Source organism: Lonchura striata, chromosome 6, assembly GCF_046129695.1.
Source record: "Lonchura striata isolate bLonStr1 chromosome 6, bLonStr1.mat, whole genome shotgun sequence".
In the NCBI taxonomy this organism is placed as follows: Eukaryota; Metazoa; Chordata; class Aves; order Passeriformes; family Estrildidae; genus Lonchura; species Lonchura striata.
This window is the reverse complement of record NC_134608.1, coordinates 58,451,138-58,739,495: the sequence shown is the minus strand read 5'-3', so window position 1 is coordinate 58,739,495 and position 288,358 is coordinate 58,451,138. Positions and strand designations below refer to the sequence as shown.

The following is a 288,358-nucleotide window of genomic DNA, read 5'->3' as shown; positions in this document are numbered from 1 at the left end:
TCAGTCTGGCTGCTTTGGTGTTGCTGCACAATAATTGATTTTTTTTTTTTTCTGGGTGTTTGCAGCATTTGCTGTATGTGCTGGCTGCACCAGGAGAGGGCAGGACTACACAGGTGTAGCCACTAACTCAGGCTCTGCTCTAGCAAAAGGTTTGCTCACAGTTGTTATTTAATGTTCACCTAAAATCAGTTACTCGGCTATTCAGAAATTATGTCTTTTCTACCTGAGTGTTTCATTGCTGCTCTGCTGCCGAGGAATGTTGCTGAAGGAAAAAAAATCTGTAAATACAGTTTATTTTACTTCTTTTTCCTCCATTCCCCCCCCGACCCCAACTATAGTCTGATTTATCATTTGATTCTATTTTTTCCTTTCTTCAGGTTTAGAATAAAATATCCTAAACCAAAGTGCCTATTTTTAATATCTACTGTAAAATATTAGCTGTATTAGGTGTAGAACAGATTAAAATCAGTGTTTCTCTTGAAAACCTGAATGAGAGAATTAATTCCATTTTCTCTAGAGAACGTGGTTTGGAGACCACTCACTCAGAGAGATTTACATCAATCAATGTACTTTGGTTAAAATGGGCTGTTGATAAAGTGGGGTTTTTTCAGGACAAAAGCAAACTTCTTCCTCAGTGGTTTGCAGGTGAGTAAAGAGAAAGGGTGACAGAACCAGAGCAGGACTTGGGGAAGAGGAGAATGAGGGGGTAAAGGACAACTGAGCTGACAGTGACTTCACTATGTTTTTGATACAGTTTTTGCTTTATCATTGTAGGGTCTTTTACTAGCTTTTCTGTGTCTTGAATTTTTTTTTTTTGTTTTTTTGGGTTTTTTTTGGTGTGTTTGTTTGTTTAGGTTTTCGTTTTGTTTTGTTTTGTTTTCCCACTAGGAATTAGATAGAAAGAATCAAAGCATCTTAATATTTATGCTGCAATAAAAAAACTATTCATTCACTATCACTCATGATAAGTAGCTGTAAAAACCTTGTTTTATAATTAATCTATAAGTGTTGGGTTTGAGCCTTCTTTTGTTTATTTTAAAATGGCAGGAGTGTGCTTAAGCAAGTTCTTGAGATTTATGAAGTGTAATTGTCCCAATAGATCATCAAAATGAAATGGTTAAAATGGTGTCATCATAGTCTGGAGGTTAAGTGGGCAGAAGGATTTGGGGGGATGTTTAAATCACTCACAGTAAAAGCAGAACAATTTTTGCAGGCAGAAAATACCAATATTATTGCAGAAGTGCTGTTTTAGGAGCTGTAATCCATATTTACCTCTGTCTGAACTAAGAGAGGGTTGGTGTTTGTTTCAAGCTGTGGCTCTGGAATGCAATCTTTGCCATGAAGCACACTTTGTAGATCACACAGGACTCTCTCAGCCCAAGAGCTGTCTCTGCATCAAGCTGGCAGGCAGTTTGATCTCCCAGAATCTCTGTCCTCCAAGTGTTCTCAATTCAGACCCTGTCATCTGGGCTGTTGGACCAGTATTGTGTCATCTGCATGAGCAATTCTGACTGCCTTGCTGTTTTATTAGATACCATCTAATAATTTGGAGTTAGAGGTGTGCCATAATTCTCACGTATAAAATTATTGCTAGCATTGTGACTTACATCCTCCTAATATAAATTGATTTTTTTATGAGTTATGTGACCTCTGTTGTTGAAATTCACGTGATAAACTCATATAGCTATGCAGTATTTTTATACAAACCCCATTATAGAACATGTGTGGCTATGAAACACAAACCCACCACTTGTCTGATGGGAAATAATTCAGATATTTCATATATTGCAGGCACAGAATGCCCATTTTCCTGTAGAACTGTGCCTCAGGATCCAGCTCCTCATTCCAACAGTGTTATTATGTTGGAGACAAATCTTGAAAACCTGAACCAAGTGTGAACTGATGCAATTTCTGTTTGTGCATCTGCAAGCCAAACATTTTGAAAGAACATCCTCCCCTGGTTCTCAGCAGGAGAACTTGGCAACCCAAACCTCACTATTCCTATGCCCACATTCATTTTCACTTAACTCACTTGAACAAAAGCATCGAGCTAAAGTTGAAAAGTGCTTCTAATATTAACTCTGTTCCTTGGCAAATTCATCTGACAGAACTTCCAACTTCCTGTGTAACATTTTCAACAGGGAGTTGTGTTCTGAAGGCCAAAATAGCCCTGTACTAAAATCTGTATGTAAGGATCCAAATACATAGAGCATCTTGAGCTAATTTTTAGCTGTTTGAAATGCAAATAAATACAAGCTTTACTTGTCAGTATGAACTTGCTGGATGATTTGGATCAACAGAGGAAGCCAAGGCTGTAGTTGCCTAAAAATATTGTTTTGAGAATTGAATCTGATGAATTTTTTAGTGTCTTATTGTCTACATACCACTTCACTTTTCTTAGTGAAAAAGCATAAGATTCAAGCTTCTCTTGGTTTTTAGTCTTCTTCAGTCATACTATAATTTTAGTAGCATAAAAGTAAATATTTTCATTCATGACTTCTCATATAAAATGCTTTTCTAATATAAATGGTTAGTGAATGGATAATTCTTGAAGCCATGAAGAATTATGGTAGATTTATTCAATTTACTCTCACCTGTAATCTGGAATAGTTTACATTACCTGTTTGGAATTTTACCATCTTATGAACTGCCTTAAGCATTTCTTCTCATGTTCTCCTTTGTCAGGTAAATTGCCATGTAAACTGATAAAGTTTAGAGAAATTAACTTGCTGAGACCCTGTTTCTTTCAGAATTCTCAAGATTTGTACCATCATGAATTATAAAACTCATTGGTCTCTCCACTAGGGTAAAAACTTCATTACTAGACACTATTGGTTCCCTGGCCAATTTCCAGTCACTTCTTCCAAAATAGCCTGGAAATGTTTCTTGACTGAGTGGAAATTGCAGGGTTTATTCTCAAATACAGTGTTCATATTGAATGCTGCTTCGAACCTGATGTAGATTATATTTGGAGTGGATTTTTCTTTCTAAATCAGCACTCTCAAGAGCTGATTCAAATAAGTGGACAATAGACAGTAGCAGGTGTTGTCCATTGTCACGTGAAAATGTCCATTATTTTCTTCTTTGGGAAGATAAGAGATTACATTGGTTCTGAAAATCCCATGAACCAGTATTTGAAGAATTAATTTGCTTTCAAGTTGTTCTTGTCTGAATTTTTGGGTAACTTCCTTGAGTCAGTTCTTCATCTTTGAAAGTACAGGCATTCAAACTAAGGGTAAAATAATAGAACCAAGTTGTGTTGTCATCTGATTGGGGTTGGCCAAACCCTAGAAATAATTATGCAATATTTTTTAGTTATTTAGATAATAGGAGTCTTTATTCCTGTATCTTGAAAACAAATAGATGTCCTATTGCTAGTGGTCAATATGTTTGCATCTCCCTGTTTATGAACTTCTAGCATGTTTAAAATCAGAATTCTACCTACAAATTTCTGCTAATCTAATGCTAGGAAGTATCTGTGTTACTCTGTAGCTAAACAAAGAATCTGTATCTACCCTATCTAGAAATGTTTCCTCTGAGACCTTCTTTTTATTTTTCTTTTTTTTTTCTTTTTTTTTTTTTTTTTCCTTTCTGGCTTATTGAGTTTTACTTGAGTTGAATTTCTGAAGCTTTGGGTTAGATATAACTTGTTATATTGCTTTTTGAAGTGTTACATTTTTGATACGAAGTGGGAAATTATTTTTATTTTAATTTTGTGAACAGTTCTTAGCCTTGCATTTTCAAAAACAAGATGCCCTCTTCGGCTCCCAACTCCTTATGTGTTGCAAGGATAAAAAAATTTAAATTAATTTTTTTTAAATTGAGTTTAAATTAGCTCAAAACTCCTTGGGTGCTGCACCTTCTGTCATCATCTGCTCATGACTATCTGTAATTCTGCCTACTGCACTTCACCTCTCACCATTTATGCTCAACCACAACATCTCTCCAGTTGGGATCAGATGTTCTGATCTCCAAGCTGGCATTGTTTCCATCCTGAGATTGTATTCATGGCATGCATTTTTGAGGAGCAAGCTGCTTAGAGGTTTGCTGGTTTAAAACAGCTCTGGTTTCGTGGGTTTTAAAGTCAAAATTTAAAGTTTTTTGTAAGGAATGCTGATCCTATGATGTTTGTTACGAAACAAAAGGAAATGATTGTGCCCAACTGGTAATGCCTTACCAGTTACAAAAAAAATAATTATCCAAGAGGTTATTTTGGAGTTGCCAGGTTAATGTGCATGGAGGAGGTGAAGCCCATGATGGAGAATTCTGTTGGTCTGCCATGGCAGAGGAAAGCAGTTAATTCTGTTTCCTTCTTCATTTAGCTTTTGTTTGCACTTTCTTCCACCTTGTCGAGTCCCCCTGTCTCATTGTTTGTGTCTTCATACTCCTCTGTTCTGCAGTGTTTCTCCATTTTTGGGCAGATCCATCAGCTTCTGCTGATGGATGGGATGAGACATCAACCAAAAATGGACCAATTCAGTTAAGCTGTACTTTCCATTTTTGTTGGAAAACAAGGTGAAACTTAGGTGGGCCAATTCTTTGACACTCTTTCTTCTGCTGCTGCTCCATCCAGAGCACTGCATGAAGCCAGTTAACACAACAGATAATAAAAACCAAAATGAACCTGGCAGGAGAGAAATGAGAGATTATAAGGAAGGTAGGGCCTTGTGATATTCCTGTTTTAGAGGAAAGGATTGGCAGCTTGACTAATTCTATTGTTTATTCATTGGAGAAGTAATTTACGACTGCAATCTGATTGATGTGCTCAATTTAGAACTGTATGCAAGTACTTGTAAATGAAATTTTGATTTCAATTTTCTAAAGCCATGAACTGTTGCTCTTTTTTGTAAGCAACAGACAGATCCTAAATCTTTTTTTATTTTAATCTAGTTGTTCCTGTGATTAAGATTTATGTTAGCTACTTACCAGCAGCATGTCTTATTTTGACCTCTGCCTACCTGAATGCTGGGGAGTTACTTTTGTATTCAAGCACTGAGTAGAAATAATGAAATTTATCTGGAATTGATACTGCATATTAATTTCTCAAGTGCTGAATGATTTTACACTGTCTTTACTGGGAAAAAATGGTAATACTCATAAATTTGTTCAGCTTCACTGTCTTAATGGTCCATTTTCAGAGTCATAAAATGAAATAAAATCTGATCTTTCTATTTTACACAGAGACAGCAGGTTCGAATTTAACTTCCCTCTAAGCTGTATAAAATGCTATTTTGGAGTTGAATGAAATTGTATAGAAAGTTTCTACCTTTCAAATCTAACTTACCTCATTAATTGTGGAGAGTTTTGCTCCTAAGTCACTGAATTTGTTCTGCAAATCCCATGAACCAGTATTTGAAGAATTAATAGTTTTATAAAACTGCTTTCAAGTTATTCTTGTCTGAATTTTGGGGTAACTCCCTTGAGTCAGTTCTTAATCTTTGAAAGTACAGGCATTCAGAAAATAATAGAACCAAGTTGTGTTGTCATCTGATTGGGGATGGCCAAACCCTAGAAATAGTTATGAAATATTTTTTAGTTATTCAGATAATTCCCTATGAATCATGCAGTTTGTATTTACTGTAATATTGAAGCATATTTTTGAAGGCTATGAATAAAATAAGAACTGAATGTCAGTTATATAGTATGTACACTATTTAATATATAAACCGTTTATCCTATCAAGAGTAAACAGCTTTTCTGAGTTTAATATTTTTTGAAAGATAAATAATTCCATTACTTTTTTATCATTAAATTTTCATCTGGATTCTGTAGCATTTTTATACCAAGTGTTATCTACTTTTAAAAAAGCCAAATGTAATAATTGCTGTAAGTATGGATTGTGTATTTTATGGATGTTGGATTCCAAACTGCAGAAGATGTTCCCTTGTCTCTGCTTTTCAGACTTATTCAAATATGATTTAAAAATTAATGACTTGCTTTTGTTTTTTGATGATTTTTATTTTAAAAGTTGATTAAGTAATATTTACGTTGTAATTTTTAAAGATTCTGTTTGTGATAATCAGAACAATGTGAATTCTTTTAACTCTTCAGGAATGTTCAATCTTTTCTAGTGTAGTGATTGGAGGCAAGTATTAAATTGCTTTAAATACTTTGTGAATGTAAGCATTTTATATGAAACTTTGTTATGCTGAAGGCTCTATGTTTACATTTCTTTTTAATATCTGATTTTATCTTAAGAAATATGGACAGCAGCTTCCTCATTGGATTTGTGAAATCAGAAGTTTCGTAGTCAGCCTCTAATCTGATTTTACTGCCAGATGCAGATCTTGAATATTGGCACACATATTCCTGATTAGTAATATTTACTGAAAAACAGTTCTATGGCACTATTTTAAAACATTGCACTAAAAGGGTATTATGCCAGCTTTTTAAAATGTAAATTTAAAAATATGAATAATAATAAAATTATTTAAGTTTTGCCATAATAGGTCTTGTGCTTGAAATCTGTTCATATCCTATGTTCCTTGGTTGCCTATTTTCAGTATTTCCAAATTGATTCCCTTCTCATCTAGATATATTTATCAGTGACTAATATGGTCACTACCAATGGGTACAGCTGGCATCACACGTACATGTCAGGAACTGTGGGAACAGGACAAGGTGAAATAACTTCAAACTGAAAGAAATGGGTTTAGATGAGACATTAGGAAGAATTTCTGCCCGTGAGGGTGGGCAGGCCCTGGCACAGGGTGCCCAGAGCAGCTGGGGCTGCCCCTGGATCCCTGGAAGTGCCCAAGGCCAGGTTGGACATTGGGGTTTGGAGCAACCTGGGACAGTGGAAAGTGTCCCTCTTCCTTTTCCTCTTCCTGCAAGCCTAAGAAAGTCACCAAGGTTTTCCAGGTACCAGGCATGGCTCAGTGCCACACATCATTATGCAAATCTAGGGCTTAGAGCAACCTTTATAAATGGGGTGTTAGGTACAAATAAATAGTTAACATTTCTGCTTCCTCTTTCTGTTTTTAGAGAGCTCCCCTTGAGTGCCCCAGAAATGGCACCAATACCTTCGAGCAACACTTTGTCTCCAGTTAATTGTATCCTATTGTAAATGCAGGCAAACCCAATGGGCAGAAATGACGATGTCTGAGTCAATTCAGAAGGCTGAATTATTTCTTTATTATAACAAGGCTAAAATACATTAATATGCTATATAAAAGGAGGATACTAAAACTACATACTACTTTCTCTGACTCTAACACAACCCATGACCCTCTCTGAGAGCCCAGCCCCAGGTGGGTTGGATTGGCCATCAGGCTCAAACAATCCTCACCAGAATCCAACCAAGCACTCACCCCAGGTAAACAATTCTCCAAACACATTCCACATGGGAAAAACAAGGAGCAGAACTAGAAATTGTTTTCTCTTTCTTCTCTCTGTGCACCTCTATGAAAATCCTGAGAGGGAGAGAAATGTGCTTGCCACAGAGTCCCTAATTTAATGGCTTCTGACAATAAAATATTTTGGACCCCTTTTCTCAATGGGTGGAAATCCGTGCTGGTTTTAAAAGTGTTAGGCTATGGGCCGTGCCAAGAAATTCCCTGGCAAACAACTAATTATGTCCACAGACAAAAGTCTGACAAAGAAATCGCTTCAAGCCACAAGTCAGAGGCTTAACCATTGTTTGTGTGAGGTTATTTCCAGCTGGGGATTGGGGTGTGTTGGGAGGGGATGTGGCTGGGAATCAGAGCCCTTTGTTGGGGACACAGCCCCCAGCTTATGGAGCCAGCCATAAAATGTCCTCTTGGCTTTCACTGGACAGGATGCTGCTCACCTTTCTGCTCTGCTGAGCACCACTTTGTGACTTCACAGCCCAGGAATTAAACCCCACTGCACAAAAGCAGCTTTAGCTAATTGTCAGCAGATTAAATTCAATGCCTGACCTGTACGGTGGAGCTGAATTGTATCAGACCTGCTCCTGGCTTGACACGCTCATTCCTGTCAGGAGGAGGAGGCTGCTGCAAAATGTTGCAGTCCTTGGAGCCTGTCCCTCCAAATGTTGGGCATTTTGTGTGTTCAACATGATGTCCATTCCATTGTGTTTCATTGTGAAAAAAATAGCTCAGTCTGCTAGTAAAGCACCAAAGTGTCTCAGTGGTGGTGGCAGCTACTGTCAGCAGCTCAGTTTTATGCTGTGACTTCTAAATTACCTTTGTCATAGTGTTTGGCAGGTTGAAATTTTGCTTTTATTTTTTTTCAAAATTTTGAACAATCAACGAAACTCTGATTTTTTTTTTAAATTAGATGCATTTGTGTAAAATAATCCTGGCTAGTTTAGGCTATGCCTTTTTCCTTTCACTTTTGCACATTGTATTTTTATAAGTGGGGAGTATGACACTATAAATTTCAGGAAGAAAACATTCAAACAGAACAAAATTAAAGAGCCACTCAGTTTCTGCTGGAGTGGATTTATGTATTTCTTTCTTCTATTTTTATTTTCTGTTGACTGTTTACTGTATAACCAAATTGTGCAACTGCACCATAAATTCTTGACTCAGCATGTGCTGCAACCTGCTTTTTGCCTAAACAATTTCTCTCACAACTGCCTGTCCAGCTGGTTGGCTGATGAATAACAATTTGGGGCTCACCATCCCTTTTAAAATTTCACAGTCTCTAATTCCTCATTAACAGCAAGCTTTATGATTGCCAAACTTATCCGAATAATCTTTCAAAGACCAGGATACCGTCACATAAATCAATATAATCCTTGCAGTTTCTGTAGGAATGTTATGTGTGAAAGTCATCTCCAAACATGAGTTTAGGGTCACCAGCAGTAAAGATGCAAATAAAACAGGGATGTACCTTCACATTCCTTAATTCCAGGAGAATCTGGGGAAAAGTTGATGCTAACATGTTCAGCCTCAGTCAGATTTTACAAATGACCCTGGTCTGATTTTATATTTGGGGTTTTTTGATGAAAAATGTCAAAGATCTCTCAGAGGAATGGTGTTGTCTTTAATGATGTATTGCTTTTGGAGTGACTGTTTTTTAACATGAAGGTTTTCATTTTTCCAAGTTTTAACATGTTCTTATGAATCCATGGGACAACACTGAGTCATTTGAGAGTGGGTCAAGAATTGTTTTGAACTGCACACAGTTTACTAGTCGGAAAAAAGGAAAGAATAGACTTCTGAAAATTTAATGCAGAATAATTGCCTTCTGTAAATAATTTACTTTAAAAAATAAAATTATTAAGCTTTGTTTAGTTGTATAAAATATGAAATTATTTGCCAAAGGAAAAAATAAAACACCTCAAAAATATATATTTTTTAAAACTGATTGAAAAGATTTAATGCACATCATAGCAGGAATGGTCTAGAGGAAGATTGCAATAAAGCACTGGAACTCTCCATCCCATAGTGGTGGATGTACTTTAGTCAGCAATACAGGAAGGAATTACAGAAAGAAAAGGTAAATATGAATAGTATATTTCTAGCAGGACTGTGGCATCAAGGATTTTCTTGGGAAATAAATGCTTGAGGAGATATTTTGTGCTGCAGCCTCCTTCCAGCACCTCCTCTTTATTCTGGGTATTTGCTTAGGAAGCTGAAGCTACCAGTCCAATGAGAACTGGATCAGAAATGTTGTTACACCAAGGTCTCAGAGCAGTGCATACGTGATCATACACGTTATTCCACACCAGACTTCACTGCCTGCTCATTTTTCTTTCTTTTTCTCCTTTCTGCTCAGTCTCAGTCTGATTCAGCCTTTGTTTTCCATTCACATGAGCAGAGCTCTCACTCAGGCCCTTATCATTTCGTGTCTTGACAGCTCCAGTCATCTTCCTTCTAGTCTCAACAAATACTGCCTTGCAACATGGGTATCTTTGAAAATGTTTTCCCTCTTGTTATGCTGATGTTCCATTGTTCCCTCTCTTGTGCTGTGGGATTATTTTCTTTAACTTTCTAAACCGCACCTTATTTGCTTATTTGCTTGCACTGCTGACTATCTGGCATCTGCAGTGCCAATCTTTATTGCCCTTTTATGTGTCTCCAGCAAGCAGCTTTAAATTTCCCCCTGTGGTATTTAATGTGTGGTATTAACTGAAAATCCCCAGTGCTGTTTCATTCTCCTCTCATTGCTCCTTAACTGGGACCGCTGAATTCTTCTGTAGTTTGACTATGTATAATAATAATAATAATAATAATAATAATAATAATAATAATAATAATAATAATAATAACAGTGCTAGCCTGACATAATACTTCACAAAGCATGGATGAATTCCTAGCTGCTACCAAACAGCACTAAATGCAACCAACACTGAGCTCAAACATGGCTTTATTAAATACACTGCAGTCATGTGCCTTAAGAAAAACTTATCCATTGCAGTATTGTGGATTAAAACTCACCAGGAGAGTGCTGCTGAGAGTGTCTCATCCATAGCAGTCCATTTAATGCAATTTCCTCTGTCTCAGAGTGCTGATTTCCATTCAAATCAGCATTGGATGGAACAATACTGAAGCCCTTTAGAGGGTTCTGGATAAATCTCATCTGAGGAAGAGAATTAGGGTTATATTTTCAAGGATCTAGTGTCCAATGATTAAGATAGGCAGCTAATAGTATTTCCAAAGAAGTATAAGCAGCCTGTATAGTTTTTACATAATGTGCAGATTTCACTCATTTCTAGGTCCCTCTCCTCATTTTCTGCTTGCCTGTGAAATCACACGATTTTGTAAGATGCAAAATATTTGGGTGATGAGCAAGTGGAAGGGAAACTGATCTAATTATCTACTTATGTATCACAGGGGCTTTGGGCTACTTCGTTAGGTGTTCATTAGTTCATGTTACAGTTGATACCCAGTTAATCCTATTAGAATTTAGTATGTTACACAGCTTTGGAAGTGATAATGTGGGAGGCTTCTGGAAGGAATCGTTTATAGCCCTAGATTGCTGTGAAAGATTTCTTATTCTCTTTGTGTCAAGCTGGGAGAAGGAGACCATGTTGTCCTAGGGATCATAAGTAAATCACATTATTAAGAAAATAGCAGTATTTTTGTTAGAAGCACATATACCACCACAAAATAGCAATGTATTTAAGTAAATTTCCCCAATAGGGTAAAGGCAACTTCCTAGACTCTGTTTGGTTTAGATTTTGCCCTGCTTGAGCAGGGAGATTGGACCAGATGCCCCATAGTGGTTCCTTCCAACCTTACCCATCTTGTGATTCTGTGATTCCCAAGTACATATTTATTTTTCCAGCCAATGACAGCATAATCCAAGAAATTTATTCCCAGATGCAGTAAACCTAACCTTTCCCTTCTGATTTAATTTTGGAGAGGGAATTGCATTGAAATTCTCTTAAGCAATTTAGTTGAGATTTCTGTTAATCTGGACAAAATTATCATAGAAACTGATTTTGTTTAATCAGTAATATGGCAAAGCAAATTTTGATGCATTTAATTTGCAAGTGTATAACTACTACATGTCAGTGATTTGTGCTAATTTGTGAAAAAGCCTAGAGAAAAATTAATTTGAAACTTAAATGTGCAGGTAAGTACTCGATGTAGAGTTAGTATGAAAAGTAAAAATTAAGGAAACCACTGCAATACAAATGGTGGGATAAAGGCTGTCTGTAAATGTTCCCAGGTGTTTAATCACTAACAAATGCAGTCTTTTAATAATCTGCAAAGATTTAATTGTATTCTGAGAGTATGCACAACTGCATTAGAAAGTGTTTGGATATAAATTTAGAATATTGAAAGAAACATTTCAGAAAGAATATTTGGGATTGAAAACAAAATTTGTAGACAATGTGGTAACAGTAAGAAGGATGTCTTGTGAAATGGACCATTATTAAGCTTGATCACCACAAAATAAAGATCCAATTAAGGCATTGAGAAGATAAAGAAAGACCATCTGTGAGGGAATTTGCTACAGATCTAATGATAAGCTAATTTTTCAGATAAAGTGAGTATTGCTCCAGGAGGTGGAGTAGAGAAGTTAGAAATCATTTTAGATTGCCTTTTTTCCCCAGGAACATGAGCAAGCTGGATAAAAGCAGCTGAAACAGTGCTTGTGGGTCAGTTAAACAGTTTGTGGGTTATAAACACATTCTTTCTTTCTAGACAGTGACACTGCATTGCTCCTTGTTTCTGACAGTGCCTGAAGGGATGTTGTGGGAAATACCCTGAGGCTTTTTACCTGATTTCTTACAGCCAGAAGTGACCATATGCACTAAACCATTTTGTCCCAGAGATTATATTAGTGAGCAAGGCATAAAGTTTTGCGTGGTGGAGCACAGGTACCTCTGGCAGTGCTTAACTGGAGGCTGCTTGCCACTGAAAAACCCTCTGGGTTAATTTTTCACTAGCAGAGGAAGACATTTCATTAATTTTTATTTTCATTTCATTAATTTTTGTTTTACAGGGACGTTTTCAGATTCTTTTAACAATCCCTTAAGCATGAAAAGCAGGTTGTGTGTGTATGATTTCAGAGAGAACTAATTAAGAAAGTTGAGTGGTGGTTAGGGGGGTTCAGGTGGCCTGGCCAAGGTCAGCATCCCAGGATATCCTCGTGGCCCACCCTGTTTCTGTGGCTAACAAATGAGGCTGCTGACAAAACCAAAGACATTTGTTCAGAACTCAGCCCAGGTCAGGTGAAGGTAACAACATGGTGTTGTAGTGCTTTCTTAACTGCTGAGCTTTGCTGTGCAGATTGGCAAATGTGTAAAGAAATCTTTGATTTTTAGAGGAAAAGGTTCCAAAATTGCCCCATTAGTAAAGGTGTGAGATTTTCTCATCACAGAAATCTTTGATCCTGTGTCTTTTACATGAGCAGCTGTGTCCAGTATGATCAGGACCAGTGACTCTCCTGAATGTTATTTAGATCTTGTCTGTCTGAAGCTGATCAGGAAAATTAAAGTTATTAGGACTATGTGTGTCATTGAAGAATTTTAAATCCTACCTCTTGCCTTATAAATCCTTCTCTTCGGTGAGCTTTACTAAAGAACTTTAACTGCTTTAACCTTCATTAAAATTGTGTATTTCAGGAGCAAAGAACTTGCTGTGTGGTTCTGTATTCTGTAATCAAGATAAAAGGACTTCAAAAGCACAAACAGAAGAACCTTGCTATGGGACAAAGGATGATAAACTATATCCTAAAAAGAACTTATGTTTAATAATAAACATTAAGATATTTCCCCTCTTTATATGATATCAATAGCTTTCTGATCAAATAATTCTAATTTTTAATGTTAAGCCTACATGCATGCCATTTTTTTTTAACTTCTGTAGTTAAAGGTGGCTCTAAATATGTCCCAGCCTTTGTAAGTGACTTTTTTATTTTACCTAAGCTTTTCACATATAGTTAAATGTTTTCTATGCTAATCAAAACTGTAGGTGCCACCTGCCATGGCAGGACTCATAACTAATCCAGTATTTGCTCATCAAGTGAAAAAATTTAGTATTACTGTAACATAAGCTGCTTAAATACTTTGTTTCATCCATCTGCTCTTTTTTTTTCTTTTTCAAAATGCAAGCATATCCTACTCAGATCACAGCTACTTTTGATCCTGCCAGCTACTGAACCCCATTTAACACAGAGAGAGGTATGTCCATGAATAATTCTCGACCCTTGATTTCTTTGCCTAAAGTGTATCTCTTTGTTTTAGTATGTTTTGTTTTGCTTTCCTGTTACCTTCTCGATATGATGGGAGTATCTTTAGGAAAACCTATTGCTGAGTGTCAAGCTGGTGAAATCAAGAGGCAGTGCAAGAGCCATTCATTCAGATAAAGCTTGCAGAACCTGTCTCTAAAACTTCCCACCCCCAAAAAAATGTTTTGCTTGCAGCTGTGTTCAGGTATAAAGCCTCAGTTCTGACCTTTGTGAGGAAACAATGAATGCTAGACAGTTAGAGGACAAATGCCAACCATATTTGTTACCTTTTGCAATAGTACTTAAGTAAATTAAGGCTGTGAGAGCCCTAAACCAGTGCTGAATCCAGAGGTGGCTGCAGACAGGAATTGCACCATCCTTCACGGCAGTTTTGGTTTGTGGTTGGCCAATCAGTGAGCCACAGGAGTCAAACTAAGCCCAAAAATGTTGTTGTGGATTGGGTTAATGTCACCTGGGGCAGAGGCTGGGCCTGAAGCCTGTGCATGTATGTGTTGCTGATCTTTTGCCTGTTTTCTATATAAAAATCAGTGCTAATGTGTCCCCTGTTTTCTGCCTCGTCCAGTCCTCGGTGATGATAACAGCCCTGCAGCCCTAAAATCACACCATGCAATGCACACATTGTTCTGTTCTTAACAAACCTGGTTGATTTTTACCAATCTACTGACCTCTAGCTACCAAAGCACTTACACCTTGCTGGTCTTTAATTAGTGTCAGTATTGGATCTTTGTAAAATCAAACCTGCGAGAAAAAACCCGTATTTTGTACTGCGGCCACATAGTTTTGATAGTCAAGTAAATGCTTCTTTTTTAAGGAACAATTGCCTTACACACAACAAATGAGATCTATTTTCCAGTTTGGACACGAGCCCTTAGTCATTGAAGAGAAAATGGAAGGTTTTTTTGGTGATAAATGATCCTATCAAAAGACAACTCAAAATATAGGATTTCTATTTCTGCCCTAGAAGAAGTTGGTATGAGGTCTGGTTTGGTTTATTGTAGAAGCCACTGAGGCTTTTTGTGCTGCTCTCCAAGATGCCTTACTCAAAATTTGCTGTCAGTAAAGCAACTGGCATTTTACAAGCAAAGATGATCCCTACCAATTTCGGATAATGCTCTTAAACCTATAGTCCCAAAGAAAGACTTGTGTTTTAATAGTAGTAATCCTTTAATTGACTGGGTGTGGAAACACCACAGGGCCTCTTCTGGGTTCCCTGGTGAGAGGCTTTCTTTATAATCTGACTTATTTAAAAAAAAAAAAAAAAGCCCTGTTATAAAGCCCAGTAAGGTTTTTAATATATTCTTTGAATATTTGTAAAGCTACTGTGCTCAACCCATGTAATGATACAAATGCACTTTATGCAGTGGATATTGAGAGTAGGTATTGGACAAAATAAGAGTTAAACAGAAGCCAATAGAAAATTTTGTCCATTCAGGGAAAAACGTGTTTTAGAACTGCATATAAAGAAAAAAAATAATTGTTTTGGAAAGGGGAATAGAAGATAGGAGTATAGGTGTCTTCATTTTTATCCACATTTGTAAGCTAAGAAATTTAAGAAAGCATAAAGCTCCATAGATTTTGTGTCTTTTAGCCCCAGCAGCTTGTCCATTTCTTGGGCTCCAAGGTAATCCAAGTGTTCTGCAAATAAGTGTGACATATTTGTCATATTAATATATATTTGTAATATTAATGTATATTAATGATACTGTTTGCAATTCTGCCTTTCTGAGCACCTGAGATCACAGCAGCATTTTTTGACACACCACACGTTGAACCAACAGAATAATGAAATTATCTTGGCTATCAGGAGCTGAAAACATTGCTTTAACTTAGGAAATCTTATGCCATATCTGCCAAATGTGTGATCATATTACAGCACATGAAAGTGCATTGAATTGTACCTTATTTGGAATAAAGTACATTAATACCTGCCTTGATTTTTTTTTTGCAATGTAAGGTGTTTACAGGTAATGAAATAGTTCTTTCTTCATACTCCTGCTGTTCTAAAGCTAATTTCACTTAATGATTGTTTATTTCAACTAAAACTTCTATGGCAAGTTTGTAGTAGGAGGGACTTTAAATACAGAAATGATTCTTGGTGAAATAGTGCAAACATTTGAGAAAAGCTACAATCAAAATTTTAATTTTGGCTGCTTTTTCTAACTAAATTTCTAAGGTTTTAGCTAATTATGGCTTTGTTGATAACTTAAAGAAAAATGTTGGTATTTCTTTCTGTTGACCTTTTGAAATATATTTTAATTAAATAAAATATGGTAATTTCTCCCAATGTAAATCAAGACAGCGTATATATATTCAAAATAATCAAACATTTGATGCACTTTACCTTTTCTCTCTTCATTGATATTCACTCAGGAATGTTTTCTTCTCGGCCTCATAATTTGGGATATAAATCTACTTTTTATTCTTAGTTTTTTCATTTGTCCCATTATGAAGATTTTTATTAAATTCCCTAAATTTAACAACTGTAATCTTTAACAAAAAGAAACATTTTTAACTAATTTTGCTTTTTTACTGTTATTTTATGTTCTTTCTGTCAAATGCATGTCATTTTGCTCTAGCACGTTTTCTGGAATTAGAGATTAATTCACTGTTTACCATTCTATATCTGTTCAAATTACTTTCTGCCAAGGTGAGGTATTTGAAGAGAAATGAGAATATAATTTGATCCTCTTCTAATCATGCAGGAAGAGACATCCTGGTCTTCTGCATTGTTGAAGGAAAATGACAAATATACAAATAGTAAATGAGCCTGGATCATTTGGTAATTTAGGTAAAAGCCCATGAGAAATGCACACAGACATAGGAAAGAAAAGCATTAAGTTCAAGGTATGTTCTACCATAAGTTATGAGGAAAAAAATTAAGTTTGATGTAGTCAATAGCCATTCCCTTTCTGTGTAATGATATCAGAAGTCTAAGTGAACAGGAACTACTACTTTGGATGTTTTTCATTCCTATCAACTAATTTGGGGGAAATCCCATATGAATCAGCATTTTAATTAAATTTTTAAGGTAAATCTTTCTAATAGAAGCATAGTTGATTTAATACAGGTATATATCTTGTGCATGTATTCTCAGATTAATCATAAATTTGTTTTCTGAAAGTTGGAATTCTACATGTTGAAACACAAACTTTTTGCATGCCAGAAAGGTGAATTTTTGAACTGTGCTGTTGTTTGTAGCTGTAGAGAAGCACAGAAACTATGCAGACACATGCCTGCTTATGAATGTACACATTGCTTGGAGGAAATACCTCAATTTGTATTAATTTGAAATTGTTTGTGAAACATGCCTGCAATTGATGCTGTTGTCCTACCCTAAAGTACTAAATTGTGGTCATCTTTTATGATTCAATACTGGAACCTGTAATAATTAGCAATGTTTCATCTGTCTCTATGTCCATCTGTCTTCCCATCATCAGGAACATATTCTTGCTGCTGGCTCCCCATCCATTGCCCACCAATCTCCCCCATTTCTTCCCCAACTAAATAATTTCTGGTCAAAATGCCTCCTTTCTTTCCTTGTTTCACTGACCACACTGACTTCTGCTTCATCTTAAATTGTTGAGTTAGAAGTTGAGAAATTTGAGGCCAATATGAAACCTTGTATTTAATGACAATAAATCATCTGGTTTTCTGCACAGGAGCAGCTGTATGTCGTGTTTTACCCCAAAACCACTTCTTAGCTCTGTGTTAGACACAGGAAAGCAGGAGAGATCTCATTTGCAGTCACACTTCTTTGAGAAGGACACATCTGCTCTGGTGTTTAATAACTTCCAACTCATAGAGTTTACAGTCTGTAAATGTTTTCCAAGACATGCATCAATTATCTTTACAAGGAGATATGAATGGATTAGGATAGGTGTTGCTGTGCATTCTTGACATTCTGAAAAAGCATGTGCACTCAGTAAAACTGCTGTGTGCACCTCTAAATCTTAAGGCAAAATTTCTAAATCCGGTCATAAGTTTGCATTCTGTTTGAAATACTCCAGAAGAGATAGCAAATCAAGTAGTTCCATGAACACCTGCAAAACCTCCCCCCTTGGGTGTAATTATTTTTATGTTGCCCATGCAGTAGAAGCAGCAGATATGTTGTGGCTTACTTGTGTGCATAAACTTTTTTCAGTATTTCTATGAGCCAGGGTCTTGTTCCTGGAGAAGTTCCCACTGAAGCATTCCTTTCCACTATGAATATGTGTGATAGGCTAGATTCCATGTTAGAAAAGTGACTTTTTAAAAGGCTCTCTGTCAATGCAGGGTGTTGCTTTCAGATTACAATTTTCACATAAAAGCTCTTTATCTACCAGCTTTGCAAACTTGTTCTGGTTGCTTGGAGTCAAGGCTGGGCAACCTTCAGTAGCAAAGAGACATCAGACAGGATGTAGGTACCAGTCACAAAAATTGCTCCACACTGCTTGCAGACCTGGCCACTAATTAACAGCTCTGTTAATGATACATGAGACAAAGCAGCCAGGTAAATAGATGAGATTAAATGCACAGAGAGCAGAAGGTTATGGTAGGAATGCTCTGCTTCCATAGAAACACCTCTCTGACTGCATTTCCATTTTAGTCTCAGCATTTTAATTAGGAATGACAGTTTTTCCATTTCAAAATCTGCCTGGCAGAACACAACTAGGGGTGGGAAGAAGCTCCCAGGAGAGGGCAGGATAAAGGCAGAGCAAGGTAGTGGTTGGATTTTTGTACACACAGCATCAGTCAAAGCCATCAGAGGCCCTGAGTGACCTGAATCCCTTCACTCCTGCTAATCCCACTCCTTAAGTGTGTGGGCAGCAGCAAGGAAGGAGACAATTTGCTGCTGAAGAAGAGGGAAAATCTGCTGGGCTTTACTCAGAGCCACATGGAAATGAGGAGAGCCAGCTCCTTGGTGATGTTACATGTCACTGTCCCAGCACGTTATCCTGTGTCAGCATGGGAAATAACATGAAAACTGGCATTACAGTCTTAATGTATGAGGAGTCTTTCTAACTATTAGCTGAACTGGCACAGATTTCTTCTTCTGGCAGAGGTCATCAGTCCATGGACTAAAAGCAATTAGGGAAAACCAGGATCATAGTTTATTTTTCTCACAGGTTGTAATAGGTGCTGGAGCCTGTCTGCTGGTGGTACATTAGATCAGGGTGTTTTGGCAGAAGCTTTTGTGTCTTACAAAGGCTGTGCCATATGGGATCCCAGTTACTCTGGCTTAGGAAAATGCCCCCAAGACAGACACAGCAGGAGACTATTGACACGTTGCATTTTATACCTGCCAGTGTGCTCAGAAATCCAGTCTGTTTTCCCAAACAATTATGGGCTGTTGAAGAAGTATAATGCCTGCTTGAAGCAACATTGAAGATATTTCAAATAGACCTCCTGTTTGCATCACAGCTGGTTAGAGAAGGGTCCCTCTACATCTGCCATCTGCCAAAGAGGATAATGTGCTCTGTAACTGGCATTTCTTATTAATATTGTAGGCAGCAAACTTTGCAGATAAAGCAGGAAGCAGAAATAGGTCTCATGGTCTGATCCTGACTGCTGGTGTTTTGTGCAGCCCTGGGAAATTGAATTAAGCTGTCTGGCCTACTGACTTTTTACATTGTGTAATCAGAATAATTTTGTACTGTTTTGTCATCTTCTAGTGGGGGAAAAAAAAGTGCTGTATGTCTGTGTAAAACATGCTGTGATGAAAAGCTGCCTGTGAACATATTAATATAAATAATTATTGCCCTTGTAGAAAAATTCAATTGCATCTTCAAAACTTGAAACTAAAGTGAGCCTCACTTATAAGGCAAAGGGGGTCTTCAGGAAATTCCTGCTTGTCCTTTAACTCCAATCATCATAATCAGCAAATCAGAATTAGATTTCATTCTAAGCATTGCTGAAACTTTCTTGTCAAATTAACAGTGTTCTGCCTCTTTTCTGTGTTTTGTATTTAATAAGTATTTAATACTAATACTAATACTAATTGTATTTAATAAGGGGATACTGTTATTTGAAAATAACTATGATTTGATTTATATTGTTTATTTATTTGAAAAATATTTGTGTCTGTTTTGCCCTGTTTTAAATTCCAATAATAAATAACAAATATAAACAGAAATAACAAATATAAACAAAAAATAACAAATATAAACAAAATAACTAAGGAAGTTTTCTTCAGTATAAAATCCTGCCAGTACCTAAGACCTGCCTTATTTACTTTCCAACAACCAATAATTTTACTGCCACTAATTATGAACCTTTTTTTTTGTTAGAAAACCTGGTGTAAGAGATATTCATTATTCACAGTAATTGTAGTTTTGGCAGTGCTGCCAATACATTTTCATGGCTTTATCATGCATTAAAGCTTTGATAGCTGCCTTTGATAATTCTGGCACAGGCTAGTGGTCGAGAGGGGCGAGAATGCCTGGAGCACGGAGGATGCAGAGGAAGTGGAATCCCTGCCTAGAACAGGCACCTCACTCTGTGCAAGCTTTAGCACTGCCATTACCAAAAGCTCTTTATTGCAAGCAGTAGCCAGAGAACTCAACAGCCCCATTTCCACTGTTCTGCCCAGCCCTGGACCCTTCTGACTCCCCAGCAGAGGCCAGGTAAAATCCCTGTCTTTCTCCTACTGCTGGCCCCAAGAATTACAGCTGCTACACCATGGAAAGGTGGGCAGCCAGAGGAAACTTTTCCTTCATTCAGGTGGGAATTTGGGCTGGTGTCTGTGGGTGCAGTGGCCACACAGCTGTTAGAAAGACAGAGTTGTATTGCACTTTGCAGAGACAGCATCACAGCAGAGCTCTTCAGTTTGTATTCTTGCCCTTTTGTGTGTTTAGTCCATTAAGAAGAGAGCTAGAAACAACTAAAAGCAGTAGGATTTTCCTTTTTCTGTGTATGAGTTGCTAAGCAGATACCTGTGGCATCTTTATTTATTCAATCCCTCAGATCTGTCTCATGCTGTCAGTGCTGGAGAAGACCTGGAGGTGTTTGAGATCTCTGGGGGTGCTGAGGTGTTTCAGAGCCAGCCCTTAGTAACTGTGGTGGTGCATTTCCCTTTGCTCCATGGAAATCCATGGCCTTCCCAGTGCTACACGCTGGGGTAGCTCAGGTGCAAGCATAGACATGTTCCTGTGTTAAGTGGGAATACAAGGATAGATACTCTTTTGAATAATTGCTTGCACTATATGAAAATAAGGAATGGGCCAGGAAGTTAAACAGCTTGTGAGAAAGCAGCAGCTGATCTGCAGTAGAGCTGTGATTGCTCAGGCACATTTTAGAAAAACTTCTGGGCCGTAAAGAGTACAAAACAAAGTCTAAAAGATGTTGTGCAGGAAATAGGAGTGCAAAATAAGTTTATTGTGGGGTAATGAGCCCTGACTTTGTTTTGGAGAATTCTCCAGTGTTTGTCCATGAGTCATTGCAGAATAAATTTCTGAGTGCTTTGCCTGTTCAGACTGTTACACCCTTTCAGCCTCCTCGGCTTTCCATAGGTGTGATAACTCAACATTAGCATTTTTGATGCTTCTCTTTTTTTTTTTTTTTTTTTTTTTGCATCCATTGGATCTTCTTACAACTGGGAGGGCCTGACCTGCTGGTTTACTGATCTTCCTCTGATGAGCAGGGATGTGCCTGTGGATCAAGGGTAGGCTCTGGGATCTGTAATTGGCATCCAGGGGAAAGGTTCAGGCTCCAAGGGCTGTCTGGGTTTGTCTCTATCTGATTGAAACAATGAATGCATTTTGGTTTGTTATTACTCCTCGAGCAATATTGTGTCCCTAAACTTAATTCAAGCACAGAAAGATTCTCCACTACGGCCAAGATCTGGAAATTATTTTCTGGGATGATTGGTACCAGTGGTGGATTCATCAGTTACCAATCCTCTATGAATCCTCTTGGGACATGACCATTTATCACTTCTAATATAATATGAACATTGAGTTATGTTCACAAAAATTTGTCACCTCTCCCTCTTCCTAGTTCGAGCTGGGGAAGAGCAAAGAAAATTCTACTACTATTGAGGAGGAGGAATATTGTAAATGCAGGCGAACCCAATGGGAAGAAATGACGATGTCTGACTCAATTCAGAAGGCTGAATTATTTCTTTATTACAACTATGCTAAAATACATTAATATGCTATATAAAAGGAGGATACTAAAACTACATGCTATTTCTCTGACTCTCACACAACCCATGACCCTCTCTGAGAGTCCAGCCCCAGGTGGGTTGGATTGGCCACCAGGCTCAAACAATCCTCACCAGAATCCAACCAAGCATCACCCCAGGGAAACAATTCTCCAAACACATTCCACATGGGAAAAACAAGGAGCAGAAATAGAAATTGTTTTCTCTTTCATTTCTCTCTGTGCACCTCTATGAAGAATTTTGAGAGGGAGAGAAATGTACTTGCCAGAGAGGAAGAAAGTGGAATTCCTGCTTTTGCAGCAGCTGCTGGTAGGAAAAAGTGAAAAAAGCCCTGATGGCTCTGGGGCTAGGCTGGCTGCTGCTGCTTAGGGAAGCAAAGCTTTGTGTGTTTTATGGAGACACACAAATACCACTTGACCCACTCCTCCCGTGTCCATTGAAACTGGACAAGTCTACAGAGTACCTCACATCCCTGACATTAAAAAACCAAGAGCATGCTAAGTGCCTTTTCCTTGCAACTCCATCCACAACAGTGTCACGTTTTGCTGTGTGTGGCTTCGTCAGTGGGTTTTTTTTTTTTAAGGGGCAGTAAAGTTATAAACCTTTTCTCCTACTTCTCATTTTTGTTGCGATAGGATTTAACACGAAATTCTGGTTTGTTTCACCCTTTGATAGCCCCGTCCGAGTGATTTACAGAAAATTGTACAGAGGCACCACCATCTCTGGTGCTTTGTTAGGAAGCCAAATCCCTCCAGGTGACTTAGCCAGATGCTCACACCTCGGCTACGCCCTAGTTTGTATACTGCTCTAATAGTTACTAATTACCTATTCAATGTCATTACCACGTTTCTGGTTTTGGCACAGAATTACAGAGCAAGTTACAACAGTCACACAGAAAGATCCCTGTGTGTTCTGCCAGCACCAGAAAATAAGGATTGTTAGGGTGCTTGCAAGGTATGTTGAGCAGTGTGTGTACTTAGCTCTTAGAATGTGTGTTTGTTTTGGGCTTTCTGCATTCTTTGTGATTTGTTTCTTGCCTGGAATTGAAGAGTGCTGACTTCTTCCTGAGAGCTGGAGAGCAGATCTACTTTGGGGAAACTGCATAAATTTTATAGTTCAAGATCACTCAGTGAACAAAATGAAATCTCCATGTTCTTGGACATTCTTCAGAAATCTGTGAATTTTCAGAAGGTGTATGCTGAATATTATTACAAGTTACTAGGAAATAAAACAAAAAAATCCATCCCAAAACACAAATGACTCAGTTGCTTATATTGTTAGAAAATATTTATTGTGAAAGGAAGTATTTTTTAACAAGATATTAAGAATAATGAGATTATTTTTTCCTTTTCATTTATTCTCCTGATCCTGCTGTGTTTGTGAGACCCATTTCATATCAGGGTTTTAAACCCTTTTAATCCCCTTGTTCTTACTCCATTCTGAAAAGGGGTTTGTGGTGAATGTCCCATAGAGAGAGGTGATTCCAATAGGGCTAAATTTTTATATTTTATCTGGGACAGATAAAATTTTATATTTTTATCTGGGACAGAGCTCCTTGTTCAGGCAGATTCTCCTGGTTTTGGTGCTAAGCAGCCCCAAGCTGCTCTGCACAGAGTCAGCACACATTAAATATTTTTTCTCACAGACTGGGTAGAACTCCTGCTCTGATTAATTGTACGTCTGCAGCAGGAAGTTTTCCTGGCATAAGATGATTTGTGGTGTAATTTGTCTTGGGAGCCTTGCTATGCTGATAACGAGCCTGGTTTATTTTTATAAAAAGAGCAGTGTTGAACACTTAAGAGAGTTTTTGGCTGGGTTTTTTAAACAGAAAAAAGATTATAGTAAGAAATCAACCAGTCCCCCTCTAGTAAGATCTTATCTAGAGTGTAATACTTAATTTTTACATTTAAATTGCTGTTTAGTTGTCAGAGCTCACTTCCACATGAAACACACAATTAATAATTACCAAAGCTATTGTCTGGACTGTGTTTGAGGCAAAAATCCTTGTGCTTGAACTTATCTGCTCATAGCAAACTCACATTTTGAAATGTCTTTTGTGTCTGTGCCATCTAGTGACTCCAATTCCTTTGTCCTTCTTGGTTTACAAATAATCCCTGGAAGAATAAGAGTAGTACTCAGTGTGAATAAGAGCAAAGGAATCAAGCCCATCATCTGTGAAAGAAAGTACAAATTCTAGATCACAGGACACGAAACCAACCCTTTCTTTTTACTGCTGCCAATAGGGAGAAATGTGTCTCAGTCAGGACAGCCCAATCCTATGTCTTAATCATCACATTACAGAGATTTATTTGACTTATTGCATCTTCAGTGGTGATCCTCTGTGTGCCATCAGTTCTTTTGTACAGGAAAAAAAAAATATCAAAGCTTCCTTATGTTGTTTTGCAGACTGAACTGTGGGGAAAGTTTCTTTTCTTGTGAGTTCATCGGGGAAACTTTGTGAGAGGTCAAATAACAATAATATTTAGACTTAGGTTTTTAGTCCTTTTAAATATGAAAGGAAGAAAACTTTTTATTTGTGGGTGAGGAAGGGCAGCAGCCAAATTGGATCCTGAGGTAACTCTGCAGTAAATGTCCTCAGGGTCAGCACTGCCAAGATCACTGGACACACTCCTCTCTGTTGTGCCTCTTTTTTTGGACAGTGTCTTATAATTTATGGACTAAAGGGCATAAATTAGACTAAATTTATAATTCTTATAATTCTTATAATTTATGGACTAAATTTATTCACTCAAGGGCAAAGTAGGAATAGAAAATTCAATTATTCTGAAATGGGAATAGATGACATTCTACTTGCTAAAAAGATACGTGTACTGACTTTGTTTTGAAAAAGCTAGAAAAATCTTTTTGGCCCCTTTTAGAATAAAGTTCTTAGCTTAAAATTTCATTTAAAGCATTACAGTTTTATAATTCCTGCCCATTTCTTGGCTAGGTTAGGAGCATGTAGATGCAGAATGCCCCATGGCTTTAATGGAAGCAGGAATTTGCAGTACTGGGAGCAAGACTGTTTGTAGTTAACCAGTCAAGGAAGCTGGCAGATGATGTTAGAAATTTTGGAAGAATTGTGGTTTTGCAGACAATGAAAGCAGCAGTTAGAGCACACAATGTGGAGATAGCAGTGCTGAGAGCATAATTATGATCGCTGCTGAACTGATAAGGAATATTAAAACCTCAAATAAATTAGAGTTGTAGGGCCATAAATAAACTGCCCTGAAGTCTGACATTTGCAAGATCAAAAAGGCCATGTGAGATCTTGTGTGTTTTTTTGTTTAAAGCAACAGTTCCACGACACAGGAGCTGTAGGCACTGAACCATCCAGGCAAATAAACACTCTAGTTTCAAAGTAACAGTTTGCAATACAAGCTCTGAAAATCCAACAGTGATGATAATTTGCATAAAATGTTGGCATTTGGAAATTGTTCACGTCTATGATAATATTATTGATTTTTATTTTTAAAGTGTGCTCTATTTTTTTTTTTTTAAGTTATATTTACATAATCCAGAAGCATTTCAATTATTCTGTGTGCTGGCTTGGATATTTTTAATATACATTATATGTTTTAATGTTTTTAAAATTATATGCAGCAACATGGTTTCAGCTTAAAACGTTCCTTTCTAGTATATTTATTCATACAAGGCTAGTTGCAATTTTCCTTGTACAAGATTTTCTTTTTATTTTTGTACTTGGAAGTTGGAAGTGTTCTGAGAATTAGATTCTCACTGAAGAAATAGAAACCCTCAGTACTTTTGTGTCACTTTGATTATTGTAGAAAAGAGTAAAAGATGGGAAAATGGTGACAAGAGCTCTTGTGTGTCTTCATCCCAACCAGCTGGAGAACTGCACATGTTCTCCTGTGGTTGGCATCTGGTATAAAAGGATTGCTTGAGAGCAGAGGGATGCCCACAATGCCTCCAGAAAATTCAAATTATAGCAAGGATATCTGATTTTCTGAACAGTTGGTGGGATAAAGTTGTTTCCACTCCCTTCTCTGTGATTAGAATGGAACAGGCAAGCTCAGCTCTTTGAAATGTTCTGATTTTATTTGTAGTTGTTCTTGGTTTGCTTTGCAAATATTTGCATTGCTGCCCGCACTTCAAATTAAATTACAATGCTCTAATACCAAACAAGGATCAGTTTCATAGGAACCAGGGCACTGCAGGAGGTGAGACAGTACCTGTGGTAGGAAGGTAGATAAAACACACGTGACTGCAAGGGAAGAAAAGGCTATTAAAACATAATTTCTGAGACTCTTGTCATTTTAAAGGAGTAATTTTGCAATTGCATGGTGGTGAAAGTGCTAATTCTCAGCAGAAGCACCTTGTAATACTCTTTAGTTAGTTGAGCATCCTGCTGTCCACTTTCAGATGCTGTCCACCTTCAGTTGATGTTTACCTGGGATGATTTTTGAAAAGGAGGAAATGTAAGATTAGATACTTAAAAATGCAAAATATCTGCTTGAGACCTAGAGATAGAAACTGACAAAAGTTTTCATACACTGGGCAAATGGGGCCTCTTGACATGTTAAGCACAAGTATTCCATAAATATCATAAAACCACTTAAGAAATTTAAAATTTGAATTCTTCTATGGTGTAATAATGTTGATTCAAAGGAAGATGGGTAATGTTAAATATCTTGAGTTCATTCAGTGTCTTAACAATTTTCAATATGATTATTTCCTAGCTTTTACACGTGTTCTATGTGTTACTAAGGCTTTTTTTGATCTAAAATCCCAAGTTTACATGCACATAAACCTAATTTCACAGTTGATTTGAAGCAGTGTGCCCCCCAGCACGTATTAATTCACGACAGGAATGCCTTTTTCATTTCAAGGGATAAATAAAGAAAACTGTTGGGGTCTAGCAGCTGGCCAAGTATGTTCAAGAAGCCTTGCAAGCTCCCACAGTAATTAATCCAGATCAGGGGAGGATTAATTAGAAGTTTAAAACATCCTCTGTGCCCGAGGAGGTGCAAAGTGCTCATGAAAGGGGCAGAGAGCTGCCTTGTAAGAGTGGGGGCTGACTTATGGATGTTAAATCTGATTTTTGAATTTGCAGGCTGAACTTTTACATCTTAATCTTCTGTAATGGGTCAGTAGCCTGAGTGAATACAGAGCGAAAAATGTCACAGATCATCTTAGGTTAGTATAGACCATAAGAAATGTAAATTAATTGACTGTCTGTATTTATTGCCAGATACAGAAATTCATGCTTTTCTACCTTTGGTAATCAAGATTTCTTACATAGATCAACAGCTTGAAGAATTTAAATTCTTTTGGTATTCTTTTACAATTTCACTTTGTTTTTGATCAGGAAATAGGTTAATTCATTTTGAAAGGAACTCTTGGCAGTTGGGGAAACATTTATAATGAGAAGAATAGGTTGTTCACTGTAGAGTAAATCTTGGAAATTTACCTGCAGGTGTATTGGTAAAATTGTTGCAAATTTCTGAAGATTAATTTGGTTTTTTAAGAAATAAAACTGCAATAAGGTTATTAAAACTAAAAAAGTGAATTGAGATAATAATGTGTATTATAATATCAAGCACAGTAAATGACCAGCCATATGGGAAAGGTTATATTGTTTTAATTTGACTAATCTGAAAACAAAAATTATTGTGAATTTTTCACATTTGAGTAGGAAACTCCCTCCAGTCCTCCTGATGTGGCTTTGCATTTTGACAGGAATATTCTGTTCTGGATTTTTGCCACTCTTTGCCTTTTCTACAATGATTTTTTGTCTTACAACAATGAAATTCCCGCTGCTCTCTTCATCCTTTCCACATCTTCCCCCCTCCCCTCAAAAGCCCAAAGTGCAGAGTTCCTAAGCAGAGGGAACTGAATCCCCTGGCAGCTTCTCCCTGCAGACCAAAATCAGCTCAATTTCACCTTCCACACAGAATCCAGGTGTCTTTTTTCACCTGGATGCATCCTCTTGTAAAAGTCTTGTGAGCCTCAATGAAGTTTTGCCTGCTTCTCTCTTAATATTACTCACATCAAAACATGAAATTTTGCATACTTGTCTATAAGGCCAAGGGTTTCTAATGCCAACAGAAAGTTGGGAGACGTGGTTGGGAGCAAACACCTGAGCTCATCTTGCACCAAAGGGCAGAAGTAGCTCAGAAAAATCCTCAGAGATGGAGCTACACAGCTAAGAGCTTGGGCTGACCAAGATCCTGGGGGGAAAGAAATCTTACTGGATAGCACAAGCTAGGATTGCTTTTTCTTCTCTCCTTTCCCTTTCTGCAGCCTAACATTTTGCTGTGGTAGACTCAGACTTGCATTCTCTTGTATGAACATCTCACTAAGTATGATCTGGGGTGAAGCTGGTGGGATTTTTCCCTCCTTCTGCCCATATCTAGACTATCCATTAGATCTATGCCATAAGATGCTCCAGAATCCCCTAAGGCAAGGATTTTCAGAGGTGTCCTGGAGAGCTGGGAGGGGGATTTGCTCAGGAGGTGGCTGTAAGTCAGTGTTTATTTGGGCTAGAAAATAATATTTGGGCTAGAAAAGACTATTCGTGCACCCTTGGTTTGGGATGAAACTCCCCTGGTTTGGGAATATTTGTGCTCCCTGGTTTTATTTTCAGGAATAAAACTGCCTTGGGGTCTTGTCCAGTGCAGAGAGCTGCTGGTGCAGGCTGGATTGAAGGGCTGATATTGCTGAGAACATCAGAGCCCTCCTGTGTGGGAATGCCCTGCTGGAGGAGAATGAGAATGCCTTTAATGCTTCTGGCAACATCCAAATGCACACAGTTGTCATTGTTTCCCATTTTAAATATATTTTCTTTTCTAATCTGCAAGATGAATTAAATAGAAGGTTTTATTCAACTATAGCATTTTTTTGTGTCAACTCTGCGCCGAGTGATTTATCGTTATTACCCACTAAAGCCTGAAAATTTGCACTTACTTTTTGTGTTATTTAATTTGGAAAATACACTAAATCACCCTTATGTCACTAGTTTAAATAAAATAGAACAATTTGGCATCTGTAATACTCAAACTGACTGACTTAGTGTGGAACAGCAAGCAATTCCTTCAGCACAAGCCTAAACCAGAGGATTTCAGAAAAGTCAGCATCACCATGCACTGAGAGAAGCCACACCAGTCCAGGAATGCAAATATTTTAAAAGAAATATTGGCCTGTATTGTGTATTAGCCCCTGGCTGGCTTAATTTATCTGGCACGTGCACAACTCTGGCAGTAGCTGATTAAACTAGTCAAAAATAAAAAAACAAAAGAGGGAGGAAGTATATCATGTCTGCACTGTTGTTTTTATATTCATACCCCTTCTGTGTCATGGAACGAGATGCTGACAGTGGTACTTAGTCACCTGTTATGTCTGTTGATTATATGCTTTGATCTAAAATTTATTTTGCTCTTCTTGGCAGCTGAGCTGCTTCTTAAGCCATTGATAAAACCTGCTTAATAAGCACTTGCAAAACCACTGACATCACCACAAACTCTGCGCTGGTGAGATCGTGACGTGATGCCCATAAACCCAAAAGGGCTCCAAGCAAAATGTTTTTTTTTTTTTGAGAAGCAGGTAACAAGCAGATTTCTTCTTGCTTGGGGTAGTTTAAGTCTGGTGCTTCCTTGTATTTCTTTGAAATGCATCAATATGGAGAGGACAGTTCAAATAGCTGCTTTCCTGTGATGAATTTGTATCTTGCCATGCTTTTCTGTGTATTGAGCCTATCAGAAACCTTGTTTCTTCTTCCTTAACTCTGTGTGTAAATGCAATTTTCTTGTCATAGAACAGTTTGGAGAACAGAGCCATTACCTTGTCCTGAGCTGACTCTCAATGCCTAAACAGAGCCAACAGCTTGCCATGAGAACACAGGGACATAAAATGTGCTCTTTGGGGGGTTTGAGCCCTTTTGGGGGCTTTTGTTTGGTTTTTTGGGGGTTTTCTGCAAAAGGCAAAGCTTTCTGGGCTTTTAGTTTGAGGATCCTGTCACTCATTAAATTCATGACTAATAAGAACCACTTAAAGTAATCTTAATATACAAACCTTGGCAGGGGGGAGTTATAATTTCTGGTAACTTGAGGATTTTATTGCAATAGCATTTTAGCACAATCAAGTATTTCCTCCTAAGCTGCTTGGCCATCTCTGGCCAGCTCTTGCTGTCACCAAGCTGCCCTGAGAGGGTTCCATGGTCCCTTGCTATCAGCTGCCTGGCAGGTCCTCTCATTCCATTAGTTTTGTCAGCATGGATGCAGCATCTTCTGCCAGCTTTGGGAGCTCTCCAGTCCTGGAGACCTGCAAGGCTGCAGGGTAGGAAAAGTGGCATTTTTTTATTAGCATTTCTTTGTCTGACAGCTTGCTTGATGTCCTGTGAAAGAGTTTAGGTAGTTCTTTTGAGCTTGGTGGGTAAAACTAAGTGACACAACACCATGAGGGATTGTCACCTCTTCATGGTCCATCTTCTGACAAAATACTGAAGTTTCCACATGCAAGATGTTGGATTCCCATAGAGTGAAATCATGTTTATTTTAATGCAAGAAATATGAATCAATGGAGATGCTGATTGTAGACCGACTACTGAGGTATTTAATTCTGAGTCTGGCTATAATAACAGATGGAGTTGCTGCTCAGATTGTCATTGAGTTCAGAATAGCTCTTCTGTCTTCTAACCTAAAGTGACAAGGAAGTTAGAATGTTTTTTTCTTCATTGACCCTGTGACTGTTCACTTGAAAATAGGAACAAAGTATTTTTATAAATTTTGTCCTATATAATTACGTGAGGGAAGACTTTATAAGCATCTTTGTTTTTGTAATCTTTTTAATTTTGATAAAGCCAAATCTAACAAAATTCCTGAGCAGATATTAAAAACCAGTTCAAATTTTACAATTAAAAAAAATTTAATTTACAATTTTTTTTTTTTTTTGGCAGAGGAAAGGCTGATTTAAGAATATAGGCTGCAGGACTGCTGGTTAAACTGTAAATTACAGAAAAGCATGTTAAGGCATGACATTGTTGCACAGCTAACGATCATTCTTTTTTTGGCTTGTTGCCTCTAGAGGCATACTAAAAAGGGGAGGAGAAGGGGGAGGTGAAGCAAGCAATTTAGAGCTTGTACTAAATAAATACTGATAGGTTTGAAAATGAAAAACAAACAAAAAAAAAAAAAAAGAAAAAAAACCATACACACACCAAAAAAAAAAAACAAAAAAACCAAACACAGTCCTCTAGAGACTCCCCAGCCCCTGGAAATGCAGGAGAGAAATACTCCCAGAACACAAAATGCTGCTCCCCATCAGGCCTGGGAGGTGTGAGGTGCCAGCCACTCCATCTGTCACCCTCTGGGCCATGGCACTGCCAGGAGTGTCTGCACAGCTCTGGGAGGGGACAGCAGGGGCTGCAGGAATGCTGGCAGGGAATAATACTCACCTGAAACTTGCTTTTGATGAGGGAAGGAAAAGGAATTTTCATGTATGTGTTAGGGGAGAAGGCAATGTGTTTTATCTCAGGAAGTTCTCAGTTGAAAAGACAACTTTGTGAGTTTTTTTCTTGCTTTCTTCTTGGGAAGGTTTTGGGCTTCCATGCAAGGTGATGTGATAAACATGAGAGAAAAAAAATCTCCACAATTCAAACATATACTTCATGTATTTTTAAAAATCAGTTGCAATAATTGTTCATCCTCATTACTGTACATGTCCATTACTATGAATTAATCTGATCTTTAACTTCTGGATGGAGAATATACACAGTTAAGTGGTATAAGAAAGTTAATTAATTGGAGAAACACTTAATAGTTTCAGAATTGTTCTTTCTCTCCTTGCTTGAGTTATGATAGTATCCCATGAAATAGTAAGCTAGGGGAAAAGAGATTTTCTTCCCTCCTGTCTACCACTTCTTGGACCAACCTCCCAGCTTTTCTGACTTTTCTGTGAGGAGCCCCTTCCTGCTTTCCCCAGCTGCCCTGCCCACCCACATACCCCCCTGGATCTGCAGTCACATCTGTCCTTGCTCTCCTGCCCATGGAGGCTTCAGCTGCTGCTTCTCTGCCTCCCACACATCTCCAGGAGTCCCAGGAGGTTTCTTTCCCTCTCTGCTTCACAGCATCTCTCCCTTCATCCTGTGACACTGCTCGTGCTTGCTGCTGCTGGCAGAGCAGCACTGAATTCTGCCAGTTCTAGATGAGGTTGAAAAATCTAATTTTATCTATGTTAACATGAGTCCGTTCCAGGTGGAACCGAAAGGACCTCAGCCTCCCTTTGGTATTGATGTAATTCAGTGCCCAGAAAATCAACATCCTTTTTTAAAGCTGCAGTGGAAAGAGATTCCAGTGAGCAGCCCCCAGTTCACAGGCAAGGAATTACACATTTTCAGGGCTTTGATGAGGCCAGCTATGTTGTAGTTTCATATGAAGGATCTTAATGAGAAGATGAAGCAGTAAATAAGCAACTGATGGTGTCATTCTGTATCATCTAATTTTTTTTTTTCTCGATGATGTTCCCACACATAGGGAGATTTAAATTTTTTAACTTTAGTATTTTCTAAATAATAAGTTGTCATGATTGATGTTTTAGCATCTAAAAAAAGGTGGAGAATTGAGATCATGGTAAACACCATTCTTAGCTAGATGCTGTTGTGAGCAATTTTACACTTTGACACTGGAGTAGTCATCTTGGATTGCACCACTGGCAGTCCTCTCAGATGACTGAGCCAAATCACTTTCCCAGAGTGTCTTAAAAATAGAAAATCTTGTCTACCACCATCTTCTGATTAGAAACTATTGTTTTACAGCTGTAAAAAAAAAAAAAAAAAAGGAAATGTTTCAAACTCAGATTGAAAACACACGTTCAGCTGGAGAAAATGCAGGGATAAATTCAACAGCTGTGGATTTGCTATATATTTAGGGCTATGACTATGAAAACTTGAAGTAGTATTTTTGCTTTGGGTTTTGTTCATGGCATTTGTTTTTGTCTTATTCCTTATATAAGCAGATTTTAGTAGAAACTTTTGAGTTTTTTCCCTCTCCTTCCAACATCAATGATGAATGTGACACGGTAACTGGCTGCAATGCACATGCTGAGGAGGGAGCCAGGAGTCAAACATTCCACATCAGTCTGCAAGATTAAAATGTTTGCAGTTTAGCATTTTACAGTTTTGATTGGAGTCTATCCAGATATTTGCATGCAAAGAATCATTGCTCAATGACAAATTGTCTTGATACAATCTGGTATGCCGGGAAATTTCCACTCCAGCATGCTCGTGTGCCAAGTGTGATACCTCTTGGGAATGATACAATAAATGATGTATTTTGGCCTTGAAAGATCACTGGACAGCAAAAGCAATTTTCTATAATTTGGAAGAATCACTAATATCACTAATCTGTATCTCCAATCAGAGATGATTATTGTCTTTACTAAGATTTTAATACAAAAAGCTGAAACCCTGAACTCTCTTGCAGGGTTTGTAGAATACTGCTACCCTTAGGAAGAAGGGTCTGTGTAAATAGCATTACTTGGGTTATCTATGCTCCAAAGTGCCATTCTGCAAATGTGCTACAAAAGTGCTAAATAGCAGTTTTTTCCTAGAAAGATCAGATACTACTGAGAAATTTTCTGACAGCTAGAAATTCCATTTAAAATCTGATCTTTTCTCCTTTATCCTGCATTTATCCTACCTGAAACCAACACAATTTCCTGCTCTGTACATACTATTGTAGAGTTTGTTAGTGGCACGTGTTTCTCAGGCTCACTCACCTCCCAGAGCTCTGCTTCTCATCAGAGAAGCACAGAGAGGTTATTCCACAAAGTTTAGAATAAACCTTGGGGAAGATGCAATACCTGTGAGGAATAAGTATATATATATATATATATGTGAGGAATAATCTAATGCTGAAGTGCCTCTGTAGGAACACTCTGTTTTAGGCAGCCTGAAAATAAGAAGTCCCCCAAGATCAGTCCGGAAGTTTTGGTATGAAGTTCTTCAGAGCTCCTCAATGAGCCAGACAGAGCTAGCAGTGATAGGTTTATTATAGCTTTCCTTTCCTCTTTCCTTTGCAGCAGAATCTGCATGGAGGAAACCAGGCCTGAAAGAGAGATGTGAAAATTAAGTGTATTTGTTGAATATAACAGTAGCATTCTTCTGCCTTTTTGATAAGAGAAACATGTCAGTTACATAAAATGCTGGTTTTTAAGTTGACTGGCTACAAAAGGAGTCAAATCAAGTTTTGAGGCTGCAGCTTTATTTTTCTTAACTGAACAGGTGATATCTGGAATTTCAGTACTAACTACAGTGGGAAGCTTTCAGATTATTTAATTCACTTGTACTCTTCACAGAGATTTTTTTTATTTGGCAGTAAACCAGCTGTAGGAACAAGGATTACGCTGTGTGTTTTGTGATGAGATTAAAATTAACATTTATGGCATTTCATGGTTCTGTTGGAATACCACTGACATCATGAAGCAAGTTGAAAAGACTTAACTTTTCAAATGACAGCTGAAGTCTTAACACCCAAATCTCTTTGATGATTAGATGAAATGTTCTTTGTTGGGAAAGAGCGATATGGGAAAGGAGAAAGGTGCTAGGGGGATTTAGGTCTCTGTCAACGTTTTAATTGCACAGCTCATGGCTTTTAGTCACTCTCCCTAATCTTGCTTTGTGCAAAACTTCTCTTTGCTTCCGTTACATCCTCGTGGGGCTGCTGCCTGCAAGTCCCACTAATGCAGGGGAGCAACCCTGTTAGTGCTACTTGAAAAAGAGCTGGGCTTCGTTTTGGTCTTGGTTTGGTGTTTTGGGGGGGTTTATTCTTTTTTAGGCACAGCGAAGGGAGAAGTTTTGATTTGAAAAATCACTTTGAAAAATTACTTTTAGGAGCTGGCAAGCAGAGGATTTTAAAGGTTTTGTCAAGTCCACTGTAGACTCCCACTCTGTGGGCTGCTGCTGCGTGTTGAGTTTTATTTTTTGGGCCAGTCTCAGTGGTGGTAGCTGTATGTCACATGGCTGCATTTGTTCCTTAAAATACTGGCCTCGTGAGGAAAAGAAGTGTCTTCGGTTTCAAGGGCTGGTTTTGTTTACCATTATCTCAATTTTCCACCTGTTTTTTAGATGCAAAAACATCAATCATGACAACTTATTATTTAGAAAATGTTAAAATTAAAACTTTTAAATCTCCCTATGTGTGGGAACATCATCAAGAAAAAAAAATTAGATGATACAGAATGACACCATAAATTGCTTTTTTACTGCTTCATCTTCTCATTGAGATCCTTAATATGAAACTACAACATAGCTGGCCTGTACAGAGACAGTGATAACACTTTTAACCTGCTCAATACCTTCCTCAAAACAGCAGGCAGACTCTGTCTGTCATGAAGCACTTTGGCTGTGGTAAGAACACAGAAACAGCTAATAAATCTGTCAGTCTATTAGGACACAGTTTTTAAGCAGGGATAATAAATATAAGCATAAATATGCACAGTCCTGTGCAAATTTGTCCTCATTTTGCAATCCTGAAAGGCTGGAAATACCCACATTGAAGCTCAGTAAATACTTTGCATGTGTAAGTGGAAATACAGTTTTAGTAGCTCTCCAACAGCTCAATGTAGTTTATTTACACATTGAACTCCATGAAAAATTTAATCTATTCATAAACAGGATGTAAAGATGCCACTGCAGAAATCTCTCTGAGAGTGATGGAAACTGGTTAAAACAGGGTAGAAGATTAGAACAGTGGTAGTTTACTGTGTTTAGTAGCTTAGAGTCAGTCAATCTCATCATTGAGATAATGTGAGCACATACAATTTGTATTTTCACAGACCAGGCTGAGTTTTGTGTAACACAATGCATTTTTCCATTTGTGTTGTCCTTTGAAATGTGATTTTTTTTTCTTCATTTGTATTGCTTTTTTACTCTGTTATCTTAATTTTTGATGTCTTCCCCCCAAAATCTTTCTGCCTCATTCTTTTTCCCCTGACTCTTGTCATTCCTCTGTGTCTACTGAGAAGATTTTGCTGTGTGCTGGCTCAGAGGTTCATGTGAAACCAGTTCCTGACTTTTCTGCTTCCTCCAAGGCAGTGGTCACTTCCCAGCTGGCATGAATGTGTAAATAAAATAGCTGGGAGCTCTAGGGACAGAGGGAGGAAGCAGGAAAACTCCATGAGCTTGTGGTTCAGCCCAGGGCAATGCAGCCAGGGTGTGGGAAAAGGTTTTTTTGTCTTTCCCTCTGTTTCAGGAATTGGGGTGAGAAGCCTCGTGCCTTGTTCTCCAGAGCATGCAGGCAGTGAAAAAATCCAACATCCAACCTCCTTGGTCTATAGATGACATCATCAAGTGCTGGCACCACCAGGGATATCTCCATGGTATTAGTTCATAGACTTTGCTGTAGGCTATTTCAATAAGAAGGATAATAACTGGTTTGGGCTGACTGGTTTAATATCTGTTTTTGTTATGGACTGAATGACCAGCTACAATTTTCTGTAATTGCCTGAAGTTTGCCTTGGACTCATGCAAGCTCTTTTCAGTTAGTCTGCTTTCTGAAGACTTTTCAGGAAACAAATCTCTTTGTGTGCAAGGAGAACAAGAAGTCAGATCTATGGGGAACTGAGAAACAAAAATCCTCCAAACTCTTACAATAAACCAGCAATAACCCATCTTTCTGTGTAATACAAAACATTGCTGCTGCCATTTTTGCTGAATATCATGGAAGGATGTGACAGGGATACATAAACTTATTTTTCAGTGGTAGATCTCATAGTATTTTTCTTGGAGATTGTACTCCTCCTCTTACAGATAATTGTTTTTTGGACAAATACCTTTGCTGCTTCAGCATACAATTTCTTCTTTAGTGGGCTCTCCTAACATGACCTAGCATTTCTTGCTGCAGAAGTTGGTAAGGCTATCAAAACTTTCCTTAGTTACTCACACTTATGAAAAAGTGTTGCTCTGTTTTTTCTTCCTGCTGTGAGGTTTTTCAGTGATTCATTTGTCTTTGGAAGTATTATTGGGCTTGATCTCATCCTTAATTTGCTCTGTGTTTCTCATAAGCTCACAGCCTGTTGGTTTCAGAAAGGTGCCAGTGTTCATTTTTCATTTGAATTGGTTGCTGTTTACAAGCCAAATGCTGACAGATGTGGTTATGAGAGCCATGCTGTTTTCTTTCTGCAGAAAATGTTGATTTTTTTTTTTGTGGTGTTTATGGATATATTGATACCAGGCCTGTTGGCGTGCACAGCAGAGCTTTCACATGGAATGCAGGACAAGACCTCCTTGGAGTTCCAAGACCTTTTGAGGAAGCTTCCAGCTCCTTGACGAAGTTGCTTACTGGTAAAACTTCCACAAGTGGAAACTTGTTGGAAGGAAAGCAGATCCAGGTGCCTATTGTGTAAATGTGGGGAGACCTTGTCTGAAAGGTTGTTAAACAGAGGGAAAATTGGAAGAGGGTAAGTAGATGTTTTAGCTTGTCCTCAGTTCCAGGCTGTTTGTACATAGGGAGAGTTGTCTGTGAGAAATTGGATATGGAGATAATTTTGCACTTGTGACTGAATAGATTTAATTAAAGCGATTTATTCCTCCTTCTCCCACAAACCCTTAGTATCTTTATGATTCTGTTAGAGGGTCATCAGAGTAGAAGCATATGATTTATTGCCACTTTCTCTTTTACTAGAACTAATAAAAATGCCAGGTTTCAGATGTGCTGCATGTGAGTGATCATTGATGGGGAAATGGCTTCCACTTGTACATGTCTGTTGGACAGAGCAGTTTTTCAGTTCATTTTGATCAGAGATGTTTGGAAGAAATTTTTCTTATTACGACATTTTTTTTTAGGATTAGATGGAGAGATCATACTGTTTGTAGATTTTTTTTTTTTAAGAACTCCTCAACCTCAGTGAGATTCTTTTCCATCTGAGTGGCTGTGGTTTCATTTTGTGCAAAATATGGATTTTTACTTTGGCCTATTCGAGGAAGTGTCACCTCACACACAAATACCCACATCAGCCTTAAGGCAATATATCACTTTACTTTCCAGAATCATAGAGTCAGAAGAGGATACTCCTCCAGCCCCAGTTACAAAGCTGTAAGGATTTCAGAATTTTCCTATCATCTAGGTTGTTGTCAGTTATTTTCCTTCCTACATGATGGAGAATTTGGATATGAGAAATCTTCATCCCTAAAAGAAATTTTGGTGAATTTTGTATTGATTTGATTTTGAGGAAATAAAAATCCATGAGTAAATGAAAAAGGCACCAGGAATATTATAATAGATTTCTGAATAGATTCAAAAGTATTAACAGTGACAAAAGTTTTAAAAGTGACTTAACTTTGGCTTCAGACAATGAACTAATAGTGAATGTCTGAATGTTGACCTTATTCATTTTTTAAGCATTCTGATAACAGAATTTAGTCCATGACATTTAGTAGCAAAGTAGCTTTGTCTTTTCTACATATATTTTTGGATTGTGGAATAGACTTTCTGGGAGGTTACCTTCAGAGAGCTGCAGACTGTAAATGCCAGGTTATCACTCTCTGGTCCGAGTTTATCTATACAGCTTCACTTTTTGCTCCTGGTTATCTTGCAGGACGGTGGGAAAAGGAGGAACAGCTCAAGGTGTGCTCAGTACCTGAAGAATTAAAAAGAGGAAAGCTCCAAGTGTGCTCAGCACCTGCTGAATTAAAAGGAGGAAGAGCTCAAGGTGTGCTCAGTACCTGCTGAATTAAAAGGAGAAACAGCTCAAGGTGTGCTCAGTACCTGCTGAATTAAAAGGAGGAACAGCTCAAGGTGTGCTCAGTACCTGCTGAACTAAAAGAAGGAAAGCTCCAAGTGTGCTCAGCACCTGCTGAATTAAAAGAAACACCCCTTATCACTGAGATGAGCACAAGTAAACTTGACCCTGCTGAGGCTTCCCCTGGGTTGGGGTGAGCTGTGCAATGTGTGCTGAGCAGCAGCTCTGGCATCCCCGAGAGCCCCAGTTTCAGGTCAATAACCCTGTCTCTGTACAGCACACAGGAGTTGCAGTGCATGCCCCCTCATCAGTCCTGCCTGAGCTGAAATCAATATGGGCTCTGGCACTTTGGAGTGATGCTCTGGATAAGGAACCATGCAAGGCAATCTCCTGTGGGGGGCTGTGTTTGGTGATCCCTCCAACTCCTTGTAACAAGAACCACAGGGAAAACCTCAGCTTTTCAAAGAGCACATTCACTGCACTCCTCGGTGGGTTTCAGCATTGCCTTGAAGGACAGGGTGAAATTTATCTTAAAAGTACAGGGGCAAGAGGGAGGCACACAGGAGCGTGATTGTGCCCAGTCATCTGAGACAAATGTCACCAGCTCCACGCTACGTGAATCAGGTATTTCTGTCCTAATTCTTACATTAGGGAAAAACGAGTGTTTTCTTTCAGGATGGTGTACACAAGATTAAATCGCTGGCTACAATTGCTATTAAAAAATAACTACAAGCGCACCAAAACAAAGTACTACTGCACTGTCTTACTGTTCACATCCCACAGACAAAAGTACTTCTATCTGTTGATGCTAAAGGTTGGGCTCACTGATCGTAGACATCTTTTCCAGCCTAAATGTTTCTAAAGTTCTGTGTTAAAAGGGATTGTGTAATTTGATTTATAGAAACAAGGAGAATTAAAAAAAAAAAAATCTGCTGCTTATCGAATGCTTCCAAAATTTGTGTTTTGAGGAGGTACAGAGCAGTTAACAGCAAGTAGAAAAGAATGGTCTTTCATCTAACAATCCTATTTGAGCCTTGTACTAGCAAACTTGGGCACTCTCACTTGAGCAGAGGTGCAGAATGCAGTTTTTATAGCTCTGAAAGGGTGTTTTACTATGATAGCAACTACTGCACCATATAATTTTTATTTCTTTTTATGAGGGTGATTTTGAATCCTTTTTGTTTGTTGTATTTCCAGCTGTACTCGTGCTCTGCCCTTCAGACAGCTATTCCCTAACAGACAAACCCATGGCTTGCATATCTGCATCAACTGTGAATTTTTGGCAACAAAGCTGTTTTCTTTCTTCAAGAGAATGAGTTATACTCAAACAAATTCTATTTAGACAAATGGCTTGGCCTTAGAGATAGGTGGTGTGGCTGTAAATTCACATTTCTGGCTAACTGGTGACTTCCCACCAGACATTATGTGTGGAATTGTAGGACAGTGTCTTAATTTGTTACCCTCCTGACAAAATGCATCTGCAGAGTTGATGTATTGGACCAAATCTGACTAAAAGAGTCACTGGATATTTCAAGACTTGTTCTGGGGATTTGGGGAATAATAAAAAATATTTGTTTGAATGCGTAGATTTTCTTTTGTGAAATATGGGAAGGCAATATCTGGAAGTTGGTATTGTTCTCATTGGAAGAGCCTTGTGATTTTTCTTATGATAAGGCTTTGGCTTGTTTCCAAAAATGTTTTTCTGTTTCTCATATATGGAAATATTTTGATCTGTTCTTTAATATATTTTTAAATTATGTTGGTTCACCATGGCATTTTTCCCTGGAGGTCACATATTTTAGCTCTTCTCAGATAGTAAATTATATCTGTATAGACATTTAGATCATGCTTTCTAGTGTTTGTCATTGTATGGGAAAATATGAGTTCCATAGATTGATAACTGAGAAAATTTACCACAGCTTTGATTTTGGAAAGTGGAGAATTAATTACTTCATTTCTCTTGTGACTTGTGGTGCAAATGCTTTCCCTAAGTTATTAATACTTCTTTGAGAAGAAGGATAAATTAAGGACTTGAAAGATTGGGACTTCAGTGACAGAAGCACCTTCCATTAGCAAAAATAAACTGGTAATAAGATAACCAATGTGACAACCAAATGCAATTAATTGCAAAAGAAATTATTCATAAAATATAACCTTAAGTAAAATAATTTCTATTCAGGATCATGAATAGCTTATAAAAATACTGAAGGGCTTTGTGATATTTAGGTTATTTCAGTTGTGAAAGTGAGATGAATGAATTCTTAATGAGCTCTTTAGAAGAGATTTTTTTAATGATAATGCAAATATCAGTGGATTTTGAAAGAAATCAAGAACATGTTTCTCACATCATGCTCTTCTTCTGTGTATGTTTTTGAGGTTAGATTTTCTCACTCTTTCCTCTGTTTCGTATTTCCAGATATTAAGTGTTTATCACAAATTGACTGTGGTAATGCAATTTGAAATATGTATTCTATTGTCGGTGTTATTGGAATAATAGAAAATTGGAATAACATAAAGTAGCATATAAATGTTTTGCAAGTGTCTTGAAATTAAGTTCCCCCTTTCATCATGCTCAGCAAACACCAGAATGGTTTTTCCCAGCATCTTGAACAAGAATCTATAAAATCATGAATTCTCATAGGTATTTACTGATAATAATCTTCAATACTGCTATATCAAGAAAAAAAATCTATTAGGTGATAATAGCAGAAAATAAGTTCAAATCAGCTGAAGTGTATTTAAATATAGGATAATTTTTAGGAAAAAAAGATGCACTTTGGTCAGGTTAGAAAATTAAAGGCAATGTGCGTGCATGGTGCATCTTTTGGGGTTTGTTTGGCTTTTTTTTTTTTTTTTTTTTTGTCTCATTCATCACAGTCTCTGGATCTGAGCATTAATTCTGTTTATCCTTTAATCCTACTGTCTGGGTTTGTTTATGTAAGATTTATTATATAGCCAGGGTGGGTAGTTAAATGAAAAACCAAACCTGACCCTCAGTGAGTGCAAGAATACCTACAGATTACTTTGCTTTACACAGACAAGTTAAATTTATTCTCAATCCATTATGTAAGAGTTGGGCTCCACATTCCATGAGCCACCAAGGGACTAAAACTGCTGCCAATTGCATCTTGCAATTGTCTTTTTGCACTTCTTGCTCCAAAACAAGGAGAAAAAGGAGCTGGGTGCATTTTCTACGAGTATTTCCTTGAGACAGAAACTCACTTCATGGTCATGTTTCATTGTGCAGTTAAATAAACACTCTCATAATTGAATGTGCTTGCTGCTGGCTGTGTACAAATCTTACCCAGCAGGAGTTCTTCTGGTCCCTGGTAAACTTTACAGAAAATAATTGATGGATATTAGTAGCACAGGACTTGGGTGAACAAATATAAAAATCACCACATTATGAACGCTCCCACATTTTTTGGACACAAACCCAGTTTCAATAAATACATTCAGTCCCTAATATAATTTATTTTAAAGGACTTGTTGATCTTACAGCTTGTTCTGCTAGGGCACTGTGGTTGGAGGATGGCTTCCTGGTGCTTTCCATTGTTTTTTCCCTTTATTTGATGGATGTTCTGAAGCAGACTGGAAATAACTAGATTCCCTAGTTGTCTGGACAGTGACTGAATTAATAGTTGTGGGAATCACAGGTGTTTTCACTCCTTGCATGTTGGATTCTGTGCTCCTAGGGCAAGTATAGAAAAATTGGAGTGAGCTTGTCCTGGTGTGCTGCTGGGAATTGCAGATTAAATTCATCCTGGTTTAAAAGACTTACATGAGGTTTATTAATCTTTAAAATCCCACTTAAATCCTGTTTCAATGTTTTAAGTAGGATTTAAATGATGTTTAGTACAGGCCTTTTGTAAAAAGGGGAAAGAAGTGACTCTGCAGGTTACTAGAAATACAATATTTTGCAATTTCATCAAGACATATTTAACAGGATCCCAGGGCCATTGAGGGACTGACTTTTTGTGAAGTCATAACTGCATATTTTATGAGGATACACATAATTTCTGCCTCAACAAAAAACCTAAAGAAATTCCAATGATTAAATGACCAAGCTTAGGCTCTTAAACAATACTTATTGCCAGCTCCAGATATTTGGCTACTCCCTGTGGCTTCCTGCACATTTATTTAATTTTAAAATGTTTCAGTTTGGTTTAAAATAATGTTTTGGAAGGTTTCTTGTTCCTGAGAATTTTTTATTGCTGCTTCTGAAACATCTCTGCAAGCAAAAGACAAAGTACATTGATTCCAGCATTTCTCCTACAGTTTTTGTTTTTGTTTTTTTTTTTTTTTTTTTTAAGCTGTATGAAGTTACTTGTGTAAAAGAAAAAATTGAGGAATTATCCTTTCCCCCAGATCACTTGTTTTCATGCCTCTATCATTGATTATTCATACAGTTAATGGAAAATGTTGATGGGAATGGCAGTTTTCAGTCATGGCACCTTTAAGTGGGATACAAAGAAGTTAAAAATTCCAGAGAACACTGTAAATCAGAGAGCAAATACACAGTTACACAGCTGGGGTTGGCTGCACAGGAGAGATGGACCAAAAGCTTTAATGGAAATATATTTTCAGTGCAGTCCTGGGTTGTTTTCTGGGGTGATGTGGGTGTGTAGTCCTGTGGTCAGAGCAGGCAAGGCAGGAGCTCTGACTCTGCTCCAGCTCTGCCATTAACTCTGGGCAAAACCACAAATCCTCTGCTGCTCATCCAAACTGGTCAAATACTGACTGCAGAAAGCTCCTATGACCTTTCTGGTATCCTTGAGATTCTCAGAGAGGAGATACTATGGAAATTTTAAAAATACACACAATTATTCACCTAGCCTATAAATGTTCCTGATATCCCAGCACAGCTATGCAGAGAACCACCCCGAATTTTCTTGCTGTATCAAGAGTAGGTAGTTTTGGCTTTCAAACAGCCAGATTTGCAGTTCTGAGAAATTAAATACTGTCTCCCAACTGTGCAGGGTATTATTACTATTACAAAAAAATATTTAGGTTAATATTGAGTACTTTTTATCAGCTCATGGTTCATTACAATGTAGGTCTAATTAATTGCTGTCACACTCTTTAAGGTGTGGATGAGTGCAGGTTTAATTAATTTTCCTCCATAGGCAAAATATTCTTACCTAATTATGTCATTTTCTACGGTTTTGCTCATCATCTTTTATTAACAAACAAAATTCTGTTTGCAGAAGGAGCATGAACTGACAGAAGTATAACAAATCAGTGGGTGTGGAAGCATGGAAAAGGTTTTTTTTTTGAGGCTTTTTCGGCAGATAGATTTGAATTCCAAGACTGACTTTCTATACCTGAAACCATTCCCAATGTAATTAATCAATCTTGAGGCACAATTTAAGGGTTTTAACACAATGTAACAGACCTGCCAGGAAAACTAGGATTTGGGGGGCATCTCCAAAATAAAAATGAAGAGCAGGTGAGATTTTTTTTCTGCATGAATTATTCTGCTGAAATGGAAAAAACAAACATTTAACCAAATGGTCACTAAGGTGTTACTTTGGCCAAGGCATAAAATAAGAAGTCATTACCTCAGAAGAGACTGATTAAATTAATTCCTTGCTAAATGCAGATATTTGAGGGGGGTGGGGGGGGGTGGGGGGGAACGTGCTGCTGATATAGATTATTAAAACAGTAAAATAGGTATTCTCCACGACTCCCTCTGTTTGCTAATTAGTTAGAAAAGTGTGTTGCTGATTGCCTTACAAAATTGGGCTGTAAATCATTAATGTTTCAGATTCCCAGGAAGTTCTAAATATGGGCTGTCATTTGCAAAGTGTCTGTGCCCCATGCAGCAATCGAAAGCAATTTGGATTTAGCAGGATTGCTCTGCATTCCCCTTGTGACAACAGGAACCTGCAGCTTCAATTAGTGGCCAAGCCACTGTGGGAGGCACAGAGCATTATTGGGAGTAGCCACGGGATAAAGTGTCCTGAGAATGGGCTGCCAGACCATGGGCAAGACAGCAAAGTGCTGCAGGTAGGGATGCAGATGTGTTTACAAGAATAAAATTGTTCTATTTTCTATTTTTTTTATAATTTCTCAAGGGCAGTCATTCTGTTGGCACTCATGAGTTCCAGACCAGGATGAGAACAGGAAAATGAGAATGGAGATGTCAGGAAACACAGATTTGGAGAGGGGGAAACACAGATTTAGTGAGCTCTGCTGGAACTGATGGCCTCACTTTGCATTGCATGGTTAGACCAATATCAGTTCCACAAAAGATCTGACAGCAACATTAGGGTAAGAAGGACATCTGATTATCCAGCAGATACTAATAATTCAAAATCCAAACTAATAAAATTAGAAACCACCTTGACATTCTCTGGGAAAATCTAGGGGTGGCATGGATAGCAGAGCTCCCCTCAATACCAGGGAAGGTTTTTTACACTGTTTTGAATCCTTATCAGGCACTATCTTATTTGTTACATGGACTTGCTGAGATGATTCTGGCTGGCTGGCAAAGCATGTTCAAGAATTTGCTGTCAGTGATCCTTTGCCTAATGAGAAAGTTGTTTTCATGGCATTTCTGCAGGATTTCCCTTTTAGTTCTTGTACAATTCCATCATTCCCTTGGTGATAGGGATGGTAACATAGAAAGGGTGCATATTAAATGGACAGGTGACACTATGCTACAAGCAATTGGAAAAACAGGAACAGCTTGGAAAACTATGTAATAAAATACCATTGAGAAAAATAAAAGAAAATTATTAAGAAAAATGTCAGATTATGCCCTTAGGAACAGCTAGATGGTTATTTTGAAGAAAAAAATGTGTTAAGAATTGCTAGGGCTTCTGGTGGATTGTGATGCAAACAGTACTTAAAGTATTTTTTGTAAAAATTACGAACAGGGACATTAAAGTAAATGACTCATTTGTAGCAGATGTAATCTTCCCCTCCATTTAGAGCTCTTACAGTCTCATCTGAGCTACTGTTTCCTGATGTTAGCCTCAAGTTGCTAAGACAGGAGGAGGTTAACCATGAGAACTGTGTGGTGCTGGAATGATTGCCAGGCTGTGGATCTTCCCCTGGAGATCTCCAGAACTTGTTAGATTTTTCTCTAGCCAGGTGTGAGTTGACTGCACCTGAAAAGAAAGGGTGGGGGCAGCCCAATGGAAAATTTAAACCTCCTTCATCCCTGTCTTCTGTGATTCTGGATATCATCCATACACAGGTATGAAAACCCTGCTGTGGAGCTCTCTTTTTATCCATTGTGTGTGCTTAGCCTGTTGATTTGTGATTTTAGCAGGAGGCAAAGTGGGAATCCTGCCTGCATTGCCAGAAGGCACTGCTATTTTGACACTTCCATTCAGTAACATTGCCTGGGAACATTTTTGAGGAATGAAATGCCTACACACCTTGGATTGCATACATATATTTACTGACTCTGCATTGTACAAGCTGGGTGTATTTAGTTCCTGGCTCAGTTCATCATGGTACACAAAGTTCTTTTATAGGTTCTTTGAATTCTGTGAACTTGCTAAGGGGATCCTCCACAGCTCCACCAACAATCATATTTTTTTCTGGGGTGTAGTGTTTGTCTGGGAAAAGTTGGAAGTAAAACAAAATCAGGTCTAAAGTTGGGATTTTCTTAACACAGTAAAATATATTCCAGACAACTAAGATTTACTACATTCTGAGGAGGGTGTGATTCCCTGTGTGAAGGGAAAGGAAATTTCCTTATATTTTTGCAATCTCAAGTGTAAATTTTCAGGTATTTCAACAGAGCAGCACTGAAGTTGTGTCACAGGAGGTTTAGGTTGGAGACCAGGAAAAGGTTCTTTGCCCAGAGGTGGTTGGGCACTAGACCAGGATCCACAGGGCAGTGGTCACAGCACTGAGCCTGACAGACCTCAAGAGAGGTTTGGACACTGCTCTCAGGCACAGGGTGTGACTCTTGGGGTGTCCTGTGCAGGGCCAAGGGTTGGACTTTGATGATCCTTGGGGATCCCTTCCAACTTCAGCTATTCTGTGACTGAAGGTTTCTTCCAGCATTGACAATTCTGTGAAATACCACCAAATAAATTGCAGCTTTAAACTGTAATTTCATGCCTCCTGGATAAAGCAGAGAAAAAATGTCATTTCAAACAGCTAATTAAACAGTGAAGACCTTCTGAGATGTTTTCACTTTGTATCTCTAATATCAACCAAGAAAAACAAAGATCCTTGTAAAGAAAGAATGCAAGGAAAGCCAAGATGTGAAAATCTGGTTGGATGGTAGCTGACAAGTCAGGGCTGTCTCTAGAGCTCTTGTCTCATGCCTGGAAAGGGTAACTGCTAAGAAATTGTGTTTAACAAGTTTTAACACAATTGTGTTTAACAAAGTTTAACAAAACCTCTTCCTGTGTGTCAGGCTTTCAGGTGGAGTTGCATGAACTAGTTTGTCATTGTGACCCTACTGCATTCTCCCAACCTTCTCCATAATCCAGACCATGAATTATAGATTATTTTATAGCCATTGTTTCAAAGAACTCCTTAATCCCCTAATAATTACCTGCAGACATGCTGATACATATTGAGTTCTAAAACAAAAAAAAAAAAACCAACCCATGGGTATGACCTGAAGAAAGCAGATCTTTGGACTGCTTTCATTCAGGTTACATGAGGTAATACTTTGCAGCATTATGTCAATTGTTAGGAGGTTTAGGATGACACCATTTCCTAGGGTTTAAATGATTAATTAGAAGCTTGGGTTGAGATGTAAAATTACTTGTACCAGTACAATCAGCTTTACTTTTTGTGCACTGGAACTGTAATGAAGTGCTTTGTAAGGCCAGACATTTCCTCTAGCAAAAGTGGAAATTCAGCTGGTATGCAGCACTTTGGCAAGAGATTAAACAAAACCTAATTGCTTAAGTTATATTTGCAAAATAATTCTGAACCACAGGACTGTTTCCCTTTTCATTTTCGCTACAAAATTTAAAGGTCTGTTGAGTGGGTTTTTTGTTCTTCTCATCTCTGTACTTTTGTAATATTGGATACATATTTAAAATGCCAAATTTCGTCTCCTTTATCACCATTGAGGTGGCCTTGATTTTTAGTATGGAAAGCCAAAGGAAAGCAAACTGGCGAAAATTCATTAAGAAATTTCTTATAGTTTATTGAGGCTTATGTTCTCTCTGGTTAATTTCTAATGGGAAAAACCCAATGGGAGCTGACAGTCATGGGATTTGAGGTTTTGTTTCTCTTTTTTTTTTTTTTTTTTAATTTGTTCAGAAAAACTTCTAGATCAAGCAATGTAACTTTCAAAGCAACTATTTTATATATCTTATTTTTAAAGGGTTTTTTTTTTTAATGTACACAATGTGATGGTGTTGGTCGTGGGTTTTAGAGGTGGCCTATCCAAGCAAAACCTTGGAGAAGTGAATAAGCACACTTTCATGAATGTGTCCACGGAGACCAGCAGCGAGGAGCGGGATTAAAAGAGGCAGTTTTGAGAACAAGCAAATCTGAAGCCACAGAAGCTCTTGCTGCCCTGAGGACATTCCCTGACACTGATTTTCTGCTGCTAACCAGTGCTGGAAGAGGAACATCCTTTATGAGAGGTGGGGCTTGGCAGAGCTCTGAGGCAAATCTGTGGTGTTGGGGCCTCTGCTGCACCCCAAAAGAATTTTGCTTTGCATTTCAGGTGGGCTTTTCTCTCCCTGCTCAGAGCCCTGGCATTGATGGTGATTTGGATGTCCTGGGCATCTCAATGCTCCTGATGGTTGGAACATGGGATCTGGTTGTTCCCTACAAAAGTGGGAGCTGCTGGTGGTGGGAATATTCCCATTTTTCTGGGACACAAACAGGGCTCCTTTTCCCTGCCCAGTGTTTCAAGTGGAACACAACACTAGATGGGGGCAGACGAAGGGCAGCATGACAAAACCAAAATCCATCATGGTTTAGTCTCTTCCCAACATGCCCCAGCAGTAAAGGAACCTATTTTTACTATTTTAGTAATTTTTACAATTACTAGCTTTTTTCAATGCTGAAAGCTACCTTGAGATTCCAGTTACATTAAAGCATGCTAGCATGTCTGTTCCAGTTCAGAGAAACACAGAGGTAGCACACCAGAAGGTCTACACTGCAGAAATGGTGATTTTTTTTTTTTTTAACAAGTAGTAGTCAATTTAGATGAATAGTTTTTACAAAACTGACCCAGAGAAATTATCACTAACAATTAAATATACTTCATGGTAGCAAACTCATTTTCAAATATCAAGATGTTACTTACTATCAGTTATGCTTAATTTAGTGGTTCTTGATTAATTCATCAGCTAAATTAAGCTTCATTAACTGATTCTTGCAGTATAATTCAGAAATATTGTCATTATTTCTCTTTTAATTAGAGGGAAATGAAGGTAGACAATTCAGGTAGTTTGCTGATGGTCGTTTTCAGAATTTACTCTATAAACAAAATTGAAGGTTAGGTTCTCAAAGCTTCTCCTCTGGTATTAAAACCACTATCTCTGATTTGATACCTATTAAAAAAAAAAAAAAAAAAAAAGAAAACCAAAAACAAACAACAAAGAAAAACACCACCTCCAGGACACATCACAACAAACAGACAAAATCCAGACACACTCCACAGACCAAAACAACCAACCTTCAGTCTTTCCTTTACAAAATCATCAATTTCTGTACTGGCCACTCTAACAATATCTGAAAATTAATCCAATTAAATATATTTTAGAAAAGTCTTTGAAACCCAATTAAAGAATTATTAAGAAATTAAAGCAATAAGCAATAGGTTTTCAGACCTATTTTTATTAGTTCATGGTTTTCCCATTTATTGACCCTACAACATTAGGCATGTTTCACACCTGGTTTTTAGGCTGAAAATGTAACACCTTTTCTTTCTGCCAGGAATGTTGCTGTAAAGTAGGCATTTTAACCTTTCTCAAGCCATCATAGTAGCCAATCCAATTTATTTCCAGACTTTAAAAATTCCTGTGTCTGGATAAAAACTCCCACCACAGAGCTCACCTCCACCTCAGTGGAATGACCTGCCGAACTGGTAGTATTAAAGAGCAGAGAAACAGCCTCCTAAATTTGATTTCCCCTACCACCCCTTTCAGATTTCCAGCTTGCTGTAAAAAGGCAACAGGACTGAACTTGTGCAGGCAGGCTGATGGCTTTGAGTGGGGCAGAGAAGCACAGGGGAGAAGAAAGATGAATAGAATTTCTCTGCTTCTTGCGTAAGAGCATCCAGACCCGCTGGGATGTGCTTCCCCCGTTCCCAGGCAAACCCAGTCAGAGGAGCAAGGAATGCTCCCCCTGCTCAGCCAGCAGTGCCAGGATTGCCTTCTGCTCCTGACTCTCTCTTCCACACCAGGAAATCCACTCCTTGCTGAGGTCATACTGAAAGGCAGAATTTAAACCACAAATCAAGGCTGATTCTGTCCTTATTTAGTGACTGATATTGTTGTTTTCTAGAGCAGGGGAAGGCAGCAGCCTTTGAAAGCCAAGTCATTTGACCCCAAACTCAAATAAAAGTGAATGGGAATCCGAGTCTTGCTCTCATCTAGTTATGTCTTGGAGGACACCACAACTGCAAGCTGGTGGTGGTTTCCTTGCTGCTGCTTAGTTGGATTATGTGAAGCTGCTGTGAGTGCAGAGAACCAGTACTCAGTGCATGTAACAAATTGTTATCCATACAATTCATATTTTATAAGACAGATATTGAATACTGCATAGAAACTAATAACCCTTTCTCCTCCTGACCAGTGCTGCCAGTTGAATACTCCCCATGTTGCCTGAAGCTGTTCTTTCAGCTGTTTACATGTAAATAATTTATATGCTTTGTTATTAGTGGAGTTGGAGTGGGGGAGGGGACAGGTGAGGCAGACACAAAACTTGTTTTCTTCTAAAAAACAAGTGGGAGGGAATTTTACTGTTCATGGAGCCCTGGGGTTTGATACTTTACAGTGTTGATATTTCCAGGTTTCGACACTGCCCTTCTTATCAGGATGTTTTGCTTCAACACTGATGAGGGCAAAATATCTGGAAAAGTCTATCGCTTTGTAAAGAAAAATAAATATTTAAAGGCTTTGTAGGTAGATTGGTGAAACACACCTGCTATGGCTCTAGTAGAGGTGCTTCTCACTCCATCATATCTTTGTCAGTCCTTGTTTCCAACGAAGGGAAGGAAAACTGAAGTACCTCAGAAAAGCACATAAATTACTAATATCCTTTTGTGTGGAGTTATTCCACAGATAATGCTTATATATTAATATGGTTGCCTTAAACTTTCTAAAAAGGCACTTAGCAGACCTCAGGTCCTCTGACTTGTATAGCTAATCACGAAAAAATGAGAATACCAAAGATCTGAAGTGCTTCCTCACACCTGATGCCATGGCTAGAGACATTCTAATTGTTACTAGTGACATTATAATTATTACTGCAGCCAAGATGGATGCAGCACTCCTAATCAAAAGGAGCTAAATGTTTGCAGACACAAGTGGCAAGGTTTACATTTCCTTAAGTGTTCTGGAATAATGGTTTATGTGTTAGGAGTCATGATGTGCACTTAGAAATTCTGCAGACTTCAGCAACAGAGCTGTCTGGACCAAGGCAGGAATATTGAAATATATAAGAGATGTCAGTGCTCCAGAGAAAAATAAGAAAAAGAAAACAGCAAAATGCACTTGTTCAGCCCCACTGCTGCTTCAGCTGTCTGATATTCTGAAGCAGCCTGAGAAATTGCAGGTTACTAATTGTTTGTGTTTTTGTTCATTGAGTTTCCACGGTGTCTGACACTTGACAAAAGCTCTGGATGCCAGGTGCTCAGGTGCTGGGTGAAATCACAGTGCTTTCATCTCCTGTTGCTTCCACCTTATGCAGAGATCCCCTTTGCATGGCAGAATGGTTGAAATGCTTCAGCTAGAAGCTGTGGAAGATGTTTCCTAAGCTTCAAGAAGAGGGTACTTTGCCTCCAAGGAACAAAAGGGTTTGCTGTCCTTTCCTTTTTATCAGAACGTTAGGAAGTTAAAATGACATTTCCTTTGTATCCTTATCCTTATCCTTACTCGAGACAGTGATGAACCCAATGGATGATGTTGAGCTGAATTGCTGTGAATAAATAAGCTGTTATAGGACTGGGGACAAAACTTGGCAGAGGTGCTAGTCTCTTTCCATTCTCTTTCTATTTTAGAAGGAATTAAGCAGCTAGTGTTTTCCATCTGACTGGAACTAAGCTTTTGCACATGCTTTTACAGTGCAATTTTGACTTTATGAAAAAGGAATAAATTATTGTTGTCATGATTCTAGTTTCTGCTGCTAAAGCCAGGTTTGCAGTACCAAACCAAATCAAAACAATTTTTCTTTTAAGTAGCTGCTTGAAAATACAGATTATGAAGTGGTATGTGGTATTAAGTGTCTCAGAAAGACCTGGAGATACTGCAAGAGCTGGTTCAGGTGCCCTTAAATTGAACAAGTTGGATTTGCTCTGTTGAAGGCCTTGAAGAGCTGTCAATCCTTTAAGTCTTACTGGATTGACTTGGAAGGCTGTGAAGATCACTCTTAAAAGGCAAATAAGCAAAAGTATATTGTTGTTGAACTCTAGAGATGAATTGCTTCAACAGATCTAATTAAAAATGCAGGTTCCTTCTACCTACATTATCTTTGAAGATTGGAGGTCTCAGCAGTTGGAGGCCAAAAGAACAGCCTGTATTTTTCTTATTTTTCTTCTGAATAGCTGAGGGCATTCTTTAAATGGTTTAAGCTTTACAGCCAAGCTGTATTTCTTAATAATTCGGAATGAGTTTGGAGGATGCCCCTTGCAGGGGAGCTGTAACTTACGCAGCCACTGTAAATGTTTATGGACAGGAATCCTTACAATTCCCCCAGTGAGGATGAGATAATAAATGATGTCTGCCTAAAGTTTTCCTTTTGCTTGAATGTTTATTGAAAGGAGTAAGCTGGAAGGGGACTATCAGCCACTCTATTGATCTTAAAGCCTGTAAGAGCAGGAGTGTGGCATGGAGAGCAGGAGGGATTTGCACCTCCCTCATGGTGGGATGCTGCTCTGGGTCTCTATTTAAGCTCCTTAGGTGGCCACTTACAAAATAATGTCACTGGCCTTCCGCCCCTGCCAGTGCCTGGGCTTTTCCCCCTCCTTTCTTGGCTTTTAGGGCAACAAAAGGCTAAGGAAGGCATGGAGGCTCCTTGGTGCATCCCTAACGACCTGGAGCAGCTTCCCCGCTTTTACCTTTGTGCCTGGGCTCTCTTAGGAAACCCTGGAGGAGCCCCAGCAGCAAGGTGATGGAGAGGTAAAAGCAGCAATGTCAGCCTGGGAAAACAGATTGCTCTTGTTGGAACTCAAAATGTCCCTCAGACATTTTTGGAGGTTCCAGGTCCAGGTCAGAAGCATTTGAGACCCTGGCAGGCAGCTGCAAAGAGCTGTGATTTTGAGTTTGAGCCATGGAACGATTTACCAACTTTGCAGGTAGAACAAGAAGTCACAAAAGTTTAGATATTATAGTAAAAGTAGTCACAAAGTAAAGGGAAGAATTTTTGAGTGCTGTACAGGGGGGTTTTGGTTTTGTACATGGGGGTCAGAGGTTTTAAGATGGAGGGATTTGGGCCTGCCCTGTCCTCCCTCTTTCTTCTTCCTCACCTCCATGTTCTTGCTGATGTTGGCACTCACAGATTGGTTTAGAGTAGAAAAGCACCATTTAATATAGGTAATAGGTATTGGGGAAAAACTGTAACCATGTAACACGTAATGTACCATATAAAAGATAGAAAAGCACCATTTAATATAGGTAATAGGCATTGGGGAAAAACTGTAACCATGTAACATGTAATGTGCCATATAAAAGAGAGCAGCAGCCCTGGCAGGGAGAGAAGAAGCAGTCGGGGTCAGAGAGGATGTCAGGGTGTGTGTGTGCCTCTGCCTGAGCTCTGAGCAAACCACAGCAGCCCCAGAAGAAAATCTTTTAGATAACTTGCAATAAACTGCCTTGAGGCCAAACAACAGAGACTGCTGAGCCTTTCTTTGGAAGCACGGGCTGGAGGAGGGATTTCTCCACTCACCCCAACCTAGGGCTGAGCTCTGGTACGCTCTCATCTCTGCTGACAGTGCCCACCAAAGCACTGGACTCTCCCTGCTGTAAGCCTTTGGCCCCATTGAATCCCTTTGATTATATTTGAATACAAAAATATACTACTAAAGGATAAAATAGAATCTTAAATAAAATGAATAATGAAAATACTGCTGTGAATCAAAGTTATTTTGTGGATTTGGGATGAGGTGTGTTGATTTTTTATTTGCCTTCCCTGTGCTGGTAGTGTTTTTCATACATTTGTAGTGAAGGTAGGAAAGCTTTGGTGTCTGTAAAATATCTCTTAAAAGCTGTAAAATATCTAAAAAGCTCAAGGTTCTTTGTGTCCTTCATCTAGGAGGTAGGAGCAGGAAAAGGAAAACACTTGTCTTGCTGTCTTAAATGAATAAAGTACAAAAATAATAAATGAGCATGTGAAATGGGGGAGTTTTTTCAGCATTTTAATTTTAATAAACACATGCTAGTGGTATCAGAAAGTATTATTATACAGTTGAGATTCTGGTTTGATTTTATTCATTGAATATTATGTTCAGTGCAAGAAGACTTGGAACAAAATTTTCATCTCCTTGCTTGCTTCTGTGTCTTGGAAAAAAAATACCAAACATTAATTTTAGGGAAGAATTTACAACTTCAGTTTGTTCTTTCTCACTTAAAAATAAATGTAGTGATTGTTCTATGGAAAATATGTCTCTAGCCAGATGCTGTGTTTCCAGTTCACGATTTTGTAGGCAGTCTTGCCAGCAAAGGGATTGGAGAATTTTGATTTGTGTTTAAAGCATGGCTATATATATATATATAAATTGTCCTGCTTGCATGCAAAGCTTATGATTGATTTGTTGTCCTTGCTCCAAGTAGTTAATCTGTTTAAATATCTTTCCAGAAATGCGGCTCTTTGATATTTAATATATTATTCATTATACTTCTCCAAGAGCAAATGTTTCATTTACATAATGCATGAAAAAGATAGAAAATAGGTGATGATTTTTCTGATCAAGTGTTTTGAGTTAAAACTAGTGAAGATAAAATCATAACAATATAATCCTGGAGTGTTTTAAAATAAGATAGGAAAACCAGATCCTGGCCATAATTTTAAAGAGAAATAAACATGAACACTAATTATGGAGTATCTATGAAAACTCCATCTCTTTATATCAAGAAATCCTCTCTGTCCACAGCACTCCCATTCTCCACCTAATTAAATCAAGCTCAATACTCAAATTGTTATGCTGCGAGGTTTATCTGATTAGAGATCAGATGTGTGACCTCTGACACCACTTCAGTTATTTTCAAAGTTATAGTAAACAAAACATGACCTGAAAAACTTTGTAAATTAGACAGTCGTTCTCTGTTTCAGTCAGATGAATTAAATTAATATATAAGTTAATGTATGCTCAGCATTCTAAGGGATGAGTCAATTTTAAAATGGTTCACTTGTTCATTTAAATGTTGGCTATTACTGCAGCAGATCTTTTTAGCAGTGTTAGTATCCCGCTGTTGAACTTGGATTGGTTTTTGCTGCCTGTGTGCAAAGGAGCACCAAGAAGGATCAGCAGAACCTGGAGCAGCTCTGGCAAGCCAGGCAGCCCAGCAAACAAATGTGCCTGCAATTCTTGTTTCTCCTCCAGAGAAAGGTGCAGGGCTGGTTGGCTGGGTGGTGTTCACTGCCTCAGAGTGTCACACAGGCTCTGCAGATCTCAGAAACAATCTTCTGCAGAGGGTTGTTGGTTCATCAGCACCACAGCATTCCTGCACTGCCAGGGTGATGAAAGCTCAACCGGATCCCACTCCCACGTGCTGCCTGCAGAGAGTTTTGCTTTGCAGACCCTTAGAATTATTGTAAGAAGATGCATCTGGGGGAAGACTCACCACAGGAAAGCCCTACAAAGGCTCACCACCTGTCGAAATTCAAAATGTCCCTCAGACATTTTTGGATGTTCTGGGCCCAGGTCAGAAGCATTTGAGACCCTGGCAGGCAGCTGGAAACAGCTGTGATTTTGGGTTTGAGCCATGGAATGATTTACCAACCTTGCATGAAGAGCAAGAAGTCACAAAAGTTTAGATATTATAGTAGAAGTAGTCACAAATAGAGGGAAGAATTTTTGAGTGCTGTACAGGGGGGTTTTGGTTTTGTACATGGGGGTCAGAGGTTTTAAGATGGAGGGATTTGGGCCTGCCCTGTCCTCCCTCTTTCTTCTTCCTCACCTCCATTCTTGCTGATGTTGGCACTCACAGATTGGTTTAGAGTAGAAAAGCACCATTTAATATAGGTAATAGGCATTGGGGAAAAACTGTAAACATGTAACACGTAATGTACCATATAAAAGACAGAAAAGCACCATTTAATACAGGTAATAGGCATTGGGGAAAACTGTAACCATGTCACACATAATGTACCATATAAAAGAGAGCAGCAGGCCTGGGCGGGGAGAGAAGAAGCAGTCGGGGTCAGAGAGGATGTCAGGGTGTGTGTGTGCCTCTGCCTGAGCTGTGAGCAAACCACAGCAGCCCCAGAAGAAAATCTTTTAGATAACTTGCAATAAACTGCCTTGAGACTGAACAACAGAGACTGCTGAGCTTTTCTTTGGAAGCACGGGCTGGAGGAGAAGTTTTTTCACCACACGGAGCCCCGAATCAGGCCTGGGTTCCATCAACCACCCATCTTGGGCAATTTCTGGTTCTCAGCTGGGTTTCAGGCAGCTGCTGTGTCTGCAGGAGGCAAGTGGGGTCTGTCCCTCCTGGGGCAGCCGTGGCCATGGCAGCCTGATGTACTGGGCAAAGAGTGACCCTGGGCACCTTTCTGTGCCACTCTGCCAGAAACAGACAGGAGAGGAGGAATCTGACACTGGCAGAATCTGCTGGATGTGCTGAGGAGCGCTGAGAACAATTGATGCTGTTTTTGCTGCAGTTCTACCCCCACAAGCAAGCACAGGCAGTGGTGGTGGGATTGATTTCACAGGTTGGCAATGTTGGACAGATGCAGGTTTCAAGTAGAAACACTAGAAAACAATACAGATCTGCTTTTTTTCCATTATAAAATTCTGCTCTTAAGTTCATTCTCCTAGCTCTTCCTCAGGGGTAGGGCTGCAGACCCTTGCCTACTCTGCAGAACCACAGGTAGGACATTGCACAGCTGCTGTTTGCAGTGCTACCAAGAAAACACTCTAAAATGTGGAAGACTGAAAAGAGCTGCATGAAAAGTTACCAGTTTATAATCATTCTCTCATTCAAAATGACTAGGTTTGACACTTGCCTCTTCCACAGACTACACCAGGAAAGATGAATCCTCTAAGACTTATTGCTTTATCTCAATATTAGTTCATAATTTTTGCCTGATTTTGAAGTATTGTGGCAGACATTTTCTTTCCTATCTCTTCCAATCCCTGCTGCTAAGTGATGAAGGCTACTGACAGTAATCTTTCGTTACAATGGGCAGAATTTCTGTGCCAGTTCAGTGCTGATCTGCATGCAAAGATGTGCCACAACTTCCCTTCAGCACTAGATTCTCTAAATTACACAATGTGAAACCCACAGACTTGAAGACAATGTACTATTCTGCCAGGGAAGTGTTGACTGGAGTCTGAAGTATGTTTTTAGACTAATCTATGCTTGTGGGTGATCAATTTTGACAGTGCAGTGGCCTTCCTGAGGTAGCCAACAAGTACTTCATACTGCTGTTTGTTAAATCCCCACTGCTCTACAACAAACGTGACATTAATTCTCTTTGGTTAATTGTGGCTCTCCTGACAGTGCAGGGCTTTCACTCCTCTCTGAGTGGCCATCCTTTCTCTACAGCTGCTAAAAAATGGGGCACCAACTGCAAGAAATTATCTATAGACTCAGTCACCACAACTCCACCCATTTTAGCAAATATTACAATTAAGACGCCATTCAATGTGCTAATGAACTCTTAACCTGCTAGTGAAGTTCCTGCGTTCCTGCAAACACCATTCTTATATTGAGCTTTTCTTACATGCCTTAAAGAACCTTCTTCAGTGTGTAAAAATGATGTAGAAATTATACAGTCAATGTTGTGTCTATAATTCAAAATTTCCTGTTTCATGCTGAGCTTCTGTTGCATCTTTGTATTCATGTGTGCCATTTAATGTTCTATTGAGCAATATTAAAATGCCAGTGTCATCCAACAATACAAGTCATTCAGCAGAGGCAGCCAGAGCCTGTTCACATTTCACTGAAACCAAACATTTCCCAGCTTGTTCATTACCACTTGTTTGTGGTGCTTTCAACTTCTGTATTCCACCTCTTGCTATTTGTATTTGACTGATATACAAGAGAACACCAAATTTAGCAAATGTAGACGAAAAATTTCAGACAAAATTAGAAAAGATTGCTTGCATTCTATCATTTTCTGTTCTTGAGGTGTTTACACATGTTTCTTGCTGTTCCTGCTTATTACCATTTTTCACATTCCCCCAGATTCACAGGCTTTGTTTCACACAGAATCAGTAAGATTAAAATATCAAAATCAGCCTCTGTTCCTAGTTCTGACACTATTTTTCAGGAACTGATCAATAAACAAAGGAAAGCTTATCAATCTTTACGGATGTTGAAATACAAAGAATACTTATACTTATGGAAAATATTAATTCTTTCAGGGTTTAAGCAAAACGCTTGGGACCAGCCTGTGAAAACATCTCACGACAACTGAAAATTAATGAATTGATTTCTAATTTCATTTTACACAGCCGTGAGCCTCATAACATCCCTGACTGTGACATCTCCATTGCTGTTTCCATTTATCCTCAGTGAAGAGTTTGCCACAATGGAGCAGCTGAAGCAGATTTTATCTACGTGATGCTTGCCACCATCAAGGCCACCAGTGCCACGTTCCCTTCCTTGATGTAAAGTGCATCCTTTGTAATAATCAGGGCAGCAGAAGAACAATGTACACACTGTGTCCTGACAAAGACCTTTTTCACCAGATTGCAATATTTCATATGCTGAAAGGGCTAAAAGTAGCTGTTTTCTGCTGTAAAAATAAACCGGGAATTTCTTGCTCAAAATTATTAGAAATTTCTTTTAATAAATCCCTTCCAAAAAACCCTTCATGCTTTGCCAAGCTGTGGATCTTTTTTTTTTTTTTTTTTTTGTTTTGTATTTCAAATGGAATATTTTTGGCAGAATTGGAAAAATTAGCAGAGTTAATGTTTCAGAATTTGTAGTTATGTTCTGCTTGTAACAGGACTTTTATTTCTTTTGCACGTTACTTGGCATTCTCTTTTATTCATCCTTTTTTTATTTTTCAGCCATTTGTCACCTGTTTATTTCCAGAATCTGCAGAAATTCCAGGCCAAAATGTTATCAACTGCTTTTTTCCTAACATCAGTGTAGAAGAAGTTATTCCAATACATCAACTTTTCCTTGCACTCAAGGTGAAAAGGAGATTTTTGCTGTTTGCTGGATGCTGCAGTATCGAAGTTCTGAGCAACACTGAATGAATTCATTTTGGGAGTATTTAGGGGTCTTGTCCTGAAATCCAGGTCTGCTCCTGGGGAATGTTTTCCTGGATTTCCTGGATTCTGACCAGCATTTTTTTTTCCTTTTTTTGGGGGCTGACAAATGACACACCTGAAGAGTGACACTTTTTTTCTCTGAGACTGTACCATGCATCTGATATTTTTCCTTCAGTTTTGAAACTCCCTTACTAGTGTGCTTTATTTTAACATTGATTTCACACACCTTCAAGTGCTGCAGATGAAAACACAAGAAAGGTTGGGGTTTTTTATTTAAAAAAAACAGTCTTGGAAATGATTTTGTGAGAAGATACCCAGTTCCAGGGTGTGAAGGGGTTCATTCAGTGCAAAGAATTAATTCCTGTTGTTGGATTTTTTAAATAGCCATACAAAGAGTGAGTAATGAGGGAAAGCACAATAATCCAGTAAGGAATCTGGGACACTGCTGCTCTTAGATTATCTCAGCAGCCACTCAGCTCTGCTCTTAATTCGGTTTTTCCTGGTTTTCCATTTGACAATACCTTGATTATTCAAGGAACTCTATTATGATTGCATTGCTTCAACTTCTTGTATCCACTACTTCTTTTTACCAGGTTTATGTTGTTAATGCAAGCATCTTAAATAGATGAAAAATAAGACTGTGGGCAGGAGATATGGTTTGAAATGATCTGATACAAATGGATGTAAAATACTGCACATCAGTGTATTTGTGTCAGTGACTTCTGAAGCTTAGCAAACAACCGTTTTTGTGACAATGATGTAAATTCAAATAAATACATCCTCCAGGTTCAGAAGAGAGAAGGCTTCAGTTTTTCTTAGGACTGATTTGAAAGATTTCTTCTATATTTTGGAAACCCTCACATAGAATTTGTTCTGATCTGGAAAAGTAAGTGCATGAAATCTGGATGTGTAATATATAAAATGCTTTGTAATTAATACTCAATGATATAATCAATCAAAGCAGTCTGAAAGCAAGATAAAATCAGGTACACTATGGCAAAACATTGATCTCTGTATGCCATTTATTTCAAGCTCAGTTTTGTAAGGTTTTAAAGAGATGGGGGAGGGAATAAATTGCCCATGTTTCAGATCTCTTCCAGAAGTAATTTTTTCAAGCAGGTCTCTACTACTCTGTGAATTCTCACTGCTGGAAGCTGATCTTCATTCCACTGCTGCTTTATTCTACAGATTGTTCTAGGACCTGAATGTCAGCTCAGTGTCCTGTGCAGGACGTTTCTGCCTCTGTACCTGCCTCATTGTAGCTGTTGAAAGGATGGTTGTCTGTTTAAAGTCCTTTCCCTTGCTCCTCTATTCAGAATCATCTTGTCCTTCTGCCATGTCAGATGGTAAGATTTCAGTTCCTGGCCATTACCAAATGAAAGGTATTCAGACAAGTTGTGGGCAGTTACCAAGCAGAGGAACAATGAAATATCTGTTCTCTGGGTGGGAGTAAAGGGATTCATCCTCTTTCCTTTGTCAACTGGAGAAACACATTAAGCTCTTGCAATTCAAATTGCGTGTTTTCTCCTTTGCCACTAATCTTTTAAGTATAGCAAGAAAGAAGCTTGCTAGAGAGTTCATATACATGACTGTGTCATTCAGACTGAGTAATAAATCTTTTGAGCCTGTTAACATATTTGTTTATGGGTATTATTAAAAGAGTACTACAAAAGAATAAAATCTGCCTTTGATTTCCAATATACAAATCCTTGAGAGAAAAAGTACTGAACCTACTGCAGGAAATTGGGTTATATTTAAATTGGGAAATATCTTATTAAAAATGTCTTCTTTTTTTTTTTTTTTTTTTGTTTTGGTTTGTTGTTGTTGTTGTTGTTGTTTTTAATTTTTTTTGTATGGTAACTTTTTATATTTATGCGGGCCTGAACCTGTACTCAGTAACAATTTTGCCATTGACTTCAATGGGAACAGATTAGTACCAGTAACAATTAGAGCAGATAAGTAGATTTGATGATGTTACTAAACTAGGAGAAATTGAATGAGTTAAATATATTTTCAAAAGATTAAAAAAATAGAAAGTAATATCTCATAATATCTATATTTTATTATGGCTGTTAAACAGAGCTAAAGAATAAGCACTGAGTCCATTATGATATTTAACCCTTAACTAGACTTTTTAGAAACAAATTGGAGAAAAGAAATGCAATATATCCAAAGGAAAGCTCTTCTGTTGTAAGCAGAACACTTTCTTGTCCTAAACATTTTGTGGGCTTCCTCGTTGCAGTCATATCACTTAAATAGATTATGGCTAACGTAAACTGAACTTATACTAATTAGCCGTCATAATTTTGCATTCAGCAAAGTATATTAGCAGAGAAAATAATCAGCCTATGCAATTCAATGCCTGTGGCAAGCACATTTCTCTCCCTCTTAGGATTTTCTTAGTGGTGCACAGAGAGAAATGAAAGAGAAAACAATTTCTATTTCTGCTCCTTGTTTTTCCCATGTGGAATGTGTTTGGAGAATTGTTTCCCTGGGGTGATGCTTGGTTGAATTCTGGTGAGGATTGTTTGAGCCTGATGGCCAATCCAACCCACCTGGGGCTGGGCTCTCAGAGAAGGTCACGAGTTGGGTTAGAGTTAGATATAGAGTCAGAGAAAGTAGCATATAGTTTTAGTATCCTCCTTTTATATAGTATATTAATGTATTTTAGCATAATTATGATAAAGAAATAATTCAGCCTTCTGAATTGACTCAGACATCATCATTTCTTCCCATTGGGTTCACCTGCATTTACAATAAATGCCCTCAGAGGTGCTCAGAGGTGCACCTGAGAGCTGCTTTTCTTTTCCCCCCCATAAGAGTTGATGCAATTGACTGGGTGGGCTGGGATCCCTCCGAGGATGGCAGCTCCAAGGTTCCCTTTACCCGCGGGCAGATCTCCCCTGGCACCTCTTCTGGAGGTGCCATGTGAGGCACTCTGGTTTCTCTCACTCCATCAGTCCTGTGAATATTGTCTGTTCTCAGGCTCTGACAGTCTTTAAGGTATTTTATCTTCTTGCTGGTTTGGTGAAGGGCCATTTGCTTTGATTAGAAGGGTCCTGGGGCACAGAGGAAGGGCATTGAGGGAGCTGGAGCAGGGGGTGCGAGAGGCTGAGCCCGCCCCAGCCATCGGCCCCCATGCACAGCCCTCAGGATGAGCCTGCAGGAGCCCTGCGCCAGGGGTGTGTGTAAAACCACACCTCAGGGCGTGTGAGTGGGAGAGCAGGAGCAGTCCCAGCTTTGAAGTCTCATCCAGAAAGCAGGTTGCCCAGGTTTGTAGGGCCCTCCTGTGCCCCAGGGGATCCAAACCCACTGCTCCCACCTCCTTCTGGAGCTCCTTCATCTCTGTGCTACAGGCTGCTCCTGGGTGGCAGTCACCTCCACCCTTCCTGCTGAAGCTGTGCCCACACAAGGCTCTCCAGGATCACCCTGACCTTTCCCTTCTCCCAGGCCTTCAGGAGCTGCCCTGTGTGTGCTTGTGTTCCTTGTGGCAGGCTGACCATATCCCAGCATCCTGGCGGAGGTGGTTGGAGCTGGCCTGGCCAAGCAGGATGCCAGCCTGGGAGCTGGACACGGACAAATTGGAATAAAATAATACTGTCAGCACAGCATCCTTCTTTTTGCAGTGAAAAAGTTGTGGAACAAATAGGACTTCTCCCCTTCCCAAAGTCTCAGAAGAATGAGCATTTATTGTGAAGCATCTATGCAAACAAAGCCTTTTTGGCTTTTTGGCATATTTTGTCCTCATAGAGATGTGGCTTTGAGTACCTTGTTCAAGTGGAACCCTACAATCTCAGGCTATTAATGCCAGTTTGGAAAAGAAAATGCATCTGGGACTTTGTCCTGAGCACAGATCTAATGCAGGTCTTAATACTGAAGGCTTTGGATAGGGCACAGGGTGAAAACTTATGCCAGTAAAATTGGCTAAACCATGGCATTTAACTCATGGTACAGCTGTTCTGGCAGAAATTCTGCACTTATTAGGCTTTTCATGTGAAGACCTAAGAGTGGTGTACAAACAGTAATTTGTTTGAACTTTCCTATGGCCTGAGAAATTTCAAATTGTAGCTTTTTAAGAAATAAAAGGAATAAGGTATATATATATCTAGCAAGTAGTTCAAACATATAATGTTAATTACACCATAGCAAAGTTCTAGTTTTGTTCTTATTGAAAAGAAGTACATAGTGAGGGAAAGGAATTTTTTTTCCCTTCACTACCATCCTCCTAAAATCAGAAGTTAGTAGTTAATTGTGGAGCATTCTGTCTTATTGCTATTAGCAAGAGCCACACATTTTTTGTACAAGTTGCATCTAATTCACTACTGGGTCTATGAACAGGTATCCAGCCTTTTCCCCAGGTAGGAGCACAGAGTACACAATAAATTGCTTAATAAAAGGAGTTGCTATTCCTCCTTGAGCTTTTCTTGCTGTTACTTCTCTCAAGTCCTGAAAACTCCTGTAAAGTCCTCAGGGATGTTTTGCATAGTCCTGTAAGCACAGCCATTTGCATGGCTGGAGCTCATCTGTGCATGGCAGGGATGCAAATGTTCAAAATGAGAACGTGTTTTGATGGTGAGATCAAAGTGTGTCTGGGGCAGAGCAACTAAAGCAGCTGGTATGCAAACCCACTGTCACAAAGATCTCTCCCTATGGCCAAGAGCTGATTCCCTGCCCATGCTCAGGGAGGGGAAAGGCAGGGCTTGCTTTTATAGCAAACTCTAGGGAGAGGTTGAGTCTTCCTTTTTCTCCTTGGAGTAGAGTTTATTGATGGACTCTAGTGTGAAAAAAAAAAAAAAAAAAAAAAAAAAAAGTGAAAACTTCTTGGCGTTAATTGATAAAAATACATTAACCTAGACTGCTGTGAAAAGCCAACATAACTGGCTTGGACATCCACCTCTTTTCAACTCTCTGCTTCTCATGGCTTGCAAAACAGCACACCCCAAAAATGCCAGTCAGGGAGGGAGGGAGGGAGGGAGGGAGGAAGGAAGGAAGGAAGGAAGGAAGGAAGGAAGGAAGGAAGGGACTGGAATCCAGGATATGTCCATCCACTTTTGTTTAAGCTACATAAATATTTAAGCTACTGTACTGAAATCAAACCAAATTAGAATTATGGATTGGTTTTATGGACCATAAGTTCCACCTCAGATATATCTTTGAGATTGACTGGGAGTAGTGCCAGTGACAGCAGTTTGCTACTGAGTTCTATTTTTTAGGTGAATCTTTGTGATTGGTTTAAAAGCTGCCACCTTTGTATTATGTTATAGTTAGCAACCATTGCTCATCTTGTAAAAGAAAGTGTCATAGCTTTTTGGTGCAGAAGATAAAAAAAAAAAAAAATTAGCCAAAACCATACGCTGAATCATTATAAAATTCAATAATACTCCTAAGGCTTGCTTTTCCTGTGGTGGTGTTTTTGAAAAATGCTCACTAAGATATTTTATATCATCTTTGTAGTTTCCTGTGGTTTCTCTCTCAACCCTTGCAGGAATGAAGTTGTGAGACTGAGCTGCAGACAGTACTGCTCCAGGTCTGGAGCTCAATTAAGTGCCTGGTAAATTGTGGTTCTGTTCCTGCTTTAACAGCAACAAAGTGGAGCTAAAAAGCATCTGAATGAATAATTAACATGCTCCCATAAATGTGGAATCTCCTAGGGGGAGAGTCTCTATTTGGAAGAAGAAATATTGCTATGGTACTTGTACTGTGCTGTTCCAAGGCCTTGAATTCCTGAAGAAATCTAGTATTGTGGTGGAAGGATTTCACCCTCCTACTGCTCACCTTCCCACAGATTTCCTGCCTCTTTCTCCCTGCTCCCAGTCCCCCAGAGACATGCTGAGGGAACTGGAGGCCTGCAGCTGGAAAAGCAGAGGCCAAAGGCAGAAAGGAGGGAGAGACCATGCAGAGAAATGAATGCAACTGCAAGAAGATGCGGCCACGTGAAGACAGCAGATGTTATCCCTACTGGCAGGGTACTGGATGAAGAAATTCCATTGTTCAGTGGAGATTTTATCTTGTAGGAAACAATCACAGCTGCTAAAACCATGTCAAAGTTGCCCGCACCACAGCAGATGTTTTACATAAAAGGTTAATATGAGTTTGTTTGCCTAATAAGGGCCTTTGCCAAGATGCTGCAGCTCCTTGACATCTTGCCTTGGCTTTCCTGCTGAAAGGAGATGAGGAGGAGGGCAGCTGTCAGTGCAACACACTCATGATGAAACAGTTGGCTGCTCCGTGCTGGGGAGGAGGAGGAAAACCTTGGGCACGCTGCTTGGATGCTGGTTAGCAGAAGCTCACTTTTGTCAGAAAAGCCAGGACTTTTTCCAGGCACTGGAACAATTAGCTGATGAGATTCCTAATAAGGAAGGAATGGTTTGGAACACGTTAAAACTGCTGCTGCAAATCCTGCTCTGTAATGCTTCATCTCCACATTTCTTTCCTTGTTGCAGTTGTGCAGTTGCACAGGGAGAGAGCAGCAAGTGCCACTGTACCTGGTGGCCACTTTTTGCTTTGCTGTTGTTAAGACCCATTTCTTCCCTTGTGGTTTTTCTTGGGGAGATGCATCTTCTTCAGGCTTCCCAAACTTTCTGCACTCAGCCTCAGCCCTCCTCTCAGTCCAAGGGAATGAAGCACAGCCTGGTTTTTGGCATGTTTGCAGTGCAGTTTCACCTTGAGTTAAGTGTTTGCTGTTTAGAAAGGCCAGGTTGGACACTCCCTTACTGTTTTCAGCCTATAAATGTTTGCTGCTCGTGCTGAGGATCAGGATGTATGAATTGTCAGTATACATAAAATTGACTAGTTTTTTATATATGAATTAGTGGTGTTATAGTCTTGCCTCTTTTAACTTGCTGACATACTTTTTGGCAGTATTTTTTCTTCTGTGACATTTTTTTTCTGAGCTAAGAGGGAGTTTTTAATGTTTCTAGCAATCAGTTTTGGCTAGAAGTCCACCCAGCAGTAATGACTAAGATTCTTCTCTCCCTTTGTCAAATGATAGAGGAAAAAAAGAAAAAAAGAAAAATAAATAAATAAAAGGAAATTTCTTCCCTCTAGCATAATTTACCAGCATAAGATTCATGTTAAGACTTTCTATAAAAATCTGTTATCATGCAGTTTAACACCATAAACATCTCAAAACTATCAATGCAGCTCATCTTAGAGATCTCTGTGTGCATTTCTATTTCCAGCTTGTCAGGACCAAAATTATGACAAAGATAAAAGTGGCACACTACAAAGATGATTCTACAAAATCAGGTTGCTCTGGCAGTAATGTGTGGCTGTTGTGGGGATCCATCCCTAATCTCACTCCATCAAGGAGGATGGATCTTCCTGTGCCACAGAAGCAATTCTGTTATCAGCACCAGCACTGAGTGATGCTAATTGCAGCAGGTTAAAATGATGCTAATTGCAGCCTGAATGCAAGATTGCAGAGCTGAGGTTTCTTCCTTGATCAAAGGCAGTGATAGGTATCCAAAGCTGGGGAACCAGCAACTGAGGGCTCCTGTGCCGTGCTGCTGCCTCCAGCCACCTTTGGATGTCTCATGTTCATCCTGGTGGAGTATTAGTGATAAACTGATGTCCTGGGCTATTTGTGGCAGCTCTTGACTTGGGTTTCATGTGGTGGAAGCAAACTGGATGCAGAAGCACTTCCTAGAAAGAGGTCAGGAGCTGTGAAAATTGTTGGGGCTTTTTCCTTTCTGTACAATTCACATCAGCTGAGCAACAGCTAGGTCAGGTAGCTGGGTTTGTGGAAATTTAGGCTTTCACAATAAGTCTTTCAGATTGTCTTGCTCAGTTACTCAGTGGAGCAGCTCAGATCTGTCATGAGATGTGGATGCTCAGCCAGGAGAATGCTACACTGTTATAAATGTGAGTCTTGAACAAACAGTTCAATGGGACAGTGCTGGGTTAATTCACTTTCTACCCACATATTGCTATGACCTAGAAAAGTAGGGCCTAAGGAAAGAGCCTTTCTTTGACTGCAAGAAAGTCACCAGTGGTAACTCTGGTCAGGTTTCAGTGCATGAAATTGCAAAAGTTTTGTCCTGGTCTAAACCCATATACTTCCCTTTGTGGGTCTCAGATTCAGTCAAAGAGAGAAACGTGAGTTTCTAGCCAGGCAGAAGCCTGGGAAAGAGTTGGAAAAGAATGTAAATAATTCTTTATCTCTCTTGTTATTCACATTGTTTATAGTTAAGTTCTATCACTGTGGGTCAAGCACTTTGCACCAATGCTGTGGGTTGTTTTCACTTCAGGCCCAATGGAGTTGGTCCGCACAAAGCTCTGTATAAAAGAGTAGTGTATTTTGAATAAACAAGAGTTTTACTTTCACAGCCTTCTGGTCAGAGTCTTCTCATTCCTGTCCTGCCTTGACAGCAACATCCCTTCTTATTAGTTTGCAGCTTTGACTATCAAAGCCACAACATTTGCATTCTGTACCAAGGCAACAATTTTCCAGAAGAGTCTAAGTGATTTTTTTGGCCTGTGTCCATGTGTGATTTTCAAAAGAAACAAGCTTTTGGGGGGACAGTTCTCACTGGAAGTCACAGACACTTAAACCTGTACCTCTTCTGCAAGCGGGACTCGGGTTCCCAAAGCAGAGGTGGCTTTCGGTGCCTCGCCCACACCCTCTCTCCCCTCAACCAACCCTGCAAAGGAAGGCCCCGTGGGCACGTTCTGGGGTGGAGGTGATGTTTGATGTGAAGGCAACGTCTGTCAGTCCTGCCAGACTGGTTGGCTTGTGCTGATCCTGCTGGAGAAGCAGGGCCAAGCTGAGGCACGACACCGCGAGTGACGATGTTTGCTCAGCGCCACGGCCGACGGCTGAACGCGCTCTCCCAGCAACTACGGCGCTATTATTCCTTGGAAATGAGTAATTGCCTCAGAGTGGGGGGTACAGAGGATAATGCTGCCTGCTGAAAAGAAAATTGGGCATGGGTGTGCCCCAGTGACAAGTGAGCAACGGAGTCCTCAAACTGCACTGCAGAACGTCTCGTTGTAGGCTTGTGTTTGTTCACGGATACACCGTGCTCAAATGTCAATGTATGACACCCATGAATGTCATCAGAACTTCAAGGTTTGTACCTTGGGCTTGAATTTGACCCTCGTTACACCTAGGGAAACGTGCAGTGGATTGTTCAGCTGCGTTTCATGCCAATAGGGTTTTTTAAAAACATAAACCAGCTCCCCCAAAAAACTCCCCCAGAAAAAATGTATTTTTGGCCAATGTTATTGTGCTAAAAGTTCTTTGCTCGGTTTCTCAGTGGGGCAGCTCAGATCTGTCATAAGATGTGGATGCTCAGCCAGGAGAATGCTACACTGTTATAAATGTGAGTCTTGAACAAACAGTTCAAATGACAAATGTTGACAAATGTTCAGTCAAATGTTGACTGGAGCTGGATCTTTTAGCTTCTGCACATCTTCTAGCTTTTTTTGTACATGTTTAGGCTCGATTTCCCAGTGCACATAATAATAGATTATTTAATTAAGAGTCATTTTAACTGAAGACTGATTACACACTGCTTACAAACATTCCACTCTGAAATTAAGTTAATTTTGCTCCTTAGTAATTTGATTTTTTCTTGTCCTTCATTGACATACTTTTTATCTACTGATGTCTAAATGATATTCATACTTTAATTATGACATCAGGAAGAAAAATCAAATTAACCTTAGTCATCTTGTGTTTTCCTGAGTAGATTATGAACATGTGTTCTGATTTTTTGCAAACATTACTCTATTGAAAGAGTTTGTTGAAAATTGTGAGGTACTTTTGAAGCCTCTTTCTGCAATTTGAAGTGCATGTTCCCATGCAAAGAAATTCTTTAATTCTAAAGAAGTCTTTGACTACCTGTCAAATTTAAAGCAAAGGATAAAAATAAGATCTTCTTTTCATTGCATCTCATCTTACGATTGAGCATTATTTTAGTTCTTTTACTCAATAATTGACTACATCATGATTAATATGAATAGCTACATTAATGATCAGGTTCTGTTAATCAAGATTCAGACATATTTCTTGTATTTGAGGCTAATTGTTAATAAAGATTTTGCAAGGCTCTAATCTGTTTTAGGCAGTGTCTCTGACTGCTGTAAGAGGAGACACAAAGCAGTAAGAAAAGGGCATATGCATGTCATGTGGTAAATATTTATAAAGCCATGTGAAAAGCTGAAAGCAAGTTCCAATTGCACCCTTTTCCCATTACTTCCATTATTTTTGCTTTTCCATCCAGTAAGTAACTCTTCAGGGCTTGCTGGTATTAAAGCTCATCATTCAATATCGAAAATACTTTCAGACTTAGACACCAGGTTTGGTACTTTCCATTCTTGTGTCTGATATTATTTTGTTCACTAGCAATTTGAATGAAATGTAAATTTCTCAGCTTAATTACATAATTTGTATCACAGCTACCTTCCCACGTACAAGCTTTTGATGAGGGACCAAACTTTTTGGGAGTTGTGGAGCATTAATTACAGTGGGATTCTGGACAACAGAACCAGGCCTAAGGTTCACTTGTACTCCATAATGTCTAGGGCTTTCATCTAGGCAGATAAAAAAGTACATTATAAAATGCCTTTGGAGCTGTTCCTTTTGAGCCCTAATGGAAGATACATTCTTTCTCAGCATCAAATACTTGTGTAATGAAGCCTTTTGTGGCAATACAGATCTCCATAGCACTGTCCTTCAGTGATCTAAAATACTCTGTTTATAGGGACTTTTTGAAGCAAAGATGAAAACCTCAGTGCTGAGCTCAATTCAAAACGCTGTATTGGCAATGGACTGCCTGAAAGAAATAATCTAAAGTGCCCTAGACCTCCTAACCTGAAATTGCCAGGTATGGCATATGGAAAAGGAGAATCTTATGTTGGCAGCAGTGTCCCAGGAAGAGCTCACCTGTGAGGAAGCCAGGCAGGTTTTGGAGCAGTACCTGCCCATTGGGAGAAGAACCTTTGTCAGAGCCACTCTCCACAAAGTGTTTCACTTTCGTTAAGTAGAAAAATTGAAATACATCTAACAATATTAGGGAAAAAAAATGTTGGAAAACTTTGCTTTACAGTATGTGTGGTTATCTTTCTTTACTGCAGAAAAAATGCAGGAAATGGATAATGAAACATGTTTATAGATACAACAGGGATTTAAGCCACTGATAAGTAAATGAATCAAAAATCTTCCAGGAATCATAAATTCTCAGACTATATAATGACATGAAATGTGGTTGTGAAGTGCAGTAATTTAGTGTAATGCTCTCCTTATAGTCCTTGACCTCTTGTATTCTTCAAATGCTTAAATAAATCTCCAACCTTACAGGGGCACAGCTCCTGTGGCAGTAAGGGGTGGAGATAGATTTATGCCTCCTCCTCCATTGCCTGTGCCACACCACGAGCTGGAAGTTTGGGTCTAGCAGGGAGGAAAATGGATTTGGAACAGGGAAAATTGGCTTCTGTTCCCACCTTTGTTGCTAACCCACTGCAGACACAAGCCAAGCTGCTGCAGCTCCTGTGCCATCATCCCAACTCTTGTCTGTTTTTTCTGTCTCAGCTGTGATCTCATCAGAGCAAGGGCTGCCTTGCCCTGTGTCTCCTGAAAATACATAGCATAATAAGTGTCTACCTTATGTAGTCCTATTGCTGTACCAATGGTAATTAAAATATTTATTAGCTCTAGCTGAAAATGCACAGATCACTGGGTTAGCTGGGCACATCTTCAGGGTTTCTAATTTGTCTCCTTTTACAAGCAGGCTCTGATATCCTGGGCAAAAGAGTGGAGCTTGTGCCCTTTTGCATAAGATGGTTGTCTTACCCATCTTTGAACTAGGAAAACACACATTCTTTCCATTCTTTAGTTTTATAAGAAAAAGAAATACCAGAATAATGGTGTGGCACCAGTAGATTGGACAACTGTGCCTGAGCTGTAATAAACCTTGAGTTGAAAGCATGTGGCAGATGATTTCTGAACAGGCAGCAATTCTCATCCTTGTTAATTAATTAATTCTAATTAATTAATTCATAAAGATGAAGCCAAATTGCTGATGACTGGAGGAGAAGAGAAAGGCCTGGAAGTTCTGTAGGGAAAGGTATTGGAGGGAGGGGAAATGAAAGAGAAGTTAATAGTGAAATATACATTCTATAAAAGTAAACTATTCCTTTAGGCATCCTAAAGCTATAGGAGTAGCTAATTATGAAGGTGGTTATGAAGGTAAAATACAGAAAGGAGTATAAACAGAGGTCCAATTCATATTTGCAAAAATGGTAATTGTATTCATTAATTAGATTGAGTCATCTACACGTGAATCACCCTGGTGACACATGATGAGAGACTTTAAACAACTGAAATTTCAGTCTCTCTCAGCTGGCTTGTTTTACACAAACTACTTTACAAAACATACTTGCAAACCTTGTGCAATGGTTTCTAATCTGGCTTGTGTAAACTGAAGTAATAGGTCTGGATTTGCTTTTTCCTTAAGCTTGCCTATTAAGTTAAGCTAAAATAGCTTAAATTAAATGGGTTAAAATAGCCCATTTTCTTAGTGCCACAGTTTTTTGGCAAAATATGTAGGCAAGCAGAGCAACATGACAACATCCCAGAAAAAAAATTATAAAAGCAGCAGCTCTAGGAAAGGAGTGTATTGCAGAGAAACTGATGATATAAACTATGAATCACCTAGGGAAACACTCATTCTTCCATATTTAACAAAATATAACTTGAAAGGAAAAGAAAAAAAAATCTGAGAATGACATGATCAAATTCTCGGCACACTTGTGTGTTGCAAATTCTGTAGCCACTGGCTACAATTGGGTGAACAGAACCTCAGGAAAACAGAGGAGTTTCACTGATGCCTTTTTCCCCCCCGTTCCCCGGGGTGTAGTGTTTGTTATTTTGTTGATATGCAGGGCTGTTAAACTGTGAAGATGCTGGGGCTGGATCTCCTGCCCCTCCCAGTTAGATGGTGACAGTGGAACAGCTCTGTGGGAGTCCAGGGCTTCTTCCCTCTGGCTGCCCTGGCAGGTCTGGGACCCTGGCAGGGGTCAGGAACCCCCCTGGACAGAGCCCCCAGAGACACTGGCTGTGATCTCTGTCCATGGAAAAGAGTTTTCAATCTTACAGGATCAATGACAAGCTCCGAGTGTTTGATATAAGTAATAATGAAGTGTGGCACGGGTGCAAAAGTAAAATTTTAGGATTCTAGATTAGGGGTCCAAAGGGGACAAGATGGAGGAAAGGTGTGCCTTGTCCTTTTTCTCCTTCTTCATGCCCTCCATGTCTCACTGTGGTGTTGGCATTTTTCTGTTGGTTCAGGCTGGGGACACACTGTCCAACGTAGGTGACAGATATTGGCACGTTCTTGTAAATGCAGCCCAGGGAGTTTCTGGTATTTAATGTTTGTCACATCCCACTGAGGGCAGAGCCCCACACGCTGCCCTGCAGGACAGAGCTGGGCAGGGCAGCAGAATATGTGAGAGATAAACAGAATAAACAACCTGGAAACCAGCACAGACCAATTGTGGCTTCTGCTTTGGCAGCGGGGCTGAGAGACAGAGATTTTCTACAATCTGGGAATCATCAATGGCTCAGATTCCAACACAGCTCAATAACCACAAGGTGTGGTGGCTATGACAGACTCTTTGCTACTGTGTAGGGGCTCATTCCTGCTCCCTGCTGCTTCCCTATTGCCCAGGCTTCTTGTGGGCTTTTTGTCCTTTCTTGTTGGTTCCCTTCAGGAAACTCCTCTCCAGCTGGCGAGATCTGGGCTCACTTCTCTTCTGACACAGTTTCCCTCTCCACACTCTGGTCCTTGTACATCCCCTCTTCACTTAGGCAGTGCAGAGCTTTCATTCCCCACCAGAACAGAAAACATCAAGGCCCATGCTCATTACTACACTGACTGGTTTATAAATCCCTCTAAGCCAGAATGTCATTTTCTTTTCTAACTGTACACCTGAAAGGTAGGGAGGACGAGATGCTGTTATTAAAAATCCACAGGCTGAAATCAGAGACTCTGACAAAATTAATTCAAAACATCCAGGTAATTAGGTTAGTTTATTTCACATTGGAATCACCTGCTGAAGAGCCTTAACTACCCCTGCTGTGGCTAAGACTGAGCAATTTACAATATAGTGACTTTAAACCTGTGTTTTGCTGTACGAGCTGAGGAAAGGCATTTCTGGTCAGCTCATTCCTGTGGATGGGCACAGCTGTATGGACCTGCACTCTGTACTCCATCTTCCTTTGAAGGATGGCAACATTGGAGTGCCTAACTTTATTTCCTAGCCAGGGTAATACTTTTTTGAAATGAAGGACAGAAAGTAGGAGACTCAGAAAATGTGCAGGAACAGAATTATAGGAAAAGATGACAACCTAGCATTGAACTTTTAACCTGTTGGTGACTCATGATTCCTGTCATTGGTCACTCCAAAAGGAAACTGGTAATAGAATTACGAAGAAACCCTTCAGTGAGAAAGCAAAGAGCAACTCTGAAAGAAAGGGAATCAGAAATAGAAGATATCTGCAGTTAAAAGCAAGTAATTTTCTTCTATGCTTGTGGTAGGAAGAACAAGAACCAATGTTTTCAGAAGGTGATCCATGTCTCTCTTCATTTCCAAAGTTCCTTTTCATCTGTTCTTAAGATCTGTCAGTCAAGGGGAGATTCGGTGGAAGGCAGAAAATAACCATATAAGGCTAGACTGATAATTGAATGCATAAACTAATAGCCTGATTACATGTAAAAAGCTACACTACAAGAGATTAAAACAACGGGATTACATTAAATTGAAACAAGGATTAAATATTTTTCCTAGAGGCTTTTAACACATTATCCAAAGACCTGCTCATGAGCACAATTTGACTGATGAAAATAAGTTCTTTTGGAGATAATAGACTAAATAATCACGTAATTAAGCCTTGTGAAGTGCAGTGCTAGTAAGCTGATGATAGTATGTTTCAGACATATAAGAGCTTTTTCCATGAGTCACAGATAGATTTTGTTTAGGTTTTTTTGTAGTTTTGTTTCTTTTTCCCCAGTCAGCTCCATAAAATCCTGAGACTGCCTTAGCAGGATGGTGTTCTGAGATCACTCTGCAGTTCTTCCACTGAGCTAATAAATGGGAAGGGGTGTTTGTAAGCACTCAGAAAAGGGGAGAGCACACACTGGGAGCTGAAGAAGACTGACATTGTTCAATGTTTTCATTACAGCCAGGAGGCCTTGAGCAGATGAGGCCTCCTCCTGCCAGGTGGTGCATGATCACACAGTAAATACCTGCATCAGAAGCTTACTCTGCCAGGGAAATCAGACACCACTCCCTGCTCCAGTTATTCTTCAATAGAAACTCTATCTCCCCACTCCAACGCTCCATAGCAATGCCACCCCAGAATGTCACCTGAGGAGATGTGCTCCCTTCCTGTGTGAGAAGTGCTCACCTCCAAGTAGAAGGGGAAAATTCCAAAGGTAGCTTGGAAACATGCTAAAAGGAGATTAAGAAAAAAATAATAAAAACTGTGGGGAGAAGGAAGCTGAGCAAGACCAGCACCAAAGAGCTGATGGGAGCGTGTCCTTAATCCATATGGCAAGTACAAAAATACTGCTGAGCTTGCCAGATACTACACAAATACAGAGTTTTTGCCAAGCTACAGAAAGACTCTTTCTTCAGGTTTCTTACCGAGTAGGATTCCAATTCTGAACCCATGGAGTCCCAGCAACTTGAACAAAGCTATTCATGAAATTCAGAGCAGGTGCTGATGAATAGGGGAGGAGCAGGTTGGCAAGAAGGAGGAAAGAAGTTTATGGGAGTGGAAATTGTTTTTTCATGGAACATCAATGACTTTTTGGAACATTTTTGAAACTGAGGGTAGGGGATTGTAATAAAACTTTCCAAATAAAGCTTGAAGTGTAAACCAGCTGATATGAAGGGAGTGTGTAAAACCTGCAAAAGTTGTATTTTGAGCGTACACTGTAATGCCCCAGCAGAGTTATTGCTGTAACACTCTAAGAAACCAGTGACCAGCTCTTCGTGTCATTCAGCAGGTGACAAGGTGTGACAATCCATCCTGCATGGAAGGTTCTGCTCTGATGCATTCACACAAGTGATGTAGTAAATTATGCCAGCAGTGTTTCTCAAAATAATATTTGACAATTCTGCTTGAAGATAGCTGGCTAATTTGCAAACAGAGCCAAGATTTGCTTTGAGTTTATTAATTTTTCCTTTTCTGATAAGCTTCCAAGTTCATTTAGCAATGAGAGTTTGTAGAAGAGGAGTGACATCCATGTAGGCTCCCTGCATTTTGCCATGCTTGTTTCTCTAAAGTTTGTGTGCCAGCTCAGGAGCAATAATATCAAGTGACTTCAAAGGACAACTGCTCCCAACAATCCACAATGGCTTGTATTTCAACTTGTTAACCAGCACAGCTCACCAGACCTGTTATTTCAAGGCCTCTGCTGCTCTTTTCATGTACTAAGCTACATTCCCAGTGCAAATTAAAGGGGGGGGAATCCTGAAGTCATGTAGAACTTGGGAGGGAGGTCGATTTCTGCATATGTGTCTCCAGACATAGGAACACAGATTATTTTTAAAGTAAACCTGGAACATATGTTTCATGCAAGGAGTTAATAATAAAGCTTAATGACATGTTTTCCTTTTCTCCCACCCACCTACCTGCTTCCCTCCTCTGACTGTATCTTGTCTGAAACCTGGACCATAGGTTCTTTGAGGAAGGATCTGTCACCATAAACAACCAGACTGTGATTTGGCTGCCTACATGCTGGTTTGGAATCTGTGGCAATAATTAATAGGTCGTTCACTTTGCATGTCAGTGGTGTTCATTACAGTAAATGTATTTTCCTCCCCTCTTGAAGGCATCAAACGATATTCCCACAAAGTGCTTATTCAAACTGGCAGATCTCTTACACGGGCTATGAACAAGAAATATATCAAATTCGACACAGGGTTTTCATTCTGATAATATTGCTTGATAGTGGCTTTTTGAAACAAGGTCAAAGCTAAGAGCTGCACTGTCTGGCTTATTTTGGGTTTAATATAGGTGAGTGTAGCTGATGTCAAACAAGTTTCAGCTCCAGCCTCAGTTTTCCACTTTCCAAACCTTCACTTAGACTGTGAGTGGGGCATATTTACAGCCTGAAGGAAGACTTGCCAGCATGCGAGTCAGCATAAAACAGTGCCCATTGCTGAAAGGATCAGTTCCATCTTTCCAAGCGCCTTTGATTTCTCATTTTTACCACTATACCATGTCATTGCCAAAAACATTTCTGTGACTGTGCATTGAGTCCCATCAGGGCCTCACCTAAATTAAAGTTTATCTTTTTTTGTCACTGCCTGGTCCCATGAAATCCTGTATAGGCACAGAATGTAGGGTCAGAAAAAAACATGGCCAAGGGCAGCAAACACACAGGACCTGTGTAGGAGTGCTTTTTAATGCTTGTTTAAACGGTGCCTGAAACTAAGGCCTGTTGTGACTCTGATTTGTATCTCCTGGACAAAACTTTTGATTTCTGTAGCTATTCTCTGAGAAAAGCCTGGTGGCTTCAGTCTATGATGATTCCTTTGAGAAGCAGGCTGTTGAATAGATAGGGCAACGTGATACTACACACGACTTACATAAGTTGCAGTGCTGTTAGGTTTTTATTCAATTCATGGCTGTCTACATCTGTCTTAGGAAGAGAGAAAGATTAGGTTGGAATGGACTCTAAAAGATAGTATGGTATTCTATGTACTATCCATACCATACTATGATATGGCTAGTACATAGAATGGTGTTAAAACTTCCTCAAAACCTGTGTTTGTTGGATCTTTCACCTCTCTCTCGGTGGTGCCAGAAGGTAGATTTCCATCATAGTGTTGGTCAGGGCTATTTTCTGCTGCTATCTCCCTCTCCCATTCTGTCTGAACTGCAAAGGAGATAAAAGTTCTGCCCTTCTACCTGTGGCTCTGAATCAGCTCTCCTAACCCTTGGCTATATGCCCAGGAAAACCCCACAGCCAAATTCCTTGACAAGCATCCTGTGGCTTGTCTCTATTATCTGAGTGAGGATATACAAGCCCAGAAGAAGGGAAGGGAGAAGTGCCTGGTCCAATGCAAACAGTGATTTCCTCTTCTATACTAATGCTTTAATAATGGTTTGAGAGCGATGGGGATTTGTGAGGATGCTGCAGTTCAATCTGTGAGCCTCTTGCACTTCTGTTTAAACATCAAAACACACTCCAGTAGGTGCTCCTAAGAATTCACTCCAGCTCCCACCAAACCCTTGAGACTACAGTGCAGTGCTCTCAGCAGCTCTGCAGGGCCACGATCTTATCTGGGCTACGCAGAAGCCAAGAGCAAGCACCACACGGTGCCCGCAAGCATGGCCCTCAGCAGCCTCAAGCAGAAGGGGGTTCATCCTGATTTTATGGATTTTCCTAGCTGAGGATGAGTAGGAAGACTCTGCGGTACAACTTTGAATAATTCCCTGCCTTCCTTCAGCTCGTGCTTCACAGACTGCCTGATGCCTCTATCAGCAGTACAGTGATGTGCACGCTCCTGCAGCTCATTCTACAACGTGCTCACTTTTTATTTGCTCGCTGTGGAAATGGAGAACTTGTGCAAAGCCAGCTCAGGTTTATTGCTCACATCAGTGCCCTGGGAAGCTGCGAGCAGGTCCTTGCACCACACAGCCCTTGCATCCACACTGCTGAAGGCACAGCAGCAGTGGGACTCCCCTGCCCCCAGTTCTTCTTTGGCTCTGCTTCCACAAAAATGCAGAATCCTTACTCTGGACGTGTGCTGACGCTTCTAAATGCCACTGCACTGCCCCTGCAGTGGCCAGAGCTGAGGACAGTGCATTGCTCCTTGTACCTGAGGGAGCCCCTTGTGCCATCAGAAAGAGAAGGGACAATGCCATCATCCCTTGGTGTATCTTTCCACTAGCTTTGCACACGAGGTAACACCACAGAAACTCAGTCCTGTCACGACTTTAAAATCACACTCAATTGGGAACACTTGTTTAGCCTTATTAAGAGTTTTATTAGCTCTAAAAATAGGTTCTTAAATATTTTCCAAGGTTGACTAAATATGAAAAACAATTATATAGTCAGTGTTTAAAATAAACCACAGTTTGTTACAACTGAGATCCATTCAGTGGAATAACATTTATCAAGAGTCATAGCATATAGAAAATTGTACAGCCTCTGCAAATCCACAGACAGCATTTCTCTGCTTGCTTTCAAACTGAGCAGCTCCTGAACCTAATTTTCTGATGTCCATCAGAATTCTTACCAACAAGAACACTGCAAGCATGGAAAGCAGTCTTTGGGTGAGAAGGCTGCGGCGTTTTTAATGAAAATAAAGAACCGGTCTATTGGAGTACCCCTTCTTTATATAATTTCTTATTGTTAAATGAAGACTTTTATAAATAATCTTACATAAATAATAATCTCAGAAGTTTTAAAAAGTTCACACCATCAGTCGGACCTGACTCAACATTCGCTGGTCTCTCATCGCTTAAAGTATTTCTGCAATTATTCTGGAATACAAGAATCCTGAATGTCTCTTGTTACAAGAGCAGATAATCTATTTTGGGCAAGAGTTAAGCTGCAGAGGAAGATTTGGCAGTTAAGTGAAATGCGTGTTACAGCTGATGGCTGCTTTTTTGTTTTATTGGAATAACTGAAAAGATTAAGTTGTAGTGCAGGTAGGGCTTGAGTCATGCTTTTATCGTTGCATCTCTTGGCCTGATATGAACTGTGTTATTAAAAATGGTAGCTCAACCTGACTCTGTACTTTGTTTATCTACAACCAAGCTCAGCCAAAGATCAGCTAGCCAGGTGAAAAAATGTAGTTGAAGGCTGTGTACATTCAGGCACTGCTAATTGCCTTCCGTGACTGTCAAATGACTACAGATCCTAACAGATTTCTTAGTATGCCTTTAAACAAAGCACTCTTATCTATGCATAAGGAAAAACACTACGCAGAGCAGAGCTAATACATGTTAACCTATGTCTCGATTTAATTTGTTATTTAGAAAAAAGAAAAAAAGGAAGCGATTTATCACCCCTTTTCGTTGCCAAAAGGAACTGCAGCACCGTCCAAAAGCTGGCGCCCTGGGAGATCCCAGTGTCAGCAGGACTGACGCCTCTTTTCCTCTTTAAATGATGTTTAAATGATCAGCAGCTTTGGTGTAGCGACTTTTTGCCTGTAAAGGAGCCGGGTGTATTTGTGACGGCCAGTAGAGCCCAGTAAAACCACCACAAGCCGCCATCTGACTCTGCGATGCCGAGAACCTGTTCGGGAGATGCAGATCCCCGCTCGGGAGCGCGTCCTGGCCCTTCGCTCGTGAAGAGCTTACCCGGAGCACCCGGGGAGATCGTGGGCAGCCGGAGGAGTAAAAGGTCCGGCAAGAGAAGCTTCGGAGGGAAGCCTGACGCAGGATCTAAGGAGCGAGCAACCCCAGACGACCACGAAGCACAAACACGCTGTGGGTTTTCTCTTCCTCAGATAAAAGTACCGGCGAGCCAGCCTAAACGCTGCCCGCGGACGACTAGTCAGAACAAGTTTAAACTCCAGAGCTCAAATTAAAATGTTTCCTCTGTGTGACTGCCTCCTGCGCCGGGAGGCTCCTCGCCTGCCCCACACTTGCCCGCAGTCCTCCGCCGCCCTCTGCCCCGGCACCGCGCTCCGCTCGGGGCTGGCCGCGGCGGGGCGGGCGGGCGCTACACCAGGGACTCGCAGACGGGCAGCGAGTCCGAGTCCTGGCTGTGCATGGAGCTCAGCCCCGTGTCCGAGTCCTCGTCGTTGTCGGCGCGGTCCTTGCGCAGCGCCCGCGCCTGCTCCACCCAGCCGCCCCCCGCCGCCGCCGGCCGCCCCCCGCCCGCCGCCCCGCGCGGCTCCGCCGCCGCCTCCGCCACGTCCAGGGTGCCCAGCGTCTCCAGCAGCCGCTGCAGCTCCCGCTCCTTGTCCTCCCACGCCCGCTGCGTGCAGTCCAGATCGCTCTTGACGGCCTCCAGGTCCGTGCTCAGCTTGAGGCCGATGTAGAGGCTGGTGCTCAGCTGGGTCTTGACCCGCTCGTGCTCCAGGTGCAGCTCGCCCTCGCCGCCGCTCAGCTCCGTGGTGTCGCAGTCCGCGTCGGCCAGCCCGGGCCCCGCCGCCAGCTCCAGCTCCTCCCGCCGCCGCTTCATCCAGCGCTCGTTCAGCTCCTCCTGGATCTCGGCGGCCAGGTGCTCCAGCAGCTCCTCCTGCTGCGCCCGCTGCTCCTGCAGCTGCAGCACCTCCTCGCACTTCCTGGCGTAGTCCTCCTCGGGGCGGCCGGCGGCGGGCTGGCCCGGCTCCCGGCCCGGCTCGGGCTCGCCGCCGCCCGTGCCCACCAGGTAGGTGTCCTGCACGTAGTTGACGCCGTGCCGCTTCATGCGGTCCAGGTGGATCTTAGCCTCGTACCTGTCGATCTCGCGGTCCAGCTCGCGGAGCCGCTGGATCTGCTGTCGGATGGTGTGGTCCTGCGAGAGCACCAGGTGCACCAGCGTCTCCATCCTCTCCGCCGACGAGGCCTCCCGGGCCAGCGGCTGCTGCCGCTTCTTGTTGATCTTGGCCAGTTTGCGGAAGGCTTTCCGCACCACCCGCCGCTGCCGCTCCTGCGTGAGCGCCAGGCTGGCGCGGGCCGCCCCCAGGCCGCGGCCGGGGCGCTCCTTGCTCAGCACCACCCGCGCCTCGGCGCTGCGCGGCCCGGCGTTGGGCAGCGAAGCCTCGCTGCGCACCAGCACGAAGCGCACGTTCTCCTGCTCGTCCCCCCACGCCACCCAGAGCCGCAGGATCTTCGTCTTGTTGGGCAGGATCCTCTCGAAGCCGCGCCACTTCTCCACGATGCAGTAGGAGTGCGGCGGCCCCGACAGCATCCCGCCGGCGGGCTCGGGCGGCGCCGGGCGCTGCCGCCGGTGGTGGCTGTCCTCCAGCAGCACCCGCACCACGTCCGAGCAGGTGGTCCGCCGGGAGAGCCCGGAGATCAGCTTCTCCTCCTGGCAGATCCACACCGAGATCTTCCGCTCCTCGGGCTCCATCGGGGGCGGCTGCGGGCGGGCGGCCGGGGCCGCGGGCTCAGCGCTGGCCGGGCAGCCGCTCCATGGGGAGCGCTCGGCGGAGGCGCTGCCGCTGCCCGTCCGCCCGGCTTCGGCGCGGCCGGGATGCCTTGCCGTCCCCTCCCCGCCTGCGGCACCCCGCCCGTGCGCTCCGCCGGCCGCTCCACCCCTTCCTGCCCGGTGCGGCGGGGCCGCCGGGGGCGGGGGGCCGGCCCGGTGCGCCCGGAGCCGCCGCGGTGCCGTCCGCGCCCCCCGGGACTCGCTGTCCCCGCGGCTCACGCCCCGCGGCACGGCAGAGATCCGCCGGCGCGGACACCTCGGGGCAGGTGGCCGTCGCCTCCTCGTCCTCCTCCTCCTCCGTGCGCTGCCTGTGCCGCGATCGGGCGAGCGAGCGGCGTCGGGATCTTCCACAGTGCCGAGGGACAAGAGCGTATCCTGGAGCTTCAAAGGAATTTCCAGTTTTAGTAAATCATCCGCCTGTAATTAGGAAATTCATGTTTGTGAAGCACTTTGCAGATGAAATATGCAAAGGACGGGAATGTCTAAGTGTTATTAAAATACTAGCTGAGCCAGATTTTAATGGGAGCTTGCTGTGTACTTTGATGGGAACGGGATCGGTCTCGGATTAAAATGAGAAGATGAGAAAAATAGTAATAAAATGCAGGCTTATGGCACTGATTTTCACTGATTGCATCACAGGGTTCACGGACCTAGGCTTTTCTAAGTGATTGAGAAAGTACTATAATGGGCAAAGAAAGAAAACTGTCTGAAACCTGAAGGCTGATCTGTACCTTCCGAGGGAGTTCTAGAGCAAATAAAATCGGTGTGCCGTGCGGAGAGGGCTTTAACCTGGATAAGGTTTGTGTTCCAGTCAGCGTAACAGAACGGAGCCGCGGCGTTGCAACCTAACTCCTGTCGTCCTGCTGCTGGAAACAGCTGGAAACAGCGGAGCCGGGGCACACCGAACAGCGAGGGAGAATTATGTGTAGCCTAATGTCCTTTTTTCCCCCCTAGAGCAACAGGCTCGGTGTGGGCAGTGCGTGTGCGGGCTTCTCCATGTGTGTTTCCATGGAAGGACCGGTCCCGGGGAAGAAAGCCTGGCCCTGCTCTGGCTGCGTAATTGAGCTAATTGCGGTGGTGATTTGTGACGTGCGGCCTCCTGTCCCGCGAGGAAGTGGGCTGAGGGACCACCGGCTGCCAGCATTCCTGCAGCTGAAGGTCACAGGGATCACGTTCCTGCTGCCAGCGCCCCTTCCCTGTATTGCTGCAGGTCAAAGGATTCCAAACCCAGCTGGCCGCTGCGTGTTGCAATAAGGGCACGCAAGATAGGGGTGATGGTAACAGGCTGGGTTTGCTTCCTAACCACAGCCACCTTAGCTTAAAGCTGCATATTCCTGTCCAACGGCAAAGCCTGGCACTGCCAGTCCAAGGGCAAGGTGTTTTGCTCTCAGGACATGTCAGAAGTGCTGGATCGCTGTGCTTTGTGCAGAGGAAAGTGTTTGCTGACGGCAGGGTATTCCCAAAGTGGGCAGGTTTTGTTTGCAGTGAGTTGGTTATGCCTCAAAGCATCATCCACTCTGGGTCAGATTAAAGTGGGTCCAACAGTGGCAGTCCTGTAACATCCAGAAAAAAATGACATTAACAAAGGGGTTGGTCAGGACTCTGGAACACCCCTGACACTCACATTGCCACAAAATAATAGGATGTTGAGGAGGAAGGGGATGTGAAACAGGACACTGATTCAGCTTTGACTCTGGGAGGCTCCAAATTTTACAAAACCCTTCAGGAGAGCAGGAGAAGAAGCCTTGTTGCTTTCATCAGGCTGGTAGAAAGTTGGAAAAACAGACCATTCCTTGTTGTCTTCTGAAGAATCAGGCACAGCAAAGGGATTAATGAGGCAGTGAGAAACTGTCCAACTCCTTTCCCGGTGGTTCCTTGCCTTTGCCATTTAGTTTTGATCTTGTTTTACATGTGTTTTCTGAAGAATGTCTTTGTACCTATTTTCTTTTGGCAAAGAACAGTACAGGAAGAGCAGGTTGTGATGTGAAGAGGCATCTTCTGCTCCCCACAAGTCAAGCTGCTCCAACTCGTCTGACTGCCTGTATCTATCCGGTATCCAAGCCTGGCTTTGTGCAATGAAATGGCAAGATGATCGTTCCATCTTTCCATGACCACATCTCTGTGTATGGAAAGCTGGCTCTGCCTCCCCAGTGAAGCCCCCAAGGCAGCATTGCCAGAGAGAGGATGAAGATGTTGGCAGTTTGGTTGGAAGCAGTAAGAGTACAAGTAAGATTAAGAAGGCAAACACTTGCTTTTGTTTGGATATACCTATTAGATGAGCATGTATATGATCCACAGTTAAAAAGATGACATTCAAAATTCATGTTGCTGCTTCTCAAGTTTAACCCTCAGGAATTTGGGTTTAGTCTGTCTGCACACTCAGGAAACTGCTGGCAAAGCTTCAAAAGTTTGAGGTGCTGTATCTGAAGCAAAGTTTGGGCCCTGCTGTGCTGAATCCCAAAAGCCAACTGAAGACAGGCAACCTTTTGCCTTTCCTCCCAGGATCTTAAAGCATCCTGCAGAGGAAGGTGGTGCTCTTATCTAATTTTAAATATAAGAATGCTCTGGCACAAAGGAACCCCGAAGGTTGTACAGCAAGGCAGTGGGCAGTGTTGTGAAGTAAATCAGGTTCCTTCACTCTGGCACCATTATGCACTGAACTCCATCCTCTCCTCCTTTCCTTCTTTTAATTATTCCATAAGAAAAGGAGATGAGGAGGAATATATTCATAAATCAGTGAATCAGTAAATCAGGTTCCTTCACTCTGGCACCATTAGGCACTGAACTCCATTCTCTCCTCCTCTCCTTTTAATTATCCCGTAAGGAAGGGAGATGAGGAGGAATATATTCATTCAACAGCTACAGATGGTGATAGAAGTGCAAGCTCAGTGGATAGTATTTCCCTCTGGTGAAGCAAAGTGGCACACAGGCTCCTTCAAACATCTCCTCCCTGGTGGAGGCAAATCTCCAGCCAGCTGTGCCTGCAAACCAGCAGCACTCAACAGCACCATTGGAATATCAAATTCCAGAGAAGGACAGCTGCTCCTCTCTCCACTTTTTTCCCCACAGAGCAGTGATGCATGAGGTCTCCTATAACTTCTGCAACAAGCCTATCACATAATTAAAATTTCAAATGTAGTAACTGTGGTCTCCTGTAATGCAGAGGCTGTTTCTCTATTGCCTTATCACTGCACAGCTGACAGCACATTCTTTTTCGGAAGCACAAACTTCCTTGACAGAATGGTATCCAGAACTTCCTTCATGGCCTGGATTTTTTTTTTGGTTTGTTTTATAAATTGCAAAAATGCAAAGTTGATAATACTCTTAAGAGCTGCCTAAGCCCCAAAAGGAGATTTATGAGCTTAATATTTTAGGCTGTATTGAAAAGTTCATGTCCAGGTATAGACAGGAGTTTATTTTTATGGACTACAGGAAAATTACAAGGCCAAGTGATGAGAAATCAGATCTATTTTAGCATTTAATGTGAAGTTCTTTTTATTCTTTCCTTTTCATTGAGGTATGCAAATTAATTACCAAGTCTTTTGTGGTAAGAACAGCATTCCCAATAGGGGGTTGGATGGTGAGGTATCTATGTCTGGTTTTTTGTTTTTTTTTTTTTTAATTTGAGCTGAACTATCAGAATGAAATTGGAGCCCTGATATTTTTAATAAACAAAATTATACAAGACCTTATCTTTATTTTTTTGAAACAAAACCAAATAAATGCTAATGTATTTTCTGCTTCCATAATTCATATAGAAGAAATGAGGAGGAGGTCTTAGAACCCTCTGTTTGAGACAAAAAAATAATTTATTTTAAATACACTTAAATTGAGAAAGTGTATAGATTCATATTCAGGGTATTTTTCTTTTTTTTTTTTTTTTCTACAGTGAAGTTGCTTTTACTTTTTAGATCACTCTCAGGACAATTTACTTATTTTTCCCGAGGTTACAGTTCAAAAGAATACAGCCTAGGTGGATGAGCAAAGGCAGGCTGGAACTGGTAATCTTTTGAGCCATCACTGTCTGGAGAAGCTGCTCTTTGTTGTGATGCTGAAGAGCAATGCTGCTTTCCCAGCTCCTCTTCCTCTTCACCTCATTTTGTGAGGTTTAGCTCTCGGTCCCTTTTATTTGTTGCTTTCTAACATTTTGCCCCAACAAACATGGGTGAAGTCCCAGGACAGAGTCTGACTTGGAGTGTTACAAACTTCTGCAGTGGCTGCTGACCTTTACAGGTTGATGAACAGGGAAGGGGCTACTTGACCTTGCAGGTCATTCTCTCACGGGTGCTTTTCTCTTTTGTACCCAGTTTTTCCTGATGGTATAAAGCTGAATAACCAAATCGTGCTGTGCATAAGCAAATCATCCCTAGTTGGCATGCACAGGATGAAACACTTGGAAAACTACCCCTGTTTTAGCAGCACTATGCAGACTCCAGTCAAAACAGTTTGTAGTCTTAGGCTTTGTCTTGGAAGAAAGTTGTTCAGTTTGTATCTGAGCATCTTTAGACAAGAGAGTGCTTTTTGCTTTCAGATGTTCTGTTGAAGGCAATGAAGGAACTGGCACTTTTGTTTAAGATTACTTGTAAGAAGTGTAATGAACTGTGGAAGATCTTCTGTAAGCAATAAGCTCTGTGACCTCTTGACCCAATTCCTTCAGCTCCTGGGCTCTGTCCTGCTTCTGAACGCCACAGGTGACATATCTGGAAATCTGGAGTCATTCTTGCCTCACGTGGCTGGTGGTACCTCCATCCTTGTGAGGTCCTTTTGGGAAGACTGTGGTGTGGCCTGTTTGCATAATGGCAGCTGATACTGGGTTATATTGCTTTGACTGCTTTGTCCAATGTCCTCTTTTTTCATGGGCACACACCCAGAGTACAAAGAGGTATGTCAGAGGGAAACTATCTCCAGTGAAATCAGTGGGGGCTGCATGGGTAAATCCCTCTGCAGTGCCTTCAAAGAGCAGGTATGTCTACAGACTGCCATTAAAGAAAATTTTCAAGACATATATTTATATTAAAGTGCAGCCTGGCAGTCTTGATGGGCTAATGTAAATGCATGGGAGGAGACTATCCCTGCCTTGAAGGTTCAGCCAATGTCATGCAGCAGGGTAGGGGCACAGCAGAAATCAGATAAGAATCCAGATTTCCAGCTTCTCATCTTTGAACAGAATCTTTAGCAATTTGGGTTTGTTTCTTTCTTATATATATTCTTGGGACAGAAAAGAATCCTTCTCCCCTCACACCTTCTGTTTCAGATTTTCTTTTGATATAAATGAAGAGGATAGAAATAGCTGAACGGAGCAGAAAACTTTTTCCTTCTCATGTGCATAATAGGTACACAAAGCTTTGATCCTAAGTCAGCAGAGCTTCACCAGTAAGCTTTGGGAGAAAATACAAGAAAGATCAGACTCAAATGATGGCTATAACCTTCCTTTTCCAAATTGTATTTGAAAATGGTTTACTATTACTCTAATAGATTGGTATTGGTTTGAATACTGCAGCCTTGGCTGCACACATCATGAAACGGTGGGAGGCAGCAAGGAGGGTGTGCAGCAAGTTCAAAATCCTGGACTGCAGGAGAGTAGAATTTGGCCTCTTCAGGAATCTTCTTGTTAAAGTCCCATGGGATAAAGCCTGAAGGCAAGATGGGCCCAAAAAGTCTGGGCCCAAAAATATTTAAGGACTGCCTCCTCAAAGCTCAGGTGTGATGCATCCAAACAATTTAAAAGTCAGGAAAAAACACCAGGACACCTGCTTGGATGGACAAGGAGCTCCTGGACAAACTCAAGTGCCAAAAGGAAGCCTACAGAGGGCAGAAACAAGGACAGGTTGTCTCTGAGGCATGCAGAGAGACTGTCCAAGCATCCAGGCATCAGGTTTGGTGTGGGAATCCAGGGCATCCCTCTGGCTGCCCTGGCAGGTCTGGGACCCTGGCAGGGGTCAGGAACGCCCCTGGACAGAGCCCCCAGAGACACTGGCTGTGATCTCTGTCCATGGAAAAGAGTTTTCAATCTTACAGCATGAATTACAAGCTCTGAATGTTTGATATCAGTAATAATTAAGTGTGGCACGGGTGCAAAAGTAAAATTTTAGGATTCTAGATTAGGGGTTCAAAGGGGACAAGATGGAGGAAATTGGGTGTGCCTTGTCCTTTTTCTCCTTCTTCATGCCCTCCATGTTTCACTGTGGTGTTGGCATTTTTCTGTTGGTTCAGGCTGGGGACACACTGTCCAACGTAGGTGACAGATATTGGCACGTTCTTGTCAATCCAGCCCAGGGAGTTTCTGGTATTTAATGTTTGTAACATCCCACTGAGGGCAGAGCCCCACACGCTGCCCTGCAGGACAGAGCTGGGCAGGGCAGCAGAACATGTTAAAGATAAACAGAATAAACAACCTGGAAACCAGCACAGACCAATTATGGCTTCTGCTTTGGCAGGGGGCTGAAAGACAGAGACTTTTTGCAATTTCAGAATCATCAATACCACAGATTCTGACAGTTTGGAAAGCCAAAGCCCTGATAGAATTGAAGATGACCAGGGACATCAAGGACAGCAAGAGAGCTTCTCTTGGTACGTTGGTGATAAAAGGAAGACTGGGGAAATGTGGGTCGTCTCCCTAAGGAAAAGGACACCTGCTTACCCAGGACATGGAGAAGGCTGAGGTAGCCAATGGCACTTTTGCCTTGATTTTCACCAGCAAGGGCTCCAGCCTCACCCCCTGAGCTGCAGAAGGCAAAGGGACTGGGATAATGTAGAACCTCCCACTGCAGAGACCAGGTTCAAGAACATTTAAGGAACTTGGAGGTGGACAAGTCCACAGAACCTGATGAGATGCAGACACAGGTCCCAAGGGAGCTGGCAGATTAAGTTATTAATCTGCTGTCCATCAGATTTGAGAAGTTATGGCTAGTCCAGTGAAGTTGCCACTGACAGAAAACAGTGAAGTATAATCCACATACTTTACCACTAAAGGCAAATGGTGTCAGAAGAGTGACAGTCATCATCTACCTGGGCTTGTGCAAAGCATCTGACTCTGTCCCACACAACACCCTTGTGGCTTCCCCAGGGTCAGTGTTGGGACAGGTATCATTTCACATCTTTCTTGGCAACATGGGCAGTGGGACTGTCAGCGTTCAGGAACACACAGAATCACGGGATATGATTATCTGCAGGTGCTTTTATTGAGAGCTCTGGAATCAGGTGTACAGACCCAAATCTGACTCCGATGTGGCTTTCGAGCTGAACGTATTTTATATTCTATCATTATATAACTTACATATTAATTATTATTAAACTTACATTGCTCTATTGTATACATTGACATGAGTTTCTCGTGATCTTTCTTAGGCCCCTGACCACAGTTTCTCATGATTACTCTTATGATTAAACAGTAATTATATTTAATTGCTAAACAATCATCACATCTAACAATTATATCATTTATCACTAGCTACACAGGTGCAGTTCTAGCAAAGTACAAAGTCTTCCTGTACTTAGGGTATTTATTTATCTTTTCAGGGCCTACTAAGCTTAATTTTCCTTTTAACCCTAAAATCCCATGATTTTAAAACCCTTTTACTCTCAGGACCAAGTGCACTCTCTGCAGGTCTGCCCGCAGCACCAAGCTCTGTGCTGGAGTCAACATGCTGGAGGGAAGGGATTTCATCCACAGGGACCTTGACAGCTTGAGGAGTGGGCTCAGGCAAACCTCATGAAGTTCAGCAAGGCCAAGTACCACGTCCTGCAGGGCAATCCCAGGAAAAATAAAGGCTGGAAGGAGAGCAGGCCTGACTTGAGGATGCTGGTAGATGAGAAGTTTACCATGAGCCAGCCATGTGAACTTGCAGCCCAGAAAGCCAAACAATCTGGGCTACGTCCACAGCAGCCTGGCCAGCAGGTGGAGGGAGGGGATCCTGCCCCTCTGCTCTGCTGAGATCCCAGCTGGAACACTGCACCGGCTCTGGGGTCCTCAACATAAGGATGTGGACCTATTGGAGCAAGTCCAGAGGAGGATGGTGATGATGCTTAGAGGGCTGGAGCACCTCTGCTGTGGACACAGGCTGGGAGGGAGAGCTGGGGCTCTTCAGCCTGGAGAGAAGACTCCAGGGAGGCCTTATAGCACCTTCCAGGCCTAAAGAGCAACAAGAGAGCTTGAAAGGGACTTTTTACAAGGTCATGCAGGACATGGGGTAATGGCTTTAAACAGAAAGAGAGTAGATTTAGATGTACAGAAGAGGTTCTGCACTATGACAGTGGTGCAGTACTGGCACAGGTTGCATCATTCCTGGAAGTGTTCATGGCCAGGTCGGGTGAAGTTTTGAGCAACCTGGTCTAGAGGAAGGTGTTCCTACTCGTGGCAGAAGTGTTGGAATTAGATGGTCTATAAGGTCCTTTCCCACCCAGAACAGTCTACAGTTCTGAAATACTCAGTGCAAATATGGTAATTTTAATTATTTAGCACTTGTAATTTCTTTGCTGTTACATTAAATGGTTCTCTAATCTCTTGAGAACACATTCAAGTGTCTCACTTCCCAAGTGCTTCTTTCTTTAGTTTTGACCATGAAGCTCAAAAGAGATGAACTAGGTCATTCACTACCTTCTTGAGATTTCTCATGAAGGCTTTTACCTACTCCAAACACTCTTGTGGATTTTCCCCAGTATTTGTGAATATCCTTTGGAATCCACCTTGTCTTCTGAGTAAGAAAACTCTGTGTTCCCAGTAGCACGGGGGATACAGAGTTTCCCATATAAATACTCAGATGAACTCTTTTTCAGGTCACTTTTACATTTGTGGAAGGGACTGGAGCTTTCTGGCCTTAAAGGGAGTGATGGCTAGTGAAGAGTTCTCCTGTTGTTTTTTCTGTAGAGGCTGGGTCGAGGAGCTGCTCTCTGTCTGCTGGGATCAATGACAAAGTTCATTTTTGTCACTTTTGGCTTTAGGCTTTGCTGGGAGCTGGCCCTGGAGTGCTGAGGCTTGGAACCATCAGTTAGGCATGAGAAACATCTGTTTTTGTGCTGGCAGGGTGAGTAATGTGGTTCCTCAACATCACTGCCACAAAGCAAGAGATCAGCCTTGGCTGAGCATCAGGTCTTGGCAAACGTGTCCAGCTCGCGTGTGCTCACAGGCAGGCTCTGTGCCCTGCATCCTGTGAGGCAATTCCTGCAGGTACAAAGAGAGGGTTTGGGTTTAATTGTATATTATTTGAGCTGGAGAACAGTCAGTGACGTGTGTTCCTGTCTGTGACTGTGAAATGTGTATGCTCATCCTATCTCCCCCCCAAAAAATAGTTCACCTGGAAATCTGTAAGAATTAAAAGCTTTGTGTGCAAATGTGACCCTATTTCTGTATCAGGTGGGGACCTCTCTTGTGTTTAGATTAGCGACATCTCTTTCTCCAGAGAAATATCTCACTGTAATATATTTTTAGAAATGTTTTATAAAAGCTCAGAAACCACCACCCTGAAGTGAATTATGGTACATGCAGGATGCATTATTGCAGTAGGATGTTTTGGCAAATTGGAATGAGGACAAATGAATTCTTAGTGCTTGAATGAACAAAACTTTCAGTATTGCCAGTATTACCATGAAATTGTTTGAAGTCTGTCCTATAAATGTACTGAGCAAGCAATTTGTTTTACCTGTTCTGTTTTTATGGTCAATAGTTTATATCAGCTTTTATAGTACTGACCTGTATTCAGATAAGGTTTAAATACGCAGCTATGAATCCTCAGATAAGAGGTGTAATTTACTTTTCAGTTATAATGAAATCCTTACTGAATTAAGACTGTGTGGTTATTATCTTCTCCAGCTTCATTCTCTCCAGTTGTGATCTTCTAACTTTTTGCAGAAAACATTCCCAAAGCCATTCTTCTGAACTTTTGTATTATTTCTTCAAGACATCTGTATCTTTGACCCATTTCTAAATACTTTTCTCTTGTATTCTTGGTAGATCATGCTGCCCTTGAATCAAGCCTTTATGAGGAGTTTCAATGAGTAAATAAAATGTCTAGGTTAATAAATACGTATGCTTTAAAAATTATTAAAAAAAAAACATAAGACAAATAAGACAAAAGGACTTAAAGAAAATATGAACTGAATATAGACAGTGTATATTCACTGACCCCATTCTGACACTGACAGTGACAACAAAATTAGGTCCAGAGGCCAGAAGTCTGTTTAGAAAGCAAGATTTCTATGATACCCTTCTTTCCCTTGAGCAAATACGTCCTGAATGGCAGAAAATAAAACGAGGGGCAGCTCAAGTTGAAAGGTGAAAAAATGTGAGTGGCAATATGCAGTGTGAGAAAGGAATCTAAGTTAAAGTCAAATGGGAAAAGCCCTGGAGTTGGGTGCATGCAGCAGGGAAAATGAGATGTGTTATTCTTTGGAGCCTGACTTTCCTGAGAGCCCCAAGAAGATGGTGAGATCTCAGGAAATTAAGGGTTTCCTTCAGGATGACCCAGCACAGGTCTGAATAGAAACATTCTAGGAGACATCTGAACTGCTTAGAACCTGTTGCATTGCTATTTATTATTAAAAAAAAATACTTTGGGTTATCCTTTTCCTTCAGCTTAATAAGACAGTGTGAACCCTAACTAAGGCATATGTATGAAATTGCAGTGGAAGTGAGGGAGAAATTAATTCAAATGCAATGCAAGGAAAATAAGAAAAGAGAAATTCAGGGGATGTCAAGAAAATCAGTCTGCTTTGACGCTTCCTAGAACTCTGTTTAAAAGAAAGTGACAGAAATATTGATAGGAAAAAGAATTGACACAGTGCTGTAGAATACAGTGAATGATCTTGGCAGAAATGGGGAGCAGATCGAGAAACTGAGTGTCTGCAGTGGCAAATCCTCATGCAACCATGCAGCTCTTACATGCAACAAGTGAGGAGGCTGATTATCACCGTGCCTGCCTTTCTGTGGAATGCTGGGCACGAGGGTCTTTCCAGCTGAGCTCCTGAATTACAACAGCATTAAAAGGTTGTGTCCATCACTTGTCACTGGGGAAAGAATGATGCTGTTGCATCCATCAGCAGCTCCTTGAGCTGCACTGGTCTCTGCATTGTCATTCCCTTGTTCTTGTGAAGAGCAGCCTCAGCCTCTGCAAGCAATTCCCAGGGATTCCCTCTGCTGGAGGTTCTGCTGGCAGCTGGTGGCTCCGGGTGCCTTGCATGCGTTTCTCCTCAGTGCTTCTAAAGGCAGCTGTCAAAAGCTGACTCTTCAGTAGGAAAAATAGCACCAGAAGGCCACATTTATGCTGTTTCCTGGCCATTAATGACTGAAGAGCAGTAATTTTTTAATGATTTAATATGTGCCATTTGCAAAGGCTGCTGTTGTAATGGCCCATATATATTTTACATCCAGTGTGGACTTGAGACTTACGTGTCACTAATGAGTACAAAAGATAATAAATAAAGTTAATTTGGGTGTGTTTTATATGCAGAAATAAATGAGTCTGTTACTTCTACTAGGAATATTCACCATAAATCAGATTTTAGTAGCTTAAAATCAATTAACTTCTTAAAGCTGTCATGGCTTACATCAGCCTAAGCTTTGGTTCAGGCTGTACTGCCTACAGTTTTTTTGAAGCTGTACTGCTTACAGTTTTTAGTTGTAATTCATGGCAACTTTTGAATCCCATATACTTTGTTTTAGCAAGGAAATTTAATTTTATCACGAGAAAATGCAATTTTCACAACAAAACTTAGTCAGCTAGTTGTTTTTAAGTGAGGGGCACTGTCTAAACTGAGATTAAAAAAATTCTTGACCTCAAAACTTAAATCCCTCATTGTTATGACATGGTCTCTATTCTTTTCAGCCTTTCATTCCCACATTTCACGTCTATCTTCCTTGTGCCAACATCAGTCATTGATTTTGGCAGTGTTTCTTAACCTCTGAGCAGGAAAATGAAGTGATTTTTCTCCATCTTAGAGCTTTAGAACTCTTGACAGCTCGAAGCCTGTTTTTCCTAAGGAACTTGTCAATGTTCAGTGTTCTGCTCAGAGGCACAACCTCAGACTTGTCAAGTTGTTTATGGCTTCAGAGCTCTGTGCTTTGGGTGTCCAGTCTCAGAACACACTGTTCAGTCCCTGCTGTGCATGATCCAGATCTAAACTCTCCTCCTGGGCACTGGGAAACTGGGAAGGTGCTATACAAAATCAACAAAGCAAACCAATCAATTAGGAAAGGAAAAAAAAAAAAAAAAAAAAAAAAAGGTAAAACTGAACTGAAGCCTTCATTGTGGGGTTTGGGTTTTTCGAAAAGAAAAGGAAGATAAAAGGAGAAAAGCCACACATATTTGGCAGAAACTCTGACATTGGTAGCATAGAAGCAGTGTCAGGAGTGAAAAATAGACCTTACTGAAAATCCTGAGAGAATTACATTCTGAATAAGTGAAGACTTCATCCTGGGTTGCTGCCACAGGCATCAGGAAAGCTGGAGGTGCTCAGAGCTATATGGCACAATCCTCCAATCTTCATAGCCCAGGACAGGTTCCAGTTTCATCTTTCCCTTGTTAGAATACCTGCTTGCTCATCCTGCAGCCAAGTCAGTGACATGGAGCCTTTTGGCTGGCAGCTGCAAGCCAGCTGAAATCCTAGATCAGCATGTTCGACAGCAGACTAAATCCTGGGAAATGGAGCAACTGGTTGGTGTGGTAGAAATACCTGGATAGCCACAAAGCTCCCACCATCTTTAATCAGAGTGGATTTGGGTGAAAATTTTTAATCCAAGGATTAAAATGAAACCTGAGTGCAGGATTTGCCTCATTCTTAGACTATCTGTTAGATTTAGTTTTCTTTATTTTCTAATAAGACTAATTATTATTTTCCAGAGGTCTGGAAAGGTCACGGCCAGGGCCAGGGTCCCATCAAACTGTGTAGGCAGAAAATTGACTTGAATTCTCTCTAGCATTATTTGGCTCCCACCTCCCTCCTCCTTTTCAATCAGTACAGTAGAAAGTTTGTTTGAAGAGAGATAATTTTACAAAGTGCTGAGTTCAGTATTCCAGAGCCTCTGGCATTCAGCAGGAGACCTGCATGCTTTTCATCTATCTCCTGTGTTCCTATATTAAAGGAAATGTTTTCAAAGGGATTTGAGCAACGTACCTGTGTGAAACCTGCTAACAAATAATAGGATATATGTCTGTAACAGTTACTTCACTTTCAAAGTTTGCCCTTAGGAGCAGAAAAGATTTCTCATTTCTAGAAATACTTCTCTTTTCTTAAAAAAAGGAAAAGAAAGGCTCTTGTATGTGATTTTTCATTGCTGTCTCTCTTCTGCTGGCTTTAATCATGCAAGCCTCCTACCAAGGTCAAGAGGAGTTCTGGCTGATTTACAGGCTACAGGAACTGGGAGCTGATGCAGATTTAGTGACTGTTTCCAAAGGGCCAAAGGAAACAGGGGAGGCAAGAAGCAAATCCCAAACCCAGAAATCTTTTCAGTCATTTCCTCTTCACTCCTGGAGTGTGGCCCTGTCTCTGAGATTTTGTGAGATAATAGTGAGATTATTTGAGATTTCGTAAGATATAAACATAAAAGTGACGAGTCCACAAAGAAAAAGGAAAAAAATGTGAGAGAAAGGGATATTGCTGCTTGGGTATTTCGACTATGATTTCTGCTGAGCAGTGTGTATGCACTGTTGTTTAACTGTTTCTGCATGAATTATTTGATCTTTCCAGTTAGTTTTGCTCAAGTGTATTCATAGTGACAAAATGTAACTCATCAGTCCTTCCTCCTGGAAAGCTGATTTCCTTATTTCACTTTCCATCAGCACCTCTGCTACCACTGTTTCGTGTCAAAGTAATTTTTCTGCAAGTCTCTTCCATCATTAGAGCTCCTTCTAATTTGAACAGCTGCTTGCACTGCTTGGGCTAAGATTTAGGCCCCCAGTAATAGGATCTCCATCCTGATAGGTACTGGGGGAGGATTTCCCCCATCTTCCCTTCCACTCTGTTTGACCTGGCACCTTCATCCCACCTTGCTCTGCTCTGTTGTGTTTAGCTCTTCAACCTACCATTGCAGCTCCCATTGTCTTGCAGATTTTTTTTTTTTTTTCACGTTGGCTTGGTGTCAGTTAAAAATAGGCACGCTAAAATAGTTAAAAATAGACATCTGCTCCATTTCAGGTGTCAGAACAAGTGGGGGGAATGTTGTCACCTCGTGGGTGAAGTGACAATACCCTCCCAGAGGGTATTGGCCTCTCACCAAGCCTACTCCAAAGCCCAGTGTGGTCACTGTGAGCCTGGGGATGGCTGGATCCACTATCCTCCTGTCACTGTGGAACGAATACATGAGTTCTGAGGTTTGTGTTTCAAAGTATGTGAAATGCTTGTAATTCTATATTACAAACTACCCTGGGATGAGTCCAGCATACCTTACTCCCACCGATTTTCCAGTTGTGTTCCAGCCAGGTGTAGGGCACCACAGCAGTGTGGGTGGTGCTGGCATGGGGCAGGAGGCAGCAGCTCAGCTTGTTCTCCAGCCCCTTCCAACACCATCAGCCAGCAGCTTCCTCTGAGCCTCTGCTCAGAGGGATTTTTGCCAATTTGGTGAGATGCATTCCATACAGATAAGTATGAAATCTGCCTTCCCAGCAGTGGTGCCCTACAAAGCTTTAACTCGGTCACTGCCTTTTTGATGCTGCTGATGGCTGGATCCCTGCACCTCTGTTCAGATTCCTGAAGGTTTTGTGTCTCCTGCCGAGTCACTAACTCTGTACACATGCAATTCCTCATGGTCACTGCTGTCCTCAGAGGTCTGTAGCATTCGATTCGATTTTGGGAAGAAATTCTTTACTGTGAAGAAGGCGAGGCGCTGGCAAGGGGTGCCCAAAGCTGCTGTGGCTGCCCCTGGATCCCTGGCAGTGCCCAAGGCTGGGCTGGGCAGGGCTCTGGGCAGCTGGTCCAGCAGAATCTGTCCCTGTCCTTGGCACAGGGAGAGGATCTGGGTGATGTCCTTCTCCCTCCCGACCCGGTCCATGCCCTGCGCGGGTGCCAGCCCCGCCGCTGTCGCGACAGGAGCATCGCGACCATCCGCCGCTGTCGCTGCGGTCTGTGTCGGCCCCTGCCGGGCACCGCGGGCGCCGCTGCCTCCCGGTTTGTCCCTCTGTCGGAATCTGAGCTATTGATGATTCTCAGATTGTAGAAAGTCTCTGTCTCTCAGCCCCACTGCCAAAGCAGAAGCCATAACTGGTCTGTGCTGGTTTCCAGGTTGTTTATTCTGTTTATCTCTCACATGTTCTGCTGCCCTGCCCAGCTCTGTCCTGCAGGGCAGCGTGTGGGGCTCTGCCCTCAGTGGGATGTGACAAACATTAAATACCAGAAACTCCCTGGGCTGGATTTACAAGAACGTGCCAATATCTGTCACCTACGTTGGACAGTGTGTCCCCAGCCTGAACCAACAGAAAAATGCCAACACCACAGTGGAACATGGAGGGCATGAAGAAGGAGAAAAAGGACAAGGCACACCCAATTTCCTCCATCTTGTCCCCTTTGGACCCCTAATCTAGAATCCTAAAATTTTACTTTTGCACCCATGCCACACTTAATTATTACTCATATCAAACACTCGGAGCTTGTCATTGATCCTGTAAGATTGAAAACTCTTCCATGGACAGAGATCACAGACAGTGTCTCTGGGGGCTCTGTCCAGGGGGTTCCTGAGCCCTGCCAGGGTCCCAGACCTGCCAGGGCAGCCAGAGGGATGCCCTGGATTCCCAGAGCTGGGAACAGCAGAGGATCAGCCGGGGGAAGAGGTGACTTGACCAGAGCAGCTCCTGCTTGTGTTCCAAACTCAGCCTCACCACAGGACCCCAAAAGGGTTCACGTTGGCTTGGGAGGATCTCTGCTATGGTAGAGTTTTCCCCTCTAACCCAGCCTGGAGAAAACTATGGAAATTGAGAGCTGTGTTTTGTCTTCAGTGTGTCTTCACCTTACTGAAAATAAACCTTGGGCATGAACCACATCATTTTCTGGCATCAGAGAACAGCTGTGAGTACCACAAGGGTTAACTAAAACAAGCACAGTCTGCACATTTCGAGTCAAATTCTTGCCTCTTCACCAAAGAAGTTTATCCTGAGACCAACAATGGGTAACTGGCTGCAGGTGACAAGGGAAGGTCGGGACAGTCATTGGGGCAGGGGGGGCCAGCTCTGCCAGGTCCCAGAACCTGGATGCACCCACACGCAGCAAATCAGCTGCAGGATCCCACAGCTCCATCACACACATGCTGGCAGCAGGGAGATTTACATCAATTTTACTGGTAATGAAGTGAAATGGAATAGAACGTATAAACAGGAAAAGAAATTAAGGATGGTAAATATGATTGTGAGAGAGAATTTATTTACAAAAGTAGGGAAGTGAAGCAAATCCATTTCTCGTTTAGTTTTCCTCATGTTTTGCTCTGAGGGTGTTCACCTCAGTTGTAGGCTGCTTTGGCAGTAAGCTGATTCTTACCTTAGAATGTGACACCTGTAAATCAAAGCGGGCTCTTGAAATTTGTGAATTGCATATTTAAAGTTAAGGACTTGGTCAAATGTTTTGACAGGCAGCCAGGTTTTGTGGTCTTCTGTTTAGCATCTGTGGGTGTTGTCTATGTGTTGAAAGTGAACTCTCATGATGGTTAAAGGAAGTGATCTTACTGTCCTAATCAGATCTCTTACTCATTCTTGTTAGCCTCTCTGACCTCTAACATATGGACAATAATATTTATGCAGCTCCAAGCTTTGTGTTCCTAGCGAGTCTTATGTAATAAGAGTCAAAAGAATTTTGAGGATTTCTCCCTCATACAGTATCTCTTTATAAAACTGGGTATAGCAAAGTGATGACTGGATGTTTCTTGGAGCTGTTAAATGGAGAAGCATCAGAAAAATATTTATTTTGTTACAGAACATGTGAGGTTTCCTACCATATCCTACTCCGTCTTCAAATCAAACACAACTTTCTAAGAAACTCAATTTAGGATCTTAACTTGGAAATGGACAGGAATTGATGCTTGCAAAGATGTATCAAGTGACTTTCTGTCAGCAGTTAAAAATTTATACTCTGGTACCTCTCCCAGATAGTGGAATTTTTCTCACACAGTCATTATCTAGATAGTTTCCTTTGTGCACACAGACTTTCATCTGTTTCCAAATCCATCTTATTTTGTGGCAGTGCATAACACTTGACAGTGGACTCATTGTCACACAAAATTAACTTCTCCTTTTCCATGTGTTGTTGTGGAGGAACACAGAACTGAGCAAATTTTGTGGTAACTATATAGATGTAGTACTCCACGTGGCCAGGGAGTGCCCCTTCCTTTAACTGGCCCTTTCCCTGCTTTGTACTTCTATTAATTTTATTTAGGTTTTCTAACCGAGACAGACACTAGCAGTCCGTGCTGTGCTGCATTAGACTCTCACCTCCTCTAACACTTCCCTGCTGATCATTATCCTTTGTTTATAGAGCTTCTGCCAATTTTCCATCCTCTGGCTGCTTTTGTCTGAGGCAGTTTGGACTGAGTGCAGCGGGGAGCTGCTGCAGGAAATGCCTCAATAAAAACCCTGGCTCACAAGCCTGTCGTGTTCTCTGCACCCACTGGTTTTGGAGTCCAGCAGAACTGAGGTTTGTGCAGCAGTATTTCTGCACAAGTGCACACTGTTCAGTGCTCAGGGCAGTCTCTGCTGGAGGGTTTGTAGATTTTGGCTCTCGGTGTTGCTGATGTTTTGCAGCTGTCTGAAGTAACTCTTGGGGCTGCTGGTGCTGTCCTGGCTTGGTGCCTCTGTGCTTCATACTGCACCGAAGGTAATTTCTGGAGTGAGATCCCAATGAGACTTACAGTGAGGCACTTCAAGGCTGATGGAGTTTTTAGGAACTGACACTAGTGTGAGGTCAGAATTTAATCCCCTGGTGCACAAGTGTTTATTTCCTGTGAATTTTACAGTATCTTTGACCTGAAACAGCTTTGGGGCAGAGCTCCCACACTTGTGCCTACAGCCTTATCAACAGTTCTTATTCACATCTTTTTGTTGAGTGATTTTTTTTTACTCTGTTGAGTGGTTTTTCATTCCTATCTCACAAGTGGCCAGATACAAACAAAACAAGCTTAATACGCAGACAAACTGACAACAAAAATCGCTGCTCTTATTCCATGTTCTGTCCCACTTTGAAAGTTTCAATTATTTAATACTATTTAGGCTCATGTACTTCTTATCTTCCTGAAAGCACTTTATAAACATTATTAATTCCTGTCAGTAACCAATGGTTATTACCAACTGGTTGGTAACCAACCCAATCTTTTTCTTTTTCCAACCCCTTCTCCTCTCCACCCACCAAGACATGGGGATCAGTTTCTAGACACTTCAATAAAATAGGAGCTACAGTGACTAAGCAGTCAAAATATTTGCATTACAGGTTTACCAATCTGCTCTGCCAAAAAAACACCCACCCTTTTCTTGGTATTCAAGGCACAAAGGTGAAAAAATTGAGTGTAAGTTGCTTTGGTTTGGTGTCACAAGAGAAAAGTCTAATAAACACACTCTTTGAGAGCTGGCTCATAATTACCATGGGAGAAAATTGTTATACCTTAAGGCAGATACAATTTCATTGTGGCTGTTACTGCTGCACATTCATATAAAACCCCTTTTCTGTTTTGTTTGTTGGGGGGTTTTTGAAGTAGAAATTGGGTATTGCTAAATTAAATTTACTAAATAACATATTTTTTAAAAAAAGAAAAAAAAAAGTTAAATTTGTCATAGAAAGACATAAAAGACCTGAATATCCTAAAGGAAAGAATACTTCCTATGTGTTTGTTCTGACACTGTAACTCATCAGAGCTGGAGCTGGGGGCTCCTGTTTGCTGCTGTCTCTGGCTGCTGACATCCACAGCAGGATCCTAGGGATGCCTGTGAGGCAGCTGTTCCTGGACACCTGGATAGGGCAGGTTAGGGAAGAGATGAGGACCCCCACTGCCAGGAGATTTAAATAGATCATCAGAGCTCAATTTTTTTTTTTTTTTTTTTTTTTTTTTTTAACTACAGCATCTCTATTAGAAAGTGAGAACTATTTTAAATTTATCATTTGTAACAAGGGTAAGTCATAAACACTGGTATGCTCTTTCAAAGGTTTATACTTTCTTAAGAAAGCTGTAATACATTTCTAGTGTGAAATATGTAACAGCCTGTATTTAGCTAATTACCCATCACAGCCCAAATGATTTCTAATTTCACTGCTTCTTGAGATGAAATCTAGTGTCTGTAACACTTGGACTCAACCAGTAAAACTCCTGGTTCAACCATGTTCCAACACCGAATATTAAGTTAGATTTAACTATGAGCCAAATTCTTCTCTGTAATATCACAGAATCACAGAATAATGAGGTTGGAAGAGACCTCTAAGATCATCAAGTCCCATACCTCAGGTATGCTGGCCCTAAAGATTTTGGGAGCCCTGGGTACGACACCTCTGCAGTCTCATGGCTCGTGAGCAGGCCAGCTGTGCACAGCTGTGCAGAGGTGCCAGAAGCCCAGGACAGATGAACCTGAGCAGTCTGTTTTGGGTTGTATCCCTGCAGGTGAGGCCACTCTGCCAGGTGCCTGGCAAACCAGGAAAGTGAGCATCCAGATCAGCAGGCAGTTGCTGTGAAAAAAAGAAGAAGAACGCATCCTGTTTGACATCTCAGGTCACATTTAGGATTTCACGTCAGAGAGCAGGCAACGCCACGTGAGGTGTCTGACAATGCACACAGGCATTGTGAGGGGAGGGCTCAGAGTGCAGGAGTGTGCATCTTGTGCTCTGTGAGAACCCTGGGCTTGGTCAGGGGTCTCGTGTGGTGGGAAAGTCTCTCCTCCAACCCGTGCTTCCAAAGAAAACTCAGCAGCCTCTTGTTGTTCTGTCTCAAGGCAGTTTATTGCAAGTTATCTAGAAGATTTTCTTCTCTGGCTACTGCAGTTTGCTCAGCAGCTCAGGCAGAGACACACACACACCCTGACATCCTTCTCTGTCTTCTTCTTCTCCTCTCTCCCCGCCCAGGGCTGCTGCTCTATTTTATATTATATATTACGTATTACATGTTTACAGTTTTCCCCCAATACCTACTACCTATGTTACAAAGTGCTTTTCTTCTCTAAACCAATCTGTGAGTGCCAACATCACCAAGAACACGGAGGCAAGGAAGAAGAAGGAGGAAGAACAGGATCAGCCCACTTTCCTCCATCTTAGAACTTCTGACCCCCATGTACAAAGTAAAAACTCCCCTGTACAAGTGCTAAGCCCCCCCTGTACAATACTAAAAAATTTTCCCCTCTACTTTGTAACTACTTCTACTATACTATCTAACCTTTTGTGATTGCTTGTTCCACCTCCAAAGTTGGTAACTCACTCCATGGCTCAAACCCAAAATCGCAGCTGTTTCCAGCTGTCTGCCAGGGTCTAAAATGCTTCTGACCAAGGCCTGGAACCTCTAAAAATGTCTGAGAGACATTCTGAGTTCCAACAGTGATCCTTGCTGCATGCTACCATCACCACCACCTCAGAGGAAAACTGCACTGCAGCACAATCATCAAGCAAGGGTTCCTGACGTGGATTTCCCATTAATTCCCAGAGCACAGCAATGACTGGCTATGGATTCTTTCAACGCCCACACTTGACAAGCAGGAATGGTTTCCCTCCAGGAAACAAAGGCACTGAGGGAGATAGGCAGGCTCAGCATGTCAGAGGATGCTGCCCACCGAAAACCTGCAGCATCTCAGAGTCAGGAGCCAGCAATGTCCTTTTAACCCCTCTCTGTGTGCTCACCCACACAGTTTGCAGAAGGGAAAGGATGCTTTAGCAAGAGACCCAGACCTGAGGATTTAATTGCACCTAAGCAGACCCATGGAATGAACAGGCTGAAGCGTGCTGCTGGCAGGTCTGAGAGGGGTGGGAGCAGCCACAGAGTCACACAGGACCAAACACATCATTCTGCAGGGCTTCCATGGCATTTTGTGTTTCTGTTCTCAGCTTGATTGATTCCTGTGTGCATAAACAGTGGGAGGACAGACAGACCTCAGGCATTTTGAGAATTCAGTACAGTAAATTCTTCATTTTTGTTTTAAATTATTTTTTAAGTTCTGAACATCAGGCATATCTGTATGTGGGTGTGGGGAGATTCTCATGGCTTCCTGACTCCATTGAAATCTGCTGTATTGGTACATTTTGGTCAGCTCAGAGAACTTCCCATCTTTCAGCACAGAGAAAAAGCAGAAAACCTTTCTCTGGAAAAACATTAAAACACCAACTTTGATGGTTCCTTCATCAAGCCATGAAGTGACCACAGGGCTCACTCCAGCCCCCATCACTGTCCTCCCCTGCATGATTCAGGGCTCTTCACAGCCTCAGCTGTATCAGAGAAGTTGCTGGAGGTGGGAGGGAAGAACTCCCAGTTCCAGCACTTTGACTGAAGAGCCTCCAAAGAGCTTTGGGAGGATGACAGCCAGCAGGCCAAACTTGGAACCCAGTGCAGACGTTCACCACACGGCTCCCGCTGGGCACAGACCCTGGAATTTGGCACTGCTGCCTCGGGCTCTCCAGGATTTCAGCAGATGTAGTGCATTGATTTAATGTTTAAAAAGGGAACCCTGCTGTGGCTTCCACAGCTTGTTTCATCGCTGTAGAAATCAGGCAGTAACATACAAACAATACAAGCAATTTTGTGTTATAAACAACATCCAATGTTCAGGGAATTGGGATCAAAATAAAACGCCTTCAAGACTTTTGGCATTCCCCTGTCCTCAATCTGGAGATCATTTTCTTTTTTCCAGATTCTTCCCACTTTTGTCTCTTTCTGACTTTTCAGTATTTTCCTTGCAGCTTGGAAATACCTCCAGTTTGCTCTTTTTTAAGCCACAAAACAACCTTGACAGCGCTTGTTGTTTGCCCCAAGTAATTTGGAGCTAATAAAAACTCTGACTTCACACCTCTGACAGAGCAAGCCTTGTGCAATGTGCACTCCACAGTGCTCCCTGCATTGTACAGTGCTCATAAGCATAAGGCAGCCCATAATAAGTCAATTTCTGGCTTGACATCCATGCTTTTGTTTGTATATTCTAGGACCTGATGCTTATCCTAGGCTCTCACTTTGTATGTGGGTTGGGGAGGAGGTCACTGTACTTCTGAAAACACTTCCAGATACATAAAAGTGTGGTGATTTACTAAATCTTCTACTATTTGGATTCAAGGAATTGCTTTTCAGAAGCATTTGAAGGAATGTGAGGAAATAAACTGAGGTTCCTTTACCATAAAGTAGTAAAAAATACAGCCCCCTTTCTGTGTTGATCATTTCATGAAGTTTTTACGTTAGGAAAAACCAACTGAATGGGTATGAGATAAATTAGTACAAAATCAATAATGAAGCAAAAAATGTGATTAGAAGAACATAATTTACGATTTCTCATATTTCAGTAAATATGTGGCAAACCTGAAAGAAATTAAGACATGCTTTTTCAAAAGCAGCAGGGGTACACTTGTGAGCATTCCTGCCAGAGGATGTCGTTGTCAATGCCAAAAGTGTACCTGGATTCAGACTAGACCTGTTTACAGAAGGAAACTCCACCAAAACCTGTGAAATACACTTGTTGCCATCTCTGGTTCTGAGGTTATTACCCTGTGTGTCTTAAAACAGAAAGAGCTTGTCAGGGAAAAGTGTATAAACTTCTGTTTTCTTATTCTTCCATCAGTCATTTAGGCCTGCTGAGACAGGATACTGGGCTGTACCCTGCTGTAAAGTCCAGCAATTCTTACATTTCTACTCTAAAACTTCACTTCCTTCAAGTCAGCTTCTTGTCTCTTTGTCTTATGTTTTTTTCTATCACTCTCCCTGTGTTTTCCACCTATCAGGCTGTGTTCTCAGCCATCCTAACTACCTCTACTATTTTCTACTATCTTAAAGTCCTCTTCAGAGATGAATTTTTTGACCTGCAGTAAATCCTTACTGTGAAACGTAGAAAAGACCTAGAAAAGATTTTATCAGCTTGACACCCTTCTACATTTTCTAGTTACCAGTGATTTGGGAGTTAAGAATGAAGCACCTCAAAGAGCAGTCGAAGCATTCCCTTTATGACAAAGCAGGTTTGTTTAAGGAGTTTCCAACCACTTAGTGCCATTCCTATAACAGTAATATGCAAGAATTTTTTTGCTGCCACTATTTTTTCGTTCAAGTGCTTGTTACATTTTATGCCTTTGGCTGAGTGGTGATTTTTAAAAACTGAGGTGTTGTGACTGCAATATTAAGCACAGTGGGGATCGTGGAAAATGCCAGATGGAACAAAATGACTCTGATTTTTGATCCACAAAGAGCCTATCTGTCAGTCCTGCTGGGCATCCAGCAGCTCCCATTGAAATCAGTGGCCCCAGGCCAATCCCACAAGAAGTGCTTGGTTTAGTTCACAGGATTGGCATTGCTGCAGAACCTGCCTCACACCACAGCTGAGCTTTAAGGACACAGAAGGAGATGATCGTGTCAATAAAATCAGGACATGCAAAGAAGCCCTGGGGAAAGGCAAGAGATTGATGCTCTACTGCTCCCTCCCTTTTCTTTTGAGGTTTTTTTTTTTTGCATTTTTCATTCAAGTGCTGAGTGACTTCCCTGTTAACACAGCTCCACTCTGTTAGGTCTATTTTGATTTAGTAGATCCTGGCAGGAAACTGATATGGAAATATAAATTTACATCTCAGGTCTCAGTCTGAAGTCATACCTGCTGAATCTTTTCCTATTTTGTAGCACATTCTTATGGGGAAAAAATCCTCGCAATCATTCTTACTTGTGGTACACTGAAGGGCATGGCTACAACCAGTAGAACAGTTCCTAAAAATACACTTAGGATTCACTCATGAAGTTTATTCAGGGGATTGTTTAGTCTTCTGGTTTCGCTTAAAGTGTCTTTGAGCCAGCAGTTCATTTTATTCAGAAGCACAGCAAAATTCAAATCAGAACACCTGAAATTAAAATAGCAAACTTCAACCTCAAAAGTGAGATTATTTGGATGTTCGTGTCCGTGTCTGACTTTAAACCTCTCTTGAGAACAGCAGACACATTTGAAGCCCAAACCTAATGATTTTATTTGAATCTCTCTATATATTAAGATAATAAACCAGGTACTGATATGTTTAGAAGAATAAGTGTACATTCTCTGTTGAAGGTGGTCTGCTGCTCTTTCTGCATGAAAATTAATTGTTTACAGAACAGGAAGAACCCTTCAAAAGATCCACAAGCAACAGATAGATAAACTTCAAGGAATGAGGCTAGAATAATAAAGAAGGAGGAAAAACTGAAAATAGTCAGAAACCTGAAAACTTTGGTCACTGCAGCTTCTGGGTGTAATTCTCTTTCACAGATGCACTCCAGAGTATTGGCAGGTGCAGATCCTTGTTAACAGAAATGTAATCCTATGCTCCTCTGTCAGCAGGGAAGGACATAAATCTACACCTCAGTGAGCAGAATGTTTTCTTTTAGAACAAGCTGGCTTAAATTCTGCAATCCACGTGCTAAAACCTGAGATGACACCATCATTCCATAGAACTCCTGCAGAAGCATTAAAGCAGTTGATCAATTTTTCTTCACGTTGGAATTTAAATTGCTCACAAACAGACATGTTCAAGCTTCTCCCTTTCAGCCTGGACCACAGGTTTGTGATGCAAGTGTCTCCTGCTTTGTGTTGCTGTCTGGAGGGTGACAAAGGTGCTGCCAGCCCAGGTGTGAGTTCTGTGTGTGCTGGAGACCAGGCCACCGTGGCAGGAGGAGGCTGCCACCAAAGCCAGCAGATGGGACTGTCCCCAGAGCAAAGCCAGGTGGCTGAGAATTCCCAGCTGGCCACCTGGAGCTAGGGATGGCCTGGCTGAAGGAGCCAAACCTGCTGCTTTATCCCAACGTTTTTTGGAGGCTCACATGCAGCTCCACAAAAGGGAAAACAAGTGGGAATTAGCATGATAGCAGGTTTGTATTTTGCCCGGCTGTTTGCTTTATTTTTTGATTATGAACAATTTCTCCAGATGGTCAGGCCTAACTCCAACTGTCCTTTGAAGGTGAACTGTAGGAGAATAGGATCTTCTGGAAAGTAGCTGGCACATAGGAAGCCTATACTGAAATCTCCTAGCTGTCCATTTGCAGTTTGTAGCTGCCAAGCTCTGACAGGATACTTTGGGTGTGCTGGTGCTAATTTGCAGCTTGATGTCAAAACTCAGCTTGTTCTTTAGCCTTCCTCCTGGGGCAAGCACATTTCTCTCCCTCTCAGGATTTTCTTAGAGGTGCACAGAGAGAAATTAAAGAGAAAACAATTTCTATTTCTGCTCCTTGTTTTTCCCATGTGGAATGTGTTTGGAGAATTGTTTACCTGGGGTGATTGCTTGGTTGGATTCTGGTGAGGATTGTTTGAGCCTGATGGCCAATCCAACCCACCTGGGGCTGGGCTCTCAGAGAGGGTCATGAGTTATGTTAAATAAAGTAGTATGTAGTTTTAGTACCTTTCTTTTTATATAGTATATTAATGTATTTTAGCATAGTTATAATAAATAAATAATTCAGCCTTCTGAATTGAGTCAGACATCATCGTTTCTTCCCATTGGGTTTGTCTGCATTTACAATATCCTCCAACTTTGGTCTCTCTGTACCTGGAAAAGGTGGTCTGTGCAAACTGCTGTTGTTACAGCATTTCTAATGAGTGGGAGGCACTGGAAGGGCCTGGCTTTTTTCACCTGGCTCCAATAAGTGCATCTACAGATGAAACACAGATGAGAGGTGTGGTGGCTAAAGCAAATTTACAATGTTGATAGTTGGCAGCAGAAAAAGAGGTAATGTGTTCAGAACTAGGCTTTGTATTATACCAGTTTGGATTTTATTTTTCTACAGCAAACAGGCAATTTATGCTACCAGGCCGATTTTTTCTTTCCCTTTTGTGGGGACACAGTGCAGCCTTTTCACTTTTGTGGGCAGTGTTTTGAACCTTCAGAACCGTTACTCAGGTTTTCTTCTGACTCTTAGCTAGCTAAAGTTTTCTTTGTATAATAACTATACATCCAGCTGCCACAAGTGGCTGTTGAAATATTCAGACACAAATCCTGAAGAGAGCAAACAGGGAAAAATATGCTCTTTATTTCATGAATAGATAAACCCTGAACTCTTCACACAGCCAAGTAAATGTGGCATCTCCTTCTAAGCACTCTAGCTGTCCTGCTTGCTCTGATGCACTGAACTCAGACTGATGCTCTCGGCTGGTGGTTTTTTGGGCTCTCAGCACTGAGTCTAGAGCTTGGAAGAGGCACTCACCAATGAGCTGGCTGCTGCCCAGCAAAGAAAGGGGGTTATTTGTGTCTGCCTGCATGGGGTTATTTGTCTCCATAAATGTGCTCTCTACTCAGTGCTGACAATTCCCACAGTTTTATGATATGGCTCAATATTTAGCACTGGCCTAAGAGCCAGGCCTGGGATGCTGTGTGGGATGTATAGAAGTCATATGGTGACAAATGTAAAATGGGATGGTTTCCATTGTGGGGTACAGTGGTTTGGAAGCACCAAAAGGTAACAGCAAAGTTTCCCTTGACATTTTTTCTTTTGAAAAACCCTACCACATGTTTTTTGGGGGTGCATGAGATGGTTTCTGGAGGGCTGAAGCTGACAACACTTCACTCGTGTTTCCAGTGAAACTGTGGTAAAGGCAGAGCCCGCCTTGGCAGTGCCTGCAGCTCTGAGCTCCAATTGTGCACTGATGCAGCACAGATCCAGCAGCACAGGGCTCCTCCGTGGGGCTCTGGGCTCGCACTGGCCCCATCCCACAGCACCTGCAGCTTCTCAGCACAAAGGAGGCTGCTGGACGTGATGGCTTTGGGGGCAGAAGGGACACGGGGAAGTGTCCTGCCTGCTGACCTGGCGGAGGGAGCACTGCCACACGCGGAGGGAATTTGTTAACTCCTCTCCTCACCCTGCCGTTCGTGCCGGGTGGCTGAGAACGGAGCAGGGCGGCCAGCGGGCACGGGGTGTTGTGTAATAAAGAGAGAGAGCGCCCCAAAACAGGTCTGCGGCCGCGCAGAGGGTTTCACTCTGGGGAAAGGAAACGCAGGAGCTATCAACCTGCCAGCCCACTCACAGCTCTGAACCCTGGAGCATCCTCGGCGATAACCTGATTTCCCGTATGACAGAAACGGGGGAATCGCTGTGGTTTGGCTCCTGCCTCGTGCTCTCCCTTGATGCCGGGGGGGCACTCCCGTTGGAGACGTGTCCGGTGGCGATTTCCACACTGCCAGCGGCGGCGGCTGCCCCGCGGATCCCGCCGGTCACGGGCAGCGCAGGGCTGCGGGACTGTCCCCGCACGGTGCCGCTGCGGGACACGCGGGACACGCGGGACACGCGGGACACGCGGGACACGCGGGACACGCGGGACATGTGAGACATCCGGGACATGTGAGAGCTGTAGCACATGCGGGACACGCGGGACATGCGGGACACGCGGGACATGTGGGACATGTGAGAGCTGTAGCACATGCGGGACACGCGGGACATGCGGGACACGCGGGACATGTGGGACATGTGAGAGCTGTAGCACATGCGGGACACGCGGGACATGCGGGACACGCGGGACATGTGGGACATGTGAGAGCTGTAGCACATGCGGGACATGCGGGACATGCGGGACACGCGGGACATGTGGGACATGTGAGAGCTGTAGCACATGCGGGACACGCGGGACACGCGGGACACGCGGGACATGCGGGACATGTGAGAGCTGTAGCACACGCGGGACACGCGGGACATGTGGGACATGTGAGAGCTGTAGCACATGCGGGACACGCGGGACATGTGGGACATGTGAGAGCTGTAGCACATGCGGGACACGCGGGACACGCGGGACACGCGGGACATGTGGGACATGTGAGAGCTGTAGCACATGCGGAACATGCGGGACATGCGGGACATGCGGGATCTCGGCTGCGCTCCGCTCTGCCGTTCCCGCTCTGGGGAAGCGCCCAGCGGGAATTTTTTGAAGAACTGGGCAGCGCTGCAAAGGGTTTGCACGGTCAGTTTGACAGAGCCATGCTCTGCTCTCCGTTTCTCCAGGAAACTCAGAAATTGCCGCATTTTTTACCACTTGGTCAGGAGATTTTGATGTGACTTTTTTTTTTTCCCAGGGACGTGACTTTATTTGAAAGTCCTTCTGCTTTTTCACTGGGGTAGTTTATCCATTATCCCTGTGATATTGTAAAGCATACGACAACCCGATGACCTGACGGGGAGCACAGATTTCCTATGCTTTGCCCATTCGTTCCTAGAAGGTTTTCCGGCTGTCAGTAGCAGTGAAACAAATGTCTAAAAAGACACGCCACATTCGGGATGCTGACGATCCGGCTGCAGAGGGAGCCAGTCTCCAGGTAAAGCTCTTCCTCCGTACAGCCTTTCCCTGTCAGGCTGTTCTCTTTCGGAATCTGAGGTATTGATGATTCTGAGATTGTAGAAAGTCTCTGTCTCTCAGCCCCCTGCCAAAGCAGAAGCCATAATTGGTCTGTGCTGGTTTCCAGGTTGTTTATTCTGTTTATCTCTCACATGTTCTGCTGCCCTGCCCAGCTCTGTCCTGCAGGGCAGCGTGTGGGGCTCTGCCCTCAGTGGGATGTGACAAACATTAAATACCAGAAACTCCCTGGGCTGCATTTACAAGAACGTGCCAATATCTGTCACCTACGTTGGACAGTGTGTCCCCAGCCTGAACCAACAGAAAAATGCCAACACCACAGTGAGACATGGAGGGCATGAAGAAGGAGAAAAAGGACAAGGCACACCCAATTTCCTCCATCTTGTCCCCTTTGGACCCCTCATCTAGAATCCTAAAATTTTACTTTTGCACCCATGCCACACTTAATTATGACTTATATCAAACACTCAGAGCTTGTAATTCATCCTGTAAGATTGAAAACTCTTTTCCATGGACAGAGATCACAGATAGTGTCTCTGGGGGCTCTGTCCAGGGGGATTCCTGACCCCTGCCAGGGTCCCAGACCTTCCAGGGCAGGCAGAGGGAAGCTCTGGATTCCCACAGTTCTCAGTGTCACAGAGACTACTGAAAAATCTAGTTTGCCCCGAATATATCTTGTCTTGTTGCCCATACAACTGTTTTCCAGGCTGAGTTTGAGGACCGAGGCTGTTTGTCTGGGATTTTGCTGTGAAGGAGGGGGTGAGACAGCAGTTTTGAATGATGAGCCAGTCAGCCAGACAGAGCTCTGCAAATGTGAGCACCAGCACACACACAATGCAGGTCCAGAGGGTCTGGAGCAGCTCTGGCTGAGTTGGACAGGTGCTACACAGATGGCTGGAGCTGGCCCAGCATGATGCAGTCACAGCTACTCACACCCACCACTCAAACTTCTCTAAGAATATGCAGCAACTTGGAGACCCCCCGAAGGCCACAGGGGCAAATTAGTTTGGGGATCCCAGAGGCAGCACAGCTCAGCCCTCTGGGCAGCCTCATGGTTTCTCCTTTGCTTCTTCCTCCTACAACATGGATGTCGAAGACCACCCTGGGTCAGGGGTGGCTCCATGTGGTGGAAAAGTCTCTCCTCCAGCCCGTGCTTCCAAAGAAAGGCTCAGCAGTCTCTGTTGTTCAGTCTCAAGGCAGTTTATTGCAAGTTATCTAAAAGATTTTCTTCTGGGGCTGCTGTGGTTTGCTCACAGCTCAGGCAGAGGCACACACACACCCTGACATCCTCTCTGACCCCGACTGCTTCTTCTCTCCCCGCCCAGGGCTGCTGCTCTCTTTTATAGGTACATTATGTGTTACATGGTTACAGTTCTTCCCAATGCCTATTACCTATATTAAATGGTGCTTTTCTACTCTAAACAAATCTGTGAGTGCCAACATCACCAAGAACATGGAGATGAGGAAGAAGAAAGAGGAAGGATAGGGCAGGCCCAAATCCCTCCATCTTAAAACTTCTGACCCCTGTGTACAGGTGTTAAAACCCCCTTGTACAGCACTCAAAAATTCTTCCCTCTATTTTGTGACTATTTCTACTCCAATATCTAAACTTTTGTGACTTCTTGTTCTTCCTGCAAGGTTGGTAAATCATTCCATGGTTCAAATCCAAAATCACAGCTGTTTCCAGCTGCCTGCCAGGGTCTCAAATGCTTCTGACCGGGGCCTGGAACCTCCAAAAATGTCTGAGGGACATTTTGAGTTCCAACACATGGTGGTAGCAACTTGTTTGTGTCTCTTGACTTAGGGCCTGGCTACTCCACAGCCCCAGTTCAAAGCAGTGCATTTGCTTCACTAGCTCCTAAAAAGCAAAAAGAGCAGAAAGCAGAGAAAACTGCTCTCAGCTGTGCTGCTCTCAAGATGCTCTCTCAGGGCTGGTGGTAGCTGCCATCTCCATGTCTCAGTTCTGCATCCTGGGCTCTGCTGAAGCAGAAATCTGTGGAGGGCAAGAGTTTGTATCAGGTCCCAACACATGGCATGAGGCAGTGCTTAGTTTTCATCTGGCTTGGTTGTTTGCACCTGACTCTGTGTCTGTATGCAAAGTGTTTTAAATCTATGTCGACTTGGATTCCTCTTCACCATGGACACACATAAAATGACAAGTGAGCAAAGACTGATAGTGCCAGCAACAGGGAATCAGATGCAAAGATTTAGTTCTGGGCTTGGAGGATGCTGTTCCTGTTTGGTGAGGCTCCTTTGGCCCAGGTGAAAGGAGTCAGTGTTATAAGGTCATGTGTCGGAACTCAAAATGTCCCTCAGACATTTTTGGATGTTCTGGGCCCAGGTCAGAAGCATTTTAGACCCTGGCAGGCAGCTGCAAACAGCTGTGATTTTGGGTTTGAGCCATGGAATGATCTGCCAGCCTTGCAGGAAGAACAAGAAGTCACAAAAGTTTAGATATTAGAGTAGAAGTAGTCACAAAGTAAAGGGAAGAATTTTTGAGTGCTGTACAGGGGGGTTTTAGTTTTGTACATGGGGGTCAGAGGTTTTAAGATGGAGGGATTTGGGCCTGTCCTGTCCTCCCTCTTTCTCCTTCCTCATCTCCATGTTCTTGGTGATGTTGGCACTCACAGATTGGTTTAGAGTAGAAAAGCACCATTTAATATAGGTAATAGGCATTGGGGAAAACTGTAAACATGTAACACGTAATGTACCATATAAAAGATAGAAAATCACCATTTAATATAGGTAATAGGCATTGGGAAAAACTGTAACCATGTCACACGTAATGTACCATATAAAAGATAGAAAATCACTATTTAATATAGGTAATAGGCATTGGGAAAAACTATAACCATGTAACACATAATGTACCATATAAAAGACAGCAGCAGCCCTGGGCAGGGAGAGAAGAAGCAGTCGGGGTCAGAGAGGATGTCAGGGTGTGTGTGTGCCTCTGCCTGAGCTGTGAGCAAACCACAGCAGCCCCAGAAGAAAATCTTTTAGATAACTTGCAATAAACTGCCTTGAGACTGAACAACAGAGACTGCTGAGCCTTTCTTTGGAAGCACGGGCTGGAGGAGAGACTTTTCCACCACATGGAGCCCCCCCAAACCAGGGTGGGCTTTGACAGTCATGGGCTGCCCTACAGCCTTTGCAAACTGTACTGGGAAGAGTATCATGTCTTTGTTTCTATTATTTCATGTTGGGCTGAAGGGATTTCTGTGGTCAGCAGGTGGCCAGTGGCAGAGGTGAGGGCAGATCTCTGTATCTCAGCCCCAGCCCCATGCTGTAGTTCCCAGTGGGCGTTTGTCTCATGGCTCTGCACAGGTGAGCACAGCTGCGACCAATGCTGGGATTTCCAAACCTTCCCTCATGTTTTTCCTGCACAAGCAAGCTGATAGAACCTATTTTCCATTTTGTTTCAGTCCCACGGCCAGGAAATCATCATTTTGTTTTGCTCTTTTTAACCTCAGCTTAAACTTTTGCTCGAAAGGTTTGAAAAAATAATACACGTCACTATTTATCACTATCTAGTTTTCTGTTTATATCATTAATAGCAAGAAACTATTGAAAACAAAGCTTTTAATGGAAAAGTAAACAGTTTTAAGAGTAGTTTGTTTCAAGCTGTGGTATTATATGTGAATAGAGACCCAAATGCAAAGGAGTGGCTCAGCCTTGCTGGGGTTGGCAGGCTGAGCTGCTGCTCAGAGGAGCCCCAGGAAAATCAATACCTGTTCCTGAGGGATTCACATCCCAGGACACAGTTAATGGTACCAGGGCCACCTGTTAGCAGTGAGGATGTGATAAAGTACTGAAGTTCTGTGCCTTCAGACCTACCACCAACCCCATTAGCATCCACTGGGAGCCTGTAGAATGGTGTGTATATACATGGAACTGAAATTTTGTCAGAGTAGAGAGTTTTATTTTCGTATTTATTTTATTCTTTATATATTTTTTTTTTAATCTAGGTAATACCGGGTGCTCATTTCACAAACTGTAATTCCTTATGCTAACGTCTCTCAATGCAAAGCACTTGGCCCTCTGGCCTGAGGTGTCTTTTGACATACAACTTGTACAAAGCCATAAAAAAACCCTGATGTAGCAGATTAATTTTATAACATTCACACATCTGTTTCCACTGACGGCTTTGAAGCCCTGTAAAATGGCTAAGTTAGAAAAGAAAAAGAGGAAAAAAAACCACCACCGTGTTTGTAGAAATATGACTAATGCCCAGACCTGCCTGTACTTGTTAAAATGTGCTAGAATGACAATGTTAACAGCTTGGCCAAACATCAGAAAATCACTGCTCCATCTGATGCTATTAGCTGAGTTGTTCAGTGAAGGCAGAGCTGGAAAAATAGTGATGCTTCCCTGGGCCTCAGGGTGGAGTGGCAGAGGGAGATCTCCCACTCATCACTGAGAGATGCTGGTCAGAGCCTGGCCCTGTGCACAGGCTGCCCGTGCTGCTGCCACCCCAAAAAGAGCCAAAATGACCCTTTGTGTTTTGCTTGTAAGGCCATCTTCGGGCTGCACAAGGTATGCCCAGTGTGAGTGGCCAGCCACTGAAAATGAGCTGCATGCCTGAATATCTCTTTCAAATGCCCCCCTTCCCTGAGGGTGGGGCTGTTTTCATAAGTCCCCATCAGCCTCTGTGGTTTCACTTGGACAGTTTTATTTCTGCAGCACTGGCACCAACAGTGGGACCTGTATCTTTGGTGTTTATCTTTGCACACCTTTGGGAGGAGAAGGAGTTGATCTTTGGATTTGTGCCTCACCGTTGTCCTAAAATGCCGTGCTCTGCCTTCAGGTGACAGGCTTTGAGAGGGGACATCCAGTGGCTTGTGTTGGTGCTAAATCCTGTCCACTCGAGTGTCATCCCCTGAGCAAAAAGAGGCACAGCAGAGGGGATCTGTGATAAAGTCAGAGGCGCTCTATACTGCAGTTTCACCTTGCCTGGAAATGGCTCTAGGAAGAAAGGACAGTGCTGCAAACAGCCCTTGCTGCAGGTATGTAATTCATTAGGCTCTTCATGCATTGAAATTCAGTTCAAAGAGAAAGAAAAACCCTTCTGCACTATGCAGAGATCAGATTATTTGGTAAGCACAAAAATGTTTTGAGTAACAGCTTTTCTGAGGACTTAGTAGTTCTGGTTTCCCTTGAACTGTGTAATTGAATTGGTGTGCCTCACTCAGCTTTTAAACCATCTCGTGCACAGCTGTATTCCCAAGGCTGGCAAAGCCACTGGAGCATCTCTTGCAGGACCAGTATCTGTGGCATTTGTCTTGGGAGGGGTACCAGGGCAGTCTGACTCAAACTGAGTCTCCTCCAGTGACCTACCTTCACCAGTAGCTGGGAGTAAAGCTGGAAGTAAACTGGTACTTCAATTTCTTTTTATTCATAGAGGTCTCCAGGAGAGGCAGAGCCCCTGTCATTTCATGTGCACAGGGTCTCACACAGGCCAGGTGACAGAGAATTCAGGGAGCACTTGGCTTACTGTGCTGGCACTGCAGAAATACAGAGAAATAAGCAATTGGCCTGAAATAGAATTAGGACAAGTCAAGAAGTCAAGATGTTATGATAACTGGTACAGTTCTTCCTCTTTTCAGCAGAGCTGAATGTTTAATTGATGTAGCAACTTAAAGTGACAGGGAGGATGATGATGGTGCAGAGGAGAGCTTTGCAAGAGAATGAGGAAGACAATGTATTGCATTTACTTATATTAATAGCTTCCTAGAAGTCTATATAGACTGAAGTAACAGATACAAGCTGTTCCTGAGTACCAAAGTGTGTTTATGGGCCAGATGACAGCAGGCCAGGAGTACAAAAGGACATTTTTGTATTTTTCGTTCAGGTGAATAAAATCATTCCAATCTTGGGGCCTAATGTATGTTGATGGATTAATTTCTACTTCATGTAGACTGTATACCAGAGAATACTGAGAACTCCAAAAATCTTATGAAAAATCTTACCAAATCCTTTTTGTTGAGAGTCCTGCTTGATATTCTCTTAATTAGGCAGGAAGGTGTAAGTCTCTCTCCAAAGGAGACTCAGAAGTAGCTGCTGTGCATAGTTATTTAAGATGAATGCTGCAGCTCTTCTTTCTGAATACAGATCCAGAGACCAGGGAGACAAATTTCCAGGTTTACAGCAGATCAAAGGAAGGTCAGTGGCTGGCAGGAATATGAGAGAGGGGCAGAAGGGTGAGAACTTAAGAATCTATTAAAAATCAGTGACCACCTACGCCTACAGGTTACAAGCATCTCTAAATTGGTAGTTCTTCTCTCTTCTGCTAATTAGTAGGGGCTACAGTGGAAGTGTGTATTCTGTCAGCCTGAATTTAGTTAGCTGAGAAGGTGGACTGTGCCTTTTAGGTATTCTTTTTAGGGTAAACTCTTCCTATTGGGCATGCTTTATTATCTTGGGATCCATCCTTCAATGACTTGATATTGTGGCACATTTCCTGTATCCCAGCTGGAATCACAAGTGTGTCCAGAAAAGCTGATTTCTTTCCAGGATATCCTAGCATTGAGAGCACGCTGAACAGATGGGTCATGATTTGTTTGTACAATCTATATGTCCCATATATCTCTATGCTCCTTATTTATCTTGATATATATTTATTAATTCAAAGACCATTTACAATGATTCCCTTTACTTAAACCTCCTCTGGATTCTATCTGCTTGCTTGTGCCTCCAGGAAAATCAATCTGTGTGGGGCACTGAGCATAGCTGCAATAAAGGAGGAGGAAATAAAGCAGACAGTTAAATACGACCTGTTCTCTCCAGAAAGGAAAGCAGAAGCCTCGAGCCAAAGTCCAAAGGTTACACACGGTGGTAATGCTCTGATCTAACCTGGTTATTCCTGGTGCTTGCAGGTAAACGGATTGAGCCATTCTGCAGGGATGAAATGAGCCCAGCAGGGCCTGAGGAGCCTCCCTGCCACCCCCTGCCCCACCTGCAGCAGCACACACCAGAATCCCCCAGGGTACCGCTGCTGTCTGGGGCCACATCCTGTCCTTGGGCATCCCCAAATATTTGGGGATTTTATTTCTCCTGTTTCTTCTATTTCTTCAGTAGAAGGGCTGAGAAGAAAATGTGGAGCCTGCCGGGCTCCTGGCTGAGGGACTTTTGGCAGATGTTCAGATCACAAACTGGTACTTCATAAAAGCACGAACCTTGGCTCAGTTATCATATGGACAGATAAATCCAGTTGTTACAGGGATTGATACAACCTTGAAATGGAAGGACAGAAGAATGGATGTTTAAAAGACATTTTGGCTTGTTTCTTGGTCTGACTTCCAAGCTTTTTCATTCACTTGCTGGCAGAGAAGTTTCTGCTCCTTTGGCTCTAGCCAAAACCTCTCTATGCCTAGTGTTTCCTATACTATGTTTTCCTCCATATTTCCTATATTTTCCCTTGTGTGGGGCTGTGCATTCTCTCAACACCAGGGCTGTTTCCTAGTTTTCAGCAGAGCTGAGCAGCACATGCTCTGAGTCCAGAGTTCCAGCTTCTCCTTGGCTGCCTTCCTTATAGCTGAGCAGCATCTTCATATTTCACTTTTGAACAAAAAAAGTTTAAATATTATACAGAATTCCTCTATTTCTATTTGTTGAAGAAACTGGGCACACCCACCCCCCACTGCATGCTGATTATTTGGGCACTCTGAGGGTGACAAAAACCCAGAGATCTCCTCAGTAATCGTGAGCATCTCTTGTGCAGAAATACTCATCTGTCCTGCCAACGGGTGACTGAGCATGAGCTCCAGGTGACGTCTTGTTTCCTCAGCCCTGAGGATGTGTCTAGAGGGCTGTCAGCCTCTCCAGCCCCCTGTTCTGCAGGCAGGAGCAGCCACCACACTCTCCCAGCCAGGAGGGGCTGCTGGCTGGAGCTGCCAGACACTTCACAGGTCCAAACTGGGCAGAGCTTTTATTTCTTTGCTCCCCTCGACCTCCCATCCATCTCCACTCACAGGAAGCCTGTGGGCAGCCCTGATCTCGAATTCTCCACCCCCTCCCAGGTCTTTCTTATCTGTACATCTGCCTGCTGCTGCAGCCACAGCTTTCCCATGCACAGGCACGCCCAAGAAAGCCTCATTTGTGCAGAAAATTCTGATGTTGGCAGTGGTCACTTGCAGCAATCCATCTGCTCAAACACAGACAGCTCTGCACCTGTTCTCACAAGATTTCGGGTATTATCTGATCTTCTTCTCCCCTTCCACCACTCAGCTGTTCCCTAACAGCTTATTGGCCACATACATATTAATTCATAATAATGAGCAGCCTGTACTCTGTCCTCAGGCAGGTCCTCTGCATTCATTCCTCTTTCTCAGATACATTTCCAGTTGCCTCCAGCTGACCAACACCGACTTTGGCTCTGCCTTTTTATGCATCTGAGCAGAAGTGGTGGAAAATCTTTCTCCTCTGCAGCTCTCTGGAACAGCCTTTACCCTATCTCCTGCTTCATCAGCTTCATCTTTAGATCATGGCTAATCCCTATGGCTAATTCTTCCTTCCCATTACTATTCCAACACCTTCAAGCTAATTCCCTCCATCGTGCTCGTACTTATTCCCTGAGTGCTACAGGTTGCAGGGGTAGAGGGTTCTCCTTCCACCTCCTCCCCAGATCAGAAACCACACTGGCCTGGAGCTGGACACAGGGAGAGCCTTCCTGACCACCTGTGTGGGTCCTCTCAGTGGCTCTTGAGCCTTTAGCCTTGCTCTCTTGGAGTTCCTGTTACCTGGGCACCATTTCCAGCACTGATGTTCTTAATGGGAAGATGTTTTCTTTTGCATGGGATGAAAAATTGCTAAGCTGATGCCATAGCTCTGTATGAGTGCTCTGTCAGCACTGCAATGAAGAGGAATTGTGGAGCCTGGTGATCAGGGAATAGCCTTTCAGAGAAGGGCCCAATTGCAGAGAAAGATTCTGCAAAAATGAGGTGGGGCTAAGGTCTCAGGACACCCCCTCCATGCAATTCCTGCTCACAGGACACTGTGTCCCTTGTCATCTGGGAAATGTGTGAAAGCAGGCCAGGAAAATAAGAGTTTGAAAGAAGTTTGGCTTTTGCTCATTCCTACCCCACATCTTCCCCCCGTTCCTTAGTGCTTATCCAGAGCCTGTCCCTGCTGAGTCTCGGGCACCTCCCAGGTATTACTCACCACCTCCTCCCTCCCAACAGGAGATCTCTGCAGGAGATAGGCACTGTGATCCCTGCTGGGACTGGTGTTCTGTCTCCCAGGTTACTGCTGGCAACTCTGGAGGTGAACTGCACCACTGAGTGTCCACCCATCGTGGTGTTCTAGCAACAAAGCTTAGCTTAAACCCTTTTGATATTAATCAAAAATATCATATAGTCATAGTAAAACCAATAGAGATATTTCACAAAGAAGCCATCAGATCCTCTGTGCTGTGGAATGTGTGTGCAGTGTGGTTGAACCTAGTCCTTCACTGCCTGAGTTTTTAATGTGGGTTCATGTTAAACCTAATGGAAGGGCCAACCAAGACCCCATTCCCGCCCTCCTCTCCTCCAACCAACATAAAGCTGTGTCAAAAAGGAAGTGGTTATAACCTGGATGATGCTCTTGTCCATCTTGCCAAGTAGGAACATTTGCACACTAAGAAGTTCAACATCACAGGTGAAAGGATAAGAAAAGACAAGTATCTTGGAAAACAAATTGAATCTCTGGTAACACTGCAGAGAACAGATGATTTAAGCTGAAAGGAATTTTTAGAAGTCTGGGAAAAAAAAAACCCAAAAACCTTATTCTTTGGTCTCTGCCAACAGAAAAAAAATTAGAGAAGTACCTTTAAATGTGGCTAATAAACTTCCCTGCTTGGGGCAGGAAAAGAAATCAGTTTGTAGTCTGTCAGCTTACTGGCAAAGTCAGCTGTTCATGCAACTCAGTGCTCTGTTCAAACAGAGGGTAGGTCTGAAAGCTGCTGCAGACCCTGGCTGCTGGAGGTGCACTGCAAGGCAGGGACTAATCCTGTCATTGACCTGTACAAGTAAGAGGAATGAAAAGGGACTTAGACATATTAATCACAGCTCCTGCACTTTTTTCTTTGATGGCCCCAGCAACCATCCATAGTGGGACACTGCCTTTAACAGAGCTAGGAGAAAGCCATGATGCCAAGGGCTCCAAAACTATGTGTGTGGATACCTCTTAAAGCTGATAAGAAGATTTAAAAGCAGATTTATGAAAAAAAAATAAGTTTGTTTTTTGGTTTTCTGCTCCCATTTGATAACATCAACATTTATGGTCTTAGTTCTAGGATAGTGAGGGGCATGGAAATCAGTGTTTTTGAAATTCATCAATCAAAACTATAATGGGCCCTGTGCATGCACCCAAAACCACATATCTCTGGAAAGAAGGTGGCTTGAGAAATCCCCAGTGATGGGTAAATTGGGAACAGTCACTTGCACTCAAGTGTCTTTGCTCACCTGGTTGTTTCACATTCTCTTCTGGCCAGGGCTCATTTTGCTCTTTCTCTGTCCCCAGAATGGAGCTGACAGCTCTTTATCTGTCAGGGAGACTACAGGGTGATTTGCTGAGTTTTTTTGGGTTTTATTGAGTCTCTCCAGAGAGGCACACAAGAATGGAGTCACCAGCAGCCCCTTCTCTTAAGCTTAAAGAGGATGCATCCCAAACTAGAAAGGGCTAAGAAAAAGTAATACAGGAGGTGGGAAAAAAAAAAAACCAAACCAAAAAGCAGCAAATTATTTTTACCTAGAATGTTTGTCTGTTTCGTTGTAGCTTTTATTTTGCACTGATTCTCCTGCCTTCTTGTGATGGACAGTGTTTTGATGGTGGTGGTCTTTAAATGATCCTTTTCTTCCCTTTTTCCTATTTTGTCCTTTCTTCAGCTTTGCATTTGCTTTGAAAAGCAATGCACTGCTATTCATTTTCTCACAGTCACTTGCACTCTGGTTTTGTACACATTTCCTTTTCCTTTTCACTCCCAGTACAATGTCTCTACCACCTTCTAGTGTCCCCAGCACAGCTCTAGCTCTGAGGGAACATCAGCAATCATAGAACAATAATTCAGGGCCATGAACCAGTTAAGTATAACATCTCCCTACAAGGCAGGTAATTATTTATCAACATTTCAGGGCTGCCTCTGTTTGGGGTAACAGATTGTTCAGCTGTTCCTGCTCAAGGGGCCCCACACAACAATAGTGAGGCTGCAAAAGGTCGAGGTTGGGATGAACAGCTAGAGCTGTGTGTGGGGACTGCAGACACCTGCTAACACATTGCTGAACTCTGAGCCCTCCTTTTTTACTCATGGGGTTGTCAGCATGAAATGTCTCCTGGATCTGTAGAGTCAAATAGGAGGTATCTTGAAGAAAAATTAAAATCCACAGGGAAGTCCATGGACCACATATGGATTCTGTGCTCCATAAACTGGGTAACTGGTCTGGTTTCTTTGTTCCCTGCCCATGCAAACCAGTCCAGTCCCACGCTCTGGCAGGGATGGGCTGTGGCTCCCACTGAAACCAGCTCTTCCATAAACTGATGGTGACACTACATGGGGACACCCAGCCCGAAATGCCGCGTGACATCTTCCCAAAGGTGGAGACTGATGGGCTCAACCTAAATTAATTAAGAAGCAGAACCTTAATTAAGAAGCAGGTTGCTTCTGAAACAGCTAACACACTTCAAAGGGCAGAAGTCATATACTTAATGGGAACAAAGAAGGGAAAACAGGGTCAAAACAGACCATATCTGTGCCTTGTTCTCACCCCATTCATCTTGCACACGGGGGGTACTCTGCTGACATTTTAAAAAGAGCAGTGGAACATCTGCCACCCAAAGGAGAATTGGGGAGTGTGGGAGGGGCATGTGGCTTATTGAAAAAAATAAATTCTGCTCCCCCACGGAAGCAGAAGATGAGCCAGATGTACTTTTTTTTCCTTCTACTAAGTCCTGGTCTTTTTCCCATTGATTTAATTTGATTCAGGATAACCCTCTTATTCTTTTTCCTTTTTTCCCTAGTTAGGTGGTTTTACTTTGTGCATGTAGGAGGCAAACTGATCCTGTTTCATGCTCTCATCATACCAGGTACAGCTGTCAGCTGAGGGGCAGGTGGTTTAAGCAAAATAAATAGTCAGTCTCTTGAAAACATGATTTTAGGACCTCATTTCCTCCAGACCTCAGTGTCCTGGAAGAAACAACCTCAGATAACTCCTGAGCTCCTCAGCCAGTTCTAGTTGCTCAGTTAGTGATGCACTTGTACCATTTATTCTGTAACATTTTGAACAGGTACTTCCTGCTCCTGCAATTTAGAGAGATGGGTGGCTTTTCCCATTGCAATGGTGTGGTTTAAATGGTGTTTCATGAAAATCCACCACCATGGCTTTAGGAAGACAGGCAAGAATGAGGATGATGGGCTCTTCATTAAACACAGCTTCCAGATGTGCCAGCTCTCCAGGCTTCTGTAGATCCTGCTGGATCTCCCTTGCAAGGTACACAGGCATTTCTGCAAGTCTGGCCTTGTGCTTTTTGGAAAAGGGTTTTGAAAGCTACATCCAACATTAAGAAGAGATTGAGGTAAGAGATTATGACAAATGCACAAAACACTTTCATTTTCTTTATTTTCAATTGATACTGTATGAATACAAAGTTTCTAGAAAGCTACAAAAATTCTACCACTTTATCAAGAAGGCATCAAAATGTGTCACTTTGCAAAGACATGAAAACACCTGCAGTAACCGACACAAAAATAGCATTTTTAGAGTGATGAAATAATTGCACTTAACTGTCATGGATATTAAAGTTATCACACATATGTACCGCGAAAGCTAGAATACATTTTTTTTTTTTTACAAAGCACTTTATAAAAAAATTCTCTGCACACAAAACCTATAATTTTCATATTACTATCATACTAAAGATAAATTCACTTTAAAGCCAACACTTAAAACATTTTAAACAAAAAAAAAGGTACCAGTACCTACACACAGACAATAACAAATACAAGAATACTGTACTGCCAAGAGGTTTGACTGAAACTCCTTTTGAAAGCTTCTGCAAATATGTGAAGAAAACATTGGAGAACATTCAGTTTTTCCCAAAAGCCTTCCCTCACTGTCTAACCTAGAGGTACTTTATCATCAAAAGGCAAGTTCTACATCAAAAGTTACCAGCAGCAGTACAATATTAAAGTAACCACTGACCATATATGAATATGCTTAAGTCACAAACCCATTTTATACACATTACACAAATAAACATAAAGTGAGAATTCCATTAAGTCATTTACAAATGTGAACAAATGCACATGGCAAAAAAACCCCAAAACAAAACAAAAACCCAACCTGTTTTACATAAAATGTACTGAAGAATTAAAGGCTATTCAGGTTTTCAATGTTATAAAATTCTTTTGTCTTTTTTTTTTTTTTCAGGCACATATTGTATTTTTTGTCTGCAGTCATGAGCCTGAATCAGAGGCCCATAAACAAAACAAAACAAAACAAAAACAAAAACACATATTCTGTAAGGAGGTAACAGGGATCCATCTCCTTTTAGTCAACTGAGTGCATTTAAGATTTAATTTACACACTAAAACTAATTACATGATCTCAGCAAGAATGACCTGAAAAGTTAAAAGATGAAGATGTCCAGAGTGTTTCTTGTACTTTGACTTATCCAGCCTCAATCTTTCTTGGGGGGGGCTAAACATCTGGTTATGAAAGGTAAGAGGGGGAAAGGAGATTATCCTGAGCAAAGGACAAAGCCGGGCTTGACTCCTCACGTCCGCCTGTGCCCGGGCACATGTATCCTCGTGGGAAAAGGAGAGGGGGGACAACATCAGGGCTCTCAGTGTGACTGACTGAGGGCTCCAGGAAACTCCCAGGGCACTGCTGCAGGCAGCAGGCGTGCCCCGGGACTCGCAGTGGAAAAATAAATAGATATGGATTAGCACATCAAATGTCGTATCTGCCTCGGACTGGCCAGTTACTTACATTCAACATTAATGTACACCCTTCATTATTCCCAACAGCCCATCCCGTGGGAAGCCACGGGACAAGCCACTGCCAAGCTGAGCTGTAGCTGTGGTGGAGAGGGAAAGAGAGAAACAGGCATTGGATCTGCGATTCCTTCAAAATAGTGGTGCAGTACCTAAACAAAATCAGTTTGGAATTCAAGTAAGTAAAACTACATTTGTTAGTAGTGATTTTTAACAGCCCCAAATGGTACCATTACGCTTGTTTGAATGAGACAGAGGTATAGCTTGTCACAAACATTGACTAGTACAGCCAAAATGTTTGGCAATAACTGAAAAAGTATGTTCTGCTTGTGGGCCAGAAGTGTCTTTGCCCTCCCTCAGTCTCATCAACAGGATTACTTGTCTTATAGAGGTAAGTGAGATTTAGACCTTGAAGGAATAACAAAAATAATATTTTTAGAGAAAGGGAATTTGAATTATCACAATATTTACCACACAGTGTCACAATATTTCTCTATATAAAAAGTTACTCTTAGTTTTCATCAAATACTTTAAAAATCAAGTTAACATTGTATTCACAACTATATAATCCCTCTGACAGCTTTTGGTTTTGCTGATATTTGTTCTTTCTAAAATGTTGCTCCTCTTCCCATTGATTTCAGTTGTGGTGGAGAGTATGACCCTGTTCACAGAAGGTATCAAAACCAGACACATTATTAAGAGGAGCTAATTTTTTCTTTTTTTTCCCCCAAGACATCACCTGGGAGGAAAACAAAACAACCCTGTGTTTTGAGTCGTGCTGGCCAGAGTTTCCCCAGCAGCACCTTCATCCACAACGCTCACACTCAACACTCCAGTGCTTAAACCCACATGATTGCATTTACCCTCACTATGCTCAGTTTTCCATGCTCCTCTTGTTCTATGCATCCGACCTTCAGCACGCACAACTTTGTAAACAAAATCTTCTGCCTAAGCAAAGAATCTCCACAGATACCAAAATATTATTAGAGGAGACTGATGAAGCCATGCTAGTCCACTGAAATTCTGTAGGATACGGATCTCTCATTATGCAGATGCGTGACTGGATGAAGAGAATATAAATGGGAATATTTTCATTTTTATATCACAGACAAATCAGTTGCTGGTTTGCAATGCTGTCAGAAATGGCAAACAGTAGATTTTTCTTCAGCAGGCTGATCATTAGCAAAATCCCTTTGCTATGAATGGTGCTCTTTTGTGAATGGAGGCCTGTAGATTCAACTTATTCCAATAAACCAAAGGCATTACGGTGATAACTAAATATTTTTGGTCTCTCTACAAATTGTCATTATTATGGCAGCACTTTTCTAAGCTGGAATTTCAAACCAAAGGCACTTTCATGCTAGAGTGCAGAAGAGTCACAATTAATTATTTGGTCATGAAATTTAAAAAGGCAGCATTCATTAATACAATTCACTTTTCACAGAGAACTAGGGATCTGTAACCTTTCCTTTTGGTATAGGCATCTCACTGCAATGGGACTGACTTGTACAGACAGCTGGTTTAGACCAAGCAGTCAAAGAGTGTTTCTGCAGGGAAAAATACGGATATTTTATTAAAAATGGAACCAATTAAGAAAACAACATATAAAATTTAATCTTCAGAGGCTAAAAGGTACTTCTAATATAATGCTAAGGCACTGCATATTGTAATGCTTTGGCAGCTCTCAATTAAAAGGTTCCTACAAAAAAGTAACAGTAACAAGATAAGTACTTCCAGCTTACAAAAGAGCTCACAGTTTACAGGCAGCCTGTTGGACTACACACCCCACACTCAACAGTTGAAGGATTAAGGCTTTTTAGAATTAACATATACAGGGTATGGATCATTTACAGAATTGTAAAGAAAAGACGATGGAAGTAGTTTCCCTAACATTACATATGTGAACACCAATAAACATTGTGACTGTTTATACCCTATAGTTATGGCATATGTAGTGTGCCAGATCCTACCAAAAAAAAAAAAAAAAAACCAACCAAAAACTGTACGTGGTTTTGCAAATTGACTTACATACTTTATATGCCTTAAAGAATTTGCTTGTTATTAAAAAAAAAAAAATCACCAAACCCACAATTCAAACCCTAAATAAAAGACAACTTTAGAACAAAAACCAAAAAGTAGTTTTTGACTTGTAACACCAAGTGCTTAGAATAAAGGGCTACCGTTAGGCTGTTACAATGCAGTGCTTTTCCTGATGTGATTGTTAGTGTTAAAAATGAGCGCTAAAAGAGACCTTGCCATGGACATGTTTCTCTGTTCACTTCGCAGAGTATCAACTGAAAGATCATCAGCCCTAATATCCACAAGCAGGTAACAGCTAGGCATCACAGCAGCCATCCAAACCATCCACCTCATGCAGTCGGATCAGGCTGGGGGATTAAAGCAGCCTCCCTTCCCCTCGGTGATGTTTGCATCCTCCTCAAACCCAAAACCTCACCAGCATTAGGGATGGTCCTGGTCTGAGACCCACTACCTCACCTAGGCTCTAGTCTGGTCCAGGCATTTCAACAGTGGGCAATTCTAACAGAAAGGATTATAATTTAAAGAAAAGGATTAGAGTTGCTTGTTTGAAGACTATGGCAGTGGTCCTGGGAGGAAATTTGGTGCTTACATGGTGCATGGGAACTGTGCTGGTCACAGGAATGAATCGTAAGGGGTAGGGAGGAGGGGCCTGCTAAACCTCACCTTTGAGACTCTGCTAAGAACCCTCTTTGCTGATAACTCATTGCTGATCCCTAAGGTGGCATGTGCTTGGTCAGGCAGCCCTCAGCCTTTCAGACAAATGTTTTTTGCCCGAGAAGCCTCTGCTGGCCCAGCACCTTCCCAAACAACTTCTGCTGGGGCAACGAGGGGCAGCAGGGGGAGAGGAGCTGAGCAGCACCTCTGTCCTGCGCGGGAGGGGCGACACCGCTGCTCTCACGGGCGCAGACCCCGACAGCCGCTCACACCCGCGGAGTGGTGTGAAGCCTGGCAGGACCCAAACATCTCCAGCTGTGCTTCACTTCCTGGAGTCTTCCCTGAATTTATCAGAAGGATGAACACTGCCACTGGGATGAACACTTTCCAAGAGGACAGCAGACCCCATGTGGCAGGCGTGTGTTTGTTTCAGATAAGGTCTTTGTCAGACCCGGAGAGACAACTGGGAGAGGGGTAAGAGCACCGTGATTAAGAGGAAAAGGAGAAAAAAAAATAAAATTCTCCACTTTCCAATCTTCTTTGCCTGATGTTGGTTGTGATTTTCTAGCGTCTTACAGATATTAAAGCTGCTGATCCTTTCAGAGGTGTACACACTCTTCTTACAAACACATCAGTGTTTTGCTCTCTGTTTGCGAACGATGCTGTCGCAATGTCAGTTGTTTCCGTTCATCTCTTGACTTCAGAGTTGCAAGTTTTTTGCTCAACTTATTAGAAAACATAGTTGTCCGTATAAAATATAACCTTGCACACAAGACTACATATAATGCAAGTCTAAATCTTCAGTATTTACCTACTTATTGCAAAATGAGCCATCTTTTTCATTAAATAATCAAATTTTCATATTAGTACAATACAACTTTATACTCTTTTAAAATACACTAGATATGTTAGGGGTAAGGGGTGATGTTTTCTTTCTCTGCAATACCTGTTTGAAAGTTTAATGGATTAGAAGATTAGTTTTAGCGTTGAGAAAAAAATACAAAATTTGCCTAATTTTAAGACCTGTCTGTTTCTATCAGGCATTTCTTAAGGCTATATTTTTCATTTGGTTTCAAACAGAAAAATGTTTCATTTTAAAAAATAATTTAGTGAATTACATTCGTCCATATCTTCCACCCTAATTAGTTACAAAGATAATTCTATAAAGATTATTAACTTTGTGTACTCATTTACAGTTATAGCTAAAGATTCATTTCAATTTCACTTGCATTGTAAAACAAGTATTTCATGTTGGAAAAGAACCCAAAATAAATTCTTATAAATGCTGTCAGTTTTTCCCCATGGCAAATGCTCTGTCATACATTTTTCTATCAGAATTAAAAATAGGCCTCCACAGACAGAGGCATTAGGTTCTTAAATACAGTCTTCCCAAAGAACTGTGGTTTACAAATTTGAAGAACACTTAGTTTTAGAAATAATTTTTACAACTGTACCAGAATTTCACAGCTACAATTATATATGAACACATTAAAAATGACTTCACTAAAACAGGATTTAGAAAAATGTGGGTGAAAGTTGGGCCAGAGGCACTGCCACTTAGTGTTGAGGTTTACAGTCTGTGTTTTGATAAAGAAGTGAAATGAAGTGTATATATAAATAACTGCTCAGTCCTTTACAAGCCTGTAGATGTGGTGCTGTGCTCCATGTTCGCTGTTGGACACTTCGAACACACAAGCCATGCAGAGCAGGGTTTCTTGTGTATCCCTGTTTGTTACCACCTGTGAGGGGAAAGGAAGAGGCAGACAGAACATCAGACACCTGGAAACAGCAGGGCTGAAACATAAAGTGACCCTGTTGGAATCTGTGGTATTGATGATTTCCAGATTGTAGAAAGTCTCTGTCTGTCAGCCCCCTGCCAAAGCAGAAGCCATAATTGGTCTGTGCTAGTTCCAAGGTTGTTTATTCTGTTTATCTCTAACATGTTCTGCTGCCTTGCCCAGCTCTGTCCTGCAGGGCAGCGTGTGGGGCTCTGCCCTCAGTGGGATGTGACAAACATTAAATACCAGAAACTCCCTGGGCTGGATTTACAAGAACGTGCCAATATCTGTCACCTACGTTGGACAGTGTGTCCCCAGCCTGAACCAACAGAAAAATGCCAACACCACAGTGAAACATGGAGGGCATGAAGAAGGGGAAAAAGGACAAGGCACACCCAATTTCCTCCATCTTGTCCCCTTTGGACCCCTCATCTAGAATCCTAAAATTTTACTTTTGCACCTGTGCCACACTTCATTATTACTGATATCAAACACTCAGAGCTTGTAATTCATGCTGTAAGATTGAAAACTCTTTTCCATGGACAGAGATCACAGCCAGTGTCTCTGGGGGCTCTGTCCAGGGGGGTTCCTGACCCCTGCCAGGGTCCCAGACCTTCCAGGGCAGCCAGAAGGATGCCCTGGATTCCCACATGACCCGTGTTATCTCGGCCCTGCCCGAATCCCCCGGCAGCAGCGGCATGTGGCTCTGAGAGCTTGGCTGAGGTGACACCGCAGAGCAACAGGGAAAGCAAGCTGGGTCACTGGATGAAACTGGCTCAAAGGCCACCACGTGGCTCCTTCTCTGTGCTTTAGGTCACCTGTTGGGTGTTTGCTGCCTGTTTTCCATGCCCAAGAACTAATTAATGCCACTAGCATCCGCGGAGCTGCAACCGAGCGCCGGTAAGGACACATCAGGTGAACACGATGGTTCAAAGTTACTGCCTCAGGCTCTCTACAAACCCCAGACTTGAATGGAAAAAACGGAGAAGCAAGCTGAAATTTGTGGAAAATAACAAAGATGTTTGTTCACACTCTCAGCCAGCTGAGCCTTTTCATCCTGAGCGTCTACAGCGCCCAGTGCCAGGAGAATTATTCTGAAGTCAGTGGGATGGCTTGTTTGGTAAGCAACAATGACTAAGGGATTTGGAAACTGGTTTCCAACATTACAAGCTGAGCAAGCCACACAAAGCCTGAGAGTATCTCAGAAATGGAAAAAGCAAAAAGCCAGTCCATACCAATAAAATTGTGAAGTTTTCCAAGACGCTGTTCATCATGTATTTCTCTGGTAAATGCTTCAGCTTGTGTATGAAGTTGATCATGTATTCACACATCGGAGAGCGGTTTATCCTGTACACAAACCGGCCATTCTCAAACCTTGCATATTCAGTCTAAAAAAAAATTAAAACCATTCAGAACATGATAATTCAGACACAGAAAAGATGTGGCTGGTAAATCTGTTTTTTCTCTTTTATTGTTGTGTAGACAGGAAAAAGAAAGTGGCTCAGACACACATACATGCACCTCATTGCTGACTCCCTGCCTTGCTAAAAATGCAAGGGATCTTAATTATCAAAAATTATAAAATCACTACTTGTTCTCTAACATGCAAATTAAAAATCTGACTAGATGAGGATTATGAAGTCCCAGACTGAGTAGAAATTAATTAAGCTAGAAACTGTGATAAGATGACTTTACAGGAGTTTTGAGGCACCTGTCTGCAAAGGGAACAGCAAAAATATGCTTATATATTTACATTTAAGTGCGCACATACAAACATAGATATATTATTGCATGACTTAATAGGCAATTTATGAATTACAGAAAGATGTAGGACTACAGCTGGAAGCAGACCAGACTGACTTAGATTGCTGAGGGAGCGTAATGCTGTGACTCTTGGACTTCTGCTGCCCAGCTACCAATTGCTCAGATGGTGGTTTCTCAGGATTTTTGGTTTTCTCTAGGTTTGGAATAATAGAAATTATGAAAACCTTTTCTTGTTACGGTCAGAAAACATACTTAGTTTAAGAAGGACATAAACAGTGACTAGGACATCTGTAAAGTCTCAACCTTCAGCTCTAGGCTAAAATTCCTCCCCCAAAACTGTTTTGTACATGGCAGATGTGGGTCTGGAGCTTAGTCCCCAGGTGCAGTATCACTGTGCAGCAAACCAACCAGAGACCTGAGCACACCCCACACGTCTGTGCATGGGAAAGGTAAGACATGACTAAAGGCACACATCCCATCACAACACCCACCTCTACTTTTTCTACTACTTGCTTTCCAAACGAGCAGACTTTGGTGGAACAGGTGATTGTCATGTTTTCTGAGCTCTCATACTGACTGGTGACTCCATAAAACGCTCCTGTATCATCTTGGATGTTGCAGTTTAAGTCAGCCTGTAGAGAAAAAAGGTGAAGATTTGATTTTTTATTTGACAGTGTCAATGGCATAAGCTGTCACTAGCTCACCATTCTTTTCAGAAATAATGGTGGGAGCTTCATGGTGATGAGACAGTGACAGTGGAAAAAGTCCAATAGGGAACTATCTGCCTAACTGTTGCAGTAAAAACCTTAGGAAATTTTAGACAATAAAAGATGTCCCAGTATTTCTGTGGGTGACAGGTGACGTTCTTTTCTGGCAGATAGCTGATGAAATCCCGGAGCAAGGGAATGATCACCTGTGAGGAGCCTGTCTCCAGAGCCAGCCCCTCTGAAGTGAACCTGCCTTTAGATTCAAATTCAGCCGAGCCAGCCAACAGCTTGCTTTCTCTTTTTCTTGTCTTAAAGCAATGCAATCCTCGTGGCAGAGGGAGACAGCTGGGCAACGCAGGAGCGCTCTCTGCTAAGGCTCTGCCAGGCTATATGGCAGTGATCCAGCAGAACACTGGACCCCACGGAGCAGTCTGACACAAGCCCCAGGCTCTGTGTGCACAGAGCCCTGGCCAGCACCAGCAAACCCTGCTGGAAAGATCTGCTGCCTCCCAGCATTGCCCTGCAGCCTCAGTAACCATCCAGCTGCCTTTGATAGGCACCATCAGAGACCGAGACTCGCAGGATCAAGTGAGGAGCAGCTCTACCTTCAATTATTCATTATCCAAGCCCTGTGCACAGCAGGATTAATTTGGCTACAAAGCAACCACACAGGTCACCTGCTGAATCCGCCCTCCCCGGGCCCACAGCAGGGCTGGAGCTGTTCTGCCACTCTGCTCTTTGACATCATGGACCCATTTCTGCTCATTTCAAAAGCCCTCCTCTTAAAAGCACTCTTGGGATATGCACAGCTGGATTTGTTGATTCAGGCATTAGCTCTACTGACATCTTTGAAGCCCAGGGAGAGAGTGGGCAGGGTTTTCCTTTTATGTGCAAATAGCTGATCAGCTACTGCAGCATAACAGCAAAGAATCACCTGAACTTGAATGTTACACCAAGGAGAGCATTTTAGCAGGGAAATGCACTTCTGCAGCTGCTTCACTCTCAAGTCTAGCTCTGCTTGGTTCTATTCCCAATACAGAAATGGAATACAAAATACTTGACAGGTACCTTCATGTTCACCCTCAGACTTTTTAAAAACTTTATTTACAGGTATGCTCACCTATGCCCCATCCCTGGAAGTGTTCAAGGACAGAGTGAATGGGGCTTTGAGTAACCAGGTCTAGTGGAAGGTGCTGGATTTAGGTGATCTCTAAAGTTCCTTATGACCAAACCATTATACGATTCTAGTGTGGAGCACTCACCACAGTTCAGGTCATTTGTAACTGCTACTTAATTTTTAACTTGGCAACAACTCATTAATCCTCCTTAGTGTCTGCAATCCTTATTTGTGGTATGGCCTTGTGAGGCAATATTCTGATAACAGCACACACTGAGCTAGTCTGTGATACAGAGAAGACACAGGTCTAAGATTACTTGGGGCTGGCTTTGTAAATTAATCAGTGGAGCAGCCTCCTGAGGTTTGCACACAGCGACACAAACAGCCCCACAGTCACGTATTTTGCAGGAGAGGAAGAAATCCTATCGCTGCTCCACCTTGTTTCTTGCACCTGCCCCGCACCAGGTCAGCAGTTAATGTTTAATGTGCATCTAAAGCAGGGCTGCCACAGGCAGCTGTGAGGAATTGGTCAGAGCTGATAGCAAATAAGCAATTTGCCATCACAGCTGGCCTGCAATCAAAGCACGACAAACATTTAACACGGAGAACTGCAGCAGCCACGGCCACGCCAGCACTGCTCTGCTGGAATTTCTGAAGGAGAGGGACTTCTAAAACAATTGCACTGCTGCAATTAATGATAATAATAATAGAAATAATCTCTTAAAATGCAATTATTCCTGCAGCTACCACAATTGCAGTTGTACTAGCAAAGCATTTTCTTTCCTTTCGGATATGAGCCAAATATTTTAGAAATCATAACTAAACCACCCCTCACAATTTCACATTGTCAAAAATTAACAATTTTGTTTGGAGAGTTAGAAAAGGATAACTTTTTATCTGCTTGCCTTACCTGCTTGCTTATTTTGAAGCCCGCTGAAAAAAATACTTAATTGCTCTATTTACATGCTGACATTTAACCTGGAAAAGTAACACATGCAGCCATCTGTCACCCTGTTGTTCCCTCCCACAGCTCTTCCAGCCCTTGCTGAAATCCCTGGGAGTTCTGTGTACACAACACATCCAGGCTGGGACCTGATGTTTCAGTGAGGAACACTTGAAACTATCACTCAATTGTCATGATTTACTCGTATGCAATCACAACATGGTTGCAAAAGTCCTATGATGATCACATAGATAAGAATTATCTTCATTTACTTGTTTGCTCTTCAATTTTTTTTTGAGTCTAGCACACAGTAAAGGTGTTTTCAAGGAAGGACAGAATTCTCTTTGTAACCAGTTTTCATATGTAACTAATTGCTGAGATTACTGAGAGCTGAAGACTCTTCAAAAAAGTCTAACACCAGCATTAAAAAATCATAAGAGTTGGCAAGCAAACACTCTTAAATGAAGGCTTCATCAAAGCCTCTTTTACTACTGTAACAATTTTGTCTTAAGGATTTAAGAATATTATTATGGCTTAAACAGCAAGGGATTTGTCTCAACATATACATCTGAAAGCAAAACTGTATTTTTCCAACTGATGAAATGAAAATAGATCTTTTTTGCTGGTTTTTTTCCCTTCTCCAAAAGGTTACAAGTACCCATGTAGCTGGCTGTGAGAGTTGTAGATGTGGGAATAAGGAGATGTGTTATAAATGAATGCCCTGGTATTCAGCTTTAGCTCCTTACTACAGCATTGATTCCAGGGCTCATGTCCACATATTAGAAGGGATGTTGGAAAATTGGAAAGTGTTCAGCAAAGAGCTATAAGAATGATTTCAGGTCTGGAAAACATCCTTTGTAATGAATGACTAATGAAACTCCATCTACTTACTTTTTCCAAGGGAAGTTTTTCCACAACCTTGTCATAGCCTGCAAGTTGCTACATGGGGAAGAGCCTTCTCCTAGATTAAATCTTGCAGAAAAGGGCATTAAAAGGCAGAAAGCTAAAGCTAAGCAAAAGTAAAATGAGAAACAAGGCAGGGGCTGGTAACCCTGATGACCATGAAATAATGGCTGGCATAATTCTCAGATGAGGAGAAATCTCCTTGGGGTCTTTTTTAACCAACTGAGTATCTGACAGGGATGTTCTGGTTCAAGTAGGCTTGGTATTGTCCAAAGGCAAACATTACTTAGCAAGGTTCACTGCCTGAGCTACACAGGCAGTGTATATTATATATATAAATATAATAACAACAAAATTGAAATACAGACATTTATCTTATTAGTCTTCTCCTTATAATTTCCTGTTTCAATGATCCTTGTGAAAAAGGTGGCAGCAGCCCAGCCACCGGAGTGCTGTCACCAGCTCTGGTGCACTATTGCCACGGTGCTCTGTCTCCAGCTGTTCTCCTGCATTTCAGACCCAGGCTGCAAGCCTTCCTGGGCTATAAACCAGCCTTCCCTCCTGTACAGCTTGTCAAGCAGCTTTGCTCTGGGCTCCAGGCACTGAGCTTGGGGAGCACTCTTGCTGCCTATACAGATAAATAACTTTTTGAATGGTGAACTTCAAATATATTTGTGTGAGTTCAAATATTATGGCATTTCAAACATGATGTAATGAACAGGAGTCTATTTACTCACTGAGTTTTAAAGATCAATACAATTTAGGGGGGGAAAAACCCAAAACCACAAATGGAATTTTGAAATTTTTTTTCTTTACTTTCAAGAGTAAAACTAATTCAGATTTATTTCTGCACACTGAGTTTTATATGAATGCACTTAGAGGTGGAAGAGGCACTCAGATTTCTGGCACCCTATCTCCAGTGCAAGATCCTGATTAATTCATTAATAAAGCACAGCTTGTCAATGGGTAGCACTGGAAATGTGGCATATTAAGAGCACCAAGTGTTCGACACACTGAATGGAGAAGTCTCTACCACTGTGCTGAAGCTTGCACCTGAAGAGCTGCAACCAAAGTAAAGAGCAAAAATAAATTAAAAAACCATCATCTTATTCCTTTCCCTAGAGCTCTCAGGCTCTATGCAAAAGGCAGGGGCAGAGGGTAGAGCACTTGTGTAATAAATAACAGCTTTGGCTAACAAAAAAGCAACTCCAGCAAAAATTGCTGAGAAGAGTCTAAATCCATCCTGCTGAGTAGAAGGAAAACAGCACCTACTGGAACCAGAGGGATCTGGGGAGGGCCAGAGCAGTTTGCACTGGCACTCAGTAGTTAACATCAAGCACATAAAGTCACTTATTCACAACATCCAGGTCTGAGCAGCTGCTCAGAGCGGCGTGGGGAGCTGTGTCACCCACGCTGTGCCCCCCTCCTCCTGCCCAGAGCTCCACCAGAGCGCAGGGATCAGGGATTCCAAACTGTGAAGCAATTTTTTCCAAGGGGAGCACCTGCTGTGCAGCTCAGGAATTGTGTCCAGGTCTGCCACATGGCTGGGCTTGTGGTGGACAGGCTGGGCTGCTCCGGCCATCCAGCCCCCTTCCAGCATCAGCCTGCCCAAGGTCCTCCCCTCTGTGCCAGGGGGCTCGGGGGGGACAGCAAAAGATGAAATATGGCTCTGCTGCCATATCTCATTTCATTTGCATACATTTGCATGCTGGCCTTGGAGCCATTCACATTACAGGACCCAGTGTGTGTGTCTGTGTGTGTTTGTGGAGGGAATTCCAAGATTCGGCATTATGCAATATAAATTATGGGGAAGGGAAGGGAAGGGAAGGGGAGGGAAGGGGAGGGAAGGGGAGGAGAGGGGAGGGGAGGGGAGGGGAGGGAAGGGAAGGGAAGGGAAGGGAAGGGAAGGGAAGGGAAGGGAAGGGAAGGGAAGGGAAGGGAAGGGAAGGGAAGGGAAGGGAAGGGAAGGGAAGGGAAGGGAAGGGAAGGGAAGGGAAGGGAAGGGAAGGGAAGGGAAGGGAAGGGAAGGGAAGGGAAGGGAAGGGAAGGACTCCAGGAAAGAAAAAGAAAAATAAAAAGAAAAATAAAAAGAAAAGAAAAGAAAGAAAAGAAAAAGAAAAGAAAAGAAAAGAAAAGAAAAGAAAAGAAAAGAAAAGAAAAGAAAAGAAAAGAAAAGAAAAGAAAAGAAAAGAAAAGAAAAGAAAAGAAAAGAAAAGAAAAGAAAAGAAAAGAAAAGAAAAGAGGAAGAGAAAGGCAATAGCCACAATTGTCTGTGCGTGAATGAAGGGCACAAAGACTCTGCACCTTTTAAGACGGCTGGAGGCACATGGGGATAAATTCAGGAGGGGGTGGGAGGAGACCACAGGCACAAGCCATTTCTGAACACTGATTACATGGGTAATTGTTTGTTCTAGTGTATCACAAAGAGAAGGAGCATTATTTTTCATGCCACAGCTGTTTTGAATAAGAATAGGAATAAACTTAACTATCCTCCTCATGTTACTTACCACTAATTATGGCATATATTTACATCTATAAAACAGTGAAATTTTGGGAGACATAATTTAATGCCCCTTTATTGTGTAGATTCCTTTATTTCTATCCCACATTTGAATTTCAAAAATGTTTAGGACTTCAAAGCATCTTTAAAAGCTTGCCCTAATTATAATATGCATTACTTTCTAAAACTCCTAGTTTGCATTGCAGATTCCTGCAAATAGAGGCATTCATTTAAACATCAATTAATATCATCCACACATCTTCAGATGAGTTTGGGTCTTGGTTTCAGAGTTGCAGTGAGCTCTGGCTAAGCTTTCCCCAGTTAGAAGGACAGTTCAAGCTACTGCAAACTTAAAATTAAGCCAGTGGATCAGATCCATAGAAAGCCTTACAGGCAAACATTTTATCGGTCATTTTTTTTCTGTCACCAATGAGAGAACATCCGTTCTCCTTTCAGATATATTTGGTTCCCAAACCTGTCCCTGTAGCTGCAGAAATCAGAGTTCAGGTTGGCACAGAGCATTTGGGAGTGTGAGAGACACAAAATTCCAGCATGTTATTGCAAGGTGTGCTTACACCAGCACTAAGAATCCCATGGAGGCAGGACACACTGCACAGTGTTGTAGGCTACATGGAAAAGTCATGCAAAATTTGCAGTTTGGGGTTGAGACAAAACCTGAGTGAGAAACAACAAAGTTACAGCAGCAGAATTTAGTCTAGGAGGCCTAAGTGTATTGTTTAGAAAAAATGAGAGAATTTAGGAATAGGAGTGAGCAATCAGTGGGGCTAGCACTAGATATGAACATGGATAGAACCAATAAAAGAAACCAGCAGAGGCATCCTGTGTTGACTTAGCTTTTATACAGGTTAACTGGAATTTCAAAGAGCACAAAACTTTGGGGCTATTCCCAAACCACAAAAGCAGTTTAAATACAAACTAACCACCAGGAACATGGACCATACTCAGATTAAGGCTAGATGGCACAAATCATTCCTGGCTGGTTTGCATAGATTTGGCTTAGTCCCATAAAGTGAGAGAAGCAGGATTGTGCAGTTAACCCGTACCCGAGGAAAGGTTTCCTCTGCAGGTACTCTTCAGCCTTTCCTGAATTCTGCATCAGTGTTCTAGGGCAGCTTTTACATTTGTTTAGGAACATTTATTTTTGTTTTAATTCTATAACCCAGTAATCTCCAGTCTCCTACCCCTGTCACACAAAACTTCCTGTGCCATTACTTATTTAGAACACACCAAGTGAAACTCCCTCTTTAGGTGTAAAAGTCTGTCTCTGTGGCCATTTCCCTGAACTCTGTGCTTCCCAGTGACTGGGAATAAACCAAAGAAACAGAGTCATTGCATTCCAGGTGCAAGAGAAGAACCAGGGCATTGCATTGCAGGGCACAGGGTGGGTTGTTTGAGGTGCTGGAGGAGGAGGAGTCGTCTCTTCCTTTTGTACCTCCTGCACTGCTAGGTAGGAGGAGGCCCAAAAGTGTGACATCCAGATGTGTCACCAGGACCAGGGCCAGAAACTCATCCACTGCCAGCACCAGGTTGTGTTTCCCATGAGATACAATCTGCATAAACCAATAAAGCTCTGCAAAGCAAAGCAAACTTTGCTTTGTACTCTATCCCGGTGGTGCCTTGCTAAGTCAACTCCACAACTGGCAAACATCTTCTTGCAAGATCTCAGACCTTTCCCTCCCACTTTTTTTGCAATCAAACCTTATTATCGAAACCAGGACAACAGGGAAAACTGTGCTGGTGAGCAGCCTGAAGCAGAACTAAATGGGAAAGAGCCAGAGGAGTATTCTTTCCAGCTACCAGAGCTCAGCTGCTTTTTGCCTTACTCATTCTCAGCATAAGTACTCATCTGTGGTCTTCCTGTTTCCCATTCCACAGCACGATTAATGTCTAAACAAAACACCCTTTGTGCTGCCTCCAGTAACATGCTGACTTCCCTTAAATCCATTTGCAGGGTCACCATCCCTTCTGGCACCAAATCCCCACCTTCACTTTCAAGCTTCTCATGTCACGACACTCTCCCACCTCCCTTCTCTGGTTTGCCTTGACTTCTTTCACTCAGACCCTGTCTGTTCTTCAGTGATTCTCCTCACAGTGCTTTCACACCTGTAATTATTTGCCCAACCATTTTTCTCTTTTACTCACCAAAACAAGGACCCCCACAACCACCTAGGATGCAGTAGCTTACAGTGATGAGCAAATGATTGAGGGCTACATGATAATGAAGGAGGAAGACAACACAAAGAATGGGAAGGTATAAATGGGAAATAAATACTGAGACAGAGTATTGGGATTGAGCAATAACTACACATCATGAACAGAACCAGGGAGGAGGTGAGCTTCAGAGTAGGAGGAGGTAGCAGATGATGAAAGAATAGATACTCATTCAGAACCAGATACTTAATTCAGCAAAATTCATCTCCTTTCATATGAATGGATTTGAGGTTACTTATAGGGTCAAAAACATTGTCAGCAACCTGCGCCAGCTTTTTCCTGGTGATACTATGACTCTTTAAAACAGTTTTTCAACACTCCCCATAAAAAAGGGAATGGCATCCTTTTTTTTTTCCTGAAGAAATGCCCTATTTGGGGTGAAAGAAATAAAAGGACAGTGAGCTGACAGTTTAGGATCTAATTCTCACGACGAGCTATCTTCTGTTTTTCCTGTACATGTTTCTACATACATTTAGGACTGGGGCCCGCTGGTGTGAAGTTTTTCCTAGAAGAGCATTCATTGTGACTCTTGCAACACTCAAACACTACCCCAGGCACCTTCTCTCTGCCTCACTCACTTGATGAGAGAGAAAATCCACTGGCTTATTTTAAGATCATGGCTCAGAAAAGTGTTCTCACCACATTTTTAATGTATAACTCAGAAGGATGTTAGCACTGTATGTTTTTTAATCTCTAAGTTAATAATGCACAAAATTGTATTAAAAGACCATTACATTGGAAAGCACGGTGAGGTTAGGAAATGTTGGATTGAAGTTGCCTGCACATCCTGACTGCTGAACTGCATCATGTCACAGGCTTTAGCTACACAACTGCACACTCACCCTCTGAACTTCTACACAACATTTCTTTGTCTTTGCTGTTTCCTGAACACTACTCAGGTCCTGTGCTGAACACAGAATTATACATTTCACAGAGGTTTTTTTCATGGCATCACCTTGAGACCTTATAACAGCTGATTTGTCAGTGAGCACTGGAGGGGGAAGGGTGGTGTCACCCCCACGTCACAGATGTGGGATTGAGACAGGAGGGTTAAAGGTGTGCACAAAGCAGAGAAGGCTGGCACTAGGATTTGCAAAATCAGGAGAACACCACAGACCTCAACGATCCAAAGAAGTTGTGTGGCTTTAGGTATACCTTTGAGCATTTAGCATTCCTGAAAATCATTTTCCACATGGAGAAAAAGCAGAACATACAATACATCAATTACCATATCATAAATCTCTGCTGCATCCACGTCTAGTATAAAGTCTGATGCTTTTCCTCCTCTGTGGGAAACGAGAACAGGCATGTGAAGTGACATTCATTTTTGCAAGTGCATTTTGCAAATATTTATTATGCAGAGTGGATTGGTGAGATGATGTCCTCACCTCAAGCCAAATTTCACAAGGAAATGTATTTAGTGGTCACAGACCCTTAACTCCAAGCTCTGCTCCACTGCAGCCAGATTTCTCCTGCTGTTATGTTTGTCCTGTTATCATCCAGAAACCTTCTTTGCTGTACTTCATCCCTGTGTTTCCCTGTAGGCTCCTTATCCCAAATGCTCCCTCTTTTTGACCCCACATTCTCCTCTGCCTGTTCCAGCCCACTGGTGCCCACTTTGTTTCAGCTCCCACTGCTCTGCTGTCTGCTCTTCCTGGCCTCTTTGCTCAGCCAACCCTCAAATACTTGGTCTACAGCTCACAGGCCCAGTTTTAAGCCCTGTGAATTTCTCATTGGGCTTCTTCTGCAGTCCAGCATAGCTTCTGCACAGTGGCTTAGTCCTTCTACATCCAGATTTGAGAAAAAAAGAGTTTCCCTCATTCCAGTTTCCACTCCTAAATCTCGTGCCACAGAAGCTCTTGAAAAGATATGAAGTCTGGGGGATTTATGAGGTGTAGAGTATTTCAAGATAAACTCAAGAAAACCTGATCATAAGCAGTAGTTCCAGATTAACCTCTTCTGGTCTCAGCCTTAACCTGTCCACCCTGTCATTAAAGCCTGAATACGTCCCTTTACTGAAGTTGTAAAAAAAAAAAAAAAATAAAATAAAAAAAAAAAGCTTAGATGATAACTGCTACTATGAAAAGGAGTATACCACAAAAAAGAAAAGTACCCCAATGAATTACAGAGTATAAAAAGCTTTAGTATAAGCATGAGGCTCAGCCTGCAGATTTGCTGATCCTTTTCATGAACCTTTCAGTAATTTAGTGGTGGACTTGGCTGATGGTTGGACTCAGTGATCTTAGAGGCCTTTTCCAACCTAAATGATTTTATTATTTTATGATTATGTCACTAACATGATATTTGGCAAATACAGTAAGAAAAAACTGGCTTCTCAATGAAATTAATCATGACTAGATCAACAAGCAGCATCCCAGCCCTCAATTCAAATTATTTTTTCACCCTTGTGCTGAATATGGTAAGTTACAGAGCAGAGTCCTATGGCTGGCTAACAAAAAGGCAAGAAGGAAGTAGATGTGCTTCAAGAAAACCCTGTGAACATCCTAGGCTCACAGCTGTCTCAGCTCCTGTCGGGACCCCAGCCTGGTTCAGGGGTTCCGTGTGGTGGAAAAACTTCTCCTCCAACCCGAGCTTCCAAAGAAAGGCTCAGCAGTCTCTGTTGTTCAGTCCCAAGGCAGTTTATTGCAAATTATCTAAAGGATTGTCTTCTGGGGCTGCTGTGGTTTGCTCACAGCTCAGGCAGAGGCACACACACACCCTGACATCCTCTCTGACCCCGACTGCTTCTTCTCTCCCCGCCCAGGGCTGCTGCTCTCTTTTATATGGGACATTATGTGTGACATGGTTACAGTTTTTCCCAATGCCTATTACCTATATTAAATGGTGCTTTTCTATCTTTTATATGGTACATTATGTGTTACATGGTTACAGTTTTTCCCCAATGCCTATTACCTATATTAAATGGTGCTTTTCTATCTTTTATATGGTACATTACGTGTTACATGGTTACAGTTTTTCCCCAATGCCTATTACCTATATTAAATGGTGCTTTTCTACTCTAAACCAATCTGTGAGCACCAACATCACCAAGAACATGGAGGTAAGGAAGAAGAAAGAGGAGGAACAGGATCAGCCTACATTCCTCCATCTTAAAACCTCTGACCCCCATGTACAAAGTAAAAACCCTCCTGTACAGGTGTTAAAACCCCCTTGTACAGCAGTAAAAAATTCTTCCCTCTACTTTGTAACTACTTCTACTATAATATCTAAACTTTTGTGACTTCTTGTTCTACCTGAAAAGTTGATAACTCATTCCATGGCTCAAACTCAAAATCACAGCTGTTTCCAGCTGCCTGTCAGGGTCTCAAATGCTTCTGACCTGAGCCCGGAACATCCAAAAATGTCTGAGGGACATTTTGAGTTCCAACAAGCTCCCATCCTGCTTGGCCCTCCCTGCACAAGCACGGGATGATGGCAAGATGGATCCTTGCACCACTTGCACTGGGCAGCAGTGGAAAATATTTGGGTATTTTGGGAAATACCCAAAAGCAGGCTCCATTCCCTGCCTTCCCTGCTTTCCCTGTTCCACTAGATGGCAGTTCCCCATCTCCAAACAGGGCTCTCGGTACCTGTTGCCCTTGCCAAGCCAGCAGAGCTGAGGCACATCTGCCTCTGCTGCCCTGGCTCCTGGGGGGCTGTCCAGCTGAAGGGCAACAGTTCTGCACCCCTGCTTGATAACAGGGAATTTCCACAGCCTGCTGAACCCCTCACCGCCTCGCCCAGCCCTGCTGGGCAGGAGAGGTCCCCCCGCCACGCCTTACTCACCCAGAATTTGACGAGGAAGAAAGCGTTCTGAGGCCCCTTCCCAAAAAGCTCCTTCAGCCCGCCCTTCTTTTCGGGAAATTTGTCGTAAATCTGACGAATGTCCACCGACTCGAGCAAGGGGTCGCTGTAAGAATGGTTGGCGTGTCCGATGTGCACGAAGAGGTGTTTGTTGTACTGCGAGGGAGAAAGAGGAGAGTCAGCGCTGTGGGGGAAGAGCAGAGGGCTGCTGCAGCAGGGGCTGTGCTCTGATGGATTCAATGACTCGCACGTCACTCCTGGGACCGGGATTTGCTGCGGCGTGGTTTCCACAAACAGCTTCGCCAATTGTGTCACGCACCTTGTGAACAAGGGTCAGCATAGAAAAAAACCACCTGTGTCCCCGTTGCAAACCCCAAAGCACAGGGCTCTGCAAGGGGGCAATTTACACTGCACGGCCCAGTGGCAGCACGGTGATAAAGAGCCCTTCACTGAGCATAAAAAGATGGATGTGCTCAGGAGGAAAGGCTATTTTTGCTCCTTTGAACAGTGCGTTTTAATGTTCTCTGTCCTCAGAGCCTGAATTTCTGCTCATGCTGCAGAGCCCACTCATGCACGCCGCCTGCTTGTCTACTAAAAAGCCCCAAACCTCTCTCTGCAGCACATCTCAACTAAAAGACATGGAGGGCATTTCCTTTTAACTGCAGGATGACAGTAATTACTCTGCACTGCTGTTCCTATAGACATTGTCCTCCTGTATTTCGACCCATGTAATATTAAAGAGCCCAACTTTCCCCCTTCCCTCGGGAGCCAGCTCTGTAGATGACCATCCCTGCCAAAATATATGCAGCTTCAACTTCCTATTTCTTAACTTCATCCCATCACACCTCATTGTAATCACAGCAATCACCTTGGCAGTGCTTCTCCTGCCTGGGGGAAATCCTTGGCCCAGTGAAGTCCACTACAAAGGAGTCCAACATGATCTTTTAGGGGGTTGCCATTCCTCCAAGACAACCTTTCAGCACCCAAAACAAAACTGGAAGGATGAACATGAAAAGACCCTCCACCAGTCAATCAGCACCTCCCAGAGGGCAGAGTGAAGGAGCTCCAGAGTGGCAGGATTAAACACTGGGGGTTTTCACCACGCAGATCACAAAACATTTTGCTAGCTCAGTCACGGGAAAGCTGATATGCAGTCAATGAACACTAGAGAACCCTGTCACATTGAACAGATGCTGTACATAAGGGGCAATTCCCAAAAGCTAGGTACAAATAAAATATTTAAAACCCCAAAGCAAACCTCATTTAAGCTATTTTGTTTACAATGTACCTGCTGAATGAACAAATTGAAGTGACAAATCTAAATGAATTGGGCAACCACTCAGAGCCTTCCTTCGGTGTGAGCAGAGTCTTCCCTAGCAGATGTCCAGAACTCTAGGGAAAAGGAAATGGACTGGCTGGATTTCTGCACTTAGGAAATGAAATTGAAATCTATTAAAAAAATCATCTAGCACACTGAAATCTGAGTTTAGAACCAGAGAACACTTATCTGGGTATGGGGCCAAAAACAAGATACAGCCTGTGTTTTTTTGCCAGGTTGTATTTATTTCTAAATTTTTTGGAAAAAAAAAAAAGGAAAATGTAGCATCTCATTAAGGCATTTTCACAAGCAAAAAAAAAAAATATGGGGGATTGTTTCCTCTCGGTCTTCACTGCTGGAGTTGTTTCAGGTTATATAAATAACCACATTTTTATGGAAACAGAACTGAGGGCTCAGATTCTCCTGTAAATTGTCCTCCTCCCCAAAAGGGTGTCTCTCTCCCAGCCCAAAGATGGCTGGGGAGGGAAGGGAGGAAGGGAACTGTATTTTACAGTTTGGCTGCTGCAAACTCCCAAGACAATTCACACACTGCACCTTATTCTGCAAGCCAGGCAAATATACAAATTGCTCAGGATCCAAACTTCAGTAAAAGCAAATACATTTATAGGGGCATGGAGCATGAAGTCTTAATACTCTTTAAATATAAAAGCAGAGTTGGAGGCAGCTGCAAAGCTACCACAGTTGTCTGCAGAGCTCGCCAAAGCACCAGATGCTGCTGCAGCAAAATTTCTGAGCGGGTACAGTAGGACAGATGGTATGACATCACCTGACAACATTCTTAGGACAGAAATGTTTATTTTGATATTGCAATGTGTGATTATTTTCTCCTTATGTTGCTGCAATTCCTATGCTAAGTACAATCATTACTAAGCTAATTAGACATGGCATATTTCTGTGAACTAACAAATGATAATGCAATACTGGAGCAGGGTAAATGGGTCCTGAAATGATCCCCATCGTTTTTAGACAAACACGCTCCACGACAGCAACTGATGCGTAGATAAAGGAAAAGGAGCAAAGTTTTCTGCCTATACTTTTGAACCCATTAGTGTCTGAAAAGCTTAAAAACATCCTCATTATATTGAGAATTCACTGTTGATTTGGACTGAGTATTCCAGAGTCATTGAAGTACATTAGTTGCTGAGGAATTTACTCACGCCGAAGCATTTAAAGGATTTGCATCTGGCATAGGGGCAATAATGTGCTTTAGATGCCATAAACCATCAGAAGCCAAGTCCTGTATTTTCCAAGTACACAAGTACACAAAAATAGGAAGAACATTTTCAGCTCTGTCTCCTGTGTCTGCATTACACGACATGCCCTGGAGATGGCCGCCTCTTAAAGCTCCTTCCCTTAGAAAAATTCCAACTATCCAAAGAATGCAGTAAAGCCATGAAATATGACTGTTGTCAAATAATACCACGAGAAAAATTATAATCCACTTAGGAATTTAAAAGAACCAAGACAAATTGGCAATGCCAGGGGATGCAAGCATTTAAGCTGGTACAGAACAAAGACAAACCACCTATATCTGCTTTATCAGCCAGCACACATATTTGTAAAAGCTGCTCACCAGTTCTGCCCTTATATTCTGACACAACCATACAGATCAGTACATGGCGGGGGAGGATGGCTCCCCATGCACAGGGTGATGGAGATGCTAAGCAAGGTAGAAGGCAGGTGGCATGAGAGGGGGCAGCTGTTTCTGTGGGAATGACCTTGCTGATGGGCACAGCACCCCGAGTGCAAGGGTGCTGCGCTCTCCTGCTGCACCCAAGGGCACAGCTGTGATTTCACCCTCCCCAGTCCCACTGGCAGGGCTGGGAGTCACCTGCCCGAGCAGGGACCACGCTCCTGGGGGGAACAGGAGCCAGGTGGGGAGGGCTGCCTGGAACCCAGGCACTGGTGTACCAGCAGTCTGTGTGCAGCTCCAACCAAACCCTGCCCAGCCTCAGCTCTGCCGCCTTGCTGTATCTCATAAATCTGAAACTCTTTAATTTCCTGCTGATGTAAAAAAATCACTTGGTCTGCCAACAAGTTTTCTTGTTTCTACCAAAACACTAGTAACTGAATATTTAATTCCTGCTGCTGTTGTCCTCCACTGAAGCAGATTTGGAGTTATAAACATGACATTTATAACTGGAGTCTGTACCAAGTCCTGTTGTTAAGGTTTTTAACACATTCCTGTGAAATATTAACTGAATTTTCTGTGATGTAAGCTAGCATACAGCTGCATGGGCAACCTGGTCTTTCATGGACCTCCCTGCATTTAGACTCCTGCCTGGATCTGCTCAGGGATTGAATCAGAAATGTGAAGTAAAAGGGGGTTTTGGGTGACTTTATGATTGCAGAAGTGGAGAGGTGGGTGATGAGGGAAGGCAGTTCCCTGACACCTTAATGTCCAGCACTTCCCAGCTACTGCCACAGCAGTCCCAGCGTGAAACTGAGACTCACTGGTTGTGCAAAGTGCTTACACAACATTTCCATCAGCTTTTCTGCAACAATGAAGATGCATCTTTCAGTTCTGGCCTGTCTGATTTAAGACCCTGCAGTCCCAGTTCTAGAAGTGCTGAGTGCTCAGATGGGAAAATTATCCTTGACTATAGGAAGCTCTCAATAATGTTAAGTATTCTGCAAAATCAAGCTCATGACAAATCAAAGGGGACCCTCAAAATCAGTGGCCCATTCATTCTTTTGCACCTGAACTTCTTGGTTTGTCAATTGTGAGTAATAATGCTCCTTCATCCAAAAAGACTGCACTAGCACATCTGTGAAATGCAAATGGAGGGAATTATTAATTCCTTTGGAAGGGAGGTTAGACAGTGCACAGTGAGCAGGGCACGGGGCCACGCATTTCAACAGCAGAAGAAAACAAACTACTGAATAGCTGCTTATCAAAGAAGGGCCATCTACATCTCCACTGAATGCGGCAGAGGAAAAAAAGAACACGTGAGCATGCCATTATCTGCTCTCTGCAGAGCAGAGCAGGGGATATTTCCCAACTTCTGAGAGCCTGGCCCTGCAGCCGGGCCCAGCGGTTTTGGGGTGGGTGTAGGGGTGGGGGAAGCTGTTGGACGAGTTGGGGAGATGCAGGGCAGAGGCAGAGGCAGAGGCAGCTGCAAAGCCCTTGGGGCGAGGCAGGACAGGAGCTTGGAGAAGGCAGAGTGGGGAATTCACAGACAAAGCCCACCACGGCCACCACCCACCCCGCTCTAGTGCCAACCCAACCCACGTGTGCCCGGCACTTCCAATTTTGCTCTGGAAGGAAATTTCCCTGGCAGCGGGTTTGAGGAAAAGAAGAGTGGTCCATGAAGGCAGCAGTGAGAGCACAGCCAGGTCCCAGCAGGCTTTCCAGCCATGGGCTGACTTTGGGGGATGAATGGTGCTGGGCTCCCAACACACCCCAGCACGTTCTGGCCCCAGGAGCCTCTCTGGAAAGTCCCTGTCCTGCTACAGCTGGGCTGGGGAAGCTGGCCTGGCATTCCCATCGTGTCTCCATGGGGTCCCCCAGGAATCCTAATGGATGGGAAGTTTGCTGCAATGCCACAGTTTCACAGCTGGAGCCTGTGTCAATACTGGAGCTCTTTAAAGTCCTTTCTTGGGACTTCTAACTACGGGCACTCAAACATTTCACAGAGATGAACATTTGCATCCCAGGGCCAACAAGCAGCTCTCCAGCACAGCAAAATAAATGAGCCTTGTGTTTAGCAAAACTTTTTCTGATCAAAATGACCTCAAATCCTGAGTCTGCAGCTCTGAGACATTCATCCTAATGTGCGTTTGCTTTCTTGTACTTTCACATCACAGACACCAAACCAAGGGCTTCCTTGTGAGTGAGATGCTGGACTGCTTTTTATACTGTTTGCAGGGAGTACAGAAAGGATAAACGATCCTTGCAACAATGGATATTGTTCAAGGATGGAGGGCTTCTTTTGAACATATCTCATTTATTTTTCATCACTTAGGTGGTTTGATTAACTTCGGTGAATTTTACTGCATTTGGCTAATGATGGCAGGCTGCTTTTATGGCCCTTGAGCAATTGCTTTCCCTTTCTGGTTCTCAGGCACAATTCTCCCCGGGCTCACAAAGTCTTTTTACAACAACAATAAAACCTGAATTAAAACATAAAGAATGTTTTATTTCTTCACCACTTTTTAAAATACATTTTGAAATTTGGACCTAACACAATCTGACAGTTTGGATGGGTGGACTAATACTGAAAATGTCCATCAGCCATGTTCTTTATAGCCCTATATAGATATTTTAAATGTAAAGCTGTCTGAAATGATCACAATTTAAATAAATGTGACAGTAAGAGCAAGAAACCTCAAAAAGGAAAAGAGAAGAAAGGGCTTTTTTTGATAGGGATTTTTTTCTCTGATTGAAAATCAAGCTTGAGTGTATGTATATATACATATATATAAGTGATTTTGAATTATTCTCATTTCAGTTATAGTCTTTGAATTTTATATCTCCTTGTGTAGCAGTCAGTTGCTTAGATCTTTTCTAACCTGCTTGCATGCTCAGTTTATATTTGTTAGGGAACATGGGATTGCTTGGTTTAAGCATTTGTCCTGAACTTTCACAGAACCACTACAATAAAAATGGAAAGCCCCATTAAGGAAAACCTGTCTTGGAAGCAGCAGATGGGCACAAAAACTGCTCCATCTGCTGAGAACAGAGTAATGCAGGGCAGGAAAAAAATCTAAGGTAACTGAAATGATGCTGCTTGGACCTGCAAGGGAAACTTCTATGCACCATTTAGGAATTGCACTTAAGCACAAAATGCCACAAAAAGAAAATACAGCTTGACATTTGTAAGCTGATTTTCATGTGAAAGGAGGAGCAACTTTACTCATCCTCAGCTGCAGTCAGTGCTCCAATATTTTGCAACTGTGCCATCTTGTGTTCCCCAGATTATCTTCTGCCATGCAGAGTTACAGTGAGAGCTGATTATTGTTTCCTTTCTATATTTTTCTCTTTTGTAAATGGAACAATTTTGTGTCTAAACAAGGAAAAATATCAACAGCTGTCCACAAGTGAGAGGACTCTATGACTGAGCTGATTTCCCACCCTCCAGAATGCCCACTCTAAACTAAACTATTAAACTGCATGGCACTAAGCTTTTTTTTTTTTTTTTAAACTTTTTTTTTTTTTTTAAACTTTTAAACACCAATTGCCATTGGAAGAGCCACACACAGAAATGCTGAAGGCCTCACTCCTACCAGGAATTCCCTGTGGGCTGTGGGTGGACTTTTGTACCCATGCACAGCCCCACTGCTGGCCGTGGGAGTCACCATGGCTGACAAACCTAAATTTCTAATTTCTGGACAGGAATAGGGACTGCAAGGGGTCTGCCAGGATCAAGTCCTGTCCCCAGATTCCATGCCAAATACACAGTTTTCAGTAAACTTCCAGGTTAACTTTTAAGGTGGAATTGGTCTGTTGCCTCTACTATTATGAGGCTTTCTGGCCTGATTTTGTATTGGGAGAAAGAGGAGGAAGGGTCACATTTTTTTAATTAAATGTTGGAAGCACATTTGACGAAGACACTGATTTTACGTAATTTGTGAAAAGTCAGCGATATAATGAATTGATAACTCTCCTTTATCAGAAGATAGAGGAGAACTCCTACACGTTTCCTGTAGCAGCACATAAATACATTCATTTCTAAGGTCAGCAAAGGCACAGAGGGGATGCTGCCATCACAGCACGTGCCTACACGACTTCATGTGCACATTGTGGAAACGCGCTCACGTCACCTGCCTCGCCGATTTCATGTGAAAATAATAAAATCCCATTCTTTCTCTGCTGTGCAAACTGCACATAAAACAGCCACACAAAGAAAGGTGTGCAAAGCTGCAGGCAGAATTCCCATTTTCTGCAATGGCACTACAGGAGGGCTTGCCCTCACCTCCAAGAGAACTCTTGGTGCTTGTTGGAGAGGTCTGAGCATTGGAGACAGGGCAAGCTGGCAGGAGGCACAGAGCTGCCCCTGCACACCAGTGCCTCTCCAGCAAGCATCCTTTGCCTGGGGAACTGGCCACACTACATTGGGGTTTTTTTCCAATGCCTTTTCAATGCCAAATAATCAAATTTACTTAATTCAATGTCAGCAACACTTCTCTGTTGCACTACGACACAAAATAGCTTACACACCCATACTAAGATTTAAAGAGTAAAAGGAAGCAAAAGGAGGGAACTTTATCTCTGATCTCACAATATATATAATTCTAAAAGTGGCAGTGGATTGGAGGATGAAATTCCTACTTCTCCAATTACATTGGTCAAGCTAACAGTCTATTAATTCTCTCCTCTTACAAAGAAGAATGCAAAACAATCATTATTTACATGAACGTGCGTGAGAAACTCTAGGAGAAATATGTAAACATCAGAAGGCATAGAAAACTTTTGAAAGTCCTTTAAAACTTTTAAAAGAACAGGGAGACACTTCTCCTTCTCCTGACTCCCCTCTCCCAGGCAGTGATGCTCACTCAGTGCTACAAGTCTCATCCTTTGGATCCCCTGTCTAGATGCTGCAGGCTGTCCCCATGCAGAGCACTGTCCCACTTGGATGCAAGAATGAACTAAATGGGGAATTGACTTTTCCTAGAGTCTCATTTTTGCAGTTTTACAGCACACAAGTAAATGATTTTTTAAAACAAGTCTAGATAGTCTGGTGCTTTTGCTTGTCCTGTATGCCCTCCTGCATAAATGCATTTGAAAGGTGGGTTTCTCAGCAGTCTTCTTGCAAGCTGGGACAAGACCCAGTGGGCCCCTGCACCCTCAGGAATTTCAAATAATATTGGTTTACTCCAAAGAAGGGTTTACAGTACTTGTGAGGCCATCCTGGGTAACTATGCTTCCATTCACACCTCCACCCTCCCTCTGAAGTGCCAAAGGTACCCAACTGCTCAGTTCCTATTTGCTCCCTTTTACATAAAAACCCACAAATACAGAGGCACTATTAGCCTAGGGGTTTTGTATATAGATATATATTATAAATTATATCATTATTATATATTATGTATATATCATCTTAGCCCAGGGGCTTTGTATATCGATTTATATTATAAAATCCTCTGGCAAAAGGATAATTAGGTGGCAAAACAGCCAATGAGACTGCACAGAAGTAAGATTTCATTCACACACAGACAGCAAGGCTGAGAATCACGTTGGCCACGTGCTGTTTTCCCAGTAACCTGGAGCACACACACACACATCCAGGTATGGGGCAGGCTGGGCATGGCAGAGCCCATAAATCAGCAGGACATGATCAATGGGGTCAGAAAGGGCTGGGAAATCTTGGATACGGGTGACTGATGGGGAAACCTTGATGTTGTACCCCAGCAGCAGAAATCCAAATTGCTGTCTAGATAGAGGGACTCAGGAGTGGGGATGGAGGAGACGTTCCAGAGTGGTCTGGAGGACTCTGAGGTGAAGGCCACCAGAGCCAGGATTGCCATGAGACCATGGGAAGACAAAGGGATTCCAGGGAAAGCAGGAATGCCTGACAGGTAAGCGCTGAGAGAGCCGTACCTGCTGCCAAACATTTCCTGCACCTCAAAGCTCATTCAGCTTGGCAAAGCTGGCGTTTATCTGCCACGTGTTTGGTGTATGAACAGCTGAGATATGGTGCATTTTCACATTTCTGCCAGGAGCATTCCTCTGTTGTAAGGTTTCTGGGCTATGTCTCCAATCCCCACTGTGCAGGGTAAACACTCCTCGGATAACACCCCTGGCCAGAGCCCATAAATGCTATGGTTTCCAGTGCTGGATTATAAAAAGAAAATGATAGCTTCTCTCTTATCCAGGCTACTGTATTTTACCAGGAATCTGAACAAGAATGGCCTGTCCATATCACCCATTCAGGACAGTATTTGTTTTTCAGAAATTATCTCGAAAAAAAATTCTCAGGCTCAAGCTGAAAGAAGTTCTTTCAATCTATTTGCGATGCAGCAGAATCAGTGCTAGGCTACCTAGCTCTTGGTAAATATTTGGTGATTAATGTCAAGGTTCAAGGCTTACTGGGGTAATGAAACTTTACAGCCAACTTCAGAAACTACCCTTGCAGGTATACTACGCAGACTAAAAATTAAAAGAAAATTTAAAACTTCATTTAAAAAAATCCAATATGCAATATGCACACTTTCTGGGCAAGTCCTTAATTTTGTTTTGGTTAGGAAACAGATTAGGCTTTAACTTAGAGTTCAAGCACTGAATTCTTGCCAAGAACACAATGCAATTTGGTACACCTGCTAAACTAGGTCAGCAGTGAGACAGGAGCCAGAGCAAACCCTGCCTGCTTTCACAGAGGCCTCTCGCTGCTGCAAATTGGGAAAAGGAGAGCAAGAAAGGAAAATACAGTCCTGGGGTGAAAGGAATATTTCACAGAGCAGCAGTGAAAACAGAGACACCGGGTGTATCCCACCATACATGATGGAAGGCATGCCCAGAGGGTGGGGAGCAAAGGAGAAAAGCTGAAGATCAGGAGTAAAGGAGCAAAGCTGAGGATCAGTGGACACAAGGGCAATAAATACTTACTGATTCAGGATCCCTCTGCTGCTCAAGGAAAGCTGAAAACTCCACCAGCCTGAGCTTGGTCGTACCAATCGATCGGCCCTGCCACGCAGGGACGGAGGGAGCTGGAGCTGATGTGGGCTCAAAGCCTGAAACACAGGAAATATCTTCATGAGGAAGCTGACACTTCCTCAGTTTATATTTTCTCAATTAAAAATAATTGGGAATTATGCATGTAGCCCTTGGATATTTATATTAATTTTAGCAAGTAATTAATTCAGGATGAGTTAAAATTGGAAAAACTCAGGCCAATATGTAGAAAAAGAGGTGGCAGCCCAGCAATCTAATAATGGTAGAAAGAAAAGATCTACTACTTTGTTTCCTTGGGGCTGTAACTCACTGTATAATTTTTGTTTAAATGATATACTAGATTACAGAGATTTAAAGAGACTTCACCTGTACCTACAGCTGCACCCTTCCTTGGAAACTGGCATCAAGATTCACAGGAGACATTACTGCCTTGGGAGTCAAAGAACTGACTCCATTTCTGGCTCCTTAAGTGCCACATGTTACAGGTAAATCACCCCACTTTTTGCCTGTTTCTGCTGCCACTCTCAGTTCCCCTCTCATATTTAGAGTACAAGCTTTCCAAGGCAGGGACTGTCTCTTACTACGTATTTGCACATTGGGTCTTGACTTCTTTTGGAGCTTTTAGGCATCATTATGATACAGCTAATAAAAAATAATTACTGTAGAGAGCTGAATCATACCCTAAAAAGAAAAGAAAAAAAAAAAAAAGGTTTTAAATTGATAATAAAGAGAGAATGACATGATCTAGATAGAGAAGGGATGCTAACGACCCTCTCTAATTCACCTCAAGAGAAGGAATAAATGCTCTCTCGGTCCTCATTGTAGAAAATTGGACGAGAAGGAAAGAAAACTGCAAAGGAAGAGGAAAAGGCAGCAGCTCACAGGCAAAATTCATCCAGGGAGAGACACTGGCACAAGAAAGGCAGGGGAGAGGCACCAAAGGTATAAAAATAAAGATTATCCTGAACTAGGCTGAGAAACAAGGACAGGTCAGAGGCAATGTATGTCCATATCCCATAATGGGGATGTGGTACCTGACCCCAACACTCAAATTTAGGCAATGAAGGTGTGAAGCTTATGCAAAACAGGGAATTACAAACGTCACTGGCTAGACATGAACAGGAATTCTAATGAAGCAAAAGCTCACGCACAAGTTTTGTCTGATTTAGAAATACTAACATTCCTATTCTGAAAGAAAACACGGAAGGATAAAAGAAGGTGATACAAAATACCTGTCTTAGAAAAAAAAATGTTATAAATTAGGGATGTCTAGAAAAAGGCATTCTCATGAATGCAGAAAAATAGCTTTAGTTCAAAGCATTTAATAGCAGCAAGTTAGAAAATCATAAGGATTTGGGAAAGAGTCAAAAACTTGCCACACAAACAGAGTCATCAGAAGTATTGGGGTCATTTGGCAAGCGAGACATAGCATGGGAAATCATCTGCAAAGAAATATTGAGTTTTCCTCAAATCAGGCATGGAAGGAACCTGGGAAAAGTAGCAGGGAAGTAGCCATGGGAAGGGCTTGATCAGTTCGAGCAATGGAATTCAGAATAAAATTAGGTACTTATCAAAGTGGTACCAGGTAAAGCAGGACCTCCAGGAAGGGATGAGTTATAAACAACCTGATGCATAGAGAATTTTATACTTAAGGCTAAACATTTATGATTTTATTTAGCATCAAAATGCTAAACATTTTGATTTTGGAAGGGGTTTTTGGCTCAGTTTAAAATAAATTAAGGTGCATTCTTGTTACGTAGCTATTCTAAAGGAAACATTCATCCTATTACTCATTTTTTACAGCAATTCCTACAATATGGAGTGCTGACTGGAAATCACACATCACAACTCCCTGCATATGCATTAGTGCTTCCTACCTAAAAAAACCCCACCAAACACAATGATTTTCCCTAAGATATAATCAGGTAATAATAGGATACTGGGATTGATGTTTCCTTTGGCTGGAAGACACATGAGATCCTGAGCAGTGGCTCTGCCCAGGGCAGAAGTTAATCCATCATATTCAGTAGAAAGTTCAAGTATTTTTAAGGCAGAGGATAAATGGGAGGATTACCTGAAATGGGAGCTGTGACTGATGGCTGTATAGGATAGGCCTGCTGAACAAATGGCTTGACGCTGCAATAAAGAGATACACAAAAATCACACACTGTGCCATCCGCAGCAAATTCCATCAGAGTCACACAGAATAGGAAAATAGGTGGCTGATGGCCTTTCCCCACAAACATATCTCTTCCTTGCAGAGCATATTTAACAGACAGCACAGAGGAAACAGAGAGGATGAGAATTACACCAGGGCTGGGCACTGCTGGGACTCCCAGAGGACACTGAACTATGGGGACCAAAAGGAGGGTGCCCATCCCGTTTTCAGCCTCAGTTTTGAGGTTTGGGATCCCTCATAACCATTTGAATGTGAGTTCACATCACTATAAAGGCTCTTTCTTTCCCTAAAACTATCACTGACTCCTTTTTGGAAAAATTTGCAAGTTCTTGCTTCCCTGATCTTCAGAGTGCACAAGCCACCCTTCACACTGCATAGAGAAACAAATTTGAATTTTCAGACTTACTCTTGCGAGGATCCAGGCTGCCCCGTTTGAATCATGCCTGGCCAAAACTGAAAGAGGAAAAACAAACAAACAGGCCCACAGTTGTTCTCTTTGTTGGAAGAACTTTGGGTATTTTTGAACAAGCATCATTCCTTTTGCAAACTCAAGTCAAAGCATTAATCCGTTCATTCCACCTTATTTTTCTACTGAACATTGTTAGGGAATACAGGGATTTTTTTGGGACTTACCCCAGGTGCCCCAGGAAATGTAGGACGGGGAATTCCTGGCAGGCCCAGCTTGTTGTGAATAGCAGTAGCTGAGACTATCTGAGCTGATGACATTGCTGCCATGTGCTGGAGTGCTTTGTCCTTTGCTGTCTGATCCTTTAATATGACAATTACACGGAGTCTTAAAACACTTGGCACGACAAATGACGTTAAATAACTGCAGCTACAAGCACATAACTAAAAACTTAAAAAGCCACACAGAAAATGCAAAAATAGCAAACCATGCAGGAAAAAAAAAAAAAAAAAAATACAGCACGGAGGCTAACACTCAAACTACCTCAAGGCAAAACCTCCTCTCAGACATGCATGGTAGACCTGAATTCTCACAGTCTGCTCTGCCAACACACAGGAAGCTCTGCGAGAGCAAACTACTGCCCACTTGTTTATCTGGGCAAATTCTGATTTTAAATCAGGCTGGGCTAAACAGAGTGTGCTCCTGAGGCTCAGCTCTGCCTGAAGGATAGGGAGCACTGAGATTTGAGCTCTATCATTTCCATCTAAGAGAAGTCTGCCTTTTGTATTGCGCTGTAAAATGAGAACACAGAACTGCAGCTGACTTGCAAACAGGGACAGTTTTCTTCATGCTTAGAGACATTTTGGATTCAGTTTTACGACAAGCATTTTGAAAGTTAGGTCACAAACACGTAAATGACATCTTAAATTTTCAATTGTGGCATTTTACTGATTTACAGTGTTCCCACAGAAAGCTATCAGCCATAAAATTCCTGCTTTTTTCAAGCACACAGGAACGACTTTAGGAGAAGGCAGGTTGTTATTGGTGACTTGTATTAGAGCAGCACTTGGAGTTCCAGCCACTGCCATCAGGTATGGTCACAGGACAGAAAGGGAAGGCCTCTTAATGCAACAGAGTTAACCAGGGGGTGTCTTAGGTCAGGAAAAGTGAGTAAACAACAGCCTGTTACACGCTGGTAAAGCAGGGCTCCTCATCCAGAAGTACTGGATTAATAACCACCAATATTTAGGTGTGTCACTTAGAATGAAGGAACACAAACAGTATTAGGCAAGGATGTTTTGGGGTGTTTTGTTTTTTTTTTCTGGTTTTGTTTTACAAGCAAAGTAGCAAGCATGCTGGCAAGAGGTGCATGCTCTTATGTATGATATATGACTTTGCACATATGCTCCCTCCAAAGCTTGTATGTAGTAGTACTATAGGTCAGCAGTTTCTTCCTTTGAATAGCTCCTTTAGAAACAGCACAGGCTGAAAGTACAGGAAAAGCTAGCCAAAAAATTCTGCCAAGCACAGCTAAGGTACATAATACTTGGTTTAGTCAAAATACTTACCATGCTTGTTACCTGGATACAACAACAAACAGTTTATTAAAATGCTTGTGTAGAATAGCAGACTCTTAGCAAAATACGAACAAAATAGTAAGAGACAAAGGAAGAGCAGTTTGCTCAACATTAAATATCAGCTTTAAACAAATGCATTCTCTTCACCCAGGGTCTGATTCATTAAAAGGGGGGGAGAGAGGGGAAGATTAAAAAAAGAAGGAAAAAACCCAACCAAACAACAAAACCCTGGGGAGAAACAACCCGCAGCTCCCTGTGTGAAAGCTGTGGATACTGAAAGAGAGGGATTGTTGCTGACTGTGTTTCCCTGAGCTGTGCAAGGAGTCCCTGTGGGACACAGCCTGGAGAGCAGCAGGTGGATAAGGGCAGGATCTGCCCCAGCATCATCCCCTCTGCACCCTGCAGGGACAGCCCTGTGCTCACCTGTCTTGAGCAGCAGCTCTGACAGCCTGAGCTCACCTGTGCTCAGGGGACACAGCCCTCAGTGCAGGGACCAACTCAGTCCTGTCCCAAAACTTGCAGCTTTCCAATGGAACCACAACTAGTTCTCTGGTTAAGAGCTGGAGGTCAGCCCTGGCTCTCAGCCCTGCCTGCCCCAGCAGTGGGAGGGTGGGCACAGGAGGTTTGTGCATGGCATGTTCTCCTGGCTGCCTTTGGATGTCTGCAGACCACCAGGCTAAAGAGATGCTCAGCTGGGTGCTAAGAAGTGGCAGAATCCTGAGGTTCATGCAGCTCCTCAGACCCCTCTACACTCTTGCACAGCAAAAAGGACCCTCCATCATGCAAAGATGAAAGTGAGATGTCCTGAAGCAATATGGAGATCTAGCTCTACCAGATTTCTCTGTTCTACCCTTTTTTTTGTAAACAGGGCTGGCTTGGAAATGCCAAACCATGAAAGTCTCACATAGCCTGCTGAATCCTACCAAAAACCAACATTCAGGGCATCCATGTCCTGTGTGTAAAATAAATTATACGGGAGACATGTGCCTCGGGGTTCTAGTATCCTCCAAAACCATGTGAGTGCTGTTTTTGTGACTACCTTGTTATTTTCCAGATATGCTGGGGCACGACAGGCTCCTCTCCTGCACTGCCTCCTGCCTGCCACCAGCCATGCCTGTGCCACCACAGCAGGATGCAGCCTGTACCTCTGCCAAGAGGCCAAACTCTTCTGGATCCAGTATTAGATGGATCTAAACTAAAGGAAAATTTAAAAGTAAAAGCTTTGTCGGGGCTATTAAAGTCCATTCCTGGGAGTTGAGGTAGGTTATGACTACGAAAATTTTCACCTTGCCTTGCTTTATCCCCCTAAAGTCTCTGGCTAATTCCCTGCTAGTGTTAGTTAGCTCCAGGAGAAGCTGTATTTATTTCTGCCTTGTGAGGCACTGAAACCAACTAAAGTGCATTGCTTTCTGTAATGTTATTGCCATCCAAGGACTAGACTAGGAGCCTGGACAGTCAGCAACAGTTACAGCAGGCAAATCCCACCCTAACAGATGAGCTAAGAAAAAGTTTTGAAGATTTACATTTCCTTCAAAATATTCTGGGGAGCTCTTAGTCACCATTACAGAGAATCTGATGATCCTGAATTTTAGGGACAGTGACAGTGATTTTTGGAGGAAGAAAATGTTTTTTCTTTTGTGACATGAAATAGTATGTGCCTTCCTTCTTACCAATTGCTGTTTTTCACCCTAGAATGATCTGTGGTTTGTGGGACCATTCATCTCATCCTCTTTGACTGGTTACATTTTCAGGAGGATGGAGAGAAAAGGAAAAACCTTTAGAATGACAGCTCAGAAAGGCAATCCTTGCAACAGGGCTAGTTTTGAGGTTTTCAACAACTCCCACAGAGTTTCCCACTGGTGACAAATCTGACCTGGTACATCAGGCCCTGGAACACACTCCAATGGGAAGTTTCACCTTTTGTAGGCTTAGGAATCTTTGCACAGTGGAAAGATCAGCTTTTCTCAAAGCAACTTTACATTCAGACATGACAGAAATCAAATTCCAAGTCAGATACAGATACTTATGAGGTCCTGGCATTGGAAAAAAGCACCTTTAGCTACTGGTACTCTCGGAGAGCTGCAAGGTTGCCTGTGCTTGGATAATCAAGCAGACTTTGTGGTCTTCAAAAATAAATAGCCACATTTGAAAGCTGTTTATTTAGATTGCAATATCAGCTTGTCTGCCACTTAAAAACAAGTGTATGTTGGGGTGTTTCATGCTGTAATAGAGAGCACTCATAGCCAGGGAGGAATGAGGCTCTCTACCTATCACTGCCAGGCAGCCGCTTCTGCCATGAAACCTGGTAACTGATTAATGACACACAATGGTATTACATCACAGTTTAGGCAGCAAGAGAAGTAATATATCCAATTAAAACGGCAGGGGTAATTTACACAGGCAGATTACAGTAATTACCCAGGTTGGAATTTGGCCAGGACAAATGGGTTAACACCCCTACTCTAAAACAGGAACGTTGTAGGATTTATAATGACTGCAAATAGTTAAGATTTTGATTTCCTATCTTGTCCAAGACAGAAAGGGTTTGGTATTGCTTTCACTTGTGCTGATTTGTAAAGCTGGAATAATTTCTTTTTGCTCCATGTGTTTTAAAATAAAAGTTTGGCCCAGCAAGCTACAAGTCCCGTGCTTTGATTCAGCTTGGGGGGACAGTATCTCCTACTGGATCATTAAATCCTGCTGAAGCTTAAGGTATTCCTTGGATAGGTCCCCTCTGGCCCTGACCTTCTTTGACCCTACTTAATTGATGAGCTCAGATGGGATTGCTGCTGCCCAGGAATGACACTGGAGCACTGAGCAACCCTGCCTTGCCCTCCACTTATAAAAGTTTTCTTCACTGTGGTACAGAATATTGTAATGAATGTTACCAGGGTGAATTTAGAGTGCAGTCAGTGGAAAACTGGTCTAGTTTCACTTCATCCCTAAAATATCATCTCTGTAGGGGAGATCAAGATGTGTTTTAGCTGACTGCTTCTGGCTGCAGTTGCACATGCTTTGTTTTTGGAAGATGTAAGCTCTAAGCAAGAACACGACAACTTTTAATGAATCAGGCCCTTGAGGTTTGCTTTTCACAATTCATTTTGGAATGCAAAATACACAGCTAAATTAGATAATAATAATTTTCCAGTATCATTCAATTATAAATCTTAATATCTATAAAAGCCCTGCATGAAACAAGAGTTTTACATGACAAGCACAAAAGGATTTGTGCTTGGCTTTCTTTTAATCCAACATAAACAGAAGAATAATTCAATCAATCAGTTCAAACAACTTCTTAAGCAAAAAAATAAAAACTGTTATCCTAGAATGACAAATGGGGCTTTGAATATCATGTTATCTATGACTTTAGGAGTAAAAAAAAAAAATCTAAGACAGTATGAGGAAAAGTAAGCACAACAGAGCAGTATTAATACAAGAAGCCCTAAAAACCTGTACCAAAACTTAAAATGCAAAACTTTTCATGTAAGAGGAGAAAAAAAAAACATAAGAAACAACAATTTGTTCACAAAATGGATGTTACAGTAACACTAGCATAAAATAGCTTCCTAATAAGCAATTTTGCAGATGTTATTTCTGCTCAGATCTCATATTGATTCAAATAACCTTTACAATAATTAGCTGTAGCTCCAAAAAGATAAACAAATCATGACAATATACAATTGTTCTGGACAAAAGATAGAGAGCACTTCAGTGTTTCTAGCCCTGATCTCCAATTTGCTTATTATTAGAGAAGACAGGAGTAAATACAAAAGCTGGCTATTTCAGCCAGGCAATAGCTAATGCCAAGAAGAGAATGCGCATTCAAAGCTGTCCCAACTTGCTGCCTAATGAGTAGCAATTAATCCATCTTATTGTATTTCAGAATGCTGAAGACTCCATTCACATCAAAGGGAATTTTTCAAGGCTTTTATCATTGTTCATTTAAAAAAGTATAGTGCTATCTTTAGCATTTTATAATTGACAACAATATTTTCTTTTTATCCCTAAATGCGGAATGTAGAATAATAGATTTAAAAACATGTAATAGATGTGAACTGTAGGCATTTTAATGTGTAATTTTAATTTTTGCCTCTGTCTAATTAATCTTGCACTATTAAGAAAATCTGATCTGAAAGCCTAAGGTAGATGTACATCCTGCTGTGAACACCTTTGCTCTCTGTTTATGTACAGCTTCCAATCCATCTTTTGCCCTGAATGGACAGAGGTGACTTCAGCTCCCTGTCAGTGCAAATGTGGGAAATGCTGTGACCTGACACTGTGGACTGGTGTATTTGACACAGAAACACAACACTGGTGTGCAAAAACTCTGATTTGCCTCCTCCAGCCTCTGCTTGAGAGGAAATGCCACGAAGAGGAGCCACCTTTCAGATCTGTCTCCAAGGTCAACTTTCTCTCAGCCTCTCTTCCCCTTTTCACGAGATTAAATTTCTCTAACTTCAGGAAGATCCTAATGACCTCAGTATATTAAGATTCAAATCTCTAAAACAGGTGTATTTTTCTGCTTCAAAGGGAATTACGATGTATGACATCCCTGGAAGGGCTGGGGGGACATTCTTTACTGGTGGTTTTGAACGGCATTTATGGCTGAAACTTCACTTCCTTGCAGGCTAAGGATCCATCCATCCACAGCAACTGCAGGCACTTCTCATTGAAGAAAAGGGACTTTGCTGGACCAAGCAGACTTTATGGCATGCAGGTGAGATTTCTGTCTCTTGGGAAAGCTTCCAACACTGTGTGTGCAGATAGCTCTGAGATCTTTCCATCCTTGTAGATTTTTGCAGAAGATTAACCCAGGAAGAATTGCCCAAGTCCTCTCCTCTCCAAGAGCAGGTTTCAGACCAAGGCAGGACAGTAAGATCTCTTGGTACAAAACAAACTCAGCAGCTACTTGGGGGAAAAGGGTTATTTGCATAAACACTGTCAAACTAAGAGGACAGGAGTGGGGGCCAATGGGACAGACTGGATCAGACACATCTCAAAAGAAAGTTGACACCAGATGCCTATGGGATTTTTTTTTTTTTTTTTTTTTTAAGTACTAACTGCTTCCTTGGATGCCACCACTCATAGATTTTACAAGTGGCAGCTCACTGTTAAAAGGGTGAGTTAGCCTGGGTGGGAAGCATAGAATCATAGAATGGCTTGGGTTGGAAGGGACCTGAAAAATCATCTAGTTCCAAGACCACTGCTGGTGGGACTTTTTTAAAAGTCACCTCCTACTAGACAAGGCTGCTCTATCCAGTCTGGCCTTGAACACTGCCAGGGCTGAGGCACCCACAGCTTCTCTGGGCAACATTTTCCAGAGGCTCACCATCCTCACAGTAATTTTTTTTCTCCTAATATCTAATCTAAACCTATTCTCTTTCAGTTTGAAGCCATTCCTCCTTGTCCTGTCAGTATGTGCTAGTGTAAAAAGTCACAAGGGTAAAAAACTGTGCATTTAATCTTCTCCTTGGTCACCCCTTCAGCAGGGAATGCAGACAGCAGGGAATGCAGGACAGCAAGAGCCTGTCATCTTTCTGAGGATATTGATGGGGCTGTTCAGGCTGCTGCCAAAACTGGTCCCTGTTGAAACAGCAAGCACGCAGAGGTGCTGGAATATCTTCCTTTTGCACCAGTGATGTCCTTCTCAGGCAGCTTTTGAAGTCCTCTGCAAACTGCTTTGGAGGGGGAAGTTGGACTAAATGATCTCCAGAGGTTCCTTCCAGTCCTAACTAGTCCATGATTCCGGGTGATTCTGGGTGACAGTGAGCCATACACATGGTTCAACACAGAAATAGTCATTAGAGCGGGCAGTAGCACTAACAAAATGTCTGAAGAAGCCAAGTTCCATCTCAGGTTCAAAACCAGCAGCTTCTACCACCTCCAGGGAGCAATTGCAGCAGGCAAGAGCTCTCTTCTTCTTCTTAAGGTAGCTCCCTTCTGGCACCCTCTTACACCAAAGTTTCACCTTTTCTGTGTGGGGAGGAAGGCTGCCCCTTCTCCAGGAGGGACCAGTGCAAGGGGGAAGGTGTCATGCCACAAATCCTGGTTCTCTGAGACCAGCACTGGCCACGTTGAGAAGAAAGAGGTGGGGAGGGCCTGGCTCCTTCACCCTTCCTGGGCACTCCTGAGGCTGGAGGCTGTGCAGGACAAACTGGGGTGGTGTCAGGGCTCCTGAGGAGCTCATCCCACATGGCAGCTCAGGACACATCAGCCTGCAAGACTCACTGGAGGGAGGAGGGCTGGAGTGGCTTTGGTCAGCAAGGACAGGGGCCAGCAAAGCTCTGTCACCTGTGTGCATTCTGTCCCCACCACGGTGTCACAGAGAGGTGAAGAAAATGCCCCTGCAGAGTGTCGGGGCTGGAGCTGGGGGATCTTCCTGAGACCATCAGTTCCTAGCAGTGAAATGGCAGCTGCTCCACTTTCCACTCAGCACTGCGGGAGCTGCAGCCCATGGGCAGGTGGGAAAGGGCAACAAGGCATGAAGCCCTTACAAAATATTTTGTTGTCCAAACAGCTCTTCCCTTCTTCTGGCAACTCCTTAAAATCTCTATTTACTGCAAATATCATCTAGACTAGATGAAATATTCTTAAGGTTTGGCTGTCTCTTTGTTCTTTGGAAGTCTTCAATAAAAGTGCAGCAGGTGCAGTACTTAAAAATGTTTTTTAATGCTTTAAGTCTTCACATTTTAAGGTCTTTTGGGCATTCAGAAAGGGAAATATTTTAGAGCAGTAAATCCAATTATTGTGTTTGACTCCTAGGCCTGTATTTGGTACCTACATGGGCTTCCTGATTTTTGCAGCCCTGAGCTCTCACCAGTCCTCTAAAACTCTAGGAGCTGCTGGTGCTGAACACCTCTGAAAGTAAGGTCACCTACTTACATACTTAATTTTAGGCATCAAGGCTTGACAATTTGAGCTTAAAATGCTACATATCTCTGTATTATTGCACCCTTGGTTAAAAAGCAGTACGTTTAAGTTGTCTTAGTTGTTCTTTACGAACCCCAACTGCTCAGCCAGTGCAGCTAAAAAGCCAGCCACCAACAGCCAGACAAGCTTGCCAGCATGCTGCCCATGAAAAACCCAGTGCTTCTGTCAGGGAGGCCTGTTACAAAGGCCTGTTATTTAAAAAAAAAAAAGAACTGTTATTCCTACACTGCAGTTCCAGGATGGGGGTGAGCATCTGTAGTGCTCACCACTCAGGACCAGGAAAGCACTGCCCAAAATGTTTTGCTTTCCAGCTGGAAAAAAACAAAACAAAACGTGATTTGTTCTCATATCTGGGTGAAAAAAAAAAAAAAAGAATCCACTCACATTAAAAGGAGGGAGAAAAAAAAAAAGTTCCTTCACTTTTTATTAAAAAAGAAATCGACAGCAAAAACTGCAAAACTCCCTCTTCCACTTTTAAATGGTGTGGGGAAAATACCCAAAAAAAATCTCAATATTTCTGCTGGAAAACTTGAAAAACAAGCAATCCAAGAAACCCCTATTCAGCATTTCCAGGAGGTTCTTTTCAGCCTTAGAATATATTTTATGGAAGGCAGAGAAAATGGGGACATGTACAATTCATCATGTCAGATTAAGCAAACATACTTAATATTCCCTGAACAGGGCTCTGACTGAGGCTTTCCAAAGATTAAATGTCAATAATTTACTTTAAAAAAAATTAAATTTCAGGGAATCTTGTAAATAGTGCGTCACTTGAGGTGATACTAGTTTGTAGTCTAGAAACACCATAGAGCAATCTTGATAAGCTGTGCTCTCTGGCACTTGGAATAAATTATCTGGTATAAGTAATCTTGGTATCAGTTCAGAAGCACAGACAAAAAACATTTGGGAATAGAAAACAATTACCATGATTACTCCTCTGGGAAAAAAAAAAAAAAAAAAAAAAAGAAAATATAAAAAGCATCTACACAACTATGCAAAACCCCTGTCTACTTAAATGCACTGCTAGGACTCAACTGTTAAAAAGTAAAAGAAAAAATGGACTAATGGGTTAAAAATGAGGTTTAGGTGCTGAGCTGTTACAAAGAGGAGTTCACTTGGCATTTAGACAGTGTTAAAACGATGTTTTTAATGTGGACGCTAGTGCAGGACCCGGGGATTAAACACAAAGAGACGCAGACAGCTCCCACATGCAGGAAAAGGAGGTTACAGGCACAGCAGCCCCAGCGCTCGCCCATCACCGCGGGGAGGAGGAAGGGACAGGCATAGCAACCACAAGCCCAAAAGCAGAAAAGCGCATACCTTCAGCTTGGAATGAAAATCACGAGATTTCCTTCTGGCAAGAACCTGAATGTGACTAGACACCTGCAGGGTAGGGGAAGGGAGGAAACAAAGGAAAAGCCTGTAACCATGGAGATGAAAAGCCCCCTACAACTGGGCAAGCCAAACGTACCTTAATGGCGGCTTGAATTTCTCGAACTTTCTTTCTTGCTAAGACCTGTATGTGACTAGACACCTACATTGTTCAGGTTTATAGGGGAAAAAAAAAACAACAAACAAAAGAAAAACAAAAAGCAAATCAAATTTTAAATGTCTATTTTTTTCTTAAAAAAAAAAAAAAGAAAAAAAAAATTTTCTGAGGGGAGGAAGTTATTTGCATCTTCAGTAAGCTCTGCTGTTAAAGATACCACATTCCCAGCCAGATACCAAGCTCTTAGCACCAAGGCTTAACAATAGAGGTCAAGTCACTGCAGTGACTTGATTAAAGAAATAAAAAAAAGGAGAAAGGAAAAAAAAGTATAACCCACCAGCTTGCGCATCCAGCTACAAGAGAGAAGACACAGCTCACAGCTGGACGCAGCCCACGTGCTTTGGTACTTCTCCCATCCATGCCCAAGCCTTGAGCTCTCATGTGGGGAGCCCAAAGGATTTCCACCCCATCTGCTGGGGATGCAGATGCCCACTCAGACCATTTGCCACTAGGCTTGAGACGTAACTTGGCACCAAGAAATTTTATCCATTATTTATTGCGCTCTGCAGCTCCAGTGAAGAGATTCAGGCTGCATTTTGAGTCCACTGAAATGCTTTAAATTCTGGCACAAACGATAAAATACTGGCACAACAAAGGTCCCTGAACTCCTGCTGGTTTCCTTAGTAATCTCAGCATCAAGTCTGCCCACAAAACATTTGTGTAACTGGGGACCAGCAACTTGACATCAGCTTGAGTGATGCCCAGGTCTAGCCCCCAGTGGTTTTGCTCAGAAATTTGCGCAAACCCAGTCCTACACTACACCAGTTACTGGTCAGATGTTGCTGCCTGTGCTGTGAAAGGTCTGGGCACAAATGCACATTCCTGTTTACCCAGGGAAAAACTGAAATCCATGCTGCTGCTGCTGAGGGTTTTAATGATGCTGCCCAGCATCACTTGGTGGCAGTCAGCATCCTTCAGCCTTCTGTGTGAAGGTTTAAAACCTAAAGTGATGGCAAAAACCACTAAAGGGAAATCTCTGAGTCTTGTTTGACCCAGGATATAACACATCAGGTGGTGCACATTTTTCCTACAGTAGTTACAATTCCTGTCTAGGAAAGAACAAAGCAAAAGAAAAGGAGAAACAATGATTTCCTCCTCTGTAAGACTACTTTGTGACAATAGTACCAAAAAGCCTTTATTTTAGTAGGGAAGCAAACCATGATGCATCAATGAGCACAGTCCCTGAAGGCCACCTTCGAGAAGCAGCTCAGGAACCAGTTTGCAGTAATTCAGAGTTATACTGCTGCTTACTGAGCGATTTTGCAAACACCTAGACTGAGTTTTCACACATTCATTTGCTTTGCTTTCAGTGGAATATTAGTGGTGTTAAATATACAAAAAGAACAATCGTAACATTTAATCGCTCAGTTAGAACTCCACAAATCAACTTTTGTAAGCACTCAATTTAAAGTGATTTATGCATCACTACAGAGGGATGTACAAGTATGGAGGCAGAGATTGCCACCCATCACAGCCCTCCTGCTTTCTTGGTACATGCTGGCCAAGGATCTAACCCCAAGCTCTGCATTTTGACTCCCGAGGAAACTTTATGATCCCAGCATAACTTCCAACTCCTGGAGCTCCCCTGGGCAAGGCAGGACAGAACTGGGGACTCTGCCTTCAGTTTGTGACTTCTTTGCCAGCTCCTTCTCCATGTTCTCCTCCTTTCTGATGCTTTTTCCATCCCTCGCACACATGCTTTCTTCCTGACTGCCAAGGGACACCACCCAGGGTAAAACAGCACCCAAAGTCCTTCAAATCCCAGCTTTGTGTGCAGCTTTGTTGAGCCAGTGCCACCTTTCTCTGCACTGCAGGACATGCACAGCATGCACATGGGCAAGCCTCTGCCTGCCCTTTGTCACACACGTGCAGGGCCAGGAGGGGAATCTCACACCTGGCGTTAAAGCAAGGGACTTCTGCCATTTGTGGAGTGTTTTTAAACAGTGCAGTAACCACTGCATAAACTACACACAAACTGTGCTTTCTGCAAGGCTGCTGATTGCTGTGAATGTAATGAATTAAAGGATTTAGTAATATGAGATGAATTAATGGTTATGTGGTAATCATCTGAAAAAAAACTTAAAGCAGCTTTGAAGTTTATTCAGACTCTTGCATGAATGAAAACCTACCATGGTCAAAGACCAGGAGCCTGAAGGCTCTTGGGGAAATTTTAAAATTAATTTTATGTCCTGTAACAACTACTGGCCATAAGCTGAGAGCACAACTATGATTAGTTCATTTTTATATATTTACTTCTCATATCCAAGAATCATAATCTCTATTATAACGCTAAATTCTCTTAACTTTTAAGAAGTGCCATTATTTGCCATCTCAAAATAATAATTATATTATAATATTATATAGACAAATTAGTCACAATGTTTTACAGTTTTGCTTCAACTTTTGAAATTTTTTTTTATGAAATGGGGGGGATGATATCTTCATTTACAGACAGATTAATAAAAAATGAATCTTCACACCACCACAACATAAACCCCGGAGTTTTAAATATTCTCTAAACAGTGTGTATTTAATCTGAATAGTGAAGTCAATACATCATCCCATCAGAGCTGAAGCACAGACAGCCACTGCAGCCAAAAATGCCAGGTTTTGTCATTCATTGACATGCATACTTCCCCACTGGGTTATTTTACCTGCTTCCTGGTCCGTGTCTTCCCTGTTCTAAGTTTGATGTATCTGGCTATCAATTCATTCCTACCTGAAACAAAGAAAAATTCATGGTAAGGGACAAGCAACATCACACCCAGGAACGCCATCAAAATACCACATTTGAACACGAGCTCCACACATATCAGGTTTGTTTTCCTGGCAAACAATTTGCCAGCATTTCTCATTGTTCACCAGTTTTTCTCTCCATCTCCTCTTCCATTTTTGCATGTGCCACAGGACCTGTGCAGAGCAGCACGAGTTCAGTGCCTGCCCACCAAAGTCCCGCAGCAGTTTACAGGCAGAGGGGCACCTCCTTGGCCAGCAGCAGTGCCCAGCATCATCTCTCACTGGAGAACCTCCCATCCTGGGGCTCACACAAGGTCTGGGCTCCTCTGGTTTTGCTTCCAGCTGCTCCAGGTGTTTGTTGTTCCCCTGGACTCCTCTGGGGAGGAGTGGCTGCTCTTGAGAAGGTAGTGTGCTACCTGAGCCTAAGTGCCAATCACCCAGATGTGCCAGCTTCTCTCCAAGCTTTAATTCTGCAAGGAGAACAGCAAAACCTGTCCTTCCTGCCAGAAAGGCTCCTCCAGAGATGGAAATCATTGTCCCAGGCCAGCAGGTTATCAATCAATCACACCCTTAACTCTGCTCGCAGTGCTGATGTTCCTGTGGGAGCAGGGCCCATGAACACGGTGGTTTGTTATTCACAGCTCTGTTTCTCTTGGAAATGTGAAATACTTCCAAGTCTCTAAAATGGCTATTTGACTCTTCTTCAGTCACACACTATGCTACCTAATGCAAACTAACATTTTCTAACCAAATAATTTCCTTCCTAAATATTGCTGACACGGAAGATAACACAAGTTTTATGTGGTGTCCTGTTTATTTTCACTTCAAATTATGTTTCTTCTCTATGGGTTGTAATAACTTAAATATACTTGTTCAACAAGTTCTAAGTTACAGAGCTATTTGCATTCAGCACCGGGAAAAAGTAGCCCGTGTGTAGAAAATGAGAAAACTGATTTAGCAGTGAGCTGAAAATGGGGAGGTTAAGAAAATAGCTTGTCACCCACCAAGCTATTTTGAAGTGGATGAGTACATAGCCAGGGAATGCAGAAAATTATTTTATCAGCCAGAGCTTCAAACCCTTACAGCTTTAATATTGTGGGGGAGAGACGGGAAAGTTTTGAAGTAGCCTGCATATGTTTGAAGTGCAATTTGTTGACTCAAAGACAGAACACATTTAGTCAAACTAGACTTTTTCTTCAGTCTCCCCTGTGAGCCTTATTTTGTATCAAATGCCTCATGGTTCCTGTCTCATGTTTGCTGAATGGGTACCAAAACATGAAATATTAACGTGCTTCAGAGCAGAGCTGCTTTTTTGTTTTGGTCTGGACTGTGTGCCACGTTTCCCTGGTTTGTAACTCTCCAGCAGGTCTCTTCAGGACAAACTTCAAGAGGTAAATTTTGCGTGAGCAAACAGTTACACAAACCAGCCACATTTCTGCACACAAATGAGGGATTTCCGCATGCAAACGGAGGAGCAGGTAGTTACTCATTTCATGCAAAGGCTGAACACGAGTTCTGCAGCCTGTTGAGCTCACAAAATACTTGCCATTTGAAGTGAACAACTTTGTGGTTTTTGGGGTGAAACCAGGGAATGTTCCACCCCTGTATCCCCCTGGTCTTGTGTCCTTTCTCATATCCCAAACAGAAGCCTGCAAGGGCAGCCCTCTGCGGCCTGGTGAGATGCAGAGATCACCACATTCCTGCAATCACCAGTGTGATAGGTGGTATGGACATTTTCCTATTTCTAAATGCACATTTTGATTTAACTGGGGAATGCCTCCCTCCAGAAAGTACCTGCTTTGCACACGTTTAAGTATGTGCACACATGAATATCCAGAATGGGTTTTTTTGCTGCAACAATATTGTTAGGTTGTTCTGACCAGCAGCTGGTGACTGTGCAAGGTCAGTGATGCTACAAGGTGATGTAAAGGATGTGATGCCATCTCTTGTCCTGCTGTCTGTGCTGCAGAGGTTTCAAATACCTGGGCATAGCACAGGCCACTCCAGCCACCCCTTGCCCATTAAGGCATCCTTATGCAGCCCCAGGCCACAACAGAGGTTCCACAGTTCTCCTCCCAGACAAGACAGCTAAAAAGCTATTTTAAAGGAAAGCTCAGGTTCCCAGGCAGCCATTTGACAGGAAAAGCATCTTTATTAAAACACCAAGCACTGAAAGTCTAGACTGTATGGTTGAGTGCTGTCTCTGGTTGAGCCCCAGTCCACCCATTAAATACTCTGGCTTCACTCACAGGGGGTTTCTGTAGCCATACCCAGCTGGCCAGGGCTATGACTAACAAGATTGCAGTTCTGGCAAGTGACTGCTTCCCTTAAGCTGAAGGCTACCCAGAGCCTAACTCCAGAACAACAGGGTGGAATAATTTGCCTTAACTTGCAGGGAGGAGGAACTCCACAAAGAACCATAAAAAGTGGCTGAGGTAAAAGCCTAAGACATGCTTTCCTTACCATCATGTTTTCAACACAGAAAAGACACACGCATCAGGTTTACCCAGAGCAGGAGATACTGAAGGCTCACTAAATACCTTCCTGGCCACAGCAATCTGAAAAGACATAAATTCTTTCTTGGGCTACCAAAAGCCATAAACACAAACAGAAGCACTGCCTGACATAAACAAGATAGATACCTCCAACTAAAAGTTTACAGCTTTAATGTTATCTAACAAACACTGGTGCTCCTCTTTACCAGCTCTGACAGATAGGGACAGAAATTATCTTATCTCCAGATCAACTGAAGTCCAAAGAGGCTTTTAAAGAAAGGAAAGCTTAATAATACTAAAAACACCCTTTTCTGTTCATGGGAATGAGAAGAGACTGAAACAAAAGGAGGCTCATGGAACTTTACCTGGCCATTAGAAACCTTAGGGTGAAAAATGCTCATTAATAAATAGATCTGTTTTCTCTAGAAGAGCTCAGCTGTGGAAATACTTTCCATACACACCCTTCCTCTGTCTCCTTGTCATATATATCTGGGAAATTGCCTGGCAGAAGAGAAGAGGTCAGATTTATGAACTGTACATTTTCAGCTCTTTTTTCCTGTCATTTGCTGTGACAGTCTACTTTGAATGTTTTGGTTCACATATCAAAGAGAGGCATGTGGAGGTGCCTGGTTAGATAAAACATCTTCACAGCGCAGGAATCTTTTCCAAGGATCTTGCAAAGATCAGGAGAGGACCACAACAAATATTTTACATAGGGTGCTTCTTTCCCCATTAATTCAGGCTTTATCTGTCATGCCCTTCTGTGTTGTCAGTGCAATTGCAAACTATAATTTTCCCTGAACTGATGCTGAGGAAGAGGCACTTTGTGCAAAGGAACATATTTTTCCAATCACAGCATGGGGTAAAAAGCGAGTTCAGCTAGAAAACAGTGCAGATGCTAAAAGCCTGCGAGGCTTTGTGGACAGCCAAAGCTCTCAAAGTTCTACTGTGGCCCCTCCAAGGGCACAGCCGAGTCCCCAGAGCAAACTCCAGCCAAGCCTTGGCACAGAGGCTCCCTCCACCTTCCCAATCCACTGCCCCATCCCTAAGCACCATCACCCTCAACAGGGGAGCGTGTGGTGATCCTGGACACCTCTCGGGCAGCAGGGAGCTGCCACTTCTGTTCCCCTGGCTCCAAACAAGTGGGAGCAGCTGCAAAGTGGGGCAGCTCCCACCTCCTCAGCCTGGGGCAGGCAGTTGTTGCTCTAACAGAGGGCCCTTGTGCAGGGAGCCCTTTGCAAGAACAGCCTAAAGCAGCCAAGCATCAGCCCCCACAAAGGTCTGTGTGAGGCTCCCAGCTTCGCCCTTGATGCTAAGGGTGTGTTTATCCCCAGTTAACCAGCACGGCCCTCAAAAGTGAAAATCCACCCCTGACTGAGGAAGGTGTAAATGGCAACCCCTTCACGGGCCAGGAACGGCACCAGCACCTCTGCAGGGGAGCCACCAGAGCACCACAGGCAACTCTACCAGCACCTGTGGACATGCTCTTGGCCACACCGTGTCCCTTTCCTGTGTCCTGGCCATGGGCATCAGTGCTCAAAGCCAGGCAGCAGGGCAGGGAGCTGGTGCATCACATCTCTGAGCAGCCGTGAGGCCAGCGGCTGTCTTTATTTAGAACATTAACGACACAAATTAAACCTCTGCCCTCCCAGCTCCCAGTCATAGGCACTATCCAAATGGGATAAAAATAGGCCAATGTGGGAAATAAAGTCAGATAGCAGCTTGAAAATGAACAGAAGTTTTCATACTCAGCCACATAATGCGAGTAACAACCGAATAGAAAATCCTATTTTTTTCAGATAATGAAACAATATGAATCTCTTCAAATTCTACAAGACTGTAGCTCAGAACAGGCATTTCCCATCCTGACTGAGAAGTCTGGGGACAGACCTGCACGATTCCATCTCCCAAATCCTTCTCACAGCCATCTTTACACCGTAACAAAGGTTTGTTCAGCCGGTTTTGGCAAACTCCACTTCTGCTTGGCCTGGTGAAAGCACAGTGCTGCCCATGTGCCTGGGGGCCAAAACTGGAGAGCTGGTGGGACTTTTGCTCCATGAGGAAGCAGCTGTGAGTGCCGTCCTGGGACAGTCCCCATTAGCAGCACCCAGCTCTTTGTCTGGCTCCTGAGCACAAGCTGGATGCAGATCCCAGCCCAGGCACGGACACCATCAGTGGGGATGCGATGCTTTGAACCCTTTCCTCATCAGAAAGTGGGCACGGGGCCCTTGGGCAGCAGAGCTCGCAGCCTGTGGGGGAAAAGCTGCTCCTCATGGTGCTCAGCCCCAGCACTTTTCCGCTCTGTTTTGCTGGCAGAATATCCGGCTTTGGGAGATCTCGCCTCAAATTCGGCAGCGGCGCTTTCCAAAGGCGCCTTATAGCTAAACCGGCTAACAAAAAGCCTCTTGTAGATAAAAGAGTTCTGCGAGTCAACAACTGGCTGAGCAGTTTAAACCCCTGAGTAAGGCATCCTCTATTTCAACGTTATAGGCAAATCTAATTTAAGCTTTTAAAAATATTACGGGCAGGTGTTTAAGTGGTGGGCACACTGGGCCGTGCTGGGCTGGAGGGGGCTGGGCGCCGCTTCCCAGGCGGGCAGCATTTTGTTCAGCCAGGCTTTCTGCAGAAGGGCCACGTGATGGAGGCCAAATAAACAGCATCTGGGGATTTTCAATTACAGACCTTCACCCAGCATGCCTGCACTGTAATCTCTACCAGATGAGGCTCAGGCCTCACTATTTTCAATAATTCACACACTGTGTACACATAACATGACAATAAGGGCATTCATGCAACCGCCTGATTCGCACATCAAAGCTCCCAAATGGCCAGCTGTAAGCATGCTTACTGCTGAATAATTCATTCTTTTCACAGGCTTGAAAAAACGCTCAGCGGGAGTTGGCAAGCTTGTGTTCTTTCCTGTGTGGTATGCTAAACTCAAATTTTGAAAGAGGTACAGCCCCAGTAAAAAGAGTCAGAGATACAACTATTTAAATGTGCATATGCGAGCTTTCGGATGGCTGCTCACAGAAAAAAAAAAAAAAAAAAAAAAGAAAGAAAAAAAAAGGAGGAAAAAGCAGCTCTACATTTCCAAGTGGATAGTGGAGATAAGAGGAAATAACCTACATGTCCTCTGAGGCAGGTGGTTAATAGAAATAAAATGATAAAGCTGTTTTCTGGCTGGTAAAATATTTTTAACGCATATTACTCCAGGCTAAAAATCTTGCTATACCTGACACATAATAGTCAACAAGTTCAGCAGACTTGAAATTTCCTCACACTTAGCACACATTATCTAGTAGATGGCAAAGAGCAGTTTTGTTAAGACTAACACACATGAAAAAGGCACAGAAACACCAGAGCTAATTCTGTAACTTCTATTTACTGTTCTCACCAATATGGGTTGAATACTAATTCCTACATGATATTTTAACAACTTCAAACTTGCAGCTGTGTCTCTGAACATTTAGCTTGTAACAAGAGAGAGTGTTCCAGATTTTGTAATACTTTGACTTAACACAACAGAACCATCATTTCTTTAGGAGATGAAAAAAAAGGGAGAAAACAGAAGGGTCTGCTTCATAATATCAAGTTTTCTTGACTGTCAATCAGTGCCTGAACCAGCAGGATCAACTAGTCATGACCTCTCCTTATAGCAAACACATGCTGCTTACCAGCTGTGGGCTGTGTTTTTTACATCCTTTTCTCTATCATTCTGAATGGCTTCCTCCTAATCACAATAATCCCAAAAGTGCTAAAACATATCAATCGTCCTCTAAGCCCTGCCTACAAAAGGCCAGCCGTCCGACCTTTATGGGCTTGTCCAACAGCAGCTGATACTTCATTCAACTACAAATCCAATTTAGCAGTTACAAGAGGTTTAGCATCACTGGAAAAATATTGGTGTTGATCCTGCACTCTTAAGTCAGCAAATATTCCTTTGCCATATTGTTTAGCTTTTTCTGCCATATTTACACTTCTGCTGGATTTCCCTGAGTGACTTTAACAACAGCATTTAACCTCTGAACTGGTAATATTTATAGTTGATCAAAGAGTGATTTTTAAAAATATGTTTACCAGAATTGTAGAAACATAAGCCTATTTGAATTCCAACTGTTATAACTCTGAAAAAATCCCCAGCCAACAACCTTTAAAAGCAAACACAGTCATTTCACTCAAAACCGTAGAGCACAGTTTATGTACCAGTTATGCAGGATGTTATTTATTATAGCCCTTTGGGCAAGTTCATGGCAATTCTCTCACTTATGTATTTTTAATTGCCAAGTGAGCCAAGGCAAACACTCCCTTGAGCCCCCCCTACACTTTTTTTTTTTTTTTTTTTTTTTCTCCCTATTTTTCTGGAGGTCTTTTTGTTGTTGTTTTTTTCCTCTTTCTTTTTCCCTTCTTTAAGCAGCAGTGTCAGAGGGCTGGGGCCCAAGACACAGGCAGGTCTCACAGTCACCAGGGAATGGGTTAGGAGCAAAAAAAAAATTAACTGTGTGTCTTCAACTTGTTGGAGCTTGCTGGGGCTCTGAATCCTTTGGAAGCCAAGGTTTGGCTCAGAATTTAGGTAAGGACCATGCACAGAAGTGGCCACACAAGGACAGGACCAGGAGGGGACAAATACCTCAGGGCTCCTAAAATGGGTTTTAAGGGCTGCCCCAGTGGGCTGTGTGTATGCACACACACAAAAAACTACAATAACCCACTTGAATATTATTATACACAAATTAACTGCTTGCAAGGCACACCCTAACTGGGCTGCCCAGGAGGAGAGAGGAAAGAAAATATCCCAGAAACAAAACAACCTAAATAATCCCTTCAGATGCTAATGAGCGAACAATTACAATGACTCATTTAAGTTATATCATAATGATACTTCCAAAGAAAATAACTTTTTGTGTATTGTATTAAAACCAACAACAATAAAACGATCCCAGATTGAATCAAGACCACAATTTACTTTACACAGCAAAAGGGAAATGACCTAATAGTAGCACAGAAAGATATTCTCCTCATGTCAAGTCTTAATCTTTGGGTTGTATCCCAGCTTCAGTTTTAGAGAAAACAATGAAAAAGACCCATAGACACATCTGGTTCAAAAGTATTCACTGACATTAATGCAATGCATTAGATTCTGTTTGGCAGGTCTTCATGCTGGGAAATATTCCACATAAGCAATGTTTATTAATTTTCTTCTGATTTTTTAAAAACAGAGGCAGAACATATTTCAAAAAGAAAGGAGTGATCCAGAGAGCTCTCTGAATATTCATTAATTAATATTTTGTCAGTGTCACTTGTCTCAACAAAAGAAGGTTTTACTATTTACTCTAAGGCCCATTTAATTAAAATTTATATGCTACAAAAATACATGGTATGGTTTGTTTTTTTTTCCCTAGTAATAATTTTCTACTTACAATAAACTGTATTTTACTGCAATCAAAAATGCATTTCAAAACAAATAGTAATTTTTAGGCTTCAGAATATACAAAGAAATCCCCACAGGAGAAAAAAAAAAAAAATCCTCAAACTTTGACCTTTGCCATATCTCTGGATCAGCTACAGATGTTTAGTAGATTATACAAAAACCTCGATGTCCTTAATCTGACATTGTGGGGCTTTTTCCCCTGCTCTGATAGGAATTGTCAGTAACCTCTCTGCAAAACCCCCGTGTGAATTCCACGTGCAATTCTCGGGCTGTTTTCCGAGGGGGCTGCAGCTTCTCAGGGACAGGAGCAGCTCAAGAAAGGAGCAGACTCTTGCCCAGTGCTGCTGACAGAAAGTCTGATTTGGACAGGAATCCTTCAAACACACAGACAATGGGGCTGGCTGACCTGTCATGCATGATGGATGAGTTAAGGGGATTAAAACCACTATTTGCATGCGAATAGATAAAAATTAGCAAAATAGAATTTCTCAGTAGGTGGCTTCAGTTCTGTTTGTTCTCATAGGCGAAATGAAGTTCATTTTTAAAGGAATTACGACTGTTTAAGTAGCGCTTATTTGCAGAGAAGAAATTCTGGGTGCTGGTTTGTTTCCTATTGTTTATTCTTTAAGAAAGATGCTTTAACTATCACAAAAGTATCCTTTCCTCCACGTGTTTATTATTAGAGCATTACACAACCACAGTGTTCTAACCACTTCAAATGATATTTATACCTTAATGTTTACACATTTCTAAGCTGCATATACCCCAAGAAAGTGGTTTGAGAGTTCAGGAAGAGATAATCAAAAAGATGAAAAAATGACATTAAATTGTGTGTTGATGCTTCAGTGAGGTCCTGAGGACGAGGCTGTGATTCAGGAACCATAAAAGGCAGATGCTTGAATCACTGCATCACAAAAATTCCTTTTGACCAGATTCATATTGCACACAGTGATGGTACTTAAAAGACTCAGAGATGACTGCACAAAGTGGCCTAATGAAAGGCTGGCCTGACAGAACAGCATTGTATTGTTTATACAGCATGTCCACGAGAGAAATCCATACGCACAAACGGGCACACACAGGCAGGCAAGCGGATGTAGGAACTGCAGAAACATCCATGGACCATCCGAGAGCAACCAAGACCTGTCTGTCTGTCAGAGCAGAGCTGTGGATGGAGGTCCTGCTCCTTGCAAGGCTCTCAGAGCCAGGAGCCTCCAGAAAACCCAGCACTTTCTAAAACACACATCCGTGTGCTGCCAAATGCGTTGCTGAACTCTGCCTGTTGTACCAGTGAACTGCAGCCACACCAGGGACACATTCCACCCTGCCCTACAGCAGCACCAACAGAGAGCAAAGCTTTGCAAAAGCAAAGCAAGAAAAGGCACCAAGGAAAGCACATTTCTTCCAGAGATGGCAGTAACCAACAGGTGAAGCCGTGATATACGATTTCTCAGCTCAGCATTTGCTATAAGGAGATTTTTAAGAGAGCAGGTCACTTCTCTCACTCAGTGATGGGGCTCTGGCCACATCCAGAGCTTGTCCAAAACAGGACACTGCCACGTAGTTCCACGCATCCACAGCCAAGAGAACACCTGGTGAGCTGCCTTCATTTTCAGCTCTATGCTGGGATTTCATGCAATTCTTTGCAAAAACTGTTTGTTCAGCTTATGACTTACGTGGTGTTCCTGTGTCTCATGCAGTAAAGATGCTTTATTTTCACAGCAGGTGCAAAGAGGTATTTAAATTTTCATTATGTCCAGGGTATTTGGCCTTGGTTTGTGTTAGATGACAGCTTCTGACACCAGATGGGCCAAGTGGAGAAACAACATATGAAAGAGCTTGGGATACATCCAACACCAACCTTGGTTTCCAAGTTATTTCACAGGCACAAAGTAGCATTTTGTGGAGATTTTATAGCTAACAGTGTCATTCTAGTTACAGTACAATAAACATTTTGCACCAATTACGAACCCACAAGAGAGATCTACAGCATACTTGAGTTACAGGGTAAGTAATTTCTTGCAAACTCAGTCTCAAAACATGTTTAAAATTGAGACTCCTTTAACTTTTTTTTCAGCCTAAAGAAAAACCTGTCCATAGTTCCTTTGAATTGGATCAGCTGCCCATTCCTGCCTTCCTGGAGAACACACTGATGTTCGAGATAAATTGGAGGAGAGCAACATTGCTGCACTTCTGAAGGATTCCCAAGACACCAGTCCAAGGGGAGAAAAAGAAACCTTAATGTCATCATACACTCAGGTATCAGAACACCATAAGCTGTTACAGAACAGAAGACATCACTGCTTATTTTGAGGTTCAGCTAAGAGATACAGTATTGAAAAGGTGAGTAATCAAATAATACTGCACCATCATGCATTTTGTTTAAATTTGGAAGTGTTCCTCATAACCTTCCCATTTGTCAGAGATAAAAATGCCTGCCTGGCCCTCCCTGCCCCTCTGCCCCAGGCTCCAGCATCCCACTGTACATCCCAAGCAGGGTAAAATCCATGCTGCTGATTTCATTATTACTCAAAACCCCCATTCATGCCTTTCAAACTCTGCAGGGTTATATTGGAAAATCATAAGAAAATTTTGCTTTGTGTAGCCACCAAATGTTTTAGAACCCTAATATTTGCAATCTTTGTTACTTTTTTTTTTTTTTTTTTTTTTTTAGTTAAAGTGGTTGCTTTGGTTGATGGGAGGGCTCTTTAAAGAAAAATAATTTAAGGGGTAGGACATGCCAGAGAACAGAAAGAAAAACACAGTTATTTATAATCTTTTTACCACTTATTTGTTTCTATGGTAAATCACTGCTGTCTTTTGCTTCTTAGCTCATGGCTCTACATAACATTTATTCAAAACGTGTACATTTGGAAACCTTTTCTTTGTTTGTTTTGGATAAATGAGTAATGAAGGGCAAACACAGTTTCACACTTAATTCTTAATCCCACTTTCTTTAGGCCTGATGCAGTAGGAGAGAGACTTTACAGGTTGTTTTGTGCCTGGACGTGGGGCTGGAAGAGGAGGCTGGGCTTCCAGCTGCAGCTCTGCCGAGTCCCTGTGCTCCCCTCACAGTTTTGCCTGTTACAGATGTTAGTTCTCGACATATCATGGTGAAAAAGATTCATGAAAGATGCCTGCTCTCCACCCACATCTGTGCTTATCCTATGGAGCAGCCCCAGATAACAGGGGTTTCTACTCCTGACAGCAGCAATGAACATTTCACAAGGAGCAGAAGGGCTTTACTCCTCAGTTCCATCACACTCACAGATTCATTAAGGTTGGAAAAGAGCTCTGAGACCATTAACCCAGCGCTGCCGTGCTCAGCACCAAACCTTGTCCCCAAGTGCCACATCCACGTGCCTTTTGCACATTTCCAGGAGCTCAGGGCTGAGGGCTGGCATTAGGACCAGGATGGGAGCACATGTCTCAGCACAGCCCCCACTTCTGGCAGCTCCAGACACACTGGCAGGAGCCATGAGCAGAGCAGCTTCACACAGCAGAGGAGCAACATTTAAATACACACACACACATCTGGAACTGCAGTCAACATTTATTAATGCAGCTTAGAGATTTCTGCCCCTACCAAGCTCCCAGTTTGCTCATAAGACTTCATCATCTATTTAGTCTAACCTGCTGATACAGTAATCAGTAATCTCCGGTGCATAAAATAATTTCATCTTTCTTCTAATCGTTGGCACTTCATGCATTCTTCTCTCCCCTCTTCCATTGTGCTGTCTCTCTTAATCTATCCCTCCCTCTTCAATGGTAAGGACAAGTACCACCAGTCCTTCCCCTTTCCTGGCTCTTTCCAGGATAACCCTCCATTCCATATGGGATCATCCTGGAAGAGCACTTCCCTTCTGCCTCGCCCATAGTGTGCAGTCTCTACATCACAGCAAGTTTTAGGGGTGTTACTGTCTATATATTTCAGTTGTAAAGGCATTTTCCCTGAGGCAGCTGGCAAATCCATCCCAAGCCTGGCCATCACACCACTATCAATATTTTAACACACACAAGGGTCTTGCTACTAAAAGACAAAGAAATGGGCATTGGGTCAGCCAAAGGAACTCCATCTGACATCAGGCTTAGATAGAACATGTGCACAAAGAGAATAAATTAGTGCTGCAGAGACTTACCAAGACTACTTGAAAGAGTGACACCCCTTTCATCTTTGTGAGATGCATATGAATATGTCAGGACTCACCACTCCAGCCACTAAATTGAGCTATAGACTGCTTTTCTGTAAGGACTGGTGGACATGGTAGTGTTAGGTTAACAGCTGGACTCTGTGACCTTAGGAATCTTTTCTAACCTAATTGATTCAGTGAGTCTATGACATAAGAACAAGAAGTAAAAATATACTTACTTACCTCAGAGGCTCACAAATGTTTATATGAAGCTATTAAAAAGCTGAGATTTAAACCAACACATCCATTTAAAAGAAAATGAAAGGCTGTTTCTGGTACAGCTGATGCAGTTATATGTTTTTTGTTGGGGGAAATTTACAGCCACATTATTGCTGTCAAGGAGGGTAGTGAGCCACAAGGATTTCCAGATGCCATGTGTGAAGTTTCTCATTTCCCCTACCATACTAAAGTACATTATCACCCAAACGCAAACAAGCTTTAAAAAGTGTCTGTCACTAAAACACGTGTGGCCCTCTTTCCTGGACTTCAGAGATTTGGGGCTTTTAACTTCTTTGCTTTCTTTTTAAGCCAGATGGGAGAGGGCAGTGCAGCACTGCCAGTGCTGATCACACTGATGCTGACAGCGATACTTGGGGCTGCACCCAGAGTGAGAGGCACATGCTGCACCTTGTCAGACAGAAACCTGCCTCTGCCAAACAGCAATATTTCACTTGCTGAAAGTCAGGCAAAGGAGGGGAAAAAATGCTGCCACAACATTGCTCAGAGCAGCTGTGAACATGAAAACATTTAGGAGGAACGCAGAAGTCTGCTAGATTTGTGTGGCCAGGCTTTGGCAGTGTGGGGGCTCCAGGGGTGGCTGCTCTGAGGAGCTGGCAGTGGGTTTCTTGCGTCCAGCAGTGACAATGCCAGCCAGGGGAGCTGGCAGTGGGTTTCTTATGTCCAGCAGTGACAATGCCAGCGAGGGGTGGCTGCTCTGAGGAGCTGGCAGTAGGTTTCTCATGGCCAGCAGTGACAATGCCAGCCAGCTGTGGGATGGACATGCCTCTGGCCAAGGCTGGGCCAGGCAGAAATGGTGGCAAAGCCTCCGTGATAACAGATTTAAGAAGGAAAAAAAGAAAGTGATTGCACTGATGTAATTGCAGTCAGACAAGAGCAGAGTGAGATGTGTGAGAGGAGCAGCCCTGCAGACAGCCAGGTCAGTGCAGGAGGTGCTGCAGGCGCTGGGGCTCAGACTCCCCTGCAGCTGAGCCCTGCAGCCCACCTTGGATCCATCTGAGGAGAGCTGCTGCCTGTGAGATGCACTCACACTGGGGAAGTTCCTGCAGACTTGTCTCCTGTGGGAAGGAGCCCATGCTGGAGCAGGGGAAGAATTCTTCTCCCTAAGCAGCTGCAGAAACAACAAGTGATGAAATGACTGTAACTTCCATTCCCTGTTTTCCTGCCCCTCTGAGGATGGGGGTAGAGCTGGGAAGGAGGGAGGGGTGTGGATAAAATGTTTGTAAGACTTTATTTTACTTCTCAGTATTCTGCTCTGGTTTTATTACCAATAAATTCAAGTAATATCTCTAATTAAAGCCTGTTTTGCCCGTGACAGAAATTGGTGAGCAGTCCCTCCCAGTCCTTAATGCCAACTCATAAACTCTCTGTTATATGTGGGAATCCAGAGCTTCCCTCTGCCTGCCCTGGAAGGTCTGGGACCCTGGCAGGGGTCAGGAACCCCCCTGGACAGAGCCCCCAGAGACACTGGCTGTGATCTCTGGCCATGGAAAAGAGTTTTCAATCTTACAGCATGAATTACAAGCTCTGAGTGTTTGGTATCAGTAATAATTAAGTGTGGCATGGGTGCAAAAGTAAAATTTTAGGATCCTAGATTAGGGGTCCAAAGGGGACAAGATGGAGGAAATTGGGAGTGCCTTGTCCTTTTTCTCCTTCTTCATGCCCTCCATGTTTCACTGTGGTGTTGGCATTTTTCTGTTGGTTCAGGCTGGGGACACACTGTCCAACGTAGGTGACAGATATTGGCACGTTCTTGTAAATCCAGCCCAGGGAGTTTCTGGTATTTAATGTTTGTCACATCCCACTGAGGGCAGAGCCCCACACGCTGCCCTGCAGGACAGAGCTGGGCAGGGCAGCAGAACATGTGAGAGATAAACAGAATAAACAACCTGGAAACCAGCACAGACCAATTATGGCTTCTGCTTTGGCAGGGGGCTGAGAGACAGAGACTTTCTACAATCTCAAAATCATCAATAGCTCAGATTCCATCAGTTATATTTTCCCTCCCCTGTTCATCTGCAGAGGTGGGTGATAGACTTTGGTGGGTGCCTGGAATCCAGCCAGGCTCAACCCACCACAAGATAAAAGGAAAGAGATGTTCAAGTTTCTCCTGTACCTATAAACTAAACTTGCCAGACCAGCAGGCAGCTGAGGGACTTGTCCCATTGTATGGACACCTGTGGGCAACTGGGACAGCTGCCTGCACAGGAGACCACCCTCACACCTACAGAGAAGGGAATCCCATGCCAAAAGGACTTCCAAAGGTTTCTGCAAGCCTGAACAGAACAGAACGACCTCTCTCTGGGCTGGCTGGGACTGCTGCACACTGCATGTGAGACTTTCAAGGGGGAATAGGTGCAAATACCTTGCAATCAATCACCTTTCCAGCTCTTACTAGCAGAATGGTAGGAGAATTAAAGCTAGAAAATCTCATCAATGACACTTTGCTGCCAGCTAAAATTGTTTTTAAAAAAAGGAACCACAGAATTTATGCAAAGGTCCAGCACGATGGTGCTGAAAGGATAATAGAGGTGGAAATGTCAGAAGGCTGATGAAATATAGGTGCCACTGATTTGTTCCTCAAAGCAGGTGTTTTGTTACCTGATGTTAACTTGAATCTTTTGCTGAAAATGAAATTTAAACAGGAGATTTCAGAGCAGAGCTGACCCTTCTGTCACATCTTGGAACACACCAGCAACAAGAGGAGAGCACAGTTTTGAATGGTTTTGCTCAAAACAACAAATGAAAAAAAGAAAGAATCATGCATGCTAAAGAATGAAACAAAAATGAAAGAGGGCATGCTGGAATCCCTCACTCCAGCTGGAGAACTTCCCCTCTCCCACAGGGCCATGGGCACCAAGTGGCACCTTTTACTGACATAGGCTCAGCAGATTATCCCCATGCCAATGCCAACCAGAAGCATTGTTTTATGACACAACCTTTGGTCCATCACTTCCAGAAACATCTCCCATGCCTTCACAGTCCTTTCTTATAGTCCTCCCAAAGAGGGTATAAACAACATAAGCTTCAGCTATCAAAAGGACACTCTTAGAAATAGCAAACAAGTTCCTGAAGCCACATTGATCACATGAGATGCTTGGCTTGAAGTTACAACATAGCATTTTCTGAAAGAAATATAAATTTGAGTAACAAAAAGGGTCCCTCAGAAACTCTCACGCTCCACATTAATACTTCAGAAAAATTGAATTTCTGCTACAGCAACTGCTGCAAGTAGCTGAAGGCTCCAGTGCAGAGTGTGCATGTTTGATGGAACAAAAACAGCCAACGCAATTATTTCCAGAAACTTAGGACAATTCAGTATGGACAAATCTCTTTTCAAACCTACACAGGGTGAATAATTTTCTTGCTGATCTGCCTGAGACTTTATGGCACTCACTCACAGAAAAAGAAACACACCCAGAGTGTCTTCTGCACCTGCCAGTGCCTGATACTCCGACCTCGTTAAAAAAACAAATTCACAGACTGGAAACAAAAGTGTATGACAGTGCTTTTAAAACAATCACCCTGGCTTCTCCTTCATCTGTTCATTTCCACTAGATTAATAAAAGACTTAATTAAAATGTAAGTTAAGTTATAAAAGATTTTAAAATCAGTAACTCAGATCTAGCTTTTATTTTCGATTGTAACATCTGCCATTCCAGCAGGATTTTGTTTGCATATTGTCCCATTCTCACCTGGACAAAAGGCTCATTTTCATTCTCCAGAATTAAAAAAAAAATAAGTGAAGATGACAGACATTTCTGTGTGCATAAGTAAGCTGATTCAAGAGTGAACATGACCTAAATATACTTAGCAGCTATAAAAACTGGACCACAAACTTTTATACCTGAATTATTTGCTGATTCTCCAAGCACTGGAAATACTTTGACTTGTGCATCTGAGAAGGTGAATCTCCACAAAAATCAGACCTCAGTCAGTTTTCTTTCTGCATATTCTTAAGTAAGACCCCCCAGAAGAAGACCTCTGGGTCAACTCCTTGTTGAGTTTCTCTCCCATCTGCCTGCCTGCCTGCTTTCAAGAAGTCTCTAAAGGTGTTTCCTAAAGAACATCACCTCTCCAGTGAAATTTAGTAAGGGATTTGCAGAAGTGACTGGGGGAGCAGGCAGGCAGGCACTTGTGGACCACTTTGGAGCTGCAGGGAAAAGAAAAACCCAAGCAAGGGAGTCTTGTTTCTCTGTTGCATTCAAATTTGAATCTGAAGCCCAGCTGCTCATGGCATTTGAACATGAATGCAAACAGTGGGCTCAGAAAATTAATGGCAGCCTTCTAGATCTTCCATCCCTGTGGTAAGCAGTAAAGATCTTAGGAAAAAAACAACAGGGAACAAAGTGGATTAAGAAGTTTTCCTCTTCTAAGCTTGTAGTTTCATGGGTGTGCAGAAACCTGCAATAAAACTCTTTATGCTGGAGACATTAGTGGGCAAAAATAAAAAATTCAGTCCCACTTCCTACATCTGTTCTTTTATATAGCTGATGGTTCATATTCAATCCATACATTTTACTAAACTTGGATTTAAAATAGTTCAGGATTAAGTAGAAATTATTAATATTTTACCATGTCAAATCTTTATGGGTGAAAAGATTTCAGTTGGCAAAATGGTTGACTTTTGCAGTTAAATAAATATTTACCTGGCTTTAGGAATTAGTAAATTGCATTAAGTTATATTAAGTATTATAATTTATTCTAATTTGAGAAGCTTTAAACCAATTGAAATTATATAAATTAGGCAAACAATCCCTGTTCTTAAGCCTCCTTAAAGTCAATTTTAGTATTTAGTATTTGAAAGGCTGAATTGAAGTTGTCTTCAGTGATATCTTAAGGTGTATGTAAAAGGAAAACCTTGATTTTAGATGTAGGTTAATTTTCATTGCTGTCATAAAATACACTTCTTAAAAAGTTATGTTTTCTTTCACATAAATGCCTTGTCTTTTTCCTAAAATGTGGGAAATAAATCCAGCTAGCATTCAATACTGGGCTCAGTTGAAATCATTGGCCTGAAAGTTCAGCATTTCTTTTTACAACATAAAATCCAATACCTCCAATAGCAGATCACATTAAATTTGACTTAACCTGTGGGCAGGCTTCCTTACCCAGAAATAATATCCTTTTGCACAAAATCAGTGTTTTGAAGGATCATAATCTTAATGTGACCTGTGAGAAATACAACACCTCCAGTCTGCCCGAGAAGGTTTCACTTCCAAAGGATGCTCACATCCAACAAGGCAGACACACCCACTGAGCCATGCAGGACTGGTCTCAAGTACAAACACCCAAGGGTTTTTCCACTAACAAAGAAATGACACCACTTCATCTAGGAACAACCTCGTCTGAGTGTAGCTAAGTCAATAAAAACAGAGAAATGGACCCACTTCACAAGAAAAAGGATCGATTCCAGGAAGACTTTCTTCAGTCAAGACTTTCCCATTTTTCCTGTATCAATGCAACACAAATGCAGGTATCAATTCCAAAAAAAAAAAAAAAAAAAAAAAAAAAAACCACCACAAAACCAAAAAAACCATACCAGCATGCTGAAGGCATCTGGGAGAGCAGTAAATTACTAGCAGATTGGAAAGATTGATTTGTGAAGAAGTTACAAGGAAGTGGAGACATTGCAATCAGCATGTACATGGTGTAAAGGCCGAGTTTCCCAGCAATCCCTGAATGCCCTCAATTCCCACTAGAAGGCTGAAATCAGTGGGAGCTCAGGACATTCAACAATTCATAAAAATTAAAGCAGGGCAACGACTGGTTCTATTGTTTGTTCTTGGCAGTACCCACCAAGAGCACGATGCTGAAGGAATGCATGATGGATGTTGTGACAACTTCACAATTTGGAAAGATTTAAGCAAAAAGGGATAGGGCAGTGAAAAGGGGTGTAGGAATGAATGAAGTGATCAAAGCTGATGGTGGCTGGCATTCTTTACTAATACAGCAATCTCTGCATTTTGGGTAGAGACTATTCCCAGAGCAGCTGAGTCTACCTGTTCTTGATATCCTCATTCCCTACAAATCCCCAGAGAAGTGCCTCTCTTCAGAGAGCTGTAATCCAGAGGGGGATGTGGGGAGGTTTGTGGGGCACCTCTGGCATGGCACTGCACTCACGTACCCACTGCTGGTGGAATGAAAGGGGCTGATAAATGGGGTGGGAGAGCAGCACAGAGACTCAGGGGTTCACCTGTGGGCACAAGTGCTGCAGTCTGCAGGGGCAGGGTTGCATAAAGACAGGAGAGGAACTGATTTTTAATTTTTTTGGTGAGAATATACACACAGGAATGATCTTAACAAAACAAAGTTTAAACTTGAAGCAAGAAAATACCTTCCAGATTTAAAACGAGCTCCAAAGAACTTCCCATGTTAAGGCACTAAAAATTAAATCGGCAATATACTGATAGAAATAGAAAATATACTGACAGAAGGAACGCCAATTCCTTCTCCCCGCCCGCACTAGATGTATATTTGATATTTTCTTTCTGTATGACCTAAAAACCTGTAAACAGAGCCCCAGGTGATAGGTACACCATGAACTGTATGATAGGCCTGCAAGACAAATATCGCAGAACCAGTCCAAACAGAACCCCCTACGACACCAGTACTGTTCTTTGCTTCAGCTCACGTGGTTCAGTTTTGGGTAGTCCTCTAATGAGCAGGGAATTTGACTCCATGATCCCTATGGGTCCCTTCCAACTCAATATATTCCCTAACTCCGTGTCTCTTTTCAGCTACACTCCTCTAAACCTCAGCCATGCCCAGCAGATCCTCCTTGCTTATCTTTATGGTTTTCTTACACAAAACAGAGTTAGAAAAGTAGGTGATACATCATTGAATTATTACTCTTAAACGAGAGCTGTGGCTAGCTAGTATTGTTTTGACGTCACTTTTCTTGTTTATCTCACTTTTTCTTACAAATTACACTTTTTATTTGAGCACAGGTTTTGCATTTCTTGGACACCTGGAATGTGTAAAAATAATCCCATACACTATCTCCTTTTCTGGGAGGGAAAAATAAAACAAGAGCTTTCTGTAAATGCAGGGGGCTGCCCTACCTTTAACTTCCTTCAAACACTTAACACCAGGCTTAAAATTGTACTACAGCAGCACAGAGAAGCTGAAATACCATAACCAGCCCTTCCATCTACTTTGCTTTACACATTAAACCACAATTCAAGCAGAGTCCATTAAGGCATCTAAATGTGACTTACCACATGTGTTAATTGGGTGGGGAGGAAAAAAAAGAAAACAACCCTCGAATGTGGACATTTATGTATTCTCATTATTCAGACCCTCCTGATGCCACAATCTCCCACTTCTATAGTTTATAAATGTTTGATTTAAAATATAGCCATTTTATCATTTGTACCACATTTACCTCATCTTACCACTGTTCTGACTGGATGAGAAGCTAATGTAGCCTACACTGTCTGGTCAATTATTGCATGGACACCAGGGACCAATTAATGCCATCCATAAAAGCCTGAATCATTCTGTCAATTAACTAGAACTAACTATGTCATCAGATATATTACTGGTGAGCAAGTCTATTTGGTTGCAATATGTCTTGAAGGAGAGCAGTATCAAATGAATCACAATTGACTTGGACAACTGCTAGCATAATTTCAGAAGATGAAAAGACAAATGTGGTAGTTATTAGTGGTCCCCTGAGGAATTACGGCCAAGCAATTGTAATGTGCTAAGACTGTACTAGCAGGTGCCCACAGCACAAACCAGGCAGAGGGTTAAATCAATATTTTCAATTTCTTGGGATCAATTCAGTGTTTGAACAAGATGGAAACTTGTTAGCAATTGGCAGAATGTGTAAATGAAAAGCCAAACTTCTTATTATTTGTTAAAAAGGAATCAGTGCTCTGCATCATGCCCTTGGCACAAGGTAATGCTTTCATGATCCAGTTGCTTGGGCATTCACTAAAAATCTAGCAGTTCTTAAATTTTAATAGAGTGCAAAAGGTTACTTTAATACATGCCGAACATTCAGGATCTTTAAAAATGATTGAAGTGTCAATAGGAAAGTTTTTGAGCTGTGACAACAGCGTAGCTATTAACGATTAGTGCAAGAAGCAGAAGAAACCTTGATTGCTTTAGAAAAGTCTCACCAGGAATGCAGCTTGACACCCTTGGTACAGCTTCACATTTATTCTGTTTCACGCAGGAGAACATTTGGATCATCAAGTGATCCTTTACCAATTAAAGAAAAAGAAAAAGCCACCTTACACAAATTGATTTAATTTATCACTGCTGAGTCTAAGGATGCCTGTAGCAGCACCTAAAGTATTGGCATCATAGTCTTGACTTTTAACACAAAGGTGTAAAAATGAACTGTTACATCTTAGCATTGGGTTACAAAAAGGCACCTCCAGCCACCCTGGCAATCAGGGTTTGAAAATGCACCTTATTTTGAGTGAGGGAGGCTCACCCTTAAAATGACATCTTAGACAGGGCAGAATAAAATCTCTGGGATCTGGAAGCAGAAAACTGGCAAGTAATGCTATTGTACCTGGGGGAAAATCACATGGTCTCAGGGAAAGCTATTTCCATGGTGCTCGCCCAGAGCTTTAAGTCGATTATTTCAAACAAATCAAACACATGAACCATGCTACAAAATTTCAGCAATATTTATTAGGAAAACAAAAAGAAAGCCCTGATGGCTAATTAGAAAGAGGCAAGTTAACAAATCACTTCTGAAAAATGCCTGATGAAGGCACCTATGCTTCAAATGTGAATACATTCTCTCTGTGTTGGGCTGGCATAGGAATTCTTTGAATTGTCTTCAGTATTTGGACTTCCCCTCATGGGCATAGACAAGTAAAGAGGTACGTGAAGCTCCTCTTTCACAAGTGCTTGGCATAGAGACATTCCTTTCAATATATTTTGTCCTTTAATTGTGAAGATAACAATATTTACAACATTGGAAAAATGGTTCACCTGTCTGAAGCATTTTCATCCAAAGGACCTCAAAGCACTCTAAACACAAAGCAGAGAAATGACCCCTTGCCCAGCATATGGTCAGCTTGTGAATTCACTGGGACAGAAAGTTTTTACCAAAAACTCTCTAGCTGCTGTTTTTAAATAACAGTAGCAGCCTACATTGATACAAGCCAAAATAAAGAGCACTTGAATATCAAGAAACTGCAAACCCTCTCAAATCTTTACATTAGGTGCTGCAGATGAAGTAGGAGATATTTCCAATTTCTCAGCCTTTTCACAGGAAAAGAATGGTTCCAAGTCAAATGAAATAATCAAATGCATAAACAAAATCCAAATGGGTTTCCCTATTTCAGGGTTGGCCCAGATAATCTATTGTCAGTGTCTGACTCACTGCAGCTTTGTCTGATTTGTGCAATACATTTGTCAGGAAGACCTTTCTCTTGAAATGCATTTAGCACAACATGGGGGATATGCTCCACACCACAGGAGAGCAGGTCCAGAGCAGGCAGACACACCACCAGTGTCAGACCAGAAAACAGAGAGAACACAGAATATCCTACTGAATCGGCCCACATTAATTGCAAAAATAAATAAGAGAAAGAACTCATTAGAGTAATGTTACAGTGAATTTTTTGAAGAATAGCCCAGGGAAAAGAAACCTTGTCATCCAAGACACACAGCCCAGCCTTGCCCAGGCTCTCTGCCTATGCATTGTGTGTCAGTAACAAGAGGTTTTTGGCTCCCTGTACACAACCTGAGGTGAAAGCATTCCCAGGCTTTATGGAGGACACAGAGAACATGCACATCCCAGTGCAGGCCATGGAGCAGAACCTGTGCCTGCAAGGAGCACGGAGAACAGAGGGATGCCCTGGACTCCCACATCGAGACCCAGCGCAGTCATCAAGCTTCAGCAAATAGGAGACAATGAAATATGGAGTAACTTGAAACCAGCCCACGAGCAGCCCCAGAGAACCCTCCAGCTTGTCTGGCTCTCAGACACACCCTCACAGCTCTTCTGGAAAGCTGGGCCCTCTTTGGAACACAAGGAGCTAATTGATGGCAGCTCTTCTGTGCGTGCATGTACAGACTGAAGTGCAGGGAGGACAGAGGGACATGCAGCCCATCTGACAGACTGCTGTCTGACAGTGGAGGACAGAGGGACACACAGCCCATCTGAAGAGGACAGAGGGACACACAGCCCATCTGACAGACTGCTGTCTGACAGTGCAGGACAGAGGGACACACAGCCCATCTGAAGAGGACAGAGGGACACACAGCCCATCTGACAGACTCTGCTGTCTGACAGTGCAGGACAGAGGGACACACAGCCCATCTGAAGAGGACAGAGGGACACACAGCCCGTCTGACAGACTCTGCTGTCTGACAGAACAAGCCCCGCAATTGTTCCCACCAGACGCCACGGGACCCACGATGCATAATTCCAGTGTCTGCACATCCAACTGCAGGATATACTGGCAGCAGGGCAGCAAACTGCATTTCAGTACTGTTGACATTTTTCTCTGCCATCCGTGGAGCTGCTGAGACACTGCAGAAGAGGGGCTGGTTCATCCTCTGCCACCAGCTCGCACCTGTCAGAACATCTCCTCTCTCTGCACATTCAAACAGATTTTCCTCTTCACAAAGTAGCTTTTTTTTTCCCCATCTAGGAATTATGTTCATTTACTTCCTCTGTAACAGCCCCTGTGTTGTGGTTTCCACAGAACCAGAGTAAACAAAGTCAATCTTCACAGACTGAAACTGATACGCCGCCCAGTGTGTCCATTTGATTTCTTTTACAGCGTGATTTATCTCAAGAGTCTTTCTGGTTCTGACTCAGTAAATCTCACCAGGCTGCAGGGAAGTCTGATGCTGGGTCTGTAGGAAAGATCCTGGTTAGTCAGGTGCCAGAGGAGCACAAGGAGAACACCTCTGCAGTGCTCAGCCCGAGGTGATGGATGCAGGGGCTTTCCCATTTCATCTCTTCTGAACCACGTGCTTAAAAGCAAAATGGCATAACATGCACTTCAAGCAGAGCAAGAAACATGCTATCTTTGTATCCACGTGGCAGTCTTTCTGTAAAGACATCAATCAATTCACCTAATGATCAAAGGGAGGAATTTTATGTCAGAGCCCATTCTGCAAACATGGAAGTCAAACGCTGCTCTTGGATCTCAAACACAAGAGAACTCACTGTTAATTAAGAATTAACTATATAAAGCTATGTATAAGCTAAATAAGCCTAAAAACATAAGGCTCATGATATATTTGAAATGTTTTTTTTTTCTCCAGAAATAATAATACAAAAAAAATCAGCATATATTCATTTTCTGTATGAAAAACCCTATTTAAAATTCTGAAAATCTAAGGAAAAAGCATACAGTAGGAAAATAATTCCAAGCCACTTCACACACAGTCATTGAGCTTCTCATACGAGTTTTTCTGGTTTAAATATGGAGCAATTTCACCAAACACTGTAACAAAGTCATATTGATATAAAACTGCAGTCTCTGTACTTATCTAATAGTGTTTATCAGATATCACAGTATTATCAGATTTAACAGATTTTGGACACATAACTTATAAACCCCATGAATATAATTTAGTAGGGAGCCAGCAGTTCTCTGACAGATAAACAGGAGCTATGGTTTTGGTCAAGCTAGAATTGAATTTTCAGGTCTTGGCTGGATAAACTGAGCAAATCCTAATGACAATAGCAGCCCATGAATGTCACACCCAACAAGAAGCACTATCTGGCCAGAAGTCCCCATGGACTTCACAAGAGGATTTTATCTCTGGCTCTCAGTTATCCCTGCCCCAGAAATGAGGGACTTCTCCTCAAGTCACCAGCGATGTACCAATCTGATTCACTGAAGTTCTTGCATACAGTGAAAATCAGACAAATATGGAATAAAGGCAGGGTTTGAGATCACACCACAGGCAGAAATATTTACATGTTGCACCTGATTTCACTCTGCTTTGAGTTCACTCAATTCGAAGGACTTAGTGACAGTTTGATCACAAAATTGGGAACCTGTGTTTTTCCTCCCCTTGCCTCTTTGCTCAAGCCCCAGGTAACAAAAGGCTCCCCTCATAACAACAACCAGCAAATAGGCCTCCACTTTCACACCCAAAAGAACATCTGTGAAGAAAATAAAGGCAAGATTCTCAAGCTTGTTACTAGACATAAACTATTATTTCTTATACTTACTATTATTATTACTATTGTTTTCATTGTGTTACCAATATATTTATGTAAAGAAATACACTCAAGTAAAAAGATTTAAATATTTTTTTTCTAACATTACTCGTTTGAAAAGCAGATCCCAACTCTATATTCATCTTCAGCTAGAATTTCCCTCTCATACTGCTTTAAAGCAGAAACTGGCATTTTACTACAATCTCTTAATTTTGCTTGGATGTGATGCTGCTGTTAGCTAAAATTAAGCACCTCAGTAGTACTGATCATCACTCAGAAAAGACACCAGAACCAGGAAAACCATTGTAGCTACATAACAATATAAAAATTAAACACCACCATCTTGTGATCAATTTTATCTCTAACATGTAACTAGAATAATCACAAAAATGTATCTGATTATTGACAATTAAAAGCTAGCATGCAAGGTAAAAGTGGAACCTACTGTGTCCAAAATGCTGTAGCTTTGAATTCAGTTGGAAGTTCGTCATGCTCCTACATAACTGATCCTGCATCCTCTATACTTCAGTTCATGCATTCAGTATACAAATGCTGGTTAATTCTTATTTTATTCACAAGGCACTGCCAGATTTAAACAAATGAGTTGCAAATTATTTATATTGAGGATGTTGAATTGCTGCATCGTGTTTATGATATATTGCAAAACAGTTGTGTATAGCCTGAGCGATTTAGGCTTAGCATAATAAACATTATATTCTTATGTTAGATGGGAGTACATTAATGAAACCTATTCTAATTCTATCTAAGGCAATGAAATTATCTGCCTGGGTTATTAATGGAAATATGAGTCAAACCACTTTTGGACTCATGCAGATTTTATGCTTATGCAGAAGAGGTGACTTCCATAATCCATAATTATAGGTGCAATACCATTCGCTGAGCAACACAGCTTTTCAAATTTAATTATAAACCCCAAACGTACTTAGCTAATCGGATCAATTGCAAGTCACAGCAAAGCACATTCTAATTTTCAAGACAGATGAAATTTTGCCACCTCTCAGCTGCTGAGAGAGCCAATGTCAGGTGAAAAGTAAGAGAAAACAGACAAGCATGTTTTCCAAGAACCATTTCAGCAAATTTTATGACTGTGTTTGCAGACATGTTCCCTGCAGATCTTTGATTTGCTAAGGCTGCTTTTATCTTGCTGAGCCTCTGCTGAGCAGCAACCACCATTTCGAGGAGGCAACAATGCCTTTTTTGACAGGTCCCATTATCCTTTCTTGCCACACAAATGCAACAGGCCAGCCCTCAAAAGCCTCTTTATGCATTTATGGGGATGAAATAAAACTTCTAAATAGAGAAACATAGGTTCAGTCCCGAAATAGCCCCTGAAAGGCCCTGCTCCAGCCACAATTGCTGCACTTACTCTGCAGAGACTGGTCAGGGACCTGCTCCAGCACCCTGACTTTGCCCCTGTTCTCCCCGTGGGGCTGAGCTGAGGCTGTGCTGCCAGCCCAGCTCTATGGGACCTCTGCTGGGTTCATGTGTTGTGACTCTGGATCATCAAACCCTTGTGGCTTCCCTGATTTTTTTCTGTCATACAAACCCTCTCTCTTTTCTGCAGCAGCGAGTTCTTTCGGACGAGCACCATCTCCTCCCTGCCATGTGCAGTGGTCAGTATAATGGAAAATAGAGCTCAGAGTACTGCAAGACAGTCACATTTTCAGTGCTTCAGCTACCTAAGGAGCCTAAGGGGCCAGCAGAGCATGGGATATACAGTACCTCTCTTCAGAGGCCCGAGGTAATTCTGCTTTGGTTGCACAGACTATCATTCATGTGAATGGTCTTGAGGGTATTCCGAGCAAAAAAGGCAAAACTGAGCCCAAAACAATTGGTTTGGAAAGGCTCAGATCAATACTGCAGTCAGTCTACTGTAAATAGAAGGCATAAATTAGTATACACAATAATCACCAGTTTGTTCTAGGGTTGTGTTTCCTTTTACTGTAAACATAATCACAGAAGCTCTTGACACAGCAGCTGCAAAATGAACTGCTCGCATCACAGCCACAGCACATTCTCAGGTTGACCCTAATAAGGAATTAAGCATTATCATATTATAATTGCATAGCTATAATATTATTTATTATTTGCAACGTTTGCAGTTACTTTGAAGTGTCAGTTCCATGGTCCTGGCTGTTTAAAAAAACAGTTTCTCGAAGAGCTAGCTTAGCACAGAAAATCAGAGACTACAGGTAGGTGTAATGGGCTGGTGAAAGGCACAGCAGAGAGGTAAGAGCAACCCAGCAGCTGTGCCACATAAAGTAACTAGTATTTCCCTCTCTTCAAATAAATTTTGGCACACGTAGGGGCAGGCAAATCAAAGCAATTCAAAAACTGCCAGAGCCCTATTGACATCTATACAGTGTGCTGCTTCTCTGTGAAAAAACTGAATTTCCTCTAAAACACTCCACAGCCTCCAAGGATAGGGAACGTGCTCTGCCACCACCCTCCCTCATCTCTAACAAACTGAGGATGTATGGGCTGGGAGAAAGGAACTAAGAAAGGAGAGGATCCTGAGGGAAGACAACCACGTGGATGATCAGCAGCAGAACAGCAATGAGACCCCTGATGTTCAAGAGCACAGTGGTCCCAGAGAGAGATGAGGTGCCAGGCCTGAGCAAAGCCCAGCAAGGGCAGCATCTCACCCTGTGCCAAAGGAGGGTAAATGCAGGGACAGCTCAAGAAAGTTCTCCTGAATTTAAGTAAGTTGCAGCTCAGCTGTGTCCTGAGTCAGAAGCCTCTGGATACAACAGGGAATTTTTGCTTTCTGACCCTACATAAATATGCAGCTTCCACGTATCTGTCAAAGGATTCCCAGCTGCACCAGAGCTTGTCCCCAGAGCTAGTGCCTTTTGTTTGCTCTGAGCATCTCACCTAAACCTTAAACTCGCTGCAGAAGAAGCAGTGAGCAGCAGCTCCTCATCCACCTTCTCTGTGCAACTCAGCTCTACAGATTTCAGCCCTGTCTCCTGTGAGTCACCACTCCTGGACCAAGGAGCTGCAGTCCACTGAGTCACTGCTTGTGCTGAAGCTGTTCTCAGGAACATTCTTTGATCCTCCTTGTTATACACTTTGAATCTCATCCAGGTCTGCTGCTCTCCTTTTTGAGTGAAGGAATTGAAGTGCACGGAGTATGCAGGGCTGCCCTGGCTTCCACACACAGCCAACCCTCACTCCTGCAGCACCAAGGAAAAGCCAGGCTTCTCAAAAAAATTCTGCAGTGCTGCCATAAAGATTCTCATGTCTATCACCTAATAAAACTTAAGGCTAAAAATCAAATAATCATTTGCAACTTTTTTTTTGTTTATTTACTTGCAAGTATGGGAACATAAGCATGGACTGGAGTGCTTCAGGTTTTGAAATGTGAAGTTCTCTCACAACATCTTTTGAAGTTTTATGGACTGGCAGACATGCACAGACCACATGCTGAGTAACACTGCTGTTCAGTGCTTCAACAAACAGCCAAACGGGAGTTGAGGGGACAAAACAAGTTTGACTCTAAGTGCCCTCCTCAGTACAAGTAACTGCTCAGGAATTCTCTGCATCCATCCAAAACCACTTGCACACAATCTGATGCTCATTTCCCATGCTACGGCTCACACGTGTGTGCCCAAGAGGGGTTGAGTGTTTTAGAGCTTGCAGAGGATGGGAGGCAAACCCAAGAACCACGGGGTTCATGGCTGAACTGGCTATGACCCCCCAGACACAGCATGAAGGACGTGGCCAAGCCCCTGAGAGACATCGTGCCTGCACTTTTAGGGCAAATACCAGCAAACATCAACTACTTTCTCACAGTAGCTGACCTATGTGCAATATTTTATGACTCAGAAAACTTGGAACAGCTGTAAGGAACAGTCATTAAATTTAAGCAAGACCAGAGTGGGTCAGCAATTGTACTGAAACTAAAAGCTACAAACCTGAGTGATAAATTGCATGACATGCCCATAAGGGAAGGCTTGAGGCTGCTCCTGCAAAGGATCACCCATGAAGTCAGAACCACCGGACAAGAGACAAAGCCAACATATTCCTATGGATTTAACCATTTTACTGCTTCTAACTAGTCCTGCCTAACTTTCTGTATCATAAATTGCAACCATTTCAGTTGCATTTTCTTTATGATTGAAAGAATCAAAATTTCATGTTTGCTTGAATTTATTGCTAACTGACATCACAATTTCTACAATTCATAAATTTCCACACTAGTCAGCAAACTGTGACCCACAGAGAAAATGTTATGCTGACCTCACTGCAACAGCAATGCTGAAACTAAGAAGACACAGAGTTATCAGTATTTTAGTAAAGGCTTTTAGATGGATTCTACTAACTGAAAAGCTAACATTTTACTTATAAGTAAATGCTGGAGTTTTGGAAAATACAAAAAAAAATTAAGATTGAGTCTCTATATTGTGGACAAACACACAGGATACGAGCTCCTTGGGAGAAATGCTGCAGAGAATAAATAAGACACAATCTACATATCTAGAGTTTATAAATATTCATTTTACATTATTTAGTCTGTTTTTAGATCTAAGGAAGCTGCAGAAAATAAATTTATATTGAGAGAAAGCCGAGTGAAAGAAAACAATCCAAACAAAATCCCCAAGCTCTACAATGGAGGAACATGGTGAGACTTTTAGCCTTTGATTTCACGTAGTACCTTGAAAACTTCAGAACTCCTATTCTGCCTCAGTTGGCAGCTCCCCATGTTTAATACTCTATTTTCGTTAGTTTTGAGTCAGTTTTACTGCAGGGAGAGGGAAGGAGATCTCAAGGCTTCCCAGCCCAGGAAGCCACTGCATGCACTTTATTCTGAGTGCACACCAGCACTCACCCAGCCTTAACTAAGCGTGATACTTCGAATCAGTGAGAACACAGCAACAAAGCAGCAATCCCAAATGGCAAATAATTAAGCAGAACTGTCTCTGCTACTGGGGACTGGGGGACTGGGGGACAGAGCTATGCCCACAAGCTCCTGGGTGTGGGTGGAGCAGGGTGGGAAGGGAGCTGTGTCCCACCGGCTCCCAGCAAGCCAAATCCTGGCATTGCAGGGAGAGGGAGCACCTAGCTGCACCCCAGAATCTCCAGTGGCACCCTTATCTGCAGGGCTGAGCACCTCACTGCCCTTTCAGAAAGGTTTGTACCCATTTAATTACAGGCACATGCCAGGGGAGAGCTCAGCACTGGGTTTTCCCCTTTCTTGCCTTGTTACGTTTTTCAATACTTAATGTTCCATAATTGATTTGATGCAATTTGTCCCAGCTGTAGCTGCAAGGTTCTGCAGGTCCACTCTGGATGAAGAGGCAGTGAAATCAGAAATGCTCAGACCACCAGTGCAATTCAGGGAACACGTCTGCCAAGGAGGAACTGAAGAATTAATGCACTGGAGACTAACCTTCCAGGAGCAGGGCAGGTTTACTCGGAGCATTAATTCTGAAAGTAATGAGCTTGTGGTTTTTGGTTCAGTCTTTAATAGTTTTCATCGTAAAAGCACTACAGTTAATACCCCATAATCAGTGCTTTCTGATCAGGAGAGTCCAATAAGCAATTTTCCATCACATACTGGAACTCAGCTACTGCTGCAATCGGAACAAAACAAACAAAACAGTGCTCCAGTCTAGCAACAGGAAACACAGACAAAGCAATCTAAATATTTCAGCTGAGGAGCCATTTGAGGGTCTAGCCACATCTTCCATTAAATTTAGCAGCCAAAAACTCCAGTTCTGTTTGGGAGTCTTCCTCATTTAGAGTTTTCTCAGTGTGTACAAACATTATCTTTTATTGTTGCTTAGGAGTGGTGACTCCCTTGCTACCACTCCTGGTTCAGAAAAGTAAAAGTATTCCAATTCAATGCCAATTAGTTTTTTATCTGTTTTCCTGGAAAAACCGTTGGAAAAATAAACCAGTTTGAATTAAAATCAGTTCAGTAGGAAAGTTCAATTTTACATCCCCTCCTTAAAATGAGTGTATATGGTTATTATTAATTTCTGAATCACACCATGTGCTCCTTCCTACAGTAATTGCTAACTGAAATCAACAGCAGTACTGTCATCCATTTTAATGGGCTGGGATCACGCCACAAGACACAAAATAAAGACACTTCTTGTTTCAAAATGCTCAGGATCAAAACAAGAAAAACACAAGAGACACGCTGGGAAACCCAAAGGGATGAATTACTAGGAATTTAATTTCTCAGTTATTGCTAATATTATTGTTGACTCGCTTGTTAATGTAATGTAGCACTTGCATTAAGGGATCTGTGTCAGAGTGACCCACTAATGATGATTTGTATCTACTGCCAGGATAGGCAGACATAGAATTTGGTGGTGTTCAGGGGCTATTTCCCTGTCATTTAGGGGATTTAAGGCTCTTAAGCAGTTACAGGCTTGTTTATTTTTTAATAATTAGAGCTAGTTGAATTGTAAGTCAAAGAAGACAAGCAGGATAAGGGGCCTCTGCTCTCTGCAGTGCAATTGCTGCACAAAAGAGGAGGCAGGAGGCACAGGGCTGGTTTTCTTCCCCTCCTCACCAGCTGGGGAGGCTGGAAATGCCTCCCAAGTTCTTTGCACAATGCCCCAGTTCCATCCCTCTGCAGGTACAGCACCCCCTCACCACCAAAGCACAATGAAAACCAGGATTTCCTGAGCCTCAGCCCTCTCAGAGTGTGTGGTGCTGGTATTTATTCCTCGCTCAGGAGCCACCAGACCTCCCTGCTGCACGTTTCCTGCGCTGCTGTGTCAGAACTGCTCTGGCACCGGTGATGCTCTCCTTGCGCTCACGGAGCTGCTGGAACTGGGCTGCCCCAGGAGCACACCCCGCAGCAAGGAGCAGATTTCCCAGTGTTTGTGCCATGCTGCCACATCCTCTCAGCTCCCAGGTTAGCTTGGCCAGCCACTGGCCAGCCACTGGCAGTGGATCAAGGGCAGCTGGGGAAGGGACCATGGGGGGAGAGGGAGAAACTTCAACTTTGCATAACTGAACTAGGCTCAAAGTGGGATCTAATGAAGCCACAAGTACTTGCAAAAAAGTGAATTTCAAAAAAAAAAAAGCCCTACAGCAGATATATCTTTCCAGAAGTACTAGCATCAGGGACAAGCAAATGCTCTCTTTTGCCAGAACAACCTGCATTCCCTGTGGAGAGCTTACCAGCACAGCTGTCCCAGCAGACCTCTCCTGGTGTGCATGGACTGAGAGAGTCACGGGGATACACCTCCAGCCAGGCTGTTCAACACCTCTTCCACCACATTTATTCTGTGTTAGGGGTCAGTGATCCTGACTGCACAACAAAGAGCACACATTTAGAAACATCAGTTTGTAAGATGAGGCAAAAACAGCTGCTTGTAATGGCAGGCATAGTTGGATGAACAGGGAAGACAGTCCTAATTCCAGTTTGGATTGGTTTTGTCTGGTTGCTTTTCCAAACAGTTCCCACCTAGGAAACTGGCATTGCTTCCCGATGGCATCTGTAAGCCTTTCTGTAACCTTTTTTTCTGTAACCTGTAACTACACCCAGCATTCCTGGACACCAGCCTCCAGGCAGAGCAGGCTGATCAACGTAGGCACAACTAAAAATATTTGAGTGGCAAATAAACAACTGCTACTTTTAATCACAGGTGATGTTTCTATCTGTGCAAGTGGGTTTAAAATTCTTCTGTTATTAAGGCAAAGCAGTGAGGAGCCAAGCCTGTGGCACGCTCACATTATCCTGTCTCCCATGCCTGTGAGAGCCAAGACCAGCAACACATCAATAACTCTCTACCCCTCACATCTGGCTGTTTGTTTGTTTGTTTCCCAGTCAGGATCATACAGAAGCCCTCACATACCTACAGCAAACACTGGAAGGAGAACTGGGCAAGAGATATTATCCAGGCCCTTGCAGGGCAGATGCAAACCCACAGGATTTCTTGCTGCTCTCTGCTGAGCTGGGCTGGGGCTTTATCCTCTCTCCATCTCTGACTATTCAGACTGCAGGGCCAGGGACCACCTACTGTGTGCATGTTTCTACACTCTCCGGAACAAGACTTCCATTTTTGCCGGTTCTCCCTAGGCTAGACCATAATAAATATGATTACTTTAACAATAACACACATTAATAATCGTTAATGCATTGCTTGGGTTTTCCTTTGAAATGCAATCTGTGCTCTCCTCCCTCCCAGCAGTCTAATCGCTGGCTGAACTTTCTGAGTGAACTGAAAGTGCCATAGGTAAGATTTTTTTCCACTATCAGCACTTTCAATCTTTGTGTAATTTAAAGCAAATACATCTTTCTTTGGGAATGCAAATGAGCCCAGCTGTTGGGGGTTTTCTTTGTGGCTTTTGTTTTTGTTTTGGGGTTTGGGGTTTTTTTGGGTTGTTTGTTGGTTTGTTTTTTTTTTTTTTCTGAACTTTTATTTTCTAACAGCAACCTGGCCTGGCAGCAGTAAGGCAGACATGACATAATGCTGGCTGTTAATGGCTTCCTAACCCTGGCTGTCAGCTCTCCCAATCAGTGAGTGCTCTTGCAGCCTCTCATGCCTCCCAAAAAACTCACTGTTCTAGACGTAAGTCCCATCTCTGTATAAGAATTGGAGAATAGTTTAGACTAGAGAGGACCTTTAAAGCCCATCTAGTCAAGATAAGGGATGTAATAAAGGATGTATTAAACTAGATTAGATTGCTCAGAGCCCTGTCCAACCCGGCCTTAAATGTTTGCAGGGATGAGGCACCTACAGCCTCTCTAGACAATCTGTTCCAGAGTTTTAATACCTTTATAGTTAGCATAAATCAATCCTTCTGAATCACCCCTTTGCCAAGCAGCTCCTTGTAAAGCCTGTGTGTCCCTGGGCTCAGGAACAGGGGTCTGCCTTGTCTGGGGCTCCAGGCTGGCTGCTCTTTCCTAGGCACCTTTGGGTTCCTGGGGCTGCAGGAGGCCACACCACTCTCAGCTTTCCAGCACGGGGCTGCAGGTCCGTACAAAGAATTCCCCTCTCCTCACTTCACATCCTCACGATTGTTTCTCAGATGGGATGGAAGAGGATGGAGCAGAGCCCCACTGTGCCAAGCACAAAGCACAGAGATGATCCTTTACCCAAAGAGCTTACAGCTAAGCAGAGCACTGAAAAAAAAATCTCATTATTGACAGATTAATGGCAATCTGTTAGGGCATCCACTCCTATTAGGAGTTTCTTGAACAGAAATGCATTACAGAGACCTTATAATTAGCTAAGGATACTGACACTGATCCAAAAATTGAACAGCTAAAATTAAGGGCTCACCTCCACAGTAATATTACATTAAAATTGTGAGTGTGGGATGAGTACATGGGAACACTTGAAACAGAACACACAGATGGGTAACCCCCAGGGAAGAAGTCAATGCATAGATTTCTTTTGTGGACTTCATAAAAATATGCAGCATCTATGATTTTAGAATGGGTGTTTTTAAATAACATCTGGGGATTTTCCTCTTTCAACCCAGTTCACAGAGTTAGTTTTAACACTAATGCTAGAAAAACAATTAAATCACTGACAGGCTGATTGATTTGAGTTGGGTTTGGTTTTTTTTTAATATATATTAGTACCACATTACATATATTTGTGAAAAGAAGATTTTTCACCAAATTAATTCTACTTTTGCTTGACCATCTATAATTAATTCACAATTATTAAATGTTGGCCAAACACACTGCTTAACTTCCTGAGTCAGAGAGCTTTCCTAATTGCAAGAAGTTAGCACAGGAAAGGTCATAAGTATTTGTTCTGCATGTACAAATCACATCCACACATGGGTCTCACAACAGCCTAACCACCCTTGTTCCCTCTCCCAGCTGCCATCCGAGATGGAGGAGCCTTTTGACATGCAATACAATATTTGACAGGACTGGCACTTAGATGATACCTAAGTATATGTCAAGAAACACTACAGAGAAAAAAACCCAACTACTTCCATCCTCCTGTGGTGTAAATGGGCATGCACTCAGGCACGCCAGTGAAAATCACACTGATTTGCATGATGTGAGCATCTGGCTCTTTTCCAAGGGTAAGGACTTAGTGCCCAAAGGCAAGAAACAGCCCGTGACAGTATTTCACATGGGCAGATGATTTCGCCTGCATTATTACTGTGTAGCTCCCACGTGCCTTCTCCCACCCTCAGGAGGGAATGATTCTGGCCTCAGCTTCAAATGGAATTATTTAGATCAAAATGAGCTTGTCCATGAAATGTTCAGGCCCCCATCTAGGGCCCAGAGAACTACAGTTGTACCATCAATGCCTGCCCTTGAGCATTAAGACTTCTGAATTCTCACACATTTATTGTGACCAGATTTGTTCCTTATCCTGTTACACAAACACCAGAATACACAGGGTGTTTAGGTCGAATGATGCAGTCCTGACATAAAAAACCACCTACCCCAAATTCTATTTCAATACTGCATTTAGCCATCCATTACAGACTTGGAAAAAGTGGCTAAAACCAAATGCAGATCAAGAAAACTCTTTTGGACAGAAATGCAAAATAAATGCATTTTCAGTAGTTTAATAAAACCAAGACAATCATTACAAACTACTTCCTGACCAATAGGGTGAAATTAGTTTGTTAATATGAGAAGAAGCTTGGAATTAGCTGAAAGAATATGACGGAACACAAATGGAGCAAATTCTATTTCTGTAAAAGTTAAGATCTGTAAATTTTGGAAATGACAGCCACTTGTACCTATAGAAATCTACTTGTGGCTTATGCACTGCTTAAAGAAACTTCCAAAGCTGGATAAACTGTTCCAGATTTCACACAGTTAATGTATTCTACCAGAAAATGTCTATTTCTGATGTTTTTCATTGACACACACTGATATACATTATGCCATTTGAAAAAATGGCAGCTTTGTCTGTACTTAATAACTACAAGGCGTGGGTACAAAACAGCTAAAGCATAAAACCCTAAGGACAAGGCTTCATTGTAAGCATTAAATAATTATTACAATGCAAAATTAGTCAGAGTAATATCTCTGTTTTACTTCAAGCCATATGAGGTCCAATCCAGAGCTGAATTTACTCTGAACTCCAGTTACAATGGCATTTCACACTGTATTTCTTGCTTATCATTGAAGGGACAAAAACAATTTTTATTTTTAACTATCCCTTTTTGTATACTAAATCCAGTTTCTGATGTATTTTTAGACTTCAGACTTACCATGGCTTTATTTGGAATTTTATTCAAATTTGTTTCTTCTTATGTGAAAAGCTCTTTACCATAAGAAATTATGCACAGGGGAGAAATTGTGGGGTTTCTGTCTGACTTCCCCAAGAAGTGACAAATAAATACTATTAGAAGTTTTAAAATTAATAATTTCGAGTGGAAAATAATGTTAACTGCCCATTATAATTCTTACACAATAGGGTCTTGCAAGCTGGCACTATACTTTGAAATAATGCCTACATTTAAATTCAGTCAGCCTCTATATTTGCCAAAAGAAACCTGCTACATAAATTCTCCTTGGCAGAGGAGCTACAAGAAATGATTCATGAAAAATGCTGCATTAGGCTGAATGTTAACATTGAGAAACTTGTTACATACCTATCTGATTATTATTTATATTAAATAACACCCCCATTTCAGACCCAAGAGCAGAACCTCGCTGAGCTAGATTAAAAAGAAAAAAAAAAAAAAAAAAAAAGAATAAATAGAGCAATTGTCAGGGCCTCCTACTCCTGCCACAGCTATAGAATAGAAAAGCCCACAGTGAAAACAAGGCAGAAAAACCCTGTCAGGATCTGCCATGTGTGGCCCAGCACCCAAACTCTACAGCGGAGGGTCCTGCTGTCCTGCAGCCTTTTCCTGGAGGAGAGGAAAAGCTCCTTGTGTACAGAACCAAATGGGTGACAGCTGAAACGTGTGTCATTCTAATGGGTTCTGTCATAGCTGGGCAAAACACAGCCATGTTAGAAAGCATTTATCAAAGATATGACAGGGTTTCCCAATTATGCTGCCTTTCAACCCACTGCTTAATAAAAACATGTGAAGTGATAGAACACTTTACCTCATCAACATCACTGGCAGCTGCAGACTTTCTTCAGGGAGCAACTATTCAAAAGTAACTCGACTGAACTCCAGAGTCATAATTACAGAAAGTGGAGGGATTCAAAGAAAAACCCACCTGTGCAACAAAATAATTATGTAAACTAATTTGTCTTTAAAGCAAACATTTCAGCTTTAATAAAGTTGCTTGCTTTCCTTTCCCAAGATGGGCACATTTGCTCTGTGTCAATCCTTCTGCAGCTCCCGTGCAAGAAGGGGAGAGTGGCCTGAGCAGGGGCTGGAGCAAGAATTTTCAGCTGGATTTACCATCCAGACTTGGATGGCAAACTCTGTTGAGCTTTCAACTCCACTCAGTGTTTCTACATGAGTCCTTAGCACGAATAAGAGTAAAGAATGCACGACTGTAAGTGTTCAAAAGGTTGCTATGAAGACTTTATAACCCTCTGCAGTGCAGAGATTTTGCCCTGATTTGAGCGAGGTCAGGAGGAATTGCAGACACTCATGTGCCACCAAAGACACTGACAAGTTTCCACTAAACTCACCCATAGGAACAAACCCCCATCTTGTGCCACCCTCCAAGCACACACCAAACATCACTCAGTTTTCCCACACACAGAAGAAATCTCCTGCAAAGTCTGCAGATTTCAGTGAAACCAGGAGCTCATCACCAGTGGCTTGTTTTGATAGACTGCAGGTTAGCAAAGCATGCAAGAACATGTCCAGCATTATTGGAGGTATTCTGGCTGGCTTTTGGGATGTGCAATGACCTCATCTACAACCTTCTATGCAGCAGTTGTTTGTAAAGCTCAGGTTACTGAGATGGCACAGCAACATGCTGTGAGCATCTTTGTCAGGCAGGTCTTTTTTGCTTCTTGCCTGTTAATGGATTTAGAGGTCTAGATTTAAGCAGTTTTGTATATATATTTTGCCTTTTGGGTCTGAATCTGGCTGTTACTGCAAATATTCACTGTGATTTAAAGTGTTAAGGAATACAGCACATGAAAAAAATCTTATTATTACCTTAGTTTGTGTTATGGACATCTTCCCTTTGTCTGTTTAGTATCAACCTGGATGACCAAACACCAAATTTCCACTGCTTAAGCTCCAAATGCTTTACATTTCACTCGTGGCCATTTCACACCCTCTCTTTTACTTACAGCACAACAATAAAGTCAAAATCCATGAAATCTCCTCCAGTCCCCTATTTCTTTATTTGTCTGTTTCTACACACAGAGTTGCATTTGCCTCTAAGTGAGACATCAGTGCAGGAAGCTCAACAAAAATACATTTCCCCTCTGGGCTTTCATGCTTTTCCCTGGGTACCAGCTCTTCTTCTGCCAAACTCAGCAGATCCAAGAGTCCACTTTTTGTCCCATCACACCACAGCACTTCAGCCTCCACCAGGTATTTGAAGTTTCTGAACCAGGAGGGCGATGCTGTAAAATAAACTCACCGCCACGTGTCTCCTCCCAGAACTCCCAATAAACCCCATAATGTTCAAACACATACAGAGTGCTCAGGCACACACAGGCACACACCCCTCTTTATTAGGCACTGTGGCTTTTGTTTTTAAGGCAGCATGTCAGAGCCCTGCACAGAATCGATTTGAGCCTCCCTTTTCAACAGGTTGTTGATTTTGTGGGGGTTTTCCAGGGGTATTTTGGCTAAACCATGAGTGGCAGAGGTGTCTGAAGGGACCTCCAGCAGAGCAGCAGCTACCCAGACACAAGATCACCGTGTCAAAAATCAGATTCAAATTCTGATTTGAATTGCACAGAGTGGGCTCATGCATACAGCACCCTCATACCCACGAACCTAATTTGGATGGAATGCCATTGCAAATAACCCATCACCTCAATTCGACCTTCCATGGCCACACAGTCTTGACTGAGAGTGGTCTTTTTCTAATATTCTATATGTGAAATAAAATAAGCCACCCTCACAGTTTTCAAGACAAGGTGAAATCCTGGTTTTTGACTTGCCAAAACAGAACAGGAAGAATATATGCAAAAAATCCTTGTCAGCACTCTCCCGACTGCAGTGGCTACAGGCCAGATTTTTCATGATGCAATTCCCCAGAGGAGCTGCTTTTCTGGCCACAGCCTCACCTCATCTGTGCAGAAGAAACTCCAGGGAGCTGCACAGGTGAATCTGGCTTTTCATGCTATTACGTTTTTGTCCAGAGAATTTTGTTCTGTATTTCAGCACCGTTCTTCTTAACAGCCTGTAAGGACAATTTTCTACAAGGAAAGCTCTTTTTAGGCTTTATATCGATGACCTTAGGTTATCTTTTATAGTTTAATCTACACAACCTTAGAAATCAAGCTTTGCCTGTGGTAGCCAGCCCATCAAGTCATTCGATTGTCCAGTACAACTTTCAATTCTCACAAGCAATTTGACAATTGCAAGTATTTTGCACTGCATATTATGAAGTCTAGTGCTGCAAAAATAATAAGACCTGAAATTACACACAGCACTGAAAAAGTCTACTTATTTAACCATGAATTCTCAGGTCATTTAGATGTTTCAATAACAGGCATGTACAGGCCAAGTTGTCATATTACTCTTATCACAAAAATGTCACGTGCCTGTTCCCTAGCTTGCAAACATGCCAGCTCTCAGACTCCCACCAAACCTTCCCTAACTCCAAGGATACACAAGCAAAATACATTATTTTAATGTATTATAAACAGCAGAGCCCTAGAGCCACTAAATAGTGCTCTCAAGTCATTTACTATGGTTTGTAATTTATTAATAGGGATATATGAATCTTGCTTGAGGGGAAAAATGGAAGAAGCCAACTTAGCTCGCTGGAGGTGCAGAGCTGGATTCTGCTTCTGGTGGCTTCTGCCTCCAGCAGGTAGAAGAAGGGTACCCTACTTTTCCCTCCCAAGGCCCCTTGCTTGGCTATCCTGGGGTCAAGTGCCAACACAGGGTGGGAAGTTGCCACCCATGGTCACCCATGTCAAGCCCTTGCCCGAGGTTTGGACACTTGTCACAGTGACAGACGTCACTGCTGACAATCCAACTGGCCCAAGCACATGTTGTGCACATCCACTGCTGAGAAAATAAAGGTGATCCAGGAGGTGAGAGGGGGCAGAGGCTGCAGGAACAGCCTCAGTCACCACTGCAGGGCAGCAAGGTCCTGTTGCTGCTGGGAGCAGGGAGGAGGTGGCAGGGAGAGGTGCCCAGGGCCCCCGGTGAGACCCAGGCTCCCAGCAGCAACGCCAGCTGCAGGTGGCAGCATCAAAAGGAACAGAAACCGTGGCTGACCGTAAATGACATGATTCATGGAATGTGAACAATTTGTGAAATGTCATGTGGTTACACAAAATCATAAAATAAATCATAAAAAAATAGAAAGCAGTGAAGAAGGCAGCCACCCAGCCATGGAGGCCGGAGCGCCGCACCCATGCAGGGGTGGCCAGCTGTGCCACACCACCAGACACAATTTCTCTCCCACCTTCTCCTCCTTCACCCTCTGCCTGAATCAGCCCTGGTGGGTGGGAGCAGGGACAGGCTGGCTCAGCACTGCTCCAGAAACGTGACTTTACAACAGTTTGCAAGGCCCAAGTTTAGCAACCTGTAACAAAATCTCAAATCCCGCTCATTGCTGTATTTAAAGCTAGCTTTCCTTCTTGCTGGTTTTATTTCTGCACCTAATCTGCAGCTTGGAGCCAGTGTACTCTGAAGCCTCACAATATTCTATAGCGTGAGGTTAACTTGCAGTAGCTCCTTAAATTACACAGATGGTTTAATACAAAGAAAAATGAGCACGTGCAGGAAAGCCAGTCTGAAAGCAGATTGCGAACACTGCATTGCTTTCAGCAAGTTCAGTTCACTTCCAATTCTGACCTGATTCTTTCATAGATTTAATGAATCTGTCAGATTGATACCATGAAATGGGACAAGTGAGCAGTCAGCTTTGTTGTTCAGGCTTTGTTTTCATGTTTCCAATTAAAAACAAAACAAAACAAAAAAAAGAATCCAAGCAATTAACGGGAAACATTAACATGTAAGAATGCAACAGCCTTTAAACATATGGGAGATTTCATCTGAGCAAGAATTTTCACTGGAGAAGACTGAGGTGAGCTCGCAACTTTCAATCAAAATTCCGTGCATCAAAAAAAAAACTTAGTTAAAGTTGGTTAGGGTTATCACATAATAGATGAATTTACACCACTCTAGAGACTAGCTTTACTAGAATGAATTATTGATGTCTCACTTTCATAAGTGAATGACTTGCAGAAACCAGCGCAGAGTACACCACGCTGCTGCAAGATGTGCAGACTTAATACAGCTTTGGAAAAGTGAGCCAAATTCTTTCTCTGAATTGCACATCAACAAAAACAAGACTGTAAAAGATACAGTTGCTTTGGAAGTGGATCAGCCTTTAAAGCATTAAAAACAACTCTCTACCTGAACCCCACTGATAGTTCTGTGGCCTTATAGATGTTTTTCCTTTTTCAGAAGTTTTTCTCTTCCCTGCTAATTGACAGAAGCTGAACATCTATTTCAGTGGAGCTCTGCCAGTTTATACAAGCTGAGGATGTGGCCCATATTTTTATAAAGGGAGGTCCTTTCCACTGTTTTGCCATCTGCCAAGCTCTACTTTCAGCTAATTAAATAACGTCAAGTTCTAGCAGGCTTTTTCAGGCCATTAGAGTTTTCCATTTCTGGACCCCTAAGGGTACCTAGCAAGTCTGGCTTCAGGAGAACTGAGATGTGGATTCAAAGGTGCTGACAATGCTAAGAGCATTTCTAAAAGCTGGAAAACACCCCGACAGTTTGGACACTTTGTGGTTTCCACACAAAGAGAGTTTGTGGAGGATCTGTGAATGTGAGCAAACAATCTTACACACTTGGAGGAACTGGGGGACTGACTTCAAGCATCTGTTGTTTCACCCATGTCAGTGACCAAGGGGGTTAAGCAAAGGAGAGTCTGTGTGGCAGGCAGCTTGCTCTGGACAAACACCGAGGCCATTTATCACACTGAATTTTTATCCTCACTTCCGGCCCTCCTGCTCGCTCACAGTGCTGTGAGGATGAGCAGCAAAAACGAAAAGCATTTCATTTCACCTTCAACTCTGCAGCTACAAGTGTAATAAACATCCTCCAAAGTCCCTGAGATACATAAATAAGCAGTTACTCCATGTAACCAAGGGTGTCCTATCATTTGTGGAATTTTCTCTCCCTCTCTGCTATCCCTATGATAAACCCACTTACACAACTGGTCTTAAAACAGACTGTCAACAGCCAGAGCAGAGATTGTCTCATCTTGTGAGCACAAGACCTACTACAATGGAGCCCTTATCCTGCCTGCAGACTTCCAGCACTGCTATAATTCAAAAACATGGTGCAAAAGCATGACCAGGACGTGAACACGAGTAGGGAATAACCCTCTACCAACCAGAAGCTCCACAGGAATAATGGACTAGACCAGCAGTACTGCTTTTGCAACCTTCCTGCTTTTTATCCTGAGAGAGCCTGAAACACCTTCTCATATCTGTGGAGAGACTGCTTCAAACACATCATACTGAATGAAGCTTTTTTATCAAGATGCAGCAGCCCCACATGCCATGCCAGGCTGAAAGGGAAATTGGCCTCTGCCTGCTGAAATTGTCACGGGGAGACAAGGGAAGGGAGACCCTGCATGGTGGCATGGCTGAAGGACAAGTTCTGCTTTCTGGTCTGCCTAGGATAAAATGACAATTACCCCAGTCTAGATCAGCCTCTCATCTACTCTACCGCCAACTAAGGAAAGAAAAAAAAAAAAAAAGTCAACAAACAAACCACAACAAATCAAGCATCAATGAACAAGAAAACAGTTCTCACATGGCCTGTCATGCAGCACCATCCTGGTGTGAGGCCAAACACAAATGCTGGATTGAGACACCATTAAATTTCACTGTCATTTCAATGACACACTCACACCTCCCAGTCAGCCTCTACAGAGGTGTGTGACTATGTGGACACGCCTCTATTTAAAGTTCAAACATGATTTAAATGCATCTTCCTACACCAACAAAGTTGTGTTAGTACAAATCTGAGCCCATTGTAACTGCCTGAGTCATATGAGTACAAAGCAGGTATTTTACCACTGTGTGGCTGACATGAATAAATCTAAATCTCCAGCATATTATATGACCACAATAGATCTTCCTCTTCCCTTCCTAACTAATTTATCACGTGGAACCAACACTCACAGATTTCCCTTGAAATGTTACTAATATAAAGGAAAATGGATAGGACTACAATGATGTACACAGCTGACCATGTACAGCAACATCCTCTTAAAGAACAAAATTGGAGCTGCCTGAAAGAGCCCAGGTTTGGAGGGAGGCAAATTTCCTGATGGCCCTGGATGAAGGTTTGAGAGGATGTTACAGGCAAGGGAATACCACACAGGGCAGTGTGTAAAACAGGCCCAGAAGTACAGCAGTATTTTAAAATGCACTGTATACTGGCAAGTCACATACCTTAAAACTGGACATAAATCACTGCAAACTCCAACTTTTTGTTTCCACAGAACTTTTTAAATGTTTTTGGTTCCACACAGAGGGCCCTGTTCAGCATCTTGCTGCCATGGTGTTTTTCTATCTTGACAATTCACTTCCACGAGCAGGCATGTAGCCAACTCAAATGAGACTCAACGCAGTGAAAAGCCCTTCAGGTAAACAGTGTGATAAGCTAAACTGCAAAAACGAGACAATGTTTTTGTACTATGAGGCAGTTGCTATGGAGACAGTTGCTAATTAACTGCATTCAGCCACGAGAACAAAGGGTTTAAGGGCAGACAGGACTCTGTATCTTAGAGCGAGCAATGCATAATGTCTTATGCAATCTGCACATCTATCATATCTGGAATACCTGAGCCTTTGCTTAGGCTGCAAAATACCTCAGTGACAACAGGGGGGTTTATTCCTTTCAATTTCAACTAATTTTTAGGTAGTTGATGACTTGCCAGTATTTAAAAAACAAACAAAACCCACAGGTAAAAGTAACAGGTATCACGAATCAATGCATCAAGCCAGGACTGTACTAAGCATTGAACTGTTTTGTGTTCATTCAGAGCTACTGTTTTCACAGGGTACCGGGTGTGCGTGGCCAGGTTTGGCAGTGAGGAGCTGCCAGGAGCTGCCCTCATGTCTGACAGTACCAATGCCAGCCAGCTGTGAGACAGACCTGCTGCTGGTGCCCCAGTGCTGGAGGTGCTGCTCCTGAGATAACACATTTAGGAGGGAGGGAAAAACCCTGGGCAGCTGCAGCCAGCGAGAGGGGTGAGATGTGTGAGAGGAGCAGACAGCCAGGTCAGTGCAGGAGGTGCTGCAGGCAGAGATTCCCCTGTGTGAGAACCCCAGGCTTGCTCTGGGGTCTCGTGTGGTGGAAAAGTCTCTCCTCCAACCCGTGCTTCCAAAGAAAAACTCCGCAGCTTCTTGTTGTTCTGTCTCAAGGCAGTTTATTGTGAGTTATCAAAAAGATTTTCTTCTCGAGCTGCTTGGTCAGCAGCCCGGGCAGAGGCACACACACACACCCTGACATCCTCTCTGGTGTCTTCTTCTTCTCTCCCCACCCAGGGCTGCTGCTGTCTTTTATATGGTACATTACGTATTACATGTTTACAGTTTTCCCCCAATACCTACTACCTACGTTGCCAAGTGTTTTTCTACCCTAAATCAATCTCTGAGTGCCAACATCACCAAGAACATGGAGGCAAGGAAGAAGAAGGAGGAAGAACAGGATCAGCCCACTTTCCTCCATCTTAGAACTTCTGACCCCCATGTACAAAGTAAAAAACCCCCTGTACAGGTACTAAAACCCCCCCGTACAATACTAAAAAAATTTCCCCTCTGTCTTGTAACTACTTCTACTATACTACCTAACCCTTTGTGACTGCTTGTTGCACCTTCAAAGTTGGTAACTCATTCCATGGCTCAAACTCAAAATCACAGCTGTTTCCAGCTGTCTGCCAGGGTCTAAAATGCTTCTGACCAAGGCCTGGAACCTCTAAAAATGTCTGAGAGACATTTTGAGTTCCAACACCCCTGCAGCCCCTGGTGAGCAGCTGAGCCCTGACCACCGGGAGGGCACAGGGATGCTGAGATCCACCATGAGGATGGATATCGAGCAGATGGATGCCTGAAGGAGGCTGTGACCCCAGGAGAAGCCCACACTGGAGCAGGTTTGTGGGCAGGACTTGTGACACCCATGCTGGAGCAGCCTGTTCCTGAAGGGCTGAACCCTGGAGAAGTTTGGGAAGAGCTGCTGCTCACGGGAAGGAGTCACTTCAGAGAAGTTCATGGAGGACTGTCCCATGGGAGGGACCCTCCACTGGCACAGGGGAGGAGTATGGGGAGCCCTCCCTCTGAGGTGGAAAGAGCAGAAGCAAAAGTGTGTGATGAACTGATCACAGCCCTGTCTCATCCCCCTGAACCATTGAGGAAGACGAAGTAGAAAAACTGGGGGCAAAGTGGCAAAGTTAGAATAACTAACTCTTCAATCCATTCCTAAATAAAGCTCCTAAAAATGTACCTTGGGCCTAAACACTGTATTTAAATTAAAATTGACTATTCTGAACAGATACTGAATAACATCATTTTCAAGGGATCATATTTTGGTTTCGTTTTCTATTATAACTCCTATCGATGTCTACAATGCAATGCAGGCCTACAGCCCTCTAGAAAAAGCATAAACTTGTCACAAGTGCCATAAACCCCAGAGCAGCACATTTCCAGCTCACGGAGTGTTCCTGGGGAAGCTGCCCATGTCCACAGCATCCCAGGAAGGGCCAGGGCTCCCCAGAGATGCTCAGCCTGTTGGGTGGGCTGTGCTCAGGCCAGACCAGGCACCTCCAAAAAGGACATGGGCACATCCTCACTCACCTCTGAAAACCACTGAAGCTGAGCTCTGCTCTTAAGTGGAAGCTGAGGAAAACAATAAAGAGCCCATTCAAAAGACCCTTCCTTTAGAGATAACAAGCCAGTGGATAAAATAGATCTGCACTAACACAAGATTTCTTTAGGTCTGAATAAATAAGGCAGCATTTTTCGTTTTTATGTCATTATACAAATGATTTAAATAAAAACAGAACTGGGATTTTTTTAACAGGATTTAGATGCTGTCAGGATGTAAAGACTCACAATCAATTTTGAATTTAAGTCCTTACTAAGGGGAATGGGATGAGTTCACACCTCATATAAAGGTATTACTTCAGCAAAGCCTGCTGCACACTGAACACACAGTATATTAATTTACTACATGAAGGTTTAAGGTTTGGGGTTTTTTTTGACATTTTGAATTATGAGGCATCTGCAAACAGATCCTAAATCTGAATTGCACACGGATTTTCCACACCAGCCAATTCCGATTGCCCCTAGACATCCCCTCCAGCATTAATCACTCACCCACACTACTGTAGTTCATATTTCTTTTACAGAAACAGAGGTCTGCAAAATTCTTAAACTCTTGCCTAGAAAACAGGAATTATTACTTCTATGGCAAATTAAATTTTAAGCATAAGGGACCCAATTCTGCCTTCAGTTATACTGCCATAAATCTTTAACAATTCCATTAGATTTATAACATTGTAACTGAGGAGGAAATTGAGCCCAAGATATTTTCTAAATCAGTAATTAAATAGCAGAATTTTAGTTTGGCACAGAGTAAAGACCTCTTAGGTTACTTCTTTGGATAAGGCTACATACATTTTTGTTCCTTGAATAATAATGTTATGAACAAATTAAATCATTCTATTTTCAGCAACCTCTCTCTTATTCTGTACAAGGACCACATCATCTCATGGAGCATCAATATGGGGCTAAATATTGCCTCAGTTTCCCATCCACTTTCTCTCTCTCTTCTCCATATTTATATTCCTTGTGGCTCTCCATTATTTGTACGTGGTATACAGCACCTCGAGGACCTTTTCTTGTTTGGTTTCAAGGAACTACTATGTTAAGCAAATGTCTAATAATAACAAAATGGCATTTAGTCAACTCCCTTATTTCAGGAGCAAGGCATCCTGTGGTCACATTATGCAGAGATTGTACTCTCAGGAAGATGCAGCCTGCTCTTCCCCCACACAGGATGTGATGCAGGAACATGGATTTGCCACAGTTGCCCTAAACTCCCCAAGGGTCACTGGATAAGCTGTGAAAGGACCCTCTTCAGCATTAAAGCTTAGATGGCACTGGGGGGAAGAGGGCTCAATTCCCAGCTCTGCTATAAAACCCCTGATGACATCAGACAAGTTATTTAGTCCCTCTAGGCTGCTTTTCTTCATTGGGCAAGGGCGGCTTGTAAAACTTCCTGTCTCGTAATTTTAATAGAAGTGGGTTTTTAATGGCTATTTTACATCATTTTAATTTTTGCTCGGTATTTCCACCCCTAATGCATCTTCCCCATTATTCCCCCTTTGCTAACCTCCCACGCCAGACTCCAGGCCCTCCCCCACCAGCCCTGCGTGTGTCACGCTCAAGGGGTCAGTGGGAGGCTGGAACCTGGGACAACTGCTCCCAAATGGGGGCCGAGGCAGACCAAGAGCCAAAGGGCTTTCTGAGCTGTCCCACCTGTTAATGGCACTCCTCAGGCCACCCAGCTATGCAGCTCCAGTGGCCTTTTCCTGCTGCCTGGCAGGATGGAAAATTCTGCGGGCGGCTCCTCTCTGCGCTATCCCTTACAGCAATTCTCCTCAGCACGCTGGTGATTGGGCCTCCTGCAGCTAAAAATACCCCGTGCAGCCCAAATATGCAGCACACAATGTATGCCTGCATACCTCACCTATCTAAATATATGCCTACATGCCTACCTAATAACAGCTACAAATATGAATCACGCTGTTTCTTCGCAGAGCACTCTCATGGGAGGTTGCTTTCAGTTGTCAAAGCAAAGGAAGATCCCAGCCGAGAAGTAGCCAATTCCTTGTGTATGCACCTCCTGGTTGAGGACTCCTAAATATATTTTAATTGGCTGGAACACATTTTATTCACACACAAAAACACATTTGCACATATAGGTATGTGCATATATTTATATACAGCTATTAGTAAATACTTCTTTCAGCATTAAGTGTACTGAAAGGTTTATTGCTGACAGTCCACCCAAGGAAGAACTAAACAAATGACAATGCAATTCTTGTTCAGAGAATTAAATGCTGACGTTACCAGGCCACATGAAGGCACCTGCTAAAATGATCCAAAGACTACTTTCACTATGGCAAATTATTAGTTATCAACTATATCCAGCCCGCTGTCCCCAAGTGCCTGAAACTGGGACCCAGCTGGGCTAACATTTTCCTTTTCTCATGTCTAAGACAGGAATGCTACCTGCTAGTTTAGGGGTAAAACTGGTGCTGAATCCAAACAGCTGAAGATGCATTTCTCATCTGTGTTCCCTACTCACTTGCATTGCTAGCATGACAAAAAACACAATTTAAACTGTGATTTTTATTTAATTAATTATTTTCTTTTCCTTGTTAACCAAACACCAGCTGATGTAAAGGTAGAAGTACGAAAAAGTGAAGCAGTTTCAGGCAAATAAGCTTCAGATGTTTTAACTCTGCTGCAATGATTAGGCAAACTGAAAAAGCATTTTCTTCATTATATGCAAACTTGGCATACTCTGCCTAACCTGCTTCCACTCAGATTACTGGAATATGCTCCCTAACACCTCCAGGCATGTTTTCCGTGCTGCTGTCCCCAAAACTATCATGCATCAAGGGTGATCATGCATCAAGACTCAGCCCAAGACAAATCCATCCCTGCCTATTGGGTCCCCTCATCCAAGGAGGGCAACCAAGCAAGAAGTTGGGTTGATGACCTGATCTTTCCTGAAGGCCTAAACACCTGGAAACCTCTGGCATGCTGACTGCCCCCTTCAAGGCAGAAAGGAGATCTCAACCCAAGCATGAAATCCAGAAAATCCTCAGGAGGCCTGACCCAGCTGCAGATGGCTGTTGTGGGAAGGCTGGAATGAAGCAGTTGCAGTAGTGACACTGACTTCTCACACCAGACAAGGTGTGTGTTGATCACAGTTCTTAGTAACAGTGCCTGAGTGCCCCATAGATAAAACTGTGAGGGTGTTTGACTGACATCCCAGCAACTCCCACAGCGTGCAGTGCCTTCTTTCTCAGGTTCCAATTTGTGAATTTGGGATGTATTGCTGTCCCTTTTACATTAGATGTAACAAGCCATGCCACTTCTGCATGTTTAAAAGAGCATTTATGAAACAGAATGATCACATTCATATCCCAAATTTGCATTATTTTTGCTTACAAAAACCTGTTCCTTAGTCAAACAGTGTAAACACTCTGTAGGCCTAGAACAAAACCAGAAAAATTGCAGAGGATTCTTTTTCTACTAACTAAACCATTACTTCTACTGAAAGTCTGTAAACTGTTAATCCATTAGTGTCTAATTTCTTAAACTCAAATTCCAGACTTGAATGATCTGGAAGCCCAAAGCCTGAAGTGTTTCTGTCTGATGTTCCAGACCAAGTGCCCCACATGAAATTGTTTGTAGGATAGGAAAATATTCATACAATGGTATTAATGCAATTTCTCAAGGGCACCACCAAAAAAAAAAATAGTAAAAAATCCTTCATACATCTGTTAGGAAATCCCCAGAAGACTCAGATAAGATACATTTTAATTTTGAATAGCAGGCTCTCGGGGAATTGTGTAAGATCATGTCACAACCACCACAGCATTTACTCTCCAACAGCTAGCCCAGGATCACCCCTGTGAGGTGTGCAATGGGACACAAACCCACTTCTCAGGAGACTGCATGTCCCTAGAAAAACAAAGATGCTGTAAAATTTTTATTCCCACTGCTCCTTGCTCCCCACAGTCTTATTTGTTACCACACCTACACGGAGCAAACCCCCTAAGGGAACAGTGGGAACATGAGGATGAAATTTCTCTTCCAGCATGGCTCAGATGTCTGGTTTTCACAACTCATCTCACTGGCCCCTACCATAGCCTCATACTGGTCCCATGAAGAGGAATTCAAACCTTACAGCCCATCATAATGCCCAAGTGGGCCTTACTTGTCCAACTCAAGCTGTCCCCAGGTTGCCTGAATGAGGTGTTTGCCCTAGGAGCGAACTCAGTTCTACAAGCAATGATATCAAATCAACAAGTCAATTTTTTTTTCTTTCATGCTATCTACATGCAGGCTTTTCAGTTATCTTGATCTCTCAGTACTGTGCAACCAGCTAACACACTACATCAGCCTGATCAAGACTGTTTGAACTACCTCCTAGCACGACAGCTATTTCTTAAAGCTGCAAAACTCTGCCTTCTGCAATTACAGCATCACAAGTTCATCTTGAGAAACCAGTGCTGGGAGAAAAACGAGCTGATACAAATGACCACCTAAATGTAGCCTGGATGTTCCAGTGAGGTTGCATCACTTCAGTGCTCTCACGTTAACAGCTGTCCGCTCTAAACAAGGTATTACCAAAGGAACAATGTTATAAAGGAAAGACACAGTCTCGTGCTGTTTAGTATGGCTGTTTAAATAGGATTAGCTACTAAATGACTCTGAAGTGGACAAATGCCTGACCTGAACCTGCCCTGGTAGCTTCCACTTAGTTTCAGGCAAGAACTGATGTTGCCAGTACCTCCTCTCAGTCACACTTTTGTTGTTCTCATGAACAGGCTATACACAACTTTCTGCCAATTCCCTTTTATATGGGTGACTGAAGAGAACACATTTAGTAGAGAGAGGACAAAGCCCAAATGCTAAAAATTACTTTCAAAGTATGTCCTGCTCTTTCTGGCGCCTTTTTTTTTTTTTTTTCAGTAAAGGTTTCTAGTATACATTCCCATTTCCTTTGGAATACATCATCCTCCCAACCCAACACAGCCAGTGGAATACTCAATCCATGGCTGTGCCATGTACCTTCCACAACATTACTGACACTTTCAGCTGTGGTGCTTACCACAGCCTACTCCCCAAGTAGGAGCTGATACCCTTCACTGTCCCACCTAGATTTTCTCCTTAGGATTGCAGGTTATGGCAGAGAGGTAAAAAAAAGAGAAAATTTTTTTCTGTCTTATGAAGACTGCCACTTTATCTCAAAGCACTGACAACTTACTCTTGAAAGCTTAAGGAGAAAGATTAAACCCTGTTCCCCCAAGTTTCAGAAATCCTCGAGGACGAGCAAGCCCAACAGCCCCTCCTTTCCACAGGCTGGGCTCACAAAACCAGGTCTTGTCCTCTTGCAAGCATGGCCTGGTGATGTTGCAAGAACTTCACCACACTGCAGAAAAAATCTCAGGCAGATTTGCTCATAACCCAGGCAATTTCAGCAGTAACTTCTCCAGCATACACGTGTGTGCCGTGATGCGGAGTGACGCACTGAGCAAGCCCAGCACTGCCAGAGTGCTTCTGGACACATTTATTTACAACCTAAAAAACCCAAATAGTGGCTTTCAGAATAGGAGTCCCATCTCCACTGCGTTCACTCGGTGCATGTTGCTGAGAGAACAAAAAAAGGGGGGGGGAAAAAATACAAGAGTGTATCTTTGTACAATGATTGCAGGAACAGATGAATAAACATGAAACCTGATACTTCACATCTGGTATTTCATCACTCCAAGTACCTTATTCACATTCAAATATATTTAACACAGTGGAAACTTTATAAGGTAACAATGTCTTTATGGAGGCAGCAACTTGCATGGAACTTTCAAAATTAAAAGTGACAGTAAAAATAATTTGTAACATGTAACTGTACTCTTCATAAAGCTATTTACCTCTCAGCTTCCTAACAGAAACCCAGAAAAACACCAAATAATGGCAGCTAGATACAGAATCAGGCAAGCCCACAGAATAAGATTTCTTTTGTCAATGTTCTAGTTCAAAGTTCAATTTTAATACCCAATTTATACAAGGTGCTTTGGAAATGAAGACTATTATTACTCATCATACAAAAATTCTATTATCTGAGCAGAAATTTTTTTCAAAGTATCCTTTTCCCTTAACAATGCATGCCCAGAGATTTTACATATAACCTAATAAGCATACACAGTTCTGAAAGGCTGCTATGCAATGTCTCACGTTAATTAGTACTCATTCTTCTCTGTGAAACTACTAAACATGCTAAAAAACTTCCTTTTCATAATCACTACATACTCATAAGCACTTTTGTTACAGAGATGAATACTTTTAATGCAAACTTGCAACTGAAGGGCAGTTTACAGGTCTCAAAAATTTTTATGAAATTATTTTCTTGTCTCAAAGGCAAAAGCCACCTTTACTACATTAAGGCTAATTTAGCAGTGCTGATAACAAAATGTCTGCAGGCATATTCCACTTGCTAGCACTTATGGCACTTTGGCATTGTCCCTGGAGGTGCACTAAAGCCACATCTTGCTCTAGCTAAATTTCAAAAAAAAAAAGAAAAAGGAAAATATGCAGACAGAGCCAAATCCAATCCCGTGGCAACTCCAGTGACTTCAGTGTTACACCAGGGATAAAAGTAGGGCTGCATTTCACAGCAGTGTTCATTCTTGTAATCTTTTCCAAAACACTATCTCAGGAGCAAGGACAAGCATAGGCAAATATCTTGCCAATAAGTGAGTTCACAGGGATGGTTACAAGTTACTAAACTGTCAGCAGTAAAAGACCAACAATTGGAACAAATGCAGGACAGCCAATGCCCTCTAATGGGCTGGAGTTTTACTATGAACTGCATAAACAAGGACGTGGAAATTCATCAGAAGGGATCTCTGAGGTACAAGGCAAATCACAGAGCGCCCTACTTGTACAAGAGGATGACATTTATGTTTGATCAATACTGCTTTTGAAACAGTACAGATGAAAAAAGCCTCACCAATGCCCTGGCATGACAGATAAAAATGTGTCTAAGAACTCAAGTCTTTCCTCGGTGGCCTACACTGGACTGCTTCCAGAAAGAGTGTGAGCATCTATTTATAGATGTGTTCCTCTATCCTCCTTCAAGCCTCCACATTTATACCCCCCTCACCTTTTTTTAATTTTATTTACTTTTAGTCAATACTGTGCCAGGAGCAGAACCAACACTCTAAGACCTTCACAACCTCACACACAAAGGAAAGGGAAAAGGAATGATGGATAGAGCTTTCCTGCAGGAAACTTATCCCATGTTCCTTGGCTTTACCATGTATTCCCTTTCTCTCTCAAGAATTTCAAAACTAGTTTCTGGCATTTGTCCATTCGAACCAAAACAAGTGTCTTTGCTTCTTACCCAATCATTTCCTATAAATTTAAAAACAAGAGTTTCATTAGGCTTTCATTTTGTTTTCTGAGTGTTTCTTCAAGGAGCCATAACCCTGGGCCAGCCTGAAATCCTCCTGGTCTTGCACAGGTCACAGTTTTGTCTTTGCAGCCTGAGGATGCCCCAAGGCAAGAATAAAAATGTTAGGACATCCCCTTTTCTCCCCCAGCCAGGGGTCCCTGCACCCCTGTTCTGTAGGGATAGGATCAAAAGTCTTTTGTTCTTGTCATCCTCTTGAGTTTTAAATTACATTTTTGGGAAGGCAAGGGGAGAGGGAAACATCCTTCCCTTCCCTCCTTCTTGCGAGGTCTCAGCTGTAGAGGAACAGCTGAAGTCATCCAGGCTGTCTGGAGAAGTCACAGATGTCCCCCAGTGCCACTGGGGCAGTTCTCACCCTGGTGGCACCGCAGGCAGGAGCCCCTTGGCCACCCCTCACCCACGGATCCCAGTGCCCTCAGTCCTCCTTGAGCAATCCTCCAGTTCCCCTGGAGCCAGCTGAACACAAACCTCTTAGAAACGCCAATTTAAGGATGATTTTTAGACCACCACAAAGAACAGTGAAGAAACTCTGTCTGCTTGCTTACATGAATGTCACAAAGCTCTCATTAAATCAAAGGCAGAGACTTAAAATGTTTCTTCAAGCAAAATATCTGCCCTTCTCAGAGTCTCCCTCCAAAGATCAAAAACTACAATTGCTTAACTTAATCCACACATACTGATCATTATATTTGCTTCCATAAAGATCAGATTTGTTCTGGTGCCCATATCTAAAGGTAATTTCAGTTAGAAATGAAATGGTGCTCTCTTGACCTTTTGTCTTACATGGCCCATGAATTACTGACACATTACAATATCCCTCAGCAATATGGAAGCTTGGCCATATTGCAATGTCTCTTTTGTAAGTGAAATAAACTTCGTATGCCACTAAAAGGCATTAAATTATTTTCATTATGCCACGCAGGATGTAAAACACTTACACTGTTTTGATTTCAAAATCCTTGGAGAACAATTATGCTCTCAGGGCCATAAGACTCTATTAGGAAGTCCTCAGAAACCTAGCATGGTTTCAATAAATCCTCAAACACTACAAAGCAGTCACTCAGTTTGAAGAATGAAAACATGAGTTCATCCACTGTAAATTCTGCTCATACAGTGCCCTGCACTTCCTAACACATTTCTTTCTACTCAATCAGGGCAACACTTTCAGTGAAGTTTTCAGTATCAAGCACGCATAGCTCCTTTTTTTTGATTGAAAATTAACTATATTTGATTTAGGATTAGCATAAATATGAGATGTGCCTATGCTTATGACATTACTAGCTACTAGTATTAATCAACAATTAGATATGCACAAATAGTTTTATACATATATAATTCAACAAATGTTAACATTCAGGATTAGGAACCATTAAACTAAATCAGTGATTGTCACAATGAATGGCTAAATATGTAAATTTCTTTAATTTATTCAATGGCACAAAAAAATACTTCAAAACACCAAAAAGTAGATTTCAGGGGTGACTAGTGTGGTTGCAGAGATCCTGATTTAAAAAAAAAAAAAAATGCAACCACCCTTATTTTGGCTGATGGGCTGTAGGAGCCTAAGCAAGGCTTTAGAGCATAAATACACAATAAGCCTGTTTATATATATATATACATGCTTATGTACTCCTAGAAGGAGAACAACCTCCTAATTAGGCAAACAGGAAAATACCAGAAGAGAAAAGCAATCAAAACAGGCAAAAACAGTCAAGCAGGAGAGGACAGGAGATATTCCATCCCCTTGGGCAGGGGGCGAAGGGGCATGCAGGAGAAGGAGGAGGGGGAAAAGCAAAAACACCCAGGCAGGAACCCCAGCCCATGGAACTTTCTGCTGAAGGCATTTGAGAAGCTTCATCCCGACTCTTTATTTTTTTCCCGGACAGGACGCTCGGGGCGACGCGGCAGCTGCGGAGGGAGCGGCGCACCCGGCAGCGCCCGTGACCTCGGGCGGGCACAGCTGGTGGCAGCTGTGGCACCATCTGCTCGGGGCAGTGGCGAGGGACAGGGCTATATCCTCTCGGGCATTGCCACCCAGCCCTGGGGCACAGCCAGCCGACCGGGGCACTGCCACCCACCCCCGGGCACGGGCACACGGGCAAGGGCTCTCCCAGCCCCAAGGAGGAGTTTGGAAAATGGAAAAGAGAAAGAAGAATGAGAAAGGAACAAGAAAGGAACATGAAAGAAGAATGAGAAAGGAATGAGAAAGTATAATGAGACAGGAACGAGAAAGAAGAAAGGGTAAAAAGAATGAGAAAGGAACGAGAATGAAGAACGAGAAAAAAGAACGAGAAAAAAGAACGAGAAAAAAGAACGAGAAAAAAGAACGAGAAAAAAGAACGAGAAAAAAGAACGAGAAAAAAGAACGAGAAAAAAGAACGAGAAAAAAGAACGAGAAAAAAGAACGAGAAAAAAGAATGGAAAAGAAGAATGGGAAAGGAACGAGAAAGAAGAATGGGAAAGAAGAATGAGAAAGGAACGAGAAAGAAGAATGGGAAAGAAGAATGAGAAAGAATGAGACAGGAATGAGAAAAGAATGGGTAAGAAGAATGAGAAAGAATGAGAAAGAAGAAGGAGAAAGGAAGGAGAAAGGAAGGAGAAAGGAAGGAGAAAGGAAGGAGAAAGGAAGGAGAAAGGAAGGAGAAAGGAAGGAGAAAGGAAGGAGAAAGGAAGGAGAAAGAAGGAGAAAGAAGGAGAAAGAAGGAGAAAGAAGGAGAAAGAAGGAGAAAGAAGGAGAAAGAAGGAGAAAGAAGGAGAAAGAAGGAGAAAGAAGGAGAAAGAAGGAGAAAGAAGGAGAAAGAAGGAGAAAGAAGGAGAAAGAAGGAGAAAGAAGGAGAAGAAAGGGATGAGAAAGAAGTATGAGAAAGGAACGAGAAAGAACAATGGGAAAGAAGAATAAGAAAGAAGAACAAGAAAGGAATGAGAAAGAAGAATGAGAAAGAAGAACGAGAAATGAGAAAGGAGAGAGAGCTTGGAGCAGCGGGACAAGAGCTCCACAGCCCCGCACAGCACACGGAGATGTCAGCGTCCCTCGGTGGAATGTTGGCATCTGATTGAGAACAGTTTGCACGCAGGGAAGGGGGGAAAAAAAAAACAGTGAAAAATAAAGAAAAGACTCAAAAGCACCCTAACTTGCCTCTTTCATGGAGAGGCTCCTGAACACAAGAACTTTATCAGTTTGCCATTCATAATCCATTTGCATAAACTGCCATACCACCAAGCAGACTGCACTTCCCATTTCCCTGGCTTCACTATTTAGTGGAAAATAAAGAAACATGCCTATTTTTTTTTTGTGTACCCAAGGTGAGACACAATTAAATGCTTCTTTTAAATATTTCCATTCAGCCACACCACTATATAAGGTAACTAATAAGACAATTCTGTATCAATATTGCTTTCCTAGTGCCAGCAGAGAAGGAAATGGCTTGGACAGTCCTGAGCACAGCATCAGCTCAGCTGAGCTCTCTCAGCTTCATAGATTTCTTCATTATTTACTCCAAAAGCACCAAAATCAGAACCAGGAACATTGTGTAGAAACAAGCTGGGCTTTACAGTTCTCATGTTGGAACAATTATTTCCAAAGGCTAAATGTGTACCACTTACCATACATTTTGCCTTCATCTGATAAGATGATTTTCCTCCTCCCACACGGTGGATAGATAGCTAGAGCCTCCTGAAAGCTCTGTTCAATGTCAGGACTCCAGACACCTTCTGCATCGTTGTCAATGGGTTTATCTGCAGAATCACTCATTCTTTCAATGTCTTCGGCAGGACTCTCGCTGCCGCTCCAGCTGCTGGGCTCAATGGTGATGGCTGGGGTCTCCAAGCCTAAGCCTGGAGTCTTCAAGGGAATAAACCTGCAACACAAACAACCAACCCAAAAAGGTATTAAAGGCATGGAACTCCAGGCAAACATTTCTGCCTACTTCTGATAATAAGTGAACAGCAGCTGAGCAATAATGGCAGTAAGGCGAGCATGGGATACACCCAGGAAAAGTGAAAAATTAATAACTATTCTACCTCAAACGAGCAGAGGCAGAGCAATAAGGCTGCCAGAAAGGGAACTCTACTGCATTTTCTATGTGCAATTACATGAGGGCATAGAGAATCAGATTATTTTTCACAAACAGTCAAAGTGGGGGAAAACTCTCCAGTCACACTGCATCTGGCTAAAGACTGGCACGCTTAAACTAAAAAGCCAGATCCTCAGGCAGGGGAAAATCAGAATACTGCCACTGGCTGGAAGGGAAGCACACTGATTAATGCCAGAGTGACCACCAGAGCTTAAAACCATTTGAACCTAAAAACAAAAGCAAAAACTATTTTTCACATTCATCCAGATGTCAGTGAATTAAATGGAATTATAGCAGTGATGCCACAGCTCAATGTAATTAACTGTAAAAGGCTTTAATTTTCATATCTTACCCAAATAAATAATCAAATACAATCAGAATCCAAGCTATATACAAAAAGAAATCTTTAAAATGATAACACTGGAGCAAGGAATTACAAGAGAAGATATATGCTTTGCCTGATTTAAAAGGTCTGTCACAGAACCATAACAGAACAAAAATTACAAGCTTCAAGTTGCTGAATCAATTTAATAAGAAATAATTTAATATAGCTGCACCTGCTCACACTAGCAGAGCTGCAGATCTGTCAGTGTTCCTTTTATATTTTTGAGAGAAATACAACTCTACTCTAAAGACTTGCTCCAGGCAAAAAAGCTGCTGTATCAGACCAAATTCACCTCTGGTGTAATTCTTCGGGAAGTGAGTCAAATAACACCAGGAACAGAATTTGGCTCAACATGTCTAGGCAGTTTTATTGTGAAAAAAGGAGAAGTTTGGTGACTCTAATTGATCTAAGAGGATGGGAGTGTTCAAACATGCATGCATGAGCTGCAAACACAGTTAAAAATCCAGTTCCCTGGCTAAACACTCAAAACCCCTAAACTACAAGATTTTTTTTCTGCTAGGGCAGAAGAGAGGAGCTTCCCCTCACACAGACCTCCATCCTCCTGCTGACATGCCTGGCACTGGGGTCTCAGGACATTGTAAAACAACAGGTGAAAAGCAGAACATCATCCACCCCACGGAGGAAGAAGGGGAGGGTGTACATGGAAAGCCATGACACCTCTGACTAAACACCTTTGAGCTGGAGAACTGCCTGAAAGAGGAAATATTTACAGCAGCCCTCACCAGCCAACCAATCGCTGGAGATAACTAAAACCTGATGGTCCAGTCCTTGGAGGCCACAGTGTCTTGCAAAAAAACAGAGCTGCAGCTGGGGAAACTGGGAGCAGGCTCAGTCTCACAAACCAACATTACCAGTCTGGCATCCAAAGCACAGGGTATTTCCACTTCTCCAGGCTCTAACCGGAACTCAGAAGGACCAGTATGTGTGAAATAATAGGCTCCCATAAACTGGATTTTCCCTGCTTGTCTGTCTCTACAGAGTGGCATTTCTTGACTTTGCGTTGCTTCGAACATTTCAGCACAGCTTCCAAAAATGTTAGTGCCTCCCCACCCTAACACAGCCAGGCTAATCACTGTCTCAAACGCTTTTTAATAACTGATAATGAAGGAGCAGATGGATTCACAGAGAACCACACGTGTGGTGAGAACTCTGGCCAAATGCACCACTTATGGTCTGGGAAATCCAAAGCACACATTTTTTAAGTTTTAATGACACACAAAGGGAGATGCAAACCTTGGTAAAATGGTGAAACCCCATCCTTCATAATCCTCAGATGGCTGAAGGGTTGGTTCAACACCCAGAAGAGTTAAATCTTGTCTGCAAAATTTAGCCCAAGCATGAGCACAGTGATACTGGGAAACTACTGACAAAAACAATCATGTCCACTTAAGCCTTCACAGAGAAGGGGAATCTTTGGTAAATGAGAGGTAATTGAATGTTGATGGGGATAATTAGGAGGAGGAGTCAGTTTTATTGCAACAGTGCAGGGGAAAATGGCTGCTGGAGGATTTATTGGCCTCACATGACCAAACCACAATGAGCATCTCACCAGAAGGCAGCAGGGGGTGGGACACATCACTGGCTCTGTTTTCCAAAGGTGGCTACAGCAGGAAATCCTTCCCCTCACTGAGTCCATGGCTTGCAGAGCACAGCACAGCCACAGGCAGCTTCTGCTCAGCTCAGCCACCCTCTGCTTACAAAACCTGCCACAGTCATAGCCTCAAGTCCTATTATCATCTTATAAACCAGCCCTTGTTATTACATTATGCTGAAATAATAATTAAAATGCACAAGGAACATAGTGAGGCTCTAAAGTAATTAATGTTACTTGATAGTCATGTCATATCTTGCGTTGTGTTTACTGGTGAATTTTCACTTATCTGCTATCTCCCTTCCCATTCCTCTTTACCTACTTGGATATCATCTTGAGGCACTCATAGATACTATTCCAGCCTCTAAAATGTAAGATAACCAAGTGTTCCTTCAGAACATCTGTACAATAGGGGCGTGGAGCAGCCTGCTGGAAGAAAACCTTTCATATTAAAGGTTATTTGGAGCGATTTCCATTTTGGTGAATGCTGACACTGCAGATTAAGCCAGAGGGCCAAGGAGGAAGAAAACTTGTATTACAACTGCTAAATGGCTCCCTCTTACTTCAGGAAAAAAATGAGCTAACTCAGTTAATCATTTCCAGCTCAGCTCTATGTATCAAATGGCAATTCCACCTCCTCCTCAGCTTGAATTCTAAAGACTCAGCTGCGATGAAAAACTTCAGACCTGTTACGCTGGAGTTCAACAAGATTATCAAAAATAATATAAGCTGTCAACAGATGAGTTTTTTTGCACATTTCTAATGAGCTATAACTCTCATATGAAAAATGTCGATTTACAATACAATTTAAATTTTAAAAAATTTTAGAAAGTGAGCCTACTTTATATTAGCAAACTCCAAATCTTGCAATGCCAGCTTTCAGAGGAGGAAAAGCCAAGCTCCTGGGGCCAATTAGCCCCACCTCCCCTGGCCAAAATCAGAGATTGTACACATGACAGATCAAGTGGAAGGGTTCTGTATTTGCTTTTTATCATGTTAACTTTCAGAGAACCAATACCCTGTTTGCACTTTCTGTTAACAAAATTAAAACACATCAACACTACCTAGAAAACCAAGCAACCAACTAACTAACCAAAAAAAAAAGCCCCAAACCCACAAAAAATAGAGAAAAAAAAAATGCACAAAAAAACCCTAACAACAACCCTAGCCCAAAAGATTTTGGCTCACCTTTTTGTACATTCTATCACTGCTTAAAGCACACTGCTGCAGTTTAGGTGGTCTCTCTTCAGAGTTTTCCTTTTAACACCCGCATTACACATTTCAAGATAGCTTCCCCTGTACATAAAACTCTTTTAGCTGCAAACCAAATGCATCTGTCTTGCAGCTGCTTTCTACTCTGTGCAGTTAAGTCAATTCTAAATATATCTGTTTTCCTCATGTGGTCATTAAGACACTTTTTTTCTGCATGATGGAGGTACGTCCTCCCCGTCAAACAGCACAATGTCACTCTTAGGAACAGAGACACCATTAGGGGACACAGAGGATTTTATAAACATGTTTTATAGCCAGGCCATTCAAGACAGTTTGGTGAGCTACAAGATATGACTTGCTGTCATTATGTTCACTAAAGCAACTTGAAAAATTACTTTAAAATCTCAGAGAAACAAAGCTAGCTGTTGTCAGAGCCCATCAAACCAATGTGTTTAAATCAAACCAAGTCTGCAAGTGCTTCTCAAGAGAATGGCTTCTTTACCTACACAAAACATTCTCTTATGCCTTTCACTTTATGAGCAATGCAAACCTGGACTTGCCCAGAAAGCTGCTGCTCACAGACCAACAACTGAGATCAATGGCTCCTCACAGGAGTGTAGGACAAGTGCAGAGCTAAGGCCTTGATACCTTTCATAACCTTCAATATTTGCACTATGAACTAACATGGAAATGCTGTCTTTCAAAAGTCACTAGAGCTGGGTCTTATTTTCCAGTGTCTTCCAAAAGTTAAACAGTTTTTTCTGTTTGTTAGATTAATTTGCTTCCTTGAATTTTAGTGTACAGGTGCCAAATGGTGCCTTCTCTGTACTATCCAACAATCCCTGGAAAAGGATGAATGCTCTGCAGATATTGCAGCAGGAACACAAAAATGACTGAAAACACACCTTGATTCTGAGAGTTGTCTGAGGAAAAAAACCCATTATGTCTCCCAAGTCTTCTAAACTGTATCTGCTCAGAGGGGATCAAGTCCAGGTATTTCTGAGACGGAACACCAGTGTTGTTATCCGCACTGATCTTCTCACTATAAATAGATGCAGACTGCTACCAAATTATTCTTACAGCCAGATCTATATTTCTAAATCATGTCTTTCAGAAAAAAAAAATCTTAATTCTTGAGGTAGAGATTTCAAGTGTTGAAGGGGTAAATTACACTTTTAAAAACACATATTTTTAGTTCATGAACAACCTCATCTTAGCCTCAGTTATGTAAAAACAATGGAACGGGGAATCCAACAAGTTTTTTATAAACATTTAGATGGCAATGAGCAGATGAGTGCAAATCAACTAATTCTAAATTTGCAGATGGCATATTTTCTCTGAAGGCTTGAAAAGTTGCAGGCCCATGGGATTTTCCTTCTGCTTTGTTCAGCAGTGCAAATCCACAGCTGGAGTGCCAAAGCTCTGGAGAGGATCCAGAGGAAGAAAGTTATCAGATCTAGAAAACATGACCTACCAGGAAAGGAATTGGGTTTTTTTTAAATTTAGAAAGGACTGTTTTGAGAAGATAATCACTTTCAAATAAGGAAAAGGTAAGAGCAAAGCAGAGAAGCAGCTCTTAGCCATTACTACCAAGGATGGGATATAAAGCAAAGAACTTGAGTGGCAGCAAGGAAACCACAGGTTGGGCATTTGGGGGATTGTTCTGACCCCATCAAAAGTCACACACCCGAAGGGATCAGTTTCTGGGGCACTGGGGAACTGCTGGGGCACAGAGGCTGTTCCCTATCACAGATTTCTCAGGCTCTTTCTGCACTGATTAAAGTAAATATAGAATTGGTGGAAAGCCTGAATTTCTCTAGGATTTTATCTTTCTACCTTGCCAGTGAAAGTGCAAGCACGCCAAGAAATTATTTTTTATTTACAAACAAACTCAGAGTGGATTTTGTAGCTGTGATGTGTAACTGTATGGATTTTTATGATTCTCTGTGGCATTCAAATGGCATTACTTTCAGAAAAACACTATACCTAAGACACTTTATATATAATTTCTTTTTATGAGGAATGGCTATAGCACAGTATGAAGAATAAAAATGTAAATAATTTACAGAGTATCCAATGGTGAAACCATTAGATTAAAATTACTCTATATTGTATTTTTGTTACAAGTTCCACTTATCAGCAATTATTCCCTCTAAGAAGAAAGAGCACAGGAGAGAGAATCAGCCCGTTTCTAAAATAAAGTATTCCTTTAAAATTCAGACTAATTCAGCCATTCACATTTGCCACTGAAATGAAAAAACAAGAGGTTATCTCTGACTCTGAGAACACTTCAGGAAGAAATTCTGATGCTATGCTTTTCTGGTGAGCAAATACTTGCATGCAGTGGTGCTTCCATGTCCTTCCTAACATTCATATAAACTAGCTTTGTTATCCTAAGATTGAATTTACCATCTCTTGATTGGGATTCAAGCTATTTATTAACTGCCAGCTACCTATTTCAGATTTGGCTTTGGAATCTGTGCAGGAACAACATGATCAGTCCAACTATAGCCACAGAGCACCTGCAAAAGGCACATGATGTTTTTTTCCTGAGGTGAGTGCATTATGCAGTGAATTTGGATGCACTTCCTTCTCCTCAACTACCACACTCGGGGTACAAACAAAAGTAGTAGGAAACAGTGCCATGCCAGTGTGTAAAATACCAAAAACATGTAATTTAACATCAGTAAAGTGATGGTTTTCTTTCAACAAAAGCCAGTATTCTGCTCATCTGAGAAGACTTACATGTGTACTTTCACAAACCATGAGGAAACTTACTGAACAAAGGGTGACACAGATCAGCAAGAGTAGGCAGCATATAGGCCTAAATGTGAAATTAGGATTATAGGAACTATTTATAAAGAGAAACAATGCATTCTCCTTTAATTGCTTGGGGTTTTTTTTGCTTATAGAAACAGATTACTCAGCAAAGAGTAGGCTGATGGTAATACATAGGAATTTTTCCCTTTAGAAACAGCTTTCATCTCTGCACTCTTTATGCAAGTGAAAGGTCTATTTGGTACCACTCTGAGAGCTTCATTTATTTATTTTTCCAAAGGCTGCTTTTGTTGATAGATACAATTATTGTCATAAGGATGTTGAACCATTAGCTCCAACCCAGTTTTCTTGTCCATTAGTTTTAATTTCATACCATTAATAAAATGGTTCATCTTCTCAGTGGGGAAACGACTGGATTCTGACTGTGCCTACTCCACACTCACGGGCTCGGGAGGCTTTGTGCTGCATCACCAGGATGCCTTCTGCAGGCAGCTCCAGCTTCAACCATGTGTTATCAGGCTGGTGACCAGCAATCCAGCATACCAAATTGCTTTCTAAGTGGCTGCACATCACTCCTGGTCCATGGTGTGTGCTGATGCCCACGTTATCACCGGGGAGGTGACTCTCAGCATACCGCTGGTGAATCCCTATCTCATCATGGTCACACTGCTCCAGATACAATTCCTTCCTCGTGTGATAGTGGAGCAGCCACACTCATCCTAGGTGCTAGTGCTCATTTACACCCAGCTGGTTTCAATTATAAGGGTGTTCCTGGGATTTAACGCAGCTCCAACACCGCGCTGTGGTGGCAACCAACAAAGATAATTCTGAGCATGACTTGGCGCTCAGTGGAATGAAGAGCAGTGAGCAGCACCATGCCTGGCTTGCTTCTGCTAATTGCCAGCACGAAGCAAAGGGAAGGATAAAACATTTACCAGCTCTCAGGAGGAGAAGCCATTCCTCCTGCACTAACCCAGCTGCTGGGCTGTGCAGCTCCTGTCACCCTGCACATCCTGTCACCAAGCAGGGCTGGCTTGAGAGCAGCAACATCCATGGCCAGTGCAACACCGTGGCTGCTCAGCCCAGCTGGGACTTCTTCATGGCAAAAGCTGCAATACTGTGCAGTGGGGATTACCAGTATTTCACCCATTCACCAGTGATTCAGCTCTGAGAAGAATGGGCTGCGACCGAGGTGGGTCTGTCTGTTTGGGGCTCTGCTCGCAGAGCAAGAGGAATAGCTTGGGCTGGCCAAGGGCCATCCTTGGGCACTGAAAAATGCTCTGTAAGAAACATTCCCAGACCCAACAGCCATAGGTAGAGGTCACAGGAGGTCCCTCAGGGCAAGATCTGCAGCCACTGCTTTGCTTGGGGCGTCCACATGGAGTGTGTGTTTGGCAGGGCACTGTAATCCATCCTGCTGCCAGCACATGTGAACAGAAAATAAAAACTAGTATGTGTGACTGTCAGGACAATAACTGTTTTTGGTGTACAAGAACTGGGAAATGGGACAGAAAAATAGGCACAGTTCTTGCTTACCTGCAATAACTCTATTTCATCAATGCCTTAAGTTCAGCCACCCCGTGGAGGCTGAGGCAGGGGTTCAGTGTGCACTGAGGCTCTGTGCCTTCCCAGTGGCTCCATAAATTACCAGCTACAGCATAAAAGCCCAAAGAAAAGAGACACTGGCCCTTCTTCAGCTCCAGTGCTGTCCACCTCTGGGATCCAGACCTGGATCCAGGCACAAACACACTCAATACCATTGGAACTACCCATCTTCTGCATCTATGGATGCTTTTCCCATCCGTCCCATCTACCTGGGAGTAGATGAATGATGCAAATGCAGTCCCATGGCTTTTGCATGGACAAACACAGGATCTCAGCTTTGCAGTTTGCTCTAACTGCCTTCCCACAGGCATCAGGAAGCAATTATTTTCATTTTGTACCCCAAAAGCCAAACTGGAACTATTAATTCCACCTACCAAGTGTTGTAAATACCAGAATGAGGTACACCCTTGATCTCTGGTGTGTTACCAGCTTCCTGTTGGGACCATATATGGACCATTGCTCACACCAATGATGGACTTGGCAGCAAGTTGTTCTGTTTAGATGTAGCTCTGAAACTCAGTTTTTCCCCTGGACTCCCTGAGCCTCACTAGCTTTGTTGGAGTTCCCATGTCACACAGACATTTGCAAAACCAGGTGCAATCCTTCACATTCGTAGCTCTCTTACTCTATTTCTGGCATGTGACTAACTGGGTTTGTACTCCAGCTTTAGATTTTTCTCTTTTCTTTTTTTTTTTTTTTTCCTTTTTTTTTTTTAAATGACTTGTTTCCAGGATGAAAGGTTTTTTTTCCACAATGGCTGCAAAAACATGAGAGTTCACCTTAACAACTCTGAGTGAGGTGGGGAAAGGGACAGAAAATTACCTGCTTGAACAACTTTATCTAAGTTCAGTCAGGAAAGGGAAAACCAATGCTATTTGAGGGGTGGTCCAACGTCTGACTGGTTCATATGTAACATAAAACTGTCACCTATATAAAAAATATTTTATATTATGATTTAAGTATTCTGTTAAACAGGTACAAAAAAGGCACAGTAAAGTAAAAGGTTCATTCATTTACTCAGGTGCATTTGTTTAAACAAGAAACAGCCACAACATTAACCCTTTCCATATCCCAAGCTGAAGAAGGCCCCTTTTTTAAGAAGGAGGAGAAAAGCAAATTTTGGACAAACTGCAACCTCCAATTGGCCAAAGCCACTCCTGGAATCCAGTGCTGGCACCTTTTATCCCTCAAGCCCACTTGTTCTCTGCTTTGCAGATGTTATACAAACACTCCTTTTTGTAAGTGCAAACACACACACACAGACTTTCTTAAACATTTGTTGGAAGAGCTAAATTGCCACTGAAATTCATTTTACAAGTTTAGAAACTCTACGAAGCACTCTCTGTGAGCTCCATCCCTCTAAAGCTGCTACAGAGCTTGTGAATGTCTCATGCTTACCTGAATGTGCTGGTTTTGTACCAGGCAACACCAGCAGAAAACCATTTTATTCTGCTTTGGTGTTACTATTTGAGCTACAGCCCCGGGCTCTGATTCTGACAACACAGAGCCATTTTATACATATGAATAATCACTCCAAGTTTAATGAAGCTCCTCACATCTCCATTAGCAATTGTTTTGGCTGCAAAAAGGCCCTGCCTATCAGCCCTGGAGGAGCCTGGAAAGAGAGTAGTGATAATACTGGGAGGCTCACTTTGGGAAAGGCTTTGGTTTTCTCGTGATGGGACACAGAACTGCAAGACAAAAAAAAAACCACCACCCCCCCCCCCCCAAAAAAAAAAAAAGGCAAAAAACCCCCCAAAATAAAAACAAAACAAAAAAAAACCCCACAAACCTGAAGGGGTGAAATCACAGTGCCACAGCCCTCCACAAGGCTGGGATTTAATCCCAGTTTTCTGACCTTGTTCTCACCAATTCTAACAGAAAGGGATTTCAGAAGCCAGTGTGTGAACTCAGATAGGACTTGGGGTCCATGTCAACCAGCCACAACATGTCTACAGTCTTCATCATATGCCAGAACTGGAAAACCCACTTCGGGTTTTTGTGCATACAGAAAAATCAAAGCAACAATTTTGTTTGCAAGTGCTGTAGCTGTCAAATAAAAGTATTTTAACTCATTTTGTTTTTGAACTGCTAGCAGTGGTGTTTTGGGCAAATTACCCACCAAATTAAATTTTAAGTCTGAGTTGTTCATCTGTCTATTACAAAGGAAGCCTTCTCTGCAAGGAAATGAGCTTTACTAATAGAGCACTTCTACACTGAAGTTTCTTTCTTCCATCTCACTCCTGCCTCCAACACCTGTCCTCCCACAGGTGGGGAATGCATTGGCTCACTAATGTCCACATCACTGTTTCATAGAGATAATGACAGATTGGGATTGCATTTTGCCCATAATGGAAAATTGATTTCTTGCATCTAAATTGAGAATTAAGGATGGTTTTATGCAGCAGGACTTGCAACTTCTGCAAGGAAGTAGTAGAAAACACTTTCCTGCTGAGATCCTGAAACAATCCCAAACTGTGGCAAACTTTAATTGCTGGACATAAGTAAAACCTGCAGTAACTGCCTTTTCAAAACTCAGGGTAATAGTTATGCAGTTATTCTGTACTTCTCTTGTAGTTATTGCCTGTTGAGGAAGCAATTTCTGTCTTAAGCTGTGACTTAATATTTCCAGTCTATTTCAACTCCTTGTTCACTGTAGTTTAATCCTACTTCAGGGGGTGTCAATCTTCCACAAAAATAACTTTGCTGGCAACCATCAGAATCGTGAATTCACTGGACACCAGTGGAGCTAAAGAAGAGATGGCTGGGTTCAGGCAGCAGAAAACAGAACATCAAAACACCCAAACAAAAAGCACAAGCCTAGGAACTAATCCTGAAGTGAATTACCTCCTGGACTTTAAAAATCTCAAATTTAACAGAAATAGTGATTTCACAGCAGACTTATTTCTGCCACAGCACCCCTCCTCCCCTGTGCTCACCATTCCCATTTTCATGGGCAATCATCACCTGCATAAAGAACAGCTTCCCTGCTCAAGACCCTGCTCCTGCTTCCCAGCTCTGCAGCTCTGACTCTAGCCCCTCTCAGGAGTGTCCCATAAAGCTGTGATGCCTTCTGGAGAGGCAGAGACCATCACCTGTCCTGGATCTGCCTGAGCTCAGCACATCCTGGAGCATCTTGCCCTGCTGAGCCACCCAGCTGGAGCTGTCCTGGGAAGGGAATGCTGGACTCGCCCAGCCCCACGTGCAGGTCTGTGCTGGGGATTTTCACCAGCAGAAATCCTTGCAGAGAGGAGCCTCTCCAACGAGATGGCTTTGTGGCAATATGGAAATACATTAAATTCTACAGATTCCCCAGGAAAAGGAGAGTATACAACATAATGCAAATAATGCTTTCAAATGACAAAAGGAAAGTGGTCAAAAATACTTTGCTAAAACCAGCCAATAGTTGAAATTTCTGATATAAATAGAATGCCTCTAACACATTCTATTCTCTCTAACACACAGTAATAGTATCTGAAGGTTACTATCAAAATCTGTTTAGGAAGAAGAGTTAATGCTCATGCATGCACACAGTTCTATTCAAAATGTTTAGTTAAGCTCAGAAAAAGACCAACTCAATTATTTATACATTTAAATTATGTTCAATCACACTAGCTCTTCAAAATTACCTCTGTTTTTCCTAAAATCTATACACAAGTGTTCATTGAAGGCCATTTACTGTAGTGAAAACTGAGCACCTGTAGCATGGCTTGTCCAGTATGTTTCCAATTAGAGGTTTAGGGTGGCTTCATGTTGACAGCTGAGACTTCAAATTTCACTATTTAATTCACCACCACCAAACACCATTAAAACACTGCACTTTTTTTAATTTCAGGCTGCAGGCTTTTCAGTCCTTGCAGGGCAGGCCTCTCTTTAAGCCAGAACGATTTCTGGACTTGCAGGATAAGCAAATGTCAGAATGGGAGATCAGACCATCAATCCTGAACTACGTAGTGTTGCTGCTAGTGAATATAACACTTCAAGAAAGTATTTGAATGCTCTTGGTTCTTCTGCTCAGCCACTGATTTGCCATATGGTTCTTTAAACCTTTCTGTGCTTTACCATTTTCACATCCTCTTCACTGAGAAGCTCAGTCAGATTGTGATCCAGATCCTCAAAACTTTACTGCTAGTTAAATCCTTGGAAATCCTAGTCAAATACATTTCATTTTACTATTTTTGCTATTATTAATATTAAATTAATACAAATAAGAAGGGGAGAGTGACCCAGGCAAAAAAAAAGAATGACCCAGAAAGGGAATGCGTTGAACAAATGACCCAGAGAAAAGAAATTATATTTTGGCTTTCTTCCTGAGAATAGCTGCTGGTTTCCTCAAACGACATTTTTAAAATTTTATTTGAAAGCATTAAAAAAATGCTGATGGACATTAAAGTAGAAGCAAGCTTGGCTCTTGGTAGAGAAACAGAAAGACTTAGAGCCAGGGACTTATTTTTCACATGTGAATTATTTTTTGAACAGCATTTCCTGGCTCAATGTCACTGCACCACAGATAGATATGACAGCAGATAAGTGTATGAGATTTTAGATCAACAAGAGTTTTACAATGAATACATTTGTAGTCAGAGCTCAAAAATGGGTTTATTTCCACTGTGCATGAAAGATGTATTGCACACTGTTTTATTAATACACTTTCCTTCTTAAAATGGAATGTAATTCAAATTTTCTGACACTGCAGCTGCAATCTGATGGTTTGGTTTCCTAACCATGTGGATTTACAGTAAGAAACTCTTCCATTTTCTTTCCCCCTCTAGCTCATCTTTCTGCCACCTTGATTTATTTCTGTTTCACAGCTGTGATTATCAAAGGATTCTTGCTCTCACTCCACACTTTTCCCCCTCTTCCTGCAGCAGATCTAAACTAAAACACAAATTTTCTGGGAATATGAAATTAAAGAACTTTTAGAGCAAGAATACCATGTCCAGAATTGAAGGGAACAATTTACCAAATGCTAGAGGTTCAAACTAAGAAAAATTTAAAACCTCTCAGCTCTGATTCCACCATCAGTAGTCACTACAGCACACCAGGAACTCTTCTATGAAATTTACCCACCTCTGGGATTTACAGCACTAACCACCATAAGCAGCAGTTGCTTGAGTTACATAAATAAAGCTCCAAATACTCCCAAAATCAGTGCTGCTGCTTTTCAAACTGGCACCAGAAAACCTTAGTAGCACAAACATCATCCAAAAGGCAAACCAATCCAAATAAACAATGAAAACCAGACTGAAGCAGAGAACAAGGACACACAGCAAGGACTAGCAAAATGAAATTAATGGGTAAGATAATGATGGGAACTGAGGGAGCCTGCCCTCAGCTCCTTCCCCTCTCCAGAGCAGCACAGATGTGAAGGAGAGCTGGGTGCTTTGCCCCATCCAGCAGAGAGCTTCCCTTTCCTAGTGTTTCAAAGGGATTCAAAGGATGAAACCCTAGCCCTGTGTTTATGTATTAATTACTGAAAAGTTACTTAACCTTGAGCCATATCCTCACGTAATGAGCTTGGGCTTTCTTAAGTCTCTCAGGAAGGGGGCTGAAGCAAAGCCTCTGGCTGGTCTTGACTCAGGAGGATCCATGCCCTGGGTGCTTGATGGGGATGGTTGGGCACAGGGTGTGCAGACTCCAATTACAGGGATGCTACACTTGCAGAGATCTGCAGCGATAACAATTCTACTTAAAAGCCTCACTACACGTCTGAATGCATTTACACATTCTCCTTTTACTCTCAATTTATTATTAATGGCAGCTCGGCTAATATCAAGACCCCGGCGTGTTTGGCACTGCAGGGGCACAGAAGGGCAGCAAATTCTTGCTCTGAGGAGTTTACAGCCTAATTATAAATGACAGCAGATGGAGGGTAAACATTGTGAGCCCTTCTGCTTTTCATTAGGAAACTTAGCTCAGGTAACAATTTATAACCGGATAGAAACAACTGCACATTCAGGCATGTGCCACAGCCCAGGCTGCAGGCACATCCCAGTCAGTGTCACATCCTGGGTGGCAGTGGCCACCCACAGGACACACAACTGGGTCCCGGGAGATTGGGGGCTTTACAAAACACCACCTGTATGAAGATTTTGCAGGAAGCAAACAGGAAAGCACGCATTTAAATCAACAGCTGTTCACCAAAGGACTTCATGTGTAAGCCCAGAACATGCATCTGATGGAATTTTACACTTCCTCATACTTTAGGTATCATTCCTGAGTCCACCTTACATTAGCTGCCTATGTAACCTCATATTAATCACCCATAAAGTCATTAAAGTCACACGTTACCTTTATAAATATCCACAAAAAGAGGCCATAACTGATAAATTTTGTCCACCTGAGTACCATACTGGTAATTCACCAGGAAGCTGCAGCCTCATGTGTTTTTTACACATCTTGAAACTCTTGCTGTGGTAGCAGACCCACACCAGAGGCTCTGCAGGGCTGAGCTGCACAGGGACATTTGAGGACCCCTTAGCTGTAGGAAAGCACTGGGGACTGAGCTGAGCATGTGTGGGTGTTGGAACTCAAAATGTCCCTCAGACATTTTTGGATGTTCCAGGTCCAGGTCAGAAGCATTTGAGACCCTGGCAGGCAACTGGAAACAGCTGTAATTTTGAGTTTGAACCATGGAATGATTTACCAACCTTGCAGGAAGAGCAAGAAGTCACAAAAGTTTAGATATTATACTAGAAGTAGCTATAAAGTAGAGGGAAGAATTTTTCAGTGTTGTACAGGGGGTTTTTAACACCTGTACAGGGGAGTTTTAGTTTTGTACATGGGGGTCAGAGGTTTTAAGATGGAGGAATTTTTGGCCGGTCCTGTCCTCCCTCTTTTCTTCCTTACCTCCATGTTCTTGGTGATGTTGGCACTCACAGATTGGTTTAGAGTAGAAAAGCACCATTTAATACAGGTAATAGGCATTGGGGAAAAACTGTAAACATGTAACACGCAATGTACCATATAAAAGATAGAAAAGTACCATTTAATACAGGTAATAGGCATTGGGAAAAACTGTAACCATGTCACACGTAATGTACCATATAAAAGAGAGCAGCAGCCCTGGGCGGGGAGAGAAGAAGCAGTCGGGGTCAGAGAGGATGTCAGGGTGTGTGTGTGCCTCTGCCTGAGCTGTGAGCAAACCACAGCAGCCCCAGAAGAAAATCTTTTAGATAACTTGCAATAAACTGCCTTGAGACCGAACAACAGAGACTGCTGAGCCTTTCTTTGGAAGCACGGGCTGGAGGAGAGACTTTCCCAGCATACGGATCCCCCCCAAACCAGGCTGGGGTTCCGACATGTGGGGACAGCTCCCAGGGACAGCCCAAACCTCAGGATATACACTAATAATGTACAGAGGCCCTGTGAGGAGGGGGTTCAAGTGAGCCTCGTGCCCTGGGAGGCAAACACGGCTCTCCCCTGGCTGAGATGGCCCAGGCAGGAGGTGTTTGCATTCAGCCCTCTGCGAGGCCACACCTCAGTGCCGAAGGGCTCCAGGGACCCAGCAGCTGTGCCTCAGATCACAGGGATTAATGTCACGCTGAGACTTCATCTGCTGCACTTCCTACTGCTTTACGGGAAGATCTGGACTCTGGCTCTGCAGCCTGTCTCGTAGGACCGGCAGCATTGCTGACCCCTTCCCTGGACACGCCGGGAGCTCCCCGTGTGCAGAAGCTCTTGAGCAGAACCCCAGCTCATCCTTGCTCACCAACACGACCCTCAGGTGCAGGAAGGGCCAGGCACCACCGCGGATGGCACTGCAGCCACCCAGCGCCACAGGGGACTCACGGCCCCAAATTCACAACAAGAAGGAGATTTGCTAACACGAGGTACAGAATCACAGCGCCACTTCCCAGATCTGACAGAAAATGGGCATGGAAAGTCCAGATTCCCACAAGGGCACGCTGTTTTCAGAAGGCAGAAGTATCTAGCAAGATACTGATTACCAGCCTCATCCATGTGGAAGAGAAGTTATTTATTGCAGCATGCTGTGGGGATGACTGCATCAGCAAAGAGTCCTGGGCTTCAAAATCGTTTTGTTCCCATTAGTAAATTCACAAACAACTCACAGAACAGTAGCAAAGGTCTGGTACCACCAGAACCAAACTCTTTCTGGTCATTCTCTATTTTCAAGCAGACGAGGGTTCACACAGGAAGATGGGCAGGTCTCTCCAGGAGTCCCAGCTCCCCAGGATGCAGATGCAGGCAGAGGGGAGCTCAGTGTCTCACACACTGAGCAGCTCCCCAGGCTCAGTGTGTGTGGAGGGTTTAGACTCCTAAACAGGCAGTCCAGCTATTGTTCTGGAGTAATAGAATAAATTCGGGATACATTTCACAGCACAAAATTTTGCTACTGCAAAAAATTTAAAAAGTTTACTTAGAATTGCACAATTCATCTTCTCAGATTTGGTCTTGTCAAACATGGCCTCTGTGTCTTATGGAGATTCTGCAACCTTCTTTATGCCACAGCCACTGGAAATATGAGAAAAAAAGGAAGACAATTCAGGGAAAAATACTTTGTATTTCAGACCTCTCCTTCACAATAAGCAAAATCCTTGATAGAAGACTTTTGTCCCAGCCAGGCTACAAGAATGATGTACAGGGCTGCAGAAACTCTGAATGCCTCTGGAGGATCCTGATGATTTTCCTTCAGAGAAACCACCATGGATCAGCTGAAGAAGAAATTTGAGGAGGAGACTGCTTCATGTCCAGATTACACTCCTTCCTAGATACTATGCAGAGGGGTTAAAAATGTTTATACCCTTGGAAGACAGAATAATAATTTGAATTTATAGGTCTCTCCTTCCAGGAAGCACCGATTTGAGGATGGCTTGAGAATTTACCACTAGAAATTTATGGCTAATTTTGAAAAAATCCTCAAGTAATCCTTGAATCTTCTGCTCGTTTCTTCAAATTATTTCAGATTTTCCAGCAGGCCAGGGGAGAAGGCAATGAGTACATGGACACTGGTGACTTCAAGCTTGCCTGCACAGCGAATCAGCACCAGAAAAAGAGGGTGAAATCCCAAAGGCAAGGAGGGTGCTTTCTATCTCCCACACTTAATCTAATTTGAGCTAGGTTTTTGGGAAGCTCCTGTCTGCTGTAACACCCACAGCAAATTGTGGTAGTCCAGGATGGATCCAAAGGCAGAGTAACTCCACTCCAGCAGCTGTGGGCTGAGAGGGATCTCCCAGCAGAGCCTTAAAGCAGAGCTCCCCAGCAGCGCTGCGGGATGCAGATTAAGGAAGCCACAAGTGGCTTCTTGTTGCCCTGCACCCTCCACTACATCAGTCAGAAGCTGGCAAAAAAACTTCCCCTCTGGCTTTCTCAGGCTTTCAGCATATTCCAAGCAGGGGAAGGGCACCTTGGCTTGCAGCCTGGCCTCCTCTCCCCCCTCTCTCAGGGAATGGGGCTCCTGAAGGACTGTCAGCAGCAAGCTGGGCTCACAGCATCAGCCACGCCTGGCCTTGTGGGGCAGGGAGAGCTGATCCTCAGTGGTCCCTACCCCTTTCAGTGGGAATTCTGCAGCTGATAGGACACTTCTGCAAAGCAGCCCAAGAGACACACAACACTCCATGTGAATGGTCTCCACTAGGGACTCCAAACCCTCACCTGACTTGGGAAATCACTATTGAGGCACACAGAAATTTTCTTTCATATGTGCTGTGATTTCATGGGAAACAAAGGAAAAAACAAATACATGTACACATTCACGCACAGCCGGAGATGATGAGTTTAATCTTGCAAAGTGAAGAGAGTGTCAGATCTTGTCAGTGACTTCATCCTCATTCTGAAGCACAGAAGGTTTAATTTCTACATCCTATTCCAACAAAGTTGCTCTGATCTTCAGGGAGCTTGGCTTTTACAATTGGACGAACATGATTATGAATGATTTGCATGAGGGACTTTCCCGGGCATGCTTTATAAGCTCAGTCAGACTGCTGAAATTGTATCAGTCCTTTCTGTCTCACAGTAAAACTTTTAAGATTTCTTTCCCAGGCACTTGAAACTGTGTCACAGTATTTTGCTATTTAGTAAAAACCTTTCCTAAAAAAAAAAAAATCAGAGTATCTGGATTGCTGTATATTCTTCCACATCTTCCTAGAGTCTCTCTCCCACCATGTTAATGTTCTAAGTTCTGTAAACAACAGTTCTTTGGGCAAAAATTAGGAAATGTTATTTCCAGACATTTAGCACTGAATTGTTATCTGTGTCTATGAGCCCTCTGAGAGTTTCACATAAATGCCAATTGCTTTTCCACTTCATTCTTTTTTCCATTCTTGAAGATGGTTGCTGCATAAAGGTCTTCAGGATTCTATTTTTTTATTATTATTTTTGATTTTTTTTTCCTGTTCTATAAATTATCTATCTGGTAGTCTTTTCCTTTCAATGATTTACTTTCCCTTGAAGAGGAGGAAGGAAAAAGCAAGTTTCAAATATGCAAGTAAATGCCTAGATAATTGCAGAAATAGTCCGGTAACTACATGCTGCGAGATGGAAATCAGAAATAAAAATAAGAAGAATTATGTAGACAATAAAAGCTGTCACTTGTTAGACACATCAGGAGACTGCTGTGACCTCAGGCCTGTGGTCACAGAAGCCAAAATCAGTTAAAACCTGCAGAGAGCATTGCAGATTGTATTCAAGATTTCCACTGAGAACTCCACATCAGAAACTCTGCTATTATTTTAATTCTCGATTGATGATTGAATGTTTAACTTCATCTTGGCTTTTGCTGTTTTGAAAATGAAACCTAACTAATGGTTTCATTGCAGTCTTAAGGAAGGCTTTGTTTCATGTGCAAAGCAAACACTCAGCGAAGGGTACGATTAAAGCCAGACAAGTAAATGTTTTACAGAGATAGCTTAGAAGCTACAGCACAGCAAAACATGTATTTAGTCAAATGCTGAAAATCTGACCTATGTGTATAGATGTCCCTTTTGTCTCCTGCATCTCCTTTTTTTTTTGTTTTGTTTTGGTTTGTTGGTTTTTTTTTTATTCCATTCCTTTGCTTTGGATTTTATTCAAAACCACAAAGAGATTTTTTTGCTGCCCCAAAACAAGTTCTGGTGCCCAGTTTTTCAAGAGGATGTTGCCAGTAGTGAGCAGGCTAAATACAGTTTACTGAAACTGCCTTCAGCAAGTATGGCAAAGTGCAAAAAGGGGAAAAAATCTGTGTCTTGAGACTCTTAGCAACTGCTGGAACAGCAGAGCATAATTTTACCATAAGTGCTCACCCAATAACTCACCAAGAAGCAAAGAAGCATCTCAGATGGGCATTTATGCCCAGACATCAGAGAAGCAGAGGGCATTCTGGTGAGGAGCTCACAGCTGTTGTTCCAGGTGAGAACACACAGAGCCAAGACATGGAGAGATGCAGCAGACCCGAGCTTTTCTTCATCTGTTTTGCCCTTCCCCGGAGCAGGGGACGGTGGCAGCAGCACATCCCTCAGCACTGGGGCCAGCAAGGGCTGAGCTGCAGCCAGGTGCCAGGTACCAGGTACCAGGTACCAGGTGCCAGGCTGGGCTGAGCCCTCTGTGTGCTGCAGAGGTGCAGGAGCAGCGAGCCAGGAGTGATGCTTCTCTGCAGGAAAACTGCCTCGACGTGGAAGGGTGGGATTCTGCTAAACGCTGTGCAAAGCCATTTGCTGCACTTCTACACCGAAGGGGTTTTCCTCTCTCCTCAGAAAAAAAAAAAAGTTTCCAAGAAACGCTCGCTGCTGCTATCTGTAAATGGTAGTTTATGGAGAGGAGGGAAAACACAGGATGGGTAGTAAATCAGCCCCTAAGTGATCCAGAGTCCATTACCAAATGTTTTTCATTACATGTATGGCTTCACTAATTTCTGCAATGCGTTGTAGGCTATTTCTGGAAGCTTTAAAAATGCATGATGCTTCTGCATTTTAATACTTAGCAGTATGGTTATTTCAGTTTAATAAGAAGGAAAAAAAAAAAGGCGGGGGGGGGGGGGGGGGGCGCAGAAATCTGCTTAACTGCAGTTGGCTTTCATGCCATGAAAGGACTAAGCCAGTGCAAAAGCATCCAAACAGGAACCCTCTTTAAATCCAGCATGAAGAAAACCTTTCCAACCTCTTACACCAATTAGGATTATCTAGGTCTTTTGATGTTAAAATCCCCAAGAATCATATGGAAATCATAAAAAGCACAGTACTTAAAACAGACTCAGAATGCAGATAAAATCATTTTTCCTTCTTAACGTTTGGGTTAGCTCTCGGACAGGGATGAGGGAGGCCTGTCCCTAAAAGTAGCCAATCATAAAACAACGGAGCACCTGGGAGGCAGGGCTGGGATGCAGCTGGAGCTGGGCCAGGCAGGCTCTGAGGCCAGCCCCAAGCCCTGGATGGGAACTGCTCCCAGCCAAGGGAAAGGAGACTGAGCAGGGACACAGCGTGATCCAGGACAGCCTCTGGACTCAGATGCCTTGGTGGGCTTGTACAGCCTTCCCTGGGGAAAAGGTGTCCTTCATGACCAGGCTAAGGGAATTGAAATAACACGCTTGAATCTGTGCAACCAATGATCTTTAGGTGAAAAGTACTTCAGCCGAGCATTGCTGCTTTATATTGGACTATTCCTGAGGCATCCAAATTTTGCCAAGTGTCTCGCTTCCAAGGGATCTCAGGGCAAGAATTCTGTTTGCCTTGATGATTTAAAAAAAGACCACGGGCAGGAAAACAAGGGATTTTTTGCTGGATGCTATTTTACAATGCTGGAGGGATGTTTTATTCTCTTAAAATCAAATCCTGATCAAGATATCTTGCTGTGAAATCTGACACACAGCAGCAAAGCTTTATCAAAGCCATATACATATTGAGAGAGACAGAAAAGGTGATTTTACAATATTCTCCCAGACCATAACATCGTATTGTTGGGCTGGTTATGTATCATTGCTACATTTGTGTATGATGTTATACAAAGCAAAGAGGCAAAGGGACAAGGAGGTGACAAGAGCGGGGCAGAGGTGGGGACACCCACAAGAACCTTCAACTGGCATTCAAATAAACTGAAAAGTAAGCAAAACTGTCCATGTTTATACAACAACTTGACTGTACTCTAAGAGAGGACAAGGGTATGAAACTATGTCCTTATAAAGTAACGCTCATCTTTTACTTATCTAACAAAAAGAAACACAGGAGAGAGGTCGGAGGCTGCTGGAGGAAAAAAAACCTAAGTGTTAAGGCCAGAGAAATGGAAAACATAGTTTAACAAAGATAGGAATATTTGCAGATGGAGCACATAGAAAACCCCCTTAAACACAACTTATTTTTCTATTAAAATAACCATGGAATATTATTGTCAGTAGCCTGCACACCTCTGTGAGAACCTGATATTTAAACTGTCAGTTTGACAACCAATAAAAACGGTGAAAAAGAGTAGCATTACAGTCCTAATACATCTATAAAAAGGAAATTGGAATTAGTGCTAAATATGATTTGTGAAATCAGCCTTCTAGCTAATCATCATAATTTTCAGTTGTGTTATGAAATTCTCATACAGATTTTGAATTTACATTGTCTTAGAGTAATATCAGAACTGTAATTAATATTAACTACAACTTCCTTAATATCACCATGCCTGAATTGCTTGCTATTCCTAATATTTGTAGGAAACACACCACGCAGTTCCTGTCACAAATATTAGTTTCACAGCTGAATAATATTCAGCCTGTAACAGAATCCTCCTAGGACTGAAAAGTACTCTTGTGCACACGGATACACGCACAAAAACAACAACTGAAAGCTAAAAGCAAACTTGCCGAGAACTTCTGGGTCAGCTTTTGACATCACCCATAGGAATGAAATCAGACACCGACCAATCCGGCACCATGAGGCTGGCAGCACAAAATAAACAAAAGCCGGGCCCAGGGCTCCACAATGAGGAAGGGAAGTGGAAGAGACTATTGTTCCGAAAGCTTTTAAATGATGTTGCTTTGTTTATTTCTTTTCACCGTGCCTGAACTGAATCTTTAAAAAGGGAAAGGAGCCTGTCCGCCCTGACTCCCGGGGTCTGTTAAAGCAGAGTGTGCAGGGTTCTTTCCCTGCTGTGGGGGTTTTTTTGGGTTTTTTCCCCCTGGTGCTGTTTGTTCTCCCGGGCGATGCTGTGCGAGCCCCGCAGAGCGCACAGCGCGGGCCCGGCGCGGGGGAGGGCAGCGCTCTTCAGCATCCCCACGGAGCCCCAGCTCCGACACTCGCTGCCAGCCTTGCTGAAAAGCTGGGCAAGCTGGGTGCTTCTGGAATCCAGGGCTTCCCTCTGGCTGCCCTGGCAGGTCTGGGACCCTGGCAGGGGTCAGGAACCCCCCTGGACAGAGCCCCCAGAGACACTGGCTGTGATCTCTGGCCATGGAAAAGAGTTTTCAATCTTACAGCATGAATTACAAGCTCTGAGTGTTTGATATCAGTAATAATTAAATGTGGCATGGGTGCAAAAGTAGCATTTTAGGATTCTAGATTAGGGGTTCAAAGGGGACAAGATGGAGGAAATTGGGTGTGCCTTGTCCTTTTTCTCCTCCTTCATGCCCTCCATGTCTCACTGTGGTGTTGGCATTTTTCTGTTGGTTCAGGCTGGGGACACACTGTCCAACGTAGGTGACAGATATTGGCACGTTATTGTAAATGCAGCCCAGGGAGTTTCTGGTATTTAATGTTTGTAACATCCCACTGAGGGCAGAGCCCCACACGCTGCCCTGCAGGACAGAGCTGGGCAGGGCAGCAGAACATGTGAGAGATAAACAGAATAAACAACCTGGAAACCAGCACAGACCAATTCTGGCTTCTGCTTTGGCAGGGGGCTGACAGACAGAGACTTTCTACAATCTGGGAATCATCAATAGCACAGATTCCAACAGGTGCTAAGCTCTTTTCAAAATCTGACCCTTATTTAGGTGCCTTCCAAGAAGCTAAGGTCTTTAGAAATGTGGCAGTGAGCGCAGATGGGCAGCATCTCGCTCGGGAAGCCGGGGCGAGAGCGGCGCGGTGACACCGCTCGGTCCGGCTGTTCCTCCCGGGAGAAAAGGGACAGGAAAAGGCTTTTTGGTCACTCGGCTCCCTGCAGGGCTGAACCTGTCCGAGCTGAGCCCCTGCAGGAGCCCGCGGTGATTATTCACACGAGTGGGCTGAGGAGGACAATGCCCTTCACACGGCCGATGGATGATTCACGCCTTGGACACTTCCAACCGGTCACTGAACTCCAAAGATTCACCACTCGGCCCAGAGTTCACTAAAAGCACACATGGTGTGGGGATTTTTTTTTTTTTTTTCCCGAAGTTCAGCTCAGCTGAACAGAGTTGGCTGAATGACTTCAATCCTCTCATTGCTTCTCCACGGAAAAAAAATTTAAAAAAAAAAAAATGTGTCTGCAGTTCGGACTGAACCGGCTGCCTTTTCCCATTCCTCACCACGCTGCACAGAGAAGTGTACAGGGACAAGTACATACATTCCAGAGGGAAAAGATAAACTTGGACCCTGGAGTTGTACAGCTAAAGGATATCAGTCATTCTTACATCTTTAATAAAGTAGACCTTTTTCTACTCTTGCCAAGAAAATTAGTCCTAAGGTGCACACAAATAATTACATATTGTGGAACAGTAAATTATTACAAATGCCACAGAATTCAAGCAGCCCCATGTCTGGGCCAGATTTTCAAATGTTTTGCAGATGTTTATGCTTTGCTGCAAAACTTTTGTCAAGTTACCCACATAACACAGCATTTACTGAAGGATTTTGGCACATGGTAATTCATTTTCTTTGCACAGGTGTTGCATTCCAGAAATAGTTTGTCTTCTTATAGAAGACAGCTGGAATTCTACTTTAAAAAAAAAAAAAATCATGAAAAAAACCAGATCCTCTCATCCAGGAGAGGAAAAAAAAAAACAACAACAAAAAAACCAAAATCAGTTCTTTTGCCTTTTCCTTCTTTTCAGGTAAAGAAAACCTTCGTAACAGGTAAAAATACATTCAAAATATGTTGCAGATGCCTGGTATTTCTGCAAAACCCACTAAGTGGGAAAGCAGAGGGTGATTGGCCTCTGATAAGAGATATTGGAGTAGCAGGTCCCGGCAGAGTCCCAGGGGTTCTTTCACTTCCCGGGAGCTCCCAGCTGGGATTGCTGGGCTTTGCCAGAACCCGAAGGAGGCTGTGCCCAGCGAGCCCCGGGCACAGGGGCACAGGGGCAGGGCAGTGCGGGCAGCACAGCAGCACAACACCAGCACAGCAGCAGCACCGCAGCAGCAGCACCAACGCAGCACAGCAGCAGCACAGGAGCAGTACCGCAGCAGCAGCAGCACAGCAGCAGCACAGCAGCAGAGCAGCAGCAGTGCAGCAGCAGCATCCGCACATGCTCTGCCACCCCGGCCCCTCTGCCCCACCACAGAGGCACCACGTGCACCCTTTTGTCCCCAGCTTTTATTCCACACTGCGTGGGGCAGGAAGCAAAACACAAAAACGGGGCTCTGCAGCACTTTTGGACCTTGCCTTGACTGAAAGGTTGCCTGGAGGCCAAGTGAAATGAAACCCTTGGGACTGAACAACTTTCCCTTTTAAGCATATGGAAATTAAACATTAAGCCTAAAAAATTTTCCAGGAGAAGATATGAATCCAGATATAATATTGCTTTGTAGATATGGAAAAATACAACCAGCTATCTTCAACTTCCTAGACGTGCAAGCCACTAAGTTCTCCTTCAGGGTAGGAAAGCAAAGATGAAAATGCCAAAGAACTGTTAACCTTTAGAGACACATTTTAAGAGATAACATTACTGAGCTCAGATAAATCAGAATTAAATTTAATCAACCTCCTACTCCTTAGCTACACTATCAGAAGAGAAAAATCTACAATTAGGGAAGAAACAGAAGGAAATTCAGGGATCTTAAACTGAGCAAGCTTCCATCTCTGCCGTGCAACTTCCTGATGATACTAAATACTGCAATTCCCATGTGCAGTATTACAGACTTGCTGTCTTAACAGTCCTCTTATGAGTAATCAGTGAAAGGGAACATTTAAATAATGTTTTGGAGTGCATATTATCTAGATTTGGCTGTGGTTCCCTCATTTAGAGCAAAATGAGTCTAAATTTACAATTTAAATACTTTGCGTCCTTCTCTCCATCTATGAATGGAGCTGTTAACATTTTTGTGCTCCACTACAGCACCTAGGAATAGATAATCCTTTAACCTTTTGCTCTCTGACTCCACCCACAAGTCCCTGGCACTGATTTCAGAGTACAGACTGGGATGTTCCCGATGAGCTAAGCATTAGAGTGAGATGGACTGACACAGCAAGGAATGCGTGGCCAAAAGTGCTGCCATGAAATTAGGTGTGAAGATACCTACAACAGGAATCTAGGTTTCTAAGGGAGGGATGCTCCAGCATGAACACTAAAGCCTGTATTAAAAGAAGTGTAAAAGAAGTTAGAATATATACTATTAAAATACCAACCCTCCTATCCATTGCATTTTTTTTTGTTTTTCCAAATTAAACTATTAAGTTATGACAACCTATACCACTTCTATCTTATCCCAAACTTGTTTAAAACAAAAAAAAAACTGACGTGATTTTATGCACGTCACTGCTCACTCTTAATTTGCCTGGAGAAAGCTAGGCCACTGAGAGGACACTTTTCACTGCCTAGGCATCTAAAACAGCTTACTGAAGCTTTGCCCTGGGGGTTTTTTTCAACAGTTTTTTTTTTCTTCAAGTTACAGCAACAGCTCGCCTAATTTTCAGGTAGTTCCGTTTATAATTAGTTTACGGCAAGTTAGGAAAACAATTAGAAAAGCAGGAAAATTTGTTTTCCTCTTTGCATTAATGAATAAAATTTAGATGTGCAATTACAGACTACTTAAGTGGCTCACAAATTTTGAGGCACTTGGTGTTCAGAACCAATGGGCTCAATGCCACAGCTGTAGATAATAGTTTGGTGTAACAAATCAGCTTTAAAAGCACAACGTATTTCAATAAAAATTTTTGCATTGTATTCGGAAACATCAAATATAGACCACTAAAGCACTCTTGAAACATCACTCTTGAGTATTTTAATTGAATTCAAATTACTATGAATGAATCACATGAGACTAAAAGATTTATTATTTCTACTAAGAAATGTGAATCACTGTTTTCTAGCAAAAGGAGAGTCTAATAATGTAGAATGTGAGTAAATGTCCATAAGCAGTGCACGTGTGCTTAGAGAAACCCAACTTAGTATAACAAACAGCTCTGGTTAGAAAATTATATTGACCAATAAAACTAAGACTTTGTTTAGGAAAGTAACTGGAAAGCAAAAATGCAAAACAAGATTACGCTTAATTATATAAATCAAAGTGCTCTGCTTGTTGATTTAAATTGTGATTAAAATCAGGGATTTAAATTAATCCACTCTGGATTGCATAAGCACCACCTTAATAAGAGGGAGCAGCAGCTTCATCACCCAAGTCATTCAGGAAGAGAGCTGTGATGGAGCACAAAGGAGACTGAGGAAGTTCATTCGTGGACATCCTTCTGCTGCCCAAACTCTCCCAGTTTTCCCAAAGAGAGAGGAAGCAAATGCGTGAGTGGGAGAAGTGTGGACAGGAGCGCATGTGTACAAACATGCACAGGTACCATGAGGTCAAATAATGGAGGTAATTTTTCATTGAAAGTAGGATTTCTCTCTCACACAAAATAAATTACCCACCATTCCAATTACTCTTTCTTGTTTTAGCACTGAGGTCTCTCGGACAGCCCGTGCTCACTCTCGTCCATCAGCAGGAACATGAAGCACACTCCCCATTTGCCTGATACTGACATTTAGTCAGCGTGTCACTCAAACTGCAACCAGTACTAAATGCTGTACTGAAAAGGATTTAGCTCTGCACTCACATACCCATACCCAAGCCCTGTTCCTGCTTCTACCAAACCCTGGACTCGACATTTCCTCCTCGATAGCAGGGAGGAGAACAGCACAAATCAACAGGACGACTTACTGTTAAAGGAGATCTACTGCAACTTCACTAAACCTCCAATGCATTGCCAAGGGGATCAAAACACCAATATAATGACAAAGGAGCGTAAACTCAGGTACTTGACAATGCAACCTACAGCACATTTACCCCAAGGACACTTTAATATCTTATATGAGAACGTCCTCTCAAATAATATGATTTAATTTTCTGCAGAGGTCCAATTACAAGCTAAGCCTTTCTTCCTTCTGCTTTACAGCTCAGTTTTGAAGGACAAACTACTCTGCTTGAGCCTACTTCTAAGGAACTACTTTTCTTCTTTGATTTTACAAGAAAGTGCTTTACAATCCAGAGAGGATGAGTCATGAGAAAATCCTTGTCTCGTTGCCAAAAACCTGCCCCTCTTCATTACGAACATAAAGATAAAAGCTCTTACAGTACATTAGCTGGCATACGCCTACACAGACAGTACAAATAAATTAATTGTGCCTAGCCTCAAACATCCAGAGAGGTGTAGTAGGAGCTCAGTCCATCTTGTTTCATTAACAAATTAAACCGTAATAGAGCATCAACAAGTTCTCTTATGGACGTAGGCTTGGCTGTTGTATAGAAAGGTTTTGCAGGTATCATGAGTCCTTACAAATGTACATGGCAACACTTATAGCTGTATTTACATTAGCTTGCACAGACCACTTAAACACCAACAAAAATTGTATATGCTGGAAAAAACATATTAAAGTTGGAGTACGGATATGGGATGTTGGTCTACTCAGAAACTGCACAGGATTTTGGAACCCAAGACTGAGGTAGTGGTGTTCATTAAAAAGGGAATTTTGAGTATGACAATACTGCACACAGGCAAATTGTCTTGCATCTGACAAGAACAGCAAGTGTATTTGGAAGTGTGAGCTGGACTGTGTCCACTCTGCCACACTAAGGTTTATAATTCAGAATATGAAAATCTGGACTACTGGCAAACATCAGGGTTACTTCATAAAAATATTCACACAGGTGTATTGTACAACTCGGACAACGAGAAAACAGATCAAAAGGAAAGCCACTGAGTGAAGTACTGTACATGGACCAGGGGCCAGAATTACTGAAGATAATCAACATTTACCATCAAACTCCTGCAACAGATGAACTGTTTTCCTTCTGGAATGCTCACAATCTTTAGCATGAGAAAGTTATACACAACCAACTTGAAAAACAAGTTTAACTCTACTTAGCCACAAGCTAAGATTACACCCTCAAACACACCTTTCTAAGATTTCCTATGAGAGGTTTGTTTGTGCAATACAGTTAAGGGCAATTTGTTAAAATTGCTCTGTTATTTTCTTTATCCTTTAACTGCATAATTTAAGTAACCTGCATTTTATAAGTTCAAAGAAATTTTTTTTGTAATTATGTATTCCTGATTTTACCTCTTGAAAATAGAAAAGCTGTAGAGAGAGAATACAGAAAAAGGAAAGGATGAGAGAAGTTGAGCTTGATCAAGCACAGAAAGCAACTTTTTAATTAATGAGAGCAGAAAGTGAGTTAACATAAAGCACAAGGGTTCAAAAATACCTGCAGCATGTGCTACTGCTGTTCTACCTCTTTGGCCTCTGTCCCCAAGGCTGGGAAAAGCCAGAGAGAAAGGCAAGGCACAGCAGTGCTGGTAGCCAAAGGCCAGCACCTCCCACCTGCCTGAAGACCCCTCCACAGAGAATTTCACCCCCTGTGCTTTGGACACGCAGTTGTTAAGGTCCCACCCAGGGTCCAGCAGGGCATGGCCATGGCTGTGACATTCTGGACAGCTCTCAGCCAGGGCTGCTTCCAGCTTCTTCCCTCCTCGAGTTCCATTTCATCCAGGGACAGCGTTTCCCTTCTCCTCCTGGCCGAGGGAAGCACACTGCTGCTATGTGATGTCAGAAGCTCTAACGTGGTGTTGCACAGGTGGACACAGCCAGGGCAGCTCCCAAACAAGCTCCAAACCCCGTTTGCAGAGGCCAGTGTTTTTCCTGAGGAGTGACCAGAGACACGGATGCACACCTTGGAGCAGGCTGTGGCTCCCTGCTCCCACTGCACATGCACTTTGGTTTTTTCCAGAGATCAGTTTTGACAGGCACCAAGGCCAGTGCAGACACACTGGCCCAGACTCGTGACATCACCTGATTAATAAATCCAGGGAAGGTTTGGCAGCTCTGGCTGCAGGCAGCCAGCCCGTGGGAGAGCAGCAGCCACGCATCAGATAATGCAGTGCGAACTCACTGCCCTGTGCACTGCTTCCATCAAGAAACAACTTTCTCACCGGCCCCCTGTGCTGACCATCTCTTTACAGGGCCTCTTCTGCAAGCCCCAAGGGCTCCTCAAAGCAGACAAAGCAGACACCAAATCTTGCTGCCAGAGCTCCCACTCCTAGCCCTGGCCGGGGGGATACAAGGGGTGCTGAGGATGTCATCCTGACGTAGCGATGGCAGTGCCACAGCAGGGAGGTGACAAAGAGTCTGTGACTCTGCCACCCTGAACAGAGCCCAAGCCCTGCCCCAGCACCACAGCCAAAAAACAAGGGAGTCTCACTGAGCAGCCTGCACCCCACCAGAGCACAGCCAGGCTCATGGCCCTCAAAAATGAGGCCACTCTAGGTCCTTTTCTTTCCCCATTCCTTTATGAACAACACCTCATTACTGCAGAATGATACAAGCACTTAATTAGTGCTATGGGTTAATCACCCTGCCCAAGGAGTTTCCCTCTGCTCCATGAATAAAGGAAGCCAACCCAGGTTCCCGTTACCCAGTTACCAGCACGGGCTCTAATAAAGCTCCATCCTCAGCCAAAGCCAACCACAGCCATCACACAGATACATCATGTCTGATGTATAACTGGTGATATCCTCTCTTTTACGGGGTTAATACTTGCCCTTGGGGATAATTGTGCAGGACTTTAGATGAGAGATTCCCATAAAAGGCAGCAAGAGTCACCCAGCTCAAACCACACATAACTCAAGCTAGTTTACCCCTTTGCATTATTTAAATGTCTCTCTTTAATGGGAATGCATCAATTTAAAGGCCCAATGCTGCCAGCGCTCCGGGCAGGCAGCTCTTCTCTGGCGACCAAATGTGTCTGTTCAGAATGTAAATTTGCATGCATTTCAGAAATGTGCCTGTTCTTAGGCCTCCTAGCTGTCAGGGAAGCCAGGCAGGATCCTGCCATTCCCACTGCTCTCAGGGAAGGCCAGGTGTCATGTTCGGGTTACTTGGGAACACTTTAACAGTGTGAAAGTCTTTTTTTCTTTAGTTTGGTGGTTGAAGAAAAGATTTGGAATGTGTGAAGCTGAGTTTTTAAGATTGTATATTTTTTTTTAATCTATATTAGTTTATTTTTGACTTGTTGAGGTCTAGCTAGTATAGAAGCTATGGTAGTCTTTTTCTAGCCTTGGGCATCTCTCACATTATATACTTAAAATTATGTGTACTATATTTACAGTTTTTGTATAAATACTTAAAATCTATGTTGGACAATGTGCCCCTATCCTAGACCAACAGAAAAGTGTTACTATCACACTAAGACACAGAGGACAAGGAGAACAAGAAGAAGGCTGGGACATGCCTAAACCTCTCTATTTTGTCTCTTGAATTACATTCTAAAAAAATCCTAACATTCTACTTTTCCACTTTGTGTCAATTCTTCTATTACACTACTCAAACTTTTTTTTGTTTGTAATTCTTCATATAAGGTTGCTAGCCTCTCCCATGGGCTAAAATTGAAGCTAAGGTGTTTTTGACTTGCTGCTGAGGTTTCTGAGCTCTTTGCTAGGATCTCGAGTTATTTGGGGCAACCAGAGGGATGCTCTGGACTCTGACATGTCAGGTTTGGTGTACCTGGGTGCCAGGCAGATGGGGGCTGAGCCCCTGTGACCTGCTGCAGACACTGAAATCCAACACAGCAGCATCTCAATGCAGGGGTGCTGGCAGCTCTCCTGACTCCAGGAGAGCACGTGGACACTCCCTGAGTGAACCCATAGAAGCTCCTGGCCCTCCTACTCTGCTTCCCTGCTCCTGGCTTGTCCTTGCAAGAGCTTCTGCTAAATCAAAATTTACACCAGTCCGTGCAGGTAACCCGAGACTTTTCCCAATCACTTACAGCTTGGCCTTCCATTTTAAGATTACAATTCTTTTTTCCTCCCAGGTTTATATTTGTACAAAGACTACCACAAGGTTCAAGTTACAGCAATTAATGAAATTTAACTACATGAATAGGGAGAGAGCCTTTTAAAGAACAATTTTGGTTTTAATGTTAAAAAAAATGCAGTAATAAGAGTGAGGTAGAAATATTTTAATTTGATTGCCTGTTTCTTTCTCTGGCTACATGTATGAACTTGTTTCCTGGTCAAGGGGAATTTGTGCAGATAGAAAAAAATACTTCTGTCATCCACTCAGTCCTTGAGTGTCTTGTTTTTACAAGACAGAAAGGTTTTGTCAGTCAGGTTACCTAGGAGTGAAAGTTATGTCTCATAATCCATAATTCTATTGCCCATTACACACCATCTGGTGTCACAGTCAAAGATAATCTGATTCTTGTCTTTTAAAAACATCACATAGCTGTATCATATGGTGCAAGCAATATGATAAATGACTTATTTAAATATGCTATTTCTGTGCAGTTTACAATTTCATGGTCACTCTCAGCTAACATGAAAGCAGCTTTGAACAGGGTTTTTATTGATTGTTATTTTGAATATCTGAATCCTTAACTGAGGTTTTTTACTTATTTACAGTTACACCTAAAATTCTATGATTACACAGTTAACATCTAACCAACCTTTAGGAAGCTTTGATTGGAATTGAAAGTTTTGCATCTCTGATCAAACAAATATCAGGACATAGCTGTTCTATGTCCCAAAAGCAGCAATGTCTTTTCACAGTGTCTTTACCAGGAAGAGCCTGATATAATTTAATTCCAGACTACTCAGTCTGATGCAGGAATTCTCAAGTATTTCCACAGATTCTGGGAGTCTACCCAGAAAAAGCTCCTTGCAAGATAATCGTCCATTAATACATCTGCAGGTTTGCAGCAGGTTTGGCTTTTGTCACTTTATTTTCAGTCTCCAAAATAGTTATGTGAGCTGCCAAAAGCTGCATCTTCACAAAATAATCCAAAAAAAAGAGAACCAATCATGCTGGGCAGAAGAAAGCTCTTACACAACTAACCTGGTGAAGGCAAATAGGCCATTTGCTGTTGCTCAACTCCTTTGCCAAACTATTTCAGTGGCCCTTGCATTCTCCAAGGCCAAACCTTCAAACAACAATCTCATCCCCTTTCCATGCACAAGACACACCCAAGACATTTTCAGGAGGGGTGGAAAGTAATAAAAGGAGATTTCTGTGATTTGCAGTCAGGTTCTTCTGGGAAGATTACATATTTCTAGGAGACTATGATGTACACATGCATCTATGCCTCTGATACAATCACACAATCACCATTCAGATCTAAATAGCTATTTTTCCATGCAGATTTTTATTACTTTCTCTTCCTGGAATAATTAACCACTTTCAGATTTTTTTTTTAACGTAGGAGAAGACTTAATTTTCAACTGACTCTTCAATTACAACTCTGAATAATTCCCATTTTCCTTGCAGACTGCCAGGCTGTCATGCCTTTTGCACTGGTAGGTTTTGTTCACAGCAGAGCCTCCGGGCAGAGCACAAGCCTACAATAATCTCATTTATTGATCCACCTGCATCACTCACTGGGATTTTTCCAGAGTCTCAGGCTTCATTTGGAGAAGAGGAAGGCAGCAGTGCTCCACTGAAAGGCAATTCCTCACAGAGTTTCAGCTGCTGGGATGCTCCATGGAGAGGCAGGGAGCATTCCCAAAATCTGGCAGGAACAGGGATGGCACAGGAGCCCCAGGTGGGAGGTCACAGCTGTTCCATTGCCCCCACGCACCTGCAGAGCCCTAAAAACACCAGAACTCACCCCACAGAGCACGGGAAGCTCATCCCATTTCCTCTGCCCTCCAAATCCCATCCATACCCTTGCCTGTCAGGTATATTCTGCTACTAGGAGGGATTTGGATAAAGCATTTAAGTATCTGGCAAGCATTTTCTTCAATGAAGACATGCTAGGAGCTAGGCAATCGTATTTTTAACTGTGCTGCCTGCCAGAAAAGTGCACAAACTTCCAATAGCAAAGAAATTAGGTCATTTTGGTCATCTGCCAAAATCAGCACATTTCCTCTTTTGGTTCTGGATGCTGCACTTCCCCACTCCACAGTGTGTGACAAGTCGTGAGCAGGAGGTGTAGTCTCTCAGGAAAAAAAAAATAAAAATAAATTGTGGATGTTAGTTTTTTCCTCTAAAAAAGAAGGGGGGGAATAAGGAAAAGAGGGGAAAAAAATCATGAAGTGTCTTGATGTCACATGACTTCCTCCTGAAGATCTATTTAATTGGAATCTGGTATAACCTTTCTAAGAAGATGTCAATACCTTGTCCTGATGTTAGAGCAGTGTAAAGCCTCATCCTGTTAAGGAATTCAAAAGGCTTACAGCAGGGATGCAGCTTTGGGTTAGAAGGCTGGACTGGAATTTAGCAGATCAGGATTTAACCCTGATTTTGCCACAAGTTCCTGTGGGGCTTTGAGCAAGACTCCTAAATTCCCTTGCCTTGAGACCCTATCTTGATCCTGGTCTTTGTCTCGGAAAAACTAAGTTTTCCTGAGCTAGGAATATCTGTTTGCAGCAGAGCAGATTCTGGAACAGTGGATTTTGGATGCTCATTTGGGCCTCTTAATGCTAATGCAGCACAAGCCGAAATGACAGCAGTAGTAGTAATAATAATAATAATTATCTCTCAGTCTTTATTTTCAAGTTAATGTCTGCCAAAAATGTTAGAGAAGTTTCTCATTGTGGCAACTACTGTATTTATGGGCATAATTTACAAGGAGCTCATCTGAATAATTTGAATTTTTTATTAAGATTATTTTCTCATTTTCCATGGAGAAGCTTTCTTAGATACTGACTCACTTTCAGCCTTGTAGGGAAAAGTGCCAAGCATTTGTTTTTCTTCTGTCCTGCAGTAGTTATTTGACTCCTGCATTAAACTCAGCAAAGCCAAAACTGAATAGGAACAATCTTAATTTAATTATTAAATATATTTCAAGCTTCACCGTGATTTTAAAAAAACACTTTCATGTGGGGTAGTGGAAATGTGCCAGGGAAATCTAAAAGAACTATGTAATCCTCTGCCCCTACCCTCCTTTCTTTCAGCCTCTCTCAAAAGGAGGTTAGGTGAGCCCAAATCTAGCGGAGTCAGGGGGAGACAGTTTCACTTTAGGTTTGCTTGGCAAAAAGTTTACCAGGGCATCCTGCCAAGCCTGCCACTTTTGAGATAAATATGACTTTCTTTCAGGGCAGTTTTATGAGGGGCACAGCAAGAGGCTCATATACTCTGGCAATTCACTTGCAGATTTAGCCATGCAGCAGCTGCTGCTGCTCCATTATAAACAAGAGCTCGCTCTGAAGTTCTCTGAAGAAGTTTACAAAAGGGACAGTGTATTTATCTGACGTCTGTTACAGTGCTGGGCAGATACACAGACGGCCTTTGACTCTCACCTTCTGCATCACACCCAGCGCACAGAAAGGGTCAGGCTGTAAATTTGCCTGCTCTTCTCCTCATCTGTCTGACAATCAGAGCCAGCTTACTTTCCTTGGGAGGGTCAGATTGGCAGATGAACTACAGTGAAGAGAGGAAGCATGTTAAGTATGAAAACATTCTCCTAAGCTCTCACAGGAAAAGGATGTAGCTAACAATTAAAGAGAACCACGCGTTTTTCTGCCAAACTTTATCGTACGAGATTATGCATTTCCAAAACGTACATTTATACCACTTCAATTTCAGTCATGCTGCATCCACGGGAGGCACCTTCCAAAGTACCCTTCCTATGCTGCCCACAGTCAGTCAGTTCTGGAGGTTCCTTTTGAGGTGGATCACCAGAGGATACTCCCATGGAGGGTAACTGGAGTGTGACTCCCACCAGAGCGCTGGAGCTGCAAAATGCAGAGCTCCTCCACTGACCAGTGCCATGAGTGATCCCTCAGGGAACACCTCCAGGAGCCACAGGGCTCTCAGGGACCGCTTGAAGCAAGCTCCCTTCCCCAGGCCCTCACCCCTGTGCTGATGGTTTGGCCTCATGCTGGGCACAAAAACCCTTTGCTGTGCAATTGGAAGGATTTAATTACTTAAAGTTTGTCCTTCCTGCTCGGGAGTCCCCTGCACTTCCTCAGTTTTGTACAGCTGGAACAGTTGAGCCAAGGAGCTGATAAAAGGATGGTCTGGGCACGGCTTTGAACAACTTGCCTTTTCCTGGCTCACATCATCTGCAGTTTCACTGAAAATCGCCAGCTCAGACTGTCCTGGCCAAGTTTCATGGCTTTTTGCACCTTTTCAGGGAGTAACCAGAATGAGCTTTCTGATGGCCCATCCCTAGTCCAAGCATTACACCCGTCAGCACAGACCCACTGACCTTTGTTTGGCTTCCCCAGTCCCACCTGGGCAGCTGATTTTGCTTGCTCCTCACTTTGTTCACCTGTGGTCAAGTCTGCCAAACAGGCAGCACAGGTGGGTTCTGCTGCACACAGGCTGCTGGACAGATTTCTGCAAGCAGCCCTTGGTTCACATTCAGTGTCTGACCAGTAGAGTGAATTCCCAGGTCAACACCTGCACTCAATTCCACTCCACGAAGCAAAAAAGAAAAGTTGCTGGTGTGGGTCATTCTCAGAAAGGATCCAGGGCTCTGTAAGTTGCCTTCTTCTCATGGATCTAGAATCACTGCATATGATGAAAGCAGTCTACAAACATCATAAAACAGACTCTGAAATTTTATGTCCTGAATTATGTGTATGATTGTTTGGCCTGTTCGGTGACTTTGTATAATGGGAAATCTAAATCACTGTTGTTACACTTCTAACTAAGGATTTTTAAACAATTATTTTAATTAAAGAGGGGAAAAATTAAAAAGACAAGTTCTCAGGAAAAAAAAAAACCTTCAAAAAAGCTGTGGTCATTCTTTGAGCAGCCTTAAGTACAAACATGATAGATTTTCTGGTCCTGGGACACACCAGTGTCAGTATGTTATTTAAGAGGAGAATCAGCTTGTCTGCAAGGACTGAGACCTATGCAGTAATTTCTGACTTAAAAATGCTTCTTCACATGCATTTTCATAATAAAACACTTTATAACTGTTACCCAATTATTGCTTAGAGCATTAAGGAACAAGGTATTATTACTCCAATTTCACAGAAGGGAACAAATCATGGATCTGAAAAACATATTCTGTTTTTGCGTAGGCTTTCTCATATTAATTAATTATGAGACTTAATTACATTCAATCTCACCACTCCAAGCCAATTACTGAAAATTGGGTAAAGTAAAGAAGCAGGGAAATCTGTCTTGGATACAATCAGTTAGAGTGACAACACTTTCCACACAAGTATGTAAGACGACTTTGCAAATATTGACTTGTCCCCTTGAAGCATCAGGGTGAATTTTTCTCTGATTTTTCCCAACTGTCCCTACACCAGTAATCTGAGCTGTGATCACTTCTCCCAGCTTCCTCTCTCAACTCTGCCCCAGAAACCAAATGCAAATCTCTGCTCCCTGACTTGTGCCTTAATCACATGATCACCTTCCTTCCCAGAAGCAGTTAAAAAAAAAAATCTCCAAGCACGTTAAAATCACCAGATTAGAAGAGCTCTAATCCAATGATTTTAAGGGTGGTCAAAATTGGTATATGAGACAGAGAGATATATAGATGATAGATAGACAGAAATATAGAGATAGATGCTGCAAACTATTTATAGCTTTCTATTTATTTTGAATCTACAGCAATCTTATTCACTGATGTTTTTCCCACAAGGGGAATGGTAAATCCTCTAAAGCATCACTTTAAATGTTTTTCTTACGTTGAAGTCTCTATGAACACCCTCTGCCGAAACACTAATTCACTATTTCCCACAGCACTCAGCCACTGGGACTCACAACACATTTCAATGCCTCCAACAGCAGCAGCATTCCATAGGGAACCATTCTCCAATTTCCAAGTCAAGGCTCTTACAAAGATGGACTAAGCCAAGGCAAACTGGCCTTTTTATATTACTACCAACTGATCCTCCCATAAAACATGCACATTTAAAATCAGAAGAGAAACAAGAGCAACTATCTTTTGCACTTAGTCTAAAGAGGGCTATGAGTTCAAGTGAGACTACTTTATTAAAACTAGGGAGAGATATTGAACAGACTGGAATTTTCCTCAATTTTTTTACTCTGTTTGCCAGTGAGTAAAGTGTTTTACAAAAGACTTTGTGAATAAAGGTGTAAATGCAAGCAGAGGAAACTCCATGTACTTATGACATTAATTAATATTTGTCTCCTCTGGGGCCAAGATCTCACCCAGTCTTCACAGTTGTGACATTTTGTGTTCAGTCTGGCCTATTCCAGCAGAACATTCAGTCTGTGCTCGTGGCAATCATGCCTTGTTTGCATCACACTATGACACACGTGCCATGAGAGTTTCACACGCCGCAGTGTACCAGAGTTTATTTTAAATGCTCTCCAGTTCCCCAAGTGAGCCTCATGGCACGGCAGCAGAGTTCAAGACAATGGGATATGGCAGGCTGCGTTCACAGCACCGCGCTGGAAAAACAGGCAAAATAAACATTCGCATTTTGACTGTTTCTTGTCGTTTTTCTGAATATTCTGAAATAAAACAGAAAATACTTTGCTGAGCCTGAAAAACCAAAGGATTTGCAGATGCAGTCAAATCAGGCAGCTTTCAAATATGCATTCTTCCTTACCCAGCAAAGCTTCCCCCCTTCTTTGCCCAGTGACATTTCTACTAGGCTGACAGTGTAAAACATGCAGAGATAACCTGGCCACTCAAAAGACTGAGATGTTCAAGTCCTCACCTGAATCCCCACACCTAATGACAGCTTTACCCTCTCCCAAGTAAACTCCTCCATCTCCTAAGGCCCACCAACCTTCATTCAGGCACAGAAGGTGGGGGTCAGGATCTCCCTCTGGGAGTCTTCAAAGGTACACAGCTCTCTCCTCTGAATATATTGATAACTAGAAACTTTCACAGCTAAGACTTTCATGCACCAAAAATTCTTCAATCATTTCAGCACACAATTCTCTTAATTTGGCTCCCATCTTCCAAGCTTCGGAACAGACACTTCCCTCCAATATGGAAGTTACAAACTGAATTGTTAAAACAAATATCAGTGAAAATTCCGTGTTAATGAGAATCATGTATCTTCCATGCTTTTAATACTAACCCCTGAGCTTAATTATTATATTTAGTGTCTAGGACAGCAACACTTCCTACTCAGCACCTGTCATGGGTCCAGCAATTAATTGCATACCACTGACCTTCACAGAAAACCATGGAAATTTTATTACTGTACAACTCAATTGCAGTCGTACAACACTGCCACAGAGCTATGTCTTATTACAAAAAAATCATGTGCTTACAAAAGAGATGATTGAGCCAACTGAACTATTTATAATTTGCAGAATAAAAAACATTTCACAAGGTTTACAACATACATACACAAAAAAAAAAATATTTGCAGCCTTAATACAAGACAAATGTTACCAAGATTCACGTTATAGACAAAAGCAGAATGGAAAATATTCCCCGAAGCCATAATGGCAGGGTTACACAGTATGCTATTTAAAAGCTATTCACCAATGTCTTCATCCTGTTAGCCATAACTCTATGGTAGAGATTCAATTGAAGAAAGCCAATTAATCGAAATTGTGGTTCTACAACAGAAGGATTGGACGTGTAAGATGAAGCAGAGGAAGGAAAGGACTACACTTGCATACCTGACTCAGTGCTAGGCCCAGGTATGCCACCTTGAGTTCTCTCTGCCAGTTTGCTGCTTTAAGGGGGCTACATCCTGCTTATGTCATGTGGCTTAACCCCAGCTGGAAAATCCAAAAGCCCCACACCAATATGATAAAGAAAATTAACTCCATCCCAGCTGAGTGCAGTGCATCCGCCTTACCCTCTGCTAAGAAAATGCTGCAACTCAGCACATTTCTTTTAAGTTCAAGAGTCTCCTTGCTCCTTTCCAAACCAAAGGGTTCACAAAATAAATAATTGTTGCATGACTACTCTAATTTCAAACTGGCATGCTAATGTAAGACCTAATGGAAATGAAGGCACGAAGATTTTCTCCCTGGTTTCAAGGGCTGCATCCAGGATGAAATTACTCGTCACGCCCAGAATTCCAGTGCCAGCTTCCAAGTTCCCAGGCTCGAGTGACCCAGCAGGACACAGCCACAAACCTCCACACACACATCTGAACCTGCTGCAGGTTCAGGGAGGGAAAGGGATGGTGCAAGCAGTGTCTCAGGCTTTGTCAAAGGTGCACATGTGCAAGAGCTGCTGTTTTTAAAGTCGGCACCATCCTCGTGCACTCCCAAGGCATTCTCCAAATTTCCTATTGGAATGATTGACAGGCAGCAGTGCACAGTGAGGCAAAACACCCATCCCCTAAAGTCAAAATCCAGAGAGTACCAATAACCATGGAGCAAACTGGAGGTCACTGTCAAGACCTCACGCAGTATTTAATGGAAGTGTGGATGCCGTACTGAATTTGCATCTCCCAAACACCTTGTTTGATTCTCCACAAGCAGTGAAAAATGTTTCCCACCATGACCAATTCCTCACATCTCAGGCAATGCATTTCATTTCACCAAAACGCAGTTACAGCTGGGTTTACCATGTCAATCCAGTTTCACATCTATTTTAGTTAAGAGATTTGCAATCTCTACAGCAAGATTACCTAGCAAACAAAGCTCATCAACAATGCCTTGCTTTGAAGGATCACCTACACATGGAATGGATGATATCTTCAAGGCAATTCAGGGCTCTGTGATGGCTGAGATTTTGTTGTGAGGGTTTTTTTCCCCCCTAAGAAGTTCATTAAAATTTTTCAGTTGATATAATAGATTCTTACATCTCTTCAATACAGCAGAGGAAATGAAGTGAAACAAGCTTCATTGTAATGGAAAAGTGATCTCAATTTAATTCACTCTGCTCCCTAATCACAAATGCTCAGAGAGCACAAGCTAGGGAAGGAAGGTATAAAGTGATGCTGCAACTTAGCTCCCACAATTAAAAATCTCCTTTCCTGAAGGAACCTGGGTTGCAAAGCAGAATGAAGCACACATGGTATTGAGATTGCTGAAAAGTTGTGGGCACACCTATGATTTAGAGACAACAACCCTGCTCTGTTTGAAAATAAATCAAAAATTCCCGTTGATTTTGCTGCCACCTTGGCTTAGATATTCTTGAGGCCTGACCACAGAGCATATTAATACACAGAGAGGTGCCTGCAATGACTTGCTATACAGCCTGATGTAAAAAAGAAGTTACAAAATGAATGCAAAGATGACAGACAGGAAAGCTTTTATTGCTACCTCTTCAATGCTTTCACTTATGCCAGAAGTCCCCTCTGCCCACCTGGCTAGTCCAGCTGTCCAAAGTGTCTCCTCCAGACAGCACTGCTGAGCAGGCAGAGCCTGGATTCAACAGTATTGCATGTTCTTTCTGTCATTTTGTTTCCAGTAATTTAGAAAAGCATTTTTTTCCATGTGGATGTTTTTCAATATGGTAAGGGAGATGTTACAGAAAAGAAATAAACATCTCCAAGATCAGAATATATCAGAAACTTGAGAATATGCAACATGTCATTGTGATCACAAATATGTACAGAAACACACATACACACGATTAAAGTCAAGTATTTTGGAGGAAGTTTAAAAACATAAAAGACATTTAACAGGAAGAGTCTGTTTAATGTAGGATTTAAGCAAGGCTCTTCCATTTGCATAGATCACTTACAGCAACAGCAATTCATTAAATTCTCCCATAAAATCATGCTATATTTTGTCTAAAGAGACAGATTCCTTGCAGATCACAGTGCCTTTCTCATGCTGCTAATAAGATAATCTGTTACATGAGGCTTACAAATCCATTTAAATTGATTTTAATTAATGAATCAATCACTAGCCACTGATGACTTGGTCTACAGACAGCAAGCAATTCAAAGCCCCAGGCTTCTAATCCAAAACCAAAATCCACATTAGAGCAACAGGACATCTCTCTGATCGATAGCAGCACAAAGATGTTCAGTTCATACACATTTAAAGCGTATGAACTTGATCAAAAATGTATCTCCAGATCTTATGCATTACAATTCCCAAATTCAGAATTGTTCAACTAGAAAAGCAATATTAAATCATTTACATTTCTTTGCAAGGGGAAAAAATTAAATCAAGCACAACTATAACCTGATTCAAAGCTTTAAATGCTTATTCCACTTGAAGGTTTTTCCCTTTGTTCTTCTTCCCTGTGTTAAACAATTTGTTGATCAACATTAATTAATAGAAAATTGCGCTTCTTATGATCACAAACATGAACAATTCTTTTTACATTTGCTTTGATGCTGTGAAAAGCCACTGATGTTCTCCACTGCTTACAGTTTCCTTCGAACAGAAAACAGGAAAGAAGTGAGATTTCTGTCCCAAAATCAGCAAGCAGAAGCAGTGGGAAGAACATCTTGTTATTGTAGTAAGTTAATTATTATAATTATTGTTATTACAAGGAGTTAATTACAATGCAGCAAGTTAAATCCACCATGGGTGGTGTGATGCCCAGCACTGCTTCTCCAACTGTGGGGCTCCAGCACAGCCTCTGGGACTCGGGCACCCCTGGAACCAGCCCATGGAAAGGAAGGAATGGTGTCTGCCTCTCCAGGACCCTCCTGCAGGGATGCAAGCACCTTCCAGAGGAAGGGATGCTCCTTGTGGGAACGTGGCACAGAAGGAAGGGTGAGACAGGCCAGCCTGCCCCTAAAAGAATCTCCTGCTTCTGCAGCCCCACTGTGCCCTGCACACATCCCTCCTGCCCGGGGTGTGACTGCACTCACTGCTCAGCCTCACATCAGAAGCAGATCACTCCAAACTTCCTGACCCAGAGAAGCTGCTGCTGAGGATTGCAATCATGGAGCAGTTACACTGGTTCTGATTTCTTTAAAAGCTCCCTGCACCACTAGCATCCCTTTAAAGATTCTGAGAGAAATCCTGAACCTTCAAATTCAACAGAGTAGCTTGCTTGGATGCTCACTGTCATGCCAAAAATTCCTGTTCTGCCTGTTTAAAAGAAGAACTCTGCATTTGTTTTTAACCAATACTGCATATACAGTTTAACAAATAGTAGCCTTACTTTTTTTTAATGTAGTACCTGCTAATCTGTTGCTCTCAATGCTCTAATTCTTCCTCATTTGCTAAAAACAAATGATGTTTTGGAGGGAAGAATAAAAAGAATAAATGTCAAACCCACCTGGTTTAATTATGTGCTGCTAATTAATTGAAGTTAAAATAACCAAATTATAAGTACAAGATACCAAACTATTTTTCATAATATTTAAGAAAAGCATAAAGGGTTGAACACTTTCCAGGTGTAAACACATTAAGACCAACGTTGTATCAAGCCTGAATCTGGCCCCATTAGCTCCAAAAGGTAAATAGCCCATCCCCTTGCACAGATGTTGAAGCATACAGGCACCCCAAGTTTAAAGGACAGATTCTGCAGCCAACAATGCTCCACTGACACAGAGACAATCAATGTGTCCTTGATTATGAGGAGGCAAACAGTTTTCACTGAAAAAAAAAAACCAAAAAAAAAACCAAATTGAAAAAAAAAAAAAAAAAAAAAAGGGAGACTGAAAACAAATCATGTGTTTTTTATTTTATAAGTTCCAAGTTGGGGTTGGGTTTTTTTCAAGCCCTTTTGGAGCGCTGAAACAGAATAAAAATAGCTTGTTGCACAAGCATAGAACAGAGTAACTGCTAAATAAACATTTTAAATGTAGTCCTATGTGCTCAGTTCTCACTCCCATTAGTCTTCAGGAGCTGGATGATTTCACAAAAATATCTTCCTGTTTTCTGGAAAACTGATTAGATGGGTTTTGTCCAAGAATTGTCCCATAATATGTTCCCTTTATTTCACATGCTGAATATGACTGCTGGAAAATGTACTGCAGCACAGAACGCAGTATATGCCAATGCATCCTGACATTCAAATCAAGACCACAAATTATAAACAGTTTCAGCAAATTGACTCGAGTGCCTTTGTTCCTCAGACATACATCTTCCTATTGCTTACAAAAGCAGCATATACTAACCACGAACGCTGCTATAGCCAGTACTGGGAAAGGAAGTTATTGAAGCCTGGATTTCCTGCTTTCAGCCCAAGCCAAGAGCTGTGAGGCTTGTAGTGGTTTCAGGAACTGACTCATCTAATGATTCATGGATAAGATACTGGTTTTAATATATTTCTGATCATAAGACTCAAACTTCAAACACAGTGATGCTTCGTTTTTATTTTAAAGTAAAAAAAAAAAAATTACACGAATCAAGCAAAGAAATATTGTCATGGGACAAACGAGCTAATAATTATTAATGTGTTTTACAGTGAACTCTGTTTAAAAAACATGGTGTGTTAAACATCCTGGAAATTCATTTCAAGAGAATGTTGACAATTAGTGAATTAAAAATCCACTGTCAAACACTTGAGTACTTTCACTGCAGTCCTGACAGAGCTGAAATCCAAGTGGAGAGCAGCTGGGATATGAATGCATTTTTAGATATACCCTTAGGTACAGGAATGACTGCTACACCCTTATCAATGAATCCTAGATTAATTGTAAATGCACCTGGTTTCCTTAGCTGCGGACAGAAAGTATCACCAGGGATTGGCTGGTAACAAAGAGTCAAGGAAGTTTGGTTTCAGGAGTGACTGAACCTGCCGAGGCCAATCGCAAAGCAGTGACTAACGCAGGATTTGAAGTGCTCTCACACACACACCCCTGCGTTTTGTGCTAATTCAGAATTCAAGCCCGGCCGTTTTGTGCGCCGAGCTCTTCCAGGGGAGAGCACGCCTTCCAGAGCATCCAAACCCTTTCTGCCCACAGCACAAATCTCATCAGTATGCTGTAACTCGAACTGCCAGGCTCTTGCACCTAAAAAAATAGCTGGTGATGGGAGCTGAATTCTGCCAGGCTCATGTATGGAAAAGTACTGGTTTACTTTTTAATTTCTGAACCGCGAGCTGCAGCCACTCGCACCCTCGGTGCGGCGCGGTGGGGATGGAGGGGGACGTGAGCATTTCTGCATTTCACCCCTGCACGCAGCCAGCAAAGGGGGGGGAGGGCAAAAAAAGAAAACAAAATGCATCTTGCTCAGAGGAAAATAAAAAAGAAAAGCAAAGAACAAACCAGCAGTTAAAACACTTGACAAGAAAAGGCCAAAGTGCGCTCCGTGGCTGGCAGTCATTTTATGGCTATAGTCCTACAGCAGATTTACTTAGATGACGTCAGTGGCTCCAATCCAGCTTTTCTTTGGTAGCATTTACCACTTGCCTCTTGAAGCCTCCACTATGCTACAGAGCAGTAGACCATAATCAAAATTCCCTTTGTGAAATAGAGTTTACCTCAGGGCACAGAGGCATTGCAAACTGAATTGCAGGCTCTTCACCCTGTACTGCATGCCCAGAAATAAATAACCTACAATACTGTACTCTCCTTAATACAGAAGAGCCATTAAAAGCAGCCTGCTACCTAAAAAAGGATTCTTTAATTTGTTTCCAAAATCCCAGAAACCAGAATATTAGTTAATTTTCCAAACAACCTAATAATAATAATAATTCTACTATCCTTTGGACTTGTTCATATTGTCTTTAGAGATTTTGGATGATAAAGTTATTTATGGGTCAGTCTTTCACCAAGAAAAAAATATTACTAATGCTAGAGGCTAAAGTGAATCTGTATAGGAAGCTACATATTTAAAACTCTCTTCCAAATGTGCACTTTCAATGGCTTATCTACAGCTGTACAGTAGGCATATAGTCAACATGCCAAGAAGCAGAGCAAGAAATTACTGTGCATAAGTAATAGCCAATTTAATGAGCAAAATGCACATTACGTGGAGCTGTGCATTTCCCATCCCAAAGCAGTGGCTGAAACCAATGGAACACCACTAAAGCCAGGTTGAGGAGATACAAAATAAGCTAAAACTTCACAGGCTCTGAAGTTTAAGCAAAATAACCCCCACAAAGATGTGTCCTGTGGTACTAAATAAACACAGATTTGTTATAACGGAGCCATCAATCCGAAGACAGCCATACTCATTATGGGTGGTAACTAGAGACATTAGTGAACTGAAAATTGCCTCTCACAGTTAAGCACTTAGAAATAACTCACAAGGAAGATGTACAAATGCCTCAGAGAGCTGAAAGGCTCAACAGCCCTCCTTGCCCAGGGTCTTTGCTTACTTTGCCCTAATCATACCAGGATGAGAGATGACAACTCTAACCTGCAATGAGCCAGAAGCCAAAAAACACTCCTGCCACCAAACTGATTCATATCATGGACCTGAATTCTAAATCTGAATTGAAAACAATGTATAATTTGGGGGGTAACCCTCAAACCAGCTCAAAGTGGACAGACACACACGTTCCATGTCCCTGCAGAGAAACCAGAAGCCCTCTCGCAGCCTCAGATGCCAAGCCAAGGGCAGGGAGCCTTTCTCATCTTCTGCAGGTGCCAACAACAGCTGAGGCAGAGCAGCAAGGTGGGAGCATCACCACTCATTTAAAAAAAAAAAAAAAAAAAAACATTCACTGCCCACCCAGTTGGCCCCTGGGTGCTTTGTCAGCACCTGCCTTTTTCCAGGCAGCTCATCTGGGTGGACTTCAGGGAAACGGTAAAGAATGGCCACAGCTCAAATTGGTCACATTTCTCTGCTTCAAATGGAGAAAAAATTCCTTCTCTTTGACCTCTCCTCATTGCTAAAAAAGTGGTGTCAGCAAACAGAATGTGAAGATGATTGTAAATTTCTTTGCGAGGGAATCTAAGTCCTTTTCTTGGTCATTGAGGATCTGGACATGAAAGGCATGGCAAGCACAAGCAGCCCTTTCTTTTCCATACCCAGGGCAGGGAAGGGCTGGGAGCAGCAGCAAAGGGAGCCCACGGGGACACCACATCCATGAGCAGCAGCAGAGGACACGGGGCAAGGAGAACCTGGCAAGCTGGATTGCAAAAGGAGAGAAACCAAAAAAAAAAAAAAAATTCACAGGGATCCAAGGGCAGGACAGCTTAACCAAGAGAGCAAGAATGTGAATTCCCAAGGAAAAAGGAGGCTCCAGGCAGGCAGGGCCAGCTGTGGTGCCCTGCAAGGAACAGCCAGAGCAAGCCTGTGGGGCAGGAGACAGAGGAATGTGCTGCAAGGTCAGAGAGCAGCACAGGCACATCCAGCCCTAAGGACACCACAGAGGCTCTGAATGGGAGACTGTATTTATGGCTGGAAACTGCTCCTGCAACAAAATAATTAGTCCCAAAGAAAGGCAGGGCTAGGGGGAAGATGAAGGAACTTCCAGTGACTCTTCCAGTCTTCTCCAAACCTTTCAGTTGATCGTGAAAAAAGCAGGGGGGGGGGGGGGAAAATCTTCAAAGATCAGCTGACAGCAGACATAGGGATATGGCTGTTTTAAAAGGTTAATTTTTTTTTTTTTTGAAAGAATGAAGGTAAAACCAGGGATGTGGAAAATAAAACTGTGTACAGAGTTTTGCCTTTTTATTTTAAGCTGTAAACCAGCTTTAGGATAAAAAAAAAGTATGTACTGATATTGGTGATAGATGAGGTGTGAATAAAATTTCCTTTTTCCCATTAAATATTGTCCCAGATCACCATATTATTTTTAATTGACATACACATGACAGAAACTTTAATCCCCTAAACCTCTATGAATTTACCTTTTCTTCCAAAGTCTGTTCTGACATTTTCTCCCCTCAAAACCAAAATGTCATTCCTGAACTATAATCTCCCAACAGAAAGACAATCAAAAAGAAAAAAAAGAAAAAAAAAAGAAAAAAAAAAAAAGAAAAAACAAATAAACCATGCCGACTAATTCCAAAAATAAGCACCACTGTTCACAGCACCATGAGGTGAATGAATGGTGAGAGATTCCACCAAGGGAATAATTGTGATGTCTATAATGTTAAGGAATAATTTGGCACCAACAGTACCCAAGGCCATACTGGTTGGCGATTCAAACACGAAGCATATCAAAACACCACTGATAAGCTAAATTAACAGATAGCTTATCTGAAGCATATACTGGCCATATGGTGCCACAACTTCTGTTGCCTGTTGCTGGCATAACAATAGGCTACTGCAGTCTTAGACTGGAAGCACTATTTGACAAACTGTCAACAGCAATTTTATTTTTTTTTTTCAGAGCTCTAGGGCAATGGCACACTCGCCTATTTGCATTTTTTTTTTTAAACAGGTGAACAAAGAGTAAACCAGATGTCGACTTTAGAAATCGAGCTGTCTGGATCAGGAGATTTAACAGAGGCAGGCATACTGCTACAGCTCAAATCTAGACAATGAGCTTTTCTAAAAACACTCTGGCCTAGGGGAGTGGCTATTTAAAACACTTGGCTTCTTTTATTTCAGCACTATGGAAGTGAATTCTACTCTTAAGTGCCAGCTCAAATGAAGTCATTTTGTTTCACTGGGGCTTTCTTTGCATTTCAGAAATGTAGCTTGTACTGTAGTAACGGAAAAGACCAAAAAATGGTGGGCAGTGTGTGATGTGGAAACCTGCAATTTGATCACATACCAAAAAAAAAAAAAAAATCTCTGAAAGGACAGTTAAAGTGCAAGTTACATGGAATTTACTTTTCCTTCTTAAAAAAAAAAAAAACAAACCCAAACAAACCAATACAATCAAAACAAAACTAACAACAAAAAATAAAACCCAAACCACTTCTGAGTGCTTTAGAAAAACCTGGTATTTACAAGCCCCTCAAGCTCCACAAAGACAAGCAAAACTGACCAGTAACAACCATTTGCAAGGGGACTTGAATATGTTACAGAAACACATTAATACCAAAAGTATCATGAAAGTTGTCTTCCTGCTTTATTAAAAAAATAAATCTTACTATCTGAGGAGAAAACATCTTTTCATAACAACATGGTGATCTATTCAATCATTTCAAAAATTGACAAAATAAAAACTACTGTCAATCAATATATAGTAGGTCTGTCTATGATATTCAGTTATGAAAATGTGCTTTTAGCTGTGTTCTGTAGGAGTGTGAAAGACATAATGAGAAAAATAGATAACTTTCTGTTCTAATAATCTGTTGTGCTTTGATAGGCAGTTATGGGAACATATTTATTTTCTGACTTATACCCAGCTAAGTATGTAGCATTTTTAGATTATCTTTTCAAATTGTTCTTGAACATTCTCAGTTAAAAAAAATAAAACAACTCCTTTCATGTTAAGTTGAGATTGCACTTGAACTCTTTCCAAAAGCCAGAGCTGTACTGAATTATGATAATTAGAAAGCTGTGCGCATAAAAGGCAGCACAGTTGATGCATTTAAAAAAGTTCATGCCAGAGAATATAAGTTCAATATGTTCTCACATAATTAACATTTCCCATCATTAGCAGCAGTTTTCAGTTCATGTATCTGTAAAAACAACAGCACTCGTCATTGTTTGAGATTCCCAGTCAATAGCATTTTAATAGTTTTACACATAATCCCAAACTTTCTTCCCTTCCCCCTCCCCACACATGGAGATTTCGCATTCTACCTCCTGACCTGCCAGCAAATAAACTCGGATTCTGCGCTCGGGCGCTCCTGCTGCCACCCAGACCGGCTCTGACCCAAAAGCTCAGGGCAAACCTAACCAGTGCTAGAAACCCAAGGTCCGGCAAGATGCAGGGGGAGCAATCACGCTGTTCCAGTCAACAGCGAGCAGAAGACAAAGGACAAGAAGTTGTAGGTGCTACCTTGGGCTGGCCAGAAGCCAAACTGGAGCAGGCTGCCTGTGAGAAGCCAGGCACAGGCCGGAGGGACGGGGAAACGGGGTCACAGCCCTGCGCACACCCGCCGATTTCCATCGCGCCCCGCACCAAAATTCACCCCCCAAACGGGGGCGTGCAGCCCGCGACGGGTCCCCCTTTGAGACTTCCTGGGTGGAATAACTCCCATTAGTTGTTAGGAGCCGGGTTTTGACTTTCAATCCCTGTAGTTTGAAATCAATATCATTCTGGTGGAATATTAATAACCTGATCTGATACAAAAGTTGCTGAATCTGCATCAACACGGACAGAAATTTTGGCTTTTCCAATGACAAGATGAAAGTTATGGTGACTGCAGTGGGATCACAAAAATGAGAGGTTTTTTTTGTATTAAATCAGAAAACACTTAGCTGAATTTTATGTGACAGGTCTGAGGAGCAGATTTGGAGTTGCTGCCTCAAAGGACTTAAGTCTGCAACTTTTCACTCTCTTCTGTTTTGGAAATGAGCAACCATTAAAAGCAAACATGAAATTATTCCAGGAAATATTATTCCATCCTTGTTCCACTTGCAAAAATCAAAAGGAGTTTTGTCCAAGAACAGAGAGCAAGATACGGTCATAAAGTGGGAATTTATTGCAGAGATTTTTTCCTAAAACCGTGTCTTCAGCACAGCTTAGAGTCAGTTGGCTTTACAATTAATAATGCCATTAATATGTTCATGTATCACAAGATGCAATTTAAATTATACAGCACTTGCACAAGCTGCCACAAAACCTTTAACAGCCCTTGCTTGCAGGGAGATTATTTACCTCCTGCAAGTTCTAAAATTTTGTTGAGATTCAAATAATTCTTTAACAGTAAGGGACTGCAGTTTAGAGATATAAAACATCCCTGCTCTTGCACCCGCTAATGGCAAAGCACAACACGGCGACACAACAGAAATTAAACTTCAGGTCCCAGAAAAAAGGATTATTTCTCTCATTAAAAGGCAGGTCCCCCTGATGAGCTGGGGACTTCAAAATCATTTTTAAAGGGCCAATTTGCACCCTCATTACAGCCAATGTAATCCAGCAACAGGCTGCATGAAGTTGATGGAATTAACCTGAATTTAGACTAGATATCTAAGAATTCAGCCCTCGCCTCATATTCGCACATGCTATGAGTAAGAGCCCGAATGGAATGATCAGCTGTTAATAGAAATTTGCCTTCAAGTCTTAGGCAGATTACAAATTAAGCAGAACATAAGCCCCAAGCAGAAATTTGAAAAAGTATGTGTGTCAAATCAATATTCTTTTAAATCCAAGATGTCCTTCTTTAGACATCAAATATCACACTAACCATGGACATAAAGCATATGCTGTAAATATCTTAGTATTTGATCCAGCAAATGTTTATTCCTATGAGTCATCCTGGTCACTTTAACCTGAGCAAGGATTGGAGCCAATATTTTCTTCTTAAATAAATGGGATCACTACAGAAAGACAGCTCTTAAACCATCTCCAGAGGGGTACAGGGTTAATATTAATGATATGAAGAAATATCAGCTAGAATGAGTAATGTGTATATATATTTATACTTTTATATATCTATATGGTGTGTATCCAGTAAGAAACTAAGTGCTCATAACAGGTTTGAAAGTAACCTTCTCCTAAGCACACATACCCAGAACTGTGCAGTAAATCTCTGTGTTTTGGGAACAGTCTTAGGCACCTTGTAATAAAATCAGATTACTTCTGGTGCAATTCTTCCAGCAGTGTAACCATCCTATTTTACAGACTGAAAACTGACAGCTGAATCATAATACACGACTGCATGTTTTTACCTTTTGCTTTTTTTTTTAATGAAAGATGCCATTATTTCTCTATAGCTCCAGAAGTTTTTGTTCCTGTATTGCCTGTATCATACCTTGAAAGTTTGCTCACAATATTACCACAAGGGCAGCTTAAACAGAAAGAAGAAATGGGTTTTTTCCTCAGCATGTGACTCAACTGAACTTAACTTTTTCAGGCATGGACAAACAAAGGCCAGAAACCACTTTAACAATATCCAAAACCACTACAGCGTCCAGGAGCAGCAGCAACAAGAAAAACCCAATGGTTCCAAGTGACACCAAACATGCTACACACATCCCCACACATTATCACTGCTCAGCTGCAAACTCATAGCCAGGGCTACTTCATAATTAAGTTTCTGCTGTTCTTTTCTAGCTGTTTAATTAAAACTCCTTTAAGCTCACTCTGTCTTTACTAAGACTCTTGTCAAATCAACATTTTTCCTTCGCTTCAGTGTTCCTCTACACCCCACTCAGCACCAACTAAGAAACTGTGGAGAAGGCAAAACCACAATCTGAACCTCAAGAGCTGTAGTTCCACTCTCCTGGCTGAAAAGGCCAATAATATTTACTTCACCAAAGTGGCATAAGCAAGATTGATGCTCAAAATACATTGAAGGTGTTTAGCGATAAAGTTCTTGCCAAAGGTATTTCTAGATTACTAAGAAGAAAAAGTGAAAGAAATTCTTTGCATCCAAAATTTCTGCTTTGTCAGCTGATAAAAACCTGGAGCAAACAACATGCAGAATTGTCCCTACTGGTATAGGAAATGCTTCATGACCTAATTAAACACTGGTGCAGTGTGAAAAGAAGTGTTTTCCCATAAAGGTGAAAAAATAGATGCACTTCTAAAATGTTTACCCTTTGTGAAAATAATTTTAAAAAGTTGATTTTAAAAACTTGCAACTTCAGAATGTGATCCAAATATAATATCTTCAGTTTTGTGTTTCAAGAATGTCCACTGCGTTAATTCCTGTATTTCTATTCCCAAAGAAAGTGTGTGTATGTGTGTATATAAAAATACATATGTTCACATACAAACAAACATGCAAGCTTCCCTCCCACCCCCAGAAGTAATTTAATACCCAGGTCTGTGTCATTTTTAACAGCACCATCTTACCATCAGTACAATCTAATATTCTGTAATGGTATTCCCCAACTATTTATAGAGATAGAATACATCATACATTACAGACACACATTCCCAATCTAGGGTTGTAAGAAGAACCCTACATAATTTTAAATTACGCCCTAATGTAATTATAATCATTTTTGTTTTCATATTCAATTGCAGGTAGCATGTAGTTATTTACATGAATTTTCGTGTTAGAAGCATTCCCACAGAGATTTCCATATTAGAAGTGCTGTAGAATAACTGAGCATGCAGCTAGGCAGAGCATGCTAGCCATACAGGTCCAAATTTTGCCCTTGTCCAGCTCTGTAAAACCGCTAACCTGCAAGATTGCATTTCCAAACTTTATCAGCACGAAGAGAAAGCAAATATGCTCCTGCTAATACAGGAATACAGCTGCATATGTACTTTTTCTCCCTGAGGCTCTGCCATTTCGGCTTGTATTTCTTACATACGCTATTTTAAGTCAGAAAACACCAGCACAATGTGATGTTTCTTGCCCTTTCTTGCCTAGAAAGGAGCACTTAACAAAACACTGGGAGCCATTTACATTCAGAAAGCGCCGGGCAGAACTGCTCCCTAACTTTCCAGCACTTCTGGAGGTCACTTTTCATTTCTTCATATCAAAGGCAGGCACTTGTTTCTAATAAGTTAACAACTCTCCTGAGAAACGTGGGTGGCTGGTATTTCATTGTTTCATAAATATTTTTATACTCGTAACAGCGTTCAACTTAAAACAGATTTCAAGAGGAGAAAAATCACGACTAGCACCGTGCTCAACAGAGGCAGGAGCGTAAACTTTTTTTCCTTGGTGAAAACAGAGGTATTTCCCTCCTCCTCTCGCTTTATTTCGCCTCGCTGTTTTTGTTTGGTTGTGTGGAGGGGGCCGCTTTGTTTTAATTTGGGTACAAAAGGCGCACTGTATAAGTTTTCCCTCCCCCTTGGAAGTGTACTTCCTTTGAAAGCGCTCCTCTGCGAACAAAGGCTGCCACCGGCCCTCCGCACCAGCGCCGGGGACAGCTGTGCGATGGAGCTCTTCAAAACCTCGCCGAGAAACGAAAAATTTAAAAAGAAAAAAAAAATAAAAACCACCAAAAAAAACCCCCTCGCGGTTCCTACCGAAAGGAAGTTTTCCAGGGACAATCTCCTCGGTGCTGCTGTAACTGCGACTTTGTCTTTTTTGGATACAATGTTTCTGCTGACTCCCGAAAATTTTCCACTTGAATGTGCAATTAACCAGCAGCGGCGGCGGCAGCAGCTCTGGAGAAGGAGAAGCAGCAGCGAAAAAGGACATTCCTTCTTTCATCTTTTAGAGGAAAACAAGCGAGGGGAGGGAGGCAAAGCCGGGGGCAGCGCGGCCAGCCAGGCCGGGCCGCCCGGGGATGGCTGCGGAGCGCTGCGAGCCGCTGCGCCCAGCCCGGGGCTGCTCCCGGCTCGCCCGCTTCCCCGCGGGGAGGAAAAAAAAAACAACAAAACAACGAAAAATGTGAAAAATGCCAAGGATCGGTGCGCGCGTGTACGAGAGGGAGAGCCTGTGTGTGTGTGTGTGTGTGTGTGTGTGTGTGAGTGAGTGAGTGAGTGCGAGCGCGCCCGGTGCCGGGCGGTGACTCAGGCCAGCGAGTGCGAGCGGGGGAGCGGAGCGGAGCGGGGCGGGCGGCAGCGCCTGTTGCAGCTCCGGCCGCGGCCCCGCAGCGCCACAACTCCGCGGCCGGCAACTTCTGCCCCCGCCGCGGCCCCCGGCCCGCCCGCCCCGGCACCTGCGGGGGCGCCGGCTGCCCCCGGGCCGCCCCCGGCCGGGACGGGCCCCCCGCCCCGCCGCACAAAGCGCCGGCGGCGTGCGCGCCCGCGGCCCCGCTTACCTCCGCGCCGCGGCCCCCTCCGCGCACCGCCAGCGCGCCGCGCTCCGACGGCAAAACTTCGCCCGCCGCCCCCGGGCCGCCCCGGCTATTTATGGCCCCGCGCCTATTTTTAATCCGCCGCTTGGCTATTTATACCGCGGCCGTAGGTTGCCGCGGGCCGGCGGACGGAGCCCTCGGAGGATGAGTTGCTGCCCGGCCGGCGGCGGGGCGGGCCGGGCTCCCGGCCGGGCTGCGCGGCGCCAGCGATGCGAGGAATGCGCGGAATGAGGGGAGGAATGAAATGAACGCGGGAGCGGGGCGGCCGCGGGGCGGAGCGCGGCCCGCCGCCCCCTGCGGCCGCGGGCGGGCGGGCGGGGCCGCGGGCGGGGCCTCCGCGCCGCGCTGACCTCATAGGGGAGCCCGCGGAGGGGGCACCGGCACCGGGCTGGGGGCACCGGGCTGGGGCACCGGCACCGGGCTCGGGAACACCTCCCCACCGGGCTGGAGCACCGGGCTCGGGAACACCGCGGCACCGGGCTCGGGAACACCTCCCCACCGGGCTGGAGCACCGGGCTCGGGAACACCGCGGCACCGGGCTCGGGGGCACCGGGCTCGGGAACACCTCCCCACCGGGCTGGAGCACCGGGCTCGGGAACACCGCGGCACCGGGCTCGGGGGCACCGGGCTCGGGAACACCTCCCCACCGGGCTGGGGCACCGGTCTGGGGCACCGGCACCGGGCTCGGGGGCACCGGGCTCGGGAACACCTCCCCACCGGGCTGGGACACCGGCACCGGGCTCGGGAACACCTCCCCACCGGGCTGGGGGCACCGGGCTCGGGGGCACCGGGCCCGGGTTTGGGGCACCGCGCTCGGGCACCGCGGGGCGATGCCGTCCCGCACGCCCCGGCACACAGCGCCGGCAGGGTACGGCGTGCGGTGCTGTGAGCCCGAGTCGCAAAGGACGCGCGGGATGGGGGTCGGCCGTGGGGTCCGGCTGCGGAACGGACGGGGAGGCTCCCCCGGGGATGCTCGGTGTACACACACCCGCATCCAACCCCATGGGTGCTCTGCAAACCCTGTGCAAACCCGCACCCGTCCCTAAGAAACGCAGGTCTGTGTCCTAAAGGCCCAACAGAGCCCCGCAGCATGGGATGAGAAGACATCACAGCCCAAATTGACATGGATATAGCAGGGCCCAGAGGTCCGGTCTTCACCCTCAATGCGGATCCTGACCTTTCTCACAAAACTGTCCCCAGATCCAGATTTCACAATGCCAGTTTTGCACCACTCCAAATGAGTGAGCCGGAGTGCCACTGGACTATCTGTACCCTTCTTGTCTTGTGCAACCCATCCCCCCGAAGCACTCCCCAAGCAGCATCACAGGCACATCTCCTTCAGTTAACAATCCGCTACCTTATGGAAATAATTGCAGGGAAGGCACAGCTGTTGTGCTTGTGACAATTCATATTTGCATAAGCAAAATGGATAACTGGACACCTTGGTGTTTGTGAAATAAATTGCCTACTTTGATGTGCAAACACACATTTTTACCCACCTTTGAAAGTTTGCCCAGCAGGGCTACCCGTGTTTGCAGCGATCACAAAAATCACGTTACAACCTCAGAGGAACATGTGTCGGCATCACCAGGCAGCCCTTACGTGTTCACGCCGCTCCTAAGTTCATGACATGCTGGTGGAATACTCAATAAATGCCCAGCATATTAATTTTTTGCAACTTTGAGAAGGGATGCCCAGTGTGTCGTTCTGGGAATACCAGGAACACGCTTGTCCCGCTGCTCCCCCAGTACCAATCCTGTGAGACAGCCGTGCTGTTAACAGGCATCCTTGCAGCCTCAGGCTGACCCCAGAGCCTCTTGAAAGGAGCCACTTGAAGCTCACATTGCAGTTTACAGGGAGGCTGCAGCTGTTTTTTACCTTTGTAGAGCAGGCACAGGCTGTGTGTGATGGGCAGAAGGTGCAGGTTCCCACTGGTCACACACATGACACTGACGGAAACCTGCTACAACAGCAGAAAAGTGTGCAACAAGTTACAATATCAAACGAAGCCAAAGTCTGAGCAGGTCTTGGTCAAAGGACTGTGAGAATGCAAAAAAAAAAAAAAAGTATTTGCAGGATTTTTCTTTTCCCCCCCACACCTTTCCACAGTGGCTGAAAAATTTCTTCCCCAAAACAGGCTACAAGAAACCCCTTCACACATGCATAATTTCTTTTCTCTCCAGCTCCTTCTTTCCAAATAGCTCTGGTAATATTGTCTAATAAGTGTCTGAGTGCCTGCACAATTGGTAAAATTCAATCACTTTGCAGATGTCTGCACAAAAGCCATAGTCTCCTGAGTGCACTTAAAGATTACCAACTCTTTTCCAAAGTTGGAACAGAAAAATGGGACAAAACATTGCCCCACAACACCTATAACAGATTATTTTTTTTAGTCACTAGGCTTTAAACTCCCTCTGCTATGCTCACTGCAAGAACAGAAATGTGAAATGTCTTTAAATAAATGTGATTTTTTTTCCCCATAAGGCTTTGCAGAGGAAGTACCAAGAATACCGACTCTTAAATTCTATGTATGTGCAGGGCCCAAAAAGTATTACAGCTCTGTACAAATCTTCAAACAATGGATAAGTAGAGTTTATAAGTAGTCTTACCTACAGTAGTTCTCACAAATGAAAGCAATGCAAATTTTGCAGGATCATGCTCTTCTCATGGAAAAGAAAAAAAAGAAAAAAGAGGATTACTTCTGAAGGCATCCTTGTGGATGAACAGAAATCAGACTCAAACAAGGTTCTAGCTGTTTGCCGTATCTGCAGACAGATAGTTCACTTTTGCAATTCAGAATTCAGAAGAATTGTGGAAGAATAATTAAATTTACCTGATGCCTCCATATTTTCCTGTTAACTGCAAGCAGCAGGGAAGGCTCATGCAATTCCATCTATTTCACAGGTTCTAAAGTTTTCTGTTAGTGTCCTTCGGAGGAAGAAATTCTCCCCATGGAAGAAAGGCAAAACCAAACACTTGGGGAAGACTGGAAGCCTTCCACTGGCACAGTGTAAAGGTTCATCCACAATCCACAGTTTTCAACTCAAGGCTGGGTCCTGACAATATCTTGCTCCCAGGCAACTGCACATAGCCATGAAACCACCAAAACTGAGGCCAGTTTAGCCACCACAACGCAGTGTGGTGACTAAAGGAAGCACAGCCAGCAAGCTCCAGACAAAACCCGTGTCCTCTGAACACTGAGGCAGGGAAATTCTGTCAAGCATGGAGCTCTCTTGCCTCCTGGCTCATGTACCCTGGAGATTATCCTGCCATGCCACGCCACATTGGTAATCACTTCAAAAAAACACATACCTGGAATGCCCACGTCTTTCTGACAGGAAAAAAAAAAAAAAGGTGTATTGGGGAGAGAGAGAGCTGTGCATTTTGACAGATGGTAAGGACAAGGTAAAACAACATCAGGACCAGCCTGTTAGCCCAGACTCTCTCTCCATGCCAGGGGAGGCTTTGGAGGCCCGATGGATAAAGAAGGAAAGTACATTGGCAGCACATTCATAGACAGAATTTGATGAATTGCCTGCCCTCTGTTTATTGATGAACAGCTTCTTCAGGCACACAGGTGCACTGAGAATGACAAAAGCTGGGGAAAACAAAGGGACATTGGGACAAGCCCAGGCAGGGACATTTCCTGGGGACAAATGCTTATCTCAGCTAGAAATGAGACATACAAGTGGGGAATATGTGAAAATGTGGTAAGAAAGGGAAATAATGAGATTCAGGAGACAGACACCAATAAAAGGACTTCGGGGAGAGAGATTGGGGAAAGAGAAAAGACAGAGAAAGTGAGAACAATTTTTGAAACTACAGACAGAAGGCAGGAAAAATGAAAGAAAGTTTTAAAAGGGTGATAAAAATGGAGAAAGGAAAAGCTGAAAAAGGAAAGGAATTGATGGAGCAGAAAGAACAGCTGAAAGGAAACCAGCTGGGAGAGCAAAGGAAACTATACTTTAGGAAAAGAAAAAATAGGAATAACAGAAACAAGAGACAACAGTGAGGAAAGGGAATTAACTTCACCACGAGAGGAAGCTGAGGAAGCTAATGGTGGGAGGGGTAAGGTAAGGGAGGACAGAAAAAACAAGCAAAAGAAATAGAGAATAAAGGTCTGCAGCACTATCAAGTCTTGCATTTGTCAGTGAAAGACTGTTTTGAGTGCAAGTCCTATTGAGTCTGGGGCAGAGGCAAGTGTGAACATGCACAGAGATAAGTTGGGGGCTGGACTCTGCTTCCCATATGGGAACCACTTCTGTCTTTATTGATGAGACTGCTGATAGCAGGGACACTGGGTACAGGGAACAGGACTTACACTTTTCAGCCCAGCCACCCAAAACCAGAGGGTGCTTTTAAATCTCCAAGAGATGAAAACAGCACCCAAAGAAACAGTTTTAATAGAATTCCTTGCTTACTCTAGGAATAAGTAAACTCTTATCTGCCTAGAGAGCATTGGCTGATGAAAACAAGATGGACTTTGCAAATTCTACATCCAGAGCCCATTTTGGACTTGGAATGAACCCGAAAGCTCAACAACATTTGGACTCAGTGTTTTGGTTACAAATCCTGCAAGAATTTTAAAACTTTTTTATTTGGATTGCACTTCAGATTAGGAAAACTGCTAATCCCAGGAAATGCTTAAAGCACTGCACAGATTAGGGTTAATCTATAGTGTGCAAAGAATTAAATATCCAAATCAATGTGCTGCTGAACATGCCAACAAAAAAATGCTGTGGGGAGGCTGCAATGTAATGGAACAGAGCTCTCCATACTACAAATCCAGCTGCTGAGCTTTGTAAAGCAGCAGACAGCGTAAAGAATGAAAACAAATAGCAGTTTAATAATGAATTACAATAATTGAGTCGAGAGGAAGCCAGGACATGAACCACGGCCTCAGAGTCCAGCTGAGTTAAAATAGTACAGAGAGTGGAAATGTATAATTTCAGACAATCCTGGGTGCTTATTTCTAAAGGTGAGCTGAGAGCTGTTTAGAATGACATGACCAGAGTGCAGGGCTGTGTATTTCTTCCATTGATGAAATCACTAACACCAAAATGGGGTGGCTCTCGTCCTGCTTTAAAGCAAACAATGTAGGCACAGCAGCCCATTCCTTCTCCTGATAGCAATAATTCCCAGAGCCACTGATTGAAACAAATTGCTGTTGAAGCCACTTGTGTAGTTGGGCTTTTAAAAATATATTTTGCAGTACAAATTTTGTGGTGTTACTGTCCTTTTGTTCTGGGGGAGAAAAAAATAAAGGAAAACAATTCACTTTCAAATTCCCAAAGTATCTCTTTGATTATAAAATATTCAGGTTTATGAGCATTTTTCAGCCTGCTTAATATGCAAATGGTATATTTCATTCTCTCCCTTCATTTCGGCCTAGATTTCTAATGGTGTTCAGATGTTTGATGTTAGGTGCAGGTATTTTTAATCCTCTTCAGTATCCAAGTACCTAATTTATTGTGGTTTCAATGGGGTTTAGGTGGGAATTCTATTCTGGGAATTCTTCATGCTTATCTAGACACATGAACATGAACAATAGTAATAATAATAATAATAGTACAAATAACAATAAAATAACAGTAACACTAAAAATAAATAGACCTTAATGCTTATCTTAACCACTGAGGTACCCTTAGAGGCTTCCTTTGGCTCATGGTTGAAATCTAGATCCAAGGAATATTTCAGAGCACTTAAAAGCACCATCTGCTGCATGATCTGTTGTACAAGGTCGTTCCCAAGCATCCCCTTAGCTCACCAAAATGACTCCACAGGTGACTTCTGCAGGCAGGGGCGTGCTGCCATCTCAACACAAGAAATGGGAGATATTTCACTAGAGAAAGTGCCAGGCAGCTTCACCAGGGACATGATGTGATCCTGTCACACCAAAAGCAGCAGACACAGACTCCCCTGGCTGCTGCCTCACCTAATCCCTGGAAAGCCACATGTCAAGGAAGAAGTTGCCATGTGTTAGGAAAGGCTACCAAAACCAGTGGACCATAAGTGACAGTGTCAAAAGTGGAAACAAACTGTCCCAGACATTAAAGAATTGTTTTACACTCCTTATCCCTACAAAACCCAAAGTATCACTGGAAGTTCTGATAAATACAAACCCAAAGCTCATATGATCAGGGTGGGTAGGACAGATTGCACACTGAAGGCACAGCTAGAATACTGTCATCCTGATTTTACACTGATATTTCCATTTCTCCACTCATGTTCCAAGTAGAATCACACATGGTAAATAGAATTTAGAGACAGCAGAAGTGAGAAGGTCTGAGGTCTGCAGAGGTGTTAAGGGCAATGTTGCTGAGAAGGAAGAAGCCAGAAGATATCTGTCCTCTTGCCACAAAGTCTTCTATGCCATCTGCATAATGAGACTTGCAAAAAAGTACCCGAGTTTCTCACGCTTCATTTTTTTCTCAGTGTGCTTTCTTCCGCTCTGATAAAATACAAACCTGCTCCTGACACCTGCAAAGCTCAGGGTTTGTTCTGAGCAGAGCAGGGGAGCTGAGAGAGCATAGCACCAGTGCTCAGGCAGTACAAAATGAGTGGGATTTAGTCTTTCCATTTTTGAAGGGGGAAAGAGGGAGAAGAGAGGCAAAGGAAAGGAACTCTTACAGGAATATATTCCCATGTCCTGTTAACTTGACTTTTTGGATGTTCAAATGAGCATAAAAGGAAATCCAAAGAGAGATAATCTATTCCCTACTGCAACTAATACTTGAAGGCCAGATTTATGTGTTTTTTGGTTTTTTTTTGGTAGGAAAATGACAAAGAGTAATTTGCAGTTGATTGGTAATGAAAGAAGAAAAAAATTACCTAAAGCTGCTGGGAAATCCTAGTGGTGTGTGGGTATGCAGTTAGATGGGCTCACCTCAGAGGGATGAGAACTGCTGAACCAAGTTTCTGGAGTGGCTATTACAGAATCTGTGGTAGTAAATATCACCATGTAAATCCCGACCTTTCCTCATCCCTCCCACGGGGGAACCACAAATGCTTTTCATCTAGCCGGTATTTAGGAAGACAGTTTAGAAACCGGGGTGAAAAAAGTCAGCTGAAGATGTTGGAGCCACTGGGGCTGCCTGAAAAGGATCATCAGAACAGGATCCCCACTTTTCTTTTCAGCATCAACTGTCTCCTCTCTCACTGCTTTTTCTGTCGTGTTCCAGAAATGACAAACACTAACTGGACTGACAGTGTTACTTGAAATTAAAACAACTGCTTAACGCATTTAAAATTCCGAGTTTCGCAGCTTGGTGAGCTCCGGTGGATTGAGGGGCTGCCGTGAAGCTGAATCCTGATTTCAAATGCTCTCTTTGCTCTGGCTTTTCTGCTCCTATGCTCATGATGTGTTACATCTCATGGAGCAGCAGTCAGGACTCTCTGCCAGGGCTTGGGGCGGTGCATGGAAGTGGAGGAGCATCCCAAAGCAGAGTCCTGCAGGAAGAGCCCTGGGGAAGAGCTGTGCAGTGTGGATGTCTGTAGGGATGCTGCTTGCTCCAGGGCTGTATGGATGAATGGAGATGAGAGATCTCTGCAGGCTGCTCTTGGGGAATGAGGTTTATTAGGTATGGAGGAAGGTCCTGCTTCGATTAGGGATGGAGAAAGGTCCTGCCTCGAGCTGCCAGGCACAGCACGTGGCAAGGCTTGAGAGGGTGGGAGAGGGGAGAGACAAGAGGATGCTCTAGGAGAAGGGGAGTTCCAAGAGGAGGGGAAGTTCCAAGAGGCCGTGTGGCCCCTCGGAGACCCCTTATCAGGGGGCTTCAAGGTGGGCTGGAACAAGGCTCGGGCCAATGGGGTTACAGGCACCTGATGTTTTAGGGGAGGGATACAGGTGTGGGATGAACCGTACATTTTAGGGGGTGAGATGGAACAGTGCATTTGACCCCTGGACCCATCCATAGGCAAGGGCATTGTCCAGCTAGCTGGGAGAACTGTTCTCATCCTGGCTGAATTATTTATGGATAGTTATATTTATCTATCTTCTCCAACAGGTGGCCAGGCTTTGTCAGCAGGAGGACAGGGACCAGCCCAGGGCACAGTGGTGGCACAGGTAAGTGGGACACACTCACACCTGGAGCCACGGCCCCTCCAGATGCTCATTAAAGAGCTGGGCAGAGGAGTGTCAAGCAACGAGATGATGCAATGGACAAATGTTTATCATTAACACAGAGAATCCTGACCTCATTCCACACGTGATTTCATCTTAGGTGACTTCACAAGCACAGTTACTCCACCACCTGCACAGTCTTGTCTGTTTTATGCTTCTTTTACCCTCTAGATCCTGAGGAAATTAATTAATTTGCTATTTTTTATAATCAGTCCCAGCTGGATGATAACTGTCAGCATTTTCCAATTGCATAACATTTATCATTTTCAAAGCACTTTATACACACAAAGCAGTTCATCCTCACACCACCCCTGTGCCCTAAACTAATACTAAATACTAAATTAGTATTTCCTTTTTACCAGCTGGAAATTGTAATGGGAAGTCAGAGCAATCCTCACAGTAGCTAAGGTAACAGGAAAATTCAGTACCATCCAAATAACACCTGTAGTACATCAGACTTTCCTAATGGAAGCACACATACCACACTGCCCTCAAGAAGTTTTTCTTTCTTGTTTACATACAAAAATCCTCTCCTCAGCTCTGGTAGTTCCTCCAACTTGCTGGCCTCTGGAGAGTTGAAGAGCCAAGCTCCCAACCATTCCACAAGTCAGCTTCCAAAACACTCTAAATAAGTACAACTTTTTTGTGCCTTAAGATATCCCAAATGTATTGCAGGTACAATCAATGGTTTGAAAAAGTCATCTTTCTAATTTATTCACTTACTGCGAGGTCACAGAGTCATCTAAATTCCTTGTGGGTACAGAACTGAGGTTCACTGAAAAGCAGGCCCCAGCTGAGCTTTGGTGAATTTTTAAAGTAAGCAATTAAATGGCTTGTAAAAGAGAGGCATTTCCAAGCTGACATCAGTAACTCTTGGAAAGAGCTGAAGCTCAGAGGAGCCGTGTTCTCAGCTGCAGTAGAGCATTCAGCAATGTGAGACTCCTTCCAAGCACATGCAATGGGGAGTAGTTTGATTTATTAATAATAATGGCCTTACACACACACAGTGTAGGCAGGTGAAGGCTTCTGAGTCACTTTTAGCAGCTAAAGGCAAGTAAATAAGAAACACTGGGTAGCAGTTAGACAAAATTTGGAGCCTGTAACCCCTTCCTTGGGCAGAGTTTCCTCCTCTAATCTTGTCCATCCCAGCAAAGGGCAGTGTACCTGCCTGAGCTCTGCCAGAACACTACCCCCTGCAACCCCTCTGCTCACGTGAGTCCTTCACACAAAAAATTACCCAAATCAAACCTCAACAAAAGCACCTTTTTATAAAAAATGAGAATACATTTTCCTTCATTCCTTTCAAAAATGTTTTCCCTGCGTGGTCTGTGTGACCCTGGAGCTGATGCTCTTGAGGATAACCCCCCCCCAGCTCTGGGTGAGGTCAAACCTTTTGTCTTTGACCATGCTTGGGAAAAGGCAGGTGCCCCCCAGGGAGACTCAGCACAGGTAAATGAGAGGTTCACAGTACAGATAAAAGGGAAATCCTGAGGAGAGCACTTGGAGGCCTTCTGTGAGCATAAAGACACTTGTGTGGCCCAGAAGAAGGAGTTCTCCTGCTGTGACTGGGTCCCCAGTGGCCTCTGCTGAGGGTGAGTGTCTCTGATCTGCCTTGCAAACTACAGATGGCCTCCGTGCTGCACAGAGAGGAGCAAGGGGACATTGCCATCCTCTCCCTTGCAGCAAAGGAGTTTAACTTCAGTCCACTCAGCACGGAAGGAAACTCAAGTTTAATGTCCTCCTCTGCCTGAGATAAGTCCACTCCTCCAAGCTCCACTGCCTAGCAGGAGGCTGCTCTAGGGCAGAATAGCAGGTTTCCTTCGGAGATATTAATTGCATTTTACTGTGCTCCTGGCAGAAGAAAGCAGTGGGTTTCTCCCAGAACTTCTGTGCAAGATTAGTATTGTATCCAAGAGTGGATATTGCCCATTAAACTAGCAGCTGAAATGGGATATAACCTCCCCTTTCCATGAGGCCAGGAGCACGGCCACCAGTGGACCTCTCACAGAGGTAAGGGGGTTCCCATCAGTTGTGTGGCCTCAACTTACCCTGGGAAAAAATGTACTTGTTGGTTTCATCTGGACTGGAATTAGGCATTAATGTACCTCTGCATTGTAACTCCTGCTCACTCTGCTCCCTTGTGCAATAAAAGAATTAAAGGTTGAAAAAGGGCCAGAGGCAATGGGAAATCTAAAGCCAGTTGGAAGGAATAACTGCTCAGAAGGAGCACTTTTTTGACTTCACATTCTCAGTCCCTCTGCTGGGCTCCTTCTAACCAGGCATTATGGCAAAAACAATGGGGAAAATAAATTTGCATGGGATGGAGTTGTTCTAGTAACACATCAACATAAACATCCCACACGTGAAACACTGCCCATACCTCCTTAGTCTGTTTGCTTTTCTCTGGGTGACTGTTGTCTAACCTGCCTCATTAATTCAGGCCAGTAGAAAACAGCAAGTAAAAACAGTCTGTTTGAGCCATGGGCTTGTCCTGCTGCCCAGGTCTGCAGGGTTTGTGGCTATTTACCATCTCGTGAGCCAGTAGCAGTGGCTTAGCAAGGCCATGCATATCAGTTGAGCCATGACTGCTCAGTTGTGCCAGAGCTTTTCCATGGCATCCACGTGCATCCTGCAAACAGGGAATGAATCTGGCGTCCAGGCTGCAGCACTGAGGAGGGGCTTCTATTTCTGCCTAATTTTTAATCTCCAAAAGCATGAAAAGATC

General features: G+C 42.4%; 2 protein-coding genes across 10 annotated transcripts; both read right to left on the bottom strand.

The window, feature by feature from the left end:
• Positions 1-79,131: 79,131 nt before the first annotated feature.
• RASSF10 (Ras association domain family member 10) lies at positions 79,132-81,043 on the bottom strand. Its single transcript, XM_021527609.3, has one exon. It carries the CDS (start codon positions 81,041-81,043, stop codon positions 79,706-79,708), a length of 1,338 nt encoding a protein of 445 aa, XP_021383284.1. The 3' UTR covers positions 79,132-79,705.
• Positions 81,044-122,109: 41,066 nt separating this feature from the next.
• TEAD1 (TEA domain transcription factor 1) lies at positions 122,110-277,703 on the bottom strand. Of its 9 annotated transcripts, none has more exons than XM_021527538.3 (14): positions 277,476-277,703; positions 223,711-223,964; positions 167,190-167,254; positions 164,458-164,520; positions 164,307-164,369; positions 156,048-156,059; positions 154,707-154,841; positions 154,480-154,526; positions 153,969-154,030; positions 151,829-151,953; positions 141,927-142,100; positions 130,230-130,370; positions 129,210-129,362; positions 122,110-127,935 (listed from the first exon to the last, which is right to left on the bottom strand). In XM_021527538.3, the coding sequence occupies exons 2-14, from the start codon at positions 223,856-223,858 to the stop codon at positions 127,822-127,824; spliced, it is 1,302 nt and encodes a 433-aa protein (XP_021383213.1). In that variant the 5' UTR covers positions 223,859-223,964; positions 277,476-277,703; the 3' UTR covers positions 122,110-127,821. The 9 variants fall into 9 exon arrangements, with proteins under 9 accessions (XP_021383213.1, XP_021383220.1, XP_021383216.1 ...); XM_021527545.3 differs by lacking the exon at positions 277,476-277,703 and adding an exon at positions 276,736-276,842; XM_021527541.3 differs by lacking the exon at positions 164,307-164,369 and having other exon boundaries at positions 277,476-277,701.
• Positions 277,704-288,358: the final 10,655 nt, after the last annotated feature.

Excerpts from the sequence above, each read along its gene's own strand:
- RASSF10 (XM_021527609.3), bottom strand. The coding sequence starts at position 81,043 with ATGGAGCCCGAGGAGCGGAAGATCTCGGTGTGGATCTGCCAGGAGGAG.
- TEAD1 (XM_021527538.3), bottom strand. The coding sequence starts at position 223,858 with ATGAGTGATTCTGCAGATAAACCCATTGACAACGATGCAGAAGGTGTC. Across the intron at positions 151,954-153,968 it reads AGTCACAGCTCCCATTTCAG|GCTTTGAGCCCACATCAGCT; the intron begins GTAATCCTCCCA and ends CCTGTGTTTCAG. Across the intron at positions 127,936-129,209 it reads AAAACTTCACAATTTTATTG|GTGGTAACAAACAGGGATAC; the intron begins GTATGGACTGGC and ends TTCCCCTCACAG.